A 288,358-nucleotide genomic window follows, 5' to 3' on the forward strand; every position below is an offset into this window, starting at 1 on the left:
TTTATAAGTTGTAGACAGATTCTAGTTTTAAAACTAAGGAAAAATCAGAGTGGTGGTATCTCAAATGAATTTGAGCAGAAATGGGGCATTTGTTTGATTTTTATATAACTGGAGGAAAAAAAATCCAGCCTCCTGTATTCTCAACCCCTACGGATTGATTCTATGGGGAGAGGACATGTTTTTCTATCACTTCCCTGCTGCTTATAGGGTCTGGTAGGGGAATAAGTTCTTTTTACAACTTTTATATAGGATGTATTAAAGAAAAATTGTTACTGCAAGATGTTTTATTACTAAGCCTGCCCACCAGGAGTAGATGGCACTTTTGATTAGGAAGCAACCTTAGTTTTTTTGCCTATGTGTATACAGTCCGCAAAAGTTCCAAATGGAAAATAAAAGAGTATTCTAAAAGTAGAACACTAGCAACTGTGGAAAGTAAATGAAAGAATGAGGCACTTAGAAAAAACAGCCGGTGAGAAATGGCTGGAGGGGGGGATGGCCCAGGGAGTAGGAACCATGATGTCAAGTGGGGTCATCTGAATACGTTCCCATGAGTGCATGGGAATCAGCCAATCTATCCCCTCTCCCCCCCACCAGGAAATGCAAGCACAGTCATATTATTTGGGATGGTGGAGGTGGAGTGAGGGAGGCTTCCTTACCCTCTTAAGGTTGTGTAAGAGTCTCTAAATGCTTACACAGCTTAGAAAACCTGCAGAGGGCTTCTGGTCTTTAGCTGGTCGATGCTGAAAACAGTCATTATTCAAGTTTGCTTGGCCTATTCAAAGGCTGGTGGCTGCCTCCTCCATAGCAGGCTTGGTCCTGGTATCTTGTACCATGGTTTTTGTTATGGGTTGAATTGTGTTTCTCCCCCAAAAAGCTATGTTGAGGTCCTAGCCCTGATACCTCAAAACATGACCTTATTTGGAACAAGGGTCATTACAGACATAATTCGTTAAGATGAGGTCATACTGAAGTAGGGTGAGCCCCTACTCCACTATGACTGGAGTCCTTCTAACGACGGCCATGTGAAAGCAGAGACACACAGGGAGAATGCCACGTGGCTACAGGGGCAGAGCCTGGAGCCGTGTGCCTGCAAACCCAGAACACCAAGGATAGCCGGCATTCCATCAGAAGCTAGAAAGAGGCAAGGAAGGATTCTCCTCTACAGGTTTTAGCAGGAGTACGGCTCGGCCAACACCCTGAGTTCAGACTTGTGGCCTCCACGGCGGTGAGAGAATGCCTTTCTGTTGTTTGAAGCCACACGGTTTGTGATCCTGTTGCGGCAGCCCTAGGAAACGAGCACAACTCACAACGCTGGGGCACTGGGCATTTAGTCCCCAGTCCATCCCCCCAAAGGGGCTTCCAGCAGGGGTGCTGCTTGGGGTGGGGTACGAATGGGCCACACTCCCACCTGAAGCCGAAGCCTGAGCCCTCTTGGCCTCTCCTCTGGAGGCGGCCCAGGTGAGCCTCTCTCAAAGCACCTGAATCACAACAGCTATTTACTTCCTTGGTGGAGGCAGAGAGACGTAAAAAAAGAACTTGGGCCTTAAAAACACAATACTGGCCTCTTCTTACTGGATTGGTGGGAGGGATAGAGAATTTATCACAATAATTAAAGGAAACCAATAATATGGAAAAAAAAAAAAAAGCCCAATGAATTTTTTTTCCTTAATAGCTTACCTTATCATGTTAGTGTGCATTGTTTCCTATTCTGTGCTGCCCCAAACACACTGTCAGTCACCTCAAACCTTGACTGAGAGAATGATCTGAGCACAGGGGGTGTAAGGGACACGGAGGTACAGGAAGTATGGGCCTCTCCCAGCATCCTCCACCGTGCAGTGACCAGCAATACCAGCATCCCACCGAGAGGAGGCAGGGGTGATGGAGGTACGGGAAGGACTATGAGCCACAAATGGGCACTGAGTGGCCAAGTGGCAAGGAGGTCACCTCTGCAGTGAGGAATAACTCACATATGGTCCTGTAACAAACCCCCTTTCCCAAACATGCTAGTGTAAGGAGGACTTAGTCACTTGGGTTACATTTACACTTAAAGATAGACAAGGGACTGGGGCGCCTGGGTGTCTCAGCCGGTTAAGCATCTGCCTTTGGCTCAGGTCATGATCCCGGGGTCCTGGGATTGAGCCCCACATCGGGCTCCCTGCTCAGCGGGGAGTCTGCTTCTCCCTCTCCTGCTCCCCCTGCTTGTGCTCTCTCTTTCTCTCTCTCAAATAAATAAATAAAATCTTAAAAAAAAAAAAAGATAGACAAGGGACTACCTGAAAGACTATATGTTGAATATTTGGAAATAGAGGTTTGTTTAAGGAATAGACAATTCCAAAGAGTCTGCCACTTTTCCAAAGGAAAAGAAATGGAAATATACAGTATAATCAAAGATGCATAATAGCTTTAATAATAACAATAATAATTTTCCTGAGTGTAAAAGATGGTAAAATTTTTAAATATATTTCCCCAAATCTGTGAAATCACTGTCCTTGATCTTTAAGAATTAGTTGCAGAGGGGGACCTGGGTGGCTCAGTCGGTTAAGTCCCCGACTCTTGATTTCGGCTCAGGTCACAGTCTCAGGGTCATGAGTGTGAGCCCTGTGTCTGGTTCCATGCTCAGCGGGGAGTCTGCTTCCTCTCCCTCTGCTCCTCCCCTCCTTCTCTCTCTCAAATACATAAACACCTCTTAAAAAAATAAAGAACTGGCTGTAAAACTGAGGAACTGAGAACCAATGGGTTACCATCCTGCTTACAACACGATGCTTAAACTCAGGGTAATTATGAGTATTTTAAGTCTAAAATAAATAAATACCTTGAAATAAATGAAAATATAGGCACAACCTTCCTATACTTAAGATGAAACAAAACCTTAAACAAGAAGACCATTTTTTTTTGTTTTGCAGTCAAGATCAGTTCTTTCTTTCTCAGAAAATATACATTAAAAAAAACTCCTTGGCCTTTCAGTACCCCCGTCCTGGGCTAGTACTTCCTTCCGGCTGACAACCTCTGCTAGTGTCACCCCCCCACCAGCTGGACAGGCTGCCCAGCTGGGGACCTATTTATTCTCTGACATTTACTTAACTCCTCTCTATATTACACATCCAGCGGGAAGTTGTTTGCCATAAAATACCTCAGAGGAGAGAAAAAGTATGTAAAAGGAAACATAATTAATAACTGTTGATAAATATTGATAATTGTTAAACTTGGGTGGTGGGTACATGACATGGGGGACACATTATGTTATTCTTTCTACCTCTGTGTATTTTTAAAATTTCCGTAATAAAAGCTTAAGCAACAATAATAAAGTTGATGTCTGGTCTCTTTCCACAGGAGATTGCTTAATGCCAAGGGGCAATGAATATATCGAAAGTAATTAACACATTCTAATGAGTTATACACATGTTAACAGGCACCTTAATACCGTTAACAGTGCAAGTATGTGTCTAGAGGGCTTTTTGGAAGTGACTCCAATGTGAGGACTATTACAAAGAGCAGGCTGGAGAAGTTTGGAGAAAAGCACATTTTCTGAGAGGCTTAAATTAAATCATGATATGTAGGTCTTGAACTGGTTATGAGAGTGTCCTGAAAAATTCATCTAGTACTCACATTTTGAAGGGGAAAATTAGGAAATATCTTGTATTTCAATTACTGAAATAGCTATGACATTTCACGCCTAAGCATCTTTTTAGTGACCTGACCCTGGTGTGGTAACAAGGCCTACTTGATCGCCTGCAGTGGGGACGGCGTGTGGGGGTGGAGGGGCTTGGCAGGAAGTCAGCAGGAGCTCATCCCACCCTGGGGCTCATCTAAGTCAGGCTGCCACATGCCAGAAGAGGAGCTCTGCTTTGGCGGAGTATCTGAAAATGTCAGCATTATTCTTTTCTGAAACTATTTTTGCCTCTTACATTTTAATTATTCTAATTTTTGGAAAGCATCTGAATACGGTAAAGAATCTTTATTCTGTTATTTTGGCACCTGCTGTACTTACAGATTCCTGTTTCTAGTAAATTCTTTTTAGATTGCCTTAGAAAAATTAAACACAAATAATATGGGTAGTTCAAGTGAATTCAGTGTTTCTGAAAAGTAAGTGGGGTCTGCCTTACATAGCCTGAAGTTCTTGGTTCGTTTACAGAAAATGAGGGGAACTGCCTTGGAGCTCAGCTCATATCCTTGTATAAATATTGCTAAGACCAGGTCCAGTCTCAGACATTTTGAGACCAAGTCCGTTACTGGGTTAAATAATTCCTCCCAACGTGGCACTTGCCAGCCCTCTCCAGCCGCTCTGGCTTCCCCCAAGCAGCACATTAGCTTGACCTGCCCAAACTCCCTCTTCTTTAACCACCACCTATCTTTTTAAATCACTTGCCCCTGCAACTCAAGGGGAACTCTCCGCTACCTCTCTTTTATCAACATTAGAGACGGTAGAAGATTCCAAATCTTTTAGTATTTTGGGTGGTTTTAAAAAAACAGTGCACTTTTATTTAATAAATCAACTCTTTATTAGATAAATCAAAAGAATTTGGGGCACTTTTATAGCAATTCAAAGTTGTAAAAATGCTTCTCATTATTTTTTCTAAATTAAAGCAAATAGCATTATATGTTTAAATGTTCTTTTAATGACTTGGATTGATCATTTTATTGCGCCTAAGGGACCCAACTAGCCCAATTCTAGAATACTGGGCCAGGTAACTGTTATTAGAGGGGAGTCTGAGAAGGAAACAGATCCACCCTCTGGGCTGTGAACAAGACCAGGCTGTGGGCTATTGAGGGTTCAGTCAAGCAGGCTTGATGCACCATATAAAAGTTAACCACAGTAAACAGTAAGTGGTAGCTCACACGTGTGGTTCCACAGGGAAGGGAGATTTCACTGCAAAGTAACAGGAGTGCTAGTGTATGTGGACAGAACACGGCAAGAAGGAATCCACGAGCAGTGACTAAATTGTTGATCAATAGAGGGTTAGCACAGGGAATGCCTTTGGGTAGTATGGCTTTCCTTCTCTTAAGAGAGACAGTGGTGAGAGTTTGGCAGGGCAGATCTTAGAGGGATTTTTGGATATAAATAATCAAAACCAGGATCCAGTTATCGAAACTTATCGAAACAATACGGTCTTAAAGCCCGCCCAGTCATTGCTCCTGAGATTCAAGGCCCTGATGCCCTAGTAATAGCAGCTTGAACGCTGTATCAGTTTTCTACCGCTGCATAAGACATTACAAGACATTTAGTGGCTTAAATCAGCACACACTTATTATCCACAGCTTCCTTGGATTAGGAGTCTGGGCACCTGTTAGTTAGATCCTCTGCTTAGGGTCTCACTAGACTGAATCTGAGGTGTCGGCTGGGGATGGGATCCTCTCCGAGTCTCGGAATCCTCCTCCAACCTCATTCACGTGGTTGGCAGAATTCAGAGCCTTGTGGCTGTAGAACTAAGGTCCTTGTGTTCTTGTTGGCTCCCAGCTGGGGACCACGCTCAGCTCCGAGAGGCTGAGCCTCTAGCATACGGCACCTTCCCAGCATAGCGCCTTACTTGGCAGCCAGCAGGAGACTCTTCCTCCAGTTGGCTACAGTGGAGTCTGTGACAATGGTAACATGACCACTAGAATCACTGTTCCAACACATTTGCCATATAATGCAACCTAATCAAGAGAAGGACTATCTCATTATATTGACAGGTCCTACCTGCACTGGAGGGGGAGGGGCAGCGCACATACACCATGGGGAAGGAATCTTGGGGCCACTGTGGAATTCTGCCTACCACAAATACTGAATTATTCAACACTGAGCCAACATCCATTGAGTGTTTACTAAGAACCCAGCATTGTGCCACAACTGGGGATACAAAGCTGAACAAAGATAGATAAGGAAGCCCAGACTAATGGAGGAGACAAAATTGACAATTAATTCTAAAACAAGTTACTACATTTGTAATAGTTGAATGCGGAAAGAACACAGAAAAGATAGTCAAGAAGGTGAGGTATAGATCAAAAGGTGTTTTTTAGACAGACAGTAAAGAAAAGGCATTTCAGGCAGAAAGCATGTTTATCTGTCAAGATGTAGAGATACTGGAAAGCCGGTTCGAGAGGCTTTGAGTGGTAAGTCTTGACTGGAATGGAGGAGGCCTGTGGAAGAGAGGCCCAAACAGAGGTCAAGGGCCAGGCCAGGAAGGACACAGACTTAGGACTTCATCATGGGCAAGAACCACTGAAGGAATTTGTGAAGGGATATTAATAAGTTAAGGTCACAGAGGCCAAGTTATACCAAAAAAAAAAAAGTCCCTATAAAAATAAACATTTCAGCATAAACAAGCAGAATTGAAGAGCAAAATCTCATACAAATTGATAATAGAAAGACCAATATCCAAAAGAAAATGAGCAAGAGACAAGTAAAAGCAATTAATAGAGGAAATGAGGAAATGCAAAAGGCTGATGAACATAGGGAGAAGTGTTTAAGATCACTTGTGATTAAGAAATTGAAGATTAAAACAGTGAAATTTTGGCTATGAAATTATTAGGATAATGCCTATACAAAAAACATCTATACATACTTAAGACTATTGAAGGATAATTCACCAAAGATTAAGCAGGTATAGAGGTTTCACAGATAATTTTTGTTTCCTTCTTCATACTCTGTTTTCTAAATTTTCCCAAGAAACCTGTGTAAGTTCTTAATATAATAACTAATATATTCATTTATTTTAATAAACAGAGCTTCTAATGAAAAACAGCAATTCCTGCCCAGCCAATTCACCTCCAGGGGCAAGCACTCAGCTCTTCCAGTTGATTCTTCTGGTATTTACCTCCCTCTTTCTACATGACATGCACACATTGTTATCTCTGGACTGATCGATTTTAGCAATTGTTAGTACAGCGTGCTAGATTCAGCTCTCTGACACTATCATCCTCTGCCCACTTTCTCCCATTCTCTCCATACAGGTAAGTCATGACTCAAAAAAATTCAAATCAATAACATCTTAAAAATTGTTATGATTATGTAATAATTACATGCGTTGAGTTACTCTCTGAGCCAGTGTACTGTAGGTCCATGTCCTTTCTTGTACAAAGTTGTTTTTCCTAGAGTTAATAATTTAAAAATTGTCTCCTTTTCTGTTTGCATAGTTTTCTAGGTTCTTGTTGATGTTTCCTAAATTCTCCAACATTTCTCAGATGCTTATCAGTAATTTTTTTTTTAATGCTCAAGCAAATTAAATAATACTGCACTTCCACTTCCCTCTCTCTCCCATATCTCCCTTTCACACACCTCCCACCTTAGTCTTATCTGGACTGGTTGTTCTCTGGGCTGTTGCTCAGCTGTGCCCTGGAATCTTCCTTTACTGCATCCCTTGTGTTGAATCTCTTCTTCCTGGATCATATATAATATATAATATATATATATATACTTTGCCAGTGTTCTACTGGAAAGCTTGGTACCATTTGTTTTTTCCTTTGTGACATTTTTTTCCTCTTCTTTGGAAGATTTTTGATTATCTCTGATAGTCTGCAATTTCATTATGACTTGGAATCAGTACTGGAGGGTCTCTTTAGTCTGGTGATATTCTTTGATTCTGCTAAATAGTCTTGCTTTGACTCTTTAATAGCTTCTACCCTGTTTCTCTTTGTCTTTCTGGAACTCCTATTAGTCGCCTGCAGTGGGGATTGGCATGTGGGTGGGGTCAAGTAGCTCCAGATACATAAAGAAAAGCAAGTGCAGAATCTAGGAACAAAACAGGACGTGACAGAAGTGGTTTATCCACAGATGAATACCTTGACGGTCAGGATTCATTGTAGGAAACAGAAACCTTTCTAGTTACTCTAATGGAAAGCTATTGAAGTGATGACATTGGAAGTGCTGGGTGGGTAGACACTAGAATGAACTTCCAGGATTAACTTCAAGAAAGAGAAGAACAAACTGGCCTATGGCAGGGGGTGGCCATCGCTTCAGCCACAAAGAGGAGGGTGGGGAGTTAGAAGTCTCTCTGTGGACCTGTTCAGTACAATACGCTAACACAGTAGTGACTCAGGAATCAGAAGTCACGGATGTCACTATTGTGATGCCTCATGACCCCACAGGGCTAGGGACGAGGCCCTGGAGTGCTGCTGCAGGCCGGTCCGGCTTGTGCAACCATCCCTGCCCGCTGTACGAGCTCATGGCAGGACGACGACCCTGCCTCACATCCCCTTTCAAATCGCATCAAGTGCATCTAATTGGCAGAACTTGTACTCAGAACCCTCACCCTTTTGGTATTCTAACCCCCACCGAACAAAAAAACAGAGAACACTGGAGAAGAGGACAAGGGCCGAGTCATCACAACCACCAGCATACATACACGCAGGGCGGTGCTGTGCATGCCAGCCGTGGGATCTGTGACAGGGACGAGGGGCTGCTGCAGTGACAGCCTTGACTAGAGGTGGTCAGGATTCATCATACAGAAAAACATTAGGGTCTGACGTGAATTGGATTTTTTTTTTTTTTGAAGCAGAGAAGAGTGTTTCACTCATGTAATTTATACCTAGACTCATTCCAGCAAAGGACTGGAGGAAGAGAGAAAAGATATGTGTTTGTAAAGAAAGGCAGGGGGCATTCTAGTCAGCATTAACCTATCTGTATAAAATTAGGAAATAAAAAGATTGCTCTGCCCAGTTGAAACATTTAGTATGTAGGTATGGACAATGGTAGAGGGTCCTGTAATCAAGGGTTTGGATTTGATATGGGACAATTCGCTCAGAGGTTCTGACATTTCTAACCAGCAGGAAAATGAGAGGATGTTCTCAAAATGAAATCTGTGTAAGCTTTTTTGAAAAAACAAGGGATCCACCTGAGTCATTGACTGAGGGATGAGACAAAATATGAAATCTTCTGATAAACCAAAGAATCCAAACTTTATGAATATCTAAAGTTGAAGATGTCAACTTGAATACAGTGACTTCCTATGCTAGGAAATATACAATGTTTTAAGATAATGGTTACAGGGGCGCCTGCGTGACTCCGTGGGTTAGGAGTCAGCCTTCCGCTCAGGTCATGATCTCAGGTTCCTGGGATTGAGCCCCGCATTGGGCTCCCTGCTCAACGGAGAGTCTGCCTCTCCATCTGCCCCTCCCCCCACTCGTGCTCTCTCTCTCTCTAATAAATAAAATCTTAAAAAAAAAAAAAGATAATGGTTACAGTCCAGTCTATAACATCTCAGTTTATAAATTCAGATTTTTCTAAAGGGGCTACAGACAACCCTGCAAAGACATTTCCCTAGTTTTCCCCCTTGCATGTTTTCAGCTTCCAATATTCTCTTAATAAGTTGCTTCTAAAAGTTCCTTTGATTTTCATCTCCTTCTCACACCTGCATCAACAAAAAACTCCCTTCTCAATCTGTCCATGATTCCTTTTTACTAGCAACAGCTAGTAAAACTCCTAATTAGGAGTACTTGCAGTTTCAAGGCTTTAAACAAGATTCCACTTGCCACGACCAAGTTAGAAAAGCAGGGCCTAAATATATCTAGACTGTATTTTAAATGAAATGGGCTGTTCCTGAATTTTAAGCAACTTTCACATAACTAATGTTCATATTCATTAACTAAGGCTATGTAAGTGGCGTAAAAAGAAATTATAGGCTCAGATGTCCAATCTTTATGGAAGCATTCTTCAAATGAGCAGGAATAGACACTTAATGTGTTTTAGGGATCACTCAAACCTTACTTTTTAAAGGTCTACATTATATTTTACATATTTCACAATTTGATGCCCCAATAAAGCTGATTCTCAACTAGTTTTCTCAGATGATAGTGGTTGACAAGTAACATCTGCACAAAATCTGTTGAACACAATCTCTACATCTGGTAAGTTCCCTAGTGTGGAGCCCCCCAAAGCCACACAGAATTCGGTGACAGTACATGTCCTATCCTCCACTAGGGTACACAGACATCTGACTTTAGTGTCCACCCACAGAGGACAATGATGCAGAAATAGGTTAGATAGGGGGGTGGGTGGGGAAGCTACCAAGTCTTTGTTTTGTCAGTGTGGTTGGCGGCAGCCTCCGGGGCTCGGGTGGCTACAGCGGTGGCTGTGACCATCCAGTGGTCAGCGGGTTCTTGCCTGGAAGAGGTGCAGCCTACTAGAATTTCAGGTACCAGCTCCTTTCTCCAGCCAGCGCTCTTGTGTGGTTCTGAAACTTGGTCTTGGAGGCTCAGCCAGTTCTGCTTGCCCTGCATTTAGTACCCTCCTTTTACTTAATCAGCTCAGCAGTTCTTCAAGTTTGTGGTCCAAGGATTCTGGGGGTCCCCAAGGCCTTTTCAGGGGATCTGTGAGATCCTCCATTTTCTAACTTTGGATCTGTGTGAAGCCAGCTTTTTTCTTCGATACACCTCAATCAAAGCAGTATCATGGGTGCTCACTTCGGCAGCACATATACTAAAATTAGAATGATACAGAGATTAGCATGGCCGCTGCGCAAGGATGACACGCAAATTCGTGAAGCGTTCCATATTTAAAAAAAAAAAAGCAGTATCATGGGGTGCCTGGTGGCTCAGTCAGTTAAGCGTCTGCCTTCGGCTCAGGTCATGATCCCAGGGTCCTGGGATCAAGCCCTATGTTGGGCTCCCTGCTCAGCAGGAAGCCTGCTTCTCCCTCTCCCTCTGCCACTCCCCCTGCTTGTGCTCGCTCACTCTCTCTCTCAAGTGATTACATAAAATCTTAAAAAAAAAAAGCAGCATCACAACAGATTGAATGCAGAAAAGGATATGAGAATACAGCTGCCTTCTATTAAGTTAGACATAAAAGAGGATTACAAAAATTTGAAACAATACGACTCTTAATTTTTGTTTTAGAAAAATTAGTTATTTTTCCAAAAAATGCTATTTTATGTTAACATGTAATGGGTTTGTTATGGGGTTATTTTATTATTTTATTTTTAAGATTTTATTTTTTCCAAATAAACGTTTACCCTTTAAAAAAAAAAAAAGATTTTATTTTTAAGTAATCTCTACACCCCAGGTGGGGCTCGAACTCATGACCCTGAAATCAACAGCTGCACGCTCTACTGAGTCAGCCAGGTGCCCCAATTATGGGATTATTTTAAAATTAATTAAATATTGCTCGGTTTTCATTCCTAACATGGTAAATATCAATAGATATGACACATGTAAACACAAGTTCTTTGGGGTCCTAAACAACTAAGGGACCTCCAAAGAGTTTTAGAGTATAAAAGGGCCTTAAGACCAAAGAGTGCTGAAACAGAGTAGATTCTGTTACTTTATCTAAAAAGGTAACCTCTAATAATAGGTTGAATATTAGAGGTTACCTTGAATATTAGAGGTTACCATCTAATTTTAATTTTCCATCCAGATTTGGGTGATCACGAGAGAAGTTGGTTTAGACAGAATACATAGTATTGCCCCCACTGAGGAGAAAAGGAGGGAGATGCAAAAGCAGCATATGTTGGAACCAAGGCCAGAGTCAATGGGAGGGTCAGGAAAGCTGTGTCTTTCTATGAATGAAAGATCTCAAGGAGGAAGACTTAGAACAAAGTCCCCAGAGGACACAGAACCAACACCAAATACTTAATGATGATAAATATTTCTTAATATTCACATATCCCTTCCTATGCATGGATCATTCAATATTCTTTATAATTCATTCATAACAGCCAGTCCTGGTTTAGGAAGTCAGAGGCAGCTTCAGTTCCAGCGGCTGTGCAGAGGGATGCCCGCCAAAAACGCTCTTCTGGAGCCAGGAATGGCTTGAGGAAGCTTTACCTGTCCAGCAATCTTAATTACATCACTCTGTTCACTCCACACCTTCCTGGTCAGTGTCTAGGTCAATGTCTGATATATGGCAAGGTCAGAGCACAACTGATCACAGAATGAATATTTGACTTGATCCATATCTCACAGAATCAGTTTAAATTTAAAAAGGTGAACATTTAGATCTCTAAAGAGTCATCTAGTAATAAAAATCCAGAAAGTGATAGCCTCATCAAACGTAGGAAGTTCCCTTTGGTTTGGCTGGGGTGAAGTACAGTCACTTGCAATGCATTTAGTCTTCAGTCAGTTATCATTTGGAATTGTTCTCATGTGTAAATCAAATCCATCAGACTTTATGACAGGATGGCAAGGGCTCTGTTTCATTCATCACCAAATACACAGAGACTAGCAGAATATCTGAACAATCACTGATTAAATAGAATCAACTGAATGCAGGAATGAACTCAGGCATTCTTCATTTTACTTCATAATTGATCAATCAGTATTGGTTAACAGTCCACTGCCTTGGGGCGCTTGGGTGGCTCAGTCAGTTAAGCATCTGCCTTCGGCTCAGGTCATGATCTCAGGGTCCCAGGATCAGCCCCGCGGCGGGCTCCCTGCTCAGCAGGGAGTCTGCTTCTCCCTCTCCCTCTGCCTGCTACTCCCCCTGCTTGTGCTCTCCATCTCTCTGTCAAATAAATAAATAAAATCTTTAAAAAAGTCCACTGCCATTCTTATGGCACTTGTAAAAATTACTGCCCTGTTCTGAAAGTATCATTAAAATTGCTGATACATCATTAACAATTACTGTTACTAAGTTTGTTCATTGTAAGCCATACTATTCATCCAATGAACATTTGTTATTTATTTGCAGAATATGGCTTTCGGCTGGCTCTTCAAGTTTAGTAATAGGTAACAGTAGATTTTGACTCATAGTAGGTCACAGCAACTGACATCACAGTAAGAAAAACACTGGACATAATTCAATTCTACCAAAACACCTAAAATGTACAAGCTTCCACGGTACGAGCCTTCTGTATAAATGTACAACCTATATTTTCCCAGAATCCCCAAGCAATGTAAAATTTAAATGGTTAGACTATGCTGTACTAGAAAAAGCCACAAGCTTTGTGGCATTTTCTAAAAACCTGTCTGTAAGTTGTTCTTTTATAGGCTGTTCTTTTAAAACTATACACGTTAGTTTGGGTTCTCTGAGAAACAAATGACAAAATGGGATTAAATGTGATTTACTGGGGAAACGTTTTGAATCATGAAGGGGCAAGACAAGTAGGCAGAGTCTGACACCTATGAAGGGAGAGAAAAGGAGAGGAGGACTGGGTAGGAAGAGTCTCAGACAGCAGTACAGTCCGAGGAAAGTACTGGGCAGGCTAATGGGGAGTCCCTGAGCCAATGTCATCCATGAGGGGAGAGGGCCAACATACTCTTTCATTGGCTGGGAACAGCCTGGAGGAAGTGTAGCCTCAGCAGGAACACAGGGGTGGGTCCCATGGGGCAGCAGCTGCAGTTCTCAATCAACTCTGCTTCCCACAGGACGAGATGTGAGTGATGCAGTTCCAGTGCTACATCTTTTGAAAGTCTTCAGGTTTTTTTTGTTAATGTTTGATGGACATAAAGACCATAAATGTTTTCATGCCACCAAACTGTACCTATGTATTTGATGGCTGTCATGAAACATGCTACTATTAACAGAGGTTAAGGATTCTATTATCTTAATACAACACTGTTACATATTTTATATTCATTTTTGAAGTATCTAAGTTATCTCTCCTGTATCACATACCACAAACAGAGGCAAAACTATACAAAATAATTTGACATAGTACTTCTGGAATGTTAACCTAATAAAAACTTACACTAATGTGGGCTAATTGAAGGACGACTAAATTACAGAATTTTTTTTTTTTTTAGATTTTATTTATTTATTTGACACAGAGAGAGAGAGAGAGACAGCTAGAGAGGGAACACAAGCAGGGGGAGCGGGAGAGGGAAAAGCAGGCCTCCTGCAGAGCAGGGAGCCCGACGCGGGGCCCAATCCCAGGACCCTGGGATCATGACCTGAGCCAAAGGCAGACGCTTAACTGACTGAGCCACCCAGGCGCCCCTACAGAATATTTTTAAAGGAATGTGGTTATTACTCAATGGCATACACAGTAACGGCCATTAGAAGAACAAATATTGACTGAGAGAGAGAGAACCAATACCAAGACTGAATGACAAGGCCCAATTACTACACTACTTAGTTTCTGAGGAGAATACACTTTTAAGAAAGTTTATTCTCTTGTATAAATCTCCTATAATCTTCTCAAATAATATTGCTCTTATAAGTCATATCACAGCATTATCAGCTCCCTGCATTGTCTTCTACAGACCCTGCAAACCCTTTCTTCCTAAGTAATTTAAGTGTAGCCTAGGGGCTGAAGGTCCAATCTCTGGGACTGAGTAAGGCCAGAGGACAGCATAGGATGCCTTAGGTGAGCCCAGCAGTCTCCATTCTTCCTTCATTCCACATCTGTAAACTGGACATGCCTTTTCCTGACCCAGTTATCCAAAGGCCACAATATAAGAGCTTCTGAGTCATCAAAACTAAGCTGGCCCATTTCATCCCCTGCTTTCCTCATATTGACCCTCTGTATCAAAATTTCATGTTTAACAATCTAGTATATATTTCAGCTCAGTTAATCCATGCAAAAAATCACTAATTTTCCAACTAATGATTTTTTAACATTATATTCATATAAAACAATTTCAGTTCAAGTATTTCAAACTTGGTTTCTTAATATTTCTCCACAGAAAGCCTAGAGCCTTGGAAAAATACATTTAAGATCGAAGGATAGCTAACACTTACACTGAGAGCTATGTGCTATGCACTGTTCCAAGTAGTTTACATGTACTTACTCACTTAAATATCTTCTCACTACCTGATAGGGTAGAACTAGCATTAACTCCAATTTACGCATGAAGATAACTGAGATGTAGAGAAGTTAAATAACTTACCCAAGATCACATGGCTAATAAGTAGCAGAGCCAGGATTTGAACCCAAGTAAACTGGCTCTGGAGTTAGATTTTCTGTTGTTACTGTGGCCTTATCAAACTATAATGTGTTACTTAACTCACATTAAAAAAGTCACTATTACCTAGCATGCGGCAATAAAAATCATTAAAACTTGTTTTATTTACATTTGCATTTTATAAGCAGCTGATTAACATAAACTGAAATGTGATGAAATGAATTTGCAGCTCTAATCGCCATTTATATACTCCAATATATTTAAATTAAATTAATGTGCTAATGTACAACTATTTCCCCTTAATTTATAGCAGCATATTTTCTTTCAAGGCATTATTTATGTTTTTAAACACATTACAGAAATTAAATGACTTAAAGCATATACAGAAAGAAAAAACTGGAAATAAATTCAGATGTACATATTCAGAAAAAGGTACTGAAGTTAATAATATGTGTCTTAAAAATCAATACAGCGTCCTTTTCGTTCCCAATCTCCGTATCGGGTAGGTTCTGGGCCTCTAGGTCCACCTTTTTCTTTGGTAACAGGATTAATATCATCTGGAAATTCTAAAGAAAGACAGAAGATGCAGAAACAGTAGTCAATAGAGACCAGAGAGGCATTATGGCCAATTCTGAAGACAGGGTTACAGTAGACACCACTGACTAGGTTATTACTGCGCAGCCTTTTAAATGAACTGTAAATGTGGTTCTTTTTCCCAAGTTTGAGAAATCACTTCAGGATACAATTGTCATATTCAATGAACTTTATTACCTACATTAATTACTTAGAATTCTTGGAATGTTCTCAGGCCCCAATGTGGGGAGTTAGCTGCATATATGCTGATGGATTGTAAGAGAAGGAAAGGAATGCAGGGAATACAGAGTACAAATCCATAAGGTTTGAAAGGTCTTGAAACAAGATTACTTTGGCTCCATTTCTCAGTTTTCTTATCAGTAAAATGGGTACAACAATCGTACCTGATTTAGTCTGTTGAGAATTAAACGAGGAAATGCATGTAAAGGATCTAGCTCAGTGCTGGGTACGTAAGAATGATCAATTAATTTTAGCTAGGAGGACTCTTGCCCTTCATCATAGGGTTTTGGCTTCAGTAAATGGTTAGCTGATACTGCCATTTATGGACACAACAGATGTTACTATTAATACTGTGTGTTCATAATAAGACCATCCATCTTGAGTCAGGCCCACTTTTGAGTGCTTTATTCATAGTAACTCGTTCTGTCCTCATGATAATCCTATGGGACAAGAACAGTTATTGTCTCCATGTTATAGATGAGGAAAATGAGGCACAAAGGCACTCCTGGTTACACCGCTACTACTGTGGTAAAACTGAGTTTGAATTCAGACATTCTGGTTGCAGTCTTATACTTAGCCCATAAACTACTGCTCTGTATATGGGAAGAGCAGGAGAGGAATCAGCTATTAGAAGGAACCCCAATTCTTAAGCTGTGTCTCTTTAGAAAGCTAAATGGACATCACCAAAATCATGTAGTCCCTCCCTAGGAAAAAGAAAACAGAATTTACCTCGAAAAATTTCAAATATTTATCTATTTTTAAAATTCTTTCTCTACTGTGAATAAACTCTTCCCCACTTATCATTCTGTTTTCTAAAGAACTCCATCCTTGGACTTCCTCTGAAAGCCTCTAAGGGAAGCTCTTCTGTCTCCCCTATTTCTGGGACTGAGTGTCTTAGTCAACTTGGGCCGCCATAACAAACTACCACAGACTGAGTGGCTTCAACAATAGAAATTAACTTTCTTACACTTCTAGAGGCTACGAGTCTGAGATCAGGGTGCCAGCATGGCTGGGTTCTGGTGAAGACTCTCTTCCTGGCTTGCAGATGGCCCCTTCTCACTGTGTCCTCACAAGGCAGGGAGAGAAAGATTAGCTAGCTCTCTAGTGTCACTTAATATGAGGGCACTAATTCCATCATGGGGCCCCAGTCTCATGACCTCATTTAAACCTAATTATCTCTCAAAGGCCCCATCTCCAAATACCACCACTTTGGGGGTTAGGGCTTCAAATATGGATTTCAGGGAGACACAATTCAGTCCACAGCACTAGGGAAGAAAGGGTCAAGACATCCCTGTGCCTCACTCCTACTTCCAGCTTCTCATTCTCCCACCAAATCTCTATAGCCTTACCTCTTTTGAATTCCACACCATTCACTTGTCCAATGCTTTTCTCCAGTCTGGTAATAAAGACTCTTCTATCTTCTTGGATAGAATCAGTACTTGGTTCACAGCTTCACCTCTCCCCATTATCCTTCCTATGAACACCCATATTAGTAACCTCACATACCGAGGCCACAGAGGACCTTGGTCCTCTTTCCTAGTGGTCTTCACATCCACTTGTGCCATCTGCTTTGATTTCATTATCTCCTGAATATGTTCCTTCTCTAAGTCCCACACTCTTGAGCTTTCTTCTTTCTGACTGCAACCTTCTATGGAGGCTTTTCCCTCATGTTTCTTTAACCTAATTTTCACCCTCATTATAACCTGCAGTTTTCTGAAACTTTTTACTCTTGCTAGTGCCACCCTGAGTTATGCTGAGTCACATTCTAGACTAATAATGTAAGAGTTTTCTAACTCTTCTGTTTTCTGACTCTCATGATTTCAGCCTAATCTGCACAGAAGGATGAATTAATCTTTCTAAAACAGAATCCCTCCTCCACATTACATTAAGTGAAAGAAGCCAGACACCAGACACAAAAGACTATGTACTGTATGATTTCATTTATATAAAATCCTAGGAAAGGCAAAATTATAGTGACAGAGAACAGATTCATCGTTGCTAGGGGTTGGGGAAATGAGACTAATTATAGAGGCACTAGGGGCTCCTTGTGGGATGGAACTGTTGTATACTTTGTGTTGGTTACATGACTATAAACATTGTTAAAATTCATCGAACTGTTTACTTAAAATGGGTGAATTTTATTATATGCAGATTATACTATAGTAAAGCTGATTAAAATAATCTCCATTCAAAAGCATTCAGAGGGGCGCCTGGGTGGCTCAGTTGTTAAGCGTCTGCCTTCAGCTCAGGTCATGATCCCAGGGTTCTGGGATCGAGCCCCGCATCGGGCTCCCTGCTCTGCGGGAAGCCTGCTTCTCCCTCTCCCACTCCCCCTGCTTGTGTTCCCTCTCTATCTCTCTCTCTCTGTCAAATAAATAAATAAAATCTTTAAAAAAAAAAAAAAAAAAGCACTCAGAGCTTTCCTCACTGTCTACTGCAGAAAGCCCATATGCTATAATCTGATCCTTCAGGCCCTCCCAGATTTGAGCCATATCTACCTCTCTGGCTTTAGATTCTATTAATCCACTATGTACACTCTATGCTGCAGCCAAACAGGCCCACTGGCCATGTCTCACAGGTATCATGTTCCCTAGCCTCTTTCTCTCTGACCACACCTTTCTCTTTTTTGAAACATCTTCCCACCATGCCTTTTTTTTTTTTTTAAAGATTTATTTATTTATTTGACAGAGACAGCTAGAGAGGGAACACAAGCAGGGGGAGCAGGAGAGGGAGAAGCAGGCCTCCTGCAGAGCAGTGAGCCTGACGCAGGTCAGGATCATGACCTGAGCCAAAGGCAGACGCTTAACGACTGAGCCACCCAGGCGCCCCTCTCCCCACCATTCCTTAACTACTTATGATTTTACTGTGTCTTTAAACCCCAGCTCAAATGTTATCTCTTTTCTCTATTTTTCTTCTGAACTTTTTTTGCGTATCTCTTATGCCAGTTATCAGACAACATCCTATTCACAGTTTTGTTTTGTTTTTTAAATTTTATTTATTTATTTGACAGAGAGAAAGAGAGTGCTCACAAGCAGGGGGAGTGGCAGGGCAGAGGGAGAGGGAGAAGCAGACTCCCCGCTGAGCAGGGATCCCGACGCGGGGCTTGATCCCAGGACCCTGGGATCATGACCTGAGCCAAAGGCAGACGCTTAACTGACTGAGCCACCCAGATGCCCCTTCAGTTATTTTTGTATCTCATTTTCCTTATTCATCCTTGCATCAAACAGAGTGCTCAGCTGCAAACGATCTTCCTTTATTATCTTTTTTTTTTTTTAAGATTTTATTTATTTATTTGAGAGAGAGAGAATGAGAGAGAGCACATGAGAGGGGTTAGGGTCAGAGGGAGAAGTAGACTCCCTGCTGAGCAGCGAGCCCGATGCGGGACTTGATCCAGGGACTCCAGGATCATGACCTGAGCCGAAGGCAGTCGCTTAACCAACTGAGCCACCCAGGCGCCCTTTCTTTATTATCTTAATAATGAAGTCTACTCTCTGCAAACGGACAACCTATACACTTTTCGTAGAATGACATATGTACCAGAGGCAGGGAGACAAGCCTAGAAGGAAGGAAACAAGGAAGACAGACCAACAGAACCATAGATGCTTGAATTTGGGCTTTATTGGTAGGATGGATAAGAGGAGATGAGTTGACAAATGTTAAGGAGGTGGCATCAACAAGACTAGGAGCCAGGACACAGGAAGAAGCAGGAGTGAAGAACTATCCCCAGATTTCTGAACCTCTGCTTTTGGGCAGAGGTAGAAGAGCTTAAAAAAACAGTTCAGGAATAAATGGTTCAAGGAATAGGAGGAGGAACTGGACAAAGCATAACCAAAACCAAGACAGGAGACTTCCAGAAGCAATGGTTAACAACACCGAAGCTTACAGACAGTTCCTATAAAATGAGGATTGAAAAGCATTTGCTGGGTTTGGTGATGTTTACTAGACCAGTTTCTAAGAGATGGTATGTTCAATATAAATTTCAGTGATTCAAAAGTTATGATGAATACCTAGCATTGTGTCAAACAGATGATTACCTTTTGAAATGTACTTTTTTCTTTTTTCTTTTATTAAATATATGTAATGTTTATCATTTTAACCATTTGTAAGTATACAATTCAGTGGCATTAACTACATTCTCATTGGTCTGTAACCATTACACTATCTATACCCCAAAGTTTTTCATCATCCTCAATACAAACTCTGTACCCATTAAACAAAAACTTTCCTTTCCCCCCCTCCCTCAAGACTTTGATAACCTCTATTCTACCTTGTCTCTATGAATTTGCCTACTCTAGGTACATAATTTAAGTGGAATCATATTTGTCCCTCTGTGTCTAGCTTATTTCACTAAGCATAATGTTTTCAAGGTCCATCTACATTGTAGCACAACCAAAATGCCATTCCTTTTTATGACTGAGTAGTATTCCACACACCACATTTTGTTTATCCATTTATCTATTGATGGACATCTGAGCTGTTTCTTTTGGCTACTGTGAATAAAGCTGCTATGAACACAGGTATACAGGTATCTGCTCAAGTCCCTGCTTTCAATTTTTTTGGATATATACCTAGGAGTAGAATTGCTGGGTTCTATATCTGACTTTTCTGAGAAACTGCCAAACTGTTTTCCAGAGTAGTTGCATCATTTTACATTCCCACCAGAAACACAGGATGGTCCCAATTTCTCCACATTGTTGCCACCACTTATTTTCCAGTTTTTCTTTTTCTTTTTTTTTTTTTTTTTTAAGATTTTATTTATTTATTTGACAGAGACAGACACAGCGAGAGAGGGAACACAAGCAGGGGGAGTGGGAGAGGGAGAAGCAGGCTTCCTGCGGAGCATGGAGCCCAATGTGGGGCTGGATCCCAGGACCCTGGGATCATGACCTGAGCTGAAGGCAGACGCTTAACGACTGAGCCACCCAGGCGCCCCATTTTCCAGTTTTTCTTAAATTGTAGCCATCCTAGTTGGTGTGAAGTGGTGTCTCACTGTGGTTTTGATTTGTAAGGAATGTGATGTTAAGCACCTTCTCAAGTGCTTGTTAGTCATTTGTGTATCTTTGGAGAAATGTATATTCAAGTCATTTGTCCATTTTTGAATTGAGTTGTTTTTGTGGAGTTGTAGCAGTTTTCTACATACTCTTGATATTCTGTGTCAGATATATGATCTACAAATATTTTCCACCATTCCGTAGGTTTTCTTTTCACTTTCTTGATAATGTCCTTTGATGTCCAAAATTTATTAATTTTGATAATGTCCAATTTATATACTTTTGTGTTTGCTGTCTATGCTTTCGGTGTCATAACCATAAAACGGCTGTCAAAATCAATCATGAAGATTTTTCCCAGTGTTTTCATCTAAGAATTTTATAGTTTTATCTCTTAATTTTAGATTTTTGACATATTTAGAGTTAATTTTTATATATGGTGTAAGGGTCCAATTTCATTCTTTGCATGTGGATATCCAGTTTTCCCAGCACCACGTATAGAAAAGACTGTCTTTTCCCCCACTGAATGATCTTGGCAACCTTCTCAAAAGCCAATGGAGCATATATGTGAGGGTTTACTTCTGCGATTGCTACTTTTGTGTATGATGTTTTAATGAAAAATTTCCTCTTAGATTTTTGTGCTTGGCTAAAACTATGAAAGAAGAATTTTACCTTTAGATTATGCTTTTTAAAAGTCTCCATCATTTTGGCTGACTGATTGATCTGGTTATTAGACTGGGCTTAATAAAGTGCTATAAACTGAAATATTTAACTGAATGAACAAAAAGAAAAGCTTTTATATTCTAAAGAGCTCCAGATACAGGTCCCTGTATCCTCTGTTGATATCTTCTTGCCTCGGATGCTTCACTACATAGATGGGTTAACTCTCAGGAGACAAGCAGGGGAGGCAGGCCAAAGTTTCAGACTGGTATGTTTACATTTACGCCATCTAAAATCATATTTTTTGAATAGCTAATACTTGCACATGTTCCACAATTCAAAGGTACAAGAGTATAGAATGAAAAAAAGTAGCACTTTAAAAAACAGAGCTTTAAGACATGAACCAAATTTTGTATGTACTAAATACAAAACAATGTTTAGTCTATTATCCCACCACCCTCAAAAAACCTCCTTCTCCAAACTTCCCCTTCTCTTTCTCCAACCACATGGCTATGGTGAGAATAACCACCTTCACCTGTGACCCACCCCACTGGCCACTCAGATTGATTTAGCTATAGATACCTGCTCTAAGCTTGGCCAATGAGCTCTCTTCTTAAGAAATTTGGAATTAGGGGCGTCTGGGTGGCTCAGTTGGTTGAGTGACCAACTCTTGGTTTTGGCTCAGGTTGTGATCTCAGGGTCCTGGGATCTAGCCCCGCCTCAGGCTCCACACTCAGCAGGGAATTTGTTCAAGATTCACTTCCTCTCTCTCACCCCCACCCAGTGTGCTCTCACTCTCTCATATAAATAATAAATCTTAAAAAAAAAAAAATTTGGAATTAGAACTAAACAATTGTATTTTCAGTCTAGTTGCTCTATTGACCTGAGTAGCAGCAAGGAGCAGTTCCTTCCACCCAGCGGACTTAGAAGGGAGTCTGATGACAGAAAACAAGGAAGAGAAGACCAGGGACAAGAGGAGGAGGAAGAATATCCTGGTTTCCATACAGTGTTTACTCCCAAGGTCCATTTTTTTCCAAGGCCCAGAAGCATCATTGCCCTGGGGTACCCCACCCGTGTACCTTGTAGCCCAGTAACAACCTGAACTACCTTTTGTTTAAGTCTGCTCAAGTGGTTTTCAAGTTATTTGCATCAAAACAGATCTCAATTCATATACTTTGTCATGTGAATAATGGGGTATAGTAAATAAAACAAACACAGTCAATCACTGTGAGGGGTTTGGAAATTATTTTTTCTAAACCTACCCAAAGTGATGGTCAGTGTGGTAGTTTATTCATTGTGAAATATGCTTTATTATTGTTGATAAAGAATTATAAACAATAACATGTTTCTTTCATTCTTTTTTCTCAATAACTAAAACACTTTCTTTGACACTTCAAAAATTAAGAGAAGCTTTATTTTATGCTTCACAGATACTGCATTTTTTTTTTTTTTACAAATTGTGGCATCCCTATTATGAGCAAGTCTATTGGTGCCATTTTTCCAAATAGCATTTGCTCACTTTGTGTTTCTGTGTCATATTTTGGTAATTCTCACAATATTTCAAACTTTTTCATTATTATTACATTTATTATGGTGCTCTGTGATCAGTGATCTTTGATATTACTACTGTAATTGTTTTGGAGCATCAGGAAACAAACATATAAAACAGTTAACTGATAAATGTTGCACGTGCTCAGACTGCTCCACTAAACAGTCGTTCCCTTGTCTTTCCCCCTCTTTGAACCTCTCTACTCCCTGGGACAAAACAATACTGAAATTAGGCCAATTAATATCCCTACAATGGCCTCTAAGTGTTCAAGTGAAAGGAAGAGTCACATGTCTCTCACTTTAAATCTAAAAGCTAGACATGATTAAGCTTAATGTGGAAGGCACGCTGAAAGCCAAGATAGGCCAAAGCTAGGCCTCTTGCAACAACCAGTTAGCCAAATTGTGCAGGCAAAGGAAAAGTTCTTGAAGGAAATGAAAAGTGCTACTTCAGTGAACACACAAACGATAAGAAAGCAAACAGCCTTATTGCTGATATGGAGAAAGAAGACATCTCCATAATGTCAAAGAGCACAAGGTGAAGCAGCAGGTGCTCATGCAGAAGCTGCAGCAAGTTATCCAGATCTAGCTGAGATAAGTAATGAAGGTGACTACATTGAACAACAGGTTTTTCGATGTGGATGGAACAGCCTTCTATTGGAAAAAGGACTTTCATAGCTGGGAGTAGAAGTCAATGCCTGGCTACAGTGCTTCAAAGAACAGGCTCACTCTCCTATTAGGGGCTAATGCAGCTGGTGACTTTAAGTTGAAGCCAGTGTTCATTTACCATTCCCTAAATCCTAGAACACTTAAGAATTATCCTAGGGCGCCTGGGTGGCTCAGTGGTTGAGTGTCTGCCTTCGGCTCAGGTCATGATCCCAGGGTCCTGGGATCGAGCACCGCATTGGGCTCCCTCCTCGGTGGGAAGCCTGCTTCTCCCTCTCCCACTCCCCCTGCTTGTGTTCCCTCTCTCGCTGTCTCTCTCTCTGTCAAATAAATAAAATCTTTAAAAAAAAAAAAAAAAAGAATTATCCTAAATCTACCCTGCCTATGCTCCATAAATGGAACAACAAAGCCTGGATGACAGCACATCTGTTCACAGCATGGTTTACTGAGTATTTTAAGCCCACTGATGAGACCTACTGCTCAGAAAAAAAGATTCCTTTCAAAATATGACTGCTCATTGACAATGCACCTGGTCCCCCAAGAGCTCTGATGGAAATGTTCAATGAGGTTAATGTTTTCATGCCTGCTAACACAACATCCATTCTGCAGCCCGTGGATCAAGGAGTCATTCGAATTTCAAGTCTTATTATTTAAGAAATACATTTTGTAAGGCTGTAGCTGCCATAGGTAATGATTCCTCTGATGATTTAGACAAAGTAAGTTGAAAACCTTCTGGAAAGGATTCACCATTTTGATGCCATGAAGAACATGTGTGATTCATGGGAAGAGGTCAGAATATCAACATTAAAAGGAATTTGGAAGAAGTTGATTCTAACCCTCAGGGATGACTTTGAGGAGTTCATGACTTCAGTGGAGGAAGTTAACTGCAGATGTGGACATAGCAAGAGAACTAGAACTAGAAGTGGAGCCTGAAGATGTGACTGAATTACTGCAATCTCTTGGTAGAACTTCAACAGATGAGCACTTGCTTCTTATGGATGAGCAAAGAGTGGTTTTGTGAGATGGAATCTACTCCTGTTGAAGATACTGTGAAGACTGTTCAAATGACAACAAAAGGTATAGACTGTTACACAAACTTAGTTGACAAAGAAGTGGCAAGGTTTGAGAGGATTGACCCCAATTTTGAAAGAAGTTCTACTGTGGGTAAAATGCTACCAAACAGCATCTCATGCTACAGAGAAGTCTGTCATGAAAGGAATAAATCAACGTGGCGAACTTCATTGTTGTCCTATTTTGAGAAATTGTTATAGCAAGCACCACCCTGATCAGTCAGCAGCCATTAACACTGAGGCAAGTCCCTCCATCAGAAAAACATTATGACTCACTGAAATCTCAGATGATGGTTAGTATTTTTTAGCAATAAAGTATTTTAAATTAAGGTATGTATACATTATTTTTTTAGACACAGGGCTATTGCACACTTTACAGTCTGCAGTATAGTGTAAACATAACTTTTATACATACTAGGAAGCCAAAAACAGTTACTTGACTTACTTTACCGCCGTATTTGTTTTATTGCAGCGGTCTGGAACCAAACCTGTAACATCTGTGAGGTATGCCCACACTCACTTGTCAGTGGTTCTTTCTCTAAAGTAGAATCTTCGGGTGCATCAAAACGACCTTCTGGTAACTTTGGCTTCTTAAGAGATTGTTTGATGGGTTTGGACTTTTCTCCTTGAGAACTCATTTTCCTCACAGAACGACATAAAAGGGGTGATCCTGGAGAGTGGAGACAGGGAAAAATTAGGAGCTGTTCTTTTATCCTACTTTAAAAAGTTAACAGTTTTACTTGTTTTTAGTTTATACATTCACATTTATCAAAGTACAAAAAGTACAAAAGGACATACAGTGAAAATTCTTCCCTCTATCTTCCAGAAAGGCACTTCCCTTCCTCAGAGGCAACCAATATTATCAGTTTAAAAAGAAGAGCTTTAAAATAAATTAGTTAACCATTATCAAAATTGTAAAAACTTATACATAAAATACTGATTCCTGTGTGAAGCAATGCCCCAAATACCAGAAATGAGATGATTAAGTGTTACTAAGTAGTACAAAGTTTTAAGGACAATATTTATTATTTAAATTACAAGAGATTGTTATTTAGTATTCTTATATTTGAATCCCAAATCACGATTCTCTTTTCCTGCCAATTAAACATTTAAAAAATGTATCGGGTATTTACAACATATAAATGAGATCACTTTCTCCATAGTTTACATAGAGAAAGCTAAATTTCCTAAACTGCTATGAAAGTTATCCAACCCTTGTTAAGATCATGTTCAATAAGTGCAAAACCACCCTGAAAAAAATGACTTCAGAATTGGGTTTTGAATTTCCTAAAAGGAATGGCTTTAGAGGCAGACAGAGTTGGGGACCAGTTCCAGTTATACTACTGTGGTAAGCGGAATAATGGCTTCCAAAGATGATCGGAACCTCATACCCAGAACCTGTGAAGAGGTCAGGCTCCATGGTAAAGGAGAATTTAGGCAGCAGTTTGAATTGAGGTTGCTAATCAGATGACCTTAGACTAGAACAATTACCTTGGGCTATCTGTGTGGATCCACTGTAATCACAAGAATCCTTAAAAGGGGAAGAGACAATTGGAAGAGAGAACCAGAGGGATGACAGCATCAGACAGTCTTAATGGATGCTGCTGGCTTTGAAGATGGAGGAAAGGAATTTCAGCAGCCTCTAGAAGTTGGAAAAGGGAAGAAAGAGATTCTCCCCCTAGAGCATCCAGAAGAACACAGCCCTAATACTTTGATTTCAGTCCAGAGACTTCTCATCCATTTCAGACTTCTCCCCACTAAGTTTGTGACAACTGGTTACAGCAGTAGTAGGAAACTAACAGTTGTTTGACCTTTGTCAAGTGACTTACCCTTTCTAACTCTGTTTCCTCCCTTCTAAATTGAAGGTAACAGTACCTATCTCATGAGTTACTAAATAAATTAAACAAGACAATTCATGTAAAGCTTTTACTACTGTAATAAATTTTATCTAATATTATCATCATAGTATTATCTGCAAGCTCTTGGTAGCATTACATATAATTAGAATTTTCTTTTATTACATGTATTTTATTCATATTCTAGCTAACACTACATCACCCTACCATCTGCTTTAAAAAATTATATATAGGGGTGCCTGGCTGGCTCAGTCAGTTGCGACTATTGATCTCGGGGTTGTGAGTTCGAGCCCCATGTTGGGTACAGAAATTACTTAAAAATTATATATATACACACACCCATACATACACAAATATATACGCACATAACTATTTGTACATATATATATATGTTTTTATACATACACACCCTCCACAGCCAACTTGGAATTTATGTAAGACTTGTTTGTAAGATTACATAAAATTAACATTATATACAAACTGTATTAACAATTTCGAAATAGTACATCAGGCTGTTCATTTGCATATCTACTGCATATAGCTCAGGGAGTAACAAAATTCTTGTTTGAATGACCAATTAGAATACAAACTACCATTCTCCCACAGATCCAAGAGCCCATAAAACACGAGGATTAAAAAAATAAATACATAACTGAATGTTTTAATAAAGCTATGACAATGATCTACAGAATTAATATAGTTTTCTCCCATCTACATGCTCACTTATATAAAATACTTCATATTTGTGATAAAAATTTCTATACACATTAAAATAAAAGCAGTTACTTATTTAAAATTTTTACTTACTTATTGATTTACAGTACAGACCGTTTTGCCTTCAAACTCCCACTTCAATATCTAAGGACATATTGTATTTTTTCTTATGTCCTCAAAATAATATTTAAACATATACTAAAAGGCTAAAGAGAAAAACCTGCAATAATATCTTATAAGGCAGCATTTATTTTTATTTAAGAAATGGAAAATATAGAAATATGAGTTTCTGATTATATTAATATATTTCATATAACAATCTGATCTTGGTTTATTCTGTTTAAAAAATATATTGAAAATTTTGGTGAACATAAACCATGCTCAATTGAAAGATATTTCCAGTCCAAATCACGTGATTTTTGTTAATTAGTCACTTCTTATCTGAAGTATAGGATTCTTTAGAATGTGACATCAATATATCCCAATTTAGGAAGTTTAGCCAACCTCCACAATAGAAACTTCTGTTCATTAATGCCCAACTATCTATCCATCAACAAATCACAAATTTATAAAGCATGAAAGGTTGTTTCTAAGTCATGATAATTCAATAATAATTAATATGGATATACAGAAAGAATTTTAATAGTTACAAATTAGATTCTAAATGTAGACAGATTTTTCATCTATTCCGGCTAATGCCTAGATTCTGCATCTGGTTACTAAGCAAGTCTGTCTTATTGTACATCAAATAACTCACTTTGAAGCCTAAAAATCAGCCACGTATTTAACAGATACTAGTAGCCACCTGCTACTATGCACTCAGACTCGACTCAATACAATAAATTAGCACTTTCAGTTTTAGGTTTGGTTGTTTTGCAAATCAAAAAAAAAAATCTCTTAACTCAAAGCTTGAAATGATATTCAGTGTAAAAATTAACCTTGGTATGTTCCAAATCTGTAGAAATTCCTAAGCATTTACACAAAATCATAAAAATGGCACAAAATAGTCTCGACTACCAATTATAATGCAGACAAAATCTGAAGCTAAAAATTTTGCCTCTTAAATGATGCATATATATGTGTTACATGTCTGCTATGTGCCAGGCTCTGTACTAGGGGCTGAAAACATGACACCTCATTAAACCTCACAATAATCCGATGGGGCAGGTCTAACGGTCTTTAATTCACAGTAAGTCTGTTCAATTTGAACAAAATGATTTTCTGAAAAAGTGACATTAGGTAGGTGTGGTGGAACTGTCTCAAGTAGCCACTTTGCCCTTCTTCCATTTGGTTCTAGGATTCCCACTCCCACCTCATTTGCTATTAAGCTAAGCACCAGGCCACTTGCTTAGAGATGACATTTCCCAGCCTCCCCTGCAACCAAGCAGCCACGTGTCCAAGTGGTGACCAATGGGTTGTGACTGGAAGTGATGTGTGCAAATTTTAAGTTGCCTCACTTTTGCAACAAGCTGATTGCCCTGGATTTCTTTTCCCATTTCCTTGGGTTATAATACAGACATGGCAGTGACCCAGCTTTAACCACGCAGATGTGCACAAAACCCAGGGCAAGGTGACACTTAAAATATTTAATGACTTGTATGATATAGACAGTGCCCATTCAGAACCTATGTCCAACCATTCAGAAGAGACACAGGTTGTAAATAACTAGTAAAAACTCAACTCTTGTACATAGGGCTGATCAGCAGCACTGCCCTACACATGGTGGAGCAACAGGATGAAAAGAACACGGATTTGGATGGAAAAGAACTCTGTCAAAGCAGAGTTGTCCTCCCCGTCTCATCGGCAGAACTGTTACAGCAGCTTGGCCCTTTCCTTCAGTAATACAAGGGACAAGTAAAAAAAAAAACAACTTGCAAACTAAGGGCACTAGAATCACACATGGGTTCCAATGCCACATTTAGCAATGTGACTGACCCTAAGAAGGTTACTGTATCTCACTGAGTCTGTATCCCCCCCCAGAATGGGGGTACTTCTACTTACCTTGCAGGCTAGCTCAGAGAAATGAAGTAACGTGTATGTCTCTATGTGCACACTCTGAATGGAATAATAACTTCAGCTTAACGGTAGGACACAGAAATCATTGTGCAAAAGGGTTTTTGGAAAAGAATATGAATATGAGTGTACTGTGGGAAAGAGAGAGGAGCAGCAAAGGAGCAGTGAGAAACTAGTCCGTAGGTCTGGCCTTGAGTACTTCTGAAGGAACTTTATCGTAGAAAAAAAGGTTACAAGGAAAAGTTAAAAGACCAGTATTCTCAAAGGACTCTGAGACCATGGAGGTCTAAACAGAACTATTTTTGTAGGCAGGTAACAGTGTGACAGAATGGGGAGGAGGAGAATTCCTCTCATTTCTGTACCGTACAAGATAAGACAGGGAACACCGTGCCCTTTGGCACCCACACGCTTTATAGCTTTGGAAACAAGTCCGTGCACAGCCACCTGGCAGGGTGGTGGCAGGGAGGCACATACAGGTAGCCTGAAGGCGGGTAAAAAGGGTCTGTCGGATCATAAGGATTAGCAAAGGGGTGAAGGGGAGCCCCAGAGCCACTCCTGTGGATTCTGCCTATCAACTAGTAGGTACTAAGCAACAGTAATTATAGCTGACCCTTGAACAACACAGGTCTGAACTGCACAGACCCACTTATACATGGATTTTTTACAGTACAGTACTGTAAATGTATTTTCTCTTCCTTATGATTTTCTTAATAACATTTATTTTCTCTATCTTACCTTACTATAAGAATACAACATATAATACATATAATATTCAAAATATGTGTTAATCATCTGTTTATGTTATCACAAGGTTTCTATTCAATAGTAGGCTATCGGGAGTTAAGTTCTGGAGAAGTCAAAAGTCATACGTGGATTTTTTTATGGTGCAGGGGGTCAGCCCCTAACCCTCACAGTGCTCAAAAGTAAGCTGCGTATTAATGTTCGTATTACATTTTGGCCTTCAGCAAGCTTCTGACTACCTCAACTGCATAAGCAATACCTGACAAACTTAAAGCAAAAATCATCCTTTGAGAAACAAGGAAATCACCACCATAAAGCCCATGTCTTCTTCTTCAAGGGGTGGTTTGGCCTTATCCAAAGCCTATTTAGAACTCTGTTTATAAGTACATTACAAGCAAGAAGATGACCTTCTGAAAGAATAATAAAAGCAAAGGAAAAAAGACTGAATGACCGTTAAATCAAAACAACAAACAACTTTTCAGAACTTCTGTTTCTGGCAATTTGATAAATTAGAGATGCCTAAAAACCTATAGCTATAAAACATCTAAAAAGGTTGAAAAAATATACAAAAATCTCTTAATCAGACAAAGAGCCTTTAAGAAAGTATAAAATGATAAACTAACAAAGCTGTTCAGTGAGGTCACCAAACACTTAAACCACTACATATCCTGTCTTTCTCACCTAGAGCAGGGGTACAGAGCATCCAGAACAGCAGAGAGGAGTCTTCTGAGCCTGAGCAAGACAAAAAGCCTATAAGAGGCCAGGACTCTGGGAGGCTCAGCATTCAGAAGAGAAATTGAGCCTGAAGATTTTAATGTGCATATAAAACACCTGGAGGATCTTGTTAACATGCAGACTCTGAGTAGGTCTGAGTGAGACCTGAGATTCTGCATTTTAACAATTGCCAGGTGGTGTTCATACTGCTGGTCAAAAGAGCAAGGAGCTAGAAGCAAACTTCCAGTTAATGAAGAGAACAGTTAAGGAAGGAAAAGTATCCATCTCAACCTTGGTTCTAAGTGGAGATGAAAAAAAAAAGAAGCCCTTACAGAGATTTTGAAACTACTGGCTGACCACACCCATGTTTATGCCTGATTACATACTATCTCTATGGTCCAAAAACGCCCAAGGGGAGCATCTTATATAACGTGGACCCAAGTCAAGGTGAAGTGCTCCAGACATAGGGGAAGAGCAGAAGCAAATCCTCTGTGGAGAAATACCTTCTCAACTCATGTCTCATGTAAGTCTCAAGAGAGAATCCCAGTAAAACATTTGAGGAAACAAGCCATCACAAGCAAGAGTCAGTGAAATCAACAAACACGGCCAGACCATAAAGATTTGACATACTGAAATCACTGAAATCAGAATATAACTATTTAATGTGTTCAAGGGAAAAAAAGCCAAAAAGGAGAAACGAGTAAGACTATGAAAGGCCAACTTAAAACACAAAGAAATTTAGAAGTGGAACAATGTAAATTTAAAGCTCAATAAAAGGGCTAAATAGCAGAACAGATCAGATGAGAAGAGAATGTGATCAAGAATTAAGTTCTGAAGAAATTATGCAGGAAAAAGCAGAGACAAAGATGAAAATAACCAAAGAGAAGTTCAAACATATGGAGGATAAAATGAGAAGGTCTAACAAATGTTTGTTTAATCATAATTCCACAAGGAGATAGTGGAAAGACCATGAGAAGTACAACAGACAGGAATCTGCAGATATAGGAAGAACAAAGAAATGCCAAATTAAGGGCAAAAAAAGTACATCTGAACACAAGGTAAAATGAACAACCCCCAACAAGAAAGCCAGATCAAAGGAAGATCCAAGAAGAAGCCAGATAAAAGACAGATTACTAATGAAGGAACATTAGTAATAACAACTTTAGTAATAACTAAGTAACATAACTTCACCATAGCCGTAATAGAAGCCAGAAGATAGAGCTATGAGAAAATGATACACCCACTAAAACCACCTTTCAAAAACAAAAAGTGAAAGAAACCAGATTTTCAGATTAAAAATAAGACCTACATCAAAAAGAACACTAAGAAACTTTATCACAAAAGACAGTCATGAAAGAAACTTCTAAGCAATTTACTTTAAGAAAATGATCCCAAAAGTAGTGTGAGATAAGAACAGAGAGAAAATGAAGTTTTATTCATTGACTGTATAAAACCGTAATAATAACTGTGATGTGGGATTATCAAAACCACAATCCCATCCCAACATATACACGAGAATACACACATATACACACCTAAAAGGCTGAACAACAGAGGTAGAGGATGAGTGAATTCAAAGCATTTTTACATTTTGCACTGTTTAGGAGAAGGTGTTAACTTTAGATTTCCTTAAGTATGCATTTAGATTTCAAGGGTAACCAATAAAAGGTAATTTATATTCTTCCAAATCAGCAGAGGAAAAAAAAAATGGAAGAAGAAAATATTTAATTCAAACCACGTATGACAAACAGAAGGTGTAAAAAGATGGTAGAAATAAAGCCAATTATATCAATAATTATGATTGTAAATGGACTGAACTCTCCAGTTAAATGGGTATAGACTGTCAGACTCCAAAAAACAAAATAAAACAAACAAAATCCAGGGGCGCCTGGGTGGCTCAGTCGTTAAGCGTCTGCCGTCGGCTCAGGTCATGGTCCCAGGGTCCTGGGATCGAGCCCCACATCGAGCCCCGCATCGGGCTCCCTGCTTGGCGGGGAGTCTGCTTCTCCCTCTCCCACTCCCCCTGCTTGTGTTCCCTCTCTTGCTGTGTCTCACTCTGTCAAATAAATAAATATTTAAATTTAAAAAAAAAAAACAAAAAAAACACAAAATCCAGCCACATGTTGTTCATGTAAGAAGCTCCATTAATTACCATGTTTCTTTAAAAAAAAAAAAAAAAAAAGACCAGTGTTAGGACCTGAAGATTTGAGTCCTTCATCACCCCCATTGATATGTTGAAATTCTAACTCGTCATGTGGTGATATTAGGAGGTGTGGCTTCTTTGAAGTAATTAGGTGATGAGGGTGGAGCCCTCATGAACAGGATTAGTGCCCTTTTAAGAAGAGATAGGAAAGCCTGCTGTGGCTTTCTGCTCTCTGCCACCTGAGGAGACAGTTAGAGGGCAGCCATCTGCAAACCAGGAAGCAGGCTCTCACCAGAGACCAGATGTCCTGGCCCCCTGATCTCAGACTTCCCAGCCTCCAGAACTGTGAGAAATAAATGTTTGGCGTTTAAGCCACCCAGTCTATGGTATGTGAGATGCACATTTCCATGTTTTTAGTTTTATTTTAAAGAGAGAGACACACAGAAAATGGAAAGAAAATAACCACAGTTAGAGAAGAAAACGATAACATAAATAAAAGACATACAAGTGAGATAATCAACAAAAGCAAGAGTTGGTTCCTTTAAAAGTGAAGTCTTTGATCAGGCTAATAAGGAAAAAACAAGAGAAGGCAAAATAAATAATACGAAGAGAAGAGACTACATAATTATAAATGAGAGCAGACATTTTTTAAAAAAGGGAACTTTATGCCTATATATCAAAAGCATATAATATTAACAATTTTCTAGAAAAATTTAACTTATCAAAGCTGACTAAGAGAAAACCTGATGAACAATGCAATAACCACTAAAGAAATTAAACCAGTAATTTAAAATCTTCCCTCAAAGAGTAGTTTTATACTTGAGTTATACCAAATACTCAAAGAATGAATAATTTCTTTAAACAAAATATAACAAAGAAGAGAAAAGGGTGGTAAGATTCTTAAATTCACTGTATGAGGCTAGAATAACTTAAGCTTCAACCAGAAAAGGAAACTGCAAAAGAGGAAAATTATAGGCCAATTTCTTTTTTGTTTTTTAAAGATTTTATTTATTTATTTGACAGAGACACAGAGAGAGAGGGAACACAAGCAGGGGGAGTGGGAGAGGGAGAAGCAGGCTTCCTGCAGGGGAGTGGGAGAGGGAGAAGCAGGCTCCCCGCAGAGCAGGGAGTCTGATTAGGGGCTAGATCCCAGGACCCTGAGATCATGACCTGAGCCGAAGATAGATGCTTAACCAACCGAGCCACCCAGGCGCCCCTACAGGCCAATTTCTACACAAAATATTAGCATACCAAATCCAACACTGTATTAAAAATATAGTCATCATGATCAATTTGAGTATTTTCTAGGAATGCTAGAGTGATTTAGCATTAGAAAAATCTACAATTCATCAACTCACCAGATTTAAAGGAGAAAAATGATATAATCACTCCGAGAAGATGAAGAAAAATGAAGTCAGTAAATTTCAAGATCCAGTCTTAAAAACCAGACAAATACATAAACAACAATAAAAACCCTTCTAGACATAGCATAGGACTTTGTTAACTTGATAAAGCACATCCACAGCTAATGTGACACTTGAAATACGAATGCATTCCCTTTAAAATTACAAACAAGGTATCATCACTTCTAGACAACATGTTACTGGAAATCTAAGCAAGACAGAAAAACAAGAGAAAAGAAAAAGATATAAATATTAGAAAGTGAGAAACTAGATTTTCATTACTTGCCGTTAACATGACCGTCTACCTAGCAAAATACCCTCCCCACCTAGCTATAATAAATTATTTAAACTAATAAACTAATTTAGCTAGGTTATAGGATACAAAAGCAATAAATAAGTAAACTATGTTTCTATACATAAGCAGCAATCACCAAATGACAATTTAAAAAAATATCGAGCAGTGTTAATCAAATCCCAACAGGAACTTTTTTTTTTTAAGAATTTGATATGGAAAGCAGATACCTAAGAACAGCCAAGGCACTTCTGAAAAACAAAATGGGACGATTTAACCTATTAGATACCAAGATTTATTACAAAGGTGGGATGCCTGGGTGGCTCAGTCGGTTAAGCGTCTGCCTTCGGCTCCCGTCACAATCCCAGGACCCTGGGATCGAGTCCGTATCAGGCTCCTTGCTCATCGGGGAGCTCAGGGGGGAACCTGCTTCTCCCTCTGTGTGCAGCTCTCCCTGCTTATGCTTGCTCTCTCTCTGACAAATAAAATCTTAAAAAAAAAAAAAAAAGATTACAAAGGTATGGTTATTAAGACAGGTGGTATCAGCACAGGAATAGACAAATAGATCAATGGAACTGAAAAGGGAGCCAAGAAATAAACCCATGCCTATATGCTTATGTGAACCTGACTGAAGACAAGCTGGCATTGTATCAGTGAAGGAAAGGCCCAATATATGGACCTGGGACAAGAGATTACTGATGTGGAAAATAAATGAAATTGGTTTCCTGCCTCACATCATACACAAAAATCAATCCTGGTAGAATAAAGGCTTAAATATAAAAAGCAAAACTATAGACCTTTGAGAAGAAAGTATAGGAGAATAGGGTAGGAAAGGCTTCCTTAGACAAGATCACAAAGCACTGACAATAAACAAAAGGATCAAGACATGACGACAATTATGATTAGGTGTTCATCAAAAGACACCTTTAAAAAAAAGGACACCTTGGGCGCCTGGGTGGCTCAGTCGTTAAACGTCTGCCTTCGGCTCAGGTCATGATCCCGGGGTCCTGGGATCGAGGCCCACATCGGGCTCCCTGCTCCGCGGGAAGCCTGCTTCTCCCTCTCCCACTCCCCCGGCTTGTGTTCCCTCTCTTGCTCTCTCTCTGTCAAATAAATAAATTTAAAAAAAAAAAAAAAAAAAAAAGGACACCTTTCTTTCAAAGTTGTGTGATTGTATATGCAGATCCGTTATTCTATTCTGGGCTGTTATATAGGATTAAAAAAAAAAAAACCACCATGGAGTGACAAAAACAGCCCCCAAACTGGGCTATTTGCCACTTACATAACTAAAAAAGGTTTAGTATTGAAATATATGTAAAGAATATAAATAAGAAAGACAAACAATCCATTAATAAAATGAAGAGATTTCACCAAAAAAAGCTAATAAATATTTGAAAAGAGGTTTAACTTCTCTAATTAGAGAAGTTAACAGAGGAAAGTAATTTAGCTAGGACAGTGGATATAAAATCCAGAAGCAAAATCATAATGACATACCATTTCAACACCTTATTCAGACAAAAATTAAATTTTCTGATGATTAGCAATGTTGACAAGTATGTGAAGCAACAAGAACTGATGTTTCTGCTGGTAGGAATGTAATTGCCGGGAGGAATGGAAATGCCTTTATAACAGCTTGGCATCGTATTATAAAATTGGAAAGGCCTACACCGTATGTTCCAGGAATTCCACTCCTTGCATTACAGCACCCATAACAAGAACGTGTAGCAGCCAATCCTGGTGTTTCCAGAATTACCCAAATGTCCACTGGGAAGAATGGAAAAACTGTACGATATATTCTCACAACTGAATGATTAACTACAACCTCACACATCAATATAGATGAACCTCAAAATACAGTGCCAGTTGAAAAAGGCCAGTAAAATAAATACAAATGGTAAGAAGCTATTTCTATGAAGACCAAACCATGTAAAGTTACAACCGCATCAGGAAGAAGCACCCGGTAACTGCTTGGTAACAGAAGTATTCTATTTCTTAAATTGGAAAATGAGTTCATAAATGGAAGATTTGCTTCATAACTTACACGTGTATTATACATTTTTGGTATCAAATACTTCATTCTTAAGTTGTTAACACAAGTGAGAAAGGGATGGTGAATGAACACTCAACAAAATTTACAGTTATTACTCTGGAGTTGGGATAAAGTGAGACTTTCACTTAATTATTCACTCCTGGACCATTTAAAATGTTTACAATTAACAAGTAATATGTTTGGGGAGAAATGGTTACAGAAAACAAACTGCATAGAAATCTGGGGCCCATTACTATGAAGGGCAGTAATTCTGTTTTCAACTTACACAATTTCTCCAGGATGTCCTCAATTAAAACTATGCTTTGCATACTCTATGGGTAAGTCTAAAATACTGAGAAAATCTGCCAACAAAAATGGGTTAAAAAACGCTGGTTTTTACTGAAAGCATGCATACTTTCTTTGTATTAACAATTCTTGACTTCATCTAATTTTTATTATACTAATTTGCTACTTTGACGCACCTCTGCACTTCTCCAATTTTTTAATACTGTACACTGCCACAAATCCTTTTTGATATACGAGGCATTCACAGAATTTTTTCCACGAGCACCAGAGAGTAGTGCGCCCTGAGAGCTCCCAAGTAAACAACCCCGAATGTTCGCTGCCCTTCCTAACCAGTGACCGGAAGGAAGCAGGTGCCCGGGCTGGAAGGGCTTGGGTGATCTTCTAGCCCTAGTCCCACCCCCGAGACCCGGGATGGTGAAGGGACCTGCCCAGGACCAAGACGTGGGTGGCCGAGCCGAAAAAGAGAAGCTCTGCAGCACCCGGCGCCTTCAGACGCCCGGGACACACGCGGCTTCCCCCGAGGGAGGACTTTCTCGCGGCGCCGGGCCTTCGCGACCCCGCCCACGACCTCGGCCCCGGGGCCGGGCGCCTTACTTGCCGCTCTCCACGCGGTGGCCGGGACGCAGCCAAGCAACCGAGCCAGCCTCGACACAGACATGGTGCCAAATCCCACAGCGTCCTCGTGGGCCCAGCAGGGAGAAGGGGATAGTCAGCGGCACCGACCGGGGCCCACCCCACAGGGAGGGCGGAGCTCTCGTGAGGTGGGGCCTGCGTGTGGAGGGGCGGGGCCTGCGCGTGGCCGGGCGGGGCGGGGCGGGGCGGGGCTTCCGGAGCTCTTCCTCGGAATCCGTTCTCCCTTCCCAGGCTGTCTGTTGGGGAAGGCGCGTGGAGGGCGTCAGCTTTCTCGCGAAGCAAGACTCAAACTACCCTGACCCGCGTGTTGATTAAAATCCCAAATCACGGCTGAGGTTGGATGAGGGAATAATTCCGTGTATGCCTCTTAATCTGAGGCAGAGGTCTCTTGAAAGATCTCTTTTATAGCACACAAAGGTGAAGCACCTTTTACTCAAGCCCGTGTAATAATAGTCTTTCCTTTTTCACTTCTCTTTTATTTTTTAAATACCTGGTTGTTCAGTGAACTCCTAATTCGTCAGTTCTGACTCACTGACGAGATGACCTGAAAGATGACAGTTTTGAGTGAAGAGCAGAGCAAGACAGGCTTGCCATCTGGTCCAGGTTGCAGTGGAAGGAGCTCTGCCAGTTGGCCCATAAATTCCAACAGTTCCAATGACGTTTGGAGCATATGTGGCAGATCAGGAGGCTTTATGTAACTTGTGGAAATCCTTACAATCACAGTGCAGGTCCCTAGATTTTTATTTTTTTATTTTTCAGAAAAGTTCTTGGCTGTTGGGCGCTGGTAATGTCTGACAAGGTGACATTAGGTGGCTATGCAATCTGAGTTTCTCATCATGAACTGGGAGTTATCTGATCCTCCCTAGATAAGGAGTCCTTTTACTAAAAGTATTATATACAAAACAGGGCCAGAAACAAAACCCAAGCAGTTTTCATTAGCAGTTAGCTCCCACAAATACTTTTGACCCTTAGTTCATATCTACAGTTTAATGATGAGTTCCTTGTGACCAGTTGACTGAGGAAAAAAATTCAAAGCCGATTATGGATGGCTTTGCTCAATATACTAACTCAGCTATCAATGGACTGCCTTGGCATTTAAAGCCCCATTTAACAGAGGCCCTCAAGGAACAGCAGAGAGAGATCCTCTCAGAGGCTAGAACTTTATCCTGTACACTTTGCAGGGAAGGAGATGTGATGTGAGATAAAGATCTACATAATTTCATGGGCACTGGTTTAGTCAAGTCTTGGTCAGGGACTGGGACTGTAAAGGTTTTGGATAGTTCTTTGGAATAGGACCTCTCAAAATTGCCCGAAAACATAAGAATATTTGGATCTCATTGCTCCCCCCCCCCAAAAAAAACCCAGCTCCCATTTCAGAAGGGCTCTTAATCAGAATAAGATTACTGTGTTATTATCTATTGCTCCGTAACATATTAAACCAAAATTTTGCCTTAAAACAATAAACACTTATTCTCAGTTTTTGTGGGTCAGAAATGCAGGAGCCAGTGTGCCTGTGGCTCTAGGTCTTAAGGGAGGTTGCTGTCAAGCTCTTAGCTGAGGTTCCAGTCCCATATGGAGGCACAACTAGGGGAGGATCTGCTTCCAAGCTTACTAGTCCCATTATTGGCAGGTTTTAATGCTTTGTGTGGGCTTTTGGACTGGAGGCCTCTTTCAGTTCTTGCTGTGTGGGCTTCTTCAAAGGTCATCTCAAATATGACAGCTGGTTTTCCACAGAATGAATGAGAGAATGAGACTGCTAAAGTGGAAGCCACAGTATTTTTGTAATCTTATTTCAAGTTTTGATGTATTCTATCATTAGAAGTGATGTATTCTTTCTTTTGATGTATTCTATTAGAAGTGAGTCAGTATATCCAGCACCCTCTCAAAAGGGAGGGGATTACACAAGGGGTGAATACCAGCACATGGGGATCACTGAAGATCATTTTAGAGGCTGCCTACCATAGTGACCCACTCCATAGACATCAGTCAGCCTCATTCCCCCACCACAGCTGGACCCACTATCAGGTAGCCATGGTGGCATAGAGATGCACAGATTTTTAACATAGTCTTTTTCCCTGCCAAGAGTGATTGGCTAGCATCACTCCTTGCAGTGAACAACCTGTCCCCCTGATATAGGACTACATAGCCTGGGTGGCAGGTTTGATTACAATGGAATCCTACTAGAATGAAGGAAGTAGCAACTTGTTGGATTGGTTTCCCTGACTTATGCTTCTTTTATACCTTCTTTCTGTGGACTTACTGAATACCTTATACTACATACACTTTATATAGCATCCCATACAACATTGCTTCTTACCAAAGAACTCACTTTCCTGTGAAAAATGTAGAGTACTGATGCTTGTGGGATTAACAAGCCTTATCATATATCCCATCAGTCCAGAAGCAACTGGTCTTATAGAATAATGGACAGCCCTACTGAACATTTACTTTTGGAACAAGGTGAGAAAATACACTTTGGGATGCTGTCCTAAAGGACTTGGCATATGCTCCCAATGACTTAACAGTATTTTCAGTGATATTGCTTCTATAGACAGAATAACAGGATCCAAAGAGTAGTAGAAGTACTAATATTGTGTAACATGATACACTGTCCGTATATTTTGCTTTCCATTTTGGGGAGAGACAATCTGCCATGGGTCCCAGGCATCCCTGCATATTATTGCTGAGTATACCAATGGCAAGGCTTATCCATCTCCTGAAACTCAGCAATTTCTGTAGCTAGTCATATAGGCATTTAAATACAGCATTACTACCATTTAACTGCTGTTCCCCTTGGGGAAAAGAGACTGGCTTGTTTGCTGCTTGCTCAAAAAATGCTTGGCCATTAGCCCTGGACTTTTCTCCTGTGATGCAACCCATTGTGTGTCCAGGTGTCATCTGGCACTATGCATCACTGTGGAAATTGGGGCCCCAGGAACGAGTGCAAATATGCTGATGCTCTGGCTATTTTGCTGTAATAGTCTTTTGTACCTGGGAGTTTCCTGTCAGCATCCATTTAACTGTAGCAAGCAAGCTTACAAGTAGGATAAAATCTTAGACCCTTCACTGCTCTTGCCATCCATCTCCATGATTCCAGATTGTTGGTGTACCAATTTTTGTACCCAGAGTGGGGGTATAAGGGGATACAATGTTTTCTCTGCATTGGAGGTTGGGATTGTAACCTGGTCATTTTAGCTCATTCCTCTAGGTAAGGAGTTAGAACAAATGGTTATGGCACTAGTTGGGGTGATGGCCCTAATGACCAAGGAAGAAAAGGGAGTAGGGAGAGGAGTCTGATTAGAGCTTGGGAAATCTTATCTCTTGGAATACCTCCTCACAAAAGCATGTTGAATTATAAAAATTGAGCAAACATCTGCAACCATATATAGGCAAGACCACTCAAGCCTCAGATCCTTGGGATCACGCACTAGGTAAAGAAATCTCATCCACTGAGATACTGGTTGAACACAAAGGAAACAGGGAATAAGTGGCAGTGGTGAGAAGTCATAACCATCTAGCCTCATGGCCAGTGGCAGAATTGAGGACTGTATTTAGCATAATTTTTTAAAAATTTAAATCAGAGACCTTTGGGAGAAAGCGTGCTGCTCCCCATACCCTATCCTGGATATTGTTTCAGTTCATCTGTAATAGGGCTCTGGAATTTGTATTTTTAACAGGTAATTCAGGTAATTCTCAGCAAGGAAGTTGGCAAAGCCCTGCTCTAGTTATATTTTCTTCCTCATTGGTACATACATATGCTTATATATTTAATAATTTCCCTTTTCTTTCCTATCTTATACTATTATTGTATATAGGCATGGTTGTGGTTAGGTGGCAATTTTGTCTATGGGTTACATACTACTGAGACAAGATCATTACAGAATTAGAGGAGGAATGGACATCACATGGAGATTCTGGACTTGAAAGTGGGTGAGGGATAATAGTATTATGTTAGTATTATGTAAATATGTAAATATGGGTCAAGTGGTATAGGTGGATGTTGGAAAGAGATGGGACCACAGTAGATCTCTGATGTTTCTGTATTTGGTATTCAGTCATCAAACCCATTTTATATGTTTGGTGGATCTGGTGAGAGAAATGGTCCCATCTGCTACTGTGGAAGCGGAGAAGGTCAGACATACTTGCCATCTTTGATGGCTGACAGCCTGAGTGCTGGCACAGGACTGATCTTGGTCAGTTGGACATTCCCATCAGACTCTATCTGGAGTGTTTGGAATCCAGTTTTCAGAGGCACCACTGCCAGCAGACACATACACAAACTTCCAATTCTTCTTGAGGTCACAACTGGGCTACGATTTTGGTCATTTAGCTTCCCTTGGCTTCTGTTTTCCAAAGTTCATTCTCCAGCATTTCCAACAATTCTGTGAGCTACCTAATATTCTTCCATTAAATTGTTTTTCTGCTTAACTTAACGTTTTTTGTTGTTGTTGTTTGTAACAAGAATTCATAGGGGTATATACTTTAATGAGATTCATTCTCGAAAAGTCAATTATATTGTTTCAGATAATCACTTTCCCTTTCCCTCAGAACCCCATTCCATTCCTGCAAATCTGAATTTGGAGGTAAATAACATATGATAGTTTCCCTGTAAATGAGAAGTGAGATCTTATAGATTTTAAACCATGATCATTGATATGCTTTTAAAAACTGTGTCAAAACAACCACCAACCAACCAACTATGATCATAAGAACAATTTACCCTCAAATACAATTATATGATTATGAGTAAGAATGAATCCTTTGATAAACCTGGAAGACTATTCAAACTTAGAATAAGCATATTTCAAACTCAGGGCCAAGCTCTGTGAAGATGAAAAATGTGTGTGGCAAAAATATGTGGTGGTTAATGCATATATTTATATTTTCCAGTTATAATGCACTTGGTATATTATTGCTTAGTCAATTCATTGAATTTTCAAATACTTTTACAAAGTAAAGAATTATGGAGAGCCAATGAAATACCTTTTAACTACTTAATATATGCAAAGGACATAAATTATAAAAATACAAAGGCTCTAAGTTATATAATCATGCTGTTCTATACAATTAATTAACACAGTCTATCCAATTATAAATAAAAATATACCCCTAGTATTCTGAAAATAAGCAAGTGTTTTAGCTGTTCCTCCAGATAGTCATTTGTTCATTTATTAACATCAGAGGCAATAACACAATGCTAAAAATAAAACATGCATCAACTATACAACACATACTTACAAAAACCTCTTTCCATCACAGTTGGCGAATGCAAACAGACCTCTCCACCCTTAGTGCATTGTTATTTTCACAAGTAAAACAGGAAAGGAAAATAGTGAATTTAATGCTATTCAGCACCTTTAGTAAAGTCAAAAGACTTAACATCTCCATATATCAAAAACATTTGCATCTCTATCACCAAACATTTAATTATTTAGTTCCATTTTTAACATGAATTATTTTATTTACATTACTTTTTAGTTCAACAAATTTTAACAATATTTAAAAATTATCTAAATTCATAAAAGTATTTCATAAATTTCAACACTTAATTATTATGTACATACAAGAAAAGTCCATGAAAAAAGTTGAAGAAATGTAGTCAGAAAGTTCAAGCAACACTACCAAATGTAGCAAAATTCCAACCAAATCAAAGCAGAGGGCATTCAAACATTCAAAAATTTTTAGATGCTGCTGACATGAACATGAAAAAGTTCCAGTAATAAAAGTCAATATGAGAAATAATGTTGAAATCGCCATAGAAAATATATTTTAATAGGCATGACATATGTTTAATAGCAACAGTAATAATGACTTTTATAGAAAACTTTTATAACATTGTCATATATGAACTACCTGGTTTGACAGGGCTAGAGTTGATTTCAAAAAATATACTTTAGCAGCCATAATTTTATTTCCAGTTAAAACATAGTAAAATGTTAAAAGTAAAATTTATAATTAACTAAATAATACCCCAATACTAGAAAATTTAAAATCTCATGCTATTCTCCCCATAAATGGCCTCTAATATGATGTGTCTGATGTAAGGATTGTGGAAAGCCAATAATAAACAATCATATACATATGGGCTTAAAGTTTCACTGAAATACTTATGTAGCAAAATATATGAAAAAGTAATAGAAAAGTAAAAAGATAAAATTAAAAAAATATTGCACAGCCACATTACCTAGAAAGTAAAGTTGATGTTTAAAAAGCTCTAAACATGGATGATATAAATTATCTTCCATATAAAAAGGTATAAATATTTCTTAGAACTTATCAGCATCTACAGTTTAATATAATACATTATTTGAATCATTGTTGAATGAGGTAATTATCAAGTCTCTAACAATATTTTTATCCTATTGGAAATATTTGAGGGCAGCAACCAGAAAGAATTTCTCTAAAAATATTTCTGAATCAAGAACAGCTATATGTGCAGCTCTCCCAATGAGTGAATCAGCTGTATTGGGCAATGCATTGATGACATTATATCGAACCAAATTACAGTCCTTGTTCTGCAGAACTGGGCGAAGCAAGTTGTGGATCATTTCTGAATAGATCTGCCCTATGGAACAAATAGAAAACAGGAAAATTAGTTCACATGAATAACTGAAAAAAATTCTATGCCAACTTTTATATAATTAATGAAATTCAGTTATATTATTTCTATTTAAAGCAGAAGAATGTCTGTTAAAAGGTTTTCTTTTCTTGGACTATCATTTTTGAGACTGTTTTATAAAAAATATAAATAACCACATTATCTGGCCAAGTAAAAATAACAAATTCATTGTAAATTCTTATCAATTTGATACTTTTAAGTCAAAGCAATGGATATAACAGAGCAAATAGTTTTATTCAACATTAAGTCACTTATGATTTGTTAAATCATTATGAAAATAAGGTAGCCATGCTAAGACATTTTGCCTTTTACACAGTATATGGAATGATCAGTGATACTGTAACAGTGTTGTATGGTGATAGATGGTAACTACACTTGTGATGAGCACAGCATAATGTACAGAAAAGCTGAATCACTATCTTGTACGTCTGAAACTAATATAACATTGTGTGTCTACTAAAAAAAAAAAAAAAGGCATTTTGCCTTTTATAACTTAAAACTTAAACCTCTAGCAAGTACTTTAAAAATATTTCTGTGGCATTCAACATTATTCCACATATTTCCACATTATTCTGAGAAAAAAACAGCAACCTCCTACAGTCAGGAGAACAATGTGAGTTTGACTCAAAGATCAGACAGGATCCTTTTTTTGGTCTAGGGGTTTATTTAATGCTTGGTTCTGCTTTTAATTCGAAATTGTGCTTCTCTCTCCCTCTTTTTGGCTAATTCTTACAATGAATTTATTGAGGTCATTCAGAGTATAAAAGATGAAGGTTAGATATACGTAAAGGCACAAACTGCCTTACAAGGGGCAAGACAGTTTTTCGTGCTTATGCATTACTAATATTACTACAGATGAGTGCTAACACATATCCATGGACCTGTGAATTTTAGGGAGGAAAGTATCAAATTTCTGAGGAGAGGCAGGGTTTATCCCTGAGGAATCATGAGAAGGGAAAAGTATATAGAAGTACATTCAGAGAAAGAAGAGACAGGTATTTGAGAGATTAACATCATATAGATTCATAGAAAACTTTTTACTCCCACCTCCTTCTCTTAGTTTTCGCTGTGAGTCAAGCTGGATTTCCAGTTCCATGCTATTTGAAAAATATTTTTACATAGGAAGAAGTCCAAACCTGTCTTTATTAGATTCCCCCTGTCCCCCACTGGCACAGAATCTCTGTTAAAACAAAGCACATTTCTGTAGTTTCTGTGACCCATCTAAAGTTTAAATCTCTTCTGAATTTTTCCTTAAGTCCCTTGCTAGAACAGAAGTTAAGGGGAAAAAAGGATTATTCTAATGTCACAAAATGCTAAAAAAAAAAAAGAAAGATATTTGTTAAATGAAGAGAGTACCTACTATGTGCCAGGCATCATGCTAGGCAATGCCAATACAAATGTGTATAAGAGAATTCCCTGCCTAAAGAGGCTGTTCACTGTTAAAATGTGGAAAAAAGCAAAGGATTAAGAGTTTGTTTAAAAAATCAGCCTCATTCCAAAAAAGGAACTGAGCAAATACGGGGAGGTAGGACACCCAAGTTCTTGCCCTAAGCCTGTAATTAATTAATCACCAGTGACTTTAGATCAGCCACTTAGCATCTCTGGGCGTCACTTATAAAATAAGCCAAGTCTCCTTCTGGCTCTAAATAGCTATGATTTAAATTTCTTTTGTTATTCAAAAGTAGCAAAAGAATAAATATATAAAATTATTACTTTATTGAAGTGAGGTAAGTCTTTGCTGCCATCTTTGACTAAACGCAAGATAGTGCAGAACATGCAGCATGATCATTACCATAATCACCAATCCCAATAATCCAGAGAAGTCAAATTATAGATTACTTTTGAGGCAGCAAATGGAGAGCATTTATAATTAGAAAAAAGAACTTTTTCATAAGAATGACTATTTTTATTGGCAAAAAACATCTCACATGGCAGGAAAAAAGGAAGAAAAAGAGAGGAAGGATAGCTGTTAATATCTGTGGGTGGAAAAGAAAGAAAAAAGAAAGATGAGAAAAAGAAGAGAGAAAGTGACTACAAGAAAAATTTGGGAAAAAGCTCATGTGTAGTTACAACTGTTTGAAATATTTTTTTTTTAATTTTATTATGTTATGTTAATCACCATACATTACATCATTAGTTTTTGATGTAGTGTTCCATGATTCATTGTTTGCATATAATACCCAGTGCTCCATTCAATACGTGCCCTCTTTAATACCCATCACCAGGCTAACCCACCCCCCCATCCCCCTCCCCTCTAGAACCCTCAGTTTGTTTCTCAGAGTCCATAGTCTCATGGTTCATCTCCTGCTCCAATTTCCCCCAATTCATTTTTCCCTTCCTGCTATCTTCTTTTTTGTTTTTTTAACATATAATGTACTATTTGTTTCTTAATATATAGAGATTTTACTGAGAAATAGATAAAAAACTCCATATAAAATAATGATTCAAAGTCATAAGCAGGCATTTCAAAGAATAATAAAAGTGATCAATTAACATATGAAAAAAGTTTTAACTTCATTTGTAATTGGTGAAATACAAACACAAACCACAATGGGATGCATTGTCAGAGAAACAAATGGAGTTGAAATACTTCTAATTTACTTAGTTACCTGACTGTTTGTCCTTTAAAGCTGTTTTACACATTTCAATGCGGGCAGAGTGATAAGGAACATAGCGATCCTGTAGAGATCCCACTAGCACAACATTTTTGAAATAATGAAGCCCTATGAAGAAAAAATACTGAATTATAATGCAACCAGATTAATTAACCAGATTTAAAATAACTTAATTAGTATATTAAGTCACCGGAAATTTTTCTTTCCTCAGTACTATTAAGTTTATGGCTTTTTTAAAAAAGATTTTATTTATTTATAAGGGCACCTGGCGGGCTCAGTCTGATAAGCATCTGACTTTGGCTCAGGTCATGATCTCAGGGTCCGGGGAAGGAGCTGCGCCTCCCGCCCCCCCTGCTCAGCAGGGAGCCTGCTTCTCCCTCTCCTTCTGTCCCTCCTCCCACTCATGCTCTCTCTCCCTCTCAAATAAATAAACAAATTTTTATTTATTTGAGAGGGAGAGAGAGAGAGAGAGAGAGAGAGAGAGAGAGAGAGCGAGGCTGCACACACACAGGGGGAGGGGCAGAGGGAGAAGCAGACTCCATGAGGGTGGGGGCTGTGGAGGAGCTTGATAAGACGACCTGGGCAGAAACCAAGAGTCCCATGGTCAACTGACTGAGCCCCCCAGGCACCATAAATTTATGGCTTTTTACATCTGATGAATTCTTTCTCCAAATTTCTATATATTATCTACAAAAAACCCCCTACCTTCATTGTATGTAGTTTATGTGCTGGTATGAGAAATGTATGCTTGAATTGAGTGAGGCAAGGATTGTGATGTGGTGGTGTAGGGGTATGGGTGAGATTAGATATGGCGGGCTAAAATTCTACAGGAAGTGTTTTATGATTTTCTTACTTTCCAAAGGATATTCCTCAATATTTAGGAGTATTTCTCAAAGAAATAAAATAATACGTTTTCATAAAAACAAAATGCCCTATGAGAAATCATTTGAAGCTGACTTTTTACTTTAAATTTTCATTTGACTCTTGCCTAGTATTATTATTTTCTCCTTATTTAAGTATGATGTCAAGAGGATACATACTTAAGATTTTTCAGTAATAATAATGGGTTTTGTGATCCATCCACAGACTTTAGTCAGGTCCCTCTATTTTTATTTTTTAGTAAACTAGGTGAATTTAGGGCTTGTGATACTTTGAATTAATTAACTCACTTAAGTACTGAAACCAGGTTCTTGACCACTTTACTACCAGTAATGTTCTAATTTTACTATGTAGCTCTAATAATAAGTAAATAATAAAAAAATAAATTCATGTGGTTATTAAATAAGATATAAACCAATAATGACAATACATTAGAATTGGGATGTTTAGTTTAGGCATATAATTTTGTTCTGGAACATTCCAGAGTAAAATTTTGATACTTTTTGCCTACTGAAATTCAGATTCTGTCTTAGAGACAGGCCAATTGTGGGGACTACTGTGGATCCAGAATATAGGAAGCCTTTTTAGATGCCCCTTTCTCTCTTGGAACTTAGGATCCTAATGAGAGATCCTAGACCCACAAACAGGCAGGTGAGACTGTTTATACCCTCTATGTCAAATATAAGGTTATCCTCCCTTTTTCGCAATGAGAAAATAATACTTTGTGACAATTTGGATATATAAAATTCTAGGGATACAAGTGGAATGATCAAATGTCTATAATATACAATTATGCAAAAATATTTAAAATATTTTAGAAGAATATTAAGAAAAATTGATTTTCCCCCTTCATTCTCACATTTCTTGTGACAAATTAATTCTACTTTTGGCATCATTTGACACCAATGTAACATTAGTGCTACTCTGGGAATCATGTATGTGTCCTAGAGCAGAGGTCTTACTGGTACACATTCACCCTCAGGGGTAATTTAAGACTTTCCATACTTGAAACTAATACAACACTGTATGTTAATTATACTTCAATTAAAAAAAAACTCTAGATGGTGAGGATGGACATGTATAGCTTTAAGGGAATTGAATTCTAGATCCCAACTTCTGTATGAGTGCTCTCCTAAAAATGACTTGTCCTCTTACTTTATTAGAGAAAGGTATTTCTCCAATCTATTTCAGATCTTATTATGGTGTATGGCTTGAGGTGTAAAGGTCTCTGGGGGAATGGAGCAAAATATGAATGAAATCTAACATTTTCTGACAAGAAGTTTGCTTTGACTGTTGACAATAAAAGTCAGCTTTGCCAATTAGATTTTATGGCACACATTTTCTATAAATTGAATGACCTAAATCTGTAACTCCAACTGAATGAGTGGTGATGTGGGAAACAAAGGCAGAAGAAAAATTATTACATTTCCTTACTGTGTACAGCCCATTGACAAGTCCTTGAAACGGGCAGAGTGACATTGTTCTAGGGACTCAACTGCCTCAATGTTAATACTCTGCTAAGGGCAAAAGGCAATCCTAGCCCTACCCCCAGGATCCTGTAAGTCTACTTTAATGTATAAAAATTTCTTTATCTCTAAACCCCCCAAGCATATAGCCACCAATATACATCTAAAGGGTCTCATGACTAAGGTTTTATTAGACGGTAATACATGACCTTTTCCCAACAATAACTATTCCCCTCAAGGTCCTGGAAACCTTGCTCCCAAAATTCCTTAGAGACTTACACTACTCCCTAACTCCCTCCCAACTTGAAAGTATATAACGGGCCAGTCCTCATGACCCCATTGTAGCTCTTTCTGCCCATGGGTCCTGTCCCGGTGCTTTAATAAAATCACCTTGTTGCACCAAAGACGTCTCAAGAATTCTTTCTTGGCCGTCGGCTTCAAACCCTAAAGTTGTCGTTCCTACACCAAATTGTTTTTATATTTTTATGAAAATATAATTATAGCAAAAATGTACTACCTGATATGCCAGAAAATATATCCTTTGCCACTCTTTAAAATTATAGAAAATATTTTTAGGTGTCACCCTAAAATTATACAAGGGGTACATACTTTTTCAAAATTCTTTTAAGTGGTAAACAAGCTAAAAATGTGAAAGCCTCTGTCCTACAGTACATCATCTTTACTCCTACCCAAGTTGTTCTAGGTACTATGCTTTTTTTTTTTCTTTTAAGATTTTATTTATTTATTTATTTATTTGAGAGACAGAGAGAGCAGGAGCAGGGGGAGGGGCAGACTCCCCACTGAATGGGGAAGCCCAACACCGGGCTGGATCCCAGGACCCCGAGATCAACCGACTGAGCCACCCAGGTGCCCTGGTACTGTGCTTTTTGAATCTAAGTATGATGCTGTTTACTGAAATTTTATCCCAAGCTGCATGAAACCAGATTATGTTAACAGCACAGTTGGCTTTTTCATTTATCTGAAAGATGTATATTTGTGTTCTCCATACAGAGCTATCATACTGCACAACTCTAGGGGCACCATTCATATTACAGTCCACATGAATAACACTCCTTGGAGCTGTGCAGTGCACACCCTGTGGCAGCCTTGCTAGGCAACATTCATTTTTGTACTTTCCTAAAAGACTATTTTTCCTCAAACCGCCAGCATCTTCTATCTCCTCCTCACTCTGACCTTATGACCTTGCTTCCTATTTTACTGAGAATACAGAAGAATCAGAAAAGAACTTCCATATACTCCCACCTTACCAAACCAACCGACCATACTATAGCCTCATGTTCTGCCTTTGCTCTTCTATGGATGAGCCGTCCATGTTCTCACCCTAGGCCAGCCCTTTCACTAGAATGCTAGTGCCATTCCCTCCTGCCTCGTTAAGGACATGACTCTAGTAGCTGCCCCGTCCCTCTCTTGTATTATCAATTTTCTCATTTGTATGAATCTTTCTTATTAATATGCAAAACACTGTAATACCTCTTATTAAAAAAAATTAATCAATGAACCTGTTCTTGGACTTTATACTCCTTTGCAATGACCACCCCATATCTTGGCACTGTTTTACTTCTATAGTATATATTGTAAGAATAACAAGCATTATGTTAAAAAATTATATTAAATATGTTTTTCAAAATAATAGCTCCTTGCAGAGATTCTGATATGCTTCTACAAGGAAAGGACACTCAGGCTGAGAATCACTGCTTCAGACCGAGCTCCTTGAGGGAAGTGTCTGTGTCTCTGCAGGTTCAGGCAGCTCGGTGGAATGGAAATAGGCAAAATCAATAAAGATTAGATGAGGGGATTTCTAACAAAACCTTTAATTCAGGGCGCCTGGGTGGCTCAGCCGTTAAGCGTCTGCCTTCGGCTCAGGTCATGATCTCAGGGTCCTGGGATCGAGCCCCGCATCGGGCTCCCTGCTCAGCGGGGAGCCTGCTTCTCCCTCTCCCACTCCCCCTGCTTGTGTTCCCTCTCTTGCCGTGTCTCTGTCTGTCAAATTAATAAAATCTTAAAAAAAAAAAAAACACCTTTAATTCTCAGATTCCATGATGATGAAAAAAGTAAAATCAAAGATCTTGACACTGATATATACTATATTGTCATTTCTAAATGTGACTTCTAAGACAGTAATACTTTAAAAATACATTTTAAATTTAGTAGTCTAATTTTAATAACAGTTTTTCAACAGCGAGGTATTAATTCTAATATTGTGCTTCTGCATGGAAAGTTTGCTTTTTGTATTAGCCAAGAACCAAGTTAGTTAAATAGACTATGACTCTTTTTGAATCTTTTGGTTTTAATTCCTGTCAAGCAGTGTTGGCTAGAGAGGGCAGAAACTCAAAGTGAAACATGGTAGGCCCCAGGGCTGCAATGCTGGTGGGAATTACAAAAGTACTTCATCTATACTGAAGTCTAGCAAATGAAAGTGTCTAAGTCCTTACTGGGACTCTTATATTCTAGGTTCATCTTCCCTGCACCTACACTGATTCTACCTGCTCAAAGATGACCTAGTTAACTGGCCTTTGGGTTAGCACTTCATTCAGCCCTTGAAATAGCTAATTCTAGGTTGAAAAGTTACCTCTAACTTGGGAAAACAACAGTTCCTCATTTATAGAATGAGATAGTTTAGCTAAAAAATTTCTGAATATATTAGTTACTTTTCAGGTACCAAGAAAAAGATTAAAGTAAATCTTCAATATTTTTCTGGACTGTATTACATGATTTATGTCTGAACATTGTAATGGTATGGTTACTTTCATCTTCATTATTTTAGTCTTCCTGATACTTCTGGCTACCCATTTTTTTCCTAAAAATTTTAATGAGTTTTAAAGCAATTCATATGGACTCATTTTCTGTTTACTCTCTGGAATTGGCTCAAGCAGTAGTTCTAAACTGGTGGCTTTGCACCTTAAAGGACATTGAGCAGTGTCTGAAGACATTTTTGTTGTCACAACCAGGGGATATGGGGGGGATGAAGGCATGGAGAGGGGTGTGTGCTACTGGCATTTAGTGGGTAGAGGCTAGGGATGCTACTAAATATCTTACAATGCACAAGACAACCCCTGATGACAAGAAATTATCCAGCCCAAAACGTCAGTAGTGCTGAGGTAAAGAAATCCCTGTGCTTTTAAAATTGACACATACTAAGGAATATTAGACTATTCTTATTTTTACTCATTTATTTTATTTTATTTATTTTTTAAAAGATTTTATTTATTTGACAGAGAGAGACATAGTGAGAGAGGGAACACAAGCAGGGGGAGTGGGAGAGGGAGAAGCAGGCTCCCCGCTGAGCAGGGAGCCCGATGCGGGGCTCGATTCCAGGACCCTGGGATCATGACCCGAGCCGAAGGCAGACGCTTAACTACTGAGACACCCAGGCGCCCCTACTCATTTATTTTATTTTATTTTATTTTATTTTTTTATTTTTTTTATTTTTTTTATTTTTTTATTTTTTTTTTAAAGATTTTATTTATTTGACAGAGAGAGACACAGCGAGAGAGGGAACACAAGCAGGGGGAGTGGGAGAGGGAGAAGCAGGCTTCCCGCTGAGCAGAGAGCCCGACGTGGGGCTCGATCCCAGGACCCTGGGATCATGACCTGAGCCGAAGGCAGACGCTTAACGACTGAGCCACCCAGGAGCCCCACCTACTCATTTATTTTAGATACATTTGAAAGAATTTGCTTCCCAAAATCTTAGATGATGCTGATTCTTTCCTACACTTTCAAAAACAAAATACAAATGTAACTTACAAATCAATTGTTACCTATTAACACCTCTGTAATCTGCTGGTAGAAAAGATTATCTTGTGCCATAGTAGCACAGCAGGAGGTTTCTTTAATTATTATATTTTCTTAGTCAGAACTCAATAGCTTAACATCAAGAGATGTTAAGCAGATGTTTTGGAGAAAATCTTAAAATAAGGATATTTTGTTTCTGCAATTCCAACAATGAATAGATTCTCATTTGGCTATTTTTGAGCCCTCATTATAGAATGCAAGAATGCCCATGATCCTTCTCTTTATGTAATCTTGACTACTTCACCACTGGTGTCACCAAATCTATATATAATATACATTTTACCTTCTACATTGTTCTAGTTCCTTCATCTTCTTTCTTTCTTTTGATATTCAATGCTGAGACACTAGTATGCCATAACTATACTGTGTAATTTGTAGAATACAATAAGGTTTTTTGGTCAAAAGTTGTTATAAAAATTTAATGAATGTTTATAATTGTAACACCTTAATCAAAATAGGTAAGTTCCTCTTAAAAGTAACATTTCCTTAACACTTTACTAGATCTTTTGTGTTCATCAAACAAAAAAGGCAATACACACTTAATAAATATATGATTTTTACAAAAATATAACATTTCTCAATTGTTTTAGAAATCATATAAATTATTTTATGCTTTTAAATGCTTCTTTAATTTTAAAATAATAAATACCTTTTAATTAAGGAAAGCTACTAACTAATGATACATTGCAGAGAAGAAGGCCTTTGGGTTAGCACTTCATTCAGCCCTTGAAGTGGCTAATTCTAGGTTGAAAAGTTACCTCTAAGGAGGACCCATGGGGTGGGGGCTTTGCTTAAATAAAAAAAGGAAAATAGTAGAAGGTTGGAGTTTGCTTCAGATAGGTTATTTTAGGCTTTCCCAAAATAACAGGAAATTGGCTGTTCAGAAGAAACAAGCAATAATTGGACAAGGACGTCTGAGACTTCATAGCTTTATCAGTAAAATATAAAATAAAAGTAAATTATAGAAAGTATTTTTTAAAATAGATAGAGTAAAATATAAAAGAGAAACCATCACTAGGGTTTTTGATTATTTAAAAATAACCTGAGAGGGGCAGCACCTGGGTGGCTCAGTCGGTTAAGCTGCTGCCTTCAGCTCAGGTCATGATCTGGGGGTCCTGAGATTGAGCTTCCTGGTCAGCAGGGAGTCTGCTTCTCCCTCTCTCTCTCCCTGCAACCCCCCATCCCCACTTGTGCTCCCTCTCTCAAATAAATAAATAAAATCTTTAAAAAAATAAAAACACCTGAGCTAGCCTATCAGTTAAGTAAACACTGCTTTATGTTTTCCTGTTTTACTTATCTTTCTGATGTGAATCCAAATATATTTACTTAGTAAATAAATAATTACATCATTAAAATTATAAATTATTATATATTTAGATATTATTATATAATGATATATATGTGTATACACACACACACACGAATATATACAGGTGTAAGAATTGACTACTCATTTCTCACAATTTTCTAGATGACCAAAAATCCCTCAAAAGACAAAACAAAAAAAGCTGGGGAAAAACACAGCTCAGTAGAGAATTGCTCCACCTCTGTGATAATTTAAAAATCAATTAATGAATATTTGTTGATATTTAAAACTGCAATTAGAAACAGCTTCTAAAATTCCTGAAAATGTGCATTTATGGCTAAACATGACATGACTGGAACATGCATGATTGCTTACGAGCTTTATGACTTGAGACAAGTTACTCAACTTCTCTGTTTCAGTGTCCTAACCTGCAATATGGGGCAATAATATTCTTAATAAGATTAAATAAACTAATATGTATAACATGCTTAGATAATACCTGGAATATAGGAAGTGCCATATGTGTGTTGGCTATTATTTATTCTTATACTTTAGTATTATCTAATGCATTGCTCAAGATTATTAGAAAATATTATTCTTTCATGTTAATTCAATTCAGATGTATATTAATAGACTCCTATTTGGGTACAAGTAGAAATCTTAAAACATAAATATAATTTGAATAAGTCATTTGAGTAACTTTTTATAGCCAGTAATGCTGACATTTAGATGAGCTAATTCTTAATAGTTCTGCACAAAAATTTCCCACAACAGATTTGTGATGGTAATGTGACAGCAAATTTCTATAATCCATAATACTAATATCATTTTGGTTCCGGCATCTCTTCATTTAGAGCTATTTTTACCATCTAACATTTATTGAATTTTGTGCTATTCAGAATGGTAATCATTTCACATGCATTGTCTCATTTAATCCTTTAATAGTCTTGTGAGGAAGATACTATTATTCCCATTTTACCAATGAAGAAACTGAAGTCTATTTAGATTAAGTATCCTACTCAGTTTTTCAGCTAAGACTAATATCTATTTGTGACTTAAAGTTTGGCTCTTAAACAGTTATTTGGCTGGTACAACTGGAGAGAAGGTACAAGTCTTGACATGCATTCTAAGGCAAATAATGAATGAATAACTTGTAAGCAAAAGTTTTAACTAATCCTTAACAGATCAAGTGCAAAAGATCTACTCACATCTATTAATAATTAGAAACAGCAGTCCAAATACCTGTTCAGATGGGGAAGGCCATGGATTATAGAATTTTTATAGTAAAATTTTAGTTATGCCTTCTTTAGTGTTTTTATTTTCTTATGTTGCTACTATTCTTATTGCTAATTTTACTTCATAAAATACAGTATAAATATGCAGACCCCAGGGAACATTTATATTCAGTTTTGCCTTTCCTTTATTTCCTAACCTGTCAACAGTGGTCCAAATTTCATGTACCTAGAATACAATAGTTCTAGTGAGTGTCAGTAAGTTTTTCCCACGTGTGAACTATACACTCTATTAGATTTGTAGGCCTATCTTGTAGTTTAATGAATCAAGTAAATATTTCTGTGCACTGTATGTAACTTATTGTTGCTTTGTACTCTTGAAACAAAACATAAAACTTGACCTATAAAAGAACTTTTCTTTCACTGATTCTAATAACAGACAATACATGAAATAACCATTCCAACATCTCTTTCTCACATTAATAACAACATTTAAGGCAGAATCCTGAAAAGGCTAAACAGCACTCAAGTGAAGTGGGCATTATTCAATTAGTAAATCTATCCAGTGTTCACATCAAATGTTTCAAGAGCAGAATGGAGGACATGGGTGATGAGAATGAAGATAAAAAATAGATTTAAATGGCGAGGGCTTAAGTTACAAGTTCAAGTTACTTCCAATTTGGAACTATCAGTCACCAAATATATGGGTTTGATTTTTGGCTTACCATGTAATATTGACCTGCTTTTGGACACTGAAAATAGTATTGAAAAGATTATTCATTGATGCAGTGGGTTTATACTGAACACCTACTAAGGGGAAGAACTATAGTAAATACTGAGTGTTTATGTGGGGAGTGGGAAAGGGTTGTCACAAATGGACCCTATTATTGGAAAGGAGGTTAAGGTACATAAGAATGACTAAATGTATGGCAAATGAGGTTCATATATAATGCCATAAGAGTTCAGTTATAATATTAACAATTTTGGGAAGTAGGATGCAAAGAAGAGGGTGTCAAAGATGACACTGAGGTATTTCTAAGTAATTTAGAAGACAGAGCACCGTTAAAAAACGATGAAAGAAGAGTTAGTAAAAGAAGACAATATGTTCAGGTTTAGACATATGTCTCATATGTAAGTAGAGATGTCTAGCATGCAAATGAAGTTTGGAATTCATTAATGAGGTCAGTTTGGAGGTGTAAGATCTGGGATATAAACATAAATATTGGGCAATCTACTGGGTACTCTCAGAGTAGAGGAGCATTAAATCAGAGAGGGCCTCAGGAAAGCTTTTAATAGCAGGTGGTATTTAATTTTAGAAGATGGAGAGAATTGGTTCTAAAAGATGAGTAAACACATGGGGAGGAATGGTGGCAGAAAAAGCATGGGTGAATGCAAGCATAAAACAAGTGTGGCATGACTAAAACAAAGGATGTATTCATGGGCAGAGTAGAAAATGAAATTAGTAAAAGAATCAGGAACCAGATTATAAAGGATTTGACGCCCTAAGCCATGGAATTTAAACCTCATCCTGAAAGCCACAATGCACCATGAAAAGATTTTCAAACAGGAGCAATATGGTCTGATTTAATTTTTAGAAGATAATTTTACCTAAGGAGAAAACGAGATGGGGGAGAGTAACCAGTCTGGAGGCAGAGTAACCAGTGTGGACACCACAGCAATAACCTATGGCTGACCTAAGGCAGCGGCAAAGAAAAGAGAGACTCCATTAGCTATAAGAGAAGGCTGAATGTTTCAGGGCTTAGTAACCAAGCGGATGTGTGGGGAGATTGAGAAGAGGAGTCTAAAAAACAACTTCTAAGTTTTTGGCTGGGCAGTTGGTGGTAGAGGTGGAATCAAGAGAAATGAACCTGAGGGAAATGAGGTATCTGAAAACACTGCATTTGAGGTAACCATGAACCATGTAAGTAAACGTACTTAGTAGGCAGCTAGACATATCAGTCTAGAATACAGCCTAGAGGACTGAACTAGAGATATATATTTGAGCTACCAATGGTGAAGACGGATATGAAATGATGCTGTCAAAGAAGAATGTACAGAGTTAGAAGAGGAGATGACAGAAGCTGGAGCCCAAGAACACCTCTATTTAAGGGGCAAGGAGAGAAAAGGAATCCATGTAGGAAGCAGACAGCCAACATGGAAGAAAACCCAGGAAAGGCTGATACAGAATGGGAGGCAGGAAAGTATTTCAAGAAGAAGGGTATTTTCAATAGTTATAAATGGCAGCATATTCAAATAAAAGAAAGAAAAGCGATAACTGGGTATGGCAAGCTTCAACAGAATGGTGAAGACAGAAATCAGATCACAATGGATTGAAGAGTGAAATAAAGGTGAGGAAGTAGTGAAAGTAACTGCTTTTATTTTTCAAGAGGCTCAATTTGTTTATTAAAAAAAGAGAAATAGAGGGGCGCCTAGGTGGCTCAGTCGCTAAGCGTCTGCCTTAGGCTCAGGTCATGATCCCAGGGTCCTGGGATCTAGCCCTGCATCGGGCTCCCTGCTCGCCGAGAAGCCTGCTTCTCCCTCTCCCACTCCCCCTGCTTGTGTTCCCTCTCTCGCTGTGTCTCTATCTGTCAAATAAATAATTAAAATCTTTAAAAAAAAAACAAGAGAGAGAAATAGAAAGACATAGAATCAGTGATCAAAGGAGGTATTTATTATTATTATGACTTAAGATGGGAGAAAACGGAATAACTTTATATGTTAAGGGATTAGCCACTGAAAAGGGAGAGTTTAAAGACAGAAAGAATAAGTTTCAAAACAGAAAGGGAAATTATTCTTGGACGACAGATACATCTTTTACTGAACTAGAAGGAAAGAACAGGTATGCTAATATTTGTAGGTAAAAAGAATGGAAGTAGGAAAGTTCTCATTTGATGGCCTTGACTTTCATAGATAAAGTAGGAAACAAAGTCATTTATAGAAGTGAAGGTATTGAAGGTAGCAGTGGTAGTTTAAAGTCTGAGGAAAAGACGTAAAAAAACTGGAAAAGCTTTGGGGCACCTGTGTGGCTCAGTCAGTTAAGGTCTGACTCTTGGTTTTGGCTCAGGTTATGGTCTCATGGGTTGTAAGATCAAGCCCTGCATTAGACTTGGCCCTCAGTGGGGTCTGCTTGAGATTCTCTCCCTCTGACCCTCCCCCCACCTGTACTTGCTAAATAAATCTTAAAAAAACAAAACAAAACAAAAAAAACGGAAAAGCTTTTAGGGAATGGTTAGGAAGCTATTCGAGTTAACTATATGGGAGGGAGCTCCATGGATCTACAGTGGTATTGATCTGCGTGTCTGTGTGATCCATTCTGGTAGAGCTCAACAAACCAGGGAAAGAAACAGTAACACAGGTTGCTAGATGGCTAAGATGGAAAAACATAGGGTAATAATGTATGAATGATAAAAGTGATAATTCATGTAGTCTGGGATGGATCAGGAAGGGAGTGGAACCATGAAGAACAGGGTAATTTAAGAAACTGAGTAGGGATCTTAAATAGTCTAAAAAGCAAATGAGAATAAGGGAGTGAGTGAGAAAGAAGGATAGGATATTGTAGTCTCAGAATAGAATACTGGTTGAAATTTCAGGGATGGAATATAGCCATGGGTATGTGTTCAAACTGGAGTAGAATGGAAGGTTACTACAGTTGAGAAAGGCTCTTAATGCTTGATGATCATCTAAAGGGCTGACTCCATCAAATCACCAAAAATGATTTCAAGATTAAGTATATTAAGTATATTAAGTATATTAAGATCCAAGAAGAATATCTTCTCCTAAGCATAACTGTATATTTGTCAATGAACTCTTATCAGATCATTATATTAAAGATGACTAGAAGGTAGCAGAGCTTGGATGGTACAAACCTCAAAGGATAATTTTATGACAGTAGAGGAACAATGATTGCAGCTAGAAATGGAAAGCAAGGCTATTTCCTCCACTCTAGGTGGTACTCAGTAAATGAAAAACTGAGCTTCTCTTATAGCAGGGTTTAGCAAGGTGTGGCTTGTGGGATCTGGCCTGCTGCCTTTTCTTTTGGGTAAGTAAAGTTAGGTTTTTTGTTTGTTTTTTTGTTGGAACATAGCCACACTCATTTGTTTATGTATTGTCTAGCACTGTTTGTGCTACACTGGTATTGTTGAGTAGTTGCAACAGAGATCACATGGCCTGCAAAGCCAAAATACTTACTATCTGGCCCTTAGGGAGAAAGTTTGCCAACCTCTGCTCTACAGCCAAGAGGAGTGGGGAAATCGGAGTGCAGTGGGGAAGTACCTAGGTTTCACTTATGTCTCCATGTTTAGAAGAAGTGGAGACAGCATTCTTTGAAGAAGATAAACATATGAAGTCAGTCTGTTCCCCTCAAATGGAGATTTCAAAGGACAAAGTGGAAAGAATATGGTAGGGAGACATGAGTGTGAAGCTGGCAAAGTAGTAGTTGAGGACCTCAGGTTGTAAAAGCTTGGACTATAATGCAAGATGGGGAATATATTTAATTATCAGTTAATAAGAGATGAGTAACAAGATTCATCCAGTAGTGGGAATTTGTAGAAGTAATAACTACTAGTAATAATTTAGTTTCTAGGGGCACCTGGGTGGCTCAGTCAGGTGAGCGTCCTACTCAATTTCGGCCCAGGTCATGATCTCAGAGTCATGAGACTGAGCCCCACACTGGGCTCTGCACTTGGTGTGGAGCCTGCTTAAGATTCTCTCTCTCTCTCCCTCTCTCTTTCTCCCTCTCCTTCAGCCCCCTCCCCCTCAAATAGTTTAGTTTTTGACATTTTTCAGAAAAGTTTTATAGTCCTTGAATAGGAAGGCAGAAGAATATGTGGCAGTTTATAAAAAAGGTTGAGGACTGGGGCAGGAAGACAGAAGGGCTAAAACATGCAGCGGCCCAGTTCAAAAACTAACTTACAATTGGTACTAAATTATAAATGTTAAAAAGTTTAGGATAATTTTTTTTTTTTTTTTTTTAAAGATTTTATTTATTTGACAGAGAGAGAGAGCGAGAGCAGGAATACAAGCAGGGGGAGTGGGAGAGTTGGAGAAGCAGGCTCCCCGCTGCGCATGGAGCCCGATGTGGGACTCGATCCCAGGACCCGGAGATCATGACCTGAGCCGAAGGCAGACACTTAAGCAACTGAGCCACCCAGGCGCCCCTAGGATAATTTCAAAGTATCTGTGTTCACATAACACAAATACGATCATATAAAAAAAGAAAAAATCAAACAACCGTGTTATTAATTGTGGGTCTGCTATTTCATTATTAAAAAATTACAATTAATCACCAGAAAGACATGTTGATAATTTATTTGCTAAAGGTTGATTTTTAAAAAAGGTTTTCAAGTGAATGTTTTCAAAACTGTTAACTATATACTTACCTGCTTTATTACTAAGCTTGTATAAGAAAGTTTGGCGAGGGTCTGAGTGATCTCGACACGTCAGTTGTAAAAGAGAACCTGATTTTTTCCATTTCTGCATAAACCACAGACCTACAGAGTTATAAATGATATGTGAATAATACTGGAAATAAAGGGTAACATATGCCAAGATTATTAATTTTAATATACATTTCACTTCAAAAATGACATCTACCAAACTAGCATTTTCTTAACTAATAAAAAATATATTTGTAAAATATTTTTTTCTTATAACAAATATAAACAAACATATAAGTTAACTATGGGTTAATGGTGGTTGATAGAAGGCTTGCTATTTCTATCACATTCACTAATGAAATAAATAATGGTTTAAGGACAAATTTGGGAAAATTGTACCTTTAGATATATTTGTTCAAATTATAAAGAAGCAGAGATGGAGAAAACTTCAAACACAGTAGTAGATCCAAATGCTTAAGCATTGAGTGTTTAGTCTAGAAATAAATATACTTATGGTAGACTAACTGTATAAGGACTAACTCTTAGGACGAGCAATTGGTTAATGTTTTCTAGTAACAGCTGAATATAATGAAGTTTTATTTATTTATTTATGGGGGAGGGGCAGAGAAGAGGGAGAATCTTAAGCAGGCTCCATATCACAACCCTGAGATCATGACCTGAGCCGAAATCAAGACTCAGATGCTTAACCAACTGAGTCACCCAGGTACCCCTGAAGTTTCATATTTAATTGTATTTCTTTGTATTATCAGTTACCCCGATATTTAAATGCATCTTCCCCTTAATTAAGAGAAACCCCAATCACTCTCTGGAACAGGTTTTCAAGATTGTGCAATATTGTTTTCTACTTTTGTTGCTTCTAATATCACAGAGGGGGGACAGGGGAAGAAAAGAGAAAAAACTCTAATTGATTAAATCTGTAATTGTAAGCCCATTTGGGGAAAAGTTTAGTGAAGAAAGAAATTCAAAGTACTGCATCCTATTTACACTGCGTTCTATTTTATGTTACTTATGGATTTCATCTTTTTCATGCCCTCTTTTTAAAATCTAGAACTAGCTGTTTTTTTGGATGCCATAGTTTGGAATGGGATACAAGGAAAATAGTATCGTTTCTTTGTCAATGAAATTGAAAGAGAAAACGGAAATAAGAGTTTCAAGGCTCAATGCAAAGAGACAGAATGTAATCTAATTTATTCTCACAATGGGAATCAATGGGCTAAACTATAAAAACTACTTAAAAAAATCCAAGGGAAAAACCACACCAAACAAAAGGCAAATCAAATATCAGATCTTTCTTAATGAGAATATTCATTCTAATCAAAATTGGGGTCTTAACTTTCATTTTAATTTTTAAAAAAATTTTAGAATTAATTTTCTCATAACATCCCTTTAATGTTATCAAACCAAGATCAGAGTTAGCATTCTATATATATTTTATAACTTTATAATATATTAAATATAGGTATTTATTTTTTATCTGCTCAACTGATGGAACAACAGAATAGCCTGTTTATAACATAAACATTTACTGAAAATATTTAGACAGTTTAATGAAAATTAGTTTAAAATGCTCTTGTCACTTCTGATATATATTATCTCAATATGATAATATTCATTTTCTGAAATGACTTTTATCAGCTTATTTCATGTGCATGACAAAACAGAAAAATTTCTACATGTTTTGTTTAATGAAATTCCAAGTATGTGACAAGTCAGCTTTAAATAAGTACCAGAAAACTTTAAATTTGTATTTAAATTTTCTCCCCATGCCATGTTTTTTATATTGAACAATAAAACTTGTTACCTGTATTAACAAGAGCACTGCTATTGTAGAGTGTACCAAGGTGAGGTCCAGAAAGAGATAAAAAGGTATGAAGTTTGTTGAGGTAATATCTAAACCTTGGCCTTGTCAGCACTGAACGGATTATTAAATTGCCCAATGAATGTCCAATAAAGCTTTAAGAAAAAATAAAAAGACATTTCTCCCATAGTATTAATTTTAAAAAGAAATATTAAAGCTGATACCTCTATACACAGATGTGAAATACTAAGTATTTGGAAATTTCTAGTATGTTTTAAAACTATGGTTTGATACTTCGAAATGATGTAACTTACATTTTGAAGGAAAAAACATGAGAATGTAGTAGAAAATTCCTACTATATAATTTAAATGCTTATTCTATAGAAATAAGATATTACTTAGAAAATTTTTATTCATAGTTATAACTGCTTAGAAATAAATGCATTTTAAAAGTAACTATACATTGACTAGATGATAAATTTGCCTCCTTAGGCACACATGACAAGTATTACTCGTTAAATCATGATTTAAAACAAAATAATGAAATTATACCTATTAAGGATAACTTAGGAAAAATTATATACCTATTTCATTTATTTTCTGGTCTACACACAAAAATTTATAAAGCACCTCATCTTTTTTAAGGAATAGTTTAAATCAAAAGAGGCTTTTTACTTACCATCATTATGCAATAGATGGTATATTAGTCCCTGGAGATAATTAACAATGAAAGAAGAGAGTTTGAAAGCTGTCTTAAACTGGTTTACCAATATAGCTAGTGAGAAGCTCAGGATAAACTTCCCTCCCAAATGGAAGTTCCTGAAGCTGTGGGGTGAGAGTTATGATTGTAACTAATAGTCCTCAATTAACCAGATCAGGCTTTTGAATAATGGTTGATTATAACTGATAATCTAATCTAAAAGAGGTAATACATTTGTGGATAAATGAAAAAACTGAAATATTATTTTCTCGTCATAAAATAATAAATGAATAAAAGGAATATAAGATCATTGTAGAAAATTTAGTAAATAAAAAGTATTTTAAAATCTATAAATGAAGAGAATAATTAAAATAAGTCTCTCCTCCCTCCTGATATATTTACATTTCCTCCCATATTAACAGAAATGCTTTTTAAAAATAACTTCAAATAAAAACCTGTTTATCTCTCTTTTTAGTCCTTAATCTCCATACTTCAAATGGGAAACAAACTCTCAAAAGCCTATATTTATACAGAGCCAGTTTCTTCCTCTAACCTAGCTGGGATATGAAGGTAATCACTATTCTACTTTTTGAGGCAGAAAAGATTAGTTTTGACTTTTTCTTTAAGTCCTACTGTATTAGAGGAAACAAATATTCTTCCTTTCTCCCATGTCTATCCATAGTACCTGCTTAAATTATGAGACTTCTATTGCTTTGATCATCTTGCTTGTGGAAAACCGACTCATGAAGTAGAGTTAGGAAACCTTGAAAGTATTTTTGTTGTTTCATTTGTTTGTATATATCCATTGCCCTAAAATCTTTTTGGTAACAGCTTTATTGAGATAGAATTCACATACCATAACATTCATCCATTTAAAATGTATAATTTAATGGTTTTTAGTGTATTCACAGAGTTGTACAACTACCACAAGAGATTTTAGAACATTTTCACTTCAAAAACCCCCGAATCCTTTAGCTATCACTGCCCCCATCTGCCATCTCCCCCAGCCCTAAGCAATCATTAATCTAATTCCGTCTCTAGAGATTTGCCAATTTTGGATAATTCATATAAATGGAATCATATAATATGTGGTCTTTTCCTAAAATTTAAAAATTTTTTCTTTTCTCTTTAAATTAGGTAACTGAATTGTGGTCTCCTATATTTCATAATAGGGCAACAAAACTACAAATTCTGTTTAATTTTTCTCTAATTCATAGAGACATAAAAGTATGTTATATAATATTATAGAGTATTATAAAAGTTACCTTATTTTTGAGACTGTTAGACTATATATCTGAATATATTGTATGATCTCATCCAGAAGGCGATCAGTCATACTATCAAAATCAGCAAAAGTATCATTCTAAACAAAGGAAAACAGATATATTATAAATATGAATAATCACAGGAAAAACTGAATATAAACATTTTTAATTTAGGTATTGAAAATATGGTTTAAGATCAGTGGTTTTTAGAGAAGCTGGTGAATAATATTCATTATATTAAAATGAGCAAAAAAGTGAATTTCCAGGAAAAGAAAAAATTCAATGTTCTTAATAATACTTGCTTCATTTAGTTGTTTTGCCCAATACCTACATTTAACATAAGGTTATTTATAATGGTTTAATTAATGAAATTTTTGCATAGAAATTTTGTGCATGTGAAGAGTTCATAAGTCAAATTATAAATCATTTCAATTTCCTTGGGATATGCATTAATTTGAAACTTCATACAAATCAGAAAAATTATTTCTACTACTACAGGCATTTTGTAATAAACAAATATTTAGGTAGAAACTAGTATAAAAATATTTGCTTCCATTGAAACCACTGCCATAATATTGTACCTGATTTCTCTCAGACATAAGAAAATCAATTCTTCCCCCAGGCAGTCCAAGTTCAATATAAGTTTTTACTAATCGGAGATCTGCACTGTTACCTAGAATATGAAGAAAATTAAAAATTATGTCTAAAGGACAAGACAAAGTAAAATGTACAAAGTACATCATCATATATTTGAAGAGAAGTATATGATTTCTGCCAGTTTTGAACAGACAATGCAACCTGAAATAGAGTTCTCAATTTCCATGTCAAGGCTGATTTCAATTAGCCATACAGTATCTTTCAACAATTTGTTCATTAGGAATTTTGGTCACATTGATGCTTTTGCTTTCCCACCTGATGGTGTATTCATTGACTGTTAGCTCTGCAGACTGCTGACTGTGGTCGCTGTGAATGACTGATGGAAGTACTCCTTCCATCACTACTATATAGTGATTATTTAACAAACCTTGAATGCATTTTTTTTTTTTAAGATTTATTTATTTGAGAGAGAGAGTGTGGGGGAGAGGGACAGAGGGAGAGGGAGTCCCAAGCGGACTCTGTGCTGAGTGTGGAGCCTGATGCAGAGCTCCATCTCATGAACCTGAGATCACGGACCTGAGCCAAAATCAACAGTCAGACACTTAACCAATTGCACCACCCCTTGAATGCATTTTAGATTTAGATTTAACCTGTTCACTTTCTTTTGGTGGTCTTGTAATAGTTGAATAGAAAAAAAATTCCATTTAAATAATTTAAGGGAGTTTAATTACTAACTTAAAAGATGTCTATCAATGTTGACTACTTATTAGATATAATACATAATTAAAAAATAATTATTATCTTTAAAAATTAGTTTAGTGGCTTTTTGGTTAATTCCTTTGGTTTAATTAGGAATGTAAACATGTTATAATTGTTGAATTTCTACTTTACCCGTCTAATATTTGTATCTTTTAGGTTTTCATGCACTGATAGAGATAACTGTTTTATTCCTGATTTTACAAGGAACACCACTAGTGTTTCACTACAAAGTATATGTTTTCCACTGGCTGAGAACAATATGCTTAATCACATTAATAATCACATTGATTAAATCACACTAATAAGTGCTATTTAAAGCTTAAAGTTTGGTGCTTAATTGTCAAAACTGGGAATGGACATTGAATTTTATCAATAGTTTCTTATTGATTTGTTGATGTACGTATATTTTAATATTTATATTATATTTATAATAATATTTATATCAATAAATTTCCTTATATACTTATCTTTGTATTCTGGGAATTAAATCCTAGTTGTTATAGTGACTTAATACATTGATTCAATGTGCTAGAGGTTTTTGGGGACAATTAAAAATTTTTTTATTTACTTAGCTGTTTACTTATTTCTGCAATATTGCTAGAGTTTTATTAAGTGTATTTACGTCAGATTGGCCCGCTATTCTTTGGGTGTGGGTGCGATATCTTTTCCAGATTTGGTAACAAGGTTAGGTTAACTTTAAAGAATAAAATGAGCCGCATTCCATAATTTTTCCTATTACTCTGGAACAATTTATATAACATGGGAGTAATGTGTTTCTTAAAAATTTCAAAGAATGTGCCAGAGATTCTACTGGGCCAAGAAGTCTTCTTGGGTGATAATCTTTGAAAATTTTATTACTTGCGGGGGAAGAGGTTAGTATTGGAGATATTTTATTTCTTTTATTTTTTTTTAAGATTTTATTTATTTGAGAGAGAGAGAGATAGCAAGAGAGAGAAAGCGAGAGAGAGAGCATGAGCAGGAGGGAGAAGGAGAAGCAGGTTCCCTGCTGAGCAGGGAGCCCGACGCTGGCTAATCCCAGGGTGCTGGGATCATGACCTGAACTGAAGGGAGATGTTAACCAACTGAGCCACCCAGACGCCCTAAGATATTTTATTTCTTGAGAGTCAAGTTCTTTTATTAAAGAAAAATCTTCAAGAGTGCTTGAAATGGCTCAGCCGGTTAAGCATCTGCCTTCAGCCCAGGTCATGATCCCTGGGTCCTGGGATCGAGCCCTGCGCCAGGCTCCCTGCTCACAGGGAACCTGCTTCTCTCTCTCCTCCCTGCTCATACTCTCTCTTGCTCTCTCTCAAATAAATAAATGAACTCTTTTTAAAAAATAAAGAAAAATCTTCAATTTCATGACAATTTACTAGCTTAGACCTGTGTTTAGTATTTTTATATCCATAAAATCTTTCTTCAATTTGTTCTTACAGAATGATATTATAATACAGTAATAATATGCTAGTCTATAGATATTTGGCATTTTCTAATATAGTTCCTAATCTACAGAAAACAGTCTGTTGAATAACCAAAATAGCTCTCATAAAACTATAGCACTAAAGCCGGGTATTTAGAATTTAAAGTATACCTTAATAAGTGAATCTTCAATTCTTAGTACTGATTTTTCTAGCTCATAAGGTTTAAAGCATTAGACTAAAAGGGCACCAGGTCGACTATCAAAGGAAGACAAAATGATTGCCATGAGGTGACTGCTGAGAAAACCAACAACAGAAGACAGAAAAACCCTAAGTTAAAAGAAATAAAATGCTGGTACATAGATGGATGTCAGTTCCATGGAAAATTTATTTAAAAGGAAATCTAACATTATACTTAGCAAAGTCAAGCATATTTTTGTTTTAGAATGTATTTAAGAGTCAATTAATTTCAGCAATTTAAAATATTTTCAGTTCAAAGATTAAATAAAACTAAATGAAGTCTATTAGGAAAAGAAAAAATATTGAGTTGCCATGGGTTTTATCAATAGACAGGACATACCATCTAAACCATGCACACAGACAATGAGATGTACTCCATCTTCAGAGCTATCCTCTTCTTCCATGCTAAAATAAGGGACTGAGGATGCCAGCAGAGGAACATCACTGTACATGAACCCAGGGAGTTTAAGTTGCTTCAATTCTTCTTTTGCCTGGAGGAAGCTGAAGCAAAGTATTATAAGAGATACTCTTTCCTAAGTTTTATATTCAGTTTTTAGAACCAAAAAGACAACATGCTAATTCAGGGAACTGCAGAAGAGGAAACCTTTGGTTTTAAAATAATGAAAATATGTGAGATCACCTAAATAATTTAGAAATCAGAGACTAATTTTCTTTAGTACATATTCTGATCAAATACAGTGACTACTTCAAATCTGAAATCACTTAAAATATTCCCTTAAACTTGAAATCAACTAAGAGAATATTAGGAGTGAAGTTACACTTCTTAACAATGTTTTATGTTATATAGAAAAGCTGGTAGAAGTACTGGAAGGATGACAATCTGATGCTTATTCTGTAATCAAATCTTAGCCTCTTTGCTTCTTTTTAATCTTACATAAATTTATGGAAGGTAAGGAGCTGTTTTACATAGTGTAACTCTGAGAATGGTAGTTACATTTCTTAGTAGATTAAGTTATTTTTATTTTTCCTCTAGAAATACCAATAAAAAGGAACAGAACCAAGAGGGTGACGTGACTAAATATAATTGGTGGCATACACTCATTTTGAATGAGTAACAAATCTAATCAACTTGGGGGCTGCAAACATCAAAAACTATTAACTATTTTAACACTGTATCATTTGAACTGATAAAAGTAAAACTGAAGGAAGCCGATGAATCCTACTAAACTGAGTAGGATACTCTGGATGAAGATAAAAATTGTTTTTATCAATGACTCAGAAAAGTTTGAGATAGCCTGAAGGTGGTATAACCTTCAGTCTTCCAGCATATTACAGTTCTTTAAAGGGCCATTATCACCTCACTGGTTTCACTAGCTTTACGCACTATGAGATCTTAGCTAAAATATAGAAATCAGAATAATGTAGGAACTTGGAAAATCCATTGTAGACATGCCCAGATCTTTCACTCCAGGGATTATAATTCCAACTGGAATAAGGTAGTAGAATATTTTGAGAACCAGTGCCACGCTAGTAAACCTTTATCATCCTCAAAATTTTTCTGAATATTTAACTGGTCCATGAAATCTCAAGTCTGTAAACCACTGATATAGCTGAGATAACCTGGGTCTGGTAGGTTTAGGAAGTTTCTACTAACTTATTATTCATTATCTAACATTGCTAGATGCACTTGTAGAACTTAACCTGTCTGGGAGTTAATGGTGGAGAAATGAGTTACTGATGAAAAAAAGTTTTAATCCCAGTTATTCCAAACATCTAACACATAACCACCAATGGAAAATTTGTATCAGAAATGTCTAGCTTATAGAACAAGACAAGCAGATGGAGAACTACAGGTCTGTCTGTCAAAGAGTACATTGAATTCATTTCTCCATTTTTAGATAGGTAATCAAAGAAGAGCTTTTTGTAGTACAGAAACCAGAGAACATGAAATATATGTTATCAGACACACACACACATATATTTTTTCTATACATATATTTAATAGCACAAGCTATTATGCTCCATTACTTACGCTTGTATTTGAGGTTTTGGTGAATTTTCATACCAGCAAACTGATGAAGTGAAGTTGTAAGAAGTGCTGCACGGCTGTTTTGTAATGGCATCAAATTTACTTTTAGAAGAATACTTAACACTACAAGGAGACTCTCGTGGTGCAGACGGGAAGGACAAACAACCAGAAGTGCAGACAGCAGGCATATTTATACCATCCTTCAGATATTCATTATTTATTTTTTCAGATTTTATAAGTCCTTCTTCTTCTACTGCATCTCTGTTTGTATAGTGAGCATTTACTTTTCCATCCAAAGCCGAATAATCTGTTTCTTCGTAATACCCATTTTGAACCATTTGTTGATCCTGCTCTTCTTCCTCATCCTCTTTACCCTGTTCCTGATGAAGATTACTAATTTCTTTTTCAGAAGTTTTCTTCTGAGGGCTAACTGAGTTGCTACAGCTAATAGCACATGTGTCAGAAATATCCGTACTGCTGTGAGAGCCAAAATAATTTTCCACAAGCCCTTGTTTTACCATATCAGGACTGGCTGAAAAAGGATCATTTGTACCCAGATGAGTTTCATTTTTAACTGTTTGGGCTTCTGAATTTATTTCTTTGAGATTTAAGGTATCACCATTTTTTCTTTTCACAGTTTCATCTTCTCTAACTTCTGTATTAGTAGAAACAGAACCTGAAACAACACAAGGGGCACCTAAACAAACCAGTGTTGAATTAAATGTAATTGCTGTCCCTGCAGAATTACTAGATTTATCAGGACTCTGGGAGTCTTTACACATAGTGTCCAAGTTAGGTTTGGAGCTGCAACTACTTTTCACATCACAGGAAGTATCTTCATCTGAAAAAACAAATTGCAAAGGGTCTTTAGTGCTTGAATTTAAGGAATGTATTGCTATAGTTTCATTGTCCAAATGCCCTGAAAATACGACACTCTGCTGCTGCAAAATAATACTTGACTTTTTACTATTGTCGCATTTTGGCAAGTCAATTGTTCCTAGATTTAATACAGTTTTGCTATCACTTAGGTGGCATTCAGGTACAACAGATTTCTTAGAATTTTCATCAGGTGACAGTTCATCATCAGAAGGTAGAGAGTTTATGGATGTCAGAGATGACTGTATTTCACTTAAAGCACTTGTACTCTCAGTACAATGACTTCCTAATGAAAATTTTACATTATAATCAGGTTTCATCAAAAGCTGAGGAAATAATCTTTCGTTATTGTAAGGACCTTGCCCTTGCACAGTTTCAAATACTACATCAGGGTTTGGATGTGTTGCAAAAGAACTTGGTTCACTTTCAACACCTGAATCTGAAAATCTAGATGAGGCATACGTGGCATTAATATCTGGTAACTTAATTGTATCTCCACTTACTACAACATGATATTCTTTTGTAGAAGAAACAGGTTGATTACTTCTTAACTTAGCTAATGATTCTCCAACAGAATGGCACTTTGCGTCCTGCAAAGCTTCCTTTTCAAGTGTTATTTCTATAGATTTAGATTTACCATTAGATTCTAAGGACTCAAAGTTGGGTAGCTGTAAATTATCCACAAATAGTTCATCTGGTCGAAGCTCTGTCCAAGGTCCTATTTTAACAGTTATTTTCTCTCCACTAAAAGGATCCTTATTACAGGGCTTTACTTCAATTGTTCTAGCTCCTGAAGATGGGGTTGTTTGATGATCAGGGCAATCGTCTGATGAACTTCTGGATGCCACATTGTGTTCCACTTGTGTAATTTCACTATCATCCTGGGAGATATCAAGTTTACCTGAAATGGACAAATTTGCACAAAGATTTAGGCTGCCAGAGTTCAAAGGATCAAACAGGTCTGGTTGCATATTTTCAATATCTGGAGACTTTTGTTCAGTTCTCTCTGTATTAGTTGGCAAAAAGCTAGCTTCCTTTTGGCTTGTCTGTCTGATGTAGGTCTTTAGGTCAAAATTATATCCACATATTGTGGGATCCAGACCTTCCTTCTGACTATGTGAAGGATTGCCTTCAAAGCATTTAAAGAGATCATTTGATGCTGTACTTTTCAAACATTTGTAGCCTACCAAAACCACAGAATCCTTAGAGTTCTGTTTTATTATTTTTTTTGTGTTTTCAGGTTTCATTGTTTTCATGAGCTTAGTAACCTTAACCTTGGATTTATTTGATTCTTCATTCTTTCCTTTTAGAGATTTTGTTAGCTGCTTTTCACCTTCTGTATACCAAAAATTGGAGGCACCAGCAGGTCTGACTTTCAACTCTGGGCTAGAAAGTCCCGCTATAGAGCTTTCTTCAGTCTCATATTTATCCATTCTACTGGACTCTGATCTCTGAAGATTCTGAATTCCCATCCAGGGTGCATCTAAGTCTTTTATCCAAAGAAAAAAAGATTCAGGTTTAAAACAAGGTGTGAGAACTCAAATGATTAAGACTACATTTACTGACTACAACCTTCTAATATCCTCAAAGATAAATAAAACTGGAGGGGAAAAAATGGCCCCACATTAGGGAATGGTTTTATATATATTAGGAAGAATATACTGCAAATGACACACACAACTTACGTATTTTAGATTATACTTACCTTCGATAACTGAATCTAAATACCTATCTTCAAAGATTATAGGTAATGAATTGAGATCTCCATCTAATTCACTACATTCAATAGGTAGAGGTGGGAGAGAACTGCAGAAGGAAGTATTTTTGATAGCGGTGCACATCTGTAGATGACTCTGAGCACTGAAAAATATTTCTTTATGTCAGACTGTAATTTAAAAAAATTATACTCAATTCCACTTTATAGACTCTACCTCGTCCTCTTCCCCTCACCATTCCTATCCTCCCGCATTCCTAAAGATATAACCTCCTTATGAAAGAGTTCTTTGGTCAGAGATAAAAACTGGTACAATGAAAATTATGGTTCGTTGACAGTAAATGATTGGCTTACAAAATTACAGTTTGTTGATAAACTTATTTCTGTTATATTCTTGTATATTTTTTAATGTTATTTCAAAATGAGTTATCTATGCTTAATGTCTGAATTTACTGATTTGCTGGGAATAGCATACAGAAGAAATGTCAAAAGCTCCAACTGCCTAGTAATCACTGATGATACTATTGGAAAAAAATATATTCCATTGCTACTGCTGTACTTAACATATATTGGTGAATACAATTAACAGCTATTTAAAACAAGGTACATAACTTTCTAATACATAATACTTTTTAAAAAACCTTTTCTTATGGAAAATTTCAAACAAATTAAATAGAATAGTATAATAAACCCCATCACTCAGCTTCAACAATTAACATTTTGCTTTTCTTGTTTTATCTATACCTGTACTCACTACCCATGCCCCACATTTTATTATTATTTCTAGTTTTTTTGAGGTAAAATTCACATGCTTTGAAATATATAAATTTTAGCTGTATGATTTTGACAAATGGATACATGATACAGAATATTTCCATCTACTAAGAGTTCTCGCACATCTTTCTAGTCAAAGTCCCAGCCCGAGTCAAAAAGACAATCACTGTTCTGACTTTTTTTCACCTTAGTTTTGCCTGTTCCAGAACTTCATATAAATAGAATCATATATTTACTCTTTATGTTTGACTTCTTTTGCTCAGCATAATATTCTCAAAATATTCTTTAAAGCCAAAGAAAACCAGATTTAAACATACTCAGTAGGAAAAATGGAAGGCATCTATTCTGGGTATTTTACTGTAAATCATTAACATAACAAAAGGCAGTGACAGATCACTGGTGAAAATCTGTAATATATAATGATGACCATAAGAGATTCTGACCTGTGAAAATAAAGATACAAGGCTGGAGCCAGAGATGTATGGGACTACCACGGTTCTAGTAGGTCTGATATGGGGGTGGGGAGAATAGGGCAATACGCTTCTTTATGTAAGGTATGGGTCTTCCATGAAGTAATTCATAAAATTAAACCCAATTTGTTTAAACAGGGAATTTCTGAACTTTAAATTCTAATTTCCTCTGTTGTAAATATCATATATTCTATTTGATAAATTCTGAGATAGATATCTTACATAAAAGGAGGTAAAATCATTTTAACTTTGATCTACTCTACTCACTGAAGTTCCTGGTATGCAATGGCAGCTTCTCTTGGATGTTCAAAGCAAAAGAATGCTTCAGAAAATCTGCGTACCTGAAAAAATCCAAAAGGGAATATGAATAACATGGCACAATTAAAAGGTCAATCAATGGTAGGAGAAGAAACCTCTCTCCATTAGGCCTTCCATAACCACCCCTATATAAGAATTAATCTCCCTCCTCAATGTGCCAAAGTACTGTATTTTAGTATTGCATGAAATAAAAGAAACAATAAAATGTAAAGTGAGAGGGCGCCTGGGTGGCTCAGTTGGTTAAGCAACTGCCTTTGGCTCAGGTCATGATTCTGGAGTCCTGGGATCAAGTCCCACATCGGGCTCCCCACTCAGCGGGGGGTCTGCTTCTCCCTCTGACCCTCCCCCCTCTCATGCTCTCTCTCTCCCATTCTCTCTCTCAGATAAATAAATAAAATCTTTAAAAATAAAATAAAATAAAATAAAATGTAAAGTGAGAAATTTAGGTTTACATTATGGATCCATGATTTATCCTCCTTGAAGACAGGGATTCAGTTTGTCTTACTCACCATTAGGTCCCAGTACCAAGAATAGTGCTCAGCACATGGTAAAAAATGGTAAGAATCAGCCAGGACTTACATCATGCTATGTGTCAGGTATGCAAGTATATGCCAACTGAATTGACTGAGCAACCTAATGGCATTGTGACTCTGAGGCATTTCACCTTTGAGCCTCAGATGACTCCTTTTCAAATTACACCTAAAACTTGTTCTACATTTGGGGTTACTTTGAAGAATAAACAGGATAATGTATGTGACAGCAGTCTGTAGTCTGGTAAGTGTATAAAATATAAGCTATTATAATTGCCATTATAACATTCATCATATTTTTCCTTAAAATAATTGTATATGTGAATTATCTTCACTCCTAATGTGTAATGTTCTTCAGAGTATGAGCTATGTTTTGATGATCTTGGTTATCCCCCAAAACATCTATCTGGGTATATTACAGAAGCAAGTGCTTGATAAATACTGGTCAAGTCTAGCTGAATATTTCTTTCATCATATTTGTATTTTGATCCTTCCGTTTCTAATTATTCAAGGAAAGGTTCTGTCAGCTATCGGAGCAATATGAAGCAACAGTAAGGAATGGAGAACATGTTTTGTTTGGAAGGTACAGGGAGGAGAGACAAATTATAATATATCCCAAGATTATAATACATCTAAGATTCTTTTCTAAAAGGGAATATGATTTAGGGTTCTTTGGTGTTAAACATAGAACAAATTGGAGATATATTTTACTTGTCATCAAGATTTGGCCAGTTGAATTTCTGACTTACTAAACTTGCTTCCCTAAGCAGATGAGACTGGGTCTTTAGAGGAACAAGTCAGTGAGGTAAGGGAGAGGAAGATATGAGGCATCCATGAGAAGAATGAAATTTGTGTCTGTACTTTCAAATAGTATCCAATTGCCTCTTCTTCCTCTCCAACACTAAGGGAAAGATGTGGAACAGTATCTGCCGATCTATCTATCATTGAGAGATGTTTTCCCCTGAGGGCTGAAATGTGTGAAGAAAGGAAGCCTGAAGCCTTCTGGATTCCTGCAGTTGTAGCTGGGCCTGCAAAACTGACTTGTTGGTTTTCCTTCTCTCCTTACCTCCTGATTCTCACAATCGTAACTATCGTTTCTTTTTTTATTTTTAAAGATTTTATTTATTTGAGAGAGAGAGCATGTACGGGGGAGGGGGCAGAGGCCAAGGGTGAGGGAGAGGGAGAGAACCTTAAGCAGAATCCCTGGGGCGCAGAGCCCGACATGGGGCTCAATCCCAAGACCCTGCGATCATAACCTGAGCTGAAACCAAGACTTGGACGCTTAACTGACTGAGCCACCCAGGCACCCCATAACTATCATTTCCTGATAGCATCCTATCTACCAGGCTCTATGATAATCACTTTATTTTCATGGTTATTTAAACTATATGAAAACCCTATGAAGTGGATATGTCTTCATTTAATAAGTGAAGAAACAGGGACAAAGAGGTTAATTACTTGGCCAAGATAACATAGCTAGTAAGTGATAAATATGGGATTCAAATAAAGATTTAAGAAATTCCAAATCTTGTGCTTCAAACCACTTATCTCTTCCCTTCTGCATAAAGACTCCCTGTTAACAGAAAGCCTTTCCTTTCCTCTATGTACCCACACAAAATTCTTTATCTAATTTTTCTCCTGCCATAATTTTGTGCTATGGCAATGTGTAATGAGTAAGTCTATTAAACGTATTTTGTGGCCATAACTAAGGTATGACTGCCACCTGATGGCAGCACCACTTAATTTGGAGTAAAATACATACATTGAAAAAACATTAAATTTACGAATTCAAACTCAGGATGAGTAATATATATATTACTACTTTGGTATATATGCTTGTAAAACAAATTTTGTATATGTACTCTAATTTTTAAAAATTCACTTATTTGGCAATATCAACTATTCAAAATTTAGCAAACAGCTAGAAGGTTAAAAAAAGCCTCTTGAACATTCAAAATGAGTATTTATCAATGCTTTACAGAGTTAAATGTTACTTTATCTGTGTTCACCCTAACATGTTGCTTAAATTGCTAAATATTTATTATAGTATAAACTTATTATACTATAAAATATATTACAAATAGTATTTGTATAATAATATGACTAGTATATAATAAAATCATAATAGTACTTACTATAGTAATTATAATACATAACATTTATTATTAACATAGTTATTATAATACATTCAAAATATATTTACTATAATAATTTTATACATGCCTATCCAGGTTATATTCAAATCCTCAGTACAGGATCTAAATATCAGATATATCACATTATCTATGTTGCCCTGAAGAAAACAGTCACCTCACAAATGTTTATTGAACAAATATTCTCTAAGTTCTTAGATTGTACTTTTGGAAGGATACTTTAAAGCCCCCTTTATACACAAAGCTGATCTATGGTTACTATTAGATACACCTCTAACTGGTATTAGTTATTTACTTTTCAATCCACAGCATATTAAAAGAGCAAATGAGACAAAGGAAAAGGAGAATTACAGAATATACATGATATATATAAGTATACATAAGTATACTAGGCAGAATTACAGAATATACATGATATATATAAGTATACATAAGTATACTAGGCAATCAGTAGAGAACTTGTTACTGAAACAAAAAGGCCCTCCCTTAAAAACTTACATAAACCTAGAACATTCCCATAAAAAACAGACAAAATAAAAATTATATAACTTAGAATCCTTTAATGGAAGATCTAATATCTAAAAATTTTATAAAAGATTTATTTCAGAGAGAGCAAGCTGGGCTGAGGAACAGAGGGAGAGAGAATCTGAAGCAGACTCTGTGCTAAGTGCGGAGCCTGATGCGGGGCTTGATCTCAAGATCCAGGAGATCACAACCTGAGCCGAAATCAACAGTCGGGCACTTAACCAATTGTGCCAGCCAGGCGCCCCTCTATCGGGGAGCCTGCTTCTCCCTCTGACCCTCTCCCCTGTCATGCTGTTTCTCTCTAACTCTCTCAAATAAATAAATAAAATCTTTTTTTTTTTTTAAAAGACATTTTTAATAGCATGGAACATCAGTGTATTAAACCCTTGAGCATATAAATAAAATGCATAATGATAATTAAATCATTTTGAAAGGACTAAATTAGGTTTGGTATACTCTGTTTCAGAAAGTAGGGGACCATGAAGCACACTAGAAAAGTTTCATTTAAAATGGTAAAAAATAGGGGGCGCCTGGGTGGTTCAGTCGTTAAGCGTCTGCCTTCCGCTCAGGTCATGATCTCAGGGTCCTGGGATCGAGTCCCACATCAGGCTCCCTGCTCGGTGGGGAGCCTGCTTCTCCCTCTCCCACTCCCCCTGCTTGTGTTCCCTGTCTCGCTGTCTCTCTCTCTGTCAAATAAAATCTTTAAAAAAAAAAATGGTAAAAAATAATTTAAGGGAAGAGTTAATCCTTTAGGAGCACATATCAGATAATAATTGCACTTTGGGATAAACATATTTCCTGAAAATACTGGATATGTTCTATATATATGAACACATAAAAGCTAAACACATTGTGTTTATGTTAATAATTACAGTAACACTGGAAGTCTACCCGAACCTTGCAAAACAGGAAATAAAAAGTATCAAATTAAATACGATAAATAAATGTTTTCAGAAAGTAGTTCTACTTTATTAAGAAAAATAGAGCTTAATATATTAAGGTTCATATATACACACTATGCATATATATTTTACTGAAGGAATACCAGATCAAGAAGTTTTAGAGATGAGTACCTCTTTGTAAAAATGCAAACTTCATAATGTTTTGTGTAAATAACTCATTATTGTAAAGAGGTCTTTGAGTGGAAAAGGATGGCTATGCAAGCTATTTCTTCTTTTTTTTATTAACATATAATGTATTATTTGTTTCAGGGGTACAGGTCTGTGTATGCAAACTATTTCTTACTCTTTCCCTCTTCTAGAGCATAAAAAGCATTGATACATTCGAAAATACCATCTTATGATCTTAAAATCTCAATAAAAGCTAAGAACAACTTCCTGACCCTCTAGTTTTTTTACTGGTTGCTGCAAGGTCGTGCTAAACCCTTTAGCAGCTTTTAAGTACAAATATAAAAAAGATGCTGCTTCCACTGGCAGATGCAACCTGACTCCAGTGAAGACAAGCCAGATTTCAATTCTCACTCTTCCTAGCAGAATGCTCTTATTCAGGTAACAGCCTAACCCTGTTAATCACTTGGAGAACTTAAAAAATTACCCATGCCTGGGCCTTGTTCAGCATTGGTAATTTTTAAAGTTCCTCAGATGATTTTAATGTACAACCAAGGTTGAAAACCACTATTTTAACTTCTACCACGACAGAGAAATTGGTAATGGATTTGTCTTCCTGAAACCAACTATAAAGCTGGACAAAATACATGGAACAACTGTTTCAAGAATCAAAGAACATGCATTAGATATGCAAAGAAGCAGGAAAGTATAACTTACAATCATGAGATAAAAGCAGTCTGTAGAAATGGACTCCAAGATAACTCAGATGTTAGAATTAGCAGGCATATACTTTGTTTTTGTAAAAATAATTAATAGACTTAATAATAATAAAGCATTGATGAACCAATATTGACAATTATTAACTAAAATCCATAGCTTACATTAAGATTCACTCTTGGTGGTGGACACTGTATGGTCTTTATTTTATTTTATTTTATTTTATTTTTTTAAGATTTTATTTATTTATTTGACAGAGACTAGCTAGAGCAGGAACACAAGCAGGGGGAGTGGGAGAGGGAGAAGCAGGCTTCCCGCAGAGCAGGGAGCCCGATGTGGGACTCGATCCCAGGACTCTGGGATCATGACCTGAGCCGAAGGCAGACGCTTAACGACTGAGCCACCCAGGCGCCCTGTATGGTCTCTAACAAATGCATAAGGATATGTGTCCACCATTACAAATCATCAAGAATAGTTTCACTTCCCTAAAAATCTCTTATGCTCTACCTATTTGTTCTTCTCTCCATCCCCCTGAACCTCTGGCAACCACTGATCTTTTCACTGTCTCCACAGTTTTCCTTTTCCAGAATGTCATACAGTTGGAATCAGATAGCTGGCAGTCCTTTAGGTTGGTGTCTTTCACTTAGCAATATGCTTTCAAGTTCCTCTTTCTCTTTTTGTGGTTTGATTGTTCATTTCTTTTTACTGCTGAATAATATTCCACTGTATGGATATACAGTATTTTTTTTATCCATTCACCTGATGAAGGACATGTTGGTTCTTTCCAAATTTTGGCAATTATGGAAAAAGCTGCTATAAATACTGTGTGCAGGTTTTTGTGCAGACATGTTTTCAACTCATCTGAGTAAATACTAATGAGCATTATAGTTGGATTATACTGTAAGAGTATGTTAGATTTGTATGAAACTGCCAAATTGTCTTTTGAACTGGCTGTACCATTTTGCATTCCTACCAGCAACAAATGAGAGCTCTAATTCTCCCCTAATATTTGGTGTTGTCAGTGTTTCACATTTCATCCATTCTTATAGATATGCAGAGGTATCTCACTGTTGTTCTAATTTGAAACTCTCTAATAATGAATGGTAAGTAGCATATTTCTCTTCCCCCATGTGGAAGGCTATAGAGGGCTAGAGTTGGATTCCCAGGTCAGTTAGGCTCTGGAAAGATAGTTTCTATTGAGACAAGTCTTTCTAAGAAGGACAGAATGCTCTGGATGTATTTTAAAACAGCTACCTCTCTCACCCCCTTACCCTCCTGCATGAGAGAGGGGATTTTCTCTGATCTTCACCATGAGAACCTGATTGGGTTCCCAGAGGTAAAACTCATGAAAAGTGTGGAGTTCCCCTAGGACTAAGCCCCCTTGAAATTTTTACTTCAAGCTTGTTTATACTGAGCCACCAGAAATTCATCAAATACAATTTAAGTTTTTCTACCCCAGTACTGACTCCAGTGGTGATTTCTGCTTGGGGGTTGGTCTCTGCTTTGGTCAGATGTGATTCTCTGTAACTGGCTATCTGACTGTCTAATTTTGGGGGCAGGAGTTTGCCCTGTGACTTCAATTCTCTAAAAGATCTAAGAAGATGTGTTGATACTCAGTTTGTTCAGGTTTTTTCTTGTTGTTAGGATGGAAGTGTTTATGTCCAAACCTCTTACATGCCAAATTATAAACAAGAAGGCCAAGCAAGTACTTTTAAGCAATGATTATAATTGCCCAATGAGTGAAAGAAGCTGGTTGTAATGAATGAAGAGGCGAGGAACTTCAGCAGAAAAATGGAATTGCTAAAAAAAAAAATTTTAGAAGTAAAAAATATATCTGAAATGAACAATTTACTACATGAGATTAAGAGCTGATTAGACCCTATAGAAAAGAGTGAATTCAAAACTAGAATCATGAAAATTATTCAATCTGAAAAGCACAGATTAAAAAAATGCTAAAAACAAAGGAATATCAAATCATAAAGTACAAGTGAAATTAGAGTACCAGAGGGAGAGGAGAGGGGAAAATTGGGGCAGGAAAAAAATATCTGAAGATATGATACCTAAAATTTTTGTAAAAATTGGAAAGAAAACAATCAACCTGCAGATCCAAGAATCTCAACAAATCCCAAGCAAGATAAATACAAAGAAAACTACAACAAAGCATATCAGAGTCAAACTGCTGAAAACCAAGGGTAAAGAGAAAATCATTATAATAACTGGAGAGGAAAAATAATATAAACAACTGACTTCTCATCAGACACTATTTAGGCCAGAAGATAATGGTATTTTTTAAGTACTGAAACAGAGGGGAAACAATACTACAGAATATTGGCTGAACAACCCATCAATAAACTTGACCTAATTTAATTTAGATCTATGGAATACTACATCTAATAACTTTAGCAAGGCCATAGAGTATACAGTTAATATGCAAAAATCAATTGTACTTCTATATCCTAGCAAGAATTGTTTGGAAAATGAAATAAAAAGACCATTTATGACAGCTTCAGATAATATAAAAAACTTATGAATAAATTTAAGACACTGAAAACTACAAAACACTTCCAAGAGACATAACAGAAGACCTAAATGGGGAACTATAATGTGTCCACAACATATGATGAAAGAGAAAAATCTCTCTACATTGACCTATAGATTATGCAATGTAAACTAAAATCCAAGCAAGACTTTTTAAAATAAAAACTTACCAGCTGATTTTAAATTTACACAGAAATACAAGGGATCTGGAAGAGATAAAACAATCTCAAAAAAGAAGAAAAAAATTGGAGAATGTACAACTAATTACCTGACTGCAAGACTTACTACAATAACACAATCAAGTTAGGGGGGTATTAATATAAAGATATGTAAGAAATCAATGAAACAGAAAAAAAGGCCAGGAAATGGATTCAATTTATTAGTTAACTGAACCTCAACAAAGATGCTAAGGCAATTCAATAGAAGAAAGCCTTTTCAAAAAAGGTGCTGGAATTGTAAATGGAACTGTTTTCTTAACTCTCTTTCTGCTACTTTGCTATTAGTGTATGGAGATGCAATAGATTTCTGTATATTAATTTTGTCTCCTGCAACGTTGCCGAATTCATTTATTACTTCTCATGGTTTTTTAGTAGAGTCTTTAGAGTTTTCTTTATATATTATCATCTCATTGGCAAAAAGTGATGGATTTACTTCTTCATTACCAATTTCAATGACTTTTATTTTTCTTGTCTGATAGTTGTGGCTAGGACCTTCCTGTACTATGTTAGGTAAAAGTGGTGAGAGTTGACATCCTTGTCTTTTTCCTGAGAGGAAAAGCTTTCAGTTTTTCACAACTGAGTATGATGTTAGCTGTGGGTTTTTTCATATATGGCCTTTATTAGGTTAAGGTATGTTCTCTTTAAACCCACTTTGTTGAGAGTTTTTATCATGAATGGGTGTTATATTTTGTCAAACATTTTTTCTGCATCTTTTAAGATTATACGGTTTTTATCCTCTGTCTTGTTAATGTGATGTATCACACTGACTGATTTATGAATATTGAACCATCCTTGCATCTCTGGAATAAATCCCAGGGACAGCAGTGAGTGGTACTGTTAAATTTGGTTTGCTAATATTATGTTGGGGATTTTTGCTTCCATGTTCTTCAGGAATATAGGCCTGTAGTTTCTTTTGTAGTGTCTAAAATCAGGGTAATGCTGGCCTCACAGAATGAGTTTGGAAGCTCTTCTATTTTCTGGAATAGTCTGAGAATGGGCATTAATTCTGCTTAGATGCTTGGTAGAACTCACTTGTGAAGGTCTGGTCCTAGACTTTGGTTTGTTGGGAATTTTTTGATTACTGATTCAATTTCATTGCTAGCAGTAGATCTGTTCAAATTTTCTATTTCTTCCTGATTCAGATTTGGAAGACTGTAAGTTTCTAAGAACTTACCCATTTCTTCTAGGTTGTCCAACTTGTTGGTATATGATTTTTCATAGTTCATTACAATCCTTTGTATTTCTGTGGTATCAGTTGTTATTTCTCCTCTTTTACTGCCGATTTTATTTCCTTGAGTCTTCTCTCTTTTTTTCTTTATGAGTCTGGCTAAAGGTTTATCAATTTTGTTTATTTTTTCAAAGAACCAGCTCTTGATTTCATTGATCTTTTCAATTGCTTTTTAGTCCCAACTTCATTTATTTTCATTCTAATTATTATTTCTCTCCCTCTACTATTTTTGGACTTCCTTTACTAGTTCCTCTAGGTATAAGGTTAGAATGTACAATTGCACCAAGAAGAATAAAATACCTAGGAATAAATTTAACCAAGAGGTGAAAAGACCTATACTCTGAAAACTATAGGACACTGATGAAAGAAACTGAGGATAACACAAATGAAACACTATTCCATGCTTATGGATGGGAAGAACTAATATTATTAAAATGTCCATCCTACAAAAAACAATGTACAGATTCATGCAATCCCTATCAAAATACCAATACTTTTTTTCACAAAATTAAAACAAATAATCCTAAAATTTGTATGGAACCACAACAGATCCCGAATAGCCAAAGCAACCTTGAAAAAGAACAAAGCTGCAGACATCACAATCCCAGATTTCAAGATATACTACAAAGTTATATTAACTGAAGGTATGTGGCACTGGTATAAAAATAGACACATAGATCAACAGAACAGGACAGAGAGCCCAGAAATAAACCCATGCTTATATGGTCAAGAATATACAATGGGGAAAAGACAGTCTCTTAAATGGTGCTGGGAAAACTGGACAGCTACATTCAGAAAGATGAAGCTGGGCCATTTGCTTACAACAGACACAAAGATAACATAAATTAAAGTCCTAAATGTGAGAACTGAAAGCGTGAAACTCCTAAAAGAAAACACAGGCAATAATCTCTTGGACATTGGCCTTAGCAACATATTTATGGATATGTCTCCTTGGCAAGGGAAACAAAAGCAAAATTAAACTTTTGGGACTACATCAAAGTAAAAAATTTTTGCACTGTGAAAGAAACCATCAATAAAACAAAAAGCCAACCTACTAAATGGAAGAAGATATTTGCAAATAATATATCTGATAAGGGGGGAGGGGGGAAGCCTGGGTGGCTCAGTTGGTTAAGTGTTTGTCTTCAGCTCAGGTCATAATCCCAGCGTCCTGGGATCGAGCCTGGCATGGGGCTCCCTGCTCAGTGGGGAGTCTGCTTATTCCTCTTCCTCTGCTCCTCCCCTTCTGCACTCCCGACCCCCTGTTCGTGTTCATGTGTGCTCTCTCTTTCAAATAAAATCTTTAAAAAAAAATCTGAAAAGGGGCTAATATCCAAAATATATAAAGAATTTATACAACTCAACATAAAAAACACAAATAATCCAATTAAAAATGGGCAGAGGACCTGAATAGACATTTTTCCAAAGAAGACATACAGATGGCCAAGAGACATATGAAAAGATATTCCATGTAAATAATCATTACAGAAATGCAAATCAAAACCACAAGCTATCACCTCACACCAGTCAAAACGGCTAGTATCCAAAAACAAGTATTGGTGAGGATGTGGAGACAAAAACCAGACAAAGACCCCATCAAAAAGGAGAATTTCAGACCGATATCCCTGATGAATATGGATTCCAAAATCCTCAACAAAATCCTAGCTAATACGATCCAACAATACATTAAAAGGATCATCCACCACGACCAAGTGGGATTTACCCCCGGGATGCAAGGGTGGTTCAACATTCGCAAATCAATCAATGTGATAGAACACATTAATAAGAGGAGGGAGAAGAACCATATGGTCCTCTCAATTGATGCAGAAAAAGCATTTGACAAAATACAACATCCTTTCCTGATTAAAACTCTTCAGAGTATAGGGATAGAGGAACATTCCTCAAGTTCATAAAATCCATCTATGAAAAACCCACAGCGAATATCATCCTCAATGGGGAAAAGCTGAGAGCCTTTCCCTTAAGATCAGGAACACGTCAAGGATGCCCACTCTCGCCACTATTGTTCAACATAGTACTAGAAGTCCTAGCAACAGCAATCAGACAACAAAAAGAAATAAAAGCTATTCAAATTGGCAAAGAAGAAGTCAAACTCTCTCTTTTTGCAGACGACATGATACATTATGTGGAAAACCCAAAAGACTCCACCCCCAAATTACTAGAACTCATACAGCAATTCAGTAATGTGGCAGGATACAAAATCAATGCACAGGAATCAGTTGCTTTCTTATACACTAATAACGCAACTGTAGAAAGAGAAATTAGAGAAACGATTCCATTTACAATAGCACCAAAAACCATAAGATACCTCGGAATAAACCTAACCAAAGAGGTAAAGGATCTATACTCTAGGAACTACAGAACACTCATGAAAGAAATTGAAGAAGACACAAAAAGATGGAAAAATATTCCATGCTCATGGATTGGAAGAATAAACATTGTTAAAATGTCTATGCTACCCAGAGCAATCTATACCTTCAATGCCATCCCGATCAAAATTCCAATGACATTTTTCAAAGTGCTGGAACAAACAATCCTAAAATTTGTATGGAATCAGAAAAGACCCCAAATTGCCAAGGAAATGTTGAAAAAGAAAAACAAAGCTGGGGGCATCACGTTGCCCAATTTCAAGCTATATTACAAAGCTGTGATCACCAAGACAGCGTGGTACTGGCACAAAAACAGACATACAGACCAATGGAACAGAATAGAGAGCACAGATATGGACCCTCAACTCTATGGTCAAATAATCCTTGACAAAGCAGGAAAAAACATGCAATGGAAAAAAGACAGTCTCTTCAGTAAAGGGTGCTGGGAAAATTGGACAGCCACATGCAGAAGAATGAAACTCGACCATTCTCTAACACCATTCACAAAGATAAACTCAAAGTGGATGAAAGACCTCAATGTGAGAGGAATCCATCAAAATCCTAGAGGAGAACATAGGCAGTAACCTCTTTGACATCGCCCACAGCAACTTCTTTCAAGATACATCTCCAAAAGCTAGTGAAACAAAAGCAAAAATGAACTTCTGGGACTTCATCAAAATAAAAAGCTTCTGCACAGCAAAGGAAAGAGTCAACCAAACAAAGAGGCAACCCACAGAATGGGAGAAGATATTTGCAAATGACACTACAGATAAAGGGCTGGTATCCAAGATCTATAAAGAACTTCTCAAACTCAACACCCAAAAAACAAGTAATCAAGTCAAAAAGTGGGCAGAAGATATGAAAAGACACTTCTCTGAAGAAGACATACAAATGGCTAACAGACACATGAAAAAATGTTCATCATCATTAGCCATCAGGGAAATTCAAATCAAAACCACACTGAGATACCACCTTACACCAGTTAGAATGGCAAAAATGGACAGGGAAAGAAACAACAAATGTTGGAGAGGTTGTGGAGAAAGGGGAACCCTCTTACACCGTTGGTGGGAATGCAAGTTGGTACAGCCACTTTGGAAAACAGTGTGGAGGTTCCTCAAAAATTTAAAAATAGAGCTACCCTATGACCCAGCAATTGCACTACTGGGTATTTACCCCAAAGATATAGATGTAGTGAAAAGAAGGGCCATATGCACCCCAATGTTCATAGCAGCAATGTCCGCAATAGCCAAACTGTGGAAAGAGCCGAGATGCCCTTCAACAGATGAATGGATAAAGAAGATGTGGTCCATATATACAATGGAATATTTCTCAGCCATCATAAAGGATGAGTACCCAACTTTTACATCAACATGGATGGGACTGGAGGAGATTATGGTAAATGAAATAAGTCAAGCAGAGAAAGTCAATTATCATATGGTTTCACTTATTTGTAGAACATAAGGAATAGCATGGAGGACATTAGAAGAAGGAAGGGAAAAATGGGGGGGGAATTGGAGGGAGAGATGAACCATGAGAGACTATGGACTCTGAGAAACAAACAGGGTTTTAGAGGGGAGCGGGGATTGGTTAGCCCGATGATGGGTATTAAGGAGGACACGTACTGCATGGAGCACTGGGTGTTATACGAAAACAATGGATCTTGGATCACCACATCAAAAACTAATGATGTATTGTATGGTGACTAATATAATAAAATTAAAAAAAAAAAAGCATATGTGCCAATATTGATTAAAGATAATAAAATTTATTCCCTTTCATTTTTTCACCAGTTAAGAGGTTAAACAGAAGAGGGAGAGATTAGATTTTATGCCTGGTTTTTAAAATATTTTACTAATGATACTTCAAGAAGCTTGTATGAGTATTTATAAAATTTAGATCTCTTGAATGTAAAGTTTCTTTGCTAAGCCTCTCTGAGAACTACAAATTATACATATATAGATAGATACATAGATATCAGGCATGAGAATCTACTGTAACATAGGCATATACATTAAGTAAATTTAAATTAAAAAAAAACATGTTTTTCTCCCTTGCCATGTGGATGTTCTCCCATTGCATGTAATAAATTAATGATTCCAAGAAAACTATATTGGTAGCACTCATAAACCTAACTCTTTCAATTAAAAAAAGGGTTAAGTTATACCATTTTAAAATTTTACTTGATTTAAAAATTTTACTATGGAAATAACTGTTGAATATGTTGGTCTTAATTTATATGATCCTTTTATTAAAAAAATAAATTTAAGACTTTTCTTCCTGTTCTCATGTCCTGTGCATCAAAAGACGCTATCAGGAGAGTAAAAAGGCAACCCATGAATAGAAGACAACATTTGGGGCATCTGGGTGGCTTGTTGGTTAAGGGTCTGCCTTCGGCTCAGGTAATGAACCGAGGGTCATGGGATCGAGTCCTGCATCAGGCTCCCTGCTCTGCCCCCTCTCCCCCAGTTGTTCTCTCTCAAATAAATAAATAAATAAATAAATAAATAAAATCTTTAAAAAGGAAGAAAATATTTGAAAATAATATATCTAATAACAGTCTGGTTTCCAGAATATATAAAGAACTCCTACAACCCAATAACAAAAAGAAAATCAGTTAAAATATGGGCAAAGGACTTTGAATACACACTTCTTTGAATACACACTTCTTTGAATACACACTTCTTTGAATACACACTTCTCAAAGAAGTATACAGATGGCCAACAAGCATACAAAAAGATGCTCAACATCATTAGTCATTAGTGAAATGCCAGTCAAAACCATAATGAAACACCACTTTGCAACCCAGTAGGTTGGCCATAATAAAAAATACAAAATGATAGAAAATAAATATTTGTGAGGATGTGGAGACATCGAACACTGCCATTGGGAATGTAAAATGGTTCAAGTGCTATGGAAAACAGTCTGGCGGCTCCTCAAAAAGTTAAACATAGAATTACCATACAACTCAGAAATTCTACTCTTAGGTATACACCCAAAGAAATGAAAACAAGAATTCAAACAAATACTTGTACAGTAATGTTCACGGAAGCACTCTTCACAATAGTCAAAGGGTGGAAAGAACCCAATGTCCCTCAATTTGGGTTGGCATTCAGCTCTAAAAAGGAATGAAGTACTGATACATGCTACAACATGGATGAATGAGATGAAAGAAACCAAACACAAAAAGTCATGTATTGTGTGATTACCTTTATATGAAACATCCAGAATGGGTAACTCAGACTCGTGTTTGCTAGGGAATGGGGGGAGAAAATGGGTAGTGACTGTTCAGTGCATGTGGGGTTTCCTATTGGGGCGATAAAACTGGACTGGAACCAGGCAGAGGTGATGGCTGCACAACATTGTGAAGGTACTAAGTGCTACTAAATTGTACATGTGAATTGGTTAATTCATGTTATATAAATTTTATGTAAAAACAAAGATAAAAAAAAATAGGGGCACCTGGGTGGCTCAGTCAGTTAAGTGTCTGACTCTTGGTTTTAGCTCAGGTCATGATCTCATGGGCTGTGGGATCAAGCCTGCATCAGGCTCCATACTCAGTGGGGAGTCTGCTTAAAGATTCTCTCCCTCTGTCCTTTCCCTGACTCTCTCTCTGTCACAGGTACATGAAAGCACACATGCTCTCTCTCTCTAAAATAAATAAATGAATCAGAAAAAAAAAACACAAAAAACTAATCTAAACCCATCTCTCCAAAAATTCAATGTTAGGTAACAGTTACCTCTAGACATTATATTACATATTACCTATGCTTTTGACTATTCTCTTTTTGTGGTGCTGTCAATAAATGATGCTTTGATTTTCTAGCTATTACAACATCTGTGGTATGTTTAGTGTTCCACAGTAGTTTTTATAATAAATTCCAGGGAATACATGTAAATAGAACTTTCTCTTTAAATCCAACTAGAAAAAAATCCAAAATCATATTTTGCATCACAAGATGATCACTGAAAATTATGTTTGAGATTGTGTTTCTTTTTATTTTTAAAATATGAATAGCATAGCAAACCAGCATCATAATGAATGGTATGCCAATGCTACAAGTCTGGGACTACGATTTTGTTCGAAGTCTTAATTTACTTCATTTTTCTTATTTTACAAATGCATGGGAAACAGATGAAATATGAAAGTATAAGATCTGCATCTCTGCAAGGGTTTGCATCCCCTCTCTACCATGTACAAGCCGTGTGGCTTTGGCCAACTTATTTCATTTTTCTAATTTCTTTTGTAAAATGGGAATCATAAAATATTTACTTCATGGGATTTTGATGAAATTAGTTAACACTTGTAAGGCAATTAGTGCCTGGCAGATAATTGTTACATACAATTTGTTAATAAAAAATACATGAATAAATTATCATCGTCCTTTCCATGAATATTCTACGGAAAAAAAAAAACCCAAACTTGTTGCTATGAACTCAAAAATATAAACAGGCAACCACAAGGTAGAAGAGATGTTACTCAAAGAAAATAGGCTTATGGGAGCAAAGGTGGGCACAACTCTGAAAAAAACAAAGATGTCAAACAGCATAGAAATGTATAAACAATGAGGATGTCCAATGAAGATTTTTTTAAAAAAATTATTTTTTTAACAACTTTTTTAGAGCAGTTTTAGGTTCACACTAAAATTTAAAGGAATGGGGGAGCGCCTGGGTAGCTCAGTCAGTTAAGTGTCCAGACTCCTGATTTCGGTTCAGGTAATGATCTTGGGGTCATGGGATCAGATCGAGCCCTGTTGTCGGGCTCTGTGCTGAGAGTAGTGCCTGCTTGGGATTCTCTTGCTCCCTCTCTCTCTGCCCCTCCCCCGATTAGCTCTCTAAAAAAAAAAAAAAAATTTAGGGCCACCTGGGTGGCTCAGTTGGTTAAGTGTCTGCCTTCTGCTCAGGTCATGATCTCAGGGTCCTGGGATCGAGCCCCACATCAGGCTCCCTGCTCAGTGGGGAGCCTGCTTCTCCCTCTCCCCTGCCCTTGCTCATGCTCTCCCTCACGATCTCTCTCTCTCAAATAAATAAAATCTTAAAAAAAATTAAAAAAATTTAGAGGAATGTATAGAGATCAATGAAAAATTTTAAAACTTCTCTAATTCTGAAGACTGTATAGTTTGAAATATTATTTTATGAAGCCTTATAAAGTAAAATATTTTCATTTTACAGTCCAAGGAAAGGCGCATTAAGTGGAAGAGTTTAAATGAGCAGTACCATAGAATATTAAGTAACCAAACAGCAAAAAAACCACATCAACTTGGATTTCTTTGCTTTAGATTAGGATCACAAATACTAGTGCATAGTGAGTAAAGCCATATGTTTACACATGTTCTCTTTCCCCACAAGATTACTAAGCTCAAAATTAGTTTTCTTTTTTTTTTTTTTAAAGATTTTATTCATTTGAGTGAGAGAGAGAGAGACAGTGCATAAGCCAGGGGAAAGGGAGAAGCAGGCTCCCCGCTGAGCAGGAAGCCTGATGCAGGGCTTGATCCCAGGACCCCCGAGACCATGACCAGAGCTGAAGGCAGATGCTTAACTGACCGAGCCACCCAGGTGCCCCAAAATTAGTTTTCTTCTTGACCAAGGAATTCCATTCCATTTTCTGTACCTCCATAAGACATACTTCATTACCCAAAAATATATAAAACAAGGTTAAATCCTTCTTTGATGCTTTGGTATACTATTTGATAGGGCTGCATGAAACATACTTACATTGAAAAATTATTTGCTGTGTACCTAAAATCCAGATGTAATTAGGCATCCTATATTTTTATTTGCTGTATCTGGCAATTCTACCAAACAGGACACTGAAATACAAATAGTTTTTTACTATAAGTATTTCCCAAATACTGCATAGAACATATTTATACTAAAATATTATTTGGTGTTTACCTATATTAAAATTTAATCAGGTACTCTGTATTTTATATGGCAACCCAAAGTATCTGGCAGGACAGAACTAAAGATTTATTCAAGTTGTCTCTAAAAGAATGCCTGCTATTTTGTCTTATTCCACCAGCTCTAATAAGAGCTTGTTCAGGGCAGAATACAAGTCTGCAATGCTAAGACAAAGCACAAAGCACAAAACCTGGCTCTCCGAGTCTGTAAAGGGCATACATTCATCTTAACATTGGACTTATAATTCTAGGTACAAGCAACCATACACATTAAATATAGCATCTCTGCTGGTACACTGGGAAGCACTGTAATGCAAGAGGCATTTCTGGAAGTACTAGCAATAAAGATCAGTAAAATTATTGAGGGCAGTGAAAATGAGTTCTCTATAAGACACTGGTGAAAGACAATTCTTCAAGGTCTCTTACATTTCTGCAAGTCTTGTGAGCAGAAGCAATGACTGTCCTTGTTCCAGACTATCTTTTCAAGGATATCTGTATTGAGAACAGCCTGGGACGATAGAGATACATCTCCCTTAGGAGCAAAGGGCAGGTTTGCTTACAGCGATGGTAGATAAAGATTCCCTTTGGAGCAAACAGCAGGCATGCCCACATCCATTACAAAATATTTGGGACCCTTAAGCACAAAGTTTTTCTCCTGTGACACAATACACTAGTGTGAACCTGGCTTTCTTTATGTTGGGCTATGGAAACTGGGGCTCAAGAAATGAGTGCCAATGATAATACTAACGTTACTGTTATTGCTGTGAGTAATAAAGTTCTTTGTCTCTGATCTCGTATCTTCTGCCAGCATTAATCATTCTATGGTAGGTTACCTTATTTGCTTGTAAGTCCTTTACAGATCTCAGATCCTTTACACTTCTTGACACATAAAAACTTCATTAAAATTTCAATTTATTTTTGCTTTTTATAAGTTATTTCACTTGATAATTCCATATTTCAGTTTGAAATGACAAAGACATCTTTCACTTATATTAAATACCTTTAATCTTTTTTTCCAGCTATATTGAGAGATAACTGACATACAACATTGTGTAAGTTTAAGGTGTATAGTGTTGATTTGATACACTTACATCCTGCAAGATGATTACCACCTCAGCATTAACTAACACCTCCATCATGTCACATAATTACCATTTCTTTTTTGTGGTGAGAAAAATCAAGATCTACTCTCTTAGCAACTTCCAAGTACAGAGTACAGTACTGTTAACTAAAACACCAGGCTGTACTTTAGATCCCCAGAAATTATTTCTCTTATAAATGGAAGTCTGTACCCTTTGAACAATAGCTCCCTATTTCACACCACCCTTTCTTCCACCTCTGGTAATCACCATTCTAATCTCTGTTTCCATGAGTTCAGTTTTTTTAGAGTCTACATATAAGTAATATCATACAGTATTTGTTTTTCTCTGTCTGATTTATTTCCCTTAACATAATGCCCTCAAGGTCCATCTGTTGTTGCAAATGGCAGGATGTCCTTTCTAATAGATGAATAATATTCCATTGTATATGCAGGTTTCCCCCACTATCCAAAAATAGAGGATTCATAATGAAACCTTTCTTAACCTGAAATGGCATAAACTGAAGAAGCAATGACCATTTTATAAAACCAAAAATCTTTTTGGTATTTCTTCTGGTCAGTGAAAACAGGTAACTAATGTATCATAAAAGCATAGCAGCATTAAAGCAAACTTTCAGATAGCAGGGGAAACCTGTATATACCATATCTTCTTTATCCAGTCATCCATCGATGGACACTTATCATCCATCGATGGACACTTGTCTTGGCTATTGGGAATAATGCTGCAATAAAGATGGAAGGGCAGATATCTCTTTGAGATGCTGTTTTCGTTTCTTTTGGATATGTACCTGGAAGTGATATTGCTAGATCAAAGGGTAGTTCTATTTTAAGAAACTTCCATACTGTTTGCCATTATGGCTGCACCAATTTACAGGCATACTAACAGTGCACAAGGGTTCCGTTTTCTCCACGTCCTTGCCAACACTTGTTATCTCCTGACTTTTTATAACAGCCATTCTAACAAGTATGAGGTGATAACTCCTTGTGACTTTGATTGCACTTCCCAGATGATTAGTGATATTGAGCATCTTTTCATATACCTATTGGTGGTTTGTATGTCTCTGCATAAATGGTTATTCAGTTCCTCTGTACATTTTTAATCAGATTTTTTCTGTTGAGTTGTGTGAGTTCTTTATATATTTTAAATATTAACCCCTTATCAGATATATGACTTGCAAATATTTTCTCCCATTCATTAGGTTGCCGTTTCATTTTGTTGATGGTCTCCTTTGCTTTGCAGAAGCTTTTTAGTTTGATGAAGTCCCACTTGTTTATGTTTGCCTTTGCTTTTGGTGTCAAATCCAAAATAACATTGCCAAAACCAATGTCAATAGGGAGCTTTATCCCTATGTTTTCCTTTAGGGGTTTTGTGGTTTCAGGTCTAAGTCTTTAATTCATTTTGAGCTAATTTTTGTGAGCAGTTCAAGATAGGGGTCCAATTTCATTCTTTTGCATGTCGTTATCCAGTTTTCCCAACACCACTTATTGAAGAGACCATCCTTCCCCATTGAGTATTCTTGACTCTCTTGTCAAATGTTAGTTGGCCATATATGCAAGGGTTTATTTCTGGACCCTTGATTTGTTTCCATTTGTCTATTTTTATGCCAGTACCATATAGTTTTCATTACTACGGCTTTGTTGTATAGTTTGAAATCAAGAAATGTGATGCCTTCAGCTTTGCTCTTTTTCTACAGTATTGCTTTGGTTATTTGGTATCCTCTGTGGTTCCATATAAATTTTAAAATTGTGTTTTTTCTATTTCTGTGAAAAATACTATTGGAATTTCAATAGGGATTGAACTGAAACTATAGATGGCTTTAGATAGTATGGATATTTAACAATATTAATTCTTCTGATCAATGAACATGGAATATCTTTCCATGTGTTTGCATCTTCTCATCAAAGTCTTATCATTTTCAGTAATAGATCTTACAGCTCCTTGGTTAAATTTATTCATAAGTATTTTCTTATATTTGATGCTATTATGAATGGGACTGTTCTCTTTATTTTTTTAGGTATTTCATTGTTAGTGTATAGAATGCCAACTAAGTTTTGTATGTTGATTTTGTATCCCGCAACTTTACAGAACTTGTTGATTAATTCCAACAGTTTTTTGATGGAGTTGTAAGCATTTACAAATATATATATATAAGATCATACCATCTGCAAACAGAGACAATTTTACTTCTTCCTTTCTGATTTGGATGCCTATTTATTGCTTTTTATTGTCTCACTGCTCTGGTTAGGACTTCCAGTACTTTGTTGAATAGGAGTGATGAAAATGGGAACCCTTGTCCTGTTCATCATAGTAAAGGAAAAGCTTTCAACTTTTCACTATTGAGTATGATGTTAGCTGTGGGCTGTCATATTATTATATTGAGGTACATTCCTTCTATACCTAATTTGTTGAGCGTTTTTATCATGAAAGGATATTGTATTTTGTCAAATGCTTTTTCTGCATTTATTGTGATGACCATCTGATTTTAAGCTTTCATTCTATTAATGTGGTATATCACATTTATTGATTTGCGTGTATTGAGCCATCCTTGATCCCAGGGATAAGTCCCATGTGATCATGGTGTATGATCCTTTTAATCTGCTGCTAAATTCAGTTTGCTAATATTTTGTTAAGAATTTTTGCATGTTCAATTTTCTATATTCATCAAGGATATTGGACTGAAGTTTACTTCTCTTGTATTCTCTTTATCTGGCTTTGGTATCAGGGTAATGCTGGCATTGTAAAATGAGTTTGGAAGTGTTCCTTCCTTTTCAATTTTCCGGAAGAATTTGAGAAAGATTAGCTTTACTTCTTTACATATTTGGTATAATTCACCAGTGAAGCCACCTTTTCCTAGACTTCTCTTTGCCGAGTAATTTTTGGTTACTGATTCAATCTCTTTACTCACTACTGGTCTGTCCAGATTTTGGTAGTTTTACATTTCTAGGAATTGATCTATAACACTTCTTCTAGGTTATCCAATTTGTTGATTTATAATTTTTCATATTAGTCTCTCATGATCCTTTGCATTTCTGTGATTATAAGTTGTACTGTCTCCTCTTTCATTTCGTATTTTAATTATTTGCATCTTCTTTTTTCTCAGTCTAGCTAAGCTGTTGATTTTATCCTTTCAAAAAAAAAAACCAGTTCTTCGTTTTGTTGACTTTTCCCTATTGTTTTTCTTATCTTATTTCATTTATTTCTGTTCCAATATTTATTTCCTTCCTTCTGTTAACTTTGGGTTTAGTTTGTTCTTTTTCTAGTTCCCTGATGTGAAAAATTATTTATTTCAGATTTTTGACCCACCGGTTATTCAGGAGAACTTCCACATATTTGTGATTTTCCCAGATTTCTTTCTGTTAATTGATTTCTAGTTTCATACTATTGTGGTTGAAAAAGATACTTGGTATGATTTCAATCTTTTTAAATTTGCTAAGACTTACTTTTTGACCTATCATATGATCTATCCTGAAGAATGTTCTGTGTACACCTGAGAAAAAGTATATTCTGCTATTGTTGAAGTATCTTATATATTTTTGTTAGGTCTATTTGGTCTGATTATGGTTCAAGTACAATGTTTCCTTGTTGATTTTCTATCTGGATGATCTATCCATTGTTGAAAGTGAGGTACTGAAGTCCCCTACTATTACTGTATTGCTTTCTATTTCTCCCTTCAGATCTGTTAGTATCTACTTAGGCATATTTAGATGCTCCGATGCTGGGTCCATATATACTTAAAATGGTTAGATCTTCTTCATGAGCTGACCCCTTTACCATTATGTAATGACCCTCTTTGTCTCCTGTTACCATTTTGGTTTAAAGTCTATTTTGTGTGATAGAAGTATAGCTATCCTTTAAAAAAAAAAAAGTGTAGCTATCCTTGTTCTTTTGAGGTTTCTGCTTACATTGAATCTTTTTCCATCACTTCACTTTGTTCCCATGTAGGTCCTTAAAGCTGAAATGAGTCTCTTGTAGGCAGCATATAGTTGTTTCTTTTTTTTATCCACTCAGCCACTCTCTGACTTTTGATTGGAGAACTGAATCCATTTACATTTAGAATGAATACTGATATGTAAGGATTTACTAATGCCATCTTAGTTATTTTCTGGCTGTTATATAGTTCTCTTCTTCCTCTCTTGCTGCCTTCCTTTGAGAACTGATGATTTTCGAAAGTGCTATGCTTTGAGTCTCTTCTCTTTATCTTTCGTCATCTACTGTAACTTTCTGCTTTGTGGTTATCATAAGGCTTACATAAAACACCTTGTAGATGTAACAGTTTATTTTACACTGATAAGAGTTTAACTTCAATCTCATTCAAAAACTCTATCCTTTTATTGTCCTCCTTTTATGCTTCTGATGTCATAATTTACCACTTTTAATAATATGTATTCATTAACAAATTATTGTAGCTATAGTTATTTTTAATATGCTTGTCCTTTAACCTTTACATTAGGATTCAGTGATTAACATACCACATTACCATATTAGAGTATTATGAATTTGACTATACACTTACCTTTACTGGCATGTTATATGTTTTCATGTTTTTTATGTTGTAATTAGTACCCTATCATTTTAGTTTGCAAATTCTTTTCTGCATTTCTTGTAAGGCAGTCTAATGGCGATGAATTACCTCAGCTTTTGTCTAGATATATCCTTATTTCTACTTCATTTATGAGAGATAACTTTGCCAGAGTATTTTGATTGGCAGGTATTTTTTTAAGCATTCTGAATATATATAATCTCACTCTCTTCTGCTCTACAAGGTTTTTGCTAACAACCCCGCTGATTGTAGGTTACAATCTTTTTCTTGCAACTTTCAAGATTATCTTTTTGTCTTTGATTTTTAACAGTTTTATTATAATGTATCTTGGAGAGGATCTTTTTAGATTTAGTTGGTTTGGTGATCTATGAGCTTTATGTACTTGGATATCCAAATGTCTTCCCATGTTTGGGAAACTCTCAGTAATCATTTCTTTAAATAGGCTTTCTGCCCCCTTCTCCCTCTCCTTTTGCTTCTGGAACTCCAATTATTAAAAATTATTTCTTTTGATGGTATCTCATAGATCAGGAAGGCTTTCTTTACTCTTTTTCATTCTTTTCTCTTTGCTCTCCTCTGACTGGAATTTCAAGTTCCTTATCTTTTACCACAGATTTCTTTTTTCTGTTTGGTCCATTCTGCTGTGACTGTGCTATCTGTTGCATTTATCATTTTATTCACTGAATTCTTCAGCTCCAGAATTTGTTTTTGGTTCTTTATGATTTCTATCTCTTTGTTAATCTTCTCAATTTGTGTATTGCTTTCCTGATTTTGTTGAATTGTCTTTGTGTTTTCTTGTAGCTCACTGAGTTTCCTTAGAAGAGCTATGTTGAATTCTTTATTAGGTAAATCACAGATTTTTTGGGTTTAGTTACTGGAGGATTGTGATCATTTGGTGATGTCATGGTGTTTCATGTTCTTTGGAGTTAGGTATTTTCTTTTCTTTTCTTTTTTTTTGAGGGGGGAGGGGCAGAGGAAGAGAAAGAATCTTAAGCAGGCTCCATGCCCAGTGTGGAGCCTGACATGGTGCTCGTTTTAACAACCTGAGCCGAAATCAAGAGTCAGACGTTTAACCGACTGAGGGATCTAGGCACCCCTCATGTTCTTTGGAGTTTTGCATTGTCACCTTAACATATGAAGTAGCAGCCACCTCCTCCAGTATTTACTAACTGTGTTCAGGGCAGAAATATCTTTCTTCAGTCCTGCCAGAATTTATGAGGCTTTCTCAGACCTTCTATGGATACATCTGCTCTGTATTTCTTGCTCCCTCTTGTGGCAGACCTTAATATTGTATTCCTTCTCTCCTTCCTGCAACACACAAGGCTGAGGGCCGACCCCCTACCTTTGGTTTCTAAATGTGGTGCTACAGCTCCTTTGTGGTCTCTTCCTGGCCTGCAGCTACAGATGTACTAAAGCTTGCTCTCACTACTCTCTTTAGCAGTGCACACAGGGAGCCAGCTGCAGAGCAGAAGGGAGATTGTGGGTGAGGCATGTGGTATGGTGGAGGTTCCCATGGCCAGTTAGAGGGATCTACAGGTGAAGCTGCCCAAGCAGCTCATGGGCAGACTTTTAATGGAGTCTGTGATGCAGTGAGTACGATGAGTACCTTCAATGCCTTCTGAGAGTCCCATCTGCCACTTTCCCAGTCTCTTTCCACCCCACACCCCAGCCATGAAGCTCCTGATTTAGTGCTCTAGATGGGGTAAGAGAGAGAAGGAGAGAGAGAGATGAGTCTCTTTGGTAATGTCCTGCACAGCTGGACAAGCTGGGTACTCACTCATCTGTTCTCCCTTTTCTCTGCAGGGAAAATCATAGGCCAAGAAGGGTTCTCGTAGATCTAAGCTGCGTTCTCTTGGGTGAGAAGTGATGTATGTAAAGACAAGCTATTCTTCTTGCTAGAACTGGAATGCATCCAAACTTGTACTTTTTTTTTTTTTGCTTCAATGGAATGCTGGAACTTCTCTGGAAATCTGAACTTGCACAAAGGCTCTCTCAACCCTGGATAATTGTCTAAGTCACTGCTCCCCAAAGGTTCCCAGACTGTAGCCAAGAGGAGCAAGAGCTGGTAAACAGGTTACTACAGGGTCCAGTCAAGACTGAAATCTGTCTGCTTATTATCCAGTGCACAGGTGGGTGGGAGGCCTTCAGGGTTCCTTGGTATATGGTTTTGGATCCCATAGCTCTCACAGTTCACTTTTGTTGTGGGTGGGACAAAAACAAGGGACATTTTATACTGCCATCACTGTCTTTTATCTTTTTATGTAATATGGGGCACTGGGAACCATTCACATATTAATAGTCTCTATGCTTTAATGTGAACATGTATGCCACGTGACTACATAATTCTGTAAGTTTAGATGACTTAATTTTCTAAGAACCAGAAAATCTGCCCTTTCTGAGTCTTGATATTAAATAACATGGTAGAACAAATGTTAAACTAATTCATTACATTGTTCTCTACAAGTAGAGACTTACATTTCCTCTTTTTAGTCCAACTCTTTGCCTATTTACTTTCAACCCAATAAGAGATTCCATATCATATGTTAGTTCAATTGTGCTGTTTCTGAATACATTATTAGCCTATAGACTTTATTATAGCCAATTCTGTCTCTATACAAATAATAAATGACCTTTGGACTACTTTGGTTACGGTAGGCGTAAGCAATGTATTCTTGGAATACTGATATATTTTATGAACAAAGTTTCTGTTTAACTGCATAAATGGGAATCAAAGGACATAATATACCACCATTTCCACAGTGTTTGTGATATATGGCAGGGCAGGGCACGGTTAAGTAACAATAAGGCATTCTCTCGCCATGTCTTAATTACTCTTCATTGTTTCTTTTAGGAGTTAAATAGGCCCTATTTTGTTATCTGGAATGGGGCATAAAAAAGGAAGCTCTAGGAAAAATTTCAATTTATCTTTGGCATCTGAATTTTCCATAAACCCAATTTTTGTCTTGGCCTTCCTTTTTTGCCCCTTTTAACGTTGTGTTCATCAGCTTCTCTCTATTGAAGTTTACACCTTCTTGTTCTTATTCTACCTCAGACAACCCCATAAAACATAATGCTACAAAGTTGCTTCGGATCCTTGCTATCATTCTCTTCTCTATTTTGAGAGACAGCATATCAAGTGGTAAAGAATGCAGGCTATGGAGCCATAGTGCTGGGGTGTGAATCCCATCTCTGTCACTTACTACCTGGTAACAACAAATAAGAACAAACTTATAGCCATAATGGGAGGATTTTACCACACTTTTCTTGATAGTTGATAGCACTAGCAGCCATAAATTCATTAAAAATATGAAAAATTTGAACAAAACGATTTATGAACTTCACCTAGCAGACATATTTAGAACACTTAACCCAACAACCTGATGAATATACATTCCTAATATAGGTAAAGAAAGTCTTAAATAATATTAAAGTACTGAAATCACAGACTGTTTCCTAACCACAGTGAAGATAAACCAGAAATCAACCACAAAAAGACAATTAGAAAATTAATATCTTTGGAAACAAAAAAACATACCCCTGGAAATAAAGGCTCTTTAGTTATTAGCAAGAGACAAAGATATAGTCAGATTACCTCAGGCTGTGTGGGATTTTTATAAGGATATAGAGTAAAGTAATGACATCCAGGGAATTGACTCTGTAGACAAACAGCCAGTTCTTGTGAAATTGGAGTGCCGTTCATTGCCATTTAGTAAATAACAACTACACTAATATCCTAATATCACTCTAGTAACTGTTGTTTCAGAAACAAGCATTTGTTGTTCCCTTTTCTAGTTATTTCTCTATTCTCATGTTTCTATCTCTGACACTCTCTCTGCTTTGCTTTTAACCCTTTTTACTTTCATCCCGACCTTATAACAGTTGGCTCATTCACGGCTTCTACTGTCTCATGGCTTTTGCCTATGACCTTCTTTCTCTCTTGGTTTCTGCCACTGTTTAGTAACTGAGTCTCTTCTTTTGTGTTCCATGTTTAAATTATTCAAGAGAAATAATTTGAATACTTTAGTCAGTCATTCTAATAGAAACCACTCCAAATCAGCACAGTTTATGCATCAGCTCCCTACAAAAATTACTAGTCTTCCTCATGTCCATGTTGTAGATGACTACCTCTGGGCTAAGTGCCAACCTCTAATTCAGGATTGCAGAGTTACTTGATACAACAGGTGATAACTTTTGAACAAGAACCATCTCTGGTCCCTTATTTCAGAAGACGACTGATTTTGGGAAGGCACTCAATTTCTTGTATTTCTGAGCAAGGGAAAAATGACAACTGCTAATATAGGACAACATATCTAGTGTATACTTCATAATAGTTTTGTTTACCTTTATTGCTTTAAATCAAAGATTTCCCAGGGCGCCTGGGTGGCTCAGTTGGTTAGGCGACTGCCTTTGGCTCAGGTCATGATCCTGGAGTCCCTGGATCGAGTCCAGCATCGGGCTCCCTGCTCAGCAGGGAGTCTGCTTCTCCCTCTGACCCTCCCCCCTCTCATGTACTTGCTCTCTCTCATTCTCTCTCTCTAATAAATAAATAAAATCTTAAAAAATAAATAAATAAATAAATAAATAAATCAAAGATTTCCCAAATTATTATTGGTATGCTGCGAGAGTTCCTATTTGGGGGTAGTGTGTATAAAGTGGTTCCTATGGACTCCTGTCATTGACTAGTATATTGTTTCTGTTTATATCCAGAAAATGAAGGAAGAGATGCATTTGTTATTTTAATAAACCATTTTATACACTGAGAAAAAAAAAAAAACTAAATAACCCCGAGTCAAAGAATAAATTGCTCACAATAATAAGAAAATATTGAGAACCAAAGGATAAAAAGAACAACATATCAAAACTTGTGGAATGTAGCTAAAGCAGTACTTAGGGGGAAGCTTATAAACTTAAATGTGTATACACAAAAGAGGAAATGCTACAATTAATAAGCTAAACATCTACTTATAGAAGTTTTAAAAAGACAGCAAAATAAACCTTTAGAAAGTAAGAGGAAATACTAAAGTCAAAAGCAAAACACGCAAGAGAGAATTAACATCAAAAGTTAGTTCTTTGAAAAAACTAATACAATGACAAACTTCTGGTGGGACCAATCAAAAAATAAAAGAATGAAGACACAAATAACTAATATCAGGAATGAAACAGGAAAACACTACAGATACTGCAGATGTTAAAAAAATTGAAGGATATTATGAATTATCTGGTGCCAATAAATTAATAAATTTAGAACTCCTTAAAAACATAATTTACCAAAACTGAAAAAGAAATAAAATAAAATGTAGTATTTCCAGTAATATTGCTCACCTGAATTGAACCACAAGGAACATAATACACATAACAGAAACCCAAATTGAACAACGGTCCACAAAACTACTGGCCAATACTCTTCATGAAAGACAAAGAAAATAGAAGGAACTATTCCAGATTGAATGAGTCTAAAGAATTTAAAGGGTCACGACAACTAAATGCAATGTGTGTTCCTGAATCTGATCCTGGAAAAGGGGAAAAGTCACAAAGGACATTATTAAGACAAATGATAAAATTTAAAATGAGTTTTACATTAGATATCAGTATTGTATCAATATTAAATTTCATGAAGTTGATCACTTTAGTATAGTTAAGTAAGAAAGTACTTTGTTCTTAGTCAATATACCCTGAAGTATTTATGGATAAAAGAACATGATGCTGGGGTGCCAGGGTGGCTCAGTCAGTTAAGCATCTGCCTTCAGCTCAGGTCATGATCTCAAGATCCTGGGATCAAACCCCATGTCAGGCTCTCTGCTCAACAGGGAGTCTGCTTCTCCTTTTCCCTCTGTTCCCTCTCTCTCTCTCAAATAAATAAAATCTTAAAAAAAAAAAAGAAGAAGAAAAAGAAAAAAAGAACATGATGCCTCTAACAAATGATTCAGGGGAAAGAAAATCCATGTACATATATACCTATTCATAAAAAGAAGGAATGATAAAGAAAATATGCCAAATGGTAACTTGTGATTCTGGTGAAGAGTATATAGAAGTATTCTGTACTACTTCAGTAATTCCTCTGTAACTTCTCTATTATATTTTATAAGTTTTATGATTTTGTCTTTCATATTTGTTTTCAAGCCACCTGGAATTGAATTTTATATAATATTTTTCCACATGAATACCTAATTGTCCCAACATCATTTATTTAAAGTCTGAACTTTTCCTTGCTGATCTGCATATATTATGTCCAAGTACGGGTAAGTCTATGTCTGACCTTTCTCTTCTGTTCCACCTACACTAACACTCAAGTTAAGACCTCTAGTTTGTCAAAAGACAGCAAAAAGACAGTGAAAAAATTCAAACTGTGACATAAGAGAAGATTTATTTACAAAAATATAACAAAGGCCAGTATTTAGAATACATAGAAAGTATTCCAAATCAAGAAGAAAAAGAAAGGCAATCCTATAGAAAAATGGTCAATTTGAACAGGCACTTCACAAATAAGAAATCTACACAGCCAATAGTCACATAAAATAGTGCTCAACAGCACAGGTCATCAGAGACATGCAAATTAAAACCACAATGGTATAAGACTGGCAAAATTTTAGAAGTTTGCCAAAATCAAGAGTTTGGGAGTATGTGGAATAATAAGAGCTCTCATCAAGTGTTGTTGGGAGTGAAAATTGGCACCACTTTGGAAAACAGTGGGGCATCTGCTAGTAAATAACTGATGTTATGCATATCCTATGGCATAGCAATTTCCCTTACAAGAAAATAATTCGGAGAAATTGGCATGCCAGGAAGTATGTACAAGAATGTTCATAGTAGCTGGGTTTGTAGTAAATATAAGTTAGAAGCAATCCAAATGTCCAACAACAGTAGAGTGGATACACAAATTGTGGGTATATGCAAATGAAATACATCACACCAACGAAAATGAACAGTCTATAGCTACTGACAAAAACATCGATTAATCTCACAAACACAATCTTGAGTGAAAGAAGCAAGATAAAAAGAATATACACTGTATCATCTCATTTATATAGAATTCAATAACAGGCTGAATAACATAATAGACTGAAACAACTTGTGTTATTTAGTATGCATAAATAGATGGTAAAAAGAGAAATGATGAACTCATCACAAAAGACAGGATGGTGATTACTTCTCAATGTCAGGGTGGGAACAGAAATTGGAAAAAACACAGAGGACTTCTGTGGTGTTGACAATTTTCTATTTCCTGATCTGGGTGAGAGTTAAAAGGATATGTGTTTTTAATTACTTGTTAAAATGTGCATGTTTTATGCACTTTTCTGACTTTCATAATATGTTTTATAATTAAGAAAAGAAAAACAAGAAAAAGGAAAAAAGAAAACCTATTGTTTTTGAGGACCTGCTAGTAGGTCAGGAAAATTAGTGTGTGTATAGGACATATAAGGAGGTAACTGGAAAAGTAGTCAGATGTTTAATATATCAAAGCCTCTTGATAAGCTATACAATAAAATTGTACAGAAATTTCTGCACAAGGTCCATAGTAAGCCTATAGCAAACATGTATGTCTAGATTACTCCCCCTGACCTTCCAAGTTTATAATACACATCCCTAAATGAGACAAAAGGAGGAAAAGTTGGAGATAAAGATTCTAGATTAATATAAGATGGCTCTCTTATTCCTGATTTCTATTTCTAATGAGACCTGGCTATCTGACTATAATACCTATTCTTGGGTTCCAGGGGCTAGCCTGTATCATTTATTTTTCTATTTTAGTTACATTTAGATGATTTTTCTTTCCGGCAGGGGTTGTAACTGAGATAGATCATGTGCTCAAACAACAGGGCGCCTGGGTGGTTCAGTTGGTTAAGCAGTTGCCTTCAGCTCAGGCCATGATTTCAGGGTCCTGGGATGGAGTCCCCCATCGGGCTCCCTGCTAAGCGGGGAGTCTGATTGTCCCTCTCCCTCTGCCCCTCCATCCCCGCTTGTGCTCTCTCTCACTCTGCTCTCTCTCAAATAAATAAATAAAATATTAAAAAAAAAGAAATCAAACAATAATACAACAGTAAATGTCTCTTTTCTAATTTATCAACATATGGATAAATATCAGGCTTTTTATTCATAAGAAATTTCTAAATATAAATAATAATACTCATCAAAATGTTCTAACATCACTTAACTTACCCTCAAAGTATGGTGCTCTTGTGCTAATAAAAGTCTTAGTTCTTCATGTAGTGTTATAACTTCCAGAAACTGTCCCCATAAAGCCATTAGAAGTGAACAAAGTTGTGCAAGATTCATATTTATAAGTTCTGCCAGTTCATCAGGATTTTCTATTTTCTGAAATGACAAGAAAAGAACTTCACTGCTTCCTGAGACTTACCATGTCTAAATATAATGTGTTATTGAGAACATTAATACAAAAGCAAATTTTTGGTTTTAAAAAGAAGTGTGTGTGTGTGTGTGTGTGTGTGTGCACGTTCTTGTATGTGTAGAGACCAAGTGACCAATGGCTTTTTCCTATGTGATAGTTACTACAGCAACAACTTAATTGATACTTTAATATCTGAGGTATCTTGTTACTGAAATAGTGTCAAATAGTTTAAAATTATAAATCAGGATTCTACAGAGCATGATCAACTTCAAACACTAAAATTCTGGGAATTTTAAACACAATGTACAAATCATAATTAAAGTTATAAAAGTTATAAAATTTTTGGAAGATAATGAAATCTTGAAATAAGATTTTTTTCTCCAATCTGCTAAGTAAGGTAGTTAAAAGATCTGTAACTCTTCAGAAGGGACAGAGGTACCTTCTAAAGTACTAACTGCTTTTTCTTCACTCCTATGTTCCTAGGTGCCATATTACTTGTGGTAATCCTCTTAGAGAGTCATCAAACACTTCTTTCTCTTTTGTAACAATTCACTTACCCACTGTTTATTGAGCACATTTTAAATGCTAGGGCCCACATTCCAATCTAACTCAAAGATTAATATGAGAAGCTCAGAAAAGTGGGTAAACAATTTTAATATACTGTTATGAGTGTTCTAATAGTGATATTAAATTATCCTGTTTATTTAAATATTCACCTAAACTGATGATACAAGTTAAAAGTAATGAATTATACAATAAAATGCAGAATCTTCTATAAGGCATTTGGATTTCTTGAATAGGTAAAATAAGGATTTTTGGACAAAGAACAATAAAAGACCATAAATCAGAATGATTCCTTCTCTTTTGGACAAGCTTTTCTTTAATTCACTGAGGCAGCAATGTTCAGGCAGATAATATCTTGCTGGAAATATTTGTCTTCAATTACTAGTCATACTAGGAAATCTACCTTAAATATATAGATAGATGCTGATTTCATTTCTCCATCCTAAAGAAGGTAGAAATAGTCTATTCAGGTTAAGGCTGAAAGCCACTCCCATACCATCTATATACTAATGACTGCTAAATCTTTATATCTGTATCATATCTCTCCAGAGCTCTAGACTCATCACCTACCCGATGACTATATTTGGATGTAAAAAAGAAAGGTATTCAAGTTCGGTATATCCTAAAGAGTACTAATTATATCTCTACCCTCCCTTTCTTAAAAAAAAAAATCTCAAAACATTGCTTATCACATATGATATATCCTTACTCAGTTTATTTTTACTTCATTTTGAAGTCTGCAATTCAGCAGGCTTTTCTCCTTCCCCCTGCAAACCGAGCTTCCATTTATCTATGCTAACTCAGAGAGGACATAAAACAAAAATTCAGCAAAATTATTAAGAAGGGAAGGGATGGTGCTTTGTTCACTTTCGTGACTTTGATTACCAGTACACAGTAGTCACTCAGTATTTACTGAATGAATAAGGAATTATAGGCTTCAGTTAAGGAAAAAGTCCCCCAAATTTCTGGACAAACTCAGAAAATGTTGAAAAATTCCAGAATTCTGGAATGGAAGCTAACAGAATCAACATATAATAAATATTGATTCATCAAAGTATAATAAATCTACAGATGTATTTTTCCCCAGGAAATAGTTTATAAATGTATTAGAAATGAAGCTAACAAATTTTTCATGTTTCTCTTAAGAACATACAGAAGATTAAAGTGTTCTCTAAAATAAATGGAAACATGCAGTCTTGTTCCAAGAACAGTTTTAACGGAGTTTAGAAAAAGAAGACTTGAATAAGCATTTGACAGTAACTAGACAGTGTCGTGTAAGGCAAGCAATGCTATTCTTAGTATAATCTACACACAAGTAGAAATAATTCTCTTGGTCTTACCATAGGTTGAATAATGTAAACAACTCTTTTTTTTTAAACCCCTGAGAGCAAGGCTGTCTAGATACCTTGCAATTATTAATTTTACTTTTCAGAAATCATGGCACCAACGTTCTGAGAGGACTTCAGTATTTTCATTATTACTAAAGCATCCTTTCAAACATAATTACTCCTGTAGTTTACATAAATCTTTACAATATGTCTCAAAATATAAATAATAATAAAATATTTTTATGTCAAAAAGGATATTAGAATTAAGTTTGACAAGCTGTTTTATATGTATAAATGCAAGAATAATAAGATCTTACATTTGTATAGTATTTTCTCAAATAACATTCATTATCTTGTCTTATATGGACATGCACTTTTTCACAGAAGTCACTGATCTTGTTTGATTACAAAATATTGCTTACTTAAATAGACTTGAAAAATAGATAAAGAAAAAAATTACGCTCATTTTAGTGTAGAGTCTTCCATTTTTCAGTTATACACATAAACACTAGAATCATATAAACTATTATACCATTTTTGTTGAATGAGGATTTCCCTCCATCATCACTTACTGAAAGCACATTTTTAAGGTTATATAACTTTTTTAGATTGTAAGTGTCCCATACTTCATTTAACCACTCTCCTATCATTGGGTATTTACTTAGGTTAATATTCTTACATTATTAATTATAATGTATATGAGTCTGATTGTTTATTTAGCACTGGTTGAGAAGTAATACTCTGTCTTTGGATATATATACTGCCAAATTAATCTCTGAAAAAGATCTCCAAGGTGAGAGATCTATGAGAGAGATACAAGAATCTGTATCTTACCACAGCTTAACAAGCATTACATTATTAAAAAATCACAGCTGATCTGACAGGTTAAAAAAGGTATGAGAATATTTAAAATTATTTATTTGATAGTGAAACTGAATTTGTTTCATTTGTTAGCCTATTTTGTAAATGGGTATCCTATACAAACTTGAAAAATGGGAAGTACCAGGTTTTCCTATTGATTTGTAAGAACTCTTCAAATATAATTATATCTTTTGTCTATTCTATCTGCTGCCAAAATTTACCCTAGGTTGTTGATGTTAAACTTTATGATGTCCATTTATATGCTGAAATTTAAATATGTGTACCTAAAAAATTTATTAGTAATACATGAATACACGTAGTATTTTTAAAATTTAGTATAGAATGGATATAGAGCAAAGAATAAAAAATTTCCTTTATAATCCCATCCTTCATGCAACTCTTTTCTGTATTTTGTTAACAGTTTAGAATACATATACACACACATATGTATAATACATATGTATCATATGTGGATAAGTCCCTCTACAATAATACATATTTTTAAAGAGTTTTTCTAAGTCATTATTATCCTTCTTCAAGTAAGCTTTAAAATAAATCAAATTTTAACATTTCCAATGGTATTTTGATATGGATGCATCAATTATTAACTTAAAAACCGGTAACTTCCCGTGATTATTTCTCTTTCCTTTCAAAAGTATGTTTATTTATTCAAATATCTCAGTGAAATAGTGCAAATTCTTTTCACATTAATTGCACACATTAAGATTACTTCTAAATGTTTAAAGTTCTTTGGGGCAACTATTATAACAACATTAATGATTCTTAAAGAAAATACTTCTCTTATTTGAGCTGTGGGGAAAGCCTCTAGGAGAGTATACAAAATTACTTATATCCTGCATATGTATATTTTGTAAGGAGAAGGTAGATACCTTTTTCAAAGGGGTCTAGTCCTCATTCAAATTTACATATAGAAATACATTCCAAAGCCAAATATATGTTTTTGTTTGATTCAAGTCTCTGATTTCTTCCATTAATATAACTGAGAGTGAAATACATAGTCATCTTAAAATAAAACATTTAAAACAGAACATTTAGTTCCATGGCCAAAAAAAAAGGGGGGGGATAAGAAAAATCAATTTAATTTCAAGAATAAACTAGTGGAAAAATGGTCTGAGACACAAACTGATCTGCTGAAATAAAACAATTTCTATTTCGAAACTATCATTTTACAAAAATATGTAAGTTTAAGGATGCTTTAAAAATTTGTCTAGAAATTCTTTTGAGTAAACTAATTGAAGAAGGTGCACACTTTTGACAGTTAATCGTCTTTGCTATTTCATTTATATGCAGAATAATGTACATTTTAAAGATAAGTTAACTTTATGCTGAAGCCAAAAGTCTTCTATCAACTAAGTTGTGATTCTACCATGATCAACCATTTGAGGAAGGATAAATCATTATTAAGTTCTCTTAGATAAAATATTTAGAATAGGAAACAGAAATCCACTCAAATAACTTGATAATGTTAATTTAAAAAAAATCCAAGTACCTTAACTTCTTCACATAGTTCGGTAAGTCGAGCTTCTACATCCATTTCCTCTGAAAGGAGTAAAGAGTAATTAGAGGAAGTATTTCAATGTTAGATCTGAAAACTATTTTGAAATTATCTAAATACAGTTGGCCCCTGAACAATATGGGGGTTCGGGACATCAACCCCCCCCCCGTGCACTAAAAAATCCATGTATAACTTCTGACTCCCCTAAAACTTAACTACTAATAGCTTACTAATGATGAGAAGACTTATCAATAACAGTTGATTGTACATTACATGTATTATATGCTGTATTCTTATAAAAATAAGCTAGAGAAAAAAGTGTTAAAATCATAAGAGAAAATACATTTATAGCCCTATTCTGTATCTATTGAAAAAAATCCATGTATAAGTGGACCTGTGCAGTTCAAGCCCAGGTTTTTAAGTGTAAATTACCTTTAAAAAACCAGAAGGTTGAGAAATATCTGGACTATATTCAATGAAGTGAATTTCAATGTAATATATTGTCATGAACACATTAATCATGCACATAACATGATAACTATTAAATTCTATGTTGTGATTATTAGTGTTCCAGTTCTCATAAGAGGCTAACACTGTCAAGGAAATATTGCCTGTGGACCTAAAGTAATTTGCACAACTGCATCACAGAAAAGATAAAACATATAGTTAGGTTTTACTGCATTTCATACACTGTAAATTTCAATAAAGTTTAGCATTTGTTTTAGATGTATACATGCTTTGTTTTTTTTTTTTACTAAAGGTGTTCCTAAAAATTTCAAGTCAAATTAATTTTTATAGCCAAAACATATTTAAAACATACCTGGAGCATAGGTTATTTAATGGTAATGAATGCCAAATCCTTTTCAACAAAAATTAAGTTTCTAATTTAGTTTAATACATTTTTTTCTATAAGATAGCCTAAAACTGAGGCAAATTTTTTCCATACAATCCTAATTTAATGTATGCTATAATCTCTATAGGAAGTGTACAGATTAATTTACAATTAAAATAATATTTATAAGGGACTACAGAAACTAACAGAAAGGTTTATTGGTTACTTTTTACAGGGAAGGAATTTCACTAAGGCCTGAAATATCTTTAGATACACCTAATTTTTAATTAGAAATCAAACTAAAGTGAGTTCTCCTACAAGAACTATAGTAGCATAGCTGTAATCACACAAAATTCCATAATCTTGTTGTTCCACAATCTTGTTAACTGGTTATTCTCACACAAAGGCAAGAATAGATTCTAGGGACATCCCTGAATTTATTCATCAGCTTATTATCTCATAAGGTAGACTTCAATGTATACTATTTGACAAAAAAAATAATATTTAAATTTGATAAAATAAAGTTACATCTACATGGTAAACACAACAGACCTATGATGTGAACAACAAATACTCCACTAGTAATTAAAAACAGTACAAACACACATACAGTTTGAAAGTCACAAAATATGTAAATAAAGTTATTAGATATTGATAGGTACCAAGAGAGAGATTGCAAATTTGGTCAATCCATTGATGACTAAGGAAATCAGCTAATATTTCACAAATTATTTCACTGTCAGTCAGTGGCTTTTAATACAGGTTTTCCAAAATTAAAAAAAAAAAAAAAACTAGCAGAACCTGTATTAAAATCATAACTTCCATATGTCAATGTCTGTTTTCACATTACTCATAAGTTTTTCCTTTGGATCGGAGAAAATCAGCAAAATTAATCTTAGTAAGTTAGATATCCTACCTATAAATTTTTAAAAAATGAAAAACTTTAAAGTTTTGAGTTTTGATACATTTTTCTAGTCTTTACATATAGGAGTCTAAATGCATAAGGTGGACATTTGCATATGGCTAGTGAGAGCTACTTCAATGCAAACATCTTAAAGAATTAAAAAAAGCAAAAAACTTAATCTTTGAATTGATTTCAAAACCGTTTAGGATTTTTAAATGAGTTTAAAATTCTATTTTTTCTCTTTAAAGTTTATTTACACATATACAATTATATAGAAATGTATAAAAGTAATTCTTATTTTACATAAATTATTTTATTTGGCTCTTGCTGCTAATCCAAGGTTACAGTGTAAAACATATTCTTCCATATTTTTCAAATATACACTTACATACAGGCACACGTCAAAGATACTGCAAATTTGGTTCCAGACTACAATAAAGCTAATATTGCAATAAAGTGAGTCAAATAAATGCTCCTGTTTCCCTAAACATCAGAAGTGCATGTAAAAGTTATGTTTATACTATATTGTAGCCTGTTAAGTGTGTATTGTGTCTAAAAAATGTACATAATTTTAAAATACTTTATTGCTAAAAAATACTACCATCATTTGAGTTTTCAGTGAGTTGTAATCTTTTCACTGGTGGAGGGTCTTGCCTTGATGTTGATGACTGCTGACTGATCAGGGTAGTGCTTGCTGAAGGTGGAGGTAGCTATGGCAATTTCTTAAAATAAGACAAAAATGAAGTTTGCCACATCCACGGACTCTTCCTTTCATGAAAGATTCCTCTTAACATCAGATGCTGTTTGATAGCATTTACCCACAATAGAACTTCTTTCAAAATTGGGGTCAATCCTCTCAAACCTTGCCACTTTGTCAACTAAGTTTGTGTAACAGTCTATACCCTTTGTTGTCATTTGAACAGTCTTCACAGTATCTTCAACAGGAGTAGATTCCATCTCACAAAACCACTCTTTCCTCATCCATAAGAAGCAAGTGCTCATCTGTTGAAGTTCTACCAAGAGATTGCAGTAATTCAGTCACATCTTCAGGCTCCACTTTTGGTTCTAGTTCTCTTGCTATGTCCACATCTGCAGTTAACTTCCTCCACTGAAGTCATGAACTCCTCAAAGTCATCCCTGAGGGTTAGAATCAACTTCTTCCAAATTCCTTTTAATGCTGATATTCTGACCTCTTCCCATGAATCACACATGTTCTTCATGGCATCAAAATGGTGAATCCTTTCCAGAAGGTTTTCAATTTACTTTGTCTGAATCATCAGAGGAATCATCACCTATGGCAGCTACAGCCTTACAAAATGTATTTCTTAAATAATAAGACTTGAAATTCGAATGACTCCTTGATCCACGGGCTGCAGAATGGATGTTGTGTTAGCAGGCATGAAAACATTAACCTCATTGAACATTTCCATCAGGGCTCTTGGGGGACCAGGTGCATTGTCAATGAGCAGTCATATTTTGAAGGGAATCTTTTTTTCTGAGCAGTAGGTCTCATCAGTGGGCTTAAAATACTCAGTAAACCATGCTGTGAACAGATGTGCTGTCATCCAGGCTTTGTTGTTCCATTTATGGAGCACAGGCAGGGTAGATTTAGCATAATTCCTAGGTGCCCTAGGATTTAGGAAATGGTAAATGAACACTGGCTTCAATTTAAAGTCACTAGCTACATTAGCCCCTAATAGGAGAGTTAGCCTGTTCTTTGAAGCTTTGAAGCCAGGCATTGACTTCTCCTCTCTAGCTATGAAAGTCCTAGAAGGCATCTTTTTCCAATAGAAGGCTGTTTTGTCTACACCGAAAATCTACTGTTTAATGTAGCCACCTTCATTACTTATCTGAGCTAGATCTTCTGGATAACTTGCTGCAGCTTCTACATCAGCACTTGCTGCTTCACCTTGCACTTTGATGTTATAGATACAGCTTCTTTACTTAAGCCTCATGAACCAATCTTTACTAGCTTCCAACTTTTCTTCTTCAGCTTCCTCACTTCTCTTGGCCTTCATAAAACTGAAGAGAGTTAGAGCCTTGCTCAGGATTAGGTTTTGTCTTAAGAGAATATTGTGGCTGGTTTGATCTTTTTTTTTTTAAGTTTTTAATTTAAATTCCAGTTAGTTACCATACAGTGTATTATTAGTTTCAGGTGTACAATATAGTGGTTCAACACTTCCATACAACACCCTGTGCTCATCACAAGTGCCCTCCTTAATCCCCATCACCTATTTCACCCATCCTCCCACCCACCTCCCCTATGGTAACTATCAGTTTGCTCTCTACAGTTACGAGTCTGTTTCTTGGTTTGCCTCTCTCTTTTCCCCTATGCTCATCTGTTTTGTTTCTTAAATTCCACATATGAGTGAAATTGCTACTAAAACTTCCTATATAATAGCAATAAGGCTGTTTTGCTTTCTCATCATTCATGTGTTCATTGGAGTAGCACTTTTAATTTCCTTCAAGAACTTTTCCTTTGCATTTATACCTTGGTTAACTGGTTGGCGAAAGAGGTCTAGCTTTTGGCCTATCATAGCTTTCAAGGCATCATCCTCGCTAAGCTTAATTCTTTCTAGCTTTTGACTTAAAATGAGAGATGTGGAACTCTTCCTTTCACTTACACACTTAGAGGCCACTGTAGGGTTATTAATTGGCGTAATTTCAATATTGTTGTGTCTCAGGATATAGGGAGACTCGAGAAGAGGGAGAGAGATCAGGGAAAAGCTGGTCAGTGGAGCAGTCAGAACACATATTTGTTAATCAGTTCACCATCTTATGTGGGTGTGGTTCATGGTGCCCCAAAATAATTACAATAGTAACATCAAAGATCACTGAGCACAGATCACTATAACAAATACAGTAATAATGAAAACATTTGAAAGATTGTGAGAATTACCAAAATATGACACACAGACATGGAGTGAGCAAATGCTGTTGGAAAAGTGGTGCCAACAGACTTGTTTAATGCAGGGTTCTACAAACCTTCAATTTGTAAAAAAATGCAGTAGCTGTGAAGTACAATATAATGAAGTATTCCTATATATGGGTTTTAGAGTCACTTTTTTTTTTTTTTTTTTTTACAAAAACATGATTGTGTTTTACACACTTTTCTGCAATTTGCTTTTTTCTCTCAGCAATTCTACATGGAAATCTGGTATGTAACCCTAAAGTGTTTTTTTAATGACTGCGTAATATTCCTTGGTGTGAATGCCTTATAATTTCCTCCATATTCTACTCTTTGTCAAATGATAGGCATTTATCTTTATTTTCAGCATTTTGTCACTAAGAAGAATACTATAATAAACATGCTTATACATATATCTATATATACTAGTACTCATATTTCCATGATACAGGTTAACAAAAGTGGGGATGCTAGGTCAAAGGGTAAATATAGCCTATATTTATTTTCTAAACCCATCTGTTTGTTCATCTATTCATTCATTCATTCAACAGATATTTATAACATAGCTCAGAAAATGCCAATATAATACTAGGTGTTAAGGATAAAAGATATCTCAGTAAAAATATTATTTAATTAACTCCATTATGGTTTGAATCAGGTCTTTTCCCACCCAACCAAAAACTAGGCCCTTTTTTATATAGGACTTTCATAAGCAGCATTCTGTACAGTTAATTTACAATTTAGAATGCTCAAATGTAAATTGATAGGCTGGCAATACAATAGTTTAAACAAGAAGTATGTTTTTATTGCTAAAAGGACACTAAAACATGTAGGAAATGATCACAATTTCATACTATGAATTCTTTAATTTTATACTTGCTTTATATGAGAATATAAAACTATATTCTAAAATAATGATCATAAATAAATCTTTAACCTTTCTTTTTTCTTTCCTGATAATAAGATCAGTTCCTCCATTAACAGTTTTAGTGAAAATTGGCCTTAAATTTTTCTGAGCTAGTTCTCATCTGAGAAGTAGTGAGAATTTGGCTCCTTGTTCATACTTCTGAAAACCAAGAAACAATATGATTTTATTTTTTATTTCTACAACTTTTCATAACTTTTAAAAAATGTAATTGCAATGGGTCTATGCAACACAAAATAAAAACCTTCAGTATACTTATGAAAGGAGAGTAAGTTAAGTATTATTGCTATTCAAGAACAAAAGTCTAAAATATACAGGGAAATATATAAATAAAATGATGAGATCAGAATATTTACCTTAAAATATGTAATATTTGAATAGCGGTGATTTGATACTATTTTGCTTTTTTTGATACTATTTTGTTCGTTAAGTTTAGAACAATAAGAAAATAAATCCAAATTGACCTAAAAAACAAAACTAGATACTGAAGATGTTTCTTTATTTCTGTAATAGCATTAAACCAACAAATTCTGGCAATAAATATGGTTTTCAAAAAGTGCTCTTTGTAGGAACTGTAAAAAGAATATGGAAAAAAGCCAAAGGAATCTTTGTATTTACCATTTCAAGCTTTAATTACAAACTTCAATATTATAAATTAAGAAATTAACCAAAGCTTATCCTCAAACAAAATTGATCCTAGAAGTAAGTTCTAAAATAATAGTGGTAGGAATGTTCTATATTAATAAATACATATTTATGAAATTTGACACTAATTTAAAGCAAAGTTTCATACTAATAAAAAGGGATTATTTACTTAACCTATTTTAAACATACCTAGACAGGTGTCTTTCTGGGTTCGTGGCTGTTTTCTTCTGAGAAGGCGTTCATAAAGGACCTGCATGTTGGCCTTGGCTAGTTACAAGGATTGCACACAGCACTAGTTACTAAAACTCCTTTTACAACAAAGTTTACTAGAATTTTCCAACTTGTTATTAGTAGACTTAGTATTGATCTGACAGTGCAGTTAGATTAGAACACTAAAGCAGAGTCTTTCAGTTAGTTAATTAGCTTATTAGAATTGCAAATGATGTACATTCAAGTTTATACTGCTTTGTTCTTTTTTCTATTTAAATGTATGCACCATTCAACATTTCATAATCCAATATTATTTTTATGTTTTAATTCCTTAGACTGAGAATTTCAGAGCTGGCAGGGGTCTCAGAGATGAGCTAGATCAACCCCTGCTTTTACAAGTGTAGGTACCAGGGCCCAGAAAGGTTACATGATTTGCCAAAGCCTAGATTCCAGAACTTGTGACTCCCATTTCCAGTAAGAGCTCCTTGCACCAAACCAATATTTAACTACATGTCATCAAAAAAAAAAAAAAAAAATGTACATCATTCAGCTAGGAGAAAAGAAAATGGCAAAAGCAGAAAGGAATTCAAGGCATTATTTTAAAAGAGGGAATAAAGTTTAGATACATTTTTTAAAGCTTGGTAGAGTTTAAGACTTTTAAGTATACACTTATTTGGAAACTCAAGAAAAATATCAAATAGTATAAAGAAATGCAATAAACACCCTCTACTCAAGAACTACTTTAGGGGCACCTGGGTGGCGCAGTCAGTTAAGTGTCCAACTCTTGGTTTCGGCTCAGGTCATGATCTGAGGGTCGTGACGTTGAGCCCTGTGTCAGGCTCCATGCTCGGCACAGACTCTGCCTGAGACTCTCTCCCCACTCCCTTTGCCCCTGGCCCCCGCTCTCGCTAAAATAAACAAATAAATCTTAAAAAGAAAAAAAACTACTTTATATCCACTTACTAAAACTGGTGAATATAATATTTAGTCAACAATGTTTTATGGAAGTATTATCTAGTGCTTGTAATTTAATTTTGCTAGGATAAGAATAATGTTAATAATTCAGAATATGTAATTGTTTTATTTTAAATAGTTAATAGTATTTTTAGATGTTCCCCAGAAGATGCATTCAAGAATAAATTAAAATTTTTTAATAGAAAATATAAATATGAAAATTTTAAGAACATAAAATGCTACCAATATTTATTGAAGATGAGTCTTTATTTTAAAAATACCTAGGAACCTATAATAAGCTTTGTGTTGATGCCTATATGCTTTTCAAGTAACAACAAAAACTGTATTGTGCTATTTCATTCATTCATTTATTCAACAAATATATTTTGAGTAGATAGGATTGTGAGGTACTAATAATTTTATTCTATCACTATTATTTGCTTATTTAAGACTAAAGTCTAGGTTTGCTTTAGAATTTGGTTTCTGATAAGATATCTTAATCAAATAATTTGGAATAAAGTTTATATTCATTTAGTAACTCCTGGAATTAAATATAAGGAAGGGCTTTTAATTATGATATTTTCATAATGTATAAGGTCAAACTAATTTATATACCATAAAATCCATCCTTACCTATGAGAAAATTTAAAACCTGACATATAATTGAATTATCATGCCAAATTAGATTAATAAACTAGTAATAAAGTGCTAATACTGTGTAAGCTATTTGAAATAAATCTGTGCTTTGAAGAGATGTTTGTTTTAATTACTAATTATATATTTTACCAGTAAACATTCCTTTTAGAGAGAAATATTTTTTTCTAAGTTAAAATGTGATTCATGTGTTTTTTATTCTCAAATATTACATGTTAAATCTATTTGAAAATTACATGCAAATAGACGTCTTCCTTATACAGGCATTTAGTGGCCCACCTCATATACGACTCTCTCTACTGGGTGCCTGGGTGGCTCAGATGGTTAAGCGTCTGCCTTCGGCTCAGGTCATGATCCCAGGGTCCTGGGATCGAGTCCTGCATCGGGCTCCCTGCTCCTTGGGAGCCTGCTTCTCCCTCTGCCTCTCTCTCTCTCTCTGTCTCTTATGAATAAATAAAATCTTTAAAAATAAATAAATAAATAAAACCAGAAGAAGTCCCATCTCTCTAGGTGAGTTTCTCCTGTTCATCGCAATGCTGGACTGGTCACTTATTAAAGGAAGAGGAGAAGTCAAAGCTCTTTAAAGAGAGAGACCCTATTTTTTCCTCAGCATCTAGCTCAGTGCCTAACAATGTAGGTGCCCATAAAAATCCCAAGGGAATCACACCATTAAGAAGTTTCACTCCGGGTGCCTGGGTGGCTCAGTCGTTAAGCGTCTGCCTCCGGCTCAGGTCATGATCCCAGGGTCCTGGGATCGAGCCCCACATCCGGCTTCCTGCTCAGCGAGAAGCCTGCTTCTCCCTCTCCCACTCCCCCTGCTTGTGTTCCCTCTCTCGCTGTGTCTCTCTCTGTCAAATAAATGAATAAAATATTAAAAAAAAAAAAAGAAGTCTCACTCCTACAGCTACTTTATACCCTCTGCCTTTTGGATGTCCTTATCTTTCCTTCCTAGGCATGCACATCTGGTTCCCTTTAATCACCTTATCTTTCAAATGAAATCCACTTTGTATATGCAGTCCCAAAGCTAGTAAGTGACAGAAATGGCTGCAAACATGCACTCTAAACTACAAGATAATGCCTCTATGAATTCTATTACATCACTCAACATCAAAACTATTAACAAATTTATCATACATTGGCTTCTGAGTTTCATACTTCTTTTCATAATTCTGTTTTTCAGGTACATGGTATTGTCCTTCATTAATATTGTGGTTTAATAGTTTGGTAGTTTGGCCATTAACCAAAATTCATAGTGTGATTCTCAGATGTGTTGGAGTTCCAAAAAAATAAATTAAAAAATATGTGGAGCATAATTTTTACATTAACTGAGGACAGTGATAGTCTAAATTAGTTCTATCCTACAAACATTTCTTTCATGTTTCTAAGGGATTTTCCTAAGGGAAATAGATTTTCCTAAGGGAAATAGAAGGATTCTAAGTATACAAAGTAGCAAGGAAGAAGAGTATTTCAGAGAACAGTAATCAAAAGGATTCCACCATTTTTGTCTTGGGAAAGACTACATGAGCAAAAAAGAATAAATTTTCCTATTGCTTGTACCTCTGTATATACACTGGGATACTTGAATTAAGTATTCCAAATAGTCAACTGAGTGGTATCTGTTAATCCAATCCACTGGGGTAGCTGCTGATGGGCAGTGGCACAACACCCAGCATTCTCTCACAGCTGAGTTTAAGCATGGTACAAATCAGTACATGTTCTTACAATTCTTTAATATCACCAAATAGGCAATTAAAAAAATAGGCTAATGACTCTCAAACCCAAGAATTATTTTCAATAACAGTGACTATTTTTAAGAGTGCATCAATATTGTTAAAAGACTGGAATCCTTGAGAAACAAAGAAATAAACAAAGAACACTGATTAAGTAAAATTTAAAAGTAATTCTTGATTTATTCAAGTATATAATGATAAAATTAATTTATTCTGAAGATATAATTAAAATGTGCTTATTATGATAAGCTACTAGCTGATGTTTGAAAAAGAAAAGCTTATTAAACTATCATAAAAGGTCTGAATAAAAAGTTATTTTTGCTGGGGCGCCTGGGTGGCTCAGTCGTTAAGCGTCTGCCTTCGGCTCAGGTCGTGATCCCAGGGTCCTGGGATCGAGCCCCGCATCGGGCTCCCTGCTCAGCGGGAAGCCTGCTTCTCCCTCTCCCACTCCCCCTGCTTGTGTTCCCTCTCTCGCTGTCTCTCTGTCAAATAAATAAATAAAATCTTAAAAAAAAAAAAAAGTTATTTTTGCTAATCCCAAAAATTTATCTTTTGCAAAATATGTACAAAAGCATTTCTGCAAACTACAAATGGTATACAAAATCAAGGCAATAGGATTTTCTATTGTGTACTATAACATATATGCAGATATTACTGTTGGATTAAAACCAAGATTGATTTTTTTAGCGATTTAAATAAATTGCAAATGTTAAAACTGAGTAATGTTATTATTCTCTAAAGTGAAATAAAAGAACTAAAGATCTGAGATCACTTAAAACCAAATGTATATAAAAATGTTCCAAGTACCTACAATCTGCTTAGACTGTTAAGTATTTGGAAGCACAGATTTAGTTTATTTTCCCATGATTCTGTAGATAATTACAACATTGCTTTCTAGTATGCTTTCTGGTTGTATTTTAACAGGAGTAGTATATTGACATATATTTTTAAAAAATCTATCAAAAGACTCATTCCAAACTTAGCACCAAGAAGTTATTTCTCAATATCATAAAAAAATTTTTTAATTGCAGAAAGTAATTATCAAGAGTCAAAAAAGATGGAATTGAGAGAGAAGTAAAAGTGAAGCATACAAACATTATAGTTTTAGTACAGAGAAACTATGGCAAAGCTGCTAACTAGCAAAATGAGAATGAAGAGAAGACTTGAACTATAGGTTAGGTCTGGCTACTTTTAACATACCCAGTTCTAGTTTCTGACAAGAGGGAATCTCTTCTGTTACCGTAATGAAGTAGCTGTGCAATCCTTTGAAGGCTAGCAGCAAAGTGGCGCAAAGTGTATAATGAAAATGATAGGCATGATGTAGGAAGGAGTCTGCAATGATGAAGCTGCAACCCTAAACAAAGAATAGATTTGGGATATAGAGTGTTAGTTACCAAAAATCTAAATATATTACACTTGAAACTTAGAAAAATAAAGGAAAAAATCCTAAGCATTTATTAATTAGTTATTCTAAAACATAAAATAATCAGCAATATTGTAGGGAGTTGCTCTTATTCATACAAGTAATTTAAACATGCAAATGTGACTAATAATTTCAATTACAGTGGGCTTTTAAAACAAGCAGATTAAATTATGGTTTTTGAAAATTTGAGATTCAAATTCCATTTGCGCTGGAGGGACAGATACTCTCTTTTTACAGTGCCCTTTCCTTCCAAGGGAATAGTGGTTGTACTTGTACTACTACAAGCTGGGTCTCAATTCTGGCAACTAATCTTAACAAGCTCCTTTGGAGTGATTCTACCAGTTAAGGGAGTAAGAGGTGATAGTAACAAGTTTAAAAAGACACTGGCTGTCAAAGATCTCTGCCCATTAAATCTGGTAAATCTTTAAGTATCAGGTTAGTTTTCATAATAAACAACTGGAACCAACCAATTTAAGATCATATTTAACTAGATCTGTCAGTTGCTGAGCTCAAATAATTAATAAATAAAATAAACATCACATTCACAGGTGAAACAGTTAAAAACACTTCATTTAAAATAAGAAGGAAAAAAGGATATATAAATGTATCAGTTCTTACGTCTGGCGATAACTGTTTTGTGTAGTTAATACCAAAGACCACACTTTCAAGAGTAGGAATCACAGAATCTTTGTTTTGTGCTGGTGCATTTCTATTTAACCAAGTAGTCTTCACAGGGCGAGGAAAGCTGGAGGAATAAGTATTACATTAGTATTGTCATAATAGTCTATTTGAATGTTAAATGCTTACAAAAGAAAATCTTGTAAGAATAAAGAGCGAGGGCTTTGCAAGGTTATAATTTCTAAAGTATTCTTAAATTTTTCCTTTAAATAATTGGAATAATTATGAAAAGACAATGAATATATAAAAAACTAAGACTAGATGCCTGAGATAACTTCTCCATAACTGAGCTTCAGGAAGTCTCTAAGAATTCTAAAGATAAAACTGTGGGATCCAGAGTAGCTGAATGACAAATGAGGATCAAGCTTTAATTTGGAAATACTGGACTGTCAGAACTGGTACCAAGTTTATAAACTTAACAATCATATATGGATTCTACTTACAGAAATAAAGAGCTTCCCACATAAATGTAGAAAAAGAAAAATTACTAAATCTACTTGTTCTCTATTTCTCAAAAAGAAGGTATTTCCTTTCTCTTTACTACAAGTCTATGAACTCTTTTAAGACAATCTTCAAGTAGTTCAAGGTACTGTCTCAATCCCATATTATACGAACTACTGCTGTTAGTATTAACATTACACTCAATATACCAAAAATTCTATACAATAAGCATATTCTGTCTGAATGTTTAAAATCAGATACAATTTTGAGATAAAGTATTGACTAACTGTAAGTAGGCCAAAGCATTTGGACAGTTTGGCAGTTCGGCCAAAGGGAAAAGACAGGAAAGTAAATCAATTTTGCCATAAGCAGAAAGCAGTCTTCATTTGCAAAATCAATTTGCTTTGCAAAACTTAAATATCCAATATCCCAGCAAAGAAGGGAGGTGCAAGTCAAAGGTAAATTACACTTACTACAATGTGTTTTTCAGAACTGAGTCATAAAAGTTGTACTTAAAGTTCAAATATAAAAACAGGTCATGTAAAAAAACAAGCAAAGAAAGAAGTCTTCTGTGGGGTTACACTTATTATAAATAATTGATTTAAGGTTTGTAGTTGGGTTGATCATAGAAATTGTTTTAAATAAAAACATTTAAAAAGATGATATTGTAAAGTATTTTTTCATTTTGTTTAGAAGAAAAAAAAATCCATCTATAAGAAAACTTCAGGAAAAACTTGTCAAAGAATAGTGAGGAATGTTACCCTTAACATGACCCCTCTACCAGCATGCACCAGCAAAAAGCTCTTCTTTACCCTTTCCTTGCTTCCCTTCTCCAAACTCTCATTTACAGGCAAGGAAAAAGGCAGGGAAAGATGCTGCTGCTTTCATGGCGAGGTTCTAGCCGCAAGAGAGGGGATGTGAAGGCCCGCGGCAGCTAGGTAAGCACAGCAACCTCAGCTGCTGCAGCACCTCGGTGTCTTTCCCAGTCACTAACCAGAGCCAACAGTTAATCCTCTTGGCTTCTAATTCTGAGCCAAAAATGTCTTCTTCCAGTAGACGGTCTCTAGGAGATGAGCTGCCTTTTTCTCCTACTAGTCTGTGGCAAAAACTGCTGCATTGCAAGAGGAAGCACACATTTAACTCACTAGGATTAGTGATGTAAATATCACTAACTCTAGTCGGGGGCCTTAGAAAGCAACATGAATAACTGAGCCAACCTCTGTGAATTGTTTGTACATTTCTCAGAAGAGAAACTAAGCCAGTGTTATCAAGAAAAAGGAACAGTTCAGACAGTTCAGTTACGATTCTTATTGAAATTACAAGATATTCAGAAAACTAAAGAAATGCATTTTATCAATAAACTTCTAGCATTAAAACCTAACATGTAATTTAAAAAAAGTAATACTGTATACTACTTACTTGAAAGTTTTATTTCAAAAAAGCCACTTTCTTATCAAAGAAGTTTCATTCAGTTATGTTATTACATATTAATTTATTCAATCAACATCTAAAATTTTTTTGAAGTTTATAATAAAATTATATAATAGGAACACTTGCCCGTACAAAAGTTACAGCAACCGAGAATAAGCTCTCAAAGGCTTACGAGGTAAGACAAAGATAGCAGAACAACCAGTTACAGATCTAACTATAGAATAAGGAAAGCAAAGCAAGTCATTAGGAGAAAGACTTCTTCCTGGCCCTGTGCTCTCAAACCATGCAACACCACAATGGAAGAGGTTCTCACAGTTTTTAAAACAATGTAAGGATACATGCCACAAGAAGCTGTTACTTGTGGGCAGTATGTTAAATTGTATTGTTCTTCTATAAATTCTGAGGGTAATTATACAGAATTACCTACTTAGTTTTTCTGATAAAGCAGTTTAACATTATAACCCTGAAGCATCACCCCAAGTATCAGTTGTTGGAATTGGAATTGACAAAAATTGTAGACAGTTCAGAAATCAAATTAATTTGGAGTCTTTTCATAAGTTAGTGATTTTGAAAGTGTCCATCTGCTGCCCATACCACAAAAGGATGATATTATATTGTAAAAAACTGAAGAGCTTGAAATACATTTCAATGTGAAAATACATTTCACATAATGAAAGACAATCCATCTCCCTATGGAAGTGGGCAGAAAAAATAATTATCTTAATGCATTTATTATAATCTAGAATATTATGTACCTTTAAGATAAAATGGTACATGTTATAGTTTAAAAACCTTATTAGTAAAGATCCACAAAATTGATTAATGACTTAGAAAACAAGAATTATTGTATAGCACAGATTTAAGAAAAAATTAGGTGATCCAGGCAAGAGACAAAGAAACAGAAAAAACTAATATACTTTTTCAGAGCATGACCATAGTATATAGCATTGCTTAAAAACACAGGTGCAGACTAAACAATGCTATATGGTTATTTCCAGACTGCATTATTTTTCTTGGTCAGTTTATTTGACAAAGATTGTTTTATATTTCTGTATTAAAAGAGTTATCAATCTAATGTTCCCATGCTCTTCAATGTTATTTTATTACTCTAGTATAAAATGAAAGCATTTATTTAATATTTATAAATTTAGAAATTCCTTATTACTTTAATTATCTTTATCAAAGTATATGTTTTCACTATAAAATAAAAGATAATACATTAATAAGGACCAGAGTATTGGTTAAATTTACCTTATTAGTGGCTGGTGTAGTGCAACCAATGATGCATGGACTGTAACGGACACAACAGAAAGGTGGAAATAATCAAACATAACATTAACATGATGATGAAGGCCTCTATGGAGGCTAAAGTGCAGCTTCAATGTTCGGCTACTTATTAGTTGCAAGGCGTTCAAATCATCCGCCCTAGAAAAAGCAACACATTTGCATATACGTATGGCATATTTAGTAAAGGCTAAAATTTTGTAGAGTAGTTTAAATTATCAAACACTTAGTTACTTAATTACTTTTTTAAAACTTAAAATGAGAATAATTTTTAAAGCATCACATTTGCATTAGACAAAAATGTGAAATATAATAAGGAAATAACCAGATCTTACCTTTAGTTTTCTATCAATCCATGACATAGCCTGTTTTTCCACTAATGTCCCTATAAAATGAGTCCTTTTTGATAGTTTAGGAATTACTCCTATCTTTTACTAAATTTTATTCCATAGGGAATACTGTTCATTATAAGGTTGCAGTATAACATAGATCAAATCCTATAGTAATAAATCCCAAAAAGATAGTTAAAATTATTTTTCATTGTACAAAACTTTGTTATTAAGTGCTGCTCGAAAGTAAGCAAGCAACTGGTAGATATTTGATTACAGATAGTTAGTCTGTTATTAGATTTATACACATAAAAAATTAAAACAATGTTATGAGAATGATTTCCAAGTGTGTTTGTGTGCATGTGTGTATGTATTTTAACCCATACATACATTCTAAAAACCTATAGTTAACAAACTACTTACTCATTTCAGCTTATTTCATTTACAAAATTCTGACTTGGTTTGAAATTGAATCCCTTAAGAATTCTTTGTAATAAGCAAGTATTATAGAGGAACAGTAGCTACCACATAAAAAATTCTTATTCCTCCCTGATGGTAAAGAGGACATCTCAAGTAGACGGTTCAAGAGGTAACTGCTTAGTCATTTATCCTACAAGTGTTATCTAAATTTATAAATAATTTTCAAGAAGTACTTCTACAAGTACGTTTGAAATGAGAAAAAAAAGTACAAAAATAAAATTGTTAAACAAATCTCTGATTCTTGTTTTAAATGAACACAAGCACAGTGTGTCCCTAAAATATATGACTGCATGTCCAGATGTGTGAACAAGTTCAGAGTAGCCAGTCCTAAAACTTCCTCAAGGGCTCTAGGAATTAATGAACTAGAAACAACTGCAAAGTATAAAGGTCATCAGTCTTGAAAACTCTCTAAATATCAAGAGTCCTGCCTAAAGATGGCATCACTCATACCATAAGAAAGATGGTCAGTGATACAGTGAAAGAGAGTTCAGTTATATTTAAATGTCTCATCGTAGTGGTATTATATCAACAGTGGAGTTTCTAGAGTCTAGGAAATTGTTTCATATTTTTTCAACTTGTCTGATTTGCTACCTGGGGCTCATGGAATTGACATGGGTACAAAAGAGTAGGCCTAACTACTCTCATCAGACTCCACAATTAGACAGAAGTAGTTCAAATAAACAAGAAAGAGAGAGGCTAAATTCTAACAAGAAATTGGGGAATAGATAGCAGTTATGAGAAACTAAAGATTTTTAATTGTTTGACTAGCCTACTTACGAATAATCTCCATCTGTGAAGTGTAGATCCAAGGATAACAAAAAATTCATTTCTTCAAGGGTTTCTTCAATCTGAAGAGAAATTACAAAATAAGGTTTTTTGAATACTTACAGAAAGTTAGAAATATGGTTTGAGGCTCTACAAAAATATTTATCTAAATATATATGAAGAAATGTTTACCTTTTTTTCATCCAACAACATTTTAACTTTGAAGATCATGACATCATTTAAAACAACCTCCTCATTTTTATATAGAATTTGAAACGTTTTACTGCAAATCAGAGAATCATGAACTGAAGCTGGAAAGGCTAAAGTCATACCTAAAACAGATAAGATATGTCACTGACAGGTAAAAAGGAAAAATATAATACCAGTAAATTAATACTTTAAAATACTATAAGTTTGATTAATTACCCCAATGCCATTATCATTTTCTTTAACAGTATTAGAACATTTCTGAAAGTTTAACGATTTCTATGTAAAAAATGAATAAGTACATGATAACCGCTATAAAATTGTTGTACAATTTATTTTCATCTGAGAAGGTACATGAGGAAATCTCAAGGTAGATTTTTTAAAAAGATTTTATTTATTTATTTGAGAGAGAGTGCACAAGCACGGGGAGAGGGGCAGAGGGAGAAGCAGACTCCCCGCTGAGCAGGGAGCCCAACCAATCCCAGGAGCCTGAGATCATGACCTGAGCTGAAGGCAGACGCTTAACCAATTGAGCCACCCAGGCGCCCCTCAAGGTAGATATTTTAAGAGGAATAACTTATCTGTATACCCAGAAAGAAGCAATTTAGTTTTCTATAGATGCACAGTAAAGCATTTGATTGGCCACTGTCCTGGTTGCTGAGTGGTAACCTCTAATCCCCTGGAATAAAGAATTTGTTTGGCTTTTGTCCCAATTCCTTGGAAGTGGCCTCTAAATCCTTAGAATTTCCCAGGACAGGAAACCTAAGGCTGGGGGGCGGGGGTGGTCATGGTCATGGTGGTAGTGGAGTTTATTCATGGTGGGCCCAGATAGTTTATGGTAAGGAGATGACTCAGGATGGGGGTTGGTCACAGCAGACCAACTATGTGACTAGAAAAGTGGGGCCTGAGACACATGATGTGAGCCCAACCTCCAGTAAGAGGAAAGGGAGCTGGAGATTGAGTAATGATTCAATCAGGTAAGATTCCCTGATTGGCAATACTCCACATACAAACTTTCTGGGAAGGTAATGAATCCTGACTCCTTGGGGAGAGAACAACAGAAGTTTCACAAATCTGGGACCCTCCCAGACCTTGCCCTATGCATCTCTTCTTTTGGCTGGCTCTGTTATGTATCCCTTTGCTATAATAAAACCATAATAATAAGTAGAGTGCTTTCCCGAGTTCCGTGTGTTGTTCTAGCGACTTACCAAACCTGAAGGGTAATAAGAATAATAAGAACCCTGAATTTGTAGCCATCTAATCAGAAATGTGGGTAGTTTGTGGACCCCTGAAGTGTGACCTTATGTCTGAAGTAAGCTCAGTCTTGTGGAAGACTGTGCCCTTTACCTGTAAAGATTGGTTTACCTCCGTCCAGGTTGTTGGTATCAGGTCATTACAACAAGGTGGAATTTAAACATTTAAATAAGGTGGGCACTTCTACAGAGCAGGGAACAGAGAGTGGGATGCCAGAGTCTAAATGGAGTAAGGAGGTGTCCATATGGAGTAGCTGCCTTATGTCAGAGCCTGTGTAGGATGAAGAGGGCAATCCTGGTGGAGGGGTTGACTTAGGGTGAGGTATTGGGAGCCCAAGCAAGATGAAAAGGGCGACCACATGGGAGAACACCTAAGGCTGCGGGGTGGGGAGGGCCAGTGCTGGAGCCCAAATTAGGTGAGAAGGTTGTCCTTGCAGAGAGGCAGCCAGGGACAAGGCACAGGAGTCCAAAAAGGATGATGGTGGTGAGGGTGGGTGTGGGCAGTGGCAGCCTGATACACTCTCACGGAGGCAAAGTAAGGTGAGGCCAACATCCCCCAACATCCCTACAGTAGGAACTCCTGGCACAAAGACTTAGTACGTTTAAGTGGGTTTGCGAAGAGTATCCACACAGAGAAGTAACCTGACATGAGGTGCTAAAGCCCAGGAAAGCATCCTGAGGGAGAGGGAGCAGTGACAAGAGACTGGCATATATGAGAGATCGATCAAATAAGAAAATATATTAAGGATAATGAGAGTCAGGTTTCTCACTGAAATCTCTCATAGAAAGGATAGACACATATGGAAAGTAGATATAAATATAAAATGAATCCTGTGGTACTGGACTGGAATTAGAAATACTGATGTGAACTCATGGTATTCGCAGTATATTTAAAGACAGGTGTAAATTTGTATATGCATGTGTAAATATATGTGTGTGTACATACATGTACTCACTAGCTCTGTCCACTCAAAGGGCCTGAGAGCAACACAGCCACAAATATTGGTTTCATAATACTATTTTCCATTAAAGGAACTAGAGCTTTTGGAGAAATGGTTGACTCTAGAGTTGGGGCACAGATAGGACAAGAGAAGTCTGGATCATCTTTTCATACCAGAAAGTAAAGAAGTGCTAAAAGAATGAGGGGACACATCAAAAGGACATGGAAGCTAGCTTGAAGAGTACCCCTGGTCATTTTGGGGATGAATGGAGCATCAAAAAAAATTATGATAGTAATAGATTGATATCCATTGAATAACATAGAAACTCTTAAGTCTGTATGGATGTATACATGAATGAATGAAAAAAACACACCTTTGAAGGGAAAAAGAGTAAGTTTACAGCAGAGCAGTCTGAGAAGACCATCAAATGATCCAAGTTAACATCATTACTAATGTGACAAACAAATGTACCACCTACTAGGATATAATGAGAAGAACATATAGTATCATTTCGGAGATACTCTTGTCAAAGATGCATAACCTGAATCTAATCATGAGGAAATCACAGAGCAATGCAAATTGAAGGACATTCTACAAATTAAAAGGATTATAGTCTTTACCAGTTTCAGGGTCATGGAAGTAAAAAAAAGACTGAGGAACTGTTCCATAATGAAGGAGACTAAAGAGACATAACAACTAATTACCATCCATGATTTTGAACTAGATCATTTTTCTATAAATGACTTTACTGGGACAACTAGCAAAACTTGAATGGGTTGAGGATAGATGGTAGTAACGTATCAACATTAATTTCTTGATTTTATTGGGATTACGTAGGAGAATGTTATTGTTTGGAGGAAATAGATACTGAAGTATATGGGGATGATGGAGCATCATGCTGGCAAATTACTCTTAAATGGTTCAGGAAAAAAAGTTATTTATACCACACGTACAATTTTTCCTAAGTTTGAGACAGTTCTCAAATATCTCAAAGGAAACCAAGTAGAAAGAAAACTAATTTGAAGTAGATCAGAAACTTAACTTCCATAATATTTCAGAGAAGAGCTGAGAAGGGGAAGAAATTTTCCTCAACGGAAAGTAGATTGTTTTTAAAGCACCCAGGTAATGTGAAATTAGAATCTGCTGCCTCAAAAACCACAAGTTTTTGCTACTGATTTCCTAAGGATGCTGCTCCAGCGTAACCCTCTCAAGTGGGGGCTTCTACACTCCTACTACTACTGGACCTGGAGCTCCTTTATTCCTTACTGATGCTTTTAAACACCCTTGGTCTCTCCTTTCTAAAACCACCCTACCACCAGCTTTGAATCTCTTGGACAGTATCATTCACCGTCTCATTCATGTCTATAGTCACTACAAACCCTGAAAGCCCTCATTTCTTGAAGGCTTTATTTCCTAACTCAAGGTCACTTTCTCCAAAACTACTCTAGCCATCACACCTCCTAGGTTCTCTTTCTCCTCTCCTTAAGTGTTCTTGCCTTCTAGCCCTCCTTAGCTCCTCATTCCTATAGTCATTCCCTAGACTTTTACATTACCATTGACTGCAATCCCTCTGTAATTTAAAGTTCAATCAATAGCCTCTCTCCAGGTTACTCTCTCTAATACCACAAGTTCAACAATCTTTTGACCCCATTTAATAGACTCCAGGAATCCTACACTCTTTTTTGCAATCCCTGTACTTTCTCTCAAGATATCCCTTTCCTCCTTACCCATCCTAAATTCTATACTTCATCATTATCACTCATCCTTGCATAGATCCCAATTTGCTTTCTCATATCTGGCTAGATAAATCTCAACTTTTATAAATCTAACTTCCTACCCTGTACCCACATACATACTTGTACCCACAAGCTGAATGTAGCTGGGGAAAAATGCACAACTCCTCTGACTGTCTATACTTCAATTCATGATCACTAATCTCGAGTAGACCCTCAGTGCTGCTTAGCAATCATATTATATTTTCCAAATCCACTTTCTCTCCACATTCCTAGATGACTATTTTGTAAATTATTTTGTATCCTTCAGTCTCAACTGAGAACCCTGGTTCTTATTTCATGAGAAAATAATCAGAGAAGTTCTTTAAGCTCCATTACTACATCTACCTACAGATACACCTTGACAAATTCCCTATTTCTCTATTCCCTTTTCTGTCAAAACTCCTTAAAAGATTTTTTGGTATTCAGTGTTTCTAATTCATCCCCTCTCATTCTGCCTTTAGTCCATTTTTGTGACAGCCAGTCTCCAAGATGGCTCCCAGTGAGTCTCACCTCCTGGTATCACATCCTTGTACAATTCCTCCAACAAAGTCCCAGGGTTGATTTGTGTGAATACAGCAGAAGTAACAGACTTCTTGAGAGACCCTGAGCCAGAGGCAAGCAGCTAAACAACTTCTAGATTCCAGACCCAAAGAAACTATGACAAAGACTTAGTACATTTGTTTTAAATCAAGTTTGGGGGTAAATTCTTACACAACAATAATTAATTCACATGTTAAATAGGTTTTGGCACATGTAACTGCTCTTAGTAAGACCACTAATGTCTTCTGCTTTGCTAAATACAACAGTCAATTCTCAGACCTCATCTTACCTGACTTATAATCAGCATCAGAAATAGTTACACATATTCTCACTCTTGAAACACTTCTTTAATTTGGCTACCTGGACATTACACTGTTTTGGCTCCTATTTCATGGCCTATCCCTTTTTAATAATTTTTTAGTCAACTTCATTGCCTCTACCAATAAGCTATATCCAATATTTACTGAGTGAGAAGGCTAGAAATGTTCCAACAGAAAAAGCGAACACTGCCATTAGAAATGCCCTAAAAGGGATTCTAACACAGGAATAAGAAACTGTGTACAAGATACATTATTCTAAATTGCTTTGGAATGACAATAATTAACCTTCTGTGAAAATTACCTATATCCTCAATTAATATCAATACTTAAAGCTTTTAAAAAGATGAGCCAATGACTCTTTAATTTTATTCTCAAATCAGAAGCAATGGGCAAAAGATATGCAAGTTCCTCCTACTCATTCATTTACTCATCCAATCAACAATATCCATAAATATTTGTTGACTGAATACCTAGTATGTGCCATAACAGTCATCTTCTGGGTATTGGGACATGCAGCAAAATAAAGAAATAAAAATCTCTGACCTAATGGAGTTTACACCCTAATGGGAGGGGGGATAAAGAATAAAAATAATAAGTAAATGATACACTATGTTTCAAGGTAATAAGTTCTACAAAGTAACGAGAAAAGACGGTAAGAAAGGTAGCAGTTTTAAAAAGAAAAGTCAGGCAATGCTTAATTGAAAAGGTGACGTATCAGCAAAGAACACAAGAGATTCATATGTCCTCTCCTCTACTATATGCCACTAGGTTGCTGTCCCTTGTTCACCTTCATAGAAGCCTAAAGGTTTATTCCATGGAGAAGATAAAACAAAGGCCCTCTGAACTTGAAGTCATGTGACAAAACTGAGTAGAGTATATGAACACAGGCATACGGACTACTGAATGCAGAGATACACAGAACTCCTCCTCTACTGGGTTTCCAGAGGCTGGCAGTTAGATTCTTACTCTCCAGGAAGGAGATAGAAAACATCTTCTCTGGTATTTCAAGAAGTGTAAGGAATCTAAGATTTTATCCTACTTGCAAGCTAACAAGCTAGCCGGCCACAATTTCATGGGTGCTGGAAGACAGGAGACTTCTAGGTCAGAGACAAAGGGCTTTGTTACTTATAGCACAGCAAGCAGCATGAGCTGCATGATCACAGCAGTTCCCCTTGTCCTTATTCCTCCAAGTTCCCTGGGGGTGACACACAGGCAAGCCCTAGTGGATGCTATGCATACAGTGTGTTTTAGGTCACAATAGAGGAAACTCTTAAGCTTAGGAAACCTTAATGTTTTATAAGGGGCTATAAGAAAACCTGTCTAATCTTTGAACTAGAGACAGACATTATCTTTATTATACTGTATAGTAAACAAATCTAGCTTCTGCTCCAGACAGAGAAACTATCTATATCTTCCAAAGCTCCTCACTTATACAAACATCCTTAAAAAGTTAGTTTGGAACAGAAGTCCTTCAGTGTCTCTGCTCACAAGATATACAGAAACATTGAGAAACCATGAAGAATTATTTTCAACAATGTATAGAATAAAATCTCAGATTCTTCACATTTCTTGACACATGGAATCTGACCAACCCAATACATCTATAATAGATACTATATGGATCTATTATAATAGATAAGATCTAAAGACAACTGACTTCAAAGATTCCTTAGCAAACGGCTCACCAGCATCACCCTATGCAAAGATCAAAGTGACAAGTCCCAGGTATGCTCTCAGAATTTCCAATTAGCTTTCCTTTCAGTCATGTATATACAACTGAGGACTATCAGACACCAGAAGAAAGCTTCTACCATGCAAGTTAGAGACCAAAAAAAAAAAGAAAAAAAAAACTTGTAGAAAAAAAAAAAACCTTAAAAGCCTATCAATACCGTTCTTAGAGAAAACATATTGCATTTCATGAAACAAGAAAATGTTGCTATGATAGAGGAACACTCAGAAAACAAGAGCATTTGGATTTTAAGAGAAAAGGAGAAGGGATCAAAGGTAAGGACGAAAACAAGGAGGAAAGAGAGGAGGAAGACAGAGGGAAAGGTAAAAAAAGGAGAAACAACAAAAGCAAAAAGCTCATAAGGGGATTAAAGTTGGAGAAATAAGTACAATAGAAAGTACAGAAGACAGAAAAAATGGAAAAAAATGAGAGAAAAAAAACACAACTAAAAATTAAGAGAACCAGTGATGATGATCCACTATTTGAATGACAGAAGTTCCAGAAAGAAAGAACAGAGAAAATAGATAGGTGAAAATCATTAACAAAATAAGAAAATTTCCCAGAACTGAAGAACATGTTTCCAGATTAAAAGGGCCCAATGAGTACTCAGAGACCCAAGGTACATCATTATGTGCCATCAGAACACTAGAAACAAAGAGAAGATTCTACAAGATTCCTGAAAGGGGAAAAGGGTCATATAGAGAGTGAACAATCAGAATGGCTTTGGAATTCCCAACAGTAATGCTACAAACCAAAAGACAATGGAACAATATTTTCAGAATTCTGAAGAAAAGAAAGTTCCAACCTAGAATTCTATACTTAGCTAAACTTTCAAACAAGAGGAGAATAAAGACATTTTTAGACATGGAAGGTTTCAAAAAGTTCCTATGCCACTTTTCTCAAGAAGATATTGAAATAGGCTCCACCAAAATGAGAATAAACCAAGAAAGAAAAACAGGTGTTAGTAAATAGATATACTGTGGAAGAGAGGCAAAGGGAATCCCTACGAAGATGGTGCAGTAAGATTCCAAAGAATCTCCTGCCTTATAGAACATGACTAATAAATATTGGATTGTGAGCCTCAACAAATAGGTATGTTGAGGTCTGTCATCTGAAAGATCCTTACTGCCATGGTACCATTTTATCCTAAGAATAAACACTTGGTTGGGGCGCCTGGGTGGCTCAGTCATTAAGCATCTGCCTTCAGCTCGGGTCATGATCCCAGGGTCCTGGCATCGAGCCCTGCATCAGGCTCCCTGCTCTGCGGGAAGCCTGCTTCTCCCTCTCCCACCCACCCTGCTTGTGCTCCCTCTCTTGCTGTGTCTCTCTCTGTCAAATAAATAAATAAAATCTTTAAAAAAAAAAAAAAGAATAAACACTTGGCCAGACTCGTTTCACTGCTTGATTTGTCAAGGGTGAACTGATGAAGTTTCTTTCCTATTGACTAGATCATGAGAGGGCAATCTTTTTACTGCACAGTTTTCTGCTTTGACCTACTCCTGAGAGTTGAAGGAGGAAAAGTTAAATGTTGTTTAGATGTAAATCAGCCTACTCCATGTGTTGGATATCTAATACTTCATCACATTACAACCTTACCAGAAGTCCTGAATGTGGTGAGCTCTAAATTTCACACAATTCACTCCTGATCTTGCCCACTAACTTCCCCAAAGGGAAGTCTTAAAACTTTATCTATACAGAAACATACTATAACCCAAAGACTCTACTTAGCTTTTCTTCTGGGAATCTTCTTTTAACAGTAGTGATACTGCACCTTTCTTATACACTGGGTTTGTACTTACTACTCAGTTTTTCCAGACTAAACCAGGTATATACTTGGGTAACATTCACAGGTGATAAACTATTCAGAAAGCAAAAGAATGATTAACACAAAAATTAGGAGGGGTATACAGGAGTCTTTTGTGGTACTAGTAATGTTCTATTTCTTAAATGAAGGGTTGAGTATTTGGGTACTCATTTTATTATTTAATAAAATAATATGTTATATGATCTTCAAAAATGTATGACACATTTCACAAAAAAATTTTAAGTATTTATTGTAGTTACTCTGTGCCATGCATTGTTCTAAGCTAAGTAGATCAAACCAAGGAAAACAAAAAAGACCACTTTCCCTGCCCTCATCTAATTCTGTAAATTACATCTGTGCTGAGCATGACAGAGGACAGAGTGCTATGTTATCTTACGAGGGTAAACCTAGTCTGTGAACTCAGGAAAGGCTTTGTGGACAATATAGCATTTGAGTTGAAACTATAAAAAAGAGTTAGTCAAATGAAGATGGAAAGGAAGAGAATGTGAAGAAGAAGAAAAAGAAACTTCTTGAAGGCAAGGTCCATGTCTCACATATCTCTTACTTCATATAGCATTATGTACAGGGTCAGCACTTGTGGAGAAACTGGAACCCATGTACACTGTTGGTGGCAATGTAAAATGGTGTTGCCACTATGGAAAACAGTATGGAGGTTCCTCAAAAAACTAAAAATAGAGCTATCATATGATCCAGCAATTACACTTCTGGGTACTTATCTAGAAGAACTGAAAATAGGACCCTGAAGACATATCTGCACTTCCATGTTCATTCCCACATTATTCACAATGGCCAAGTGGTGGAAACAACCTAGATGTCATCAGTAGATGAAAGGGTAAAGAAAATGAGTTATATAATAGAATATTTTTAACCTTAAAAAAAAGAAAAAATTCTATACTACAACATATGGACTTCTGCTAAGTGAAACAGGCCAAACACTATATGAATCTACTTATATGAGCAATCTAATAAAGTCACACTTATCAAAGAAAGTAGAATGGTGGTTACCAGGGGCTGTGAGGAGGGAGAAATGAGGAACTGCTATTCAATGGTACAAAGTTTCAGTCATGCAAGGTTAAAAAGTTCTAGAGATCTGCTGACAACAATATGCATACAGTTAGCAACACTGTACTATACACTTAATTTGCTGAGGGTAGATTTCATGTTATTTGCTTTTTAACAAACACACATACAAAAGAATAAGTGCTTTACTCTGAAGTGTTAATATGTTAATATCCCATGCTAATTTATTTAGAGAAAAGTCCTGAGGTTTTGGTCCTAAGGTAAATACTAATCTTCCTAACATTCTGCAATTGGGGCTGGGATGCCCAACTACCATAGTTGATCTGGTTACAGACCTTTAATTAATCCCTGTTTTCAGGCCCACTCTTACTTCCCTTCATCTGCTGTACCTTCCTGAAATCCCTGAAGGAAGGTGTCCCAAAAGGCAGTTCAGCGCTCACTTCTGTTTTCCGTCCTGCAAAAACTTATTGAACTATTTTGCTATTCCTTTCTGTGTTTTATATTGCTATTACCAAAGAGTCTTAGAAACAAAAAGACCCAAACATACGTGTATAGTCTGTTTATTGTCTTAAATCTGAAACCTTCTCTGCTTTTTAATATTTACTAGATGATAACCTCCATCCATGAGGTTGGGAACCACATATATCTTTTTCATTGCTTTAATTTAGGAGTGAGTACTACGTCTTACACATAATGGGCCCTCAGCAAGTATTTATCAAAAACTTGAACTTTCACCTAACTTCTTAATTTAGTGCCCTAACTCCTTGTTGAAAGAACTCTATTTTCACTTTGCCTATCAGTTATCTGCTAACCCAAACATCAGATCTACACTTTTAGAGACCTGTGATAGAGGCCTACAAACACTTATATTAAGTCATGATAATTTATATTTTATATTTTATTCCTATCACCATCTTGCATTTCCATTTCCTTTGGTTAAAGAGCTGGCATTGATATCTGTTATTTATTTTGTGAACAAGTGAGCATTCATTCAACTGTAACTTAATTAAGCTTACTAAAATATTGGGAACTAAGAGATATGAACATAAATAAGAACCCTGCCCTTGTTTTCAGAGTTCCCAATCTAGTTTGAATAGAAACATTCAACCAAATAATTGCACTACAATGTGATAATCTCTTAACTCCCTATTTTGGAGGCCAAAGCAAATGCCAATGTAATTATCACTATCTGTTATGCCAGGTAAAAAGACAAATAATGGCAGTGACAGAAAGAAACTACTGAATCTAGGTAAAGCAAAATGGAGGCTTATAACATCAAATGGACTCAAGTTTCATAAGTTATGCAGAGTTTATTGAAAGCTCTAACTCTATGGTGAGTTTTTCCTTCATGATTATTGAGGTTATTCAGTTACTGTTAACAGTAATGGATTAGTGACATAAAATGAATTGTCTCTAGCTGTGTATTTCTTTACATTTTCCTCATTTTTAAAAAGCATTCTTCTTTAATGATTCTTGATGTTTGATTGTATTATAATAAAATAAATAATAAAAATTATAACATGCTAAGAGGTAAAAGATATTTATAGAAAGTGCTATGAAACATAGCAGAGAGGGGCGCCTGGGTGGCTCAGTCATTAAGCATCTGCCTTCGGCTCAGGTCATGATCCCAGAGTCCTGGGATCAAGCCCCGCATCGGGCTCCCTGCTCGGCGGGAGGCCTGCTTCTCCCTCTCCCACTCCCCCTGCTTGTGTTCCCTCTCTCACTGTCTCTCTCTCTGTCAAATAAATAAATAAAATCTTTAAAAAAAGAAACATAGCAGAGAAAACTTCCAACTGGGAGTTACCTATGGCTTAAAAAAGGAGATAATGAGGTAGGGAAAACATGCACAAAATATGAGGTAAGTTAGAACCCAACAAATTTGAGAAAATGGAAGTGGTTTTATAGGGAGACCACAAGGAGATGGTGGGAAATAAAGTTAGACATGTAGGATAGGGTCAAATCATGAAAAATCTTAACAATTCAGCAAAACTGTCAAAATATTTCAGTGGGTTTCAAAGGAAGCCCCTGAAAAGCTGGTGGCTGGGAAAAGCTTAAGGAGACAACTAATAGGGGAAAAACAGATGATTCTTCTATGTCAAAATATTTGAAGCTGTATTTCAAGTGGCCAATTTACTACTGCCAAGGCAAAGTAACTGGGACAACCCCTCCTTACTTTGATAGCTAGCCTTTATTTCCAGCCCTCCTTTTTTCTTGATATTAATTTGTTCTTAACTGCTATCACCTTTATAAAAGCACTGGGTGGTGGTACGTAGGAATACATGTACACACAAAGAATTTTATCCAGAATAGATGGCCTTAGAAAAACTCTGGCCAAATACAAATAACTGAAAATTACTTTATTTTTTTGGAAATTTCTTTTTTGTTCAACCAGGGTTGATTTCTTATTAGTCCAAATGCTTACCTAGTTGTGAAACTTCTATCAAAGTGGAGAGTATATGTATGTGTTTGTGTATATATGTGTGTGTGTATATGTGTGTGTGTGTGTGTGTGTGTGTGTATTTTTTAAAGCAATAAGACATTCCCCAAACATTATTGTTTGAGGTTTTATGCAATTTTCCCTTTCTCCTCATAAATAGCAGTCTTATAGAAGAACTACATAAAAATTTTTCCAAAGAGGACATCAAAATGGCCAATAGGCATATGAAAAGATGCTAATCAACAACACATAAGGAAAATGCTAATTTAATCAGGGAAATGCTAATCAACAACACAAGGAGGTATCACCTTACATGTATTGCAATGCCTATTATCAAGAAGACAAGAGCCAACAGATGCTAACAAGGATGTGGTGAAACCCTATACACTGTGGGTGGCAATGTACATTGGTCTGACCACTATGGAAAACAATATGGAGGTTCCTTAAAAAATTAAAAATAGATCTGCCATACGATCCAGCAATTCCACTTCTTGGGTATATAGCTAAAGGAAATGAAAACAAGATTTCAAAGAGATAAATGCACTCCTATGTTTACTGCAGCATTATTCACTACAGCCAAGATATGGAAATGATGAATGAATGGATAAAAAAGATGTGGTGTGTATATATATACACACACATATATATACAGTGGAATGACATTCAGCTGTCAGAAAGGAGACTATCTTGTTGCCATTTACAACAACATGGATGGACCTTGAGCACATTATGCTAAGTGAGATAGGTCAGAAAAATAAAAAATGATGTATATCACTTATTTGTAGACTCTAAAAAAGTTAAACTCGTAAAAAACAGTAAAATGTGGTTAATAGAAGTGAGGGAGTGGGGAGATAAGATTGATGTTGTTTAAGAGTACAAACCTGCAAGGAGCAGTAAATAAGCCATAGAAATCTACTGCACAGTATAATAAATATAGGCAACAATGCAGTGCTACAATTATGTAATGTCAATAAATACTGCTACAACAACAATCACAATAAGTAAATGTATCAAAGTAACACGTGGTATACCTTAAATTTACACATTATATATTAAGCTTATTCACTAAAAAAAAAGAAAAACAAAAAAGTAGCAGTTTTATTTTACTACTACTACTAACTACCATCTATAGAGCACTTACTATGTGCCAGGCACTGTGCTTTATGTATATTGTTAGTAATCCTTTAGGCAATTTTATAGGGCAGGGATTAATATATCTATTTTAGAGATACCATGGCTCTGATAATTTAAATAATTTACCCAGAAGCAAATGCCACTGCTGTTTGCCCCCAGAGCCTGTGTTTGGTCTTCTATGTCAGAGTGATAAAGTAGTTTCAATATAGGTATGCAGTTCACTCTTACACATATCACAGAACCCTTACACTAGAGTAAGAAGTAGCTGTCTCATTGGGGACGAAAAGACTCAAAGGAGGTATAAAAAGGTTAAACCATATCACTCAGCTATCCTGTATATAAGTAAGGCTAATTCTTGAGAACTGAGAAAGAAAAGGCATATAAATGGTTGCTGGGCAACTCCTTCTTCATGACTATCTTTAAATCAAGTTGGTTCTGAGATCCTAGAGTCCAACTTATTTCAGTTTTTTAAGATCTGGGGCAATTTGGGATAGAAACAGAGGGCATGACACAGGGAACCAATATTTACTGAGCATTATACCAGGTCTCTTTACCTAATTTTCTCATTTAATTTTCACAAACACACTGTAAGACTGTAAGACAGGGATTATTTTCCATTCACTGATTAGGTAATAACTGATTATTTCCATTCACTCAGAAAAAGTGAATAATTTGCTTAAGACCAAACAGCTAGTAAGTGGCAAAACGAGACTTGCTAGTGAGCGGCAGAACAAATCCAAATTCAAACACTATCTACAGATTAAGTTAGTTTTACAAGCACAGAAATTCAAGTGTAGGCACTTAGATTTCCTTGATAAGTTATAAATTCAGGGGTCTTTTGTGAGGTCTCTTTTTCCCTTTGGATATTTCTCTTCTTGCCCTTGGTAAGAAATATCTTTATTAATTAAAAAAAATTTTAATTTACTTATTAACATGAGATGTTATCCTATGTACTTACTTTGCTGTACAATTATATAATCACAGGAAAACATCAAATTAACTTTATCATAACTTTCAGCTCTTTACATTAAATGGTTCACAAATAGTATAGTACATGAGACAAAATGTGACTGCTTCTCATTCTTTCTCACATTATGAGAAGTCAAATAATAATATTTTACATGTATACAGCCCTTTACAGTTTGCTGAGAACTTTCACTTATTTAACATCCAACCACCTTGTAAAGCAGGTAACACACTTACCAGATGAGAAACTGAAGCTCAGAGAGGTTAACTGAGTTTTCCAAGGTAACATAAAAGGAAGCTGGTATCCTGATTCCAAGTCACTACTTTGTTAACTACAACAGAGCTGTATCTCTGAATATACAAGCTTCTAAAATACCTAAGATATACCTATAGCTATCTCTAAATCACAGGCGACCCAGATCAATACCACAATGGTAACTAGATTTGTCTTGTCTTGCCAGAAACTTAATTAAGACCTTCCTTTTTTATGTTGGATAGTCATTTCAATTTTATAAACACTTTCCCTCTCGTGTTACCATAAAAATGAAAATGCTATTTACTTGTTTTCGACATTTGGAATCAACCCAGAGACAGAGCACATTAAGATTTAACTACAGTTACAAAACAGAATTTGAATGTTAGCAACCTTGATATTATAAAAGAAAGGATATACTTAACAGGTTGAAAGGTGGAGGAAAAGAGAAAATTTGAAAAAAGAGGCAAGATTGTTTATATCCTTACATTACAAATATTGGCTAAAATAGGAAACAGAAGTTTAAACAATATATTATTTAACAGTAACTTCAAAGTCAAAGAAAGATATGGGAATAATGGTATCTCTTAAAAAGTAGGGAGAAGGGAGGGAGGAAATAGTTTATGATTCAGTTGCATTCATCATACCAGGAAGTGAAAATGTCTGTATAAAGGAAAACATTAGAACTAGAGAAATAGTTAAAAGTGGATGCATCTAAAAAAGTAACTATGTTTTCATGACAAATCTTTCTGGACTAATAGATTTTTTAACTATTTGTATTATTTTCGTAAAATTATTTTTTCAGAAAAAAGGGATGGGTGGATATTAATAAGCAAATGAAACAATATATGTTTCCTTTAAAAAATACTATCATTATTAGAAATGGGGAGTTGTTATTTGAACTTTTTATCAAAATTGTACATAGTGCTCTAACATGTCAAACTGGGGCCAGTTTCTTAGAACAAGCAGTGACTTCTTTGTTGTAGAAGTCTGTGAATATTTTCTTATTAATCAATTTTCAACAGCCCTATAAATACTCATTGTCTTTTATGACTGATGCTATTGTAGATGACAGCTATTTCCTGACTCAAACCCCTCACTGTCAGTACAATTTCATGCTGGAAATAATTTAAATGTGTTGCAATAAGCTGTATAATACCATCTAATTCCTACAACATCTAACCTGCCTTTCTGCAACTCACAGACAAAATCATTACTTTCTTTCTTCTTATACAAAGTTTTCAGAAATATACATAAAGTGTAGGAATTATGGTAAAATACAGTACTGGAAAGAAAAGATCTTGAGGTGATAGTACAAATCAAACAAGAAAAATAGGATATGTAATAGAGAAAATCCAAGCCCCTAAAAGAAGTGAATTTTTAAGAAACAGAGGTAAAAAGAGAGCACACAGGATAAAGAAAAACTCCCCCAATATGAATATATTTATGTTATCAAGGATGAGTCTAGAAATCAATGATATGTATTAAAATAAAGTCAGCCAAATTCATAGGAGTAACTTCTGGAAGCAGAAAATTTGGGGAAGGATAACTTTTCCTAACAAATTTACTAATATTAAAAAGATACATACTCTGGGAACTCTTAAATACTATTTTAAAATGAAACAAACTTGAAGGAAGAAGGACATAAAAAGAGAACCTAATCAATATCTCTAAGACTGGAATAAATTTGCTGCCTTCTTTGCATGTATGAGCTAGCGCGCTCTCTCACTCTCTCTCTTTTTCTCAAGATTGCGGTGAGGTAAAACTCATCTGGGCATGAGAACATTATTTTGGATGTACCATGCCTGTGAGCCTTAATAAGTCACCAACTCCATCAACCAATGTCCTCTATAATTTTCATATGAACTTAAAACATTTAACATGATAGGCTATTATGGGGTACACTGGCAGGAAACACAACTGAAATACCAGATTTACATTATCATAGAGATGTTCAGAGGATGAAACAAGAACCTATGGAACACTACACACATATAAAAGATAATCATGCTGGGAATGGTACTGGGATGGGGAAAGTAGCATATCTCATAATCGGTTAAGGGTCATTTGCAAAAATCCATACATATTAGTGTATACTATAAACAAGAAAAATAAGATATTCTAAATTAGAGAAAAACAAAATACACTGATACAACATTAGGATAAAAAAAGGTCTTCAGAAATTATATTAGGTATTACATTAGACATGACAGACAAAAGTTTGCTGATTTGAAAAAGTATGAAAGAAATTATATTTTTCTTCTTCTGTTCAAAATCTAGTTCTTGTGCTTTCCATTTTGGCTTTATAATTAACTGAAAAACTATGCGACCTCTTAAAAATATTCTTGTATAATGCTATAAAAATACACACATAAATAATGTTTTCACATACAAACTAAAAATCATATATTATGGAATTTTACTGCTTTTCAAACCCAGGCTTCTCTTTTAAAGACTGGTGTCTGCTATAAACTATTTTTAAAAGATACTTCCTTCCACACAGTCGTAAATTATCAGACAATGGACATTTCACAGTCAATACTACAAAGTTAATAGTATTAGAAGCTGAAATAGCAACAATGACTAAATCTGGATTTACAACTAATTAAAAACAAACTGAAATCACAGTGTCCAGGAAAAAGCACTTAAAAAGAAAGTACTCTATTTGGGTATTTCTGAAATACTATTTGTCATAATGTTAAAATAACATATTCTGTAAATGGCATTAATTACATGTAATATTTCTGTCATACAAATAATCTAGAAAGATCTCAAACAACTTAACTTTACATCTCAAGGTACTAGAAGCATAAACTAAGCCCAAAGTTAGCAGAAGGAAGGGAATAACAAAGATCAGAGTGGAAATAAATGAAATAGAGACTAGAAAGACAATAGAAAAGTTCAATGAAACTAAGTGATTGTTTTTTGAAAAGATAAACAAAATCAACAAACCTTTTGTTAGAATATGAAAAAAATGATTCAAATAAATATAATTATAAATGAAAGACACTACAACTAATACCACAAAAATACAAAGGATAAGAACAATTAATGCCAACAAATTAAATACACTAGAAATGGATAAATTTCTAGAAACATACAACCTTACCAAGACTAAATCATGAAGAAACAAAATCTGAACAGACCAATAAGAGATTGAATCAGTAATCAAAAATCTCCCAACAAATAAAAACCCAAGACCAGATGACTTCACTGGTGAATTCTACCAAACACTTAGATTTGAATGAATACTAATCCTTGTCAAATTTTTCCAAAAAATTGACCAGGAAGGAATACTTTCAAAATCATTTTAAAAGGCCAGCACTACACTGATACGGAAGGCAGACAAATACACTACAAGAAAAGAAGAATTACTGGCCACTACCCCTGGAACACTGATGCAAAAACCTCAACAAAATACTAACAGACCAAATGCAAGAGTACTTTAAAGGGATCATTTAGTATGGCCAAGAGATTTATCCCTGGGATGCAAGGATAATTTGACATATGCAAATAAACATGACATACCATATTAACAGAATGAAGAATAAAAATCATATGATCATTTCAGTAGATGCAGAAAAAGCATTTGACCAAATTCAACAAATTTTCATGATAAAAACTTCAATAAAGTAGGTAAAGAAGAAATGTACCTCAACATAATAAAGGCTGTATAGGACAAGCCCACAGCTAACATCATACCCAATGGTGAAAAGTTAAAATCTTTCCTCTAAAGTTAGAAACAAGGGCACCCATTCTCACCACTTCTATTCAACATAGTACTGGAAGTCCTAGCAACAGCAATTTGGCAATAAAATGAAATTACAGGCATCCAAATAGGAAAAGAAGAAGTAAAATTATCTGTGTGCAGACGACATGATCTGAAGACTCCACCAAAAAGCTTTTAGATCAACAAATGCAGTAAAGTTGCAGGATACAAAATCAACATACAAAAATCAGTTGCTTGTCTATATACTAACAATGAACTATTCAAAAGAGAAATCAAGAAAGCAATCCCATCACTGTGTTATTTACCTGAAACTAATATAACATTATATGTCAACTATACTTCAATAAAAAATAAATAAAAGGTAGTTGTTCTGTGCATGTTTATTTCATAAATGTAAAATCACTTAATTATTTAAAAACAGGAAAAATTCCATTTACAACAGCATCGAAAATAATAAAATACTCAGGAATAAATTTAACCAAGGAAATAAAAACGTGTATATTAAAAACTATGACACTGATGAAAGAAATTGAAGAAGACACAAATAAAAGGAGAGATATCCTGTGTTCTTAGATTGGAAGAATTAATATTGTTAAAATGTCCACACTACCCCAAGTAAACAGATTCGATACAATCTTTATCAAAATTTCAATGGCATTTTTCACAGAAATAGAAAAAATTATCCTAAATTCATATGAAACCACAAAAGACTCTGAATGGCCACAGCAATCTTAAGAAAAAATGAACAAAGCTAAAGACATCACACCTCCTGATTTCAAGGCTATAATATTACTATTAAAAGGCTACAGTAATCAAAACACTATGATAATGACATAAAAACATGTACACAGGCCAATGGAAGAGAATAGAGCCTAGAAATAAACCTATACACACATGATCAACTAATCTTTGACAACGTACCAAAAACATATAATGGGGAAAGAACAGTCTCTTAATAGTGCTGAGAAAATTAGATATCTACATGCAAAAGAATGAAACTACACCCCTATCTTACATCACTCACAGAAATTAACTCAAATTGAATTAAAGACTTAAATTTAAGACCCAAAACCATGAAACTCCTAGAAGAAAACATAGGAGAAAAGGTCCTGGACACTCATCTTGTAAATGATTCTTTGGATTTGACCCCAAAAGCAAAGGTAAAAATAAACAAGCGGGATTATGTAAAACTACAAAGCTTCTGCAGAGTAAAGGAAATCATCAATAAAATTAAAAGACAACCTATCAAAAGTGGAAAAATATTTGAAAAAATCATATATAGCTAAGGAGATTAATATCCAAAAAAGAACTCATATGGCTCAACAGCAAAAAAACAGTCTGATTAAAAAATTGGCAGAAGATCTGAATAGACATTTTTCTAAAGAAGATATACAGATGACTGACAGGTGCATATAAAAAGGTGCTCAACATCACTATCACCAGGGAAAATGTAAATCAAAACCACAAAGATGGGGCGCCTGGGTGGCTCAGTTAGTTAAGCATCCAGCTCTTGGTTTAGGCTTAGACCATGATCTCAGGGTTGTGAAGACTGAGCCCCGTGTCCTGCTCTAAGCTCAGCGGGGAGTCTGCTTGAGATTCTCTCTCTCCTTCTCCCTGTATCCCTCCCCAGGCTCGCTCCATGCATGGGTGCACTCTCTCTCAAATAAATAAATAAATAAATAAATCTTAAAAAAACACCACACACACACTCAAAGAGATATTTGCTTATACCTGTTAGAACTGTTATTTTCAAAATGTCAAAATATAACAAGTACTGGTGAAGGCATGGAGAAAAGGGAACCCTTGTGACTGTTGGTGGGAGTGAAAACTGGTGCAGCCACTATAGAAAACTGTATGGAGGCTCCTCAAGAAATTAAAGTTACAACTACCATAATGATCCAGCTCATGGGTATATGTTTGAAAGAAATGAAGTGAGTATCTCGAAAAGAAATCTGCACTACCATGTTCACTGCAGCATTATTCACAATATTCAAGATATGGAAATAACCTAAGTATCTGTCAGCAGATGAGTTTATTAAGAAAATGTGGTCTCTCTCTCTCTCTCTCTCTCTCTCTCACACACACACACACACACACATACACACACACAGAGGAAGGCAGGGAGGGAGGGAGGGAGAGAGAGAGATATCTTATTCAGCCATAAAGATGGAAATCTTGCCATTTGCAATGATATGGATGAACCTGGAGGGCATTACACTAAGTGAGATAAGTCAGACAGACAAAGACAAATAGTGCGCGGAATCACTTACATGTGGAAACAAAACAAAACAAAACAAAAAGTTGATTTCATAGAAACAGCAGAATTGTGCTTGCCAGGGGCTACGGGGTGAGAGAAATGGGGAGATATAGGTCAAATGGTATAAACTTTCAGTTATGAGTAAGCTCTAATGCACAGCATGGTGACTACATAAATAATAAAGTCTTGTATACTTAAATTTGCAAAGAGTAGATCTTAAGTGTTTTCACGACACACACCCAAAAGAGTGAACTATGTGAGGTGATGGATATGCTAATTATCTTGATTGTGGTAATTATTTCATAACGTATATATAACAAATAATTTGTATACTTTAAATATATACAATTCTATTTGTTAATTATTTCTCAATAAAGCTGAAAAAATAAAAAGGGAGCCCAGAAAAAAAGGTCTATTTTTTTCAACTGGCAACTTTAGAAGATATACTAGGCAAGACATTTAGTCTAGTAGATTAAGGAAGTTCAAAAAGGGAGGACCAAATCTGTCTTGCAATATTAATTATTTTAACCTCTATGTTTCATAGAAAGTAGACTTACAAAAGTCCAACTGACAATAAACTACACTTTAATATGTATGCCAGGCCAAAAAAAAAAATACTGATTTTTAAAAAGATAATCCTAAACACTTCAAATTCCCAGAATATTTTCTTCAGTTTTAAAATAGACTGAATTATGCTCAGCATAGCTTTAGTGTTAGGTATATTTTATTATTTATGATGTTTTCAAAACTCATAATTCATATTTGACATATATGATAACTCTCTAGAATGTTTCATTAACCATTTCATTTCCTAACTTTATAGAATGAAACAGTACACTGTATCAGGAAAACTGAAAAAATGCTGATTATATCAGGACCACCAGTTTTGGTTCAAACATTTTAATGCTGGTGTCTCTCCATAGAATATAAGTAAATAACCGAGCTACTATTACATATCTATCTTATACTGTATACTTTACTTTCTCCATTTTGTTTTTTAGAGTAGTTAACCCAGACCAAAAATGTGGTTAAAAAAAATTCTCAAAGGCATACTATAAAACTATCATAAAACACCTCTGTAATCATATATCAAATTATATGTCCACATTCACTGTGTATTTTTAAAAATTACATCTTACATGATATAACTGACACCACCCCTACTTATGTTTGTTTTTGTGGAAATTTTACATACATTCTTTCATATGCTCATCATAAGAAATCTAAGAGAAAGACAAGGAACCTATAATCAAGCCTGTTTTACTGAGGCCTCAAATATATTTCTTATTATAATGATACTCGTTGGTATCTTATATTTGTAATTAAAAAAATAAAAATAATTAAAAGTTATCATTGCCATTATAATGTTGCTTCAGACTTTTCTTAAAAGTTAAAAACATTCCTTGGCTTACCTGCTGCATGTAACAAACTAGCTTCTACTCTGTGGGGAACTCGTGGTGGAATTTTCATAGATGCACGTATCTGGTAAAAACTAAAGGAAGATAGACCAAAAAAATCATTTCAAAATATATTTTAAAATATGCAATGCCCCGATTTCTATATATCCGTATGTATTAAGTAATAAATTTGGTCTGCTTATCTCTGTGTCCCATAATATTTATTTATTTATTATTTATTTTTTAAAGATTTATTTCTTTATTTTAAAGATTTTATTTACTTGAGAGAAAGAGGGAGCACGCGAGACGACGCTCGCACCAGAGAGCGCAAGTAGGGGAGAGGAGTAGAGGGAGATGGACAAGCAGACTCCATGGTGAGCAAGGAGCCAAGGCAGGGCTCAATCCCAAGACCCTAAGATCATGACCTGAACTGAAATCCAGAGTCAGCTGCTTAACCAACTGAGCCACACAGGCGTCCCTCCCATAATATTTAATACTGGTGAAAAACAATACATCAGGTCCACATCAAATATCAGCAGCACGCTATAAGATCCAAAGGGAAATCAGCATGTATAAAGATGAATTAGAGAAACAAAAGAAATGTATTTGGTATTTCTTACTTCAAATGAGAGAATGGCCTAGCAACCAGAGGAGTTAGTAAGGCATCTAAGACTTTCATGGTCTAATTTGGTTATTCATTTTTTCTTTTAAAACATAATAAAGATAAATTTTTCTTAAGCATAATTTTGAGAAAATACAGATTATAATGGTTTTTGAAAATTGGCTTAATACTATAAATTACAAAATAAAGACATGTATTTGGTTTAAAGAATTCAGCATTTTTTCAAGGTCAGGGCTACTTGTTTATATACTTTTATTTATTTATTGTACAGGATTTTATAACATTTATATATATATATAAAAATCAACCAGTCATTAGTAATAACAGTTTACATAGAATAAAAAATTTGAGGTAAACATTATAATATGTTTGTGTTTTAACAACATTATACTGCAAGTATGTATACATAATGGAGGATACACACATCTATGCACACACACACACACACGAGACACACACAGGATTACTAAAAGCTAAATCAAGATTACAAATCAGGATGAGTTTAGATGTACACAAGGGAATTAAATATTTTGTTTATTTTTATTTAATAATTTCCTAGGTAGTAGTTTAAAAATATTAAATTTGTAAATATACAAAGATTAAAATACATAAATATATTACTACTATTACTTATAGCAAGGTATAGCATTGGAGAGAACATATGGTCAGGTCACAAAGCCAGAATTAAAGAGGAGTGAATGAAAGGCTAGCCAATTAAATCTACAACCCTGAAAGTCACAATTTGGCCTTAAAGAAACATGGCAAAACACCATAAACAGAGAGAGATAATTAGTTGAGATTAAGATAAGGTCAGATTGAAAACATGAGATGACTAAAACCAAAAATCAAAGTGGAATCACAGGAGCCTTGGAACCAGAGGAGAACAAAGCTTTCTAGGAACTATTCAACTTCCCATGCTGAGAATTTTTTTTTTTTTTTAAAGATTTTATTTATTTATTTGACAGAGAGAGACACAGTGAGAGAGGGAACACAAGCAAGGGGAGTGAGAGAGGGAGAAGCAGGCTTCCCGCGGAGCAGAGAGCCCGATATGGGACTCGATCCCAGGACCCTGAGACCATGACCTGAGCCAAAGGCAGTTGCTTAACAACTGAGCCACCCAGGCGCCCCCCATGCTGAGAATTTTAACTAAAGATTAAGTAAAATTAAAGAAAACACAGGCAGTAAGCTCCTTGACATAGATCTTGGTGATGATTTTTTTGACTCTGACACCAAAAGCAAAGGCAACAAAAAGCAAAAATAAGCAACTGGAACTACATAAAACTAAAAACTTTCTGCATGGCAAAGGAAACCGTCAACAAAATGAAAAGGAACCTACTAAATGAGAGAAAATATTTGAAAATCATATATCTGATAAGGGGTTAATATCCAAAATAATTACAAAGAACTCATACAACTCAATAGTAAAAAACAAAACAAAACAACAAACAAAAAAAACCCCACCAAACAAACAATCTGATTAAAAAAAAATGGGCAAAAGAGGGGCATCTGGATGGCTCAGTCAGTTAAGCCTCTGCCTTTAGCTCAGGTCATGATCCTGGGGTCCTGGGATCGAGCCCCGTGTGGGGCTCCCTGCTCAGCGGGGAGTCTGCTTCTCCCCCTCCCTCTGCCTCTGCCCCTGCCTCCCGCTCGTATGCTCTCCCTCTCAAATAAATAAAATCTTTAAAAAAAAAATGGGCAAAAGATCTAAATAGACATTTTTCCAAAGAAGCCAATTAGGTATATGAAAAGATGCTCAACATCACTAATCATGAGGGAAATGCAAATTAAAACTACAATGAAATGTCACCTCACACCTTTTAAAATGACTATTATCAAAATATCAAAAGGTAAGTGCTGAAGATGTGGAGAAAAGGGAACCCTTGTGCACAGAGAATATTCCCACATAGTGGGAGTATGAGTTGGTATAGACACTATGGAAAATTATATGGAGGTTTCTGCAAAAATTAAAAATATAACTACTATATGATCCAGCAATTCCACTACAGGGTATCTGCCTGAAGAACATGAAAAAAATAATTCAAAAAGATATATGCACCCCTATGTTCATTTTAGCATTATTTACAATAGCTAAGATATGGAAACCATCTAAGTGCCCACTGATCAATGAATGAATAAAGAAGATGTGATATATATACAATGGAATACTACTCAGCCATAAAAAAGAATGAGAGCCATTTGTGACAACATGGATGGACCTTGAGAGTACTATGCTAATTGAATTAAGTCAGAGAAAGACAAATACTGCATGATTTCACTTACATGTTGAATCTAAAAAACAAAACAAACAAAACAAAACTAGACTCACAGATATAGAGAACAGACTGATGGTTGCCAGAGGGGAGGAAGGTTGGGGGGGAGCAAAATGGGTGAAGGGTATCAAGAAGTACAGACTTCCAGTTAAAAAATAAGTCATGGGGATGTACATATAAGATGGGGAATAAAGTCAATAATATGGTATTAACTTTGTATGGTGACACATGGTAAATAGACTTATTGTGGTGATCATTTTGCAATGTAGACAAATGTCAAATCACTATGTTGTACACCTGAAACTAATATAATATTGTATGTCAATTATACCTCAATTAAAAAGCAAAAATATGCTTAAATAAACAAGTCAAGCAATGTATCTAAAAACAATGATCCTCTAACTGTTAGATTTTTGAAAGATCAGAAACATAATAATAGTCTTCAAAAGTCCTCAATGGATAGGGAAACCAGATTGTAGATTAAGAGAAAACTAATGAAAGCAGCAATTACACATGCTATGTTTATGATGGTTGGCAATAAAATGGAATTATAATTCACTTAATCTTTATCTCCAGTTCCAAGCCTCCAATTAATTATGAACTGTCTCCATTCGGATATCTTACCTCAAACTCAGCATATCAAAATGAACAAATCTTCAACTTCCTTATTTATTTCAATACTACTAATATTGTGCAAGTCAATAAGATTTAAAACTTCAACATTAGTTTTAAATTTCTTATTAAAAATACCCAATATGCAAAAAGTAGAGCAATGAACCCATATGCCCATACCCATTTTCAACAATTAAAAAGATTTTTTTTTTTTTAAGATTTTATTTATTCATTTGACAGAGAGAGAGACAGAGAGAGAGGGAACACAAGCAGGGGGAGTGGGAGAGGGAGAAGCAGGCTTCCCGCTGAGCAGGGAGCCCAATGAGGGACTTGATCCCGGGACTCCAGGATCATGACCTGAGCTGAAGACAGACACTTAACAACTGAGCCACCCAGGTGCCCCAATTAAAAAGTTTTTTTTTTTTAAGATTTTATTTATTCATTTGACAGAGAGAGAGCATAAGTACGCAGAGTGGCAGACAGAGGGAGAAGGAGGCTCTCCGCTGAGCAGGGAGCCGGACACGGGGCTCGATCAAAGGACCCCAGGATCATGACCTGAGCCGAAGGCAGCCGCTTAACTGACTGAGCCACCCAGGTGCCCCAAAAAGATTTTCATCATATCTGATTCATCTGTACTTTTTCTTTGCTGAGCCATTTCAAAGTAATCTTAGATATCACATATATTCACACATCTACATACATATTTTTAATGCTTTTTCAATCTCATCCTCCATATAGAATCAGTCATTAAATCCTACTATTCTTTCTCCAACTCGGCTCACAGAAATTAGTAACAAAAAAATAAAAAAATGTTATTTTAGTAGTAGTATGAATGTAGTAGTAGAATGTAGTAGTAGTAGTAGAATGATTTTTAAGTCTCTGATTTTTTTCACCCATCCTGGTGTCCACACATCTTGCAATGTGACTTCCAATAAAAAGTGAGTTTATTTCCCTACCCTTAAATCTGGGCTGCCTAACTTGTTTTGGGCAATACAATGTGGCAGAGATGACAATGTGGTAGTTCCAAGCCTAGGTCGTAAAAGGTCTTGGATAGTTTCTTTTTCTTTGGACCCTGCCTCCTCTGTGAGAATAAGCTGTAGGATGAGAGATCATAAAACAGAGCTGAGTCCACTGAGATAAGGCCATTCTGTAATGGCTAGAACCCAGCCAACCCGCCAGTTGAGTATGAATTCGTAAGTGAGCCCAGCAAAATCAGCCAAGCCAGCCCAGAACAGAACCATTCAGCTGATCCAGACTTGTGAGCAAAAATAATTGTTTATTGTTGTGATGCCACAGAAACTTTGTGTTTGTTATTAGCTGCATTATTGCGGCAATACATAACTAATACAAAAATTGGTAACTTAGAAGTAGTGTGCACCATAACAAAAATTTAAAATATGTGGCATTGACTTTGGGACCAAAGTAACAGTTACAGAGGCAAGAAAAATGAGTAAATTATAGAGATTTAAAAAATCATAACCTATGTTATATAGTGATGAAATTTTTGGTAAATACACTGTCAGCAATAACTTAGAAGAAGTTAGACAAGAAACTTTGGGACTTGAGCAAGCTAATTTCCAGGGAGAATGCTGAAAATGTCAACTGGTTACTCCTTGCTAGGTATAATAAGGTTCTGCCAGAAAGAGATGAGCTAAAGAAAGAACTGGTCATTTTACAAACAGAATCTAGAGGGACTATAGATGGATCAGGACTTGCTAGATTGGAAAACAAAACTGGTTTTCATCTTCAGTCTCCCTAAAGATTTTAAAAATAAAATGCTGCCACGGACAAAGATTATATCAAGGGAGTGGCTATATATCCCTTTCTTAAGATCTCTAAAGAAATTAAAGCAGTGTCTAAGTAGACATTCTCAGTTTGACAAAAGGGCTTTTAGGAAGTTGAGGGGCATGATCCCACAGAATTCTGATCCCCAAATAGTAGTGATTACATATAGAGAATAGTCATGTCTCAAGACAATTGTGGGTGTAGGTTTCAGAGCTTGGCATGAACTGTATCAGACATACAGAAACCTCATAAAATTTTTAAGTAAGTTTTACTGGCCTAAGAACTGCCAGCCTAGACTCCTGGGCTGGACTTATAACTTGCTTAGCCAACGGAATGGAGTGGAAGTAACAAGAGTGCCAATTCAAGAGGCCCTGCATCCTCTGCTCTCTTTCTCTGACTTCTGTCTCTGCCATGAAGATAAGCCCAGCCTGTCCTGCTGAGGAGTGAGAGACCACAAGGAGTAAAGCAGAGCACAGCCATTTTTATTTTTTCAACAAGATGGTAAAGCCAAGACAAGCTAAAAATAAAACAAAACAACAACCACCACAAAAAATTCAATAGAAAATCTCTCTCACCCTTCTTCTGATAGTCAGAGCTCCATTAATACCACTCTTAGTGCAGACCTTCAGGTTTGTACCTGAGTTACTGCAAGCACCTCTCAACTGTCCCCTATGCTTCTATTTCTTCTACGGTTACAACCATCAATCTATCATAATCTTCATCATGTTAGTAAATGCTTCTTGTAATAATAGTGATAATTTCTTTCTTACTTGGAAACCACTGATGGCTGCCCAAATCCCCACTGTCAATTCTCCAGACATTAGGAGCCCTTCACAAATATAACCTCTCCTTTCTTTACTATCTTTTCTTCTGCAATTCTCCCGGAGAATATCCAATCTCCTAAATATTCTTTAAAATTCATGTTCAGGGGCGCCTGGGTGGCTCAGTCGTTAAGCGTCTGCCTTCGGCTCAGGTCGTGATCCCAGGGTCCTGGGATTGAGGCCCCACACTGGGCTCCCTGTTCAGCGCCAAGCCTGCTTCTCCCTCTCCCTCTGCCTGCCACTTCCCCTGCTTGTGCTCCTGCTCTCACTATCTCTCTCTCTGTCAAATAAATAAATAAAATATTTTTTTAATCTTTTTTTTTAAGATTTTATATAAAATCTTTTTTTTTAATTTTTTTTTTTTTTAAGATTTTATTTATTTATTTGACAGAGAGAGAGAGATAGCGAGAGCAGGAGCACAAGCAGGGAGAGTGGGAGTGGGAGAAGCAGGCCTCCTGCGGAGCAGGGAGCCCGATGCAGGGCTCGATCCAGGACCCTGGGATCATGACCTGAGCCGAAGGCAGAGGCTCAACCGACTGAGCCACCCAGGCACCCCAAATAAATAAAATCTTTAAAAAAAAAATACATGTCCATACCTATTTCCAAGGTTTGATTCACGCTGCTTTCTCCTACCAAAAGGGTTTTTCACTTTATCTTTGCCGATACAGGTCTTAAAGCATACTTTGATCCTATTTCTCCATAATGCCTTTCCTAATATACCCAGAAAGATGTCTTTCTGTTCTGATACCTAGAGCACTTTCCATACACACTTCTTGAAGATTCATCATTTTGCATTCCCACTTAGCTATTTTGTGCAATATTTTATTTTCCCCATTCACTATAAGCTTTTATAAGCAAAAATGAGATCTTACACATTTTCACAGAAGTCCTCTCAATGCTCACTACAAATTCATAGATGTACGTTACATATATCCAGCAGTATCATTAAATCCACATGAATAATTCTCAAACATCTACTTAAAACTAAAATTTCTCTAAGAAAATAATTACTTGAATATACCTCATTGTTTCCTTATATATGCTGGAACATAAGTATGCAATTAAATTTAAATGAAAATCTGTACATCTTTTCTTATGCAAAATCTATAATCTTCACATTAAAATACATACCCTCTCTGAAACAAATCCACATTGTAGAACTTGTTTAGCTCCACAGAGAATTCTACCATTGCTTGAACTTCAGTCATTTTCAATTTATACTCAGAAGACAAATCTGGTAACAGCACCTTGGTATAAGTAGGGGAAAAAAAAATCATGAGAAGCAAAATGACAAAAATGCCAACTTACAAAAACACTAATATTTAAACATATTTCCAAGTATGATAGATAGGCAGAAAATAAAAATGAAGTAAATTAATTCAGTGTGCCTAACTTAGCCTATTCCAACTAAATAGCACCAGAATCAACTAAATATACTTACTAATAATACACTTACTAGAAAGCAATAATCTATAATTTAAGATATTTTCTAGTGGAATGCATTTTCTAAGATTTGTTTCCCTTTGTGACATCTATGTGATAATAAATAATACAGGCAATTGCTAAAAGAAAACCTTGACTTTATCATAGATAAAATAGTAAAGAAAAAAATTAAGTAACCTAATTATTCTCTTCTAGTTCTACACCGCACATCCAGGCAACTCCAGTCACAATGAGAATTAGCATTTTTTAATCCCCATTTAAATTCATGAAGGTTTTTTTTTCTGTCAGGTGAAGTTCTTAAATTATGATTTTTAAATTTCAAAAAAAAACCTTTTCCCCTCATTACAAAAGCCTAAAGTATTCATTTAAAGGATTAAAAAAAAAATACAGACAAGCAAAAATAAAAACATTCATGATTCTGTCCATTGAAATGTATGCTTTGGTATATATTTGTCACCTGTGTGTGCTTTTGTAAAATTTCTATAAAAATGGGATCAAACCACATGTACATTTTATACTGTTTATTTCATCTATTTTTTTTTGATGAGCACCTATGTCAATTAATGTAGTTTTACAACATTATTTTCAATTGTTTACTATTTCACTGTGAATATTATAATTTAAGCCATCTCCTGTTGTTGGGTATTTCAGTAGTTTCCATCTTTTCACTACTTCAAAAAAGTACTGTAACAATCATCTTTATCAATAATACGTGCTTTAAAATGCAATTCAGAGTAAGAAAGTGTTGAAAGACAGTTCTCCAGAGTCTCTTGTTTCTGCATATTTTGCAAGCAGACCCTGACTGCCTCTGTTCCAGACTATTTTGCAAGGATATATGATCAGCGAACAGTCTTAGAAGTCAGAGATAGTGTCTCATACTGGAACAAAGGGCAAATTTGTTTATTGTCCCTCTAATAGAGACAGTCTCCCCCTGAGGCATAAATCAGGCAGACTTATTATCCATTTTAAAGATCGGGTCCCCTCAGCTTAAGGGTCCTCTCCTATACTACAACCTACTGATACGCAGGTGCTGCCTGGTACTGCAGCTACTGCTACTACTATGAGTGCAAAGCAGCCTTTTCTTAAATCGAGGAGTCTCATGTCTTCTGCCCACATCCATGGCACTGTGGCAGGCTAACTTGTTCGCTTGCAAGGGGGATAAAATCTCAGACCCTTCATAGTTTTTGAAATAGTTCTTCATAGAAATGCAACAAATATTCTGATCCATTGACTTAAATACAAAAGAAGTAACAGATTCTTACCTCTGCTGGTTAAAGCTTCATTTTAACATTATGAAATAACCAAACCTGTACTTCCAGTTACTGATCCTTATTGAAAATATATTGTTCCCCCTATGAGAAAGAAAAAAAGGACATCTCAAACAAGATAGACATAAAGAAGTCCATTTTAAGGAAACCTAAGCTTCATTAGTTACTTAACAATCTCAATTTATCTAAAAGATCTGTATCTTGCATAAGGCTAAATAGTAAGTAAGTTTTAGAGATTTTTCATTCAGTTTCACTGATATCAATATTAACTACTGTATCTTTGTTAAGGATTCACTAATGTGTACTTCAAAGGACAATAATAAGTAAGAGTATTTTCTTAGTTCAGTGGTTCAGAAACAATTTTCATGAATACTCAAAATATAAGCTTATTAATTTTTAAGATGTAAAACTTACCATTTTAAAATAACTCCTTGGGTAGAGTAAGTGATTTCTGAAGTTACATATATATGAAATGTGCATGAATGCATTATGTACACACACACACACACACTTGAACTATTTTAAGTATACTGACAAAAAACAATGCCTGGATATGCTATGGATAGTTTTGTTTGCACTCCAAATATTTATTGCCTGAATAAAAAAAATCTCTTCCCCTTGGTAAAATTACCTTAGATACTAAATATGTTAGAATAAAGACCACATTCACTCTTCTTCATAGATTCTTTTTCTCTCCATCATAAATATGTAGACTTTACCACCAGCAATAACTGCTATTTCATTTTTTACTGATTTATAACTGACAGACATTAATATATTAGTTTCAGGTGTAGAACATAGTGATTCACTATTTTTATACATTACAAAATGATCACTTTAGTAGTTCTGGTTACCATTTGTTACTATACAAAGTTATTACAATGTATTGACTATTCCCTATGCTGAACATTACATTCCTGTGACATTTATTTTATCACTGGGAGTTTATACCTCTTAATTCCCTTCTTCTATTTTGCCCATTCCTCCACCCCAACCCCCTCTGACTACCACCAGTTTTCTCTCTGTATCTATGAGTCTGTTTCTGTTTTGTTCATTTGTTTTGTTTTTTGGATACCACATGTACATGAAATAATGTGGTATTTGTTTTTCTCTGTCTGACTTATTTCACTTAGCAAAATACCCTCTAGGTCCACGCATGTTCCTGCAAATGGCAAGATTTCATTCTTTTTTATGGTTGACTAATATTCCATTGTATTTATACAGCACATCTTATTTATTCATTCATCTATTGATAGCTACATAGATTCCTTCCATGTCTTGGCTATTATAAATAATGCTGCAATGAACATAGGGATGCACTTATCTTTTGTAATTAGTGTCTTCATTTTCTTGGGATAAATATCCAGAAGTGGGATTACTGGATCATATGGTATTTCTATCTTTAATGTATTGAGGAGTATCCACACTGTTCTCCATAGTGGTTGCACCAATTTACATTCCAACCAACAGGGCACAAGGGTTTCCTTTTCTCCACTTCCTCTTCAATACCTGTTATTTCTTGTCTTTTTGTTACTAGTCATTCTGACTATTGTGAGGTGGCATCTCATTGTGGTTTTGATTTGTACCACCCTGATGACTAGTGATGCTGAGCATCTTTTTATGTGACTGTTGGCCATCTGTATATCTTCTTTGGAAAAATGTCTATTAAGCTCCTCTGTCCATTTTTTAAATAGGGCTGTTTGGTTTTTTATTTTTGTTTTTTGTTTTGTTTTGTTTTGCTATCCAGTCGTATGAGTTCAACCCCTTATCAGATATGTCATTTGCAAGTATCTTCTCCCATTCAGTAGGCTGTCTTTTTGTTTGGTTGATGGTTTCCTTCACTGTGCAAAAGCTTTTTAGTTTGATGTAGTCCCATTTGTTTATTTTTGCTATTGTTGCCACTGCCTGAGGAGACATATCCAAAAAATATTGCTAAGCCCAATGTCAAAAAGCTTACTGCCTATGTTTTCTTCTAGTTTTTTGGATGTAGGTCTTACATTTAAGTCTTTAATCCATTTGGGTTTACTTTTGTATGTGGTATAAGAAAATGTTTCATTATTTTGCATGTATCTGTCCAGTTTTCTCAGCACCATTTACTGAATAGACTGTCTTTTCCCCATTGTATGTTTCTTCCTCCTTTGTCACAGATTAACTGACCCTATAAGACGAATTTATTTCTGGGCTCTCTATCCTGTTACATTGATCTATGTGTCTGTTTTTGTGCGAGGACTATACTGTTTTGATTACTATCACTTTGTAGTATAGTTTGAAATCAGGAAGCATACCTTCAGCTTTGTTATTCTTTCTCATGATTGCTTTGATATTTGAGGTCTTTTGTTGTTCCACACAACTTTTAGGGTTATTTGTTCTAGTTCTGTGAAAAATCTCATTAGTATTTTGACAGGGATTGCACTGAATCTGTAGGTTGCTTTGGGTACTATGGACATTTTAACAATATTAATTCTTCTAATCCATGAGCATGATACATCTTTCCATTTGTTTGTGTCACCTTCAATTTCTTTTTCAATGTCTTCAAATTTTCAGAGTACAGGTCTTTCACCTCCTTGGTTAAATTTATTCCTAGGTATTTTGTTCTTTTTTAAAATGTTTATTTATTTTCAAGACTTTATTTATTTGAGAGAGTGAGCATGAGTAGTGGGGGAGGGGCAGAGAGAGAGGGAGAAGCAGACTCCCTGCTGAGTAGGGAGCCTGACATGGGGCTTGATCCCAGGACCCTGAGATCATGACTTGAGCCAAAGGCAGACACTTAACCGACTGAGCCACCCAGGTGTCCCTCTTTTTTTTTTTTTTTTTAAAGATTTACTTATTGAGAGAGAGAGCACGCAAGTGGGAGGAGCAGAGGGAAGAGGAGACAGAATCTCAAGCACACTCCGTGCTGAGCACAGAGCCTGATTCGGGGCTCAATCCCATGACCCTGAGATCATGACCTGAGTCGAAACCAAGAGTTGGACACTTAACTGGCTGCACCACCCAGGTGCCTGGTATTTTATTCTTTTTTTGATGTAGCTGTAAATGGGACCATTTTCTTCATTTATCTTTCTGATAGTTCATTGATAGTGTATAAAAATACAACAGATTTCTGTGTATTAATTTTGTATCTTGCAACTTTACAGAATTCATTTATTAGTTTTAATAGTTTTTTACTGGAGTCTTAGAGTTTTCTCCATAGAGTATCATGTCATCTACAAATAGTGACAGTTTTATGTCTTCCTTTCCAATTGGGATGTCTTTCACTTCTTTTTCTTGCCTAATTGCTGTGTCTAATACTTCCAGTACTATGTTGAATAAAAGTAGTGATCTTTTTAGAGGAAAAGCTTTAAACTTCTCACCATTGAGTACGATGTTAGCTGTGGGTTTGTCATATATGGCCTTTATTATGTGGAGATACATTTCTTTTATAACTAATTTACTGAAGTTTTTATCATGAAAGTATGTTGAGAGAGAGGTTCATATTTTGGGCATCCCTCCCAATTGTGGAGTTACCACATCTGGGGTAGGGTCCAGGGTAAGGCTGTGCCTTTGCCTCTCCTACCCATCTCTACGTTTCTCTTTTGTCTTTTGTTATAGAGGCACTGTTCATCTAATTCTCAGTTCCTTTTCAGAGGTTATTATTCCATATAAAGATATAAGTTTGTTGTGTCTGTGGGAGGAGGTGAATCCAGAGTCTTCTTATGCCATCATCTTGAATTCCCCTTCCAATAACTACTATTTTAAACCTTAATAATCACATCTAAAGATTGTACAGTAATGATTTTTAAGGCAAACAAAACAATGTTACCTTTATATAAGACATTCCCCATTTCATGGATATAACCTCTTTATGATAGTTTCTCCTACACATATGTTCTTAGTGCTCAGGGTTTAGATCACGTTCCAGTATAGACTCTTAGTCAAGTTTGGTTAGTTCTCTATCTCTTAATCTACTCAGATATAAAATAGGTATTCATCCATTCAAACATTTATTGAACACTTACAATACATGGGGAAATGCAACAGGCACAAAGTATAGCTAAGCTTGTCTGCTTTGGGTTCCATCTGTTTCCCTTTTTCGCAGATGAAATATCTTCTTGATAGTGATCTAGTTTTGACCACATTAAATGAGGACAAGACCCCAAAGAATGGTAAAACAAAAAGATGGAAAGATTCTGGATTCCTGAATGGTTTCACAGAGCACAGATGTCCTACCTATCTAGACTGCTTGGACTTTTATAACTCTTTGTTACAGTAATTATCCCTAACCTGTACTCTAACTAATATATCCCCTACTGCAGCCTATTTTCAAAAGAGCAGCCAGATGACCTATTATATTATATAATATATACATTAATTAATAATATTGCTATACAGTTATACTAATAGCATATTTTAATATGTTATATAATATTATTTGAAATAATTCAAATTGTATTCCTTTCCTCTGTTCTGAACCCTCAGTGGCTTCCCATGATATTCAGTAAAATTGCCTTACAAAGGCCTATATGATGACCTTATATAATCTAGATCTTCCATAACTTCTCTGAGTTCATCTCCTACCAGTCTGCCCACTTGTTTCGTTGCTATTTCTCAAACATACCCAATATATTCCTGTCCCAGGGTCTTTACATTTGTTCCCTGGAACATCCTTCACTCCCAAATACCCAAATTAATCACTTTTCACCTACTTCTAGTCTTGACTCAGATGTTAACTTCTCAAATAGCCCTTTCCTGGCCACACTATCTAAAATAACAACTCTCAAAAAAAAATTAAATAAGTAAAATAAAATAGTAACTTTCCTTTCCTGGCACACCCTCCTTCCTCCCTTATATTTTCCCTCAGCACTTACCTCCATCTAACAAACTAAAGATTTTATTTTTTTTAGTTTTTATTACATTTTCCCACTAACATGTAAGCTTTATAAAGGTAGGAATTCTGACTACTCTGTTCATAGCTGTATCCCCACTGCCTAACACACAGTACACACTCAATTTAATATTTAACAAAGATTTAATAAATTAACATTGGATCTTCCATAAATATTAACTATTATTATTTTTCTATTTAAACCCAACCAACCTAAAGAAAGGAATTTTTACACTGATATATGGAAAACAGAGACATGCATGAATAAACTTTTATAATAAAATAAACTTTTATTTATAATAAAATTCCTTTACCAGCATATGTTCTAGGTCTGTTAGCAACTTCCTTCACTCTTCTTCTCGTATTCTGCTGTCTTTTTTTGTTCTATTGTTACTGTCTAATTTTCCTCAAATCCATCTCTTTTTATTGATTATTCCCTAAGTAGAAATATAGAATACATGTACAGATATATACAGTGTGATGCTGATAAATCTGGTTTTCATTCCCCCTCAAAAAACAGAAAACAATTATTTTTATGTTTATGTACTGGTAGAAAAATTTCAAAGAAGCAGTAAAGGAAAAGGGGAGTAGGCAAAAAGAGAAAGGCAAGAAAAACCAGAGGACTCTCAGGGTCAAAGGCGATCTGTCTGATTCTCTTTTCATAAACTGCCCTTTTCCCATCACGGGGAGCAACTGACATTCAGGTACAGCCAATTCTTGCTGGCCCAGCACTGTCAGAGGCTTTTAAATTTTCAACAAGAAATTGAAAACTTTTTTCCTAAAGGTGAAATCTCCTAAACTTTAGATGTTGCCAACTAGCTCAAAAATAAACAAAAACAAAACAAACAAAACCTGTATAGTTCAAATCAAATTCATCTACAGGGCAAATGCATTCAGTTTGCAATCACTCACTTCTTACGCCTCAGATCCTCAGGCAAAGGATCTTTCATGGAACAGAAAAATCCTTGTCTGCCCTCTCTTAAGAATGAAAGAAGGTGAAGAAAGGGCTTCTTTCCTTTTACCCAGAGGGTGCCTGGGAGACACTCCATTGTAAGGAACTCCCCAGAAGCCATGAATTTCATGGCCTTCCTGCATAGTCTGCTTGCTGGCTTAGAATCTGTCACTTTAATCTGAGCATTTGAAGTTATGGCAATAAGCTGATTTACCTGAGACTAAATTGTTCTTTCTGTTCTTCTGGACCTGGCAAAGTAACCTAAATGGAATAATTTGAGTAGAGCTCCCTCTTGGGCTATTTCCTAGGTCCCTAAGAGAGAATTTAGCTAAGTAAACTACAAACTCCAATCCAAAGAAGCCAAAGGGGAACCTCAAACAGAAACTGATTCTGATACTAAATGGGAAATTTATACTGAAAGGCTCTTATACTGACAGGGGGAACAATCTGACAATTACCTTGTAATACCTCAGGAAAAATTAGCTTACTTCCAAAGAAACAAAGTTACCTATTACTCTGAAAGACTTGGCCCTCTAGAGCTCCTCTAACACAGTGGCCACTGGGCACATGTGGCTATTGAACAATTAAAATATGACTTGTGTGACTGAGGAACAGAATTTTTAAATTTAAATCCAAACACTAATGCAGTATGAAATATTTTTTCATTGAACATAACTTTATTGTTTGACAGGACTATACTTTAACTGTTAAAAATGTAGTATGCTAATTGAGATATGCTCTAAGCATAAAGTACACATTAGATTTCAAAGACAGTACAGAAAAAGAACATAAATATCTCATTAATATGTTTTTTATATTGATCACATCTTGAAATAATATTTTAGATATGCTGGGTTAAATGAAATACATTATAAAAATTAATTTTACCATTTATTTTTACTTTTTAAAATGTAGCTACTGGAAAGTTTTAAATCACACACACATATACCTATTGAATATGTATGTTAGTCTAGGAATACCAAGCCATCTCTTTAACTGCTGGGATGTATAGTAACTGCTCCAGAAATAGCGTAAGTGCATAAAATCCATGCACAGTTTCTAAGACTATAGAGATGTTCACTCATCAGATCAGTTGAGAAACCTCCAATATCCACAAAGGGGGAGTCCAGGTATGGATATCTGGAAAAATGTGGGAGATGCTCCTACATCACCTACACTAATCTTAAAACAACAGCTAACCACTAACCACTTTGAACTCAGTCTGAATTCATGAATGTTACCAGAAATCTAAAAGGATGTGGAAACATCTGAAACTAAGAAACACAGCTTAGAGGTTCCTTAAGATGAACTGGAGACCACAGGGGATGATCAGATCCTCTCACAGAAATAAAAAAACTAACAGCCTTGACTCAAACTGTGGACCCAAAATATATGCCCTGAGGATGTTCTTTCTCCTAAGGAAGACAGTAAAGGAGATGAATGAATTGGAACTCTAAGACACTCCCTTTGCCAACCTAAGGAATAAAGGGATCACTTCTACCAATTATGAAGCCAACAGCTCCAGCTTCTAAATTCTATTCCCAAGTTAGCAGCCATGACACAAATGGGTTCAGAGCTTATAATACTGACTGAATAATGTCTGAATATGTCTGAATAATGATGCCTAATCTTATGCAGAAGATACTAAAGATAATACATAAGGCAAAAATCACCTATGGGCCAACTTAGCCTTAAAAATCCCTTAGAAAGGCTCCATGTTGGCAATCAATATACCATTAATCAATGAGTAAAACACATTCACTTTGTCTTCCAACTTCAGGAAAAAATTTAGTCTCTTCAGCGGAACACTAGATAACACAGTAAACTTGCATTTAGGGACTATACTGTACAAAAAATATACACATCTTTATATGTTCATATTCAATGTTGAGAAACTCAAATTATGGCAGACATATAGGAACTGATACCAAATGAAGGAACATCATATTCAAGCCCAACTAGATGAGGGGTTCACACTATGACAGACATGTGGGGATGGGAGACTGACATTTAAGGACCAATGGAAGAAAAAGCATCTTATATGTATAGTTAAAGTCAAGTATGCTAAATAGGAATATGATGGGGACAAAGAAGGAGGTTACCTCAATACTAGCTAGTCAGTTTTGTATCCATTTTCTTGAGCCTTCTCCTAATGAATAAGTAGGAAACTCAAAATAGGGGCACCCCCAGAAGCCTTCAAAATGCCATTCTTACAACCTTGTGAATAGAATATTCTTATAACAGTCAAGTCTTCTATAGCAAACTGAGAACTGTAGAAGATGGGTCTCTGGGGGGGGGGGGGTTGTTCAGTTGCCCCACCTTTTCCAAGTCCCACTCACTTAGGGCATAGTTGAACTCCAATCCACACAGGCTCAGGCCCTTAAAGTCTTCGAGCTAATCCTGACCAAGTCTGACCATACAGCAGTAAACTGAGAACAATCAACCAGTGATATCTGGATTAGCCTTGCATCTCTAACCCTGACATCTGAGATGGTTAAGTCTGCATTGGGTGGTTCAGTCTAAATATCTGAGCTATGTTTCTTTTTCTCTTTAAAGATTTTATTTATTTATTTGAGAGAGAGACAGATAGTGACAGAGAGCATAAGCCAAGGAGGAGAGGGAGAAGCAGGCTCCGGGCTGAGCAGGGAGCCCGACGAGAGGCTCAGTCCCAGGACCCTGGGATCATGACCTGAGCCGAAGGCAGAAACTTAACCAACGGAGCCACCCAGGCGCCCCTATGTTTTTATTTTTTGTTTACATTCATTTGCCTTCTTATTTGGCTGAGGCCCTGACACCCTGCCCAGCTTTGTAAGCTCCCTCTTGCAGGGGCTAAACATGCTAAATCACTGCATTATAACGTGCTCTAAAATGGCCAAGCCACCTGTCACTTGCCGGACTCTGAAGATCACACCATTCAGACAGCTTTTAACTTTCTTTTTGTCTTCGCAATTATTCACATGCACAGCACACTTTCATCAGTGACATCTCTCATTTTAAAAAGTGATTCACAGTGAAGATGAGCTTATCAGAATAATTACAGTAGAAAGGACATGTAAATTAAGGAAGAACACTGGTCTAGAAACTTTTGCTGCCACTGCTTACTCATCAAAATGAATTCTTGATGGCCAGCCATATGCTATACTGCCCAAATTATAGAACTATTTAAGAAGGGAATAGAGTACTAAATTCTTCTTTTAGAGAGAGGAGAAAAGGAGACCTTCAAAAGGGAAGATAATGAGAACAACTTGATAGACAAACTATATTTTAAAAGCAAAAAAAAAAAAAAAAAAGCTGTATGTTTCTCTGTTGATATCAAAATATAGATCAAATAGCAATATAAAACTGAAACCAAATGTAAACACTCAGAACTTTTTGGAGTACCTACTATTATACTAGTAGTTTTAACTACGTTATTTTATTTAATTCTCACAAAAATCTGAAGGAGCCATCATTACTCCACTTTACAGGTGAGGAAACTAAAGAGCAAAAAGTTTACATAACTTACGCAAGATCACAGTTAGGAAATAATGGAAAAAGGACAAAACCCTCAAATGTGCCAAACTACATGGCCTAAATTTAAACTTGCATAATTATAAAGTCTACACCTGAATTGTTATAGGAAATAGACTGAAAGATCTTCAAGTCATGAGATAAATATGCCCCTACAACTGAAATCAGAATACAGAATTAATGAAAAAAAATTACACTTGATAAATTAACCACATTTAATTTTCCATGTAATTAGTATTATTCTCTAATTATGAAATCTTCAAATTTCTCACATTGCACCCCCACAAACACTAAATCTGAAGTTTTAAAGGCATTGTTCTCTTCTAATTTCTTTAAAATTTGGTTTTGAACAGTTGTCTAATAAAAGAGAAATATATTATTACTAATCTTAGAACTGGCATTTAGATTAAGAAGTAAGCATTCTCAAAACAAAACATTGTTCACTTTGGATAACTGCGTTAATATGATAGAAAATCCATAGAAAAAAATTTTTTTAAACATAAAAAGAATGTTGGTAACTTCTGAGAGTATTCCCATGGTTGAATTATTACATGAGAACAAAGTAACGCCACAGAGAAAGAACGTTTATTGCTCATTATGGAACCCTTAATGAATGCTACCTCTCACATTATATTAACAATGGGAAAATAATATTTAATTTATTAAAAACAGCTCATATAAACTTTTCAGAGACACATCCATGCCATAAATCAAACCTGCCAGTAATATAACACAGAATGCCTCTGAATATATCATGTTATTATATACTTTAAAAAACCAAGAATAGGGGCTCCTGAGTGGCACAGTTAACTGACCAACCCTTGGTTTCAGCTCAGGTCATGGCCTAAGGGTTGTGAGACTGAGCCCCACATCGGGCTTTGTGCTGAGTGAGGAGTCTGCTCAAGACTCTCTCCCTCTACCCACCCTGCTGCGCGCTCTCTTTATTTATTTTTTTTTTTTTTAAAGATTTTATTTATTTATTTGAGACAGAGAGAATGAGAGAGAGAGAGCACATGAGAGGGGGGAGGGTCAGAGGGAGAAGCAGGCTCCCTGCTGAGCAGGGAGCCCGATGCGGGACTCGATCCAGGGACTCCAGGATCATGACCTGAGCCGAAGGCAGTCGCTTAACCAACTGAGCCACCCAGGCGCCCCGCGCTCTCTTTAAAATAAATAAATAAATATTTAAAAACAAAACAAGAATAGCCCAAATGACCAAAAATTAGTTACGTCTTTTAATATGGAAAAAAATTTCAGAAAGAACCACAGTCATTATCTACTACCTAGTTCAGGGATCTGCCAAGCATCCCTTAAAATATTTCATCTTATTGGTTATCTCAACAGACAAAGCTCAGAACCAGAACAAAAAGAACTTCAATCCTCCCTCTGAAAAATATTCTAACAAACAATGCTTTCTTAAAAGTCTATGCTTTCTTGCTTTCTTCAGTCTACTAGTAATTTTGATGTCAGAGAGATCTGGATTCTAATCCAGACTCACGAAATCTTATTTTTCTCAAATGGAAATAATATTTGTAATTCCTAGGTCAAAAGGTAAGGCTTATAAAGATAATATACACAAATATACACAAAGCACTAAGCATGGCACTTGGTGCATGGTGCTCAATAAATAGCTGGTATTATGATTTTATTTTACCTCATTTTTTTCAATGTATTAAGTTTTTATTTTAATTCCAGTATACTTAACGCAAGTTGTCATATTAGTTTTAGGTGTACAATATAGTGATTCAACAATTCCTCACATCTCAATATTTTATCTCCATTTTTAAATATGATTTCATATAGAGAAATGTCTATTCAAATAATGTAACTCAACTAAATAGGTTTTTATTATCAGTTTCAATTGTGTGGTTTAAAAATATTGTCATTTATAGGCCATCAGACCTTAAAGGGAAAAGAGCTGGCTTCCAATTAAGATCATCTTAGATCTTAGGTGTTGAGAAAAACTAGGAAAAAAGGGAGACTGTAAATATTTCAACTTTCTATTCAAAAATTTTTTCTACTTATTTCACTCCTTAAAGACATTTCTTTGGTTTCCCCTGCCTGTAGGTCTATTTCAGAACTCTTCTATAAAAATGAGGCCCTTGGCAAGCATTTTATTATATAATTATTATACTTTGATATAAAAGTTATTAATTTTACAAAACAAGAGTGCATACATTCTAACCTTATCTTACCTGAGGAAAAGAACTAATTTTCAGTAAGCATGAGGAAGAACGAGGGTGGTTTTAAAATCTGGGGTCCTTAATTCCAAAAGGCAAAAGTGATAGCAAAGGGAATATAGGCTTCCAAGGTCTGAAACTGAGACTGTCAGTAAGGCCTGAGCTTGCTGTTTAGACAATTACAGTTAGCAGTATTTCCAACTGAAGACCATGACTTACTGGCAACTTGAGACATCAAAGAGCAGATGTCAGAGATACCACTGATCTAAAAACAATCATGAATGAAGCAGCTGCATCCTAGAAGACAACTTCAAGGGGATTTCAATGAAGGAATACTTCTAGGTCTGATTATATTAAGAAATGTAGCAAAAGGACATTTCATAAAACTTAACAAAAATGTTCCATAATACTATCAATTACAGACGTCCATATTGACAATATAATTTAGAAATACTTGCTATATTATGGACGGTCTAAAGAGACCTAATCCCATGAAAGGAATACACTATAATTTTCTAAGAATGTTGTTTTGGTTGAGAGATAGTTCATAAAGATTGTTTCATCAAAATAAGGAGAGATCTGGTATAATCTGGTCTAATATTCCTGACACCTCTATATTCCTGTTAAGAAAAAAGAGGCTAATTTTTATTAAATTTAGCACATTATAACTAAGTATGTACTTGTTAAAATGGTGAAACCCACTGTGGAGCTGTCTCACTCTATTCCTTCTGAAAAATCTAGAGCTGTCTAACAACTTGTGCTTTATAACTTTTCTAAAAAATCATTGGGTTCATTAAGGGTTTTTTTGTTTGTTTGTTTGGTTTTTTGGTATCACCATTCTGCTTCTTATTTTTATTCATTTCTAAACTTCCTTCCTGACAAATAACTTGAGGAAAAGAAAAACAAAAAACGCATTACTCATTTCAAACCTACATGCTCCCATCTCCATCCATTCACTTAAATACACACATGTATGCATCACAAAACTCACTTTTAAGCAGTTTTCCCTCAAAACATAGAATCAAAGCAAAGGAAATCCTTGCCCTCCTAATCCCTAAACAATGCCCACTGTCAAGGGTCTATACTTACATTAAACAAAGCTAAAATATAAGACAACAGAAAATTATGAAGGTAACCAAAGATGTATGAATAACTCTTACATCTCTTTTCAGTGTCAAATCCTGGCAAAGGGCATTTTAATTCTATATACTGGATGCTACAGCATCTGCTTCATTGTATATGAACATTAATATAACCTAGAACAGAGTTCACCAGCATTTTACTAGATTTTTCACAGAAGTCTAAAATTAAATTAGAAATCTAAATTCCAGTTTGATCTGGAATTTAACCAATGATATACACTTACACAGTCTAAAACAGATAGAAATAAAGTATTTATATAGCAATTTTTGTCTCTGGTGGCCCTATGCATGTTTAAATAAGGCTTATTTTGCTATTGAAAGATTACTGGGTGGCCATCTTTTTCACCCACTTATTACAGGTAGAGACAATTAGCTATAGAGGTTAAGTGGCTTCTACAATTTAATGTCATGAGTCATCATAAGAGTTAGATCTTCTGACATCAAATTCTGTGCCTGCTGTCCACCACAAATTCTTAATTTCTCGGAGCACAGAATCAACACACTAAAAAAAAAAAAAAATACTAACAAGAATTTGTTTTTATTTTTTTTAATGAATTATTACCTAAAAATAAAGACTTGCCTTTGAAAGGTGGGAAAGCTTCCTTCAGAAGCAGCAGTTATCTCTATTTGCATTGGAAAAATCATTTTTAAAAAATCTTAAAAGTTGAGGAGTTCATCACCTCCTACCATACACAATTGCTGGTTCTTCCAAAAGAGGTGTGGCTTAAAGACACTGGATCTTAAACTGTACTTCCCTCCACTTTTATCTCTAATATCAATTTGAATAAGAAACTACACTTTTTTGCCTTGGTATTTCCCTTCTGTACAACAGAAACAGAAAAAATTAATTCCTACCTGACATAGACAACGTAATGAAGAATTTACTGTTTGTGGACTGCTTTGAGATTCCAGAACGAAATACATAATCCAGTTGATCTTCAACCCTAGAATAAAGGCAAACTTCACTGAAAGTATCTGCTTCAGCAGACGCCTTCAAAATAAAATACTGTACAGAGGTTTTATGTAAATGAAAAGGGGGGGCCCAACACTGGTTATAAAGTTCTTTTCCCCAATCCAAAAATTTAATACTTCTGTTCTCACAAATTTTTCATTCAGTAGGCACAGTAAATCTATTCTTAAATTAGTAGAAATTATATGCATTTATTAAAGAGAACAGAGACCCTCAGGAAAATGATGCAATCATTTGCAATAGTAAATAAAACATCAAATAATGAATTTCATAAAATAAAATTTATTAAATTTCATTTAAGATTAGCTCTTGGACAACAGTATTTATTGAAGGGCAATAAAATTTCCAAATTTAACCTTATGTTTGTAGATCAGCCTTTAACAAATCTTAACCCTTTATATTTTCATCAAGTGTATACTCAAATTGCTTCTTCTGACACTTAAGGTAAACATAATCCTTAAAAATTAAAGGTTCATTCAGTAAATGTAAGAGGTTTATTGCTACTGTCACTCTTTTGATAATATTCCCAGTCAGGGAAGAAAAAAGATGAAGAGATTTGATTAAATTGGAAGATGAACTAAGAATATTGAGTGGATACCTAGCTTACACAGAAAGCAGGAGACTGAACTCTTCAAAGATTTAATGCAAAGTTAAACAGATTAAAGAGTCTCGATCTATGCAAAAGCAAAAAAACACAAAAAACAAAAACCCTCAAAAACAAACAAACAAACAAAACAGTTTTAGAGGGAAAAAAAAAAGTACCCAAGATTAGATACTGGAAATAGGATCATAATGGAAAAGGACGGGGGGGCGGGGAGGGCAGGAGCCATTAAACGGAAAGCCGTGAAACAGGGTACCAAAAGACAGCTAAAGATTAAGGCAGTGAGGGCCTGCGAAGGTAAAGTGGAGCATAGAATGAACTCCAGCGCAAACCGATGTTAAAGCAAACACATCAGAAACTCACAAAAGAGAACGAAGACGAAGTGTTGAAACGAGGAAAGATGAGAGCCAAGAAAGAAATTAATAGAGGCAAACTTCGTCGGTGAGGGTAAGGAGAGTCGGGAAGAGGAGCCAAACTAGGGATGCACAGTGAGATGGAAGAAATTAAGGGGAGCAAAAGGATACACTGCCTCAACAGGGAGACCAGCGGAGCGAAAGGGCACGTGGGAGGAGGGGATGAAAGAGCATAACCACGAAAGTGGGGTAAAGGGAGGACAGAGCGGCGAGGACGGAGCTGACCGCGAAGGGCAGGCGACGTCTGGGTACAGGAGGAGTGAGGTTCAGGAAGAGCCGGCCGAGGGACACGCCGCAGGGGCAGGGGCAGGGAGCACCCGGCGAGCTGGACGCCGTGGCTCCTCGCCACCTGGAGGGCACTCTGCCCAGCCGTCCCCACCGACCTTCAGCGGGCCCGGGGCCGGGTTCCGACCGGGAGCAGCTGGGTGAAGGGCCGGAGCGGGCGAGCGGGGACAAGGAGAAGGAGGCCGCTTCCTGCCGGGCCCGTGGGAAACAGGGAGGGGTCTTGGGTATAGGGAGCCGAGGGAGACGGATAGGACAGTTAGGGGCTTACCTTTCGCCCGGCTCGGCCTCCTCCACCGCCTGTCGGACGGAGGAGCTCGTTGTCCCGCTGGAAAAAGACGGCCCTGCCCGGGTCAGCACCATCCCGCCCCGGGCCCCCTCACATCGCCATCGCAGCAACCGCAACCACCGCAGCGGAGGAGCCGGTTCGTCACCGCCGCTCGGCTACTGGCCCGAAACGGCCAGCGAGCATGCGCAGTCACCCCAGTCCCGAGGGAACCCCGGCCAGCCAGAGCTACCTGCGATCAACAGGTCTCAGGCCCCGCGGCCCCGCCCCCGGCCTTCTCTCCCCTCCCCACTCCTCCCTGTTCCCTCCCCTCTCTAAGGTTAGGCCCCGCCCCTTCCAGGCGCTGCGCCCCGCCCCTCCCCCTCGTTCCAAGCCGCTCAACCGCCGCTCTAGCTCCAGCGCCAACTGAGATTTCAAGAGATTTGTCCACTCTTTTCGCCTCGCTCTCCCAAGTTCTCGCGAGAACGGGAGTTTTGCGTCAATAAAAAGCGCGAATACCCGTAGAAGGGTCGGGCTAGGAGTTTAAAGAAACAAGTTAAGAGGCTCTCTGTATTTTATGCTGAAGAGGAGGGTACCGGAGGAGGGCAAAAGGAGGGAGTGCTAAGACTTCAGCTCTGTTTCTCACATTGTTCTTTATTCTTCTGCCTTCTTGACCTCTTGGCTGCGGTCCCGGATAAAGGATCCCAGTCCCTGCGCTACTCACCTTTCGCAGTAGGAAAGGAAGCTGCGGGAGTTCCGCGCTGGCTCGAGACTGCTGCTTTTAGGGACTCCTTGCATTTTTGGAGAGACGTGGATGCTGCTATGGTTACTGCTAGCTTACTGATGCCCACAAAGGCGGGAGGGAGGCGATGAAGCGATCTTTAGCTTTGAAATTCCATTAAAAGAAGCCGATGAATTGGATAGCCCGTGAAGGATAATCCTTCAGTGATTTACTTCTTCATCCCAGCTTCTGAATCTAATCCAGCAGAACCTTTTGTAGTGCATGAAGTTCAGTGTTACTAAGGCAAAGTTAATGGAAAAAAGGGAATTGTGGCTGTAGTGTGTGTTAAAAGTGAAGTAGGAGAATGGATAGTGGCGATGGTTGTACAACTATTAGTGTACTTAATGGCCCTGAACTGTACTTAAAAAAATGTTTAAAATGGTACATTTTATAAGTATACTTTACCAGGATAAGAATGAATTCAAAAGAAAAGGGTTTGTATACTTATTTGGGAATATAGCTCTTCCGTGACTTACGACAGTTATGACCTTATAAACCCATCATAAATTGAAAATACTGTAGTCGAAAATGCAGGAAATACATCTAACCTACAGAGCATAGCCTAGCCTAGGCTCCCTTAAATGTGCTCAGAATACTTACATTAGCCTGCAGTTGGGCAAAATCATCTAACACAAAGACTATTTTATAATACAGTGTTAAGTATCTCATGTAATTTCTTGAATACTGTACTGAAATTGAAAAAGAGAATGGTTGTAAGTGTATTGGTTGTTTACTTTCAGGATTGCATGGTTGAGTGGGAGTTGTGATTCGCTCCCTCTGCCCAATATCATGACAGAATATCATACTACGTTTTGCTAACCTGAAAAAAGACCAAAATTCAAAATTTGAAGTTTCGTTTCTATTGAATGCTTATCACTTTGTCACCATGGTAAAGACAGAAGTCTTAAGTCAAACCCTCCTAAGTAAGGGACCATCTGTAATGATGATGCCTTGTAGCCTAGGTCATTTGAGGGACAAGTTTTGAATATAATATAACCTCTGGTTTTTCTTCATCTTATTATGTATCTTTAACATGACTGTGAATGCCATGTTATCCTATGATAACCAGTGTGTTAGCATTTGCATGAATGATCTGCTTTCCTGGTTCCTAATCTCTGTCTTTTTTGAAATAGCCAAGGGGCGCCTGTGTGGCTCAGTTGGTTAAGCAACTGCCTTCGGCTCAGGTCATGATCTCAGGGTCCTGGGATCGAGCCCCGCATCGGGCTCCCTGCTCGGTGGGAGGCCTGCTTCTCCCTCTCCCACTCCCCCTGCTTGTGTTCCCTCTCTCGCTGTCTCTCTCTTTGTCAAATAAATAAATAAAATCTTTAAAAAAATAAAATAAAATAAAATAGCCAAATACCACTTTAATATCTTTCTCATAAGGACCTTTATTTTTCGTTTTGTGATTTTAATTCATAGCCTCAAAACTGAAAGGCTTTTTAAAAATCTTTTCTGTCTCTTAAAAAAATATATGAAATATCCCATTATTTGCATTTCCACATCTATGCCCTTCCTAAAATATACCCTGTGCCAAGATTTCTTCTCTGTTACGTGTTCTTTTTATTCAAATCACATTTTTAAATCATCTACGTGCCAGACAGTGTACTAATTTTGGAGGATACCAACATGAATAGAACAGAACTTGAGTGGAGTGTTTGCATAATTCCTTTATGATGTAATGTGTGTAGTGTAGAGATAGGTGCCCAGGGAACTACTGGAGCTCAGAGGAGGAGCATTAATTTAACTTAGGCTGCGAAAGGTCATGAGTCAGGAAAGACTTCCGAGAGAAAATGATTCCAGAGAGTTAATAAAGTGGGAGGGGTGTGTGTGTGTGTGTGGGCATGTGTGTATGTGGAGGGGGCGAGATAAAGAGGGAAAGAGATTGCTTGAACAAAACTAAGCAATAAGAAACTATCTTTGCACAGAACTAAAACAAAGCAATTTGATGCCACAATTTGAGGATGTGAGGTTAGAGAAGTAGGCAAAGGTCTGACCATGGTGAGCCTTTGAAGGATTTCAAGGAAGGATCAATTCAACTAGTATTTTTGATTACCTATTCAGAGTGTGTCAAACACTGTACTAGTGACTAGGGTACAATGAAGATTAAGAGTCATTCCCAATGCTCAGGGAATTTACAAATTGGTAGGGGGAGATAGGCAACTCAAATGCCAATAAATTGTACTAAAGAGTTAAAATTGGGGTAAGCACCTATTGTTTGAGAGCCCAGAAAAGGAGCATTTAACCTGGAGATTTAGACAAGACTTCCTGGAAATTATTCATCAATAGAAGAATATAAAATAATCTCTGAAAGAAAATTAGAAAAATTATATCTCCTGACATTCAAGCTATTAGAGAATGCATTGATCTAATTGTCAAATTATCTGGGTTCAAGTTCTAGATTCTGCAGTATACTGTGTAATCTTGAGAGTCTCTTAACCTCTCTAGGTCCTGGTTTTCTCTAGATAAAAAAGAGATTCAGATTGGGGCGCCTGGGTGACTCAGTCATTAACGGTCTGCCTTCGGCTCAGGTTATAATCCCAGGGTCCTGGGATCGAGCCCCACATCGGGCTCCCTGCTCTGCGGGGAACCTGCTTCTCCCTCTCCCACTCCCCCTGCTTGTGTTTCTGCTCTCGCTATGTCTCTCTGTCAAATAAATAAATAAAAATCTTTATTAAAAGAGAATCAGATTATAGTGTTTGAAGGTCCTTTAGAAACCTTATGATTCTAAATTTACTTCCCATTTGTCTCCCCAGGTTTTGAATCAGACTTTTTGTGTCCCATTTAATGTACATTAAACTAAGTCTTATGTTATATGCGTTATTTTCTATCCAAGTCATGTATACTCAAAGGATGCAAGGTTTGGAATACTTTCTATCCTATAGTGAGTTTACATAATTTAACTTTGGCATAGAATGTTTTTGAATCTTTAACTCTTCTAACTGGAGTATTCTCTTAAACTGAAGATCAGGTTATCTCTCCCCTACAAAGTTGCACAATATTCGCTCAGCTAAAGACTAAGATGAAAAGAAATAAATATTGTAAATTTGGAAATAGCCTCATGGAAATATGTCTATATTTGTCTATTGCTAGATATTAATTCATTAAGCAAATAGTGAATTTGCTTAAAATTTTCCTTAATGGGATTTATGATCTTTAAAATATTCTTATTGTTTTCAATAGGTCACTATCAACTTCAAAATTTTAAATTAAAAAAAAGATATAGTCAAAATTATTCCCCTCTTTTCTAGAAATATTCTTTTGGGCATTTTATACAAGGAATTCTGAATTCCTTTAAAAATATTTTTTATTTTTTATGTTTGATAAGAATTGGAGTATTCTCTAACTAGAGTATTATAATATTAAAAAAATAATAGCTCCCCTTCTGGGGCAGTCACTCTTGTCTCTATGTATAGATTTATCATTTGTAGCTTGAGTGAGTGCCCGTAGTACTCAAGGGTAAGTTTATTAAAAGTTATATAATTTTAACAACAAATATGAGATGGGGCAAAACAAAGTTTCATTACAGAACTTCCTTCGTGGGTTATTAACAGCTATAAACCATAAAGGCAAATGTATTACTTCATAACTTAATGTTGTAACATTATTTCATGACTTAATAGCCATGGTCTTTCTGGAGGAACCATCATATAAAACTCAGTTACCAATTTTTTCTTCCATAATGTAACAGCAAATGATCAAAAAAAAAAAAGGTTTTTTTCTTCTTTTTTAAAAACTCATAAGTTTAAAAAAAAACTTATAAGTTGGTTGCTTCTGAGAGGGAAACTTGGAGCCTGGAGCGCTTGGTGAAGGGAGGAAAGGAGACTTTTTATCGTGTATTCTTCTGAATTTGAACCTGGTGAATGTATTCAAGAAAAAAAAAGTTCAGTCTATGTGAAATAGTTTTTAAAATGCTTATACCATAGTCTTTAACAATGATATTACAGAAAAAAAGAAACCTGATAGCTACATAACTGATTAAACTGCAAAAAGTTTCTTTATACAATGTGAAAGGAGCAGTCAGGCAGTGACTTTTGAGTTGCAACTCAGATCATCTGGATTTCCCAGACAGAATGTCTGCTTGGATCTTTCAGAGAGAATCTGTCAGACAGCAGACATTCCTCCCACCACCATCCCACTGAATCATTCCTATAAAGTATAATTATCTAGTATCAAGTAATAGTAATGAAATGATTTCTGCATTATTCTCTTCCTTATATGCTTGAAGCTTAACGTGTTTTTTAAAATAATATTTATACTAGTTACCATTTGATCTGTGATAGCAAACATATTAGGGCAAAAATCTCATTTTTCTGATGACTCAGGCATTCTTATCTTGAATACTGATCTTTAAGCCAACTCCACTAAGATAGCTTCTGCTTGATATCAGACCTCATCACATATCAGACCTTATCACTGTACTACTGACTCCTCTTACTCAACGTATCTCAAACTAGACTCATCCTGTTCCCCTTTCCCCAATCACACAGAGCTCCATTGCTCTCCCAACCTTCTAGTTTCTAATTACTCTCCTCCCCCCAGATTCACCTAAGTTGAGAACCTCACAGCCATACTGGTAACTTCATGAATTGAGCACATAGTCAAAAATTCAAAATCTTTCTAATATCTATTACCTTATACTTTTGTATAACTTTCTTCTCTAGCTTCCTGATCTGTAAGATGGGTATAATAATTAAAAGCTTCATGAAGATGTGATACTGATTATTAAAAAGATATTTTACCCAAAAAAAAGTATGCATTTCTGATTGTTCCTGTCACTGGCAGGGATAATGAGAAGTAATGATAGATTAACAGAGCAATTGACCTTATAACAAGAAGCATCCATAATCATGCTCAAGTCCCTCTCAACAAACAGACATACAACTCTAATCTCCGTGTCAATTTGCAGACATCTATAGTGAATGCAAAATTAACTTCACATATTTTTAAATCTCTTCAGCAGCAAAAACTCTTCACTTCTTAGATTTTACATTAGAAATATTGGTGGGAATGCAGCAGAAAAGGGAAAAAACTAAAATCACTTTTTCTATATTAAAGTTATCATTATGCTTTATTTCTGTCATGGTCAACTACCAAATTTATTTATCCTTCAATTTAATTGAAATATGTAGCAGTTGCCAAATTTATCTTGGGTACAGAAAAAGGAAAGATTTGTATTAGGAAATTCGAATCTCATTCATTATTTCCATTATGTCTTTAAAAGCTACTTAAACCACTCCCCCCTCCCCAATCTCTTTATAAACAAATGCAACCTAAAGTGATCTGAGAGCTGAGTAAATAGTTACCTTCTGGGTGATTTCTTTTTGCAGAAACTTTAAAAAAAATTTTTTTTTATTAACATATAATGTATATTATTTGTTTCAGAGATACAGGTCTGTGATTCATCAGTTTTACACAATTCACAGCACTCACCATAGTACATACTCTCCCCAATGTCCATCACCCAGCCACTCCATCCCTCCCACCCCCCTCCACTCCAGCAACCCTCAGTTTGTTCCCTGAGATTAAGAGCCTCTTATGATTTGTCTCCCTCTCTGGTTTTGTCTTGTTTCATTTTTCCCTCTCTTCCCCTATGATCCTCTGTCTTGTTTCTCAAATTCCTCATATCAAAAATCATATGATACTTTTCTTTCTCTGCTTGACTTATTTCACTTAGCATAATACCCTCTAGTTCTAGCCACGTTGTTGCAAATGGCAAGATTTCATTTTTTTGATGGCTGCATAATATTCCATTGAATATATATACCACATCTTCTTTATCCATTCATCTGTTGATGGACATCTAGGCTCTTTCCATAGTTTGGCTATTGTGGATATTGCTGCTATAAACATTGGGGTGCACATGCCCCTTTGGATCACTACATTTGTATCTTTGGGGTAAATACCCAGTAGTGCAATTGCTGGATTGTATGGTAGCTCTATTTTCAACTTTTTGAGGAACCTCCATACTGTTTTCCAGAGTGGCTGCACCAGCTTGCATTCCCACCAACAGTGTAGGAGGGTTCCCCTTTCTCCGCATCCCTGCCAACATCTGTCATTTCCTGACTTGTTAATTTTAGCCATTCTGACTGGTGTGAGGTGGTATCTGATTGAGGTTCTGATTTGTATTTCCCTGATGCCGAGTGATGTGGAGCACTTTTTCATGTGTCTGTTGGCCATTTGAATGTCTTCTTTGGAAAAATGTCTGTTCATGTCTTCTGCCCATTACTTGACTGGATTATTTGTTCTTTGGGTGTTGAGTTTGATAAGTTCTTTATAGATTTGGATACTAGCCCTTTATCTGATATGTCATTTGCAAATATCTTCTCCCATTCAGTTGGTTGTCTTTTGGTTTTGTTGACTGCTGTGCAGAAGCTTTTTATCTTGATAAAGTCCCAATAGTTCATTTTCCCTTTTGTTTCACTTGCCTTTGGCGATGTTTCTAGGAAGAAGTTGCTGTGGCTGATGTCGAAGTGGTTACTGCCTATGTTCTCCTCTAGGATTTTGATGGATTCCTGTCTTACATTGAGGTCTTTCATCCATTCTGAGTTTATCTTTGTGTATGGTGTTAGAGAATGGTCGAGTTTCATTCTTCTGTATATCGCTGTCCAATTTTCCCAGCACCATTTATTGAAGAGACTGTCTTTTTTCCATTGCATATTTTTTCCTGCTTTGTCGAAGATTATTTGACCACAAAGTTGAGGCTCTATATCTGGGCTCTCTATTCTGTTCCATTGGTCTATATGTCTGTTTTTGTGCCAGTACCATGCTGTCTGGTGATCACAGCTTTGTAATATAGCTTGAAATCAGGCAACGTGGTGCCACCAGCTTTGTTTTTTCTTTTCAAAATTTCCTTGGTGATCCAGGGTCTTTTCTTTTAGTCCTCTCTCTCTCTCTCTCTCCACCCTCTCCAGGATTCCAATAATTCTGACATTGGAACGCTTCATGGTGTTACTTATTTCTCTGATTCTATTTTCATGGATTCTGAGTTGTTTTCCCCTGGCCTCCTCTTTTCCCTTTTTATCTATTAAATGGTCTTCCAGGTCACTAATTCGTTCTTCTGCCTCACTTACCCTAGCTGCTAGATTATCTAGATTGGATTGGATCTCATTGATAGCATTTTTAAATTCTGCCAATTCAGCTTTCAATTCTGCCCTTAGAGACTCTATGTTGCCATTAATTGATTTCTCCATTCTAGCTATTGTCTTCACAATTGCTAGCCTGAATTCCATCTCCGACATCTTGGTTATATCTGAATCCATTTGTAAATCTGTGGCATAAGTCATAATCTCTGAGTCTTTCCTATTTTGGGGGTTCCTCCTAGTCATTCTGTTGATGGGTGGTTGAGGGAATGTATAGAGTCCAAATTACTGACCACAACCCAAGCAAGATGCACCTGTTTTCTAGGGACCTCAGGGTTGCTGGCCTCTTGTTTGCCCAGCCTGTCTTCAGGGGGAGGGGTCTGCTGCGCTGTTACTCAGGCAAGCCTGTTTGGGCAGAGTTGCCTGCCCCCTGTGGAGGGGGATAGGCTCAGTGGAAACCGTTTTTGGGGGGCTTTTATTCTCTGGCGGCTTTCCCTGGTAGCTTTCTGCATCTCTTCCAAGAGTCAGAGCAGAAGAGACCGTTTCCCACCCTCTGCCTCAGAGCAGAGAGATCGCAGTCTGTTCTTCAGTGATCTCTCCAGGCCACACTATCTCTGTTTCTGTCTGTGCTGCTATAAACTAAAGCATCCTGGGTTGTGCGCCCCTCCACAGCACTCCCAGTCCTCGCTTCCAGGTGGGGGCTCGTCTATGCCCTTTGTGCTTCTAAAACCGCCAGCCGCCCCCAGTTTGCATGTGGGCCCCCCCGCTCCAGGTTTCCCTCCAGGGGGCTGCCCCAAGGTCCTTTCCCCGCTGCTACTGGTCTGCGAGTCTGTGTCCCGTCCCCAGCACAGGAGGCGATCACTCACCAGCGGTGTAGGATCCCTCCTGCTGCCATTTATTTTCCGATATCTGCCCACGGAATCACAGCTCCCCGCTTCGAACCTTGAAACCAACCACCCGCAATATTCTGTTTGTAAAGATCCAGGTCTATTTTCTTACATCTCAGGCTGATTTTTTGCGTGATCAGAGTGGTCTGGTAGATATCCAGCTCAATTCAGGGGCTGGTTGAAATAGGGTCCCCTACTCCTCCACCATCTTTTTTTATGTCCTGTATTAATTTTTTTTAAAAATTACATTTTATCTTTTTTGTTGGCTTATTAGCTACTGCTCTTTGTTATGGTATTTTAGAGTTTACTTTAAGGGTGATCATATAAAAAAAATAAGGGTGATCATATACATTTTTAACTTATTACCATCTACTTTCAAATGATACTATGCCACTTTGCATGCAGTATAAAACCTTTGCAACAGCATAACTCCATTCCCCCTCCCAGGCTTTGAGTCATTGTCATACATTTTACATTTTACATTTTTTCTACATGTGTTATAAACTTCACAATGTATTATTTTTGTTTTAGACAGCCAGTTATTTTTTTCATTTAAATAATTAGAGAAATTCTTTTGTATTTACCCACATAGTTGTCATTTCTAGTGCTCTTCATGTTTTTGTGTTGATCTAGATTTTCATTTGGTATCTTTCCTGGTTCTCCTTCCAATATTTCTTTTAGTGCAGGTATGCTGGTCATGAATACTTTCTGCTTTTGTATGTCTGAAAATGTCTTCACTTTGTTTTTTTCACAGGGTATGGAATTCTAGACTGACATTTTTTCCTTTTAATGTTTTAAGTTGCTGCTCTACTGTCTTCTCACTTACACTGTTTCCAACAAGAAATCTGCAGTTATCCTTATCTTTGTCCCTGGTTGTGTAATATGCTCCCCTTGCCCCCATCTTTTCTTTATTCCTGGTTTTAAGCAATTTGATCATGATGTGTCCTGCTGTAATTGTCTTCATGATATTTGTGCTTGAGGTTTGTTGTTCATGGATCTATGAGTTTACATTTTTCATAAAGTTTTTGAATAATTTTGGCCATTATTTATTGAAATATTCCTCTCTACTCTCCTTTCCTTTGTAGGGGATATTACCATTACGCATATTTTAGATGGCTTACAGTAGTCCTGCAGCTTATTTGTGCTCTGTTTCATTTTTCTTCAGGTTTTTTTTTTCCCCTCTGTGTTTCATTTTGGATAGTTCCTATTACTATGTCTTCAAGTTCAGTAATATTTCCTTCTATATGTCTACTCTGCTGTTAGTAATTTCCAGTGTATTTTTCATTTCACACATTGTGGTTTTGCCATGTAGAATAGGGAAAATCATTTAATATAATTTTTTATTTTGCTCATATCTTTATTTAACATGTTCAATATTTCCTCTAGTTTCTTGGTATATGAATACAGTTATGTCTTCTAATGTCCTGTCTACTAATCTGTGTCTTGTTATCTGTACCATTTCTGGGTCAATTTCAATGGATCGATATTTTTCCTTATGATGGGTTGTATTTTTCTGACTGAATACCTGATAATTTTTTATTTGATTGCCAACATTGTAAATTTTACTTTGTTGGGTTTCAAATATTTTTGTGTTCCTGTAAATATTCTTGAGCTTGTCATGGAGTGCAACTAAGTTAATTGGAAACACTTTGATCCTTTCAAGTTTTGCTCTTATGCTCTGTTAGGCAGAATAACAGCAGAACTTAGTCTAGGACTAATTTTTCCCTAATATGAGGCATAGCCCTTATGAGTACTCTATGAAGTTTCATAGAGATGGCTCTGCCCTCATGAATAGGATTAGTGCCCTTATAAAAGCAACCTAAGAAAGCTCCCTTTCTCCTTCTGCTATGTAAGGATACAGTGAAAAGGTGCCATCTGTAAACAAAGAAGTAAGTCCTCACCAGGCACTGACTGTGCTGGTAACTTGATCTTGGACTTCCAGCCTCTAGAATTATGAGAAATAAGTTTATGTTGTTTATAAGTCTTCCAGTCTATAGTATTTTTTATAACAGCCCAAATAGACTAAGACAAGAACTTAGATGCCACAGGGCTTTCTAGTGTCTTAGCAAAAAATAAGGGGGTCTTCAGTTTCCTAGAAAATTTTTGCTTTAGATTGTCCTTACCACAGCATCAGGATAGGAAAGTAGAAGGGATTAAAAATTGAAGATATCCTTTCTGAAACTCTACTTTCTCTCAAAGATACTTTCATAAGGTAGAAAAGGATTGAGGTGGATTACATCTAAATGCAGAGAATAATTACTGCATAAATATTTACTTTTGTCCAGGGAGGACTATTCTTCTACCTGTTATTTGGTAAAATGAAAAGACTACTGTTACATTTCCAGATTTGAAAACCTGTGAATCTGGGCTAGCCATGTGACCATCCTAGCCCTCAGTTTCTACTTCTGTATTGTGAGCAGGATGCTAATGTCATAGGCTCCGTTAGTTTGTGATTCTCCTGTGTAAATAACCTTGTCAGTGCTAGTCAACTTATTGCTTTCATTCCTTTCATTATACTTTGATAGGTGTTTCCTCAGGATATTTCATTAAGCAGGAAGGGGATGAGTAAAGTAGATTTGGGACATATTTTTGTCTGCTCATTTTTTGTTTTCTTTTGTTTTGTTTTAGGGGTGGGGAGGGGCAGAGGGAAAGGGAGAGAGAGAATCTTAAGCCCCTCAGAAGATATTATTTAGTTCAGTTTCTCTATTTCTACAAGACAAATAACAGACCTTTAACATTCCTGAATGGATATGTTCAAGTTTCTTAAACACAGTAATTTCCCTTAAACTGTATTTCACTAGAGGGGAAACAAGATGGTGGAAGAGTAGGGGACCTCATTTCATCTGGTCCCTTGAATTTAGCTAGATAACTATCAATCATTCTGAACACCTGTGATTTCAACCTGAGATGTAAGAAAAGAATTGCTGGAATTCTACAAATAGAAGAGCAACCAGTTTTTGCAAGGTAGGAGGTGCAGAGAAGTGAATCGGGGGGGATATTTCAGAAGATAAAAGGTGGGAGGAGGGAGTCTCTGTAAGCCAGCTACCGGAAAGTGGTATAGCCCCAGAGTGCAAAATTGGAAACTTCAGAAGTCTGCTCCAGTGAGAAACATCCCTGCCTGAAAGGTGTTCAGGTGGCGAAGCAGGGCAGAATCCTAAGTCAGACAGTGTGGTCTTGGGAACCCGGGGTCACAAAAAGAACAGGGGTGCCTGAGCTGGCAGAGATCCCAAGCACCAGAGCAGAGAAACTGGTTACTACGGTCCGGGAGCCCAGGAGGGGGCTCTCAGCTAAGTTCGCCATAAAATGCGAACTGCGGCACAATCAGGTGATCACTCTGTGTGGGGGCCTGCAAAGGGCAGAAATGCAGTGACCCTCTACCTTCCCTCATGAGGATTGGTGTGGGTGCTCACCACAGGAGTCTGCAGAGTTTGACACACAAAAGTGAAGACTGCTTATCCCTGAGGGTATATTGAAGAGAGGGGGCCATGATCATTCAGCTCCAGGTCTGGAGATCAGGGTGTGGCCATTTTTATTTTCATCCTTTAAAGAGGTGCAGAAAGCATTCAGGGAACAAAAGCCACATAAAGCAACCAGAAGCAGCTTACAGTGAGCTTGGCCCCCTGGCAAGGGGCGGTGCAACTCCAGCCAGGCAGACACTGAGAATCAGCACAGCAAGTTCTCTACTCCGCCCCAGAAGACCAGCTGGAATATCAGGCAAATACCAAGATTATGGAGCACACAGGACTGCAAAACTCCAGTGCTAGGGGAAAATAGTATATAGAATTCGAGGCTTTTCTCATGATTCATTTACCTTTCAGTTTAAAATTTTCCTTTTCTTTTTTTCCTTTTCAACTAGTTTCTTATTTTATCAACTCTTTGCTTTTAAGTCTTTTTTTAACTTTCATTTTTACATTTACATTTTATAGATATTATCTTCATTTTTGGCTACCTTTCACTGTGTTCAATTCTATTTTTGTATGTATATAAGTTTTGCTTTCTTTACAATTTTGGGATTTAATGTCTTCTAACAAACAGACCAAAATACACCCAGGACCAAGTGGATCACCCTGTTTTGTCCACCTGAGAGATTATATTCTAACTCCCCCATTTTTTCTGCTTTTTCTTTTCTTTTTTTGGTTTCTGACCTTTTTGGATTTGTCTAGTGTGTATTTCACTTGGGTCATGGTTGATATTTTTTATTTTGTTCTCTTATTCACCCATTCGTCTCTGCCACAGATCTAATTGATATGGATATAAGTAAAGTGTCAGAGCTGGAATTCAGGATAACGATTATGAAGTTACTAGCTGGGTTTGAAAAAGGCATAAAAGACATTAGAGAATCTCTTAGTGCAAAAATAAAATCTAATCAGGCCAAATAAAAAATGCTTTAACTGAGATGAAGTCTAAATTCGATGCTCTAACAGTTAGGGTAAATGAGGCAGAAGAGAGAGTTAGTGACATAGAAGACAAGTTGATGGAAACAAGGGAGCTGAGGAAAAGAGAGAAAAACAACTAATGGACCATGAGGGGACATCTCAAGAAATCAGCAATACCATAAAGCAAAACAATATTAGAATTATTGGTGTTCCAGAGGAAGAAGAAAGAGAGAGAGGGCCAGAAGGTATGAGCAAATCATAGCTGAGAACTACCCTAATCTGGGGAAAGAAACAGGCATTCAATTCCAAGAGGTAGAGATAACCCTCCTCAAAATCAATAAAAACATATCAACACCCCAACGTATAATAGCAAAACGTGCAACTTTGAGAAAATTCTGAAAGCAGCTCAAGACAAAAGGTTCTTAACCTACAGGGGTAAAAACATTAGTCTGGCAGCAGACCTATCCACAGAGACCTGGCAGGCCAGAAAGGGCTGGCATGATATATTCAGGGTACTAAATGAGAAAAACATGCAGCCAAGAATACTTTATCCAGCAAGGCTGTCATTAAAAATGAAAGGAAAGATAAAGCACTTCCAGGACAAACAGAAACTAAAAGAATTTGTGATCACTAAACCAGCCCTGCAAGAAATATTAAAGGGGATCCTGTAAGTGAAGAGAGAGTCCAAAAGTAACATAGACCAGAAAGAAACAGAGGCAATCTACAGAAACAGGGACTTTACAGGTAATACAATAGCACTAAATTCATATCTTTCAATAGTTACTCTGAATGTAAATGGGCTAAATGCTCCAATCAAAAGATATGGAGTATCACATTGGATAAAAAAGCAAGACCCACTGGTATGCTATCTACAAGAGACTCATTTTAAAACTAAAGACACCTCCAGATAAAAAGTGAGGGGGTGGAGAACCATTTATCATGCTAATGGACATCAAAAGAAAGCTAGGGTAGCAATCCTCATATCAGACAAATTGGATTTTTTTAAAAATATTTTTTAAAAGATTTATTTATTTATTTATTTATTTGACAGAGAAAGAGAGAGCACAAGCAGGCAGAGCAGCAGGGAGAGGGAGAAGCAGGCTCCCCACCCTGAGCAGAGAGCCTGACTTGGGGCTCAATTCCAGGACCCTGGGATCATGACCTGAGCTGAAGGCAGCTACTTAACTGACTGAGACACCCAGGTGCCCCGACAAATTAGATTTTAACCCACAGAATATAATAAGAGATGAGGAAGGACATTATGTCATACTTAAAGTGTCTATCCAATAAGAAGCTCTAACAGTTATAAGTATTTATGCTCCTACCTTGGGAGCAGCCAGGTATGTAACCAATTAATAACAAAATTAAAGAAACACATTGATAATAATACAATAATAGTAGGGGACTTTAACACCCCCCCCCCCACTGCAATGGACAAATCATCTAAGCAGAAGATCTACAAGGAAACAAGTGCTTTGAATGACACACTGGACCAGATGGACTTCACAGATATATACAGTGCACTTCATCCTAAAGCAACAGAATACACATTCTTCTCGAGTATACATGGAACATTCTCCAGAATAGATCACATCCTGGGTCACAAATCAAGTCTCAACCTCTACCAAAAGATGGGGATTATTCCCTGTATATTTTCTGACCACAACGCTTTGAAACTTGAACTCAATCACAAGAGGAAATTTGGAAAGAACTCAAACATTTGGAAGTTAAAGAGCATCCTACTAAAGAATGATTGGGTCAACCAGGAAATTAAAGAATTTAAAAAATTCATGGAAGCAAATGAAAATGAAAACACAACTCTTCAAAACTTTTGGGATACAGCGAAGGCTGTCCTAAGAGGGAAGTACATAGCAATACAAACCTTTCTCAAAAACTTAGAAAAGTCTCAAATACACAAGCTAACCTTAGGCCTAAAGGACTGGGGGAATAAAGAGTAAATAAAGCCCAAACCAAGCAGGAGAAGAGAAATCATAAAAATCAAGGAGAAATCAATGAAATAGATACCAAAAGAACAGTAGAACAGATCAATGAAACTGGAAGATGGTTCTTTGAAAGAATTAAGATCGATAAACCCCAAGCCAGATTTATCAAAAAGAAAAGAGAAAGGACCCAAATTAATAAAATCATGAATGAAAGAGGATAGATCACAACCAACACCGATAAAATACAAACAATTTTAAGAACATATTATGAGCAACTGTATGCCAACAAATTAGGCAATCTGGAAGAAATGGATGCATTCCTAGAAATATATAAACTACCAAAACTGAAACAAGAAGAAATAGAAAACCTGAACAGACTCATAAGCAGCAAGGAAATTGAAGCAGTAATCAAAAATCTCCCAACAAACAAGAGTCCAGGGCCGGATGGCTTCTCAGGGGGATTCTACCAAACATTAAAAGAACTAATACTATTCTTTGAAGCTGTTTCAAAAAATAGAAAGGGGAAGAAAACTTCCAAGCTCATTTTATGAGGCCAGCATTACCTTTATCCTAAAACCAAGACCCCAACCAAAAAGGAGATTTAGAGATCAATATCCCTGATTAACATGGATGCCAAAGTTCTCACCAACATACTAACCAATAAGATCCAACTGTTATGAAAAGGATTATTCACCACAACCAAATGGAATTTATTCCTGGGCTACAAGGGTGGTTCAACATTCACAAATCAATCAATGTGATACTTCACATTAACAAAAGAAAGAAAAAGAACTGTATGATCCTCTCAATTGAAGCAAATTGACAAAATACAACATCCTCTCTCAATTAAAACTCTCCACAGTGTAGGGATAGAGGGAACATACCTCATTATCATAAAAGCTATCTATAAAAAGCCCACAGCAAATATCATTCTCAATGGGGAAAAACAGAGCTTTTCCCCTAAGGTCAGGAACACAACAGGAATGCCTACTCTCACCACTGTTGTTCAACATAGTACTAGAAGTTCTAGTCTCAGTAATCAGATAACGAAAAGAAATAAAAGGCCTTCAGATTGGCAAAGAAGAAAGTCAAACTCTCACTCTTTGCAGATGACATGATACTCTAGGTGGAAAACCCAAAAGACTCCACCCCAAAACTGCTAGAACTCATACAGGAATTCAGCAACGTGGCAGGATATAAAATCAATGCACAGAAATTGGTTGCATTTCTATACACCAACAATGAGACATAAAAAAGAGAAATTAAGGAATTGATCCCATTTACAATTGCACCAAAACCCATTAAGATACCCAGGAGTAAACCTAACCAAAGACGTAAAAGATCTGTAGTCTAAGAACTACAGAACACTTATGAAAGAAATTGAGGAAGACACAAAGAGATGAAAGAACATTCCATGTTCATGGATTGGAAGAATGAATATTGTTAAAATGTCTATGCTACCCAGAGCAATCTACAATTCAATGCATTCCCTATCAAAATAATATTGACATTTTTCACAGAGCTGGAATGTATAATCCTAAAATTTGTATGGAACCAGAAAAGACCCCGAATAGCCAGAGGAATGTTGAAAAAGAAAACCAAACCTGGGGGCATCACAATGCCAGAATTCAAGCTGTATGACAAAGCTGTAATCATCAAGAGAGTGTGGTACTGGCACAAAAACAGACACATAGATCAGTGGAACAGGATAGAGAACCCAGAAATGGACCCTCAACTCTATTGTCAGCTAATCTTTGACAAAGCAGGAAGGAATATCCAATAGAAAAAGGACAGTCTCTTCAATAAATTGTGTTGGGAAAATTGGACCATTTTCTTACACCATACACAAGGATAAACTCAAAATGGATGAAAGACCTAAATGTGAGACAGGAATCCATCAAAATCCGAGAGGGGAACACAGGCAGCAACCTTTTTGAGCTTGGCTGCAGCAACTTCTTGCTAGACACATCTCCAAAGGCAAGGGAAACAAAAGCAAAATTGAACTATTGGGACTTCATCAAGATAAAAAGCTCTGTACAGCAAAGGAAACAGTCAAAAAAACTAAAAGGCAATTTACAGAATGGAAGAAGATATTTGCAAATGCCATATCAGATAAAGGATTAGTATCCAAGATCTATAAAGAACTTATCAAACTAGGGGTGCCTGGTTGGCTCAGTCAGTTAAGTGGCTGCCTTCGGCTCATGTCATGATCCCAGGGTCCTGGGATCGAGTCCCACGTCGGGCTCCCTGCTCAGCGAGAGCCTGCTTCTCCCTCTCCCTCTGCCTGCCACTCTGTCTACTTGTGCTCTCTCTCTGTCTCTCTGTCAAATAAATAAATAAAATCTTTAAAAAAAAGAACTTATCAAACTCAACACCCCAAAAACAAATAATCCAGTTAAGAAACGGGCAGAAGACATGAACAAACATATCTCCAAAGAAGACATACAAATGGCCAACAGACACATGAAAAGATGCTCAACCTCATTCATCATCAGGGAAATACAAATCAAAACCATGATGAGATATCACCTCACACCAGTCAGAATGGCTAAAATTAATAAGACAGGAAACAACAAATGTTGGTGAGGATGCGAAGAAAAGGGAACCATCTTACACGGTTGGTGGGAATGCAAGCTGGTACAGCCACTCTGGAAAACAGTATGGAAGTTCCTCAAGAAGTTAAAAATAGAGCTACTCTACAACCCAGCAATTGCACTACTAGGTATTTACCCAAAAATACGAATGTAGTGATCTGAAGGGGCACCTGCACCCCAATATTCATAGCAGCAATGTCCACAATAGCCAAACTGTGGAAAGAGCCAAGATGTCCATTGACAAATGAATGGATACAGAAGATGTGGTGTGTGTGTGTATATATATATATATATATATATACACAATGGAATATTACTCAGCCATCAGAAAGAATGAATACTTACCATTTACATCGACGTGGATGGAACTGGAGGGTATTATGATGAGCAAAATAAGTCAATCAGAGAAAGACAATTACCATATGGTTTCACTTATATGTGGAATATAAGAAACAAGGCAGAGAACTGTAGGGGAAGGGAGGGAAAACTGAGTGGGATGTCATCAGAGAGGGCAAAAAACCATGAGAGACTCTTAACTATAGTAAACAAACTGAGGGTTGCTGGAGGGGAGGTGGGCGGGGGGCATGGGGTAACTGGGTGATGGGCATTAAGGAGGGCATGTAACGTCATGAGCACTGGGTGTTATACGCAACTGATAAATTATTGAACACTACAGCTGAAACTAATGATGTACTATATATTGGCTAATTGAATTTAAATTAAAAAAAGAAGAAAAAAAACTATTTCATTTCACTGATGATAACAAGGCCCCAAATTAGCCCTCCTCCTTTTCTTCTTCCTTCCCTTCCTCCCCTCCTTTTTTTTTTGTCTTCTTCTCCTTCTCTTCTTCTAGCTTACTCTGAATATCTTCTGCTTCCATTTATGCCCCTTCAAACCATCCTCCCCCTGCTGAGTGATTTTCCTAAAATGGAAATTTTATTATCTTTCATGCTTATGATTAAAATTCTTTAGTAAACATCTAGGGTCAAGTGCAGATTTCTTAGCAAGATTTATAAACTCTGCATTCTAGCAGAAAGAGCAAAAGGGCAGGGGGAGTGAATAGAATCTCGAAGAGTGTTTAACTAAGGTGGCTTGAGCCAGTTTTTCCAAAGAACTACTACTTGTTATCCAGTAGAGATTGAGGTTTATCCCTTCCCTATGTTCATCTGTTTTGTTTCTTAAATTCTATATATGAGTGAAATAATATGGTATTTGTCTTTGGATAAATCCACTTAGCATAATACTCTCTACCTCCATCCATGTCGTTGCAAATGGTGGGATTTCATTCTTTTCTTTGAGTAATATTCCACTGTGTGTGTGTATTAGGTACTCTTTTTATTTTTATTTTAATTTTCTCCTTTGACCTATAAATGCCATGTGTTATATGTCTAGCCACCTATATTAAATTTTCCTTCCATTTCATAAGAGTAAAAATTCGGTAGTGGGGGTTGATTTTTTCTTTTAATGTATTTTTAAATTTGATTTGCCATAATTTTATTTAATATTTGCCTCCATCTATAGTCATAAATATATTGTGTTTAATTTCTTTTCCTTTTTGTATCTCTCTTTTCCCTGTATGCCCCTTTCCTCCTTTTCTTTGCATTTTTCACTTATTAGTATCAGGTTTGTACTAAATTTGTAAAATAAATTGGAAGCTTTGTTGGTGTTTTTATATTGCATGGGATTTTAAAAGGATTTATTGTTAAAATCATCTGGCCCTAGTGTTTCTTTATATTTCCTTGAAAAAAATTAGTTAAGACAGGCTTTTACCTCACACATATTGTTTTCTATTCTTTTTGGTTATGGCTGTAACCTTAGACACAAAGTCAGAGCACAAGGTTACCTGAGGCATAGTAAAAGAAAGGATAATGGTCAGAAATTCTGCTTAAGTTATGATCTGGTTTTTTATAAACATATTTCTATGTAAAATATATCAAACATATATAAAAATATAGAGAGAATTATAAAAAAGAACACCTATGCCTTTACAACCCATCTTTGACAAATCTGTACACTTTGTCTTTTGTTTTTCCCTTTGTGACTTTCCGTGGGATGACTATTTTTGAAACTAAATCTTGATGCTGCTTATGTTAGGAATTTTAGCCATGTTTCGATAGAGTGATTTCTCATTGTCATAGAATGTTTACTTTGAAAATTTCATCATCTTGGAGCAAGATGGCAGAGGAGTAGGAGACCTAAATTTCGTCTGGTCCCAGGAATTCAGCTAGATAGGGATCAAACCATTCTGAACACCTACAAACTCAACAGGAGATTGAAGAAAAGAACAGCAGCAACTCTGTGAACAGAAAAGCGGCCACTTCCTGGAGGGTCTCTTCTGATTTGTTTAGTGTATATTTTTCTGGTGTCATTGTTACCCTGTTAGCATTTTGTCCTCTCATTTATCTATTCTCCTCTGGACAAAATGACAAGATGGAAAAAAATCACCTCAAAAAAAGAACAAGAGGCAGTACTGACTGCCAGGGACCTAATCAATATGGACATTAGTAAGATGTTGGAACTAGAGTTCAGAATGACGATTATAAAGATACTAGCTGGGCTTGAAAAAAGCATGGAAGATATTAGAGAAACCCTTTCTGGAGAAATAAAAGAACTAAAATCTAACCAAGTCGAAATCAAAAAGGCTATTAATGAGGTGCAATCAAATATGGGGGCGTTAACTGCTAGGATAAATGAGGCAGAAGAAAGAATCAGTGATATAGAGGACCAAATGATGGAAAATAAAGAAGCTGAGAAAAAGAGAGATAAACAACTACTGGATCACGAGGGCAGAATTTGAAGGTAAGTGATACCATAAGACACAAAAATATTAGAATAATTGGGATCCCAGAAGAAGAAGAAAAAAGAGAGAGGGGGCAGAAGGTATATTGGAGCAAATTATAGCAGAGAACTTCCCTAATTTGGGGAAGGAAACAGGCATCAAAATCCAGGAGGCACAGAGAACCCCCCTCAAAATCAATAAAAATAGGTCAACACCCTGATATCTAATAGTAAAACTTACAAGTCTCAGAGACAAAGAGAAAATCCTGAAAGCAGCTCGGGAGAAGAGGTCTGTAACCTACAATGGTAGAAGCATTAGATTGGCAACAGACCTATCCACAGAGACCTGGCAGGCCAGAAAGGACTGACATGATATATTCAGAGCGCTAAATGAGAAAACTATGCAGCCAAGAATACTATATCCAGCTATTTTCATTGAAAATAGAAGGAGTGATAAAAAGCTTCCAGGACAAACAAAAACTAAAGGAATTTGCAAACACAAAACCAGCCCTCCAAGAAATATTGAAAGGGGTCCCCTAAGCAAAGAGAGAGCCTAAAAGCAACATAGACCAGAAAGGAACACAGACAATTTACAGTAACAGTCACCTTACAGGCAATACAATGGCACTAAATTCATATCTTTCAATAGTTACCCTGAATGTAAAAGGGCTAAATGCCCCAATCAAAAGACACAGGCTATCAGACTGGATAAAAAAACAAGACCCATCAATATGCTGTCTGCAAGAGACTCATTTTCGACCCAAAGACACCTCCAGATTGAAAGTGAAGGGGTGGAAAACATTTACCATGCTAATGGACACCAAAAGAAAGCTGGGGTGGCAATCCTTATATCAGACAAATTAGATTTTAAACCAAAGACTATAATAAGAGATGAGGAAGGACACTATATCATACTTAAAGGGTCTATCCAACAAGAAGATCTAACAATTGTAAATATCTATGCCCCTAACATGGGAGCAGCCAATTATATAAGGCAATTAATAACAAAAGGAAAGAAACACATTGACACTAATACAATAATACTGGGGGACTTTAACACCCCCCTCACTGAAATGGGCAGATCATCTAAACAAAAGATCAACAAGGAAATAAAGACTTTAAATGACACACTGGACCAGATGGACTTCACAGATATATTCAGAACATTCCATCCCAAAGCAACAGAATACACATTCTTCTCTAGTGCCCATGGAACATTCTCCAGAATAGATCACATCCTAGGTCACAAATCAGGTCTCAACTGGTACCAAAAGATTGGGATCATTCCCTGCATATTTTCAGACCACAATGCTTTGAAACTAGAACTCAATCACAAGAGGAAAGTTGGAAAGAACTCAAATACATGGAGGCTAAAGAGCATCCTACTAAAGAATGAATGGGTCAACCAGGAATTAAAGAAGAATTAAAAAAATTCATGGAAACAAATGAAAATGAAAACACAACTGTTCAAAATCTTTGGAATACAGCAAAGTCAGTCCTAAGGGGAAAGTATATAACAATACAAGCCTTTCTCAAGAAACAAGAAAGGTTCAAATACACAACCTAACCCTACATCTAAAGGAGCTGGACAAAGAACAGCAAATAAAGCCTAAACCCAGCAGGAGAAGAGAGATAATAAAGATCTGAGCAGAAATCAATGAAACAGAAACCAAAAGAACAGTAAAACAGATCAACAAAACTAGGAGCTGGTTCTTTGAAAGAATTAATAAGATTGATAAACTCCTGGCCAGACTTATCAAAAAGAAAAGAGAAAGGACCCAAATCAACAAAATCATGAATGAAAGAGGAGAGATCACAACCAACACCAAAGAAATACAAACAATTATAAGAACATATTATGAGCAACTACATGTCAGCAAATTAGATAATCTGGAAGAAATGGATGCGTTCCTAGAGATGTATCAACTACCAAAACTGAACCAGGAAGAAATAGAAAACCTGAACAGACCTATAACCACTAAGGATATTGAAGCAGTAATCAAAAATCTCGCAACAAACAGGAGCCCAGGGCCAGATGGCTTCCCAGGGGAATGCTACCAAACATTTAAAGAAGAATTAATACCTATTCTTCTGAAACTGTTCCAAAAAATAGAAAGGGAAGGAAAACTTCCAATCTCGTTTTATGAGGCCACAATTACCTTGATCCCCAAACCAGACAAAGACCCCATCAAAAAGGAGAGTTACAGAACAATATCCTTGATGAATACGGATGCAAAAATTCTCACCAAAATACTAGCCAATTTGATCCAACAGTACATTAGAAGGATTATTCACCACAACCAAGTGGGATTTATTTCTGGGCTGCAAGGTTGGTTCAACATCCGCAAATCAATTAATGTGATATAATGCATTAATAAAAGAAAGAACAAGAACCATATGGTCCTCTCAATGGATGCAGAAAAAGCATTTGACAAAGTATAGCATCCTTTCTTGATCAAAATTCTTCAGAGTATAGGCATAGGGGGTACATACCTCAATATCATAAAAGCCATCTATGAAAAACCCACAGCAAATATCATTCTCAATGGGGAAAAACTGAGAGCTTTCCCCCTAAGGTCAGGAACATGGCAGGGATGTCCACTATCACCACTGCTATTCAACATAGTATTAGAAGTCCTAGCCTCAGCAATCAGACAACAAAAAGAAATAAAAGGCATCCAAATTGGCCAAGAAGAAGTCAAAGTCTCACTCTTTGCAGATGATATGATACTTTATGTGGAAAACCCAAAAGACTCCACCCCAAAACTGCTAGAACTCATACAGGAATTCAGTACAGTGGCAGGATATAAAATCAATGCACAGAAATCAGTGGCATTCCTATACACTAACAGCAAGACAGAAGAAAGAGAAATTAAGGAGTCGATCCCATTTACAATTGTAGCCCCCAAAACCATAAGATACCTAGGAATAAACCTAACCAAAGAGGCAAAGGATCTGTGCTCAGAAAACTATAAAATACTCATGAAAGAAATTGAGGAAGACACAAAGAAGTGGAAAAACGTTCCATGCTCATGGATTGGAAGAACAAATATTGTGAAGATGTCAATGCTACCTAGAGCAATCTACACATTCAATGCAATCCCCATCAAAATACCATCCACTTTTTTCAAAGAAATGGAACAAATAATCCTAAAATTTGTATGGAACCAGAAAAGACCCCCGAATAGCCAGAGGAATGTTGAAAAAGAAAAGCAAAGCTGGTGGCATCACAATTCCAGACTTCAAGTTCTATTACAAAGCTGTCATCATCAAGACAGTATGGTACTGGCACAAAAACAGACACATCGATCAATGGAACAGAATAGAGAGCCCAGAAACGGACCCTCAACCCTATGGTCAACTAATCTTTGACAAAGCAGGAAAGAATGTCCAATGGAAAAAAGACAGTCTCTTCAACAAATGGTGTTGGGAAAATTGGACAGCCACATGCAGAAGAATGAAACTGGACCATTTTCTTACACCACACACAAAAATAGACTCCAAATGGTTGAAAGACCTAAATGTGAGACAGGAGTCCATCAAAATCCTAAAGGAGAACACAGGCAGCAACCTCTTCGACCTCAGCCACAGCAACTTCTTCCTAGAAACATTGCCAAAGGCAAGGGAAGCAAGGGCAAAAATGAACTATTGGGACTTCATCAAGATAAAAAGCTTTCGCACAGCAAAAGAAACAGTCAACAAAACCAAAAGACAACCAACAGAATGGGAGAAGATATTTGCAAATGACATATCAGATAAAGGGCTAGTATCCAAAATCTATAAAGAGCTTATCAAACTCAACACCCAAAGAACAAATAATCCAATCAAGAAATGGGCAGAAGACATGAACAGACATTTTTCCAAAGAAGACATCCAAATGGCCAACAGACACATGAAAAAGTGCTCAACATCGCTCGGCATCAGGGAAATACAAATCAAAACCTCAACGAGATACCGCCTCACACCAGTCAGAATGGCTAAAATTAACAAGTCAGGAAATGACAGATGTTGGCGGGGATGTGGAGAAAGGGGAACCCTCCTACACTGTTGGTGGGAATGCAAGCTGGTGCAGCCACTCTGGAAAACAGTATGGAGGTTCCTCAAAAAGTTGAAAATAGAGCTACCCTATGACCCAGCAATTGCACTACTGGGTATTTACCCCAACGATACAAATGTAGGGATCTAAAAGGGTATGGGCACCCTGATGTTTATTTCAGCAATGTCCACAATAGCCAAACTATGGAAAGAACCAAGATGTCCATCGACAGATGAATGGATAAAGAAGATGTGGTATATATATACAAAGGAATATTATGCAGCCATCAAAAGGAATGAAATCTTGCCATTTACAATGACATGGATGGAACTGGAGAGTATTATGCTGAGCGAAATAAGTAAATCAGAGAAAGACATGTATCATAGGACTTCACTGATATGAGGAATTCTTAATCTCAGGAAACAAACTGAGGGTTGCTGGGGTGGTGGGGGATGGGAGGGATGGGGTGGCTGGGTGGTAGACACTGGGGAGGGTATGTGTTATGGTGAGCGCTGTGAATTGTGTAAGACTGTTGAATCACAGCCCTGTACCTCTGAAACAAATAATACATTATATGTTTAAAGAAAAAAAAAGAAGAAGAAGATAGCAGGAGGGGAAGTATGAAAGGGGGGAAATTGGAGGGGGAGACGAACCATGAGAGACTATGGACTCTGAGAAACAAACTGAGGGTTCTAGAGGGGAGGGGGGTGGGGGGATGGGTTAGCCTGGTGATGGGTATTAAAGAGGGCATGTTCTGCATGGAGCACTGGGTGTTATATGCAAACAATGAATCCTGGAACACTACATCAAAAACTAATGATGTAATGTATGGTGATTAACATAACATAATAATAAAAAAGCAAGATTAAAAAAAGAAAATTTCATCATCTTGTGATTTTTAAAAAAATATAAATGGTAAAATTTTTATATAAAAACAAGTTATCATGTATATAATACAAACTGATTATAAGATTATGCAGGCTGCATGCTAGTTACATTAGTTTTATTTAATTAGTTACTATATAGACAATATAATATACTTATAATAATTCTGACTCTAAAAACAAACAAACTAAACTTTGGCTTAACTTTTGGCTCAGCTGTGAACCTCTGTCCTACGTTTCTTTCTCTTTGAAATGGTGAAATAATGGTTATTTTATGGACTTATGGTGAGCTCTGTTGTGAGCAAAAGCATGTAAGGTGTTTGGATGGCTCAGCACCAACTGCATGGTAAGTATTCAATACAAAATTAAGTCATTTGATTTCAGGAGAGTTTTTTCCTAAAGAAGATTAAATTCTTTTATGTCCTTGAGTTTAGGAAATGAAATACTTCTTATGGTGTTTTATGAATTAAGAGTGTCCTCAGCTCCCAAGTAGACAAGAATTGATTATATTTGCTCCTATGACAAAGGAGGTGCCCAACTTGCTGTGTTTCCTCAAAGTGTCACCCACCCTTCACCCCTGCAGGCTCTCCTTTGAATCAAGTGAATGCCTGGCTGGAGGGAGGAATGGCATAGACACTGTATCACTTGGCCTTGTCACACCACAGGTTGCTCTACAGAAAACATACCCGTGGGTCTAGGGTCTAGTTTTTTCTTTCAGGGGAAAGAAGGGCATATGCTCTCAGTGCTGTTTTTCTTCCAGGTTAAGGAGGAACTTCTCAGTCTGGGGTCACATTTAATCATCATTGACCCACACTTTCGATTTCCCACTTCCACACTCCCTAGATTAGGACGCTACTCTATGCTTTGCAACAGCTCATAGCCTCATCAAAGTTGAAGTGAACAAAGCTTTATTGACCTTGTATAACAAAGAGGCAATGTTGTTTAAAAGAAACCAAAAAATGATTCTCTTGACAATGCATGTTTTGGTCTGTTAGCCTCAGTGGTTGTGCACTAAGGAAGCCGTGATGGTAAACTTTCCGGGGCATTCAGCCTTCAGCAGCAGTACTTAGGGAGACTACTGGTTTGCTGAAATATGAATATAAAACACCTGACTCATCAAATGATTTCCTAGAATAGTTAGCTGGGTGGAGGCTTACCAAGTTAATAACTAAACCCAACCCACGAGTTTATTGGCAAAGGACATATTTATGCTTAATGACTCTGTATCCACCCAGAAAGATAAAGAGGCTTTGGTATCCTGCTCAGTTGACTGGGAAGAGGAACATGACTCATTAGTACTAACCCAGTCTTTTGGAGACTGTACCCCAACAACCCTGAGGCAGATGATGCGTCAAGAAATAGAACTTATAAAAGAGAGAAAATCTTGTGCAAGAGAAACATAGGGCAGAGCAAATAATCTTTGCATTATGAACATGTGAGTCAAGATTTACGCTAGTTTAGAAATAGAAGAAGGAAACACCTCTGCTGAAGAACACTTCCTATGTGACTATATTGTTACATGATCTAAGGCAGGTAAAGCATCTAGCCCAGTAATCTGGCTGGCCTTTAGTGTCACTCAGTATTTGTTTCTTCCCTTCATCTCTGACCTTTGCTTTTTATTTTTATTTTCTTAAGAGACAGAGTACTTTGAGAGGGTACTTTTATATAGTTTCGTGTTAGTTCATATTTCTAAGGTATTGGTGTTTAAAGTCTAGCTCTCTCTGTTGGTTTTACTATTAACAATAATTAAACATGACAGCAAATTTAGTCATCTCTATCATATTTCTGCCATATGGTTCAGAAACCATAAGGGGGAACATTTTGGAATGAAGATTGTTAGCTCACTTTGGTATACTTACTATGATTTTGCCTAAAAAAATCCTGGTACATATAGCCAGAACACGAATTTTAAAATATCACTGGTAACTCCATATAGTTACTCATTTTTGAATGTTAAACTACCAGATTTGACATTTTAAATTTGGAACCAATCTTTCTAGTTCTTACCCTGAGAAAATAAATGATGCTTTGAAATATTAGCAAACTTTAGCCCTTCCACAATAAATTATTCTGCAGGGTTAGAAAAAATGATTCCTCAAGTACCATTAAAAGTCATTGCATTCTGTGGGGCGCCTGGGTGGCTCAGTCATTAAGCGTCTGCCTTCGGCTCAGGTCATGATCCCAGGGTCCTGGGATCAAGCCCTGCATCGGGCTCCCTGCTCGGCGGGAAGTCTGCTTCTCCCTCTCTCACTCTCCCTGCTTGTGTTCCCTCTCTCGCTGTGTTTCTCTCTATCAAATAAATAAAATCTTAAAAAAAAAAAAAGTCATTTTATTCTGAATCAGGGTGACACTCGCACGCATAAAACCAAATGTATATAAGGAACGAACAATCTAAAATATTTGAGTACCACCCAGTCACCTAGTTCATGTTTACTTAATGTGTGCAGGTAGCGGTTCTATATATTTAGGACTTCATTAAACTTAAATGTATGAAATAACCTCAAAATAATTTTTTCTCAGTAACATTTAATTATACATCACTCACTTCATGATGTTTTACCAAAGTTTATCTTTTCTAGAATATGCTAATATTGCTATCAGTAAAAATAATCACAAGGCTTTGCCTGGGTATATATAGAATTTTGATAGTTTGGATTTTATCTCTTTCAAGAATCCACTTTCCTATTTCAGCTCCCTCCCTTCCCCCACACCGCTCTGCTCCAACACACACCCTTTTGGGCAAGTTTGACTTCGATGGATACAGCTTTGTTGTTGGGCCAGTCTGTCTACAGACAGGATGTAACTTGTAAGAAGGAGGACTGGTATGCCAGGAGGATTGAGGTTACCAAGCTGAAGGGCAAGCCTACCTATCTCTTCTCTTTGCTTTTCTACCCAGTATACCCAGAAGTAGGCCACAGTAACTCAACAGTATGAGGAGTTGTGACTGATATCCAGCTCTTCGTAAGAAAGAGGGGAGAGTACATGATGCAGGATAATTGAAGGGCAAGAGGTGCTCCCAAAAGGGAGAAAAAAGAGCCAGAAAGGGTGATTTGAAGACTTTAAAGATTTGGCAACCTCTTCATACCTAGGGCCTGTATATGTATGTGTATGTATGTGCATATGGGTGGGTGGGTATGGGTGTGTGTACAGGAAAGAACTAGCATTGTGAAATATCCCTAAGCACCCCTGGTCAGGCTGCCTCTCTTTGAAAAACAACAATAAAAACAAACTACTTTAAATAATCTCAAAACAGGAAATAACACAGGGGAAGCCAGAGAATTGTGATGTGGAAAACTCTAAGAACTTAGAACAATAGAAACTAAATAATTTATTAAAATAGCATGTATAATTGAAGTTGAGAATAAGTAGAGAGGGAGTTTTAGGAATCCTGTGTAGTTTACTAGGCATCAAATAAGGTCATCCAAGAAACTATGAGTCAACCATTTGCCAGGTTTTCATAAGTATCAATAGATATTTAGTACTCTCATCCTCAAATATAATTGCAACCATATTCTTTTTTTTGCATTGCAACTTTCTTGAACTCAAATAATAGTAGCAAAGAACTGAAAAAGAATTGATTGCCTAGGTTGCAGAAAAACAAAAGTGTTGGTATTTAGAAAAATGTAACTAGTAAAGATGAATGGGTTATTGTAGAATATAAAAGGCATCCATGTCATAGTTTACATTAGTCAAATTAGAAAGTTTATCCTGCTATCATGAATAGAAATGTCATGTATGCACTCATTATCAGAGAGCCATTGGTTTTTTTGTGATATGGTATCTACTAAGAATACAATTCTGAAAATCATTCCTACCCACATCTGACCTAGATGATTATGGGAAGAGGACACTGGAAGTATTAATATATATACACCACACAAACAATACCATAATGAAAAGTGTTAAGGAATAAGGTTCTTTCCCTATCAATTCGAATTACTATCTTTACAGTCTATGTGACCTGTATTTCCCTTTTCTTCCTTTAGACACAGAACACCTCTGTTGTCTTTTTCATGCGGGCTTTAACTTTTTTCATTGACCTGCTTCGTTTTGAGAGAAAATCAAAAAGGACGGGGAGAAGGATACTAATTATCATCTGTGCTACCCTTCCCAGGAGAGTGTAAGCGTATGAGAAACTAAAGCCCAGTGGCAGCTCCTCATAGACTCATTGTTTAGAGTTTGTTTATTCTGAGGAATTTGCCTTGTGAATTTTGTTTATAACATGCACCTGACTGTTCTTATATTACTTCTTTCCTTATCACTGTTCTTCATTCCCTTTTTTTGTTTGCCTCAGTTTGATTCATTATCATTCAATTGTCTTGTCCCTCATTCACTGACCATTTCTTCGATGTACTTTTTATATTGACAACCGACACTTGAAAAGAGGGCAAGTACTGATTCTACCTGATGGCCAGCTTTACTGTCAATCCTGTGCCATATGTTGATTTGTGAATGATGTCTGGGGTATTTAATACATTATATCTTGAAAAAAATCAGTGAGGGGATTGCCTATTTACACTCAAAACAATTTGCTACAAACTACTGAATGCTAAAATTGAACTAAAATGCATTTATCTACATGAACTACTTGAAATAATTGGTTCTAACATCTCTGTTTTGCTAGATGTATGAGCTTCAAACCATAATCGGATGGAGGATAAAAAAAATTTTCCAGACTTTTACACTAAGTATGAAAAATCAGGTATGAGACATGTTTCTCTAAGTCTTGTACTTTATATAGCTTATTATATAATCAGTTATGTAATCTTTTAGATAGCTGAAAGGATATTAAAACAATAATCTTTCAACTATGCTTTCCTTTTCCAATAACTGGCTTGCACGTTAATCAGCATATTCAAACTTCCTTCTTATTAGTTTTTAAAAATTTTAGGAAATACTGTTCATTGTATGCTATGAGAGATTTTATCATAGGATTAAAATCCTTTCAGTAGACAATAGGGGCATGAGGCAGGGTACGGGTATTCCGTACCATAAGCCAACACTACTCTGCCAGGTAAATCTTAAAATGGAATAAATTTAATTATTTTCTAGTTTGTTTTATGACAAAAGTAGCCATGATATAAATTTTGCATGCCACATCTTACCTCAAATTCTCCACCCTGGATTCATCTAACCATCTTGTTTCTATGTTCAGGACACTGGAAGAGCTGCTGGGGAAAAAAAAAATCCTGTGAAATTTTTTAAAATTTGCAATATGCAATACTCTAGTTTATTCTTTTCATTCAATGTCTTTTGTGGTGGGCAGAGGGCAGCGACGTCTCTGGCCACCATCCTATCATCATCTATTGCTAACCCTCAAGTGTACCAACTTCCCATATTTGGTGTAGAGGGCCTTGCTCTTACTTTGGAGACAAAACCAAAGCAACATGGGGCGCCCTTCAGCTTTACTAACTGCCATCTACAAACTTACCTGCTTCCACATACAACATCCTCACGGCTTTCTTTCTCTTGCAGTAGAAAGAGCATCCTACTTTTGACAAAGGCCAAGCTACCTTTTTTATTGCTCAAAAATGCCAACCATCATCTGAGCTTTCAGCAAGTCGCAATCACTGATCATTATAACAAATATAATAATGAAATAGTATTTGAAATATTGAGAGAATCACCAAAATGTGACACGGAGACAGGAGAACAAACACTGTTGGAAAAATGGTGCCGATAGACTTGTTCAACATTGGCAGGGTTGCCAGAAAACTTTACTTTGTAAAAAAGGCACTATCTGCAAAGCACAATGAGGCAAAGCTCAATAAAACATAGGTATGACCGTATATATTTGATTTTTTCACATTCCACGTATTCTTTTCTTTCAGAAGAGTGATTATTTGTACGTTGTCCATATTTGCCATTTCTTTCTTAAAACTTTATGTCTTTGTTCTTTTCTATTTCATTTTGATATTTCCTCAAGCCTGTCCTCTTTGTCCCTGACCATATTTTTATCCGTATCTACTTTTTTGTTGATTCTAACGAGTTTACCCCTGTAATAGGTTCATTTTATTCTTCTGTTTATTCCTGACCTGAGCTCCATAAACTCGCTTTTTATTTCTGTTCTGTTCTTTCTTCATCTCTTTTTTGATCTCTTGTTAGTCTTTTGGGCTCTTTTTTTTTTTTTTTAAGGAAGGGCAAGTTTTAGAAAGGCACCACTGGTCAGACTGCCTCTCTTTGAAAACCAACAATAAAAAATAAACTACTTTGAATAATCTCATAACAGGAAATAGCACACTGGAAACTGAAGAATTGTGATGTGGAAAAACCTAAGAACTTAGAACAATAGGAACTAAATAATTTAGTTTCTTTGAATCTTGGGAGAACTATTTGTTTGACATTGATCTATTTTTCTAGGCAAGGTCCTGAAATTCTGTGTTCTTTGTTTGACTTCGGTTTCCTTTTCTTTGTATTTTTTTTCTTTAGTATCTATGTTTCTACCAGGGAAATGGATGTCTCAGAAAGAATAAAAGATGAAGATCAGTGATAGTTTCTGAAATTAAAAAATAAATGTATATAACAAGCTTTGAGGGAAAATTTTATAAATTCATTAATCTTCCTCTTTAACTTGCCAAGGACTGGATCTGGATGATCTGGCACATAGATTTCTCATGCAGTATAGAAAGGATACTCCTCAGCCAATGATAGTGAAAACGTTTATGATCTATAAGCAGGAGGCTTGCTTCCTGACAGTAGAAGGAATATACGGTACAGGGAAAGTAAAAAAAGGATTGCCTGTTTTCCAGCATGGAACGGAGAGGAAAGAGGGAGGGAAGAGATTAGTGAAACATGTGTCCCAATTTTGCATGCCTTAATTACAGGAGGGTATCAACAAGGGGGAGGGGTAGAGAGCTCTTTCTTCTGTTTCCTACTTAGGATTCTGAGAGAAGCTTACCTCCCAGACTCCTCTGCAGAAATCTGGGCCATCAACTTAGGCACAACAGGATCGCATATTTAGAGGCTCTTAAGTTTAGTTTCCCTGTTGACTTAATTTGTGGCTCTCCAGAGGCCAACCCAAGGAAAGGATATGGGTATAGGAAGATTTATTTGGGATGTGTTCCCAGGAAACACCAATAGGTTATTGGAGAAATTAAATGAAGGAGAAGAAAGCCAGTAAAAGTGTTGTGCTAGGAAGAACCCAGTAGTTTTCCTCCTTTATAGGGAAAACCCCTCTCCTGTGTATCCCCTTTACTACTTGTACAAAACACTTCACTTCTGACACTTCTGGTCACCAAATGCGTAGAGGTTTTTCCAGGCACCAAACAATTCTCTATGACACCAGCTGAGTATCCTGCAATTTAGCTCAGTTCCGACAGGACCTAAGTGGAGACAGTGTTAGAGCCCGCAGGTTAAGGGCCCAGTCCCACAAGACTGCTCTGACTTTACCTCAGATGCCAATCACAAGTAATAAGTCCCCAGGTTACCCACAACCTCTGTCGCATTTGGATACAAATTGGGGATTCCCACGACCCCCTCCTCAGGTTCAATGAATTTGCTTGAGTGGCTCACAGAACTCAGGGAAACACTTACTTACATTTGCCAGTTTATTAAAGGATGGGATAAAGGATAGAGATGACCAGCCAGAGGAAGAGATATGTAGGGTGAGGTCTGGGGGGATCCTGAGCACTGGAGCTTCTGTTTTGTGGAGGTGTGATGCTATACACTCCCAGTGTGGATATGTTCACTCACCTGGAAGCTCCCTGAACCTCTTACTACTGGCATTTTGTGGAGGCCTCCTCACATAGGCATGATCAATCTGAAGTCCATTTCTAGCCCCTCTCCCTCCTGAGGAGAATAGGGGGTGGGACTGAAAATTCCAAGCTTCTAATCATGGCTTGTTCTTTCCAGTCATCAGCCCTCATTTAGGAGCTATCCAGGAGCCCAGCCTTACCTCATTAGAACAAAAGGCACTCCTATCACAAGTTACAGGGGTTTGAGGAGCTCTGTGTAAGGACCTGGAGTCAAAGACCAAATGTTAGAACAAAAAATGCTCCTAGTGCTCTTATCACTTGGGAAATTACATGGGTTTGGGGAGCTCTGTGTCAGGAACTGGGGGCAGAGACCAATATATATATTTTTCTATCATCTCACAATTGTGCTATCAAACAAGTTACCACTGAGGACAATTGGAGTCTAATCCTGCTGAGGGACTCTGGGGAATAATTTAGAATGCATACCTCAGGTCATCCCACACCAAAGGTGAAGGAGCTAAAGTATCTATCTACTATCTCACAGATGGTCATTGGTTGAGGACTGCTTCCAAAGGGCATTAAAACTCCTTGGCATTTCTAGCCTGCAGCGTGTTCAGACCTAGTGGTCAGTGGTGGCCACAGAAAGCCTTCAGGGAGGCACTGGGAGAGGAAAGTCAGTCCGGTGTCCATGGAAATGCTAAGTGTGGGGCAATGATGGCTGGGCCCTGACAGCATCAGACACACTGTCCTTCTCATTCCCAGTAGCCCGGATGCCGACTCCACAAGGCATCCTGGTGGCAAGGCTCTGCGACGTCAAAGCTGAGGCAGACAGGAGCCCAAGTGCAGACAAGGGAGCCCGGGACCAGGAGGGGCTGAGAGGAGGTTGTGTTAGCACTGCCTAAGCCAGAAGAATGAAGCAGGAATTTAAAAGCCATGTAGTGTTTTTCCACAGCTCAGTTATGCCAAACATATGTTATCTGTTTCTGTCTATAACAATTCTGATCTATTTGAAGCTTTCAGCTTCTGATAAGTAGAAAAAATGGTTAAGCCTATGACATTTAAAACCTGCTCCAGCCCTATATCCTAAACAGTCCTTCTGGGTAAAGTTCAGTGTCAAGGAGGATAGGCTGAAGCTCTCAGGTACCTTCCATTCTCACATCTCTTCCCTGTGACTCCTCCATGGGTGGTGCCTAGGTCCACCTCCTGATGGTGGAAGAGTCAAGGTCTTCCAATGTGGTAACCTCTGTGTCCTCTGGTTTCTAGGGGGTAAAAAGGATAATTTTTATCCATGTGAGATTTAGATAAGAGATTTATTGCATTTAGCCACAATCCCAGTTATAATAATTCTTTATTGGTTTTGCCCACGCTAGTGCATATTTGTTATTTGATCATTTTCTCTTCCCTCTTACCTGGCAACAAAGCCTCTAATCCTCTGGCCACATAAATGGTTATGTGACCTAATGTGAGTGCATCACCCATTGGCCACAGTGATAATTAATTTAAGGTGTGGTCTTATAACCCAGGCTGACCCTATCAGAGATCTTGTCAGGATTTTTCAACCTGGAGCTGAGAAGAAATTGGAAGGAAGTGAATCTGGATCTACAGAAACAATGTCCCTTCCTTGGTGGAGAGATGTTTTGAGAGAATGAGACCAGCACATTCATTGAGAAGCAGAAATGAGAGCCAAAGAAGTCCTGATGAAATTCAAATTTCTGCTTTTAATCACACCCGAGGCCAACTCTACCTTTACCCTTTTTACAGTGTGGTTATGTAAGCCAATCAATTTCTCCTTTTAGAGTTTGCTTCTAATACTTGTAACCAAGAGAATCTACAAAGGAAAGTACATACTGTTCTTTTATTTGTAACTGAGTAAATGGGATTGAAAAGTAAACTCAAACACTCAAGAATGTAAACTTGTACAACCAATTTGGAAAAATAATTTGGCATTATCTGCTGAAGTTAAAGATATGCATACTTACGATCTAGGAATTCCACTCCTAGATATTGACTCATATGAAACTTTTGCACATGGGCACCAAGAGACATGTCTAAGAATGTCTATAGCATTGTTTTTTGTAATAGGAAAAACAAAAGAAAAACTCAAACTGGAAACAACCCAAATGCCTTCGGCATGAATATAAGAAGCAGTATTTTATGGTACATATTCATACAATTAAATATACAACATTGAAAATAAATGAAGTACAGACACATTTATCAACATGGTAAATCTAAAAATATAATTCTGAATAAAGAAAATTTATTGAAGAATGTTACCACATGATTTCCTTTATATAATGCTTAAAAAAATGTAAAACTAGGGACACTGGGTAGCTCAGTCAGTTGAGCATACGACTCTTGGTTTTTGGCTCAGGTCACGATCTCAGGGTCTTGAGGTTGAGCCCCGCGTCAGGCTCCACGCTCAGCAGGAAGTCTGCTTGAGATTCTCTCTCTCTCTCCCCCTCTCTCTGCTCCTCTCCCATCCCACTCCGTCTCAAGCTCTCCCTCTCTCTCTAAAATAAATAAATACATCTTTAAAAAACATGGAAAACTGAACAATATGCATAATTATATATACTGCATACATGTGGCAAAACTGCAGAGAAAAGTGTGGAGTGATATTCATAAAATTAGGGATAGTTTTTATCTCCTATGGGGGAGAAAGGGAAACAAAGATTTTGTTATATTCTATTTCTTAAATTTTGTGGTGGGTACCTGGGTGTTTGCTTTATTATTATTCTTTAAATTGTGCAGATAAATTGTACTGTTTTGTTTGTATGACATATTTCGTTAAAGTAAATATGATTAATTAATTTTGAAGTAGCGTATTATTAAGTTAGGTCCATTTTCTGGCTTCAGATAACGAACCACAGGAAATTAGAAACATTTAAATTCAGTTGTGTGGAAGCAGTTGTCACTAACACTGTGACCAAATTGTTTTCATTTTAAGTTTCTAGCTACTCTGTAACTTAAAACAAATGATACAACATACATGGGCACCTCATCCAAAACAGTCTCATCTAGGTGTCAAAATAGTATTAGTCAATTCAAATAAACCACTGCCATTGACTATATTTTCATCTTCTAATGTCTCAGTTAAAGTTTTAGTTTAATCTCTGAAAATATCCTGCATTTATTTTGCTGTTGATGTGTTTAGCCAAAGTGGCAAAACAATAACTTTGCCCTTGTAAAGTTCAGAAAATTAGTCATCTTCCCCTTTAGGACATATTATTTCTCCATATGGAGTTGGGAACCATAGAAACTATGACCGAAAACATCGTTGGAACAAGCAAACATGACTTTTTAAGATTATGATGATTATGAATATAATCAGCATTCAACTAGTAAGTCATATGGAATTAGACTGGCTATGTATTTGTGTTGAGTGGATCCTGGCAACCTCTGATCAAATGTCTTCCAATTAAACTTCACAACACCTCCAGGGTGAGTCGTCTGGGCCAGTACACAGATAAATATTTACATAAACCTGCTGCACAGCTGTACTCTATTATCTTAGTAGTTCATGTGGAGAGACAACTCATATGTCTATAATAAGAATGTCTAGTGCCTCCTTGCAGCTTTATCCTACTAAAGTTGTCTTTTAAAAACCTTTAGGAGTTTTTACCGTAAAATATAACATACATACATATAAATGCATGAAACACAAAAATAAACAATTATGTTAAAGGGAATACTAATGTAACCACCACGTAGGTCAAAAATACAATGTGGCCATCACCCCAGAAGTCCCTCATGTGTCTTTCCTCATGCAACTCCCTCTGTACCTTTTAGAGGGAACCATTATCCTGGTGTTTTCATTAATTCCTTGTTTTGCTTTGTAGTTTTGCCTCCTAACTATGCATTCCCCAAAATGTAGTTTAGTCATGCCTATTTTTAATGTTTACAATCATAGTGTTTATGTTACTGTGTCTTCCTTTTGTTCAATATTGTATTCCATTAGCTCCATCCCTGTTATTTATACGTAAGTGTTCCCTTAAATCTCCTAAATCTTATATCTTCACTCTGCTATGTTTTTTTTAAATTTTTTTTTTAAGATCTTATTTATTTATTTGAGAGCGAGAGACAGAGATAGCGAGTGAGAACACTGAGCGAGGAGGAGAGGGAGAAGCAGGCTCCCCACTGAGCAGGGAGCCCGATGTGGGGCTCTATCCCAGGACCCTGGGATCATGACCTGAGCCGAAGGCAGCCGCTTAACTGACTGAGCCGCCCAGGCGTCCCTGCTATGTTTTTAATTTCTACAGTGCTCGAGTGATGGGAAGCATCAACAATTCTACTTTGGTATGTATGTAATTGTCATCTGCCTGTGGTAGGAGGCCACCACATAAAATTTTTTAAAATTATAACATTTACTGAATATCTACCATGGGCTAGAACTGCATGAAACACTGTTCATATAATGTTGCTGTACTCAGGATAATCCTGCATAGTAAGTAGGTTTAGCATAGTATGTATTTTCACAGAGAATAAGCTGAAATTCAGAAAGATAAGGTAAATTCAGAGTGTAGTCTTTCTGAGATTTAGGTATCAGATTTAGCTATAGTTAGTTATCAGTTATCAAATCTTGGTTTTATTATTTTTGTGATTTTAGTCACAATAAGTGAGTAAATAAGTAAACTTGCCATATCATGGTAGTCTTTGTCTCACCAAGCTCTTGACATTTTGCCGTAATGTTCCATTGGTGTTTGCATAGTTTGTACTCCCCTTATGTGTGCAGCCTTTCTTCTACAACTCACACATTGGTAGCTTCCTTGGGCTCTATGGCACCTAAGGAATACTGCATATGAACTTCTCTTCACGGCAGGACCAGAGAGGTGACTCTCCTGTTGAAGGAATTCAGGGGCAGGGGAGTCAGGGTGGGTGTCAGGGTGGGAAGAACACAGAGCTGGGAGTTAGACTACCTCAGTTCCACACTTGATTGTCATTTTCTAGCTATGTGACCCTGGGTAAGTTATTTAACCTCTTGGGCTCAGTTTCGTTATGTGTAAGTGAGGGGGTTGGTCAGTAATTTTCAAACTGGAGTTCAAGGATCATCCTGAGTTCTTATTTTAAATGCAGATTTTTGGACCTCATGAAAATGTCCCAGTGTGGAAATCCGTATGTTTAATAAGCGCCCCAAGTGATTCTGATGCTCACCATGAGTGAAAGCTAATGAAGCAAGTGATGGGATGCGTCTCTGATTTTAAAAATCCTGGGATAGAATTTGAACTTTTGGTACCTTAGTATCTTTCATCAGAGCTGAGTGCCTACTTATTTCAAAGAGTTCTGTTTTCTTTTGTTAATAAAAATAAACACAAAGTCATTAAAGTTTAAGATGCCAACTACCATTGCTAGGAGTAAAACAACAATTACACAGGTCAAAGTACTAGTTATCAAAACAGCTTGGGACTATTTGGTGTTCATAAACTGAATAAAAAGATGACTGCCTCTATGGAATTGTATCCATATCATTAAGAGGTGTTAATACAGTGTTGCAGGAAAAAGCAGCATCATCTGTCTACAGGACACAGAAGCGTCAATATGATTGACAAGGAATATAGAGTGCCATGCAGTCGTATTAGGAAAACAAAGTGGTTGTTTAGACTCTCAAAACAACTTTAAAAGTCAGCTTATTTAATTATAAAATATGCTAAATATGTCTTCCAACAGATTGGAGACAGTCTGTTGGCTGATTTATTTTTACTTTGATACTGCATTCCTTACATATTTTTCAAATTCTTATGTGACTATTCAGGAGGAAAAATTTTCTTATACCATTTAATACTTTCCTGGGGGATATTCTTTATATTCTGAGGAATTGAAGTCACCCAACTAATTGCTTCCATTTTTTGTGTTTCCTTTTTCACTAGGAATAACCAACCTGATATTTCGTAACAGTTCTGACTTTTCCCACTCACCATACTCTGCAGTGGTTCTCAAACCCCTACCTGAGGCAAGCAGCTCACTCATCAGTGAGAAGACTCACAAAGCAGAGATTTGTAGTTGGGGGTGCATAGCCCCAGAGTGCTGTGAGAACAGAATCTCCAGAAATGTGCGTATTTTTGAAAATTTCCCAGGGTATTTTTCTTTAGTGATTGAGTTGCAAAGCTGAGTCCAAAACCTGTCAAATAGCAATTATTCATGTATGTATTCTGTAGGAGACTAGAAATCCTTAAATACAGCAATTGTTATGGTACTGTAAAAGCAAGACATTACAATTTGGAGTAAATAGGTAACTTAAATACCAAAAATATATAAATGCATGGTTAAGAATGATACTATTTTCAAAATTGTATGATTATTGATCTCTACATTAATATAGACATTGTTATTTATTTTCTTAAGCTGTGTCCCCTTTTCTTTTGACCCCTCCCTTCTTTCTAGCCCACTAGTAAGGTAAAATAGATAAAATTGCTGAGTAATTATTCTTACCTCTTTTTCCTCCTTCTTTTTCATAAAGACTTGGAAATTAACTTGATCCCTGAAGGACAGGTGGGACTGATTATCTGAGAAAAGCCAGATGATATACCAGCTAGAAGGAAGAGTATGCTCAATGCTTGGAACATGAGAATAGTTGAGAAGTCCATCTTGGCTGAAGCAGGGTAGGAGGTGGATATAGGATGTATAGGGAGGACCAATCCTCGTCAAATGTCAAACGTCAGGCTGAAGTGCGAATAAGAGAGAATGAGGAACCACTGAAGTTTTTTAAGTGGAGAATCACATTCAGTAACTGCCATTCTAGAAGATTCATCTGGCAGCTGGTTTATGGTGTACAGCTGAAGAACAAGCAGAAGCAGGGAGAGTAGTTCAGAGGATTGGAAGCAAATCAGAGACAAACCAAGAAGGCTTGAAAACAACCAAAAGAGAGGAAGGGTCAGTCTTGAAAAAAATTTGCATGAAATATCAACAGGATATATTTGTTGATTGGATTGAGGGAATTAGGAAGAAGAAATAAACTCAGAGTCTTCAGTCTTCAGCTTTCTTTGATTCTCTCTCACAAGTTGCCATTCGATTTCTTGTCTTCCAAACTTCTTGAAAGAGTTGTGCTCACCTACTGTCTTTGCAGTTTTATTTCTGCCCTCATCACCCCATTGGAATTGTTCTGGCAAGGATCACCGATCACTTGACTGCTACATGGAGTGGCCTCTTTTCTGTCTTCATTTTCTTCTGCCCACTCTGGAGCGTGTGGGAATGCTGACTTCTCTCTTCATCCTAAAATATTTCTTTCTGTTGGATTTTATAACAGTGTTCATTTTACTCTCTCCTCATACTTTTGATTACTTTTCAGAATCTTTTCATGACTCCTTTTACTCTGTCAACACCTTAGCTATTGTGAGTGTCTGGAATTTCACTTTTAATCTTCTTACACCTCACTCCCTGAACCACCCACACCACTGTCGAATTCTAACTCATTGACATCTATAAGTTTGCAATAGTAGCAAATCCCAAAGTTACAGCTTATGTCTATATGGCTCTTCTGAACTACAGACTTGTATTCTGTTGCTTTCTGGACATCTCCACTTGAATGACTTATAGACATTTCAAAATCAACATGTTTAAAACTAAACTCAATACCTGCATCTCCATTTCCATTGCCTATCTCAGTGAATGAGCTTGCTTTTGAATTATTTGGCTAAGCTAAATTTATCCATGCTTCTCCATTAATATTCACATATGGCTTATTTTATGTTGTCTTGTTCGTTCTCCATCCTCTCTGTACCCATTGCCCCTGCCTTTATTCGGATCCATGTAGTTTTCCACTGAGACTCTTCCTAACTCATCGCAGTTCATCCAGTCTCTCTCTACTCAGTCTAATCCTCCACACCATCACCAGACATATTTTCCTAAAACATATCTCTATGCCTCTATATTTCCTTTTTTAAAAGATTTTTTTAAATTTTTAAAAAAATTTTATTATGTTATGTTAATCACCATACATTACATCATTAGTTTTTGATGTAGTGTTCCATGATTCATTGTTTGCGTATAACACCCAGTGCTCCATTCAGTATGTGCCCTCTTTAATACCCATCACCAGGCTAACCCATCCCCCACCCCCTTTTTTTAAAAGGATTTTATTTATTTATTTGAGATAGAGGGCCAGAGAGAGAGAGAGCACAAGCAGGGCGAGGGGCAGAGGGAGAGGGAGAAGCAGGCACCCCACTGATCAGGGAGCCCAATGCGGGGCTTCATCCCAGGACCCTGGGATTATGACCTGAGTCGACCCGGGATCATGACCTGAGCCAAAGGCAGACGCTCAACCCACTGAGCCACCCAAGCATCCCTCCTCTGTATTTCTCTTCTGCTTACAAATAGCTCCCATTCTCCCTGGCCTTAGGAAAGAATCCAAACTTCTCACTATGTCATTCAAGGGATATTCTGACCCCAAAACCCTTTTCCAAACTTCTCTCCCAACATTGCTCAAATACTCAGTCTCTGCTTCACTTATGTTAAATGATGATATGAACACAAGCCTCCATTTCCTGTCTCTGGTTTTGCACATTGCATTCCTTTAGTTTTCCTCCTGAATTCTTCACCTAATAAACTCTTATTCTCTTGTCAAAAGACAACTCAAATCACCCGAGAGACTGGCCTGTTAATCCTGGACTTCTCAGGACAGCATTGCCATGGATTTAGAGTCTGCTCCTCAGTTTAGCAAGACAGAAACCTGAAATTTTCTGAGCATTCAGATCTAAGAATATTGATTCATATCAGTTAGACTCATGACGTTCACTTAAATACAACACTGAGCCTGTTTATTAACTTACACTGAAAAGCATAACTATCAAGCTTTCCTCAATTTAAAGTTCATAATCACTAGTGTAGGAACACTTCTCATAGGAAAATCTCCATGGGAAGCTACGTTATAATCAGGTTGTTATTGAGCACTGAATCAGTGTAAGAAGAGTAAGGTGGGTGATCATAATGGCTGTTGCCAAGAGCGTCTGGTGCATCTGTCTGTGTTATGAGGACATATGTGCCAGGAAGCCAGACTGAACGTGAAAACATGGCCAACATTTTGCCTATCTGGGATAATTCTAGAGACAGAGTAGGAAAGCCATTGCTCCCTTTTTTTAGACTGCAGAGCACACTTTGTCCCTTTTGGTCCCACACCCTTTCTTTATAGCTGTGAATCTTGAACATCTCAAGCATTTTTAACTGTGATTATAAATGTAGTCCTTGTAATTGCAATGTCTCTGATGGGTCCTCCTCCCTGTCCCCTGCCAAGGAACTTCCAAGATTGCTTACTTGGGTTTATGCATAAGCCTTGATCATCCCTCCATGCCATAATCAACTGTAGCCTTCAAACCTTGGTATTTCCAAAAGGGCCATCTCTAATTTGGAATTCTGCTGTTCATGTATGGATGGGATTGCATATCTACCACTTAATGACTATAGTCACCATCATTTCTTGCTTGTAGAGTAGCATCTTAAAAGTCTCCCTTAGTCCACTCTTGCTCTCCTATAATCTATTCTCCATATAGCAGCTAAAGTATTGTTCAAAATCATGTCAGATCATGTCACTCCTTTGTCTAAAACCTTCTAATAGCTTCTCACCTCACTCAGAGAAAGATTTTGTCTTCCACTATTCTCTCCCTAGATGACTCTGTTCCAGCCACACCAGCCTTCCTGCTGTTCTGTGAATACACCAGGCACGTGCCCTCCTTGCACCTTTGTACTTGCTCTTTCCTGAGCCTGGTACTCTCTTCTGCTGATATTCTTTTGGCCGTCCCTGCTAACTACATTTAAAATAGCAACCCTCTTCTCTATTTCCCTTTTCTGCTTTACTTTTATTCCTAGCACTTACACCATTTAATCCATTGTGTATTTATTTGTCTATCATCTGCATCTTGCTACTAGATAGTAGACTCCACAAGGGCTGAGGTTTTGTCCCTTTCATTCTCTGCTGTATTCCCTAGGAGGATGGGGCAGTGCAGGGCCCGCTGTGGAGTGGGTGCCCCAAAAGCATTTGTGGAATAAATGAATCCAAATCTTTACCTTCACTTTTTTCATGGAGATGCAGATTTTTTTTTAAAGATTTTATTTATTTATTTGACACAGAGAGAGACAGCGAGACAGGGAACACAAGCAGGGGGAGTGGGAGAGGGAGAAGCAGGCCTCCAGCCAAGCAGAGAGCCCGATGTGGGGCTCGATTCCAGCACCCTGGGATCATGACCTGAGCCGAAGGCAGCCACTTAATGACCGAGCCACCCGGGTGCCCGGAGATGCAGATATTTAAAAGTAATCATAGGACAGGTTTTTGTCTTTTTGTCCCCCTCCTTTTTTTTTTTTTTCTAGGAGGAAAAACCTGCTAAGGCAAGAGAGGAAGTGTTTGGTTTTGGTTCCTTTATTAGAGTTCTCCAGAAGAACAGAACCAATAGGATGTGTGTGTGTGTGTAGTGAGAGAGACAGAAACAGAGACAGAAATGGAGAGAGAGACAGAGGGATCTGAAGGAATTGGCTCACATGATTATAGGGGCTGGCAAGTCCAAATCTGCAGGGTAGACCAGCAGGCTGGAAACCCACGTAAGAGTTAATGTTGCAACTAGAGTTCAAAGGCAGACTGCAGACAGATTTACCTCTTCCTCTGAGGAACCTCAGTCTGTTTTCTCTTAAGGCCTTCAAGTGATTGGATGAGGCCCACCCACATAATAGAGGATAACCTGCTTTTCTCTAAGTCCACTGCTGTAAATGTTCATTTCATCTAAAAAATACCTTTACAGCAACATCCAGTCTGGCACTTGACCAAATATCTGGGTGCCACAGCATAACACAGGTTAGCACATAAAGCTAACCATCACCGTTCCTCACTCCTGGTTTTTCTGGCCACTGCCTTCAACTTATTATGGTTCCCACAGCAATGAATTCTTAACTCACGGAGTCTTATAAACTGATTTTTGATACAGATTATTTTTTGAAAAGATAGACTTTTAAAATACACAAAAACAAAGCTTTAGGTTTAAAAAATACATTCGAAATTATTTCACCAAAAGCTACCTGAGGTTTAAAAACAACAACAAGAAATTATTTTGGACATGATTTGAAAACAGAAATTTATTCTATACTATTTACTATCTAAGTCTTCAATAATATACTTTTGTTTTCTGAAATACTGTTCATACAATTATTATTCTTAAAAACTGCTTTTACCCGAGTAGTTATTGGTTATAAACTCCTTTGATTATAGCCTAGCAGATGCCAGGATCACGAGTTTAATTCTCCCAGAATCCAGTGGGATTACTCACTTTGGGGCCTGGAGCACCACTCCTAGGCTGTCTCCAGCCATCATGCAAATGCATGGTTTGGGGCCCTTGGGCACTGTCTAAGAGAATGGTGGATGTGTACAAAGCTGCAGTTATTAATGGGAAGTTCATCGGAAGTCCATTATCCTATTAATTGTGATTTGGTGGTGTACACAAAAGCACACTGAAAAAAAAAAAAGAGTGCTTTTAAAAATTGTCTTTATTTGTGTTTCCCCCTTCAGAAACAGACGGAAAGCATTCCAAGGGGAAATTTCCTTTCATATTCCTTGTCCTAGGCATTCTGAAAACTTTTCTAATATTTCATGTTGTTTTTCAGATGGTGTTTTATTTTTGCCTGAAAATCATGATCTCATCTCCCAGATTTTCCTTCCAAACACCTTCAGTGAGGTAGGTAAGATGTCTGCAAAGTTAATGGAAATAAATATGACTTTATCTTTTGCTTCTGGAACATTTTAGATTAGGTCATGCTTTTGGAAAGCTTTGCGGTATCTGGCACCCAAGCAAGTAAATTTCTCACTATTCTTTTTTCTTATCTTCTTTTTTTAAAATCATGTTTTGAAAGTGTGACTAGTATTCTGATAAAGAGTTGGGGAAATTTTTAGTTTGATGTTAGAAATCTCAGTTATGTGTTGAATAACAAGATGGCTTAAACAGGGTGATTAAAAAGTGACAAGATCGGTATTTCAACTTTAGGTTGTGCTCTTAACAGCAATTCTTAAAACAGCTTACCCGTCGGGTGACTGGGTGATGGACACTGGGGAGGGTATGTGTTCTGGTAAGCGCTGTGAATTGTGCAAGACTGTTGAATCTCAGATCTGTACCTCTGAAACAAATAATGCAATATATGTTAAGAAAGAAAAAAAGAAGAAGAAGAATGTAGCAGGAGGGGAAGAATGAAGGGGGGAAATCGGAGGGGGAGAAGAACCATGAGAGACGATGGACTCTGAAAAACAAACTGAGGGTTCTAGAGGGGAGGGGGTTGGGAGGATGGGTTAGCCTGGTGATGGGTATTGAGGAGGGCACGTTCTGCATGGAGCACTGGGTGTTATGCACAAACAATGAATCATGGAACACTATATCTAAAACTAATGATGTAATGTATGGGGATTAACATAACAATAAAAAAATTAAAAAAAAAAAAAACAAAAAACAAAACAAAACAGCTTACCCGTCATTCATTGTTTCCCGATTGTCCACTGCTAACTTACTGCGGGAGAAGCATAAAGCATTAAGGCTTTGAAGTAAGGGTCCTTTATCAGCACTGCCACTTTAGTTGATCTCTTACCAGCTTTTTCACAGGGACATCTTTTCAGATTTTATCAAGGTTGGGTGAGAAAGAGCTCAGAACAGTTCATCTTTTGTTGAGCACTGAAACTCCAATGGAATCTAGCATTTCCTAATTAATGCAGCTTACTCATTTAACAGAAGATCTTATCCCTTCCCATTTCAATGAAACAATGGCTAGAGGGACTTGTAAAAAAGTTTTGTGTCAGAATTTGGTAGTATGAATTTGTAAGCCTTTAGCCATGATTTCCATAGATTTGCACGTTGGCAAATGGGGCAACATTGCATCCTTGACTTTTGTAACTGTTTTCACATTAGCATAGTTCTTATGATTTTAAGAACTTTTTTCATTTAAAGTCTTTCTTCATATTTTTCTTATATAATTAGAAAACATGTTTAATTATAGAAGCAATTCATGAACATACTCTCTTGTAAAAAACAAACAAACAAACAAAAAATCCCCCCAAACCAGACATTTTGGATAAAGCCAAAGTTCCCTCTGACCACTCCCGGATAAAGTCGAAGGTCCCTCTGACCACTCCTGATCCCTGATGGCTTCTCCAGAGACAATCACGGCTATTACCAGTTGGTGATTATGGCAAAGTAGTTTATAGGATATACACAGGAATATAGTATGGGTGGGAATATACAATTAAAAATATATCACATTGTCCTTGTTTCTATTTCAGATCTTTTGGTGCCCAGAATAATTCTTATTTGAGTTTTGCTACACTTGATTAAATTTATCTGTGGACTTTGTCCCATTCCAGACTTCCTTTTTCTTATCAGGTTCCCACATATTTCTAATGATAGCCCTTCACATTTTCTTTTTATTTTGGCCCCATGATATAGCACAATGTGATAATACACCTGTAACTCTCATATCCCGCACCTTATCACCAAACATATTCTAATCTCAGCGAGCAAACTAGGGCTGGATCAAATAAAATTGGCCAGAAAAAAATGCCTTTTCTTATAGTTTTCACTCTTAGTTTGTGGCCATTATGAAAGTTTTAAGTGGCATGGAATGACATCAGTCAAGGATTTTTGGAAAAAGGAGGTGTAATTTTTAACTTTCTTCCCTTTCCTAGAATCACAGAGGGTTTCATGACCTTAGTAGTCTGATGCTATCTTGAACTCTGAGACAGAACCATTGTTTCTTTGAAATGGAAAAGATAGATCGGTTGGTGAACAATATCCACCAGTGGACATCCTACAGCCAGGCTTTGCAGTAGATTTGTTCTTTAAAAAAAGTTAAGTGAGAGGCACCTGGGTGGCACCGTTGGCTAAGTGTCCAACTCTTGGTTTTGGCTCAGGTCATGACCTCAGGTTGTAAGATTAAGCCCTGCGTTGGGCTCTGCACTCAGCATGGAGTCTGCTTGAGATTTTTCTCTTCCTCTCCCTCTGACCTTCCTCCTTCTCCACCCCCACCCCGCTCTCTTGCTCTCTGTCTCTCTCAAATAAATAAAGAAATCTTTAAAAAAAGTTAAGTGAAAGCCAAGTATTTATAAATAGCATCATATTTCAAATGGAGTAAGGGAGTGTCTCAGCCAGGATTCTTGAATTCTGAGTCTGCATGTGCACTTGCTTTGGTCTGCTGCTTCCTAGTGCCTTCATACTGGCCTCACCTTCCCTCTCTCCTACCCCAGCCCACAAATTCACAATTTTTGCTCTCCTACAACTACAGCATGTACTTGGCTTTGTTTTGCTGTGGTTTGGCTTCAAGTTCTTTCTCTATGGCCTTTCAGTTCCAGAACCTGTACCTCAAGTGGGCTTTTTTGTCTTTGTTCTATCAATCCTCTGCCAATAAATTAGCCAGCCGTGGGTAATCTTGGTGTAATCACATGTGTCTTGGGGTTAGGGAATGAAATTACATGGTACAAACATGGATGTCTGGCTGGTTCCTTGGTGGAGGGGTGGGGTGGGGGGATTGTAGGTCAAGGTAGTTTGCAGAGACCGAGGCTGTGATTGTGGGGCAGCTACCCCTAGATATGTCTGCCGCCAGGAGCGCATGCAACTATTTAAATCAAGAGCCCTTTGGTGATTATGGCAACGTAGTTTATCCTTTTTTCCCCTTAGAACTATGTTCTGTACATAGCACAATAAATATAATAAACTATGTGTCATTCCTGGCAGAGGCACGGTGTGATTAAAATTGTTGCAATGCACAGTCTGAGGTAGTGATGGAAAATTTTAAATTTCCTCCAGAGGAGAAAAGTGAGAAAACAGAGTTTTTCCTCTTATTTTAATTTCAATCCTGTTAGGAGATTTACATTTTCTTTTCTGTTTTACAAAAAAAAAAAAAAAAAAACAAAAACCAACAAAAACCAAGTATGAATTGTATTTTACAACTTAAAGCCATTTCATAAATGTAACTCCTTTCTTTCTGTTACCTGTACTATCTGATACTTCAGCAAGATATCCTGGTTCTACTCCTAAAATATATCCTGAACCTAATCACTTCTACCATATCCACTGATCATGTTATCTATTTTTTTTTTTTTCCTTAAAATCCTCTAAAGTCTACTCCCTGCAATTAGACTAATGCCCAAACTCCTTATCACGGCCACAAGCCTGACGACCTGACCTCACCTGTTCCCCAGATGCATCACCACCGCGCTCACCGCCGGCGGCCACGGCCCAACCTCCGTAGCCGTCCGCCTTCTCCGGCAACAGCTGCTGGTTCTCGTCTCCACATGTTTTCACTAGCTTTGTTCGTTCCCTCCACCTGGCACTCTCTTTTCTCAGATCGTGACAGTGTTGGCTTCTTCTCATCTTTTTTGGCCTAAGTGCAAATGTCACCTTTGCAGAGAGATCTTGTCTGACTCTCTGAGCCAACGTAGTCCCTCGCTGCCACAACTCCTTATTTTGTCACCTTTTGAATTCTTTTCTAGCTTTAGTTCACCGTCAAAAATGAGCTTATTTTATTTTTAGGTACCTGCATTTATTCTCTGTGTCTGTCCACTACAAGGAAGGTCCCCAAGTGCAAAAACTCCTGCAACTTGTTCATCGATTTATCTTCAGTGCCTTGGGCCTTGTGTAACATAGGATCATCACTTTCTAAATACTTGCTGAATGAATGAATACAGGAAAAGACGAATGAATACTGTCATGCTTCACATTCTATTTCTTACAGTCATATGTATATTTGTATTAAGATATTGGGTAGGTAAACATTTTGAGATTGGAGGTCTTATTGTCCCTGGGCCTCCTCGGTGTTACCATTACAAATCTAAATCCTGTCTGTAGGTCTACAGACATATATATTAAATCTCCATTGGGAAATTTAATACAATCCTACCATCTCCACAGGACACAATAAAGAGGCCAGCAAAACTGCCTTTGGAAGTCAGACACCTCGGTTTGAATCCAAGTTCAGTAGTTTACTCAGTTTGCTGCCTTAGACCAGTGGCTTAGCAGATAAGTGACTGGTACAATCCTCAATAACGGGTGGTAGTAGGTGTCCTCACCACATTGTATATCACTTTTTTAAAAAAAGATTTTATTTAATTATTTATTTATTTATTTATTTATTTGTGAGACAGAGAGAGCGTGCACACAAGCGGGGGTGGGGTGGGGTGGGGTGGGATGCAAAGGGAGAGGGAGAAGCAGACCCCCACTGAGCAGGGAGCTGGACAGGGGGCTCCATCCCTCCCAGGACCCTGGGATCATGACCTGAGCTGAAGGCAGACGCTTAACTGACCGAGCCACCCAGGTGTCCCTGTGTATCACTTTTATTAAATAAATTCATGAAGCATTTTTTGTGTCATCTGCCATTACCACTAGGAGATTGCAGTCAAGTTTGAAAAACAGCACTTGTGAGAAAATCTGACCAGTTAGTTACATGATGTTTTAATATGGGTAGTCTTCTCAACAAGTTTCTTCACAGTAATTTTTATCAAGAGCCAAAATGAATAGACATAAATAAGAATTTAGTGAATTTAACAGTGTCATGTCTTATAAAATTTGAGAATTTTGTAATTTGTTAGTCACATGTTCGAAGTCGAAAGGAAGTTGGAGATAAATTGGTTTTTGAAAACAAAAAATAAAATGAATGAAAGCCACAGTGAAATACCACCTCATACACTCTAGAATGGCTATAAAAAACCAAGTGCTCCAGGGCGCCTGGGTGGCTCAGTTGGTTAAGCGACTGCCTTCGGCTCAGGTCATGATCCTGGAGTCCCTGGATCGAGTCCCGCATCGGGCTCCCTGCTCGGCAGGGAGTCTGCTTCTCCCTCTGACCCTCCCCCCTCTCATGTACTCGCTCTCTCTCATTCTCTCTCTCTCAAATAAATAAATAAAATCTTAAAAAAAAAATTGTAAAAAAAAAAAAAAAAAAAAAAAACCAAGTGCTCCAGGAAATAGCACTTGGAACACTTGTGCATCACTAGTGGGAATGTAAAATGGTGCAGCCACTCTGGAAAACAGTTTGGCAGTTGCTCAAAAAGCTAAACATAGAGTTATATGACCCAGTAATTCCACTCCTAGGTACATAACCCAAAATTTGAAAACTGAGATTCAAATAGATACTTGTATGGCAGTGTTCATAGTAACATTATTCATAATAGCCAAAAGACGGAAACAACCTCAGTATCAATCAACTGATGAATGGATAAAGAAAATGTGGTATATCCACATGATGGAATATTTTCAGCCATAAAAAGGAATGAAGTTCTGACATATGAGACAACATGAATAAACCTTGAAAACATTATGCTAAGGGCATGAAGCCAGTCACAAGGGATCACATATTGTGTGATTCCATGTATATGAAAGACTCAGAATAAGCAAATCCATAGACACACAAAGTAAATTAATAGTCACTGAGGTGGGTGGTAAAGGGGGTGAGTATTGACAGCCAATTGCTACAGGGTTTCTTTTAAAGGGGACAGAATGTTATAAAATTAGATTGGGAAGATGGTTGTATAACTGTGATGTTACTGAAAAATACTGAATTGTACACTTTAAGTGGTCGAATTTTATGGTGTGTGAATTTTATTTCAATAAAGCTGTTAAAAATGTTGTTTGGAGTAAAAATTACTGTTGGGATTTATAAATAAGAAGTTACATTTAAAGGCATCTAAATAGCTCAATATGCCACCAGATGGCTTCAATTTCAATTTGACTAATTTATTAATCTGTAAGAGTACATTCCTAATAGTTGCATACATATATTTATCTGCGTTCATTCCAAAGTGAGTGGAGAGGAGAACCATGGGTTTTAACCTCTATAGATTCCCCTTATTGCTCTTCTATTGTAATATTTATTTTAGTGAAAAATAGACAAATTTCAGGGAAAACTTTTTTTTATCTTTCACCACCAACTTTCTTCCCCACTGCCATGTATGCCAAATTGCAAAATTCTAGTATCCTAAAATCTTTATATGGGAAACCTAAATCTGGCATAGGGAAAGACTTATGATTAATTCTTTTTTTCTTCTTTGACCCGAAGTAATATAAACTATCTTTCTCTATGCTCACCATTCCCATAAAGATTTTGTTTCGTGTTTTGTTTTGTTTAAACTACTTCTAGGGGGTGCCTGGATGGCTCAGTCCTTAAGCGGCTGCCTTCAGCTCAGGTCATGATCCCAGGGTTCTGGAATCGAGCCCCACATTGGGGTTCCTGCTCGGCGGGAAGCCTGTTTCTCCCTCTCCCACTCCCCCTGCTTGTGTTCCCTCTCTTGCTGTCTCTCTGTCAAATAAATAATAAAAATCTTAAAAAAAAAAAATAAACTACTTTTAAGCCAAGACCGAGTCTCCAAGGCTCTGCCATCTAGTGGCCATATTGAAGAAATACTGGTTTTCTACACAGCTTTAAATGTACAAATGTTGGTACATAGCCAAGAAATGTTAAGAACCATCAGCAAATTAATGACTAATCTTTATGTTTACTTTTGAATTCAAAGCACTGAACTATGTGTTTACATAGAATTTTTATGACTATATCATTCTTTTATAGTCTTGGTGTTGACTGCCTGAAATATAAAACCTGGAAATTCAAGACATACAAATTTATTACTCATTTCTAGCCACTTATAATTGAGGCAGACTAGATTTTACAAACATATCTTTTTTTTTAAAAAGATTTTATTTATTTATTTCACAGAGAGAGACACAGCGAGAGAGGGAACGCAAGCAGGGGGAGTGGAAGAGGGAGAAGCAGGCTTCCCGCTGAGCAGGGAGCCCGATGCGGGGCTCGATCCCAGGACCCTGGGACCATGACCTGAGCCGAAGGCAGACACTTAATGACTGAGCCACCCAGGCGCCCTTTACAAACATATCTGTTTGCAGTATAAACAGAAGATAAATTAAGAATCTGTTAATTTCTGTCAGTAATATTACCTACATTCAGGCTTAAGTTCTGATACATACCACATGTTAAATTTTGGTTATGTTCATTCTTTTAAATTAAGATTTAATTGATTGAATATACTTTCCCACATGTGCAGAGTGATGAATATCTATCTCCTGGGTTATTTATATGATGGGTGAAATTATGTTTGTCAGGTTAAAAATCAAGAATAGGGATGTCTCATTCTTTAGAATACGTAAAATCCAGTGTTGGTAATGTCTTTATCTACAGACATTATGATAAAGCAATTTTAAAGCAGTTTTACAGTAAGTATATTATATTACTCATAATAGGTTATGCTTACTTCACCCTGATCTACTTCTGTAAAATTTGACAGTATAAAATTTGATTTGGATCAGCTGATTTGAAAGACACTTCTTTATTAAAAATGGAAAATGCCTGAGGTTAGTTTAAAAGGTAATAGAAAGTACAATTATTTAATATAGAAATGAGGCAATTCATTTACATTGTGGACTCATTTTAGCTCACTTCTGAGTAAATGTTAATTTACTTTTAGAAAAGTTATGTCAGACTTGTGGGCAACATATTCAGTAATAACTTGGGTAGGGATTTTAATAAATCCTGCTTTCAGATACTCAGCTGCAACATTTATGTTCAAATGAACCAAAATCTTATTACTAGGGATGAATTTAGAGAGAATAAGCTTAGAACTTAATCCTGAATCAATCATCGTTTTGGAACTGATACTGGCAGACTGAATCTTTCCATCGCTTTAGAAAACAGAATAATTAGCATGTGTCTGTGTTTATAAAGTTGTACATGAGGGTTGCACAGGGGAAGGGGTGCAGAGGCCAGTGAAGATAACATGGTTAGTGCATCCTCTTTCTGCCCAAATGCCATTGATTAAGTGCTGCCATGTTCTACTATTACTAATATTTTTCACAATCCTGTAATTGTAGACCACTAGCTTTTTAGGACTGAGATGGAACTTAAAGAAGTCATCAAGTCTGTCCTCAGTATTTCCGGGCTCAGCAGCATTCCAGGAGGTAAGAACCATCTTTTCTTGTTGGCAAACCTCAACTCATAGCTACATGAACTAGGGCGGGAGTTGCCACAGCAAACCCTTTGCCAATGCCCACACCAAGACAATAAGCCTGCTTTCCCTATTATCTTGGTTTGTGTGAATATTTGTCTGATTTTTGGTTGTGATTACCCATTATTTTTCTAGTTTTGATGAATTTTCAGAACTTTGCTGGAAATCCACATGGTAAGTAATATTTTAATTTTTCCAGAAAGATCTACACAATTTGCCTCTGAGAGGCCTGGATCTTATACCCTAGTCATTTGAATGCCAGGGCCAGATCAGCTAGCTAAACTATTAACTCTCTCCCAGAAATCTGTATAAATAAGGATTGTGAAAAGAAAAAGAGTGAACAATATAGGAGTGTTAGGTCTTGTAATAGAAATGTAGAAATGTTAGGTCTCGTAATAGAAAACTATGACTTAGATGAGTCTGTTTGAAAATGTTTAAGGGGATGATTTTCTTTTAGGAATCAATATAGGGTAAAAGAAGCAGGTATCTTGAATTATCTCTTTGAAGATATCCATTATTAATAAGAAAGAAGTGGAGGGGCACCAGGGTGGCTTAGTTGGTTAAACGTTTGCCTTCGGTTCAGGTCATGATCTTGGGGTCCTGGAATCGAGCCCCGCATCGGGCTCCCTGCTCAACAGGGAGTCTGCTTTTCCCTCTCCCTCTGCCTGCCGCTCCCCACTGCTTGAGCTCTCTCTCTCTCTCTATCTGTGTGTCAAATAAATAAAATCTTTAAAGAAAAATAAGAAATAAGAAAAAGTGGAAATTTAGGAAAGGACTCACAAGTGTCAACAGAGAAATTATGAAAGAGTCCAGGAGAGGTAGTTGTCTCTGAAGCCAGAGTAAAAAGCAGGAAGAGGTATCAACAGTTCACAGAAACATACTGAAGCTGGAAGGTAAAGAAGAGAGAATAGGGGCGCCTGGGTGGCTCAGTCGTTAAGCGTCTGCCTTTGGCTCAGGTCATGATCCCAGGGTCCTGGGATCGAGCCCCACATCGGGCTCCCTGCTCAGCGGGAAGCCTGCTTCTCCCTCTCCCACTCCGCCTGCTTGTGTAAGAACAGAGAATAACCAGTTTTGAGGGAGAAGATTCCTAGTGACCTTGGATTCTCGTCCAAAGGATGGGGCCACTAGAGTCATTACCATTTGGTGACAGAAGAGAGCAGCAGAGAGCTGCCAGTGTGGCCTGGTTCGCTCAACATCAATTTAGACGAGAGGACAAGGGACAAGCTACGAGAACCAGAAAGCCTCTCAATGAGTGTTACAGAAGTGCCAGGTAGGCTGATTAAGTGGTGAAAACCTGCGGAGGAAACCCCAGCATGATTCTCTTGCCCTAGAATGCCTTTCCTTAAAGGACCATTCAAATACCCACTTTAGCATGGCTGGGCAATGAATGGCTCAGCTCCTAGGAGAGACACCAAACTGTAATACTTTATCCAGAGCTTATTATTCACATTTAGCCACATTAAAGGTGCAATATCAGTAGTGATGCTAATAGCAATGAATGAGCCTCTGCTTCTCTCTCAGTTGCTTTGTGAATGTCACCAAGTTTCCATATAGCCTCCTCTCATCACTTGGTATTATCTCTGGGTATCACACTTGACATTGATTTATGCATGACTTCATCTGCCTAATCTCAATATAATTTCAGAATCAAGTCTAGACAATTTAAGTACTTTAAAAAGAATCTCTCCATTGGTTCTGGCCAATGCTTTTATCACACTTGTTCCTGGAAGTGTGATGGGCAGCACCACTGCTGTGAGCAAGGTCAAGTTCAAGGTAGTGAGCTGAGGTAGGGAGGAGCAGGTTAGTACTATTATACTAGAAAGGCAGGGTTTCATCCCTTTATATTTTTTTATTAAGTGTACCACTTGTTAGCTAGATAGATTAGCTATTTTATTTTGTCTGCCACAAATGGGCAGGCCTGGCTCAAATTTGACTGGAACCAGAGGGAGGCTGGAGGTCCTGTAGGTGGTGGTTGCTTGTTGATGGATTTATTAGGTGTTTATTGTCATCTTTCAGTAGTGGTACATTTGAGACAGCTTGTACTGACTCCTAAGAGTTAATTGTTAGCATCTCAGTTACATCACATTGGTAGCTTAAAATTGGCCATGAAGGAAACAGTTACATCACCGAAACTGGACAACCCTATAAATGAGTCTCCACCCTTCCTGCTCTGAATGCTGGTTGTTAAACGTTTACCAGCACACCACTGACTAGGAGCCAGACACAATGCTAGGCCCTAATTCTGGTACGGACAGAGATGATAGGATTACCTCACCCTTTTTGTGTCTTACTACTTTTTTTATAATTAGAATCTCCAAAGGTGTTCAGTATTATAAACTACTAAAGTGAAAGATTACCATTTCCCCGCCTACCCTCTGACTTTATAGTCATGAATGGTTTTTCTTCTGAATGTCTAACACTGGTATGAGGCCAAATGGTTTGGATCAGGTTATAGAGCTGGCTGTGCAGCATACATCATACAAAACTTACATCAGCAGATGAGAAACGCAGTGTTGACTTTGTTGTCAGTTAACTGGGGTGAGACAAATATCCTCCCCAAACCCGAGTTTCTTGGTCTGTAAAATAAAGGGGTTTGGTCTAGCAAAACTCTGGTTGTTCTAACATTCTGGATTACAAATCTAATTTTCTTTTGGAATGTCAAGTATCTATATACAAGGGTTATTAGGCATCATCTCTAAATAATTTACCCCACACCTCTATTTGTATTAAACCACTTTCATTCCTCAAAACATGCTGTGTCAAATCTCTGGGCCTTTGCATTTAATTGTCCCTTTTATGGATTATCCTGTCTTCCCCTCTGTCCGCCTGACAAAATCCTGCTCCTCTTTGAAGGGTCAGCTTATGTGTCACCACCACTGTAAAACTTCTAGGACTCTCTCAGCACCCTTTAGTGTCCTTCTTTCCCACTGGCACATCTGGAGACTACACAGAATCTGGCTGTAAGTACGGGCACTCCAGAGTCTCTTTTTACTGGTTCCATCTTCTGTTGGTCTTCTTGAATTCATTTATTCCATATAGTTTGGCTGAGATTTGGAATCTGCTACTGCTTGATTCTCACTTCTTTGCCCACCACTCCCCTTTGGACTTAGTGTGTTAGAAGATCTGTTTGAACATTACTTTCATTCTCCTCTTGTTCTTGACGCCTAAGGGCCATTTCTCTTAACCCACTCTCATACCTTGTTTCAATTCCTGAAATACTTGGCCTGCTCAAGACCTAATTCTCCACCTGCGTATGTTCTGATGAGAGCTTAGAAGTACTTTCAGGATGAAACTGTTCTTTCACTTATGTGTCCTCGGTGTCCATAATCATGTCTGGATCATAAAAGTGCTCGAGGAATGTTCACTGAGTGAACGAATAAATGAATGAATAGGATGAGGAGAACTAACCCAACAGAAGATCTGACTTAGGGGCCACTAGTGAAATGCAGACTTGATCTCACTTCTTGTATGCTGGTCATTGGGTTTGGATTTTCCTCTATAGATTGGTGATTCTCAACCTTTTTTAGGGTTTCCCATAGGATATGAGAAAACTGGATATTTTTACCAGGAAAATAATATATAGCATAAAAAAAAAAGTTTGCACAGAATTTCAGTGTTCTCAAAAATCCCCTTGAAGTCCATCCCTGAATGCCGGGTAAATAACCTCTCTACCATACACAATGGGGAGCTATTGCAAGTTTTAATTCTGAGAATGACATGATAAAAATAGTGCTTTAAGAAGACATCTAGGAAAGACTAGAAGGCTGGGAAATCTGAAGACCTAGAGGACCTGGATATAAGGTGATGAAGGGCTGAAAGAGAGTATGATACACTGTGGGCAGATATAAGAGATATTGGAAAGATAGAGGGTTTGATTACTAGTTTTATGAAGGAACCAACTAATAATTATTCTGTGCTCTTAAAATAGACTTGAAGAAATTAAAGACTGATTTCTTGAAGACAAAACATGATAATCATCACTTGATTGGAGAGAGTGATATTGGCACATGTGAAATAAATCAATATTTCTAAATCTATTGACTCATTTCTTGGGAACAGTAAATTTGCATGCCCAGTTATCCACTGACCTGGTCATTATTGGTTTAGGAATTTAGTGGGAGAGAGCAGAAATAGGAGGGAGTGGTATTTTACAACTTACCAAAAATTTAGAACTGGTATCTTGCCCTCCCTCCTTCTATTCCTCCCTTCCAGTCTCTTTAATACAAAGCATATCATGCTTTTCTGTAAATTATGTTTTTCCAACTTTTTTTTCAAGTGAAATATACCCTTTTTTTCCGTTTGGTACTCAGTTCGAATAAAATACCTTCCTATAAAACCCGTGCTTAATTCTGTTGGACTTACATCCAGTTCAGGTTGGTAAACCCATACCTCAGTAATTCCCAATTCTAATTTATGATATTGCTAGTGTGCAAGAAGCATGAGTAATTCTGCCCAGAAATGCATTAAGAGCACATAAGATTTAGAAGATTTCAGGCTTAGTATACCTTAAGAATAGGTATTAAGTGTGGTCTGTAGGGATAAAGCTGAATAAATTTAAGTAGGTAAGAGAAGGTGAATGAATACAAGATCACATCATTTGGAAATTCCCTTGATTATACCTCTATCAGAAGATAGGCAAAAGTGGTCCATTTTGCTCTTATTAGATTTTCTGCAACTTTTCTGCAACTAGTTTCGTTTTCTCCTTTATTCTTTTCTTTGAGCAAACACTCCTTTCCAGACTTATTTCTTCACTTGTGTTTTTAATCATAGTCTCTCATGAAAACTGGCCCATCTATGATATCCTCTCTTCTTTACATTGCCAATTTCTTACTTTATTGGCTCCTTCTCACCAGTGTACAAACAAGCTCTAGTGGGTTTGCTGTCATTTCATGCACTTATTCTCTCTTTCTCCTTCGTTTCTTTGGTCAGAGCCAGTGCAGCCTACTCCTTTTGTCTCACCTTCCAGTCTATCTTTGCATTAAATAGGATGCATGATCGATTATGATGTGGTAACAAAATAAATCCTGGACTCTCAGTGGCTTAGTAAAACAGAGATGTATATTCCTTTACATCACAATCTGATACAGGCTGGGTAGGCTACTTTTCTCTTCACGGCAACTCAGAGACCCAGGCAACATCTAGTTCAACAATGCCATGTTAGACTGGAGTCCTTTGTTTTCAGCGACAGAGCCAAGGGAGAGAGTATACATATAGAAGATACCCTTGATTTTAACTGCCCAGACCAGAAGAGACACCTCATTTCCCTTTATGTTCCACTTTGAGACTGGTCGTATTACCCCAACTTGATGCATGAGGGGTGGGAAATGTCTAGGAGCACATAGATATTCAATGAGCACTAATGGTCTTGGCCCCATCCCCATCTCTTCAGTATCATGTTTCTGTTCTCACCTCTCTGAAGGAGTGTAAGAGCAGATTATGACCTTGACACACTGCATGTCCTTTAGGCTGTATTTGCCAGTGCTTTAAAAGGCAAGGTTGTAAACGCTAAATTGAATATAAAATTTGAAAATTTAAACTAGCCTAGACTGGACTAGATTTTTTAAATATTCAGAGTGACCTGAAAGGTATAGGGTCTGCGTGAGATGCTGTTAAGGGTCAGGAAAAGGAGGGGCACCTGGGTGGCTCAGTCGGTTAAGCGGCTGCCTTCGGCTCAGGTCATGATCCCAGGGTCCTGGGATCGAGCCCCATATTGGGCTCCCTGCTCAGCGGGGAGCCTGCTTCTCCCTCTCCCTCTGCCTGCTGCTCTGCCTACTTGTGCTCTCTCTATATCTCTCTGTCAAATAAATAAATAAAATATTAAAAAAAAAAAAAGGGTCAGGAAAAGGAGATTTGACCAAGTATATTTGAAAGCAGTGATTGGGAAAAAATAAAATGTGTAATGTTTGCACCTTATTGGGCTCAAGACTGTCCAATATTAAACCTGTATTTAGGTGAGAAAATAATATCATTAGATATAAAGAAAACTATGCGACAATTTGTTGTTAAATGTAAGCTACATGAAGAAACCAAACACTAATAACGCTAATCCTTTGTCTTTGAATAAACTTAAACAATGCCTTTACCTCAGTTTAGATAACAGAAAAGGGAACTTAATCACATTTTAAATTAAATCCAAAGATAGATCTTCTAAAAATAATTGAAATTTGGTGAATGCCTTTCTTCTAAGGTGCTGTGAAACTCTCATAATTAGATTAATGTGTTTAATTCCCCTAGAGTATTGCAGTAAGTGTGAATCAGCCCTAATCATAAAGTATATCACATCTAAACAAAGTAAATGCCCTTCAATGTCCTTGCAGTGACCTTTTGAGTGGAGTTTTCAAATTCTCGTACACGTTTTTAACTCCTGGGGACTTTACTGCGAATTATGATTCAAAGAAAGAATTTAATTAATAATGTATGTCCATGGATAATTAAAAAGAACTCTTCCTTTATGGAAAAAAAATACTTTAGGTATGAAGAAAATGTCTCAGAAATGTTCAGAGGGTTGGAACGTGGTTGATATGTCATCTCAACTTTCCTATTTCTTAAGCCATCCCACTGCAATTTGGAATCTGCTTTGTTTTTAAAGACCCCTAGGGAAAAAGATTTTAGCATTGCATAGTATAAACCATCCTGCCAGTCACAACTGAACCTGTATATTATTGATTATACTGAACATTCTTTGTTATATATTTCTTAAAGCCAAGCCTATTGCATTCTTACAATTTTTCTTACTTATTACTCATTTGATTGAATTGTTTATACATCAATAATTTTAAGTCCATTTTCCCTGACAGGAGACACAGCCTTTATTTGCTATGAAATAAATTGTTGGGTTCCAAAATAATGTTGGGATTGAAAATATATTTATCATATGATTATATTTTTTATTTTTTAAAGATTTTATTTATTTATTTGACAGAGAGAGAGAGAGAACGTACAAGCAGGGGGAGCAGGAGAGGGAGAAACAGGCTCCCTGATGAGCAGGGAGCCCGATTCGGGGCTTGATATGGGGCTCGATCCCAGGACCCTGGGATCATGACCTGAGCCTAAGGCACACGCTTAACCAACTGAGCCACCCAGGAACCCCTATCATGTGATTTTAAAATTGGAGGGCCCTACTGGGACATCTATGGTACCACTTAAAATTATAGAGTCCAAAGAACTCTGCAAATTCACTTGATTAGTGGCAGAGCCGGACGGAACTGATTTTCAAGTCAGTGCTTTGTGCTTTATATAACAATTTATTCATTGTGTATAACTCTTTACATAGAGTGGATGGAAAGGTTGATTTAGGATCTCAGCAAGCAAGATTAATAGCAATAAGTAAAAAGTACTATGGACAAATTGCTTAGTGGGGCTAGACAATATAAAATCCAAGTTAGAGTACCCGAATATACAAAAGAATTAATAACAAACATAAAGGAACTAACTGATAATAACACAATAATAGTAGTCCACCTCAATGGACAGATCATCTAAACAGAAAATAATCAAGGAAACAACGGCTTTGAATGACACACTGGGCCAGGTGGACTTAACAGATATACTTGGAGCATTCCATCCTAAAACAGCAGAATACACATTATTTTTAAGTGCACATGCAACATTCTCCAGAATAGATCACATATTAGTCACAAAACAGGCCTCAAAAAATACAAAAAGACTGAAATCATACCATGCACCTTTTCTGACCACTATGAAACTAGAAGTCAACTCCAAGAAAACAATTGGAAAGGCCACAAGTACATGGAGGTTAAACAACATGCTACTAAACAATGAATGGCTCAACCAGGAAATCAAAGAAGAAACTAAAAAATACATGGAAATAAATGAAAATGAAAATACAATGGTCCAGAAACTTTGGGATGCAGCAAAAGGGGTTCTAAGGGAAAGTATATAGCAATACAGGTCTACCTTAAGACGCAAGAAAAATCTCAAATAAACATCCTAAACTTATACCTAAAGGAGCTACAAAAAGAACAACAAATGAAGCCTAAAGACAGCAGAAGGAAGGAAATAATAAAGATTAGAGCAGAAATAAATGATATAGAAACTAAAAAACAATAGAACAGATTAGTGAAACCAGAAGCTGGTTCTTTGAAAAAATTAATAAAATTGATAAACCTCTAGCCAGACTTCTCAAAAAGAAAAGAGAAAGGATCCCAAAAAATAAAACAACAAATGAGAGAGGAGAAATAACAACCAACACCACAGAAATACAAACAATTATAAGAGAATATTATGAAATACTATATGCCAACAAATTAGACAACCTGGAAGAAATGGATACATTCCTAGAAACATATACACTATCAAAACTGAAACACGAAGAGATAGAAAACTTGAACAGACTGATAACCAGCAAAGAAATCGATTCAATAATCAAAGAACTCCCAACAAACAGAAGTCCTGGGCCAGATGTCTTCATAGGCAAATTCTACAAAACATTTAGCGAAGAGTTAATACCTATTCTTCTCAAACCATTCCAAAAAATAGAAAGGAAGAAAACTTCCAAATTCATTCTATGAAGCCAACATTACCCTGATAACAAAACTAGATAAAGACTCCACTAAAAAAAGAGAACTACAGGCCAATATCCTTGATGAACATGGATGCACAAATTCTCAATAAAATACTAGCAAACCAAATCCAACAATACATTAAAAGAATCATTCACTATGTTCAAGGGGATTTTATTCCTGGGTTGCCAGGGTGGTTCAATACTTGCAAATCAATCAAAGTGATACCTCACATTATTAAAAGAAAAGCTAAGAACCATATGATCATTTCCATAGATGCTGAAAAAGCATTTGACAAAGTACAACCTCTATTCATGATAAAAACCCTCAACAAAGTAGGTTTAGAGGGAACATTCCATAACATAATAAGGATCATATATGAAAAACCCACAGCTAATATCATCCTTAATGCGGAAAAACTGAGAGCTTTTCCTCTATGGTCAGGAACAAGACAGAGATGTCCACTCTCACCACTGTTACTTAACACAGTACTGGAAGTTCTAGCCTTAGCAATCAGAGAACACAAAGAAATAAAAGACATCCAAATCAGCAAGGAAGAAGTCAAACTGTCACCATTTGCAGATGACATGATACTCTATATAGAAAACCCAGAAGACTCTACCAAAAAACAGCTAGAACTGATAAACAAATTCAGCAAAGTCGCAGGATACAAAATCAATGTACAGAAATCTGTTGCATTTCTATACACCAATAATGAAGCAACAGAAAGAGACATTAAGGAATCAATCTCATTTACAATTGCACCAAAAATAATAAGATACGTAGGAATAAACCTAACCCAAGAAATGAAAGACCTGTACCCTGAAAACTGTAAAAAAAATTGAAGATGACACAAAGAAATGGAAGGACAGTCCATGCTCATGGATTGGAAGAAACAATATTGTTAAAATGTCTATACTACCCAAAGCAATCTATGGATTTAATGCAATCCCTATCAAAATATCAACAGCATTTTTCACAGAGCTAAAAAAAATCCTAAAATTTGTATGGAACCACAAAAAACCCCCAAATAGCCAAAGCAACCTTGAAAAAGAAAAGTTGGAAGCATCATGACTCCAGACTTCAAGTTATATTATAAAGCTGTAGTGATCAAAACAGTGTAGTAATGGCACAAAAAGAGACACATAGATCAATGGAACAGAAGAGAAAACCCAGAAATGGACCCACGATTATATGGTCAATTAATCTTTGACAAAGCAGGAAAGAATATCCAGTGGGAGAAAGATGGTCTTTTTAACAAATGGTGTTGGGGAAACTGGAGAGCAACATGCAGAATAATGAAACTGGACCACTTTCTTACACCATACACAAAAATAAATTCAAAATGGATTAAAGACCTAAATGTGGGACCTGAACCCATAAAAATCCTAGAGGAGAACACAGGCAGGAACCTCTTTGACATTGGCTGTAGCAACTTCTTTCTAGATATGCCTCAGGGAAACAAAAGCAAAAATAAAATATTGGGACTTGATCAAGATAAATAACTTCGGAACAGTGAAGGAAACAATCAACCTATGGAATAGGCAACCTATGGAATAGGAGAAGATATTTGCAAATGACATATCTGATAAAGGGTTAGTATCCAAAATATATAAAGAATTTATAAAACACAACATCCAAAAAATGAATAATCTGATTAAAAAATGGGCAAAAGACATGAATAGGCATTTTCCAAAGAAGACATACAAATGGCCAACAGATGAAAAGATGCTCAACATACTTATCATCAGGGAAATACACATCAAAACTACAATGAGATATCACTTCACACCTGTCAGAATGGCCAAAACCAAAAACACAAGAAACAATAGGTGTTCTCAAGGATGTGGAGAAAGGGGAAGAAGTGGCTAGTCCAGCCACTCTAGAAAACAGTATGGTGGTTCCTCAAAAAGTTAAAAATAGAACTACCCTACAATCTAGCAATGGTACTACTAGGTATTTATCCAAAGAATACAAAAATACTAATTCAAAGGGATACATGCACCCCATTGTTTATGGCAGCATTATCTACAATAGCCAAACTATGGAAACAGCCCAAGTGTCCATAGACTGATGAACGGATAAAGAAGAGGTAGTATATATATACGATGGGGTATTACTCAGCCATAAAAAAGAATGAAATCTTGCCATTTGCAGTGATGTGGATGGAGCTAGTGTGTAGTATGCAAAGCGAAATAAGTCAATCAGAGAAAGACAAATATCATATGATTTCACTCAGGTGGAATTTAAGAAATGAAACAAACGAGCACAGGGGGAAAAAAAAGAGAGAAAAAGAGAGAAAGGCAAACCAAGAAAGAGACCCTTAACTATAGAGAACAATACTGAGGGTGTCCAGAGGGGATGTGGATGGGGGGATGGGTGAAATAGTTGATGGGGATTAAGGAGTGCACTCGTGATGAGCACTGGGTGTTGTATGTAAGTGTTGAGTCACTAAATTGTACCCTGGAAACTAGTATTATGCAGTATGTTAACTGGAATTAAAATTAAAGCTCCAAATTATTGTTTGCAATTATACACTAATTTATTTGATTGTTTAATTAATATCTGTCTGGCCCACTTAATTATAAACTCTAAGACAGTAGTAATTATATTTTAAGTTATATTCTGGTAACAGGCATATGGTTGTCCTTTTTAAAAGAGATTTATTTTGGTAACTTATAATTTCTCTTTTAAGTATTTTATCCAGTACTATATTAGCAGTTCCACAGATGGCTTCCAAGCTCTGAATTTTGTTAAGTTTTTGAACACTTCTTTTTCAGAAAGTCATCCTTTGAAGTAATTGCTGAATATTATATATATTTCTAAATGTCATCAGAAGAGCCACATTTTAGTACTCTCTTGAGTTTTTGATATTGTCTTAAAGGATCTTTTCACTGCAGTACTTGTTAATTGTATCACTTTAAAGTTGACAAGTGGATCAATGAGACATCTTACAAACTGAGAGTGAATATTGATTAAACTGTCCATTGATGTCTTTCACTGATGGCTCATTCAACCTACAGCTTGTCCAATTCTGAAGTTTAAGAGATATCTGAAGGTATCATTCAAAGGAATTATAGACCTTTTTTCCTGGATTTGGTTTTATTCATTTTAAATTATAAAATAATACATTAATGTATTATCATATAAAAGCTGAATAAAATAGCAGTTATAGAACAGAAACCAAAATTCTTCCTTAATAATTGTGTCAGTCTGCTCAGGCTGCCATAACAAAATACCACAGACTGGGGGACTTCCACAAGATAAATTTATTTTCTCACGGTTCTAGCAGCTGGAAGTCTGAGATCACAGTGCCGGCATGGCCAGTTCCTGATGACAATTTTCTCTCTGGCTTGCAGATGGCAGCCTTCTCACTGTGTGCTGACAAGGTAGACAGAGAGAGCAAGTTTCCTGGTGTCTCTTCTTATGAAAGCACTAATCCCATCGTGAGGGCACCACCATCATGAACTCCCCTAAACCTAATTACTCCCAAATGCCCCATCTCCAAATACTACCACACTAGGATTCAGGGCTTCAACATATGAATTTTGGGAGGACACAATTCAGTCCACAGCAATGATACTGATGAACGTCGGTGTAGTGCTTGCTAATTTAAATAATGCATATTATGTGCCAAGACCTCTCCTAAGCAATGCTTGCACACGTTTACATTTTACACGTAAGGAAACTGAAGGATCTAAAAAACCCACACAGCTAATAAATGGCGGAGCCAGGACTCAAATCAGGAGGTTTCTGCACAAAGTCCATGCCTGTAAATACTACTTTATAAAAGCTTCTCTAAGCCCTCACTCTTTCCATTGAACCCTCCTCAGAGATAACATGGACAGCAAGTGGTGTGAATTCTTCTAAACCAATTTATAGGCCATTCGGGCTCTGGTTTTTTGGTCCTTGAATTCATCAGGAGAGTGTTGTTATAGCATGTGGTATAAAGAACAAGATATGCTAAACCTTTTGGACTGTTCTCCTCCCTGCACCCAACCCTAACCTACTTGCCTTGTTCATGCCTACCAGTCCTTCAGATTTCACTGAAGTGGTACCTAATCATGGAAGCCTCCCTGATTTCTCACCCCTTTTATTCTAACAAGGAAGAAAATGGACGCAGAGTGGTAAACTGATTTGTGAGAGGCTGCCTAGCTATTTGGTATCAGACTAGGACTAGAATTCCTACTTCCCGATTTAGCTGATCACTCTCTTTCAGCACACCACTTTAATTTCCTGGAACTCAAACTCACCATTTACAACTCAAAGGAAAAATTCATAGGAGTACTACAGTCTTGTGATTTGGCTAATTTTGGACAGGTACATTTTAGATCTTAAATCTATAAACTGATTCTTCTAAAAAGCAACACCAAAATAAAAGAGAGCATTCTAACTTTCAGTACAAGGCACAAAACAAATTTTTGAAATTACTTCTGTGAAAGACAAGATTATTTAAGATAATCTTTTGATTATAAGTAACATAGGGGCATGGAGGCATTATTAGTATACTACTAGAAAAGCAGAGAGGATCAAATTCTTGTAATAATCTAACCACGTAAGGGAATATGTATTAGCTGCCTATGGTTACCAATAAACCATCACTAACTCAGCAGCTTAAAACAGCATGAATATATTATTTCTCAGTTAAGCTGGTCAGAAGTCTGGTAGGGTCAGCTGGTTTCTCTGCTATGGGTGCCACAAGGCTGAAATCAAGGTGTTGGCCGACCGAGGATTTTACCTGGAGGCTCTGAGGCAGAATCCACTTCCAGGCTCATTCAGGTTGTTGGCAAAATTCAGTTCCATGTGATTATAGCACTGAGGTCTTTATTTCCTTGCTGCTTATTAACTAGGGTTGTTCTCTGCTTCTAGAAACCGGCTGCATTTCTTGGCCTGTGGCCTCCTTTCTCCATCTTTAAAGCCAACAACAGTGTGTTCAGTCCTCTCATACTTGTCTCTCTGACCTCTCTTCTTGTTTCATCTTTCTTGCGTCTTTCCTGCTATAGCTCTCTGATTAACTCTTCTGCTTTCCTCTTTTACTTTTAAGTACTCAGGTAATTACAGTAGGCCCACTTGAATAATCTAGGACAATATCATTATTTTAATGTCCATAACCACTATCACATTGATGCAGTGATTATGCCTTCCCTTTTGCTATAAAGAACCACTGTTCTGGAAATTAGGGCATGAAAATCTTTGGGAGTTCATTATTCTGCTTACCACAGTCCACCTTTTGGCCCTCAAAGATTCATGTCCATTTCACATAACAAAATACATTTAGCTCATTCCAAGATGCCCAAAGATCTCATCCCATTACAGTATTAAGTTCAAAATTTCATCAACTTTAAAATTCCAGATCTAATCACCCAATCCATCTAAATCAGGTATGAGTGAAACCCTCAGTATAATTCTTCCTGGAGTACAATTCCTTTCCATCTTTGGCCTTGTGAAACTAAAGAAACAAGTTATTTATTCCAAACATATGATGATGTGACAGACATTGGATTACAGTTATAGACATGCTGGTTCAAAAAAAGAGAAAATGGAAAGATAAAAGGAGTGACTGCTCCCAAGTAATTTTGAAATCCAGCCATACAAACTCCATTAGATATTGAAGTCCAGAGAAAATAATCCTCTGTGGTTCTCAGCTCTTGGTTGCCTCCTCTGAGTCATGTTTCCCTTTTCACAAAAGGTAGCACATATTTGCAACTGAGTAGTTTTAACACCCTGTTTTCTGCAGGTGGAATTGTAGGGTCCTGACAGGATCTTTTCATTTCATACTCTCTCTGCTTCATTCAGTCTTAGGTGGCAGTGTTTCTGCTGTCATAATACTCTCAAGAACTTCATGAGTTTCCCATGTATGTCATGGAGATTCACTACACAGGTCTTTTTTTTTAAATTAAATTAAAGAAATTTTTAATTTTTATTGTTATGTTAATCACCATACATTACATCATTAGTTTTAGATGTAGTGTTCCATGATTCATTGTTTGTGCATAACACCCAGTGCTCCATGCAGAACGTGCCCTCTTTAATACCCATCACCAGGCTAACCCATCCCCCCACCCCCCTCCCCTCTAGAACCCTCAGTTTGTTTTTCAGAGTCCATCGTCTCTCATGGTTCGTCTCCCCCTCCGATTTCCCCCCCTTCATTCTTCCCCTCCTGCTATCTTCTTCTTTTTTTTCTTAACATATATTTAAATTAAATTTTTATTATTTATTTATTTGAGAAAGAGAGAGAGGGCACAAGCAGGGGGAGGGGCAGTGGGAGACAGAGAAGCAGACTCCCCACTGAGCAGGGAGCTGGACTTGGGGCTTGATCCCAGGACCCCAGGATCATGACCTGAGTCAAAGGCAGCACTTAACCAACTAAGCCACCTGGGCACCCCTACATAGGTCTTTCTTAGATAATCTCATCTCTAGGGATGATATAGCTGAAGGGATCTATCACACCTTTAGTCTCTTCAAATAGCACTTTCTGCAACTGAATATTCTGACCTTTTGAACTTCTTAAGGTATTAGAAAAAGGTTTTACAGACACACCTGGCCTTTTCTCTATAACATGTCTTTCTGCCAAGCAGATCTCTTCAAAGCCAGCAATGGTGGGTCAAAACCTTCTCAGGTGTTGAATCTCTCTGATCTTCCCTTCTGCTTCATCTCTCCTCTGCCTCTTTTGTCTTTAGCTGCCTCTCTCTGACTCCAGCTGGAGAAATTTCTCTACTTTTAGTTGCTCCACTGATTGGACTGGGTGTACCTACAAAATCCAGGATAATCTCCCCATTTTAAGATTCATAACCTGAGTCACATTTTCAGTCTCTTTTCTCATGTAACATAACACATTCATAGGTTCTGGGGATTAGCATGTGGAAATCCTTGGGGAACCATTATCTGCCTATCATAGAATATAATCCCATAAATCTATCAATGCATGGGTAAGAACAAGAGAGGGGGTATAAACTGAAGAGAAAATAGGTTCTGGGAACTAAAGGAAATTGGAAAGCATTCCATGGCTTATGGCCTTTAGGTTTTGGAGTAACTACATAGGCTTGTGACTGGGAGTATTGAGCAACTGCTCAGCAGCCTGACAGACCCAGAAGGGCTTCCCTGGCTTGAACAAGGGAGGTAAACTTAGGCAAGGAAGCTCAAGGGGGAAAAGAATTGCCTTGGTCTTTAATCATCATGAACAAGTTTGACAGAATGAGAGTAGAGGGATATGGTGGCTTCATAGACCAGCACTGAACTATAGTTTATGTTAAGTAAGTGTTTTAATTTAGTTCTGCAGTGGTAAAAGTCCTAGCATGCTTGCCTTGTATTGCAGATATTATTATGAGTGTCAGAGTAAGGATCAAACATCAAATAATAACATCAAATCCCTGAAACTATTTACTTGGAGAACTCCTGTTAGGGTGTCTCATAGACCTTTACCTGGTTAGACCACAGAGCCATCATAATATTTAACAGTATGGGAATAGTATATTTATTTTTTTCTTTGGAATTATTAATCTGGATCACATGAATCACACTCCCTCTAACCTGGCAGCTCGTTAGGAATATCAACAAGTAAATCGCATTAAGATAGGCTATGGTACTTAAATAAGAGATTTCTGAATCCTGGGAGAGTGTGCAGGGATCTATTTAAGGACTCTGCCATTTCCATCTGCTGTAATTTAAATTACATCACCAATGTGATGTTTAAACTGTCTTGTACTAAAAAATTAATCAAAGAAACTCATTCATTTCAGTTTGCTTTTCTGTGGTGTTGGCTCACAAGTACAGAAATATGATGAGAAACCATATTTAGCTTAGCACTTAAATCAAGGTTACAAGGCTGTCTTAAGTATGTGTAGTGACTTCAGTGTGTTAACACTCCTTTCCCTGCCCTAATGGCTCGCTTTCTAAATGGGATTCTTGCCAAATCCTTTCTATATGGGGAAATAAAAGCAATTTAGATTTGAAACGAGCCAGTATCAAGTAGTTCACACAACATGTTTCACTGGGAAGCTGAATCTTAAACTAAAATTTTATTCCAATTATCAAGAATTTGGACTTAAGCCACAGTAATAACTAAAAGGTTTCTATTCCTTTTCTTGTTTGTTTTTGGTGGTGAAATAAAGACCGTGGTCTGGTAGTGAAGTACCCACCCCCACTCTGTGTATTGGCCATTTTTCTCATGTATATCTTCCTTAAAGATGTAGTACTTGATGCTTGGATAGGCTAGTGCTTCTTGGAGGATTTCATTTGAACTCCACCCCAGAACACTACTTAGTCCTATGTGGAAGTGACTTTTCTTAAATTATGCCATGATTACCGGGGGCAGGGTGGAATGAAGAGTTTGTCTTTTGGCTTCCCTAGATTTATGGCCATTTAATTTTATTCCTTCTTATCATTCCCATAGGGTGGTGTACTTACATTTCCTATTCTATGTCACAAATAATCTGGGCTGCACATCCAGTTTTACTCCACAGTGAAGGAAATTAAGGCTCAGGCTTCACAGAGGTTTAAGAATCATGACCACTGCTTACAATTTTGTTGGTCAAACAGTCAAACCTGGTATCACCTGCCTGTAGCAGACGCCTCTCCAGCTGTTCCTTAATTACCTTAGCTTCATAGCTCATGTTGCCTGATGGTAGGATCCAGAAACAACTTGAGAGAACAAGAGAGAACAAGATGATAGATTTTTAAAGTTATTTGTGAAATAATGTGAGAAATGACCTATTTTCATATGTGCCCCCAGTCCCCAATCCCAATACCCAAATCTCCAGTCAGTTCTACTAATCACATGAATGGTAGAAATTGATGAGAGGCTTGTATTTTCTGTCTAAATTGATGCCTAGTAAAGCAGAGACATATTCATGCATGCAAAAATCCAAGAATAGAGGAGACTTCAAGAATGTAATCACCCCCAAATCAGCAAAGTCCTAGGAAGGGCTTTGGAATTGCACAGACCAGGGCAATTTTATCTAGAACTCAAGGAATAGGGAGACCCCAGTTACCATCTGCATTATGCATGTTAACACAATAAGGTATTTAAATATTACTTATTTTTTAAAAAATATTTATTTATTTATTTATGAGAGAAAGAATCTAAAGGTGCTAAGTGTGGAGCCTGATGTGGGGCTTGATCCCAGGACCAGGAGCTTATGACCTGAGCTGAAACCAAGAGTTGGATGCTCAACCAACTGCGCCACCCAGCACCCCATGTGTTTAAGTATTATTATCAAAACCTTTATCATGGATGTTGGTGTTAGTTGAAAGTTCAGATCAACAGAAGCATTATTCCAAATGTGATCTTTGCCTTCCTGATAGACAGGTCCAGATGCTATAAATCCAGTCTGGGAGGACTTGGAAAAATTACATTTGGGTCATCTTCCTGCTCTCTCTAAATCTAATTCTGGCCATTTCTTTCTTTCCTACTCTTACTCCAATCTGTACTTCGAAATTACATGAAGCCAATGACCTTCTCTGACAGAGGTGGACTACTCATTAAGGGGAGGCTGTCAGTTGGACAGCCATGGTGGAGTACAAGTACATACAAGTACACGTTGCCGTGTCTTTGATATCACACGGGCAATTTCCAAAATTGTGGTCAACATAGTCCAAATATTCTAGGAAATCTGCAATCTTAACACTGAAGGTGTGTTTTCTCTTCAGAATCTGTAAGTACACATCTGGGAGCAAGGGGTCTGCTACATGTTTGTTCTTGGGCAACTGTACAGTGAAAGTAGTTTTAAATATAAAGGGGGTTCTGAGTTTAATTTCTCACTGAAAGGAAACCTTTTTGCTTCTTGCCCTGACCTACTTAAACTCCACCAAAGAGACATTGCTGGACAAACAAGAGCTTTCCTTGTCTGCTGTTGAGATGCCAGAAAAATGATGAGACGAGCACACCAGGTCCATTTATAAAATAAAACTGTTTTAAGCCACAACTAGCAGCATTCCAATTCAGATTTTTCCAGACTTCATGTCTTTGTGTAATATTTGAAGAAACATTTTTATAATGTGTTAAAAATTTCTCTAAACTCTTAAGTTTCAGATGTTTTATCATTTGGTACTGTATTTAAGATATAAATAGAGAGGGAGTTAATATATATGTGGGAGTTATTGGTTTATTTGAATACCACATTTAGAAATCTTTTGAGATGTGTAAAGTTGTGGCTATAAATATGTTGTTTTTAGAGTTGGGTATGTCATTGATGGGCTCTGCACATCTTGGAATAATTTGAAACAGGATTTCCTGCAGTGATATATTTATTCTACCTAACTTTCCTGTGCTACCAGGTACTGAAAATAAGGAAAGAGCAATACATACTAAGAAAGACAAGGTGAATACATATGAAAAAGAAAAAAATATGTTTTTTTTTTTTTTTTACTGATGAGGCTACAACTAAGAGAAAGGAAAAGTTGGCAGAATGTGTTAATGAATCTCACATGTTTTTTGAATCTTTGTGGAATCACTGGGTTTATAGTCTTAAATTTTGCTGGTGAACAAATTTGAATTGGCTCATCCAGTATAAATCATTATAACTTCTCTCTGTTTTCTCTAATATTTCTCATGAGTTACAAAAATTTCTCAGGTTAAAACATTACTTCAATGATAATTTAACAAAGCATCTAATATGTATTGAGTGCTCCACGTGGTAGGCATGTGCTAAACCCTTTAATGCATCATTTTTTTGAGAGAGAGAGAGAGTGCATGTGTGAGCAGGGGTGGGGGGGGGGGGGGGGGGGGGGGGAGACAGAGAGAGAGAGAGAGAGAGAAAGAGAATCTTAAATAGGCTCCATGGCCAGCATGGAGGCTGACCTGGGCCTTGTCGATCTCACAATCCTGAGATCATGACCTGAGTCGAAATCAAGAGTTGAACGCTTAATGGACTGAGCCACCCAGGTGCCCCATTGCATCATTTCTTTTAATCCTCAAAACAATCCCATGCAGTAGTAGTATTAACCCTATTTTGCAGATGAAATTATTCAGGTTCTGTGAGGTTAGGTAACTTGACTATAAGGCTGTTTATATGTGTTAAAAATTTCTCTAAACTCTTAAGTTTTAGATGTTTTAGGGTTATAAGGCTAGTAAGTTATGGAAATGAGGTATAATAATAATTGCTAAAATTTATATAGCAAGTAGTATAACATATTGAATCTTCATTATCAATCCAACAATGCAGAAGAGTAACAGAGAAACAGTAGGGAAGCCAGAGTTTGAACCTTGTCAGTTTGACTCCAACTCTGAGTCTAACTATGAGTACTAAGTTGTGATGTTGGTAACCACTAGCCACATGTCATAATTCAAATTTAAAGTAGTTAACCTTTTTTTTTTTTAAAGTTTGGCTTTTTAGTCACATTAGCTGCATTCAAGTGCCCACTAGCTAGTGACTACCCATACTGGACAGCACAGATTACAGTATACTTCCACCATTGCAGAAAGTTCTATTGAATAGTGCTGCTGATAGATTTTGTACTAATGTTTTCCTGGTGAGGTTTTAATAAAATAATAATGTGGACTCCAGGAAGTGGGAAACACTTAAATTTTATCACCAGTGCTAAACTAATCATCATTTGGGGTGGATTAATTTTACTGATGGTTACTAATTAATTTTATTTTTATTCTTCTTGTCATAAATTCCATGGGAGAAAAGTTTCTGATCATGTCCCTAAAACTTGGAAACTTTGGATCCTTATTTTAGATCTGTGACTCCCCTTTCATGGATTACATAACTCCTAATAATTTTCCTTTTGGGATTATTAAGTTGGCAAAAATAATTTCAAGGAGACAAGAGGTGCAAGACAGTATTAAAAAATCCACTCTAAAAATTGAAATTCTTCCAAAAAATAAATTTACAGGTTTGTTTTTTTTGGTTTTTTTTTTTTTTACCAGGAAGAATAATGCTGTTTAAATGAACCATCACATTCTGTTTAGTCATTTGAAACATATCTTGCCTTTTCTGGAATGGCATATGTTGCTCTAGTTAAATGCTATTTCAAGAATAAAATAATCAAGAAGAAATGTTCTTACTTAGAATGACTATCTCTGTATCTAAGATGGGTTCTTCTCTGCATTTCTTGTCTTTAAAATAATTAAATAAAAGGAGAAATGCAACTTACTGCCTACATACTGACATTCTGGGTACCTGTTGGATTCATTCCAATTTATGAAGGTGTTCTGAATGATAATTTCAGAATTGATTGGATGCATTTCAGATGGAAATCTGTTTCTATGGCAACATATTGGGTTTACAGACTGAAAGACTATTGTAAACAGCATTTACCAAAATTGCATATGCACAGGATGACTCCACTCCTTCCCTAGAAAATTCATTAAAGGAAAAATAAAGGCTAGAGCAGGCCAAACCTAATCCCAGTTGTCTGTAATGATTATCTAGTTACTACAGTCACCAGCCTTAGAAATAGTCAATTACATAGCTAAAATGTGCTCTCTGGTGGTGGTGGTTGGGGGCGGGGGGGTGGTTCCTTATCAGGCCAGTACCAGAGTCCCAGTACAAGCTAGGTAAGGAAGTCTACTGGTGGGTTATCTGTGGGAGCATCTTGCCAGAAGGCATGAGCTAAACACATGTGTCAGAGGTGAACCTAAGATCTGGGGCTGGGAGTGAATAGCTCAGGCAGGAGAGCAAAAACAGACTGAGGAAGAGTAGACTCAATATGGAAAAACCACTGGGGAGAAAAGGGAAAAAATGGGACAATTTGGGACTGGGGTGATGCGTATAGAATTTCTGAGGAAGATGGTGCTGTGCTGTCCTAAGCTGCAATTGGAGATTTTAAAGAAAGAACCATGAGCTATGTCTCAGTATGGAATTTTCCTGCCTGGTCAGCGTTGGGAGATAATTCTCCATGGGTCTCTTAAGTTTCTGTACATCTTATAAGCGGAAGGCACTGACTGACTTTATTCCGGATTACCTTTTCAAGGACATTGGTATAATTGGTATAATATCCAGCCTTGGATAATTGAGATAATATCTCTATCTGGAACAGGGTCAAGTTTGTTTATTCTTCAGTATAATAAATATGTCTCCCTCTAGGGTATAATCTGACTAGGCTTACTGCCCATTATAAAAGATTTGGGTTTCCAAAGCTTTCTGGCATCATGCCCCGCTACATGTGTATAATCACCCAGCCTTCTTCACATCACCCTGTAGTAATTGGGGCTCAGGGAACCAGCACAAATGTTGATACTGTCAGTATAGCTATGAATAGTAAACTATCCTTTGTTTCTGACCCAGGAATCTTGTGTCTTTTGTCAGCATCTATGAATCTATGGTAGCCTATCTTGGTAGCTTACAATTAGGGTAAAATTTGAGACATATGTGTTGGCTTGCACTGGATTTTGAATTCAGTAATAGTGCCTAGGTTAAGATTTTTTTTATCATGTTCGTATATTTATGCAGAAGCACTATATAATTATTTTGTCATTTTTTAAAATTTCATTTTGTCATTTTGTTAAGATGTATTAATATTGACCATCAGTGACCTCTATTAACTGACATGGATACCTACACCTGCTTTGAATTGGGTTTGGGTTTTTCCATTCTTCATTGGATTTGGCTGCTGTGAACTGCTATTCAATACATATTATATGGCTTGCCTTGGTGTGACTTTGTGTTTGATGAGCCCCTCCCAGGAGACTGTCATGACACAACAAATATTCAGGATATGGATAATATATTTGTGTGACAACTGAGAAAGATTAGAATTTTAATTATAAAGTCAAAACTCTCTAGGTAACAGGAAAGAAACATTATTAGATTCTAAAATTATTTCCTGTTTTGTACTCTTGCAGAGGATCAAAAAAATAATGTGACTCACAGTTTGCTGCTAGCAGATACAAGATGCTTTTGAGAATCTTTCAACCTTGGTTTTGACTTGTTTTGCCATTGGTTAAGAATTCTGAAACACTTGATTCAGGATTCTTCCAGATTATCGCCTCCCCTACCTCACTCCATTATAGCTTCACACAGTGTCTAAATTTCTGGAAAAAAAAAAACCAACAAGATATGTGTAAAAGTTTTAACAAAATTGAAACTGTAAAAAGCCAACTTCCCTACCCAACAGCTACCTTGAGATTTATTTTCTGTTCTCTTCACATTCAAGTTCCTGTGTAACAATGTGACCTTTTTAAAAATACACAAATTAGTAGTTTTAATTTGCAATTTCATTCACTCTATAGAAATATGGGAATTCTAATGGCATTGGCAATTAACTTGTCCATTTGTGTCCAATTTTGGCTTGCTAATAATGACTGGTGTAGGAAAGAGCATAGGTAAATAGGAAACATGACTTATAATTTATAATTACACATATGTGTTGGCTTGTACTGAATTTGTATTTAGAAACAGTGCCTAGCTTTTAATCCTTTGAGTTGGGTTTTTGTGCAAAAGAAGTATTTAATTATTTTAGAGGTTTTTCTGTTTTTGTGGATCAATTTGTATCACTATTCAGAGTGTCCATCTGTTCTTCATGAGTTCTGGGAATATAGTGAAGCTTGCATGTTATTTTTCCCCATTGGTAATGAAGCAGAATATAACCAAAGAAAGAAGACATCTACATATTTATTAGCCACATAAAAAAATACAATATAATCACTAAGATTTTCAGCTCACAGGTATTACATTCATAAAATTTGGTTTGCTTTTATTTCAGTTATTCTTTTCCACTTTTTTCTTCTGAAAGTACAGATGAAGCAGTTACAACAATTTCTAAAAATCTGGCAACACTATTATATTATAATAAATCCATATAGTACCTAATTTAAAATAAAAGGAACTTTGCTCTTATTCTTGATTCTCTTATGTTTCTCATCAGCTGGTGGAAGAGTTCCCAGCCCTGATTCTTCATGCCCTCAAATATGAGTTTAAGATGCCACAAAAGTCTGTCTTAGTCAGTTTGGGCTGCTATAACAAATTACCATAGACTGGGTGCCTTATAAACAACAGAAATCTATTTCTCTGGGAAGTCCAAGATCAAGCAGTGGGCAGACTCAGTGTCTGGTGAGGACTAGATTCCTGGTTCACAGAAGATCACTTGTTTGCTGTGTCCTCACGTGGTGGAAGAGACAAGACAGCTCCCAGGGTCCTCTTTTATAAGGACACTAATCCTAGCTATGGGCTCCATGTGGCCTTATAACTTAATCTCCCCCAAAAGGCCCAACCTCCTAATACCATCACATTGGGGATTAGGATTTCAACATATGAATTTTGGGAAGGACACAAACATTCAGTCCATAGCAGAGTCTGTCTAATTTACACATAAAGTTAAAAGGAAGTCATTTTTGCTACCAGGGAATATTGTATATCTCTTAGAAAATATCTAATCCAGAGAGACTAAATTACATCTGTTTTGCTTTATAATGGCCAGTAGGTAAAAGCTGCCAGAAATACTTGAGTCCATTTTTGATAGAATATAACATTTTGGTGGTCTCTCATTTCCATGCAACATAAAGACTTTACAGGTTTTCCTCAGAAAAAGACCTTTATAGAAAGCTCTGAAATGCACCATGACCAGATCTTTTCTGGGAAAAAGATACCCTAAAGATGGTAGGAAATGATATCCTAAAGACATTTTAGTTAACTTTTCCAGAAGATTTCCATAGTGTTTGGTAAACCACAATATTAGAGACTTTGGATATAATTGAGACACCCTGACAATTTTAGGGCTGGTTGTTGATTCTGCCACTTGTACATCTGGTTGTTGCATCACATCTAAGAATATTAAACATTTTTTAAGTTACCTAACAACTCTAAGACGATGTGAAGTAAGAGCACACATTAAAAAAAATCAGTTAAAGGTCAGCATCAAAAAGCTGCTTCTCTGCTATTCTGCTGAGAAATTCACATGGGGACCCTGTCATTAGCTGTCACACATTGTCAAGGCTCACTCTCATTAACACTGAAGGACATCAACTCCTTTTTTTCTATGTGTAGTTACTAGAAGGAAATCTCCTTTGGTATGCACTTTTCCTAAGATCCAGTGTAAGGGGGCAGATATCAGGACTGACATGTAGGGAGAAATTACGAGTATACAAGAGTGTCAAGTAAAAAGTAGCAGACATGAATTTCTTGAAGAATATCCTTGCAATTATGTTTGTCCAAGAATATGTGCTGATTTAACTCAGATTTAAATATATGCTGAGAACAAATCTGCATAGTTAAGAATTGAATTATAAATCAACAATTTCTTGCCTGTTTTAGACATTTCTTAAATAACAGCTTTATAATCTTATTTTTCTTTGTAAGCATATAGGATAAATCAAAATACAAAAATTTAAGCAACAAATCATATTTACACTATGTATTATTCCTCACTTTGAGGATAATTAGGAAAAAATATTTCATACATATGAACAGAAAATCCTTTTTGCCTAAGGCAATAAGTATTTTATTTGAATACTTGGGAGGATGTTATAAAGAATCTTATGAATTTGACTTCAGGCAATTTGTAATCCATCAATTAGCTTCTGGTTTATTTATGCCCTATATTTTATTGTATTCATATAGATTCTGATACTTTGTTTGTTATTTCCATTCTTCCTCTGTATTTTATTACTTGGTTTTGCTTCAGCTCTTATAAAATCTCCTCTCTGCAGGCCTTCTTAAAATTTATTATGGGTGATGGATTTCAGAATGCAAGAGGCAGAGAATGAAACAGACTGAGCATAAGTTTTTAAGTCAGACACAACTAGGCCTGAATCTCAGCTCTACCACTTACTGTCAGTGTGGGCATGACTAGGAACCTCTGGAGCCCTGTAATTTACCAGAGCCTCAATATCTTGATATTATAATATTAGGACAATGATAAGTATCTTCCACAATTGTTGGGAGGATTCCAGATAACATGGGTAAAGCATGGTGGTAGCTCTTACGTGGTGGCCTGTGGTGTCAATCTGGCCCTCTTTGGCATGCACTGGTTAGCAGTATCAGTAAAGAACACCTGGTTTGAAGAATGGGTCCAGTATCTCAAAGACTACCCCAGACTGGATTCTGATTTGGGTTGTTTTTAGAGTAACCACCCATCCCGATTTGCTTGGTACTGGGGTAGGTGGGTGGTTCCCAGGACACCAGACTTTTAGTGTTAATACTGGGAAAGTCCTGGACAACTGGGAACTGTTGGTCACCCTAGATAATTATTTAGGTATAAGTGAAGATGCAGTGTGAATTCTTTGCAAAGACTGTGTGTGTGTGTGTTTATATGACATGAACCTAAGCCTAGAGGCTTTTTATGTAAGTCAAAGAGCCACTCAAACTGAGTGTCATGAAAATTGTGTTTCACTGCCCTCTGTCTATTGCAGGAAAAAAGTCCATGCACCCGAGGAAAAGCTCTCCATCTGGTAGCCTAACCTTAGGACAAAACCAACCAAGAAAGAAATGTAGCTGCAAACAAGGCCAAGCAATTGAGTGGCAACCACTGGTGTAGTTAGCTCATAACTAAAAACTTTGAAGCATGATTTATGTTAATTAATGCCCTCTAACGTTGGGGTACAATTCTTCAGTTTTCATTAGTTATTGAAGAATAAAATGCTTTGTTATTTTATTTTTTTGACATATATTTTGACATACAATTTTTATTGACATATAATTAACATACAATATTATATTAGTTTCAGGTGTACAATATATCGATTCAACAATTCTACACATTATTCAGTGCTCATCATGATAAGTGTAGTCACCATACAACATTATTACAGTTATTATTGACTATATTTGTCAGAATTATTCCATGGAGGTGGAGGCTACCGTTAACTACTTGGTCAGCATGCCCACCTACCTCCTACACCTACCTCTCTCTGGGCTTCTATCTCTCCACCAACCCTGTGGTTCTGGAGGGTGTGGGCCACTTCTTCCTGGAGTGGGCGGAGAAGCATGAGGGTGCTGAGTGTCTCTTGAAGATGCAAAACCAGCCCAGTGACCAATCCCTCTTCCAGCATGGGCAGAAGCCATCCCAGAATGGGTCGGGTAAAATCCTGGACGCTATGGAACTGCCATGGCTCTGGAGAAGAACATGAACCAGGCCCTTTTGGATCTGCATGCCCTGGGTTCTGCCCCCACAGACAACCATCTCTGTGGATTCCTGGAGAACCACTTCCTGGATGAGGAGGTGAAACTTATCAAGAAGATAGTGACCACCTGACTCACTTCCACAGGCTGCCTGGCTCTAAAAGGCTCACCTTCAAGCATGACTAGGAACCTCTGCAGCCCAGAAGCCTTTGAGGGACCCCTCTGGCATCCCCCTGGTGCCAGGGCTTCTGCCTGAACCTCCCCCCACAGCCACTGGCAGCTTTTTAACCACCCTGGAGCCCTCTCCCAAGCTGTGGACCAAATAGAAACAATAAAGCTTTTTGCAGAAAAGAAAAATGGTTTTGTTATTTTAAGTATGAACATACTACACTTGGACCACCTGAACATTTATCTGTTACATAATTGGATACTAGGAATCGAAACAAAGAATGACTTTCTACATCTTAACGCTCCCCATATATCTTGGTGTTCAAGGCTAGAATTATACAATCTCTTCATGATTTTTTTAAGTACTATATCTTATCCTAGAGACTTTTGACAGAATATGCTTCTTTGGCTTTCTTGGCTCAGAGTCTTATTAACACCTAAAGATAATTTTTCCTCCCAAACAACTTTATTGTCTCATTAACAAGTTTAGCGATGTCACATGCAGCTGGTATAAAGATAACTACGTCAGGTTTCTTGGTTAGTCCCTTGAGTTGCTCTTGAGTGCTATTTTAGTCTAATATTTGTGTGCATATTTGTAGGAAAAGAAGAGATAATTTGGTGAATAACTTTGACTCTATTTTAACCTTAGACACAATCTTAATTTTAATTAAAAAGAAACTGGGGGCGCCTGGGTGGCTCAGTCGTTAAGCATCTGCCTTCGGCTCAGGTCATGATCCCAGGGTCCTGGGATTGAGCCCTGCATTGGGCTCCCTGCTCAGTGGAGAGTCTGCTTCTCCCTCTCCCACTCCCCCTGCTTGTGTTGCCTCTCTTGCTGTCTCTCTCTGTCAAATAAATAAATAAAATATCTTTAAAAAAATAAAAATAAATAAAAAGAAACTAGATCTAGACTGTATTCTAAGATCCAATGAGAATATATATATATATATATATATATATATGGTTCAAATTTTTAAATTTTTAGGTTTTTGGACTGGCTCTCTACCAGTGATTCTCAACCTGGCTACACTTTAGAATCTCTGGGGGTGGGGTTAGAGGGTGGGTGGGGGTGTAGGGTGGGATTTAAGAAATACCGATGGCTAGGTGGGCACCCATCCCAGATCAATTAAATCTAAATCTCTGTGGGTAGATCCAAACATTTGAATTTTTATTTTTTAAAATTTATTATTTATTGTTTATTTTTTAATATTTTATTTGAGAGAGAGAGAGAGAGCAGAGAGCATAAGTGGGGAAGGGGGAGAGGAGCAGAGGGAGAGGGAGAAGAAGACTCCTGGCTGAGCAGGGAGCCCGACACAGAGCTCAATCCCAGGACCCTGGGATCATGACCTGAGCTGAAGGCAGACACTTAACCAACTAAACCACCCAGGTGTCCCTAAACATTTGAATTTTTTAAAAGATCCCCAAGCAATTCTAAATGCTCTAACAACTATAGCGTCTCTTATGGATCAAAAAATTCAGAGGACAGAAAGTTCCAGAATATCAGGCATTGTGTGACAGCTTTAATGTAATCATACTGAGAGTATAACCTACATTCTATTTTAAGGGGTTCTCTTTTCACTCCCCTCCTGAGACTCCTCTCACCTGCACGTCTAGGGAGAAGTGTAAAGTAGGTGCACACTTATAACATCTACCTCTTTTGTGAGCTAAATGCTAAATGTAGGTCCACACAAGGGCCTATGTACAGAAACAAGCAAGATGCTTATCTTTCTTCCTCCCAAACAACTGTCTTCTTCCCCGCCTCCCGCCCCCAGAGAAAGCCCTGCTGGACCTGTATTGAAACTTGGGAGGAAGTGTTTCTCATGAATGGAAACTGGGAATTTAGGCTTCCTTCCTTGAATTTTTATTGTAGTGAGGAAACTAAGGGGAATGGTTCTCGAAAGAATAAAGAGAAACATGAATTTCAGAGATGGGCTTGCTAAGAGGAAAGGGCGGGGAGAAATGCATATCAAAATTTAGAGAAAACAGCCATTTTTGCTTTCTCTTCCCCTAAATAATCAACAATAGTGACAACAACTTTAAAAATCAATAATTTGAAGGAAAGCTATATTAAGTGAAAAGACTGCAATTTAATGATAGTATGCTCAAATTATTACTTGGATATCCAGGTCTTATTGTAGGGGAACAGCTATGAATCCCCAACACAGGACAATTGAGAGCCAACAACAGAATAAATCTGCCACCTGGCAGGCCCCAGAAGTTTCCCTATTTTCTAAGGTCTGTAAGTAGCGGTGGTAGGAAGTGAAATAATGGAAGGGGACCGAAGGGAAGGAAAAAGAATTTACAGGTCAATCCTAAAATTACTTAAGGATAGTAATATAGGGTAGTTAGTATAGGGAAAGGTAAATTTGGGTGCAATATTAACAAGCATCTGGGTTTGGTTGGGTTTAATTTTGTTTCCTTTAAAAGAAACACACGGACGTGCGTGTGCACACACACACACAGTGTTAGATGATGGGGAGAAAAGGAAAATAAGGCACCATTCCTACTCTCAGGGAGCTAGCTAAACTCTCTTATCGGAAAACTTATTTTTTACATAGAAGGAATAAAGAATAATTTAGACAAAATCACTGAAGTGATTGCATATTTTTACATTGTTTAGTTTTCTGATTATAAAAGTGATAGTACCTATTGTAGAGAAGTTAGGAGTTAAAGAAAAGTGTAGAAAGGAAAATAATGATCACCCTAATTTCTGAGCTCTTCCTGTTCTGAGTTTTGATAGCATCTTTTCTTCCCTCTTGTCTTCAACTTCTCTCTCTGCACTGGCTCCTTTTTCTCAACCCAGAAATGGGGTCAGCTCTCCCCCATCTCAGCATCCTTATCACTACAGTGGAGATAATTGCACTTACCACTGACGGTTGCTGTGTGATTAAATGAAGCAATATAGGTAAATGCTTGCAAGAATACCCACCATGTAGTAAACACCATACAATTGTTATTTTTAAATAATTTTAAAACAAATAAATAAGAAAACTTTTTGTTAGATCCTGTTCTCTCACCACTGTCTTAGCTTTTCCCATCCCTTGGCTCACTGACCTCTGCTGACCTTATTCTCTTCTCTCCTCATTATGATTAGGTTTCTCCTGAGGACTTGCAGAAATGTTAACCTGTCCTTGGTCTCTTACCAGAGTGTTTTTCCAGCTCAGCTGAATCTCCATGGTCACCTCCACTTCTTCCCAGTGTCCCTCTGCCTTATAGCACTGGTCAATCTGATGCCAGATCTGATCCTTTTCACCTTTTCTGGAAATGAAAACCCAGTCTTTGAAAATGGATTTTAAGCTCTGACATCTATCAAACTTTATCCTTGAGCATCTAGCCCTAAGCCTTTCAGTCTGTCTACCCACCAGACTTAATTCATTCCCAGTAAGCACTTTCTCTACAGTGTTTATCATCATCTGCCTTGTATTGATGTTGTTGTGTGTCTGTCTTTCTGGCTAGACAGGTGACAGTGACCACTGTGTTTACCTTTGTATCTCAAGAGCCTGTTTCATGGATGTTTGTCAAATTGTGTTGAAGTCCTGGGGGGTACTGCTTAACGCATTTACTATACACTATCCTGTGTTTTAACTATTAAGGTATATCTCATCACTTCTTTACTATATTTTAAGGTCCTTGTGAGGTGGGAATCTGGTTTCTTCAGTTGTATTTACTTCACAGTGTTCAAAATTGTGTCCTGCTTAGAAGAGGTACTCCCTAAATATTTCTGAAACAATAATTACCTTTGCAGAATACTTTATACTTTACAAAGCTCTTCCACATAGATCGGCTCATTGAGTCTCCTGGTGAGCCTCCAAGGGAAGTCCCCATTTGGCAGAGATGAATGAAAGGACACGCATTGGTGACAAGCAAGGGCTTAAGTTAAAGTCGTCTGATTTTAGATGTCTCTGCTTTCTCTGCTATACTCTCCTGCCTGTGAAACGGAATGTAACATCATTTCATGCAAATAGCTTTTCCTGAGTGATCAGAATGGAGAACATCTGGCTGGAGATATAGGGGAGCTCTGTGGAAGAGGTGGGGCTTGCTTGAGAAGGGCTTGGAAGTGTGCCTTGGAAGAACATGCGGTATGACAGGCAGAGAGAAAGTGAATGATGTTTTGGAAGCTACAGTACATGAAAATTTTTGTATTAAAACTAGTTTAACTATTTCATATTTGAAAAAATTTAGGTTGCAGAAAGCATTTATTTTTAAAGGAAATGCATGAATTGCAACTAAAATTACAGTTGAATTTGTAACTCTGGACCCAGCAATAGAAATGACTGTGGTGGGCTTTGTAGGCAACACAGTAAAACCCTGAGGCTTTTCATAATCTTTCAATTTCTTAAAAAAGTCTTTTTATGGTTATTTACAGTCCAACGTAGGTCAACTAACTTGGTAGGCTTTTTTTCTTCTTAAATAACTGCTTACAGTAACACACCCAATGGTCTATCATTTAACCTTTGGATATAACATTGAAGCTATTCATTTCTTTCCTTCTGTGTTTATAGTGTATATTTATGGACTTTAGTATGATACAAATCTGTAGCCAAATGACATTTCCCAATATTGCACCAAGAGACAGATTTCTACTGGTTACTCCGGTGATTCTAGTAATAACATTTTACATGTTCTTCTGGCTTTCAACAGTGTCCTGTCAGATAACAAAGCTTAAAAGAATATCTACAGTGATGAAAGCCTTGTGGGGTTGCAATTTCTCTGCATCTGCTTCCGAAACCAACCCTGTGTAGCAAGTTATGCTTGGTGAGGCCAGTAATTCTAGGTCATTTATTCTTTTATTGCTTCTTTACTATTTTGTTCTACTTGACTGAATAGGTTTTAGGAAATACACCATGGGCATGCTGATTTCCATTCGAGTTGCTCCAGCTACACTCTACATTTTTCCTTTTCTCCCTTTTGAGCTCCACTTGAGAGCTCATTTCACCGTTCAGAGCAACTTCAATTTCAAATCTTTTCCTTGCACACAATACATCTCCCATTCTTGGCTGTGTGCCTTCATTCTTGCAGCCCAAATTCATCACTTAGTATGTATCCAGGATTCTCTTGGACCTTTGTTTTTTAAAAGTAATATACATTTTACTTACCCATCGGGTTTCCCCTAAGGAAAGGAAAATATTGCTAACTGCTTATGCCATTGACCCTTCCTAGCACCCAACTTTAAGCAAGTTTAGTAGCCTATTACTAGTATTAATGAAAAAAAAAAAAGAATTGTGATTTATGTGGTAGAAAATAATTTGTGTTTTAGTACATACATCTCGCCTCTTTTACTCTTGTGGCTGGCATCAGGTTACCTGGTGTTCCTATGTCTTGACCCCCAGTACCCTCAACCTGAGGATCCTTTGCAGACAACAAAAAGGTTCTCCTAGAACCGTGCCACTCTGCAATTGAAACTCTTATTTCTATGTTTCCCATATAAATGGATTGCTGATTTGTTTTTCAGTGGAAGAAGGACTATCTCTGGAAATGAAAACTTTATTATTGTGATAGGCAGCTTAATAGAAGATAGTTAGAAACATCATTAGACTCATTTCTTTATTTACAAAGGCAGTTTAATGATACTAATTTTTTCAACCTCTGGGTTAACAATGGCACACAAATAATATTTTCAAAAAGTTAAGTTGTGCCTTTAACATAATTAAATACACTCCATGCATTATCATGCCTCTGAGGTTTTGCTCTCATTATTCCAACTGCCTTGTAACCTGTTCTGCCTTTCTCTGCCTGTAAAATATGATTCACTCCTCAAGGTCAAGGTAAAATGTCACTTCCTCTGTGAAATGCTTTTGAATCCTTCTGAACAGAATCAGTTTCTGTCTCCAAAATACTTTATGATTCTTTTTTTTTTTTTTTTTTTAAAGATTTTATTTATTTATTTGACAGAGAGAGACATAGTGAGAGCAGGAACACAAGCGGGGGGAGTGGGAGAGGGAGAAGCAGGCTTCCTGCGGAGCAGGGAGCCCGATATGGGACTCGATCCCAGGACCCTGGGATCATGACCTGAGCCGAAGGCAGACAGACGCTTAACGACTGAGCCACCCAGGAGCCCCCAAAATACTTTATGATTCTATTTATTTTCTTTTGGGGGTTCTTTTAGGCCAAAGTGTGCTTCACAGTTTTGGGGTGTGTGTGTGTGTGTGTGTTTGTGTGTGTGTGTGTGCGCGCGTCCTTCTTCCTTAAAGATAGATGGGATTTATTTGGCTCTGAAAGTTCCCTTAGTATGCAGCATTGTGCTTTTAATATGGTGTTGGTTGAAGTTTTGACTGCTGAGGAATATATAAAATGATGACTAGTGGTAATAAAGGAAGTATGGGTGAGATTATAAATTGTTAAGGTCCCTAACCTTGGAGAGTTTAAAATCTGGGCCAAACTTCGGTATGGATAAAACCACAGAAAAATATAGACAAGACCTTTACTACTACTTTTTGTAACTTTTAGCAAAGCACCAGCAAGGTAAACATTTGCATGCAGCTCACACAATTAGGGCACCAAGTTGGTGACCAGCACAATGGGCAAATTTTTATCAACTTTTGAAAAGTACTTCAACTTGGAAGTTTATGAAAAAAAGAAAATAATTGTGAAGTATTAGATGCACAGTGAAATGGAAAATGTACTTAAGCACATTGTGCTATGTGTGTGTGCATGTGCGTGTACTCCGAAACAACAAATTATAGGAAGAACATTGGCTTTGGTGGCAGATAAACCAAAGGTTAGTTTTGACCTGTCATCTGGAGTTTCCCTTAGCAGGTCACCTAACATTTTTGAGCCTCACTTACCTCACCTGTAAAAGGGCAATTATAATGAGTTGTGTAGATTAAATGGGATAAACTTCTTTTTTAAGTATGAAGCACAGTTCCTGGCATAGTCCAGAAAAAGTTCTGGACTTCTAGAAAAAGTCCTGGAAGCCCTGGGGAAACCCTTGGCCAAGACATACTGGGATAACACCAGCAGTCCTAATCCTGAGCCTCTGTCAGCATCTGGTACTCCCTGTCCCCTTCTTCATCCCTGCTGGTCCACCCTGGACTGACCACTGCCTAGAAACTGACTGTGCTAATGCTAGAGCCCTTTCAGCTTGGAAAGACTCTAAGTTCAGTCCTCAAGAACAAAGCCTCTTTATCACCTGTCCCCATGTCAGTTGCTATAGCTATTCCTGGCATTAATCATAGTTTCAGGGATATTTGAAATGTAGGAATGGCAGGAGGCAGGACTTCTCTGTGGTTGCCCTTTGGTGCCTCTGGAATGTCTGTGCATGCCCGTGCTGCTCTGTGGTTAGTCAGTTGGTTGGGAGTTTACAGTTTCAAGCGGCTTTGGGTGAGCAAAATAGCGTCTTTCAGAAACCATGAGCTGCTGGAAGAATCTCTCCCAGTTACTCAAATGTTTCTTTCTCTATAATTGTTTTCTTTCGAAGTTACACCAGTTAGAATTAAAAGCTATAATATTAGCTTCAAGGCAAAGTTCTTACACCTGGGCTTTACTATTTATTTTGTATATGCTATGTGATTGCATTCAATTTTGTGAAAGAAAACGTGTAAGCACTTCAAGTGATGTGCATTTATGAAAGTTGTAAATCTGTGTATGACCACAACTTGTGCATAGAAAAGAAACATCCTAATGAATCATTGAACATTATATCAAAAACTAATGATGTACTATATATTGGCTAATTGAATTTAAATTAAAAAAAGAAAAGAAAAGAAACATCCTAAAATGTTAATAGTGGGTTGTCTCATTGAGTGTTTTATTCTTCTTTTTTCTATATACATGTTTTCTGCTTCTCTATAATATTTACATATTACTTCTAAAGCAAAAAAAACCCCAAATATATATTACATAATGTTACATATAATTGTTTTTTTCATTTTAGAAGTCATATATATATAATTCTCAGTTATATATAATGAGAGAGAAGGCATTATTGATACTGAGGTGAGCTTAAAGGGCTTATTAAGGGAAGCTTTGTAAGAAGAAGAATCATAAAAGTGTAGCAGAGAACAAAAGATGTGTGTATGGAAGGGAGGAGAAGTTTTTTGACTGATTTACTTTGATATCTATAGGTGGGTTTTCCAGTAGTTAAATATTGTCTAGGAGATTTTAACCTCTAGAATAGTCACATCCTTCTTTCCTAAGGAGATCTAAATAAGCCACCATTTACTGTAGCAGAGTAGAGTTGAATGGGAGCATTCAATAATTCTTTTGCTGCTTTTAAATTTCTCTCTTTTTCACTACTTTTTGCCATTTTAATTACTATGTGTCTTGGTGTGGACCTCCTTGGGTTGATTTTTTGTGGGGGATCTCTGTGCCTCCTGGGTCTGGATTTCTTTTTCCTTCCCCAGATTCAGGAAGTATTAAGCTATTATTTCTTCAAATAAATTTTGTGCTGCCCTTTCTCTTTAATAACAAAAAAATTGCAGCTAAAATTTATTGAGTTACAGGTACTATTTTAAGCTCCAGTTTAGTCCCTATAAAATATACCAAAAGGTGGGTACTTTAATTATTCATATTTACAGATGAGCAAACCAAGTCACAGGGAGAGTAATTACTTCTTGGGGCCTCCTACCTAGAAAGTGGTGGTGCTGATTTGAACCTAAGTAGTCACACTCCTAACCTTGGAGATGGCTCTGTTTAGTTATAAGAGTTATGAGAACAAACAACCTGTAGGAACAGCAGTTTGAAAAACTCCTGGGATATACAGGAGAATTATTGACTAATCTCTGAGCATGTCTTAAAGGGGCAGGCTTCCTTGAGGAGCTTCTCCAGGAACAAGGTAGCTGGCAGGCACCATCTCTCTCCCTTGCCCCCCAACATAAACACATGACCACCTGCAGGAACCAGTGAGGTGCCAACATTCATTACCTAACTTGCTTACACCAAGCCCCACCTCCTGCGCTTTGGTAGATCGGCCCTTCACAGTCATGTCTGCCTCAGTCCCAGCACTGCATGTCCCCTTCCCAGAAAACTGGAGCAAACCTTGTCAACACCGTGTCTCCCATCCTGTGTGTTTTGTGGGGCCTCGGTGCCAGTGGTCGTGGTGGTAGTGGCGGTGGCAGGCCATGCAGAAGCCTGAGGCACAGCTTGTTAAAATCGCATGCCCTGTACACGCACACTTTGTGGATCTGCCCAGACCACCCCAGTCCTGGAAGTGGTGGCGGCAGGTCTCATTTCATAAGCAGACTGGTATGTGTCTTTTTAAAACCACATGCCCCACCCAGCTGGGGACCAAACAATGCCCACAATAGGCAAAGAGAGCCTCTGCAAATGACTGGACTGAAGAAAAAAGCAGCCAGGACAAAATAGCAGGGCGCACACAACACAACACACATAGCAGACACTCCTGGAAGCACCAAGTTCTGATGAACAGGGAATACTGTTCTGCAGGGCACTACAGAACCTCTTCTTCATAAGGCCATTATTTTTAAGAGCAGGAGACATAGCTAACTTACCTAACACACATAAACAGACACAGAGAGTTAGACAAAATTAGGAGACACAGGAATTTGTCTCATATGAAAGAACAGGACAAAACCACAGCAAGAGACCCAAGCAAAATGGATATAAGTAATACACCTGGCAGGGAATTTAAAGTAATTATCATAAAGATACTCCCTGGCCTTGCTAAAGAGTGGAGGACATCAGTGAGACCCTTAACAAAGAGATAAAGAAGACCCAACTGGAGATGAAGAACACAATAAGTGAAATTTAAAATACACTAGATGGAATAAATAGCAGGCTAGAGGAAGCAAAGGAATGAATTAGCAACCTGGAAGACAGAGTAATGTAATCAAGTTGCGCAGCTAAGAGGAAAAAATATGCAAAATGAGAATATTCTTAGGGAACTCAGCAACTCCATCAAACATAATTACATTCACATTATAGGGACCCTAGAAGAAGAAGAGAAAGGGCAGCACAAAATTTATTTGAAGAAATAATAGCTTAATACTTCCTGAATCTGGGGAAGGAAAAAGAAATCCAGACCCAGGAGGCACAGAGATCCCCCACAAAAAATCAACCCAAGGAGGTCCACACCAAGACACATAGTAATTAAAATGGCAAAAAGTAGTGAAAAAGAGAGAAATTTAAAAGCAGCAAAAGACAATTATATACAAAGGAAACCCCATAAAGCTATCAGTAGTTTTTTCAGCAGAAACTTTGCAGGCCAGAAGAGAGTGGCATGATATATTCAAAGTGCTGAATGGAAAAAAATCTGCAGCCAAGAATACTTTACCCAGCAAGGCAATCATTTCAGATTAGAAAGAGTGATAAAGAGTTTCTCAGACAAACAAAAGCTAAAGGAGTTCATGACCACTAAACCAGCCTTACAAGAAATGTTAGAAAGGACACTTTGAGTGGAAAGGAAAGACCATAGGGGAAAGGAAAGTAGGAAACACAAAAGCAGTAAAAAATAAGTATACTGTAAAAATCAGTTAAGGGTTTCACGAAATAAAAGGATGTAAAGTATGACATCCTATACTTAAAACATGGTGGGGGGGGGTTGAGTAAATAATGGGTTCAAACTTAAGCGACCATCAACTTAATATAGACTGTTATATGCAGAAGATGTTATATACAAACCTAATAGTAACCATACATCAAAAATAAGTAATAGATATGCAAAAAATAAAGAGAAAGGAATCCAAGTATATCACCAAAGAAGACCAGCAAACCATGCAAGAGAGCAGGAAAGAAAAGATCAGAGGAGAACTACAAAACAACCATAAAACAAGTAACAATATGGCAATAAATACATATCTATTAATAATTACTTTGAATGTAAATGAACTAAATGTTCAATCAAAAGACACAAAATGACAGAATGGATAAAGAAAAAAAACCCATGTATATGCTGCTTATAAGATTCTCATTTCCAACCTAAAGACACATGCAGATTAAAAGGAGGGGATGGAGAAACATTTATCATGCAAATGGATGTCAAAAGTAAGCCATGGTAGCAATATTTATATCAGACAAAATAGACTTTAAAACAAAGACTGTAACAAGAGACAAAAAGGACACTATATAATAATAAAGGGGACAATCCAACAAGAAGATATAACAATTGTAAATATTGATGCACCCAACATGGGAGCACCCAACATAAAGCAGTTAATAACAAACATAAAAGAACTAATCAATAGTAACACAATAATAGTAGGGTACTTTAATACCTCACTTATACCAATGGACAGATCATCCAAACAGAAAATCAACAAGCAAACAGTGGCTTTGAATGACATGCTGGACCAAATGGATTTAACGGGTATATTCAGAACATGCTTTCCATCCTAAAACAGCAGGATACACATTCTTTTCAAGTGCACATAGAGCATTCTCCTGAATCGATCACATATTAGGCTATAAAACAAGTTTCAACAAGTTCAAAAAGATTGAAGTCATACCATGCATCTTTTTTGACCACAATGCTATTAAACTAGAGATCAACCACAAGAAAAAATCTGGAAGGAGCACAAATACACAGAGGTTAAATAACATGCTACTAACGATGAATGGGGCAACCAGGAAATCAAAGAAGGAATCAATAATTACATGGAGAGAAATGAAACTGAAAACACAATGGTCCAAAATTTCTGGTCTGCGGCAAAAGTGGTTCTAAGAGGGAAGTGTATAGCCATACAGGCCTCCCTCAAGAAGCAAGAAAAATCTCAAACAACCTAACCTTACACACCTAAAGGGGCTAGAAAAAGAACAAATAAGATCCCAAACCAGCAAAAGGAAGGAAATAATAAAGATTAGAACAGAAATAAATGATATGGAAACCGAAAGAGCAGAACAGAGCAATGAATCCAGGAGCTGGTTCTTTCAAAAGATCAACAAAATTGATAAACCTCTATCCAGACTCATTTGAGAAAAAAAAAAAAAAAAAGAGGACTCAAACAAAATCACAAATGAAAGAAGAGAAATAGCAACTGACACCAAAGAAATACAAATCATTGTAAGAAACTATTATGAAAAGTTATATGCCAACAAATTGGACAACCTAGAAGAAATGGATAAATCCTTAGAAACATATAACCTCCCAAAACTGAAGCAGGAAGAAATAGAAAATTTAAACAGGCTGATTACTAGCAATAAAATTGAATCAGAAATCAAAAAACTCCCGACAGACAAAAGTCCAGGGCCAGACAGCTTGCCAAGTGAATTCTACTGAACATTTAAAGAAACACTGAATCTTCTCAAACTTTTCCAAAAATTAGAAGAGGAAGGAAAACTTCCAAATTCATTCTTTGAGGCCAGCATTACCCTAATACCAAAACCAGATAGACACCACAAAAAAAGAGAACTACAGGCCAATATCCCTGATGAACACAGATGCAGAAATCCTCAACAAAATATTAACAAACGGAATCTGACAATATATTAAAAAAATAACTCAAAAGCCATATGATTTCTCTCATATGTGGAATTTAAGAAACAACACAAATGAGGAAGGGGAAAAAAAAAAGAGACAAGCCAAAAAACAGATTCTTACCTATAGAGAACAAACAGGTGCTTACAGAGAGATGGGTAGGGGGATGGGTGAACTAGATGAAGGAAATTAACAGTATAGTTATCTAATGAGCATTGGGTAATATACAGAGCTGTTGAATCACTGTATTGTACACCTGAAACTAATATAACACTGTATGCTAACTATACTGAAATTAAAATTTAAAAAAATTTAAGTGTTGATTTAGAGTCTTTCTCCTTCAATAGACTTTCTGAACAATCAGATTGCATTGTTTATTCTGCGAATAGCCCTAAAATGGAATCAATTATAATACTTCAATATATACATATGGGAACCAACCAAGAATGGAATATCTGCATAAAATCAAAGTTATCTACTTAAAGACTGGAAATCAAATTCTGGTCTGACCCCTTAGCTCAGGTTTCAAATTGCAGGATTACACTGCCACCTAGTGTAGACAAACATTTTCCCAGCGTGTGAAAGCTAGTGAACGCAGATAAAATTTCATAGGACGCAACATAAAATGGTGTTCACTTAAGGGTTCTTTGGTAAAAGAGAAAGAGTGATTTCAGAATGAAGGATCTTTCTATATTTTATTGATAAAGGGTAACATGGATTCAGGAATACATTTTATATATTTTGCTTGATAAATGAGAATAGTGCAGAAGGGAAGGCTTGGTTTCTGTACATCATTCTGCCAAGTAAATTTCCTCGATACATATAACGTAAAGACATTAGTACAATTTGTTTTCGTAAGTGTGAAAGTTCCCAGTAGATCTGTCTTATGGGTGCATCTGATATTTATCTTAAAATGTTATTCTGCAAGCAATTATTAAAAAAATTTCAGTCTGCAAGTCCATATCAGTTATAAAAAGGAGGGGTAGTTCAGTAGAGTTGAAAACTTTATCTTTATGAGCAGCATTTCTCACTGGACCAGTAGTACCAGCATCAACCTGGGAGCTTGTTAGAAATATAAATTCTCGGGGCGCCTGGGTGGCGCAGTCGTTAAGCGTCTGCCTTCGGCTCAGATCATGATCCCGGGGTCCTGGGACCGAGCCCCGTGTCGGGCTCCCTGCTCAGCGGGAGGCCCGCTTCTCCCTCTCCCACTCCCCCTGCCTTGTGTTCCCTCTCTCGCTGTGTGTCTGTCAAATAAATAAATAAAATCTAAAAAAATATATATAAATTCTCAGACCCACCTTAAATCTCCTGAATCAGAAACTCTGGGGGTGAAGCCCAGAGATATGTTTTTATCTTCAGGTGATTTTGAGGTTTGGGAACCACTGTTAGAAAAGGAGGTTTATGGCATGTAGAAAAATATGTTGAATGATCAGTATGTGAGGTTTGGAAGATGCAAAAGAGGCTTAGGACATGAATCCCCTGCTACAAATTGAAGAGCCGCAAGGCAGCAAATGTAGCAACACGTGTTGGAAGCACATGTGTGGTGGAGCGGACTTGATCTCTCCCTTCCTTGGGGTAAAGCAAATGCTCAATTTTAGAGAAAGCAAAAGTAATACACCAGAAAGCTTGGAGGTGGGGGTGGTGTTTATGTTAAATAACACATTCTTGTATTAATGGTCCATGGCAAGAACACATTTATTTGTGAGTGATTTCAGAGAGAAGTGGCTATCATCATGAGGCTCTATTTGCTTGCTGTATATGATTAGGCTACAATTACAAGAATAGAACCAAAATAAGCAGATTAAAAATAGAGCTTTGATTGTGGTGAGATTTCTTTACAATAAAACTTAACTCAATGCAAAACCGTGGGAGTCCTAGTTTTAGCAACTCTCTGATTATTAATCAGCCTCTCAGCTAGATTTCTTTGATAAATTTCAAGCTCTAGCTGAGGCTAATTTGCAGCATCCTCACACCACTGCTCTGTGTCACTAGGCATTCGAGTCTTTTATTTTTAAAGACAAGATATACAGGAGAAAGCGAACAACTAGACACTATTAGAAAGCTAATTTTAAAAGGGCGTCTTCTTAATCTATAAAGTAAATGTGGGACACATGGCACCTTTAAGAAAAGTTGTGTTTTTGGTAACTTCACTTCAAAAGAATACTTTAAAAAAATATCGTTGTGTTAAAACTAAGGAGCCTTCTCTACTATTCTATGAGTTTTATGGAATGTCCCAACTATTGTGCCCTATGCCAGGAAATAAGGGGAAAGATATATCTTGACATATCTAGTGCCTACTCTATTCTAACACAATGTTTCTATTTTTTTATTTTATTTTTTTAAGAAGATTTTATGTGACAGAGAGAGCACAAGCAGGAGGAGCGGCAAGCAGAGGGAGAAGCAGGCTTCCCGCCGAGCAGGGAGCCCGATGCGGGGCTCGATCCCAGGACCCTGGGATCGTGACCTGAGCCGAAGGCAGACGCTGAAACGACTGAGCCACCCAGGCGCCCCTAAAGCAATGTTTTTAAAACCATGGGTTGCAACCGATTAGCTGGTCCTGAAATCAATTTATTGAGTTGGTCATCATCAGTAAAAAATGAAATAGAATAAAACAGAAAATAGAGTGCTCTACCTTTACATGGATAAAGTACTGTATGCTAAGTGAAATAAGTCAAGCAGAGAAAGTCAATTATATGGTTTCACTTATTTGTGGAACATAAGGAATAGCATGGAGGACATTAGGAGAAGGAAGGGAAAAATGAAGGGGGGGAAATCGGAGGGAGAGATGAACCGTGAGAGACTATGGACTCTGAGAAACAAACAAGGTTTTAGAGGGGAGGGGGGTGGGGGGATGGGTTAGCCCGGTGATGGGTATTAAGGAGGGCACATACTGCATGGAGCACTGGGTGTTATAGGCAAACAATGGATGGTGGATCACCACATCAAAAACTAATGATGTATGGTGACTAACATAACATGATAAAATTTAAAAAAAAAATAAAGTACTGTCTTCTGAAACTTGTTTCAGTTGCGTATATTTATCAAATCCATTCAATCCATCCTTCAGCAATGCCAGAACCATTTTTCTGAAGACATATCTAAAGTTATTTTTGGCCTCAAACTCTTCATCCAGCTCCCTTAATAGCCAGAATAAAGTCCAAATTCTTTCAAAGGTTTTCAATTTCCCCTTCCTCAGCGCCTCCCCCATGGTCCTTCTACTTGTCATTTCAGAAAACGACATCACCATATACTCGGTTGCCAAACTTAAATACCAAGTAGTTCCATCTGCCCTCCTCTCCTTTTCCAGTCTACCCCATCAGTCTTGTCTCTGGATTCTCATCTAGTCTGAGTCAAAATTTATCATCTCAGAGCCTTCCCTTACCCCTCAATCTTCATCAACCTCTAAACCTACCCCTGCCTTTCTCTAATACACATTGCCCACTTTTGTATATATTTTTAAAGATTTTATTTATTTATTTGACAGAGAGCACAAGCAGGGAGAGTGGCAGGCAGAGGGGGAGGGAGAAACGGGCTCCCCAGGAGCAGGGAGCTTGATGCAGGGCTCCATCCCAGGACCCTGGGATCATGACCTGAGCCGAAGGCAGTTGCTTAACCAACTGAGCCACCCAGGCACCCCTGTATATTTTTTATAACAGTTCCAATTCAAATTACCATGTCTATTCTTGTAAATGTATTTAATATCTCTCTCCCCACCAGGTGTAAAGTCCACGGGGCAGGGACCTGGTCTTTCTCTGCTGTACCTCTGTGCTGAGACCAGTTCAAGGCTCATGGTAGAAGAGTCACCACTATATATTTACCAAGTGAAAGAGTTCCTGAATGAAACTTGGGGTTCCTGAAATACTCTCTTCTACCTTTTTGTCATGGTACCTGCTATTTCTTCTGCCCAGAATGTACTGTTCCCACTTGTTTTCTTGGTAGGCTTCTATTCATCCTTTAAGATTGCACTTCCTTTATGAAAAATTTCCTGATGCTCCTGGACTGAGTTCACACTTGTTCTCAGTGACACTGCAACCTCATTCCCTCACTCTTTTGCAGTCATTTTCATATTGGACTTCCCAACTGGGCTGTGAGCTTCCTCAGGGCAAAGTTTTTTGTCTCCTCAACTCCTAGCACTTGGTAAGAGTGGTTATATATTTGGTACATATAGTCATTCAATAAGTGTTTGCTGAATGATTGGGTACACAAATGAAAGAGAGTTGATGATCAAGAAAGCTGATTATTTGTGATGATATTCCCTGATATAAACTGTAAGTAAAAAGAATTCTGGATTTCTAGAAAGGGAAAGATGTGTGTGTGTGTGTGTGTTGTATAGAGCAGTATGTGTTGGGGAAGGGAGGGAGTAAAAAGGGATGAAAGCATAATTATTCTGTATAAAATACTTCTATTTACAAAATGGATAATTTTAAAATATCATGCTGTCTTAGTGCATTTACAATCTTATATAATTGATCAGATTTCATTTCCACATAGTTTCTCAGGAACAAAACTGTTAAGTAAAGTGAGGGAACAATGTTAGTGATGAAAAAGCTTATGTCTGGTTTTAGGGTGCAATCTGACCCAGGCCAGAGAGTGTGGGGTTTGCACTGCTCCCTGTGAGACTCTCATGTCAAGTTAGGAAATATGATTAATATAAAACAGGAGTGGAAAAGGGAGAAAAAAGTATCTTTAAATGTGTGTGTGTGTGTGTGAGAGAGAGAGAGAGAGATCTTGTTTTCTCTGGACTTATATTCTTTCTTAATAGAGCTGTTACTTGCTCTTCATCATTTTACATAAAACTGCCAAGCTGGAATAAAGCCAAACCGCTTATGAGAAAACCTATTTTTTTCTCATTTCAAAAATCTTTTATTAAAAGTTCCCCTTCATTTGCCTTCTTATCCTAGCTGTAGAGGATTCTTCAAAGTGGGAGGAGGAGGGGACAAAAGCAGAAGTGAGCTATTTAAAACACTTAACAAAAGGATTTCTCAAACACTTAATTATATAGGAAAATCGGCCCCTCTTGTTTCCCACAGTAAATAGTATTGGAGGATCTGTACTACGAATAAAGAACTTAAGTGGAGAGGGTCCCTTTGGAAAATGCCCCTTCCCCTGTGGATCTAGGGCTGTCTTACCTTGTGTGATTTCAGGGAGGTCCCCAGCTGCACAGTTTCTCTTCTGAAGTCCTACCATTGGAAGTTCAGGGTTTTTTGGGTTAATAAACTGCTCCATTTACATAAGCCCTAGTCAACTTTCAAGAAAAAGCTAGGCTAGGACCATTTATAATTCCGTGACTCAGCCAAAATGGCTACGTTTGGGAATCCTAATTTTGATAGATGGAAGGAGAATGACAGGGCCCCGTGGAGAGCCCCAAACAACATGAGGAAATGGATGTCCTAATGCCAGGGGGAGACAGGTAGGTCATGAGTAGAAAAGGAAATGGGAACAAAGGGTGTGGATGTTCAGGTTTACCTGGTTCTCAGCTCATCAGGGGAAACAAATTCTCCATCGAGCTGAGGAAAGCAGAAAAGGAAATGATTTTTTTTTTAAAGAAACAAACAAAAAATAAGAAATAATACCATTTATTTTGCAATTGAAAAATTAAATTGATTTAAGAATTAAAGAAATTTCAAGAAAACAATACTATTTCACACTAGAGACCAAAACTTATTAAGATCATTGGATCATCTGGGCCTGAAAGTATTTGTTTCTGGAGTGGATACTGATGTCCCCCAAGATGGGACAAGAAACAGACCATCCCAGGTGAATAGGGTGGAGGCTCTCTCTTGAAGTACTCAGGTTCTGGAGAGAGGATTGGTTTGTGTGACATGGTTCTGATAAAAACCTTTCTCTTCAGGTCTGTGCTTCTTGTAACATGCTCTCAACTTGTTCATAGAGGATAATATGTTGCTTATTTCCCAAGACATTCTACTTAGCTCCGGTAATTATAGAGTTTAAGAAAAAATAAAAACTAGGGGGCTTGATGTTACATTTTACCAAGATTTCTAGCCATGAAGTACAGAGAACTGGCATGTATTGAGTAATTAATTAGCTGTGCAACTTTGAGCAAGTTACAAGTTACTTTATTTTCTGTGCCTCAGTTGTCTCACTTGTAGAATAAGAATAATTTTAGTTTTACTTTATAGTGTTCTGAGAATCAAATGTTATCAGGCTTCAAGCATTTTCAACAGAGGGGGGCAAAGAGTGAAGTTATATTAGCTATAATGATGATGATGATGGGGAATAATGACTATTCCCCTGAGCCAGGAATTAGACTCTCTGCTATCTTGTTTAATTCTCAAAACAATTGTTTTAGGTGACTATTTAAAACCCACTTTTCGGGGCGCCTGGGTGGCTCAGTCGTTAAGCGTCTGCCTTCGGCTCAGGTCATGATCCCAGGGTCCTGGGATCGAGCCCCACATCGGGCTCCCTGCTCCGCGGGAAGCCTGCTTCTCCCTCTCCCACTCCCCCTGCTTGTGTTCCCTCTCTCGCTGTGTCTCTCTCTGTCAAATTAAAAGCAAAAAACAAAAAACAAAAAAACACTTTTCATCTAAGGTAACTGAGTTATAGACAGATTAACTAACTTGCCCCAAAACATACAACTAGTATGCTTCAGAACAAATGGAGATACAAATCTAGGTTGGCTGTGCACCAAGGTACCCATGAGTTCCCACATCTCTGCTTTCCAGTGAGCCCCTCTTTACCTCAGTCCTCTAAAAGCATTCATTCACTGTATTCCTATAGCAGTTCTAAAAGCTTCCACTGTATTCCTATAGCAGCTTGCTTGAATTTTTCTGGTGAATTTCTCCACATCCTGACTTTTTTTCTTTTCAGCAAACTTTCCCTTGCTAATCCCTCCTTCAGTGTAACCTTGTTAGCTTTGAGGACACACCCCTGGCTAGGCCTGGGCTCACAGGACTGCCTCTCCCCACCCCTTCCCTCTGCTGTGGTTTAAAGTGTCACCAGATGCCTCTGGCTCATTCCCTTTGCTTTAAGCCCTTACAAGGGCAGGAGGAACAAAGGCTGGGCCCAGAACCCATTAGTTCTGGGGTGACAGTGAAGGGATCTTGGGGGGAGCACTGACCTCCCTCCCCTACGACCCCTTCATCACTAGGACTGTTGGTACAAAAGAAAACCGGTTGGGAAAATGAAGAACTTCTGGTAAGGCCTTGACATTGGAAAGAGTGATGGGGAGACTGGGTTGGGGGCCCTTACAACCAAGGGTCTGTGTTTCTGCAGTGATGGTAGGATGAGAGGAGGTGAGGGGAGATGGGAGAGGGGTGAGGAGAAAGAGAGAGAGACCCAGACAGAGAAAGACAGAGAGACAGATGAGAGTGAGACAAGAGAACAAGCATAAGAGACAGGAGAGAGACAGAGAAAGAAGAAAGAGAGAGCTATTAAAGTGAAGAAGGAGAAATACTAAGAAGAAAGAAAACATAGACAAGGAAATAGATGTAGAAATGGTGAAATAGGTAGATATGGAGAAAGTGAGATAGAGCAAACAGCAGTCTCATGATTGTTTTAGTGTAGGAGCTGGAAATGTGAGAATTCATTAAATCTCTCAAGATTTCAAAGTCAAATGGAAAAAAATAAACTATACTGAGATTTGATCACCTACATTAATTGTGTTTACTATATTTCAAAATATTTAAGTAGTCCCCATCTGGAGGGATTCCTATTTGAGTTATTTTCTTTTTCTCCTCTTTAGGAAAATTCCAGTTTTCTTCTTTGTATGCAGTTTCCTGGGATCTTGGGCATCTGCTGCTGTCAAGCGTCGCCCAAGTAAGACCACAATTTCTGGATTTTGAAATATCACTTGTTCCCAGAAAGGATCAGGCAGGGCTGTGGCTGAGTGAGGACTGAGTGAAACATCCATAGTCCACCACAGCCTCACTCTTCAATCCTGCTTTAGCCATGGGTTTACTCCATGGCTGGTTTTATGTGGGCAGTGTTAGGTATAGAAGAGAAGTCTTGGGTGTGATCACAATTGACAGGAAAGCCAAGCTGTGTACTCCAGTGCCTTGCACAGTGCCTACTTGGTTCAATGATGATTGGTAATATTAGGTGGGTGGACCGATGGATGGATGAATGGATGGATGAATGACCTGGGGTCAGTGGTGGTGTAAAGAGTATTTTGATATACTGGGATGGCTGAACCAAAACTTATAGCTGGAAAATGCTTTTTCTGAAGTCTGGGAAGTCTCTGTTGTCAGGTGAGTCTCAGCAGGGTGCTGGGGTTGGACAGTTACAAGAAGCCTTCTTAAAAACTTTCTCTCTGCAACTTTCTACCTGTGTAAGGAGCACCCAATTTAATTCTAGGATTTCTCATTGAATTAAGGGTTTAATCATTTTCATGATTCTTTTCTTTTTCTCATTACTTTTACCCATCCTAGGATGCTAGCAATAGTCTAGCTGGGTTCATTTTTTCTGATCTCTTGGAAAGAATTTGTAAAATTAAAAGCACCCTATAAATTTTATTTTGGATTAGTGAATCCCAAGTCTCCCCCCAAACTCCTCTATTTAACAAAGATTCCTGAGAACTCCACTCTCCAGAAGTCCCATTAACTGGCTCAAGGCTGGCTCTGGATTCTCTTAGGAATTCTAAAATTTGTGGTGTTTAAGGAATATTTTCTAGTCCAAGCCACCAGAAGTTTTCCAAACAGGCGTCTGACACTCTGCCATTCAGAACATTGTACAGCTCTGGTTCCAAAAGGAACAAATTCCTAACTTCTCCCAAAGGAACATTTTCCCAGTACAAATTATTAAAACTTCACACTTTGTTTCTCTTCCAGGATGAGTTGAAGATGAACTAATTATAATCATAGAGTCATAGAGTTAAAGCCAAATACACTATAAGCAAGCTATTTGGCACATTATTCTCCTTTAAATAGTTGTTCAGCTCTTATTGTTATTGATATATCTTGATGGTCCTTGTAGGGGTTGGGGTAGGATGACATGCTATCTCTTTTGCAGGATTCCCTGTTAATTCAAATTCTAATGGTGGAAATGAACTCTGTCCAAAGGTCAGGATTGGTCAAGATGATTTACCAGGCAAGTAGTCCTGTATCATATTGAAAATCCATGCTTTCTATAAACCTACCTGATATATTCTTTTATTTGGGAAGGTTGTGGAAAAGAATGTAACCAATCTCATTTTAGACTTTTTATTTTGTGTTCCCTTTCTGTAGGCTTTGACTTGATTTCTCAGTTCCAGGTAGATAAAGCAGCATCTAGAAGAGCTATTCAGAGGGTAGTAGGATCAACTGCATTACAAGTGGCTTACAAATTGGGAAATAATGTAGACTTCAGGATTCCAACAAGGTATATAAAAATATTTTATCTAATTATCTGCCTCAAATGTATTTTAAGAAATGAAAAGCTATGCAATGTTAGAAAATCTTCTCATGCTCAATGCTTCTTAGATCATGATTTTATTTGAAGATGAAGAAATATATTTACCTATCTACTTCAGTGTTCAGTGTCTAAATATGTAGATTCATGTTTTCAGTATGTAATTTACTTTTCATTCCAGGGAGAAAAAAAGTCACTGAAACCATTATACATTGATTCAGGACATGTTCTTATTACTTTGCTCTCTGTTTTTGTATAATTTGTCTGGTTTTGGCTGAAAGGACCCTCTGTGAAAAGTGCCAGAGTTTAAGCATAAATTTAACTAGGAACCAAGGAGTGGTTAGGAAGACTCACAATGGTGCTGTTCAAGCGTCCTGGTGCTGAAATCGAACCACACATCTACTTCTTGGCTCCTGGCAGGAATCAAACAAAAGCAAAACTAGAATAATGATAACCGAAGCAATGGTAGTGATAATAATTTAAAAATCTTCCACTTCATTTACATCCTTCTCTAGAACTATGTTTTTTATCCTTTAAATTATTTATAACTGTGGTGCTTTAGTGTATGTGTTGAGTCAAGCCATTGTTATGAATGAGCTTCAGGATTTTCAGTTTTATATCACTTAAATACCTTATATGTAATTATCATAATTATTGTATATATTAGTGCACTGCAAAAAATTGAATTAATGTTCCTTTGATAGATGAACAAGAAAATTAAGGCTTTGATAAAAATTAAGGTGTAAAAGTAAATAGTGATTACTTAGAACAGTAAAAGAGTATTATAAAAGCTCTAAATGTTTATAATAATGAAAATTTTGGTCAAATTAGAATATTCTGATATAGTGCCAGATTGCAGATAGAAATTCATATTTTGAACGTATGAACTATATTTTTTCTAAATATGAACTATATTTTATAAAATGACACTAGTGTACTGCATAAGCCCTTTTTATAAATTTACTAATTAACATTAAATCTCATCCTCATCACAACCCTGTGGTAGAGACATTATTATCCATATTTTATGAAAGAGTAAACTGAGGCCAGGAAATTTCAGTTACTTACATCAGGTCCCAGGGTTAGGAGGTGCTAGAAGGACTGAAATTCAGGCAGAATGGTGCTTCAACCACTATTCAATACTGACCCTGGAAAATTATTCACATTTGGAAAGATTATAGGCATGGTAACAGCTACTGACTTTTTTTTTTTTTGCTTATATTTTCTTTTCATGCACAGAAGTGCTAGTTGTGTTCTTTTTTTAAAAAAAGTAGTCTCCATGCCCAGTGTCTAGCCCTAGTTGTGTTCTTAAATAAGCTTTAAAAACATCCATTTTTTTCTTTCTTTAATAAAATAAACATGATGCAAGACCCCCCCAGTGCTGACCTAATTCTCTCTTCTATAATTTGAGGTACAATCTGGACTGTCATTAAGTTCAGATATTGACCAACTTGAGGCCACATAAACCCGTACCTCCTGCTCATCTTTGCTGTTGCTCTTCTCTAAGTGCTCAGAGCTGTCACTAAATATTTTTCACAGTATATAACCAATGTCCCATATTCTCTTATCTCCTGACTCCCTGCCCCCCAAAGACTAAAATCTCTGCTTTACTGGCAAAGCTTATTAAAAGATGGAAAAAGAATTAGGTAGGAAGTAGAAAAAAGTAGGAGAAAGAAATAAAAAGAGGAGGGGAGAGGCAGAGCACTGAAATAAATGGAGTCTCAAATAGGTAATAAAGTGTACTTTTGGGCAAGTACTTACACTATCTTTGTTTCAGTCCCTTCAGCATAAATTAGGAATGATAATAACTGTGTCATAGGAGCAAATGTTAATAAGTCGGAGAGGGTTTGGACAGAGCCTGGCAGATGGCAGTATTAGTTAAGTATTCATTCAAGTAGTGAAGAGCACTAGAAGGAGAGAGTGTGCAGACGGGAGCCTTTTCTCCTTAGTGGATTCTTTCTTTTCAAGCTGCCCTCTCAGTCCTACTCATTCAAAAACCAGGTGGCAAGAAAAGCAGGGACTGGAATTGCTCTCAGACCATGCAGGGAGTAGTCTTGGTTTAAAGGAAATTTCTATACTGGAGAATATAGGTTCTGAGGGAATGAAAAAAAAACCTTAACAGGATTTTCGTGGGAGGGAAATGAGAATACGGCGTATAAAGCTATGTGATAGAGTCACAATTTACCTTCCTATTTTCAATTTTTTTGAAAGATTATGAGACATAATTTTTTGCTTTTTATTCTTTATTTAGACATAATAGTATCATATTCTCAACTCAAATTTCTAAACATTTTTTGTTTGTTTACCTTAACAAATACAATTCTTAGCTCTTTTTTGGGTTAAGGTCATAAACAACCATTTCAAGGTCTAACGTCTTCTTATCTTTTATTCAAACCCTTACAGTTCTTCTTTTAAGGTACTCTGTGCAGATTGTAACATAATGAAATAAATCATTTATAGGTCCAGCTTCTTTTACATTATGTATGCTGTCAAGTTTACTTATCGATGTGCATAGCATCTTTGCAAGAACAGACTCTCAGGTGCTCAAAAAAGACAATGCTACCAACTGCTATTAGACTTGTGAGGACTTCTAAAAGGTCTTAAGTATGTATAAATACAGATATATTTTATTAATTTGAACACTAAAAGGAACTTTCTTCTCTTATATTGACAAATTGTATTACCTAGTTTAAAAGATTAATAACATGATAATTTTGATTATACTTGTATATATACACAAACATAAACATATATATTATCTTCATGTATATGAAGAAAGAGAGCAGATGGATACCTTTGATTTAACAATATGTCTATAAATGAACTGTTCTTCTAGCAACGTCAGTCACCAATTCATTTTTTAAAAAAAGTTTTTGGCATTACAAAACCAAGTCAGAGGTAAATGGGGACATTATATTCTGTCCTACCTTCAACATAATCTCTTTGCTCATTTAGCAGGAAAGATGAGATGAAGCATAAATTGGGAGAGATCCCTCAGTCAACCTCACGATGTCTTTGCAAAAGAGTCACTTAGACAAGTTACTGTGACTTGTGGAATCAAAGCAAAATAGATTTGTTTTATCTAGGGACTGATGAAATTCTACGGCCTTGCTCAGTGCATCTGTAAACAAATACATTGGTAACATAGGTTTACAAAAACCTAGAAAAAGGATGCTTTAAGGAAGAGAACAAAACATTAAGATTTATCTTTCTTCTATGAAAGGCTCACACCCCAACAATAACTATATTTGGACAAAAAAGAAAAATTCTTTAAGCATCTGGTTAAATCCAGATCATTAAGTGAGAAGAATACTAAAATAACATATTCATAATTTAAATGGATACTTGTCAAATTTCACCATTGAATAAAACTTTTAAAACTTATCTCCCAGCTCCAAGCTAATTGAGGTCATTTAAATGAAATGTATAAACTTCTATAAGGTTTTATAATTATACAGTAGGCAATATATTATACTGTCATCAGTGAACCTGAGCTTCTTCTCTAGAGGTTATTCTGGAATATGCATATTCTGAAAAATTTAAAGTCAATGGAAATATGTCAAACAAAATCTATATTAAAAGTAAATATCCAAATAGATGTAGACATCTTTATTCTGGGGAAATAGTTCTTACACACATTTTTTTTTCTTCTTTAGCTCCAAACTGGATCTTTTTAAATGTACATGTTAAAACCTCCTGTATACTTTTTTAGAAAAAGATTTTATTTATTTATTAGAGAAGGAGAGATCAAGCCTGAGCAGGGGCAGGGAGGGACAGAGGAAGAGGGAGAAGCAGACACCACTGAGCAAGGGGCCCAATGTGGGGCTTGATCCCAGGGCCCTGAGATCACGACCTGAGCCAAAGGCAGATGCTTAACTGACTGAGCCACCCAGGCACCCCAAAACCTCCTGTATACTTGACAAATACTTAATGAATTGAAAACTTTGCAATAAGTATAATACATATCACCAGTGACCACTTAAGAATGCGTACTAACAAAGGAATTCACCCAGTATTATAAATAAAAAAAAGTCATTTGAGAACTTAAGGTTAAAAAAACTACTTGGATGCTAAAAGGGTGTTCAGGTGAAAAGCTTCATATTTTTGTTATTTTTATAAAATCAGCAAAGCAATGAAATTTGTTGACATAGTTGACCCATTTTATTGAAGGTGTACAAAATATTTGCAGTAAAGTAAGTTATATGTTTATTTATGCTATTGTGAGGGATGATAAAATTTTATAGTTAAAGTCAGCGTAAAGATAGAAAAGCTTAGTAAGTTGAGTAATTTCACTTATTGCTAAACATTCTTGGAACTGAATAATTTTTTGGTTTAGAAATTCTTGACCCCCAACAATACATTTTAATGCAACTGGCAGTAACACATATGCCAATATGATAAATTTATATGTTATTCATTTTGTAACAAATCAAATCAGCATCCACTTAGATATTTCTTCTTGCCTTTCTCTTTTTTACTTTCACAAGAGGGGGCTATTTAATAGGAGTCTGATCTGAAGGAAGGTTATTCGGGACTTTGAGTCCTGGTCCATAACTATTTTCAGAAATATCAAATATTATTATTTACCAAACAAAATTAATGGCATCTAACATGCTCAGTGTGAAGGAGCTTCTCAAGTCTATACAGTTACTGATTCTCAAAATGCATATGTGGGTCTAGGATATAATTGTGGAGGGAACTACCCAAGCAGTTATGGAAATAACAAATACTCCTAACAACGTACTATATTAAAATAAAAAATTTAAAAGCTGCTTTAATTAAAGGGCTTTATTAACTAGTAGAGCTGACTTGGATTCCAAATGATCTCTTCTTTAATTTGTGGAAGAAATGCTGCCAAAAATCTTGAAAGAATATGTTTTTTGGCTGAGAACGAATTGCTGAACAGGAGTTCTTTAGGTAGCATAAATAGTAATATTGTTGGAGTTATGTGGCATTGGGAACCCTCAGCTATGAGGAAGGGTTTTTTTTAATGTGTATTTTAGGACGGAGCATTAATGTACATGAATGATTGAACTTTTCTGAAGGTTTTTATGGACAGTCATGAAAGAACAAACAGGGCATAGTTTTTCACACTGTAGCCTTTCTGTAGGTCTAGAATCTAAGAAAGCATAATAAGGGAATATGGTAATATGCATGGGTACAGAAAACAAGACTTTTATTTACTGTTTTAAAATTTTACTCAGGCATTTATATCCCAATGGTCTGCCTGAAGAATACTCCTTTTTAACTACTTTTCGGATGACTGGAAACACACTTGAAAAGACCTGGACCATTTGGCAGATTCAGGATTCCTCAGGGAAGGAGCAAGTTGGCGTGAAGATTAATGGCCAAACAAAATCTGTTACATTTTCATACAAGGGAATGGATGGAAGTCTCCAAACTGCAACCTTTTCAAATTTGCCTTCCTTGTTTGATTCCCAGTGGCATAAGATCATGATCGGTGTGGAAAGGAGTAGTGCTACTCTTTTTGTTGATTGCAACAGGATTCAATCCTTACCTATAAAGCCAAGAGGCCAAATTGATGTTGATGGCTTTGCTGTGCTGGGAAAACTTGCAGATAATCCTCAAGTTTCTGTTCCGGTAAGTATAAAACCATACACTATGGTTGATTAAAACAAACCGGATTGCTTAAAAACGAATACTTCAGGTATCTTTGATAATCATCTGAACAAGTCTTAAGCAATGAACAGTTATTCATTTTCAAAATTCATTCAAGCACTTACTCAAAAAGTGTTCAGTGCCTGTTTTGAGCATAGCATGTATCAAATGGAATGGGAAATCAGAGAAAGTCAAGTAAATGGCTCCTGGGCTTGAGGAATTTCACATCTACTTGGAAGATGCTATATGCCAACCTGGGTCTCCCAGAATCCTTCAGAGGCAATGTAAAAGAAGTCAATACTGGTGTGGTACACATAGTGTATAAACAACTAATGAGAATATTCAAAGTAAGGTTAAGACGAATGGTGGATTTACTAAGTCAAGAATTCTGTGCTCCTTGAAGGCAATGAACTTTGAAATAGAAGGATCTGAACTAGCTGAGGGAAAGAGCATTAAATGAAAAGGAAGTGGAGAATAAGTGGGCCCAATCAAAGGTCTGGAGACCAGCTGGTTTGGATGAAATGTATATGTGAAAATGTGTGTGTGTGTGTGTGATGAGGGGAAGAAGGGTAGGAGATACTAATTGCAGGGTATGAGAGAGAAGGTTAGGAAGCCATATGGTGTCTGATTAACAAGAATGACAAGTATATAGATGGTACAATATGTATGTAGAAGTAGGTCTTGCATGACATATTACAAAAGTAAAGGATTTTAGAAGTCTGTTCAGGATTTTGCTGTAGAGTTCCATGGATATAAAGGTTAGGAATTATATAATAACAGATTAATTGTGCCAACTAATACCATAGAGTTCTATCATTTTGAATTGTTAAACTTTCATTGAACAATCCTTTAAAAGGATATTTTATAATATTATTACAGGAATTTAAAAAATATATCTTATAGGATAAGTGTTCTTTGGGGGGAAATTAAAGAATTTAGAGCTCAATAAACTGTTGATACCAACATATACTCTCTCTCTCTCATACAGAATTGTTAAATTCTAGTCACAAAACTCGTATCATGGCATGTAGCAGGGGTGATACAATGATTTTGAATTGTTTCTGTGTACTTCTCCAAAGGAAAAAGGTTATCAGGCACTCAGTAATGGAATTGTTCAAATAACTTGTTTTCAAGGGAAGAATTGTGATTAGTGTGAAGGGTAGTGTGAAATTTCTATATTCTGTGATGGGCAGGAAGCAATTTGTAACTGCCACATTACTGCTCTGGCTTGTAGACACTTGAGAAAGTATTTCTTCAACTAATGAGTTATCACACCTCAAGTGGCTGGGTTAAAAAGCCAATGGGACCACTATTGTGCCATCTTGAAATTTTGTGCAGCAAGATTGTTGCAATGGCATGGGACTGGTTTGCAGATAACACCAAATTTCTGCAGTATCTGTGTCATTTCTGGGCCATGGGTAAGGGCAGAGAGACCTTAAGGCACCTCTTTAGTATAATGAGCATCAATCAAGTACTCGCAAAATTGATTTATTGTTTCATTGGTCTTGAAAAACATTTCATTTTTTTGTAGTTTCAGGTTTTTATTTAAATTCCAGTTAGTTAATATACAGTGTAATATTAGTTTCAGGTGTAGAATTTAGTGATTCATCCCTTACATACAACACCTGGTGCTTATCACAAACAGTACCCTCCTTAATACCCATCACCCATTTAACCCATCCCTTGTAAAACATTTCAAATCATTATAATTCTGGGTGTGATGGAAGTTATTAAACTCTTTGATTGCCAGAGTGGTAAAGTCTCAATATTATTCCAATATATTATAATCTAGCTAATAATGTTATAGCTGATGGCAGGTTTTCTGCTAAGTCTAGTCTCATATCAGAGTGGAGACCAGTTAGGACCAGTTATCCTCTATTTTATTCTGCCATGTGTGGGCAGGCAACAAAGAACCTGGCAGCTGATATTATATTTTGCCTCTGGTCCACCAAGGAGCTTTTCAAAGTCAGTACACTATAGCCAATGTTAAAAGTAATTGAAACAGGCATGAACAATTTTTTTCCTTTATACTGAATTTTCACTCTCCCACAAGGAAAGACAAAAGAGACTTGAACCTAAAGCTTCATTAAAGTTTCATATTTGATGATATAGTGTTGGTTGTAGTAATAATAAATAAAACAGCTCAAAGTTATAGGCCAAAAAAAAATCCTACTTACATCCAAGTACTGATAGTGACAATGTCAAACTCAAACTTGTCACCAAAATGTATTCCTCAATTTTTACCCTATATTAGACAAAGAAATAGAAAATTCTATGTAAGGAAAACCCATTTATGCTTTTTAAGCATCTTAATACCCTTAATATGCCAATTTAAAGTTTAAAAAATGCTTTCATTCCCATTAACTTATTTTATCCTTGCAACAATTTTATAAAATAGCAGGCATAGAAAGGATTATCTCCGTTTCTCAGTTGAAGATGTGACTTCAAGAAGGTTTCCCGGCTTGTAAGAAGCCATGTTAGGCATAAAATTTCTAATCTACCTATTTTCTGCTGTGCCAACTAACTTTCCTTTGAGAAAAGTAAAAATATGTATAACCACATATCATTCCTTTTGAAGCATTTCCTCACTTTCATTTTGGAAGGCATTTGTGATTTGAGTATATTTTTCAGAATTTACTTTGCAGGACAAACTAAATGCTTTCCTTTTTAAAGAAGGAGGATTGTACAGTATAAAACATGTTCTCAGACATTAATCCTACTTGTTTATTAATTTAGTAAACTTCCTTCGTGTGCCTATATACTGGGTATACAAAGTTAAGTAAATCACAGATCTTGTCTTCCTCAGTTCAGTCTCTTGAGGGTGAGGGGTTGAGATAAGTAAACAATGACAATACAACATGATAAGGATCATGATAGTGAATGGAAGCACGTGGAAGAGGCTCCCCACTCAGATCAGGCCAGGGAGGCATGAGAGTGGAGGTCAATCATGTTTACTGTAGAAGATGATGTTTAGAGAAACCCTGGGGCTGAATGAGCATTATCCAGGAGAAGATAGGGTCCAGTGTTCTCGGAAGAAAGGCTCTCGTTAGGGACTTCCCACATATATCAATTCTTTCCTTTCAAGTTTATTAGTCTTCCCACACTGCTCCTTACTCTTCTAGACTAAGAATAGTCAAATACTCATACAAGTCCCCAAAGTCCAAGTTCAAGTGCCCATGAGTTGACCCTAAGCCCTTGTTTTTATTCTTTTTTTATGTTTTGATTTTTCACCAATTTGGCTGAAATTTGAATTTGCTGGCAATTACTGAAGCTCAACAGTGACCATATGTCCCTTAGAAGACTTAGAGAGTGATGAGTAATAGTATCCATATATTCTGGGAGGTAGAAGTATACTGATAGGGCACCCTTCTCGCCATCTGGAGACAGCAAATAGTCAATATTAATGTGTGAGAAATTTTAAATTGGAATGAAATGTGCCAATAACATAGAAACAATAAGGAAGAGTATATTTTTCAATTTTTCTTCATGAAATTGGATTCATTCTAATCTTTGACATTCTAGATTAATTGAATGCTTTTCTCAGGATCAGCACTGGCTTTTCTTCAGCAAATAAATCAAAAGCAAACATCCCTTCTAAAGGTATTAACAAATGTCAGAAGGTAGCCCTAGGAACTGCATAATAAAAAATGCAATTGAAAACATTTGATGGAGCACTAATGCTAAAAGACTCATTTATATTGTACTTGTTTGTGATTTTCCCATATCTATCCTATCTTGTGTCCCTTTCTCTTTTCTAAGTTGGAAAAGGAAACCAATTTCAAGAGGTTTTTCATAAAGCTTGCAATATAGCTGCTCACGTGATCTACAACTCAAACACCTTCTCATCATTCATGGTTATTTAGTGGGCTCAGAGCATTTTATATTTTTTCCCAATGTACTGCTGTAATACATTGTTAGTTTGATTTTAAAGCAATAAATCCCATATTTCCTATTCTCCTTTGTGCCCATATTTTAGGATGGTGCAATTTATCCCACTGCAAACTCAGTTTTCTGGCAGCATACCATAAAAACATGTTATTTTATGACAGGTTCTTTATTGTTTGTTGTCAGCATGATTGCCTAGGAGAGTTATTTGGTACAGCTCTATTAGAAAACAAAGTTAGCCTTTCTCCTTTTTCAGGGATGTACACTAGGGGTTTGGGCTTAAAGAAGGATACAAGTTTATGTGGCTTTACAAATACATGATTCAAAACCTTTTTCTTTTTACCTATGCTTATTCAAAATAAACCACTGTGGAAAATAATCAGAAGATATAGTGCCTTTAAAAGTATATTTCAAGAGTGCTACTCTATGTTATTTTTGTTAAGTTCAGAGAAAATGTGAGAGCAAATAGAAAGAACTGTCAAAACTAGCGATAGAGAAGTTATCTGTCCTTTTTTCTACTCCATAGAATTAAATCATACTCATCTCCACATACAGAAACAATGAAAGTTTCATAAAAGATAACATGGGAAAATCAACTACGAGGTTGTGGTTAATATTCTTTTTGGTATTTAAGAAATATTGTAGGAAAGTTATTTTTCAGTGATTTAGGAAATGCATACTCTACTATGCATAATATCTAAACTATTAGGTTTGCTTATTAAGTTGTTTTTTTGACAAATACACCTTTTACTAATACTCTTTCACTTGTAAGTATGAAATGAATACAAAAGAAATAGTTATGTCATGTATACATAACCATAGGAAATTCTCTTTAAAACACTTTGGTGTAATTTGATGGAATATTTTTGAATACTGACTGTGAAGACAATTTTTTGGAGATAAAATCTAGCCTGCTGCATTGTAAACCATATTAACAATATCAGCTGGATTTTCCACTAGGTGGCAATGAAATGACAAGCACATAGAAAGAAATCTGTTAACATACGAGGAGCCATAATCAGAGGAAGGGACTATGGATAACTAGAATATAAACTAAATGAGGGTCAAACTTGCTTTTAATGGAAAATTGAAAAACACTAAAATTTTTTATTGGCCTCAGCTGTGCCCATATTGTTGCAATAAAAAAAAAGTCAGTGCTGTTAGTTTTTCTATTTCTATTAAACTATATATGGGCTAAGGTCATAAAGAAATCTTTGTTACGTAGACTGGGTGGTTGTAAGTCAAGAGATTAATTCAATGTTATTTTTCCTCCTCTTTGTGTTAATCTCTGTGCATTTGGTTTCTTTGGTTACAATGTGGTGTCAATAGAATCATGGACTCTCAAAGCTGGAGGAAATTTTGATTGTTATCTACTCCAAACCTCTAAGTTTACATGTGAAGAAATTGAAACCCAGACAGGGGAAGGGGTTTGCCCCAAGTCATAATCAAACCAGAAGATAAATACTATCAATTCTTAGTTCACTATATTTCATTTCATCTTTATATATTCATTAATTAACATTTGGCAACTATTTATTAAACATCTGTTAAGTTATAGACAGAAATTAAAACTCCAATGGAGTTTACATTCATTCTGGGGAGAAGAGATGGACACAAATGGATAAATGAGTATATGTATAGTATGCCTGGTGTTCATGCATACTCTGGAGAAAAATGAAGCAGAAAACTGGACCCTGGAGAGAAGGCCTCCCTGAGAAAAGAACATTTTAACAGAAACCTGAAGGGGCTGGGGGTATTAGCATGTGGCTCTCTGAGGGAGGAGGGTTCTAGAAAGAGAGAATATGGAGTGAAAAGGGACTGATGTTGGTTGTCTGCTGTGTTTGAGGAGGGCATGGGGACCAGTGTGGCTGGAGTGAGACTGAGAGAAGTAGCCAATGAGCCTGAAGAGGTAGCATGATGGAGTGAGGGTGGGGAAATTGTGTTAGCATTTTGGCTTTCATGCTGGGTGAGATGGGAATCTATCTGATAGGTTTGGACAGACAAGTAATATGTTCTCATTTTTTGAAAATATCTCCTTGGCTGCTGTTTTGGCAATAAAATGTAGGGGGAGAGAAGGACAGAATACTTAGGGGCACAATAAAAGGAGACCTTTAGAGACTACTGCAGTAACTCAGGCAGGGCTGGTCTTGGTTTGGAACAGGGCAGTAGTGGTGGAGGTGGTGCAAGGTGGTCAGATTCTGATCCATTTTGAGGATAAAGTAAACAGATCTGAAGTGTAAGAGAAAACAAAATCAAGAGTGACACCAATATTTTTGGAATGATTAATCAGAATTATACAGTTGCCATTTATCGAGCTGGGAAAGACTATGGGAAGAGCAGATTATCAGGGAGAATACCAAGAGTTGGTTTGGAACATCTAAGTTCGATCAGGATTTTGATCACTATTAGACATCTAAGAGAAGACGCTGAGCAGGCAGTTAGGTATGTTCTTCTGGGGTTTAACAGGCAGGCCCAGCTGGGAATAGGACTCAAGGAGTTGTCAGTGTATATATGGTATTTAAAGCTATGCAGTGAGATGAATCGCTGAGTGATGAATGCAGTAGAGAAGTTCTAGAACCGGACTGTGAAACAACTAACATTTAAAGGTTGCTGAGATGAGGGAGATTCAGCGAAACAGACCAGAAAGAGCAGCCTGTGATATCGGAGAGAATCAGGAGACTGTGGTACTCTGAAAGTCAGGGGAAATAGAATTTTAAGGAGGAGAGAATGGTCAACTCACCCAAATGCTGTAGACAGATCAAATTAGATGAGGCCTGAGACTTGATATTGGATTCAGAAACCCATGAGAGTGGCTTTGAGAAAAGACCCATTGGAGTATTGGGAGTGAAAGCCCAGTTGGAAAGGCTTCAAGAGAGAATAAAAGGGATAGGAATTGGAGGCAACAAATACAGACAACTCTTCTGAGTTTTAAATGGAGAAGAGCAGAAAACAAGATGGCAGCTGAACGGGGATGTGGCATGAGGGGGTGATTTTTTTTTTTTTTTAAATGGGTAGATAACTGAGGATGCCTCATCATAGCTCAGAGTGTAACATTCCTTTATGCTCTACTAAAGTAGCCTTTCTGACTCCAAGGATCAGGCATTTATTACCACGTGAATCCCCTTGAAGTGCCCTTTTAAATTAGGCCACCTTTCCCCATCCATATCCCTGGTGCAGAAAAATCTCTGATGATGGTCCAATAATTAGTTATCCAATACTACTCAAATTCCTTAGCTTAGAATTCAACAGAGGAAAAAACATCTATTGTCTACTGTTTGCCACAGTGAATCGGATCTCGTCTGTATACATCATTTTCTCCTCTTGTGCTGTGTTACTATCACCTCGTTAGAACTCTAACCTTTACCCTCCCCACCTCTGCTTATGAGAATCTCAGTTGCTCTTCAGGGCCTCACTCACATGTTACAGGTTATATGATCCCCCTGCTGATGACCTTAGCCATGTTGTACATCAACGGCAATACCATATATTGTCAAAAGCAGTTTGTGGCCTAGATGCTGCCCTATGTACTAAACATTTTTGTGTCTTCCATAGTTTCTATCTCAAAGCACGTGAGTGTGTTATATAAAGATATGCTGGATAAAAAGATGAACAAAGCACTCTATGCCAGGTCTGCCAACTCTAAGTCCACTGCTCTTTCCTTTCACTGTTTTGTCTCTGCCCTTGGTATGATTCAGATGACTGTCCCCTACTCATATTTAATGACAATTCTTAGCACTATGTCTGAAACTGCAGGGCCTAGTCTACAGAGAATTGGGGAAATTTCTGATTTCAGGGCAGCTCAGAGCCTCCTGCTTAGCAACTAGGAAGCTTCACTTGGAGGAGGTCCCAAATGATGGTAAAAACCAACACTTTGTCATAAAATGAAAAGAAAAAGAGTTCAAGTATTTCTTTAAATCTTTGTTGCTACTGAGTAGACAAAAGCTTAATGAAACATTTCTCCTGTTAAAAAAACCTGTCTTTGAAGAGCTAGTTTTTAGATATTTTATAATTGTAAAATTTAATCATAATTCAGTATGCAAAAAAATCAAGCCTTGTGCTATTCTCAATAATACCGAACCAAGTTCTATAGTTTGTCATTAGAATTTTCTCAGGAGGAAAAGATAGTTGTCTAATATTAGTTTTTGCCTAAATTTAAGAAGAGCTTAAATACCTTATTAATTTTTCTCAACAACCTAGCAAAATAAGTAGAAATCACTAGCACTATTAGAAGAGTAGAAGTTGGTGCCAAAATTCCTTGTTTCAATGTGTTGTCTGCTGGACACTACTCTGGCTTAGGAGATAGGAATTATACCTTCATGTTCTATAGAAAAGAATTGGATAATGCCAAATCAGGGTCACGTAAGGCACCTTACAATCACACAACTCAGTTCTCCCTGAGACAATGAATTGTGCTAGGACATTCTGTTTAACTGATTAAAAAAAAAAACTTTCTTATTTCTCTACTTGTATTTTTCTCAAGTCTTACAAACTGTAAACTCATTAGGGGGAGGAGAATATCTTTGGTTTCCCTAGAATGTTTCCCTAGTGTGTGGCTTATATTAGGACTTCAAAAATGTTAACTGAAGGACTAAATTAAAATATTTGTCACATATATTTTGTCAGTGGATATTCAAAGAGAACAGTGATTCCAGGTATGAAGATGAGAAACGTGTGGAAATCAGCATTTTGGATGTGTAATGAAAGTGACTTTTAGTAAGGAACTCTGCCAATCTTCCTTCAAAATAATTAACATGCAAATTGGAATTCATATTGCAAGCCAAAAAATGGTTGTTGTATAGATGATTATTAGTGCGTAGGTGGTGTTTATGTGGATGCACAGATGTGTGCAGAAACCTTTGATCTACGTGGCACTCTGAACAACCCAGCCTGTATTCACAGATGAATTGCATTTCATTCCCCCATTATCCTGTGCCACAATTGCATCTTGCATATTTAAGCAGGTGTACCAATTTATCCGGAGAGAATTACATTTTTCAGAAAACAGCTTAATGAATTACTTTGCATTTACAATAAGTAACTTTAATGAAGTATCTAAACAAAGGATATAGGTTTCCTCGTTAGCCATATAATTAAAGTTTCTCAAGGTGATTAGGCTATGAATTTTTCTGAAAATCAAAATATCAAACATATACAATGCATGCCTAGTGTAAATTACCAATTCACAAAGGATTTAGTGAATACAACATATGAACGGTCTTTCTTATTTTGAGAATTAGGGAGGGGGGAGACACCTTTTCTTATTCTGGTAATATTTTTATCTAATCATTGAAGAACAAGAATTATAACCCTCTTTCCTATTTGATATTTTATTATACACATGTATATGTAACTGCATATAGAAATAGTTGTCAGTTTTTGGAGAAGCATTAGAAATTTGCTTCTGGATGTATTTGCATAACAATCATGCAAGCAGGGAGAGGTCTGACTTCTTAGGGAAGTTCCTTAGTCTTGTTTTGAGGTTTTCTAGCAGATGTTGGACGTAAGCTTACAAAGTTTTAATTTCTAGATTACTCTTCTTTTCTCTTCGTCTTTAATACGAATGTTCAATCACCAAATTCCTTGGTTACTGGCTTAGAACATGATGGCTCTTTCTGGAGATGGGATGTATTCTTGGGGGAGGCTAAGTAGAGGAGTAGAGAAGCCCCTTATTTCACAATCAGGCACATTTGGAATGCTAGCTCTGTCTTTTACTAGCTGTGTGACCTGTGGCAAGTGGTTTAACCTCTCTGCCCCACTTTACTCATGTGTGGACGGCTTCAAAGAGTTGTTTGAGGCACAGCTACGTATTTAGTAGTCATTAAGGAGAAGATTGTCCCATTCTTTCTTTTGTCTTCCTATTAAAATTTCCATTGCAGTTTAGAACAAAACCAAAATAAAATCCTTCCCAAGCAAATGAGACTACTCTAATAAAGATAAAGTATTTGACAAAGTGATATGCTTAACTGTAAGATAATTGTGTGGC

At 36.9% G+C, this 288,358-nt stretch overlaps 3 protein-coding genes, 1 long non-coding RNA gene and 1 other non-coding gene across 14 annotated transcripts in view; 3 read left to right on the top strand and 2 right to left on the bottom strand.

Annotated features, from left to right (window-relative positions):
• The first annotated feature begins 10,369 nt into the window (after positions 1-10,369).
• On the top strand, positions 10,370-10,473 carry LOC116635958. Its single transcript, XR_004300255.1, has one exon. It is a non-coding gene; the product is annotated as a U6 spliceosomal RNA (small nuclear RNA).
• A 4,427-nt stretch (positions 10,474-14,900) lies between these two features.
• Positions 14,901-37,468, bottom strand: SDHAF4 (succinate dehydrogenase complex assembly factor 4). The gene is made up of 3 exons (XM_032409526.1): positions 37,302-37,468; positions 25,017-25,166; positions 14,901-15,320 (listed from the first exon to the last, which is right to left on the bottom strand). The coding sequence occupies exons 1-3, from the start codon at positions 37,363-37,365 to the stop codon at positions 15,211-15,213; spliced, it is 324 nt and encodes a 107-aa protein (XP_032265417.1). The 5' UTR covers positions 37,366-37,468; the 3' UTR covers positions 14,901-15,210.
• Positions 37,469-42,480: 5,012 nt separating this feature from the next.
• On the bottom strand, positions 42,481-171,783 carry FAM135A (family with sequence similarity 135 member A). Of its 9 annotated transcripts, XM_032409529.1 has the most exons (23): positions 171,471-171,783; positions 169,789-169,877; positions 156,286-156,375; positions 154,712-154,827; positions 147,486-147,565; positions 125,879-126,018; positions 125,699-125,769; positions 124,080-124,253; positions 120,897-121,023; positions 120,056-120,209; positions 115,497-115,574; positions 109,088-109,137; positions 104,635-104,790; positions 73,532-73,605; positions 72,012-72,166; positions 69,434-71,795; positions 67,781-67,941; positions 65,011-65,102; positions 64,430-64,527; positions 62,468-62,619; positions 60,649-60,759; positions 46,569-46,682; positions 42,481-43,905 (listed from the first exon to the last, which is right to left on the bottom strand). In XM_032409529.1, exons 4-23 carry the CDS (start codon positions 154,786-154,788, stop codon positions 43,700-43,702), a joined length of 4,632 nt encoding a protein of 1,543 aa, XP_032265420.1. In that variant the 5' UTR covers positions 154,789-154,827; positions 156,286-156,375; positions 169,789-169,877; positions 171,471-171,783; the 3' UTR covers positions 42,481-43,699. The 9 variants fall into 9 exon arrangements, with proteins under 9 accessions (XP_032265420.1, XP_032265424.1, XP_032265418.1 ...); XM_032409533.1 differs by having other exon boundaries at positions 69,434-71,207; positions 154,712-156,375; XM_032409527.1 differs by having other exon boundaries at positions 154,712-156,375.
• A 36,947-nt stretch (positions 171,784-208,730) lies between these two features.
• Positions 208,731-224,491, top strand: LOC116635498. 2 transcript variants are annotated; one of them, XR_004300180.1, is made up of 4 exons: positions 208,731-208,815; positions 210,384-210,565; positions 216,094-216,164; positions 224,334-224,491. It is a non-coding gene; the product is annotated as an uncharacterized LOC116635498 (long non-coding RNA). The 2 variants fall into 2 exon arrangements; XR_004300179.1 differs by lacking the exon at positions 224,334-224,491 and adding an exon at positions 219,996-220,464.
• Positions 224,492-270,658: 46,167 nt separating this feature from the next.
• COL9A1 (collagen type IX alpha 1 chain) overlaps positions 270,659-288,358 on the top strand; it is an 83,466-nt gene continuing 65,766 nt past the window's right edge. The window contains exons 1-5 of the mRNA XM_032410140.1: positions 270,659-270,681; positions 271,229-271,302; positions 272,494-272,571; positions 272,709-272,841; positions 278,076-278,472. Coding sequence (XP_032266031.1) covers positions 270,668-270,681; positions 271,229-271,302; positions 272,494-272,571; positions 272,709-272,841; positions 278,076-278,472 — 696 coding nt within the window. The 5' untranslated portion in view covers positions 270,659-270,667. The remainder of the gene's footprint in view (positions 270,682-271,228; positions 271,303-272,493; positions 272,572-272,708; positions 272,842-278,075; positions 278,473-288,358) is intronic.

Source organism: Phoca vitulina, unplaced genomic scaffold (assembly GCF_004348235.1).
Source record: "Phoca vitulina isolate PV1807 unplaced genomic scaffold, GSC_HSeal_1.0 scaffold11, whole genome shotgun sequence".
In the NCBI taxonomy this organism is placed as follows: Eukaryota; Metazoa; Chordata; class Mammalia; order Carnivora; family Phocidae; genus Phoca; species Phoca vitulina.

Excerpts from the sequence above, each read along its gene's own strand:
- FAM135A (XM_032409527.1), bottom strand. The coding sequence starts at position 154,857 with ATGATTTTTTTTTCCCCTACTTATACCAAGGTGCTGTTACCAGATTTG. Across the intron at positions 115,575-120,055 it reads TTGTCAGAAACTAGAACTGG|CCAAGGCCAACATGCAGGTC; the intron begins GTATGTTAAAAG and ends CCTTGTAACTAG. Across the intron at positions 72,167-73,531 it reads ATTGCATACCAGGAACTTCA|TGCTCAGAGTCATCTACAGA; the intron begins GTGAGTAGAGTA and ends AATATTTTTCAG.
- SDHAF4 (XM_032409526.1), bottom strand. The coding sequence starts at position 37,365 with ATGTCTGTGTCGAGGCTGGCTCGGTTGCTTGGCTGCGTCCCGGCCACC. Across the intron at positions 25,167-37,301 it reads CACCGCGTGGAGAGCGGCAA|GATCACCCCTTTTATGTCGT; the intron begins GTAAGGCGCCCG and ends TCCACTCTCCAG. Across the intron at positions 15,321-25,016 it reads AGAGAAAGAACCACTGACAA|AATTTCCAGATGATATTAAT; the intron begins GTGAGTGTGGGC and ends GTCTTTCTTTAG.